This window comes from Hyperolius riggenbachi, chromosome 3, assembly GCF_040937935.1.
Source record: "Hyperolius riggenbachi isolate aHypRig1 chromosome 3, aHypRig1.pri, whole genome shotgun sequence".
Taxonomy (NCBI): Eukaryota; Metazoa; Chordata; class Amphibia; order Anura; family Hyperoliidae; genus Hyperolius; species Hyperolius riggenbachi.
In genome coordinates this window covers 274,226,683-274,515,040 of record NC_090648.1, presented here as the reverse complement: position 1 = coordinate 274,515,040, position 288,358 = coordinate 274,226,683, and the positions used below count along the sequence as shown (strand labels likewise).

The 288,358-nt window shown below is 45.0% G+C and overlaps 3 protein-coding genes and 1 long non-coding RNA gene across 5 annotated transcripts; 2 read left to right on the top strand and 2 right to left on the bottom strand.

The window, feature by feature from the left end:
• The first annotated feature begins 96,197 nt into the window (after window positions 1-96,197).
• On the top strand, window positions 96,198-201,438 carry LOC137563639 (uncharacterized). Its single transcript, XR_011030395.1, has 4 exons — window positions 96,198-96,510; window positions 172,994-173,063; window positions 200,819-200,910; window positions 200,995-201,438. It is a non-coding gene; the product is annotated as an uncharacterized lncRNA (long non-coding RNA).
• On the bottom strand, window positions 193,832-221,377 carry CRELD2 (cysteine rich with EGF like domains 2). The gene is made up of 10 exons (XM_068276340.1): window positions 220,990-221,377; window positions 217,126-217,208; window positions 213,687-213,797; window positions 209,609-209,700; window positions 206,978-207,154; window positions 203,107-203,202; window positions 201,218-201,301; window positions 201,031-201,126; window positions 196,307-196,447; window positions 193,832-194,108 (listed from the first exon to the last, which is right to left on the bottom strand). Exons 1-10 carry the CDS (start codon window positions 221,134-221,136, stop codon window positions 194,035-194,037), a joined length of 1,101 nt encoding a protein of 366 aa, XP_068132441.1. The 5' UTR covers window positions 221,137-221,377; the 3' UTR covers window positions 193,832-194,034.
• Window positions 221,378-221,508: 131 nt separating this feature from the next.
• On the top strand, window positions 221,509-247,729 carry ALG12 (ALG12 alpha-1,6-mannosyltransferase). Its single transcript, XM_068276339.1, has 9 exons — window positions 221,509-222,134; window positions 222,212-222,344; window positions 224,295-224,468; window positions 226,522-226,716; window positions 232,568-232,671; window positions 239,452-239,675; window positions 245,238-245,407; window positions 245,504-245,579; window positions 245,941-247,729. The coding sequence occupies exons 1-9, from the start codon at window positions 221,925-221,927 to the stop codon at window positions 246,167-246,169; spliced, it is 1,515 nt and encodes a 504-aa protein (XP_068132440.1). The 5' UTR covers window positions 221,509-221,924; the 3' UTR covers window positions 246,170-247,729.
• A 20,548-nt stretch (window positions 247,730-268,277) lies between these two features.
• Window positions 268,278-287,707, bottom strand: ZBED4 (zinc finger BED-type containing 4). 2 transcript variants are annotated; one of them, XM_068276337.1, is made up of 3 exons: window positions 287,212-287,707; window positions 276,656-276,725; window positions 268,278-273,099 (listed from the first exon to the last, which is right to left on the bottom strand). In XM_068276337.1, the coding sequence occupies exon 3, from the start codon at window positions 272,871-272,873 to the stop codon at window positions 269,484-269,486; it is 3,390 nt and encodes a 1,129-aa protein (XP_068132438.1). In that variant the 5' UTR covers window positions 272,874-273,099; window positions 276,656-276,725; window positions 287,212-287,707; the 3' UTR covers window positions 268,278-269,483. The 2 variants fall into 2 exon arrangements, with proteins under 2 accessions (XP_068132438.1, XP_068132439.1); XM_068276338.1 differs by lacking the exon at window positions 276,656-276,725.
• Between the last annotated feature and the right edge of the window lie 651 nt (window positions 287,708-288,358).

Genomic DNA, 288,358 nt, shown 5'->3' with positions numbered 1-288,358 from the left:
TTTATTTCTCTCATCTATACCAGTATTTCTGCTGTCCTTTACTAATAGTATTGTAGTTATACTGTACTAGGAGTAGGACACTCACTGACTGTCACTGTTTATAGGCTACTAGCTAGCTCCTGCGTGTGTGCACTCACTCACTGTCTGTGTGTACACACACTCTATTTCCTTCTGATTACTGATAGATTATTGTTAGTTAGTTGTACTTACTGTTACTACTTTTACTGTACTAGGAGTCTAGGACACTCAGTCAGACAGTCACTGTGTTCATAGGCTACTAGCTCCTGCGTGCGGTCACTCACTGTCTGAGTGTACACACACCACCCACACTCCATTTCCTTCTGATCGCTGATTGATTATTGTAATTAGTTAGTTCTACTTACTGTTACTACTTACTCTTACTGTACTAGGAGTCTAGGACACTCAGTCACTGTGTTCATAGGCTACTAGCTCCTGCGTGCGGTCACTCACTGTCTGAGTGTACACACACCACCCACACTCCATTTCCTTCTGATCGCTGATTGATTATTGTAATTAGTTAGTTCTACTTACTGTTACTACTTACTCTTACTGTACTAGGAGTCTAGGACACTCAGTCACTGTGTTCATAGGCTACTAGCTCCTGCGTGCGGTCACTCACTGTCTGAGTGTACACACACTAAATTTACTTGTGATTACTACTGATTATTGTAACTGCTAGTTGTACTTCCTGACTGTTACTACTTACTTACTGTACTAGGGGACACTCACTCAGTCACCTCACCAACCAACCCACTCCATTAAAGTACCCCACTTTTCACCCGCCCTTTTACAAAACTTTTGTCTATACGCCCAAAACATTGAAGATGTCTGGAAGTGGCAGCCAGCGCGGTTTGGGCAAGGGGAAGGGCATCAAGGGAATCAGGAGGAGAGGGAGCAGCATTGTGGCAAGCCGCGGCCGCTGGCGCGCCACAATGCACAGTTCCGCAGCAGCAGCGTCAGTGGCTAACATTCCTCCCATAGCCACTGGCCGTGGACGCCTTGGGCGCCGCCCAGCAGGAGCATCTGCAACTCACGCTGCAGAGACACAGCAGCAGCAGCGTGTAGCACCTGCTCCCATTTTCCTCCAGCCGGGTCGGAAACGTCCCATTGAGGAAAAGGATGCAGACACTGTGGTGCAACTCATGACGGAGGATGAGCAGCCCGCCATCAGCTCTGCATCCGAGGCCTCCACCCTCACCACCACCACCACCCCTGTTCGCAGCAGCCGCCCAGCAGGGTCTGGGGAGGAGGCCAGTTCACCGTCACTCGCCGACCTGTCATTCAGCAGTCTTTTGACCCCAGGCATCATGAGTAAATTGTCTGCTGTTGTTGGCGATCTTGAGGAGGAGATGCTGATGGGCACTTTGGGGGATGAGGGATTGGACAGCAAGACTGTGGCGACAGTCAAGCAGCCCATCCATGCATCAGGACAGGAGTTTGGGGGGTCCTCATCCCAGCAGGACATGTTTCAGGAGGGGGAGGATGATGATGACCCGGTGACAGACAGAGACTGGGTGCCACCACCTCCAGGGGATGTCGTCCTCAGCAGCTCTGAGGAGGAGGAGGAGGATGCGCTTGTGGGCCTTGCAAGGAGGCGCATCATTGCAAGCATTGGCAGCGTCCCACACCCTGCTGGTGTCTCAGGCTCAGCAGCAGCAGCAGCAGCATCAGCCAGTACCACCACCAGCCGCACCCAAGCCCCCCCCCAACCACCACAGGGAGACAGGCAGCAGCGCTTCCATGCCGTAGGGGGATGTTTCTGTCACCAATCTGGCGCTTTTTCACCATGCCCACTGTGTACAGCAAGTACGCCACTTGCAACCACTGTCAGCGGAAGTTGAGCAGAGGTGCAGACCCCTTAAAGTTCAGCACCAGCTCGCTCATCAACCACCTTGCGGCTAAACATTTCCACCAGCATGAGGAGTTCCAGAGGCTGAAGGCATCTGGTGCTGGCAGTGGCACCACACCCATCACTGCACAGCCTTCAGCAGCAGCAGCAGCAACAGCAGCCACCCGCCCTCCTGCTCCTCCAGCAGCACCAGCAGGAGTGCGGAAACGCACTGCTCCTCCCCCCTCTGCAACTCCTGCCGCCGACACTGAGGCCTGTTCTGGCAGCCAGTCCTCAGTGGCCTCCTCTGCTGTGTCTGCTGATTCCCGTGTCAGCAAAAGGCCACGCCAGAGCCTTTTGAGCGAGTCCTTCCAGGGGGTGGTTAGGGCTCTGCCTCCCAGCAGCCGTCGCGTGCGGCAGCTGAACGGCTTGCTGGCACGGGCCATGTGCTCCCAACTCCTGCCGTACACGCTCGTGCAGGAGGGGAGCGACATTCGTGCGCTGCTTGCTTGCGCAGCCCCAGACTGGCAGCTCCCCAGCAGACACTTTTTCTCCCGCAAGGCCATTCCTGCACTGCACCGCTTTGTGATGGCCAATGTGGAGCGAGGGCTGGAGCACGCGGTTGGTGAAAGGGTCCACGTCACCATGGACTCCTGGAGCAGCCGCTTCGGGACAGGCCGCTACCTGTCCTTCACTGTCCACTGGGTCAGCTTGGTGGAAGGGGGCGAGGATGGGAGAGCAGCAGCGGGCACAGCAGCAGCAGCAACACAGTGGGTGGTGCCACCCCGCAGGGTCAGGGGAACTGCAGCAGGTTCCTCCGATCCTCTGCCATCCTCCGGCACACCTGGCCAAACCCCCCGCCTCAGCAGCAGCGTGAAGGCCCGCCACTGCCAAGCGCTGCTGCACTTGGTCAGCCTTGGGAAGACCAAGCTGACGGCAACCCATGTGTTGGCCAAACTCCAGGAGCAGGAGAGGATTTGGCTGACCCCCAGAGGCCTCAGAGTCGGAGAGGTGGTGGCCGACAATGGGGCCAATCTGGTTGCCGCAATACACAGGGGAAACCTGACCCACATCCCCTGTCTTGCCCACGTGCTGAACCTGGTGGTGCAGAAGTTCCTGCGCACCTACCAGGGGATGGGCGAACTGCTGGAAATGGCAAGGAATGTTGTGCGTCACTTCCGGCGCTCGGCTGCAGCCTGTGCGAGCCTGGAGGACGTGCAAAAGGAGCTGGATCTGCCACGCCATCGGCTGATCCTTGACGTTCCGACTCGCTGGAACTCCACCCTGGCGATGTTGGAGCGTCTGGTTGAACAGAGGCGCGCTGTCAACCAGTACCTTGCCCTGGCCAATGTTTCCGCAGCTCAGAGAAGGGACAAGACCAGCAACATCCCGTCCATCGTCCCCGATGATGACTGGAGGCACATGCAGCAGGTGTGCTTAGTGCTGGCTCCCTTCCTGCAGGCCACAAACATGGTGAGCAGGGACCATGCTATGGTCTGCGAGTGGGTGCCCCTGGTTTCTCTGCTGAACAGGGCCCTCGATGCTTTGCTGGAACAGGGAGCGGCAGCCTTGGACCAGCAGGAGCGGCAACCAGCTGCGCAGTCCACCTCTGAGGGGGAGGAGGAGGAGGACTTGGTGGAGGTCCCTGACCTGGCAGCTGATGAGGGGGATCAGCACAGCGCAGCTGAGTTGGTGCGGGGGTGGAGAGAGGATGAGGCGGCAGAGGAGGAGGATGAGGACAGCACTGACGTCGATGTGCCAGCAGACGTGGCCCGCCTCTTCCCAATGGCAGCGCACATGCTGACGTGCCTGCGCAGGGACCCCAGGGTGATCCAGATGAAGCAGAGGGAGGACATCTGGATCAGCATGATGTTGGACCCACGCCTCAAGGGGAAGTTGAGCCAGTTCCTGCCGCCTGCAGGAGGAGACCCAGCGCAACAAATAAGGAGCTTGCAGCAGGCCCTTGTTGAGCGCTTGGAGGAAGCCTTCCCCCAGCCTTCCACCCCCACTGTCCAGCAGCCAGCACAGAGGCAGCAGCAGGTGCCTGCATCCAGCAGCAGCAAGCGCCCCACAGACCTGCTGTCTCTCAGCCACGAGCTCTACAGGACTGTAGAGGCTCCGGCAGCAGTGACTAGAGAGGAGATGCATGCAGCAGCATCCTCCTCCGGTCACAGCCAGCGCCTGACCCGCATGGTGGCTGACTACATGGGGTCGTACAGCGGGCTTGACAGCGATGCCCCTGTTGATCCCATGGAGTATTGGGTCAAGCGCATGGAGATCTGGAGCGAGCTGGCGCAGTACGCCCTGGAAGTGCTGTCCTGCCCCCCTTCCAGCGTGCTGTCCGAGCGCTGCTTCAGTGCAGCTGGTGGCGTGGTCACCGAGAAACGCTCACGTCTGTCTCACAAGTCTGTGGACAGACTGACGTTTCTCAAGATGAACCAGGCGTGGGTGGAAGGCGAGTTCCTGGCCCCTGTTGTCGGCGAGAGGGGGACATGAACTGGCTGCCGGAACCATCGTTAATGTGCCTTACCACCCTTTACCACCTCCTGGCTCCTGCTCACTAAGCCAGCCTGGTTCACTTTGACTATTACGTCACCTGCAGCCACACATTTTACACCTACAGTGGGCTGCTGTGTACTGCCCTTCTGCTGTCTGTCTGTGTTTCCCACTGCCAGGGTACACAGATGATTTACCTTCTGCTGCCACTCTGCCACCAGCTATTACGTCAAACAATAGCTATATTGGTTGCAAAACCAAAACCAAACAAACCATTAAAAAAAAAAAAAAGGTTTAATTTTTCTGAGGTGCCCGGGTTGAAAACTGTGTTGTCCCAGTTGTGTATTGGACACAATGTGGGCTGCACGACCGCTGTCTGGGACCTCCTGTTGTGTTTATTTACAGCCCTGGTATCACCGCTAGGTACCAGGGCTATTATGTCACGCTGCCTACCTGCTGCCACACTCACACTGCTCCTCCATACCTCCTCCTGCTGCTGCTGCTGCTGCTGCTGTCTGTCTGTGTTTCCCACTGCCAGGGTACACAGATGATTTACCTTCTGCTGCCACTCTGCCACCAGCTATTACGTCAAACAATAGCTGCTCGCCTACTCCTCCATTCCTCCTCCTGCTGCTGCTGTCTGTCTGTGTTTCCCACTGCCAGGGTACACAGATGATTTACCTTCTGCTGCCACTCTGCCACCAGCTATTACGTCAAACAATAGCTATATTGGTTGCAAAACCAAAACCAAACAAACCATTAAAAAAAAAAAAAGGTTTAATTTTTCTGAGGTGCCCGGGTTGAAAACTGTGTTGTCCCAGTTGTGTATTGGACACAATGTGGGCTGCACGACCGCTGTCTGGGACCTCCTGTTGTGTTTATTTACAGCCCTGGTATCACCGCTAGGTACCAGGGCTATTATGTCACGCTGCCTACCTGCTGCCACACTCACACTGCTCCTCCATACCTCCTCCTGCTGCTGCTGCTGCTGTCTGTCTGTGTTTCCCACTGCCAGGGTACACAGATGATTTACCTTCTGCTGCCACTCTGCCACCAGCTATTACGTCAAACAATAGCTATATTGGTTGCAAAACCAAAACCAAACAAACCATTAAAAAAAAAAAAAGGTTTAATTTTTCTGAGGTGCCCGGGTTGAAAACTGTGTTGTCCCAGTTGTGTATTGGACACAATGTGGGCTGCACGACCGCTGTCTGGGACCTCCTGTTGTGTTTATTTACAGCGCTGGTATCACCGCTAGGTACCAGGGCTATTATGTCACGCTGCCTACCTGCTGCCACACTCACACTGCTCCTCCATACCTCCTCCTGCTGCTGCTGCTGCTGCTGTCTGTCTGTGTTTCCCACTGCCAGGGTACACAGATGATTTACCTTCTGCTGCCACTCTGCCACCAGCTATTACGTCAAACAATAGCTGCTCGCCTACTCCTCCATTCCTCCTCCTGCTGCTGCTGTCTGTCTGTGTTTCCCACTGCCAGGGTACACAGATGATTTACCTTCTGCTGCCACTCTGCCACCAGCTATTACGTCAAACAATAGCTATATTGGTTGCAAAACCAAAACCAAACAAACCATTAAAAAAAAAAAAAGGTTTAATTTTTCTGAGGTGCCCGGGTTGAAAACTGTGTTGTCCCAGTTGTGTATTGGACACAATGTGGGCTGCACGACCGCTGTCTGGGACCTCCTGTTGTGTTTATTTACAGCCCTGGTATCACCGCTAGGTACCAGGGCTATTATGTCACACTGCCTACCTGCTGCCACACTCACACTGCTCCTCCATACCTCCTCCTGCTGCTGCTGCTGCTGTCTGTCTGTGTTTCCCACTGCCAGGGTACACAGATGATTTACCTTCTGCTGCCACTCTGCCACCAGCTATTACGTCAAACAATAGCTGCTCGCCTACTCCTCCATTCCTCCTCCTGCTGCTGCTGTCTGTCTGTGTTTCCCACTGCCAGGGTACATAGATGATTTACCTTCTGCTGCCACTCTGCCACCAGCTATTACGTCAAACAATAGCTATATTGGTTGCAAAACCAAAACCAAACAAACCATTAAAAAAAAAAAAAAGGTTTAATTTTTCTGAGGTGCCCGGGTTGAAAACTGTGTTGTCCCAGTTGTGTATTGGACACAATGTGGGCTGCACGACCGCTGTCTGGGACCTCCTGTTGTGTTTATTTACAGCCCTGGTATCACCGCTAGGTACCAGGGCTATTATGTCACGGCGAGCTGCCTGCCTCATTGACTGCCTGCTGCCACACACTCATCCTCCTCCTCCTGCTGCTGAATTTACCTCCTGCTGTCTTTGTGTTTCCACTGCCAGGGAGCACATACAATGGCGCTTCCAACATGCGTGCGCCCACCAGCTATTTGTTACGCTCAAAAATAGCTGCATTTCTTTAAAAAAAATTGAAAAGAGAAATACGTGAAGAAGAAGAAGACGATATTGAAAAGGAAGGAGAAGAAGTATATACAGTAACACTACTGAACAAAATTAAGGACACAACTTCTCTTTCCACATTTTTTTTTAAAGGAACATCCCCACATAATCACTTGCTGTTGTTACTTGGAAAAAAAGAGGTTTCTTGCATCATTCACCCTCAAAACAAGTGTTGGAAGCTATTTAAGGCCAATTCGAATAGTCAGCTCGAATAGTTAGCTCGAATACCGACTCGAATAGTGAGCTCGAAGTCCGAGGTCGAATCGAATAGTAAAAATTATTCGACTCGAATATTCGAATGACCTCGAATAATTTACTATTCGAATTCGACCAAACTCGAATTTTAAAAAGGGGTATTTGAGCACCACTACTGTACAGCACTGGGTCCCAAAACTATTGCCTTAGCAATAACTACTGATCACTACAGGCAGCAGTCAGTTAAGGTTTATTAACCACCCTGGCGTTCAATTTCCCCAGGATTTCTGTGCAAAAAGTGTTTCAATCAGTGGTGCTCAGCAGAGCTCGAATATTCGAGTAGCTCGAATATTCGAGCTCTTTTTCAGCTATCCGAGCTCGGTATTCGAGCTCCGAATAGCTGTAGCTATTCGAATGGGCTATCCGAGTACACTCGAATAGCCCATTCACTATTCGAGCTATTCGAGCAAACGGCGCTATTCGAGCTCGGTACCGAGCTCGAATAGCGTCATAGCCCAGATTGATGTCCTTAGAGCCAATCAGAGGGCTCCCAGGCCCTCTGACGGCAGCCAATCACAGAGGGGGACCCTGGCCAGCCCCTACCCTATAAATAGCGGCCGCCATGTTCCGTTTCTCCATGCTTGCCTGAGACTTGTACAGAGAGAGAGTTGCTCCTTTGTGCTTTGGCTTAGCAAGTGCTCTATTGTGATCATTTACCTAGCGTTTTTGCTCACCTACACCTGCCATATACACCTATATTGTTGTTAGTTAGATAGACATTGTATTTTAGTTAGTAGCTTGTGTGTTACATTAGAGACAGGCAGCTGCTGCAAGCTTACAGGTTTAGGCCTCAGGGGGGCCTTGCCTCTGTGGGCAGCTGTCCTCTGTTTATTTCTCTCATCTATACCAGTATTTCTGCTGTCCTTTACTAATAGTATTGTAGTTATACTGTACTAGGAGTAGGACACTCACTGACTGTCACTGTTTATAGGCTACTAGCTAGCTCCTGCGTGTGTGCACTCACTCACTGTCTGTGTGTACACACACTCTATTTCCTTCTGATTACTGATAGATTATTGTTAGTTAGTTGTACTTACTGTTACTACTTTTACTGTACTAGGAGTCTAGGACACTCAGTCAGACAGTCACTGTGTTCATAGGCTACTAGCTCCTGCGTGCGGTCACTCACTGTCTGAGTGTACACACACCACCCACACTCCATTTCCTTCTGATCGCTGATTGATTATTGTAATTAGTTAGTTCTACTTACTGTTACTACTTACTCTTACTGTACTAGGAGTCTAGGACACTCAGTCACTGTGTTCATAGGCTACTAGCTCCTGCGTGCGGTCACTCACTGTCTGAGTGTACACACACCACCCACACTCCATTTCCTTCTGATCGCTGATTGATTATTGTAATTAGTTAGTTCTACTTACTGTTACTACTTACTCTTACTGTACTAGGAGTCTAGGACACTCAGTCACTGTGTTCATAGGCTACTAGCTCCTGCGTGCGGTCACTCACTGTCTGAGTGTACACACACTAAATTTACTTGTGATTACTACTGATTATTGTAACTGCTAGTTGTACTTCCTGACTGTTACTACTTACTTACTGTACTAGGGGACACTCACTCAGTCACCTCACCAACCAACCCACTCCATTAAAGTACCCCACTTTTCACCCGCCCTTTTACAAAACTTTTGTCTATACGCCCAAAACATTGAAGATGTCTGGAAGTGGCAGCCAGCGCGGTTTGGGCAAGGGGAAGGGCAGCAAGGGAATCAGGAGGAGAGGGAGCAGCATTGTGGCAAGCCGCGGCCGCTGGCGCGCCACAATGCACAGTTCCGCAGCAGCAGCAGCAGCGTCAGTGGCTAACATTCCTCCCATAGCCACTGGCCGTGGACGCCTTGGGCGCCGCCCAGCAGGAGCATCTGCAACTCACGCTGCAGAGACACAGCAGCAGCAGCGTGTAGCACCTGCTCCCATTTTCCTCCAGCCGGGTCGGAAACGTCCCATTGAGGAAAAGGATGCAGACACTGTGGTGCAACTCATGACGGAGGATGAGCAGCCCGCCATCAGCTCTGCATCCGAGGCCTCCACCCTCACCACCACCACCACCCCTGTTCGCAGCAGCCGCCCAGCAGGGTCTGGGGAGGAGGCCAGTTCACCGTCACTCGCCGACCTGTCATTCAGCAGTCTTTTGACCCCAGGCATCATGAGTAAATTGTCTGCTGTTGTTGGCGATCTTGAGGAGGAGATGCTGATGGGCACTTTGGGGGATGAGGGATTGGACAGCAAGACTGTGGCGACAGTCAAGCAGCCCATCCATGCATCAGGACAGGAGTTTGGGGGGTCCTCATCCCAGCAGGACATGTTTCAGGAGGGGGAGGATGATGATGACCCGGTGACAGACAGAGACTGGGTGCCACCACCTCCAGGGGATGTCGTCCTCAGCAGCTCTGAGGAGGAGGAGGAGGATGCGCTTGTGGGCCTTGCAAGGAGGCGCATCATTGCAAGCATTGGCAGCGTCCCACACCCTGCTGGTGTCTCAGGCTCAGCAGCAGCAGCAGCAGCATCAGCCAGTACCACCACCAGCCGCACCCAAGCCCCCCCCCAACCACCACAGGGAGACAGGCAGCAGCGCTTCCATGCCGTAGGGGGATGTTTCTGTCACCAATCTGGCGCTTTTTCACCATGCCCACTGTGTACAGCAAGTACGCCACTTGCAACCACTGTCAGCGGAAGTTGAGCAGAGGTGCAGACCCCTTAAAGTTCAGCACCAGCTCGCTCATCAACCACCTTGCGGCTAAACATTTCCACCAGCATGAGGAGTTCCAGAGGCTGAAGGCATCTGGTGCTGGCAGTGGCACCACACCCATCACTGCACAGCCTTCAGCAGCAGCAGCAGCAACAGCAGCCACCCGCCCTCCTGCTCCTCCAGCAGCACCAGCAGGAGTGCGGAAACGCACTGCTCCTCCCCCCTCTGCAACTCCTGCCGCCGACACTGAGGCCTGTTCTGGCAGCCAGTCCTCAGTGGCCTCCTCTGCTGTGTCTGCTGATTCCCGTGTCAGCAAAAGGCCACGCCAGAGCCTTTTGAGCGAGTCCTTCCAGGGGGTGGTTAGGGCTCTGCCTCCCAGCAGCCGTCGCGTGCGGCAGCTGAACGGCTTGCTGGCACGGGCCATGTGCTCCCAACTCCTGCCGTACACGCTCGTGCAGGAGGGGAGCGACATTCGTGCGCTGCTTGCTTGCGCAGCCCCAGACTGGCAGCTCCCCAGCAGACACTTTTTCTCCCGCAAGGCCATTCCTGCACTGCACCGCTTTGTGATGGCCAATGTGGAGCGAGGGCTGGAGCACGCGGTTGGTGAAAGGGTCCACGTCACCATGGACTCCTGGAGCAGCCGCTTCGGGACAGGCCGCTACCTGTCCTTCACTGTCCACTGGGTCAGCTTGGTGGAAGGGGGCGAGGATGGGAGAGCAGCAGCGGGCACAGCAGCAGCAGCAACACAGTGGGTGGTGCCACCCCGCAGGGTCAGGGGAACTGCAGCAGGTTCCTCCGATCCTCTGCCATCCTCCGGCACACCTGGCCAAACCCCCCGCCTCAGCAGCAGCGTGAAGGCCCGCCACTGCCAAGCGCTGCTGCACTTGGTCAGCCTTGGGAAGACCAAGCTGACGGCAACCCATGTGTTGGCCAAACTCCAGGAGCAGGAGAGGATTTGGCTGACCCCCAGAGGCCTCAGAGTCGGAGAGGTGGTGGCCGACAATGGGGCCAATCTGGTTGCCGCAATACACAGGGGAAACCTGACCCACATCCCCTGTCTTGCCCACGTGCTGAACCTGGTGGTGCAGAAGTTCCTGCGCACCTACCAGGGGATGGGCGAACTGCTGGAAACGGCAAGGAATGTTGTGCGTCACTTCCGGCGCTCGGCTGCAGCCTGTGCGAGCCTGGAAGACGTGCAAAAGGAGCTGGATCTGCCACGCCATCGGCTGATCCTTGACGTTCCGACTCGCTGGAACTCCACCCTGGCGATGTTGGAGCGTCTGGTTGAACAGAGGCGCGCTGTCAACCAGTACCTTGCCCTGGCCAATGTTTCCGCAGCTCAGAGAAGGGACAAGACCAGCAACATCCCGTCCATCGTCCCCGATGATGACTGGAGGCACATGCAGCAGGTGTGCTTAGTGCTGGCTCCCTTCCTGCAGGCCACAAACATGGTGAGCAGGGACCATGCTATGGTCTGCGAGTGGGTGCCCCTGGTTTCTCTGCTGAACAGGGCCCTCGATGCTTTGCTGGAACAGGGAGCGGCAGCCTTGGACCAGCAGGAGCGGCAACCAGCTGCGCAGTCCACCTCTGAGGGGGAGGAGGAGGAGGACTTGGTGGAGGTCCCTGACCTGGCAGCTGATGAGGGGGATCAGCACAGCGCAGCTGAGTTGGTGCGGGGGTGGAGAGAGGATGAGGCGGCAGAGGAGGAGGATGAGGACAGCACTGACGTCGATGTGCCAGCAGACGTGGCCCGCCTCTTCCCAATGGCAGCGCACATGCTGACGTGCCTGCGCAGGGACCCCAGGGTGATCCAGATGAAGCAGAGGGAGGACATCTGGATCAGCATGATGTTGGACCCACGCCTCAAGGGGAAGTTGAGCCAGTTCCTGCCGCCTGCAGGAGGAGACCCAGCGCAACAAATAAGGAGCTTGCAGCAGGCCCTTGTTGAGCGCTTGGAGGAAGCCTTCCCCCAGCCTTCCACCCCCACTGTCCAGCAGCCAGCACAGAGGCAGCAGCAGGTGCCTGCATCCAGCAGCAGCAAGCGCCCCACAGACCTGCTGTCTCTCAGCCACAAGCTCTACAGGACTGTAGAGGCTCCGGCAGCAGTGACTAGAGAGGAGATGCATGCAGCAGCATCCTCCTCCGGTCACAGCCAGCGCCTGACCCGCATGGTGGCTGACTACATGGGGTCGTACAGCGGGCTTGACAGCGATGCCCCTGTTGATCCCATGGAGTATTGGGTCAAGCGCATGGAGATCTGGAGCGAGCTGGCGCAGTACGCCCTGGAAGTGCTGTCCTGCCCCCCTTCCAGCGTGCTGTCCGAGCGCTGCTTCAGTGCAGCTGGTGGCGTGGTCACCGAGAAACGCTCACGTCTGTCTCACAAGTCTGTGGACAGACTGACGTTTCTCAAGATGAACCAGGCGTGGGTGGAAGGCGAGTTCCTGGCCCCTGTTGTCGGCGAGAGGGGGACATGAACTGGCTGCCGGAACCATCGTTAATGTGCCTTACCACCCTTTACCACCTCCTGGCTCCTGCTCACTAAGCCAGCCTGGTTCACTTTGACTATTACGTCACCTGCAGCCACACATTTTACACCTACAGTGGGCTGCTGTGTACTGCCCTTCTGCTGTCTGTCTGTGTTTCCCACTGCCAGGGTACACAGATGATTTACCTTCTGCTGCCACTCTGCCACCAGCTATTACGTCAAACAATAGCTATGTTGGTTGCAAAACCAAAACCAAACAAACCATTAAAAAAAAAAAAAAGGTTTAATTTTTCTGAGGTGCCCGGGTTGAAAACTGTGTTGTCCCAGTTGTGTATTGGACACAATGTGGGCTGCACGACCGCTGTCTGGGACCTCCTGTTGTGTTTATTTACAGCCCTGGTATCACCGCTAGGTACCAGGGCTATTATGTCACGCTGCCTACCTGCTGCCACACTCACACTGCTCCTCCATACCTCCTCCTGCTGCTGCTGCTGCTGCTGTCTGTCTGTGTTTCCCACTGCCAGGGTACACAGATGATTTACCTTCTGCTGCCACTCTGCCACCAGCTATTACGTCAAACAATAGCTATATTGGTTGCAAAACCAAAACCAAACAAACCATTAAAAAAAAAAAAAAAAGGTTTAATTTTTCTGAGGTGCCCGGGTTGAAAACTGTGTTGTCCCAGTTGTGTATTGGACACAATGTGGGCTGCACGACCGCTGTCTGGGACCTCCTGTTGTGTTTATTTACAGCCCTGGTATCACCGCTAGGTACCAGGGCTATTATGTCACGCTGCCTACCTGCTGCCACACTCACACTGCTCCTCCATACCACCTCCTGCTGCTGCTGCTGCTGCTGTCTGTCTGTGTTTCCCACTGCCAGGGTACACAGATGATTTACCTTCTGCTGCCACTCTGCCACCAGCTATTACGTCAAACAATAGCTGCTCGCCTACTCCTCCATTCCTCCTCCTGCTGCTGCTGTCTGTCTGTGTTTCCCACTGCCAGGGTACACAGATGATTTACCTTCTGCTGCCACTCTGCCACCAGCTATTACGTCAAACAATAGCTATATTGGTTGCAAAACCAAAACCAAACAAACCATTAAAAAAAAAAAAAAGGTTTAATTTTTCTGAGGTGCCCGGGTTGAAAACTGTGTTGTCCCAGTTGTGTATTGGACACAATGTGGGCTGCACGACCGCTGTCTGGGACCTCCTGTTGTGTTTATTTACAGCCCTGGTATCACCGCTAGGTACCAGGGCTATTATGTCACGGCGAGCTGCCTGCCTCATTGACTGCCTGCTGCCACACACTCATCCTCCTCCTCCTGCTGCTGAATTTACCTCCTGCTGTCTTTGTGTTTCCACTGCCAGGGAGCACATACAATGGCGCTTCCAACATGCGTGCGCCCACCAGCTATTTGTTACGCTCAAAAATAGCTGCATTTCTTTAAAAAAAAATTGAAAAGAGAAATACGTGAAGAAGAAGAAGACGATATTGAAAAGGAAGGAGAAGATGAAGAAGAAGAAGAAGAAGAAGAAGAAGAAGAAGAAGAAGAAGAAGAAGAAGAAGAAGAAGAAGAAGAAGAAGAAGAAGAAGAAGAAGAAGAAGAAGAAGAAGAAGAAGAAGAAGAAGAAGAAGTATATACAGTAACACTACTGAACAAAATTAAGGACACAACTTCTCTTTCCACATTTTTTTTAAAGGAACATCCCCACATAATCACTTGCTGTTGTTACTTGGAAAAAAAGAGGTTTCTTGCATCATTCACCCTCAAAACAAGTGTTGGAAGCTATTTAAGGCCAATTCGAATAGTCAGCTCGAATAGTTAGTTCGAATACCGACTCGAATAGTGAGCTCGAAGTCCGAGGTCGAATCGAATAGTAAAAATTATTCGACTCGAATATTCGAATGACCTCGAATAATTTACTATTCGAATTCGACCAAACTCGAATTTTAAAAAGGGGTATTTGAGCACTGCACTCCGTCAGACCGCAATGGCCCACTATGGACTTTTATCCAAAAGGTGGGAAACACCAGAGGAGATATTGCCTGGATTAAGGGAAGTGACCGTATCACCTAGTTTGAGTAATTAGCAGACTTTTCTCTTGTTGAGTGCAGCAAGTGACATGCTCATTACTGTCGCCTGCTCAAATAGGTCAATATCCACTGGTTTAGCTAAAATTGTCTATGGCTAACTTCATTTTTTGAAGACTTTATTTGGAGCAAAACGGGTTACTTTTTATTTTTTTCCTCAAAACAAACATATTTTATCACACGGATATGCATTCTTTTGATTTATGTGCAGCACGGTTGGATTTATTTGGAAATATGCAGTAACCCACAGCAGTATGCAGTAACCCACAGCAACCAATCCTTTTTTTTAAGATTGTGTGATTGACTGATGGGAGTGCACATAAAACATTGAAAGAATTATAGTCACTCTCTTAATTAAAAATACTGTAGAGCATATTCTGTGGGAAATTATAGAAATATACTTATGGATATAAATACATACTTTAAATAGACTATATATGGTAACAGTTGACATTTTTAGACTTCTGTTAATAACTTTACTCTGATATATTAGTTCCTTAAATAGTATATTACTTTACACTGTCATCCAGTATGTAGCAAAGTTCCAAGAACTTCCTCTTTTAAAAAGAAAACATCACTGTTTTCCCCATGGCTGGGTATTCAGTAGCAAGTGGTGCGAACCATGTGACTCAACGTTATATATCAATAAATCTCATTACATTCTCATGATTATTGAAACAGAATTTTCTAAGTAATTCTCAGCCAACCCTATCCTCCCAGCAATAGAAACAACTCTTGCCAGCTAACAGGTGGGGATGCTGCTGCTTCCAAACATAAAATCTTCAGGTAGGCATAAATGTTTCCCCTAAAATATATATATATATATATATACAGTATACTGCATATACTCGCATATAAGCCGACCGAGTTACCAACTTTCCCCCCAGAAACAAGTGATTGACTCATATATAAGTCCGACACACACAAGCAATAGAACACAGCAATACATGCATGCAGCTACATTTAAGTCGTCAGCAGGTGCTCGTCAGCCAATCAGGATGCACTGTCATACACCCTTTACCTGCCATACCACATCTAGCAGCCATTAGCATTCAGGTGGGAGGCTTCAGTTGGACGCAAATCGCAAGATTGCGTCGCTAGCAGGACCGCCCCGTGCAGGCATTCCTCCCACAGGGGTCCCTCCCTAACCGCTCACCTGTCTGCCATGTCCTAGAGCTGAAAAAAAAAACGTTTAAAAACACACGATTGGTTCGCACGATGGCCAGGGGCCCCGGACCTCTCTCACTGGCCGGGGCCCCAAGGCCAATGCGCGATACCTGGAGGGGAGTGCAGGTGGGCCTGGACCTCTCACACCCAGGCTCTGGACCTCTCACATCCAGAAAACCCACCAATACTGCCTCCATACTGAATGCTAAATTCGACACACACAAGCAATAGAACACAGCAATACATGCATGCAGCTACATTTAAGTCGTCAGCAGGTGCTCGTCAGCCAATCAGGATGCACTGTCATACACCCTTTACCTGCCATACCACATCTAGCAGCCATTAGCATTCAGGTGGGAGGCTTCAGTTGGACGCAAATCGCAAGATTGCGTCGCTAGCAGGACCGCCCCGTGCAGGCATTCCTCCCACAGGGGTCCCTCCCTAACCGCTCACCTGTCTGCCATGTCCTAGAGCTGAAAAAAAAAACGTTTAAAAACACACGATTGGTTCGCACGATGGCCAGGGGCCCCGGACCTCTCTCACTGGCCGGGGCCCCACGGCCAATGCGCGATACCTGGAGGGGAGTGCAGGTGGGCCTGGACCTCTCACACCCAGGCTCTGGACCTCTCACATCCAGAAAACCCACCAACACTGCCTCCATACTGAATGCTAAATTCGACACACACAAGCAATAGAACACAGCAATACATGCATGCAGCTACATTTAAGTCGTCAGCAGGTGCTCGTCAGCCAATCAGGATGCACTGTCATACACCCTTTACCTGCCATACCACATCTAGCAGCCATTAGCATTCAGGTGGGAGGCTTCAGTTGGACGCAAATCGCAAGATTGCGTCGCTAGCAGGACCGCCCCGTGCAGGCATTCCTCCCACAGGGGTCCCTCCCTAACCGCTCACCTGTCTGGCATGTCCTAGAGCTGAAAAAAAAAACGTTTAAAAACACACGATTGGTTCGCACGATGGCCAGGGGCCCCGGACCTCTCTCACTGGCCGGGGCCCCAAGGCCAATGCGCGATACCTGGAGGGGAGTGCAGGTGGGCCTGGACCTCTCACACCCAGGCTCTGGACCTCTCACATCCAGAAAACCCACCAACACTGCCTCCATACTGAATGCTAAATTCGACACACACAAGCAATAGAACACAGCAATACATGCATGCAGCTACATTTAAGTCGTCAGCAGGTGCTCGTCAGCCAATCAGGATGCACTGTCATACACCCTTTACCTGCCATACCACATCTAGCAGCCATTAGCATTCAGGTGGGAGGCTTCAGTTGGACGCAAATCGCAAGATTGCGTCGCTAGCAGGACCGCCCCGTGCAGGCATTCCTCCCACAGGGGTCCCTCCCTAACCGCTCACCTGTCTGCCATGTCCTAGAGCTGAAAAGAAAAACGTTTAAAAACACACGATTGGTTCGCACGATGGCCAGGGGCCCCGGACCTCTCTCACTGGCCGGGGCCCCAAGGCCAATGCGCGATACCTGGAGGGGAGTGCAGGTGGGCCTGGACCTCTCACACCCAGGCTCTGGACCTCTCACATCCAGAAAACCCACCAACACTGCCTCCATACTAAATGCTAAATTCGAAACACACAAGCAATAGAACACAGCAATACATGCATGCAGCTACATTTAAGTCGTCAGCAGGTGCTCGTCAGCCAATCAGGATGCACTGTCATACACCCTTTACCTGCCATACCACATCTAGCAGCCATTAGCATTCAGGTGGGAGGCTTCAGTTGGACGCAAATCGCAAGATTGCGTCGCTAGCAGGACCGCCCCGTGGGAGGAATGCCTGCACGGGGCGGTCCTGCTAGCGACGCAATCTTGCGATTTGCGTCCAACTGAAGCCTCCCACCTGAATGCTAATGGCTGCTAGATGTGGTATGGCAGGTAAAGGGTGTATGACAGTGCATCCTGATTGGCTGACGAGCACCTGCTGACGACTTAAATGTAGCTGCATGCATGTATTGCTGTGTTCTATTGCTTGTGTGTGTCGAATTTAGCATTCAGTATGGAGGCAGTGTTGGTGGGTTTTCTGGATGTGAGAGGTCCAGAGCCTGGGTGTGAGAGGTCCAGGCCCACCTGCACTCCCCTCCAGGTATCGCGCATTGGCCTTGGGGCCCCGGCCAGTGAGAGAGGTCCGGGGCCCCTGGCCATCGTTGCGAACCAATCGTGTGTTTTTAAACGTTTTTTTTTTCAGCTCTAGGACATGGCAGACAGGTGAGCGGTTAGGGAGGGACCCCTGTGGGAGGAATGCCTGCACGGGGCGGTCCTGCTAGCGACGCAATCTTGCGATTTGCGTCCAACTGAAGCCTCCCACCTGAATGCTAATGGCTGCTAGATGTGGTATGGCAGGTAAAGGGTGTATGACAGTGCATCCTGATTGGCTGACGAGCACCTGCTGACGACTTAAATGTAGCTGCATGCATGTATTGCTGTGTTCTATTGCTTGTGTGTGTCGAATTTAGCATTCAGTATGGAGGCAGTGTTGGTGGGTTTTCTGGATGTGAGAGGTCCAGAGCCTGGGTGTGAGAGGTCCAGGCCCACCTGCACTCCCCTCCAGGTATCGCGCATTGGCCTTGGGGCCCCGGCCAGTGAGAGAGGTCCGGGGCCCCTGGCCATCGTGCGAACCAATCGTGTGTTTTTAAACGTTTTTTTTTTCAGCTCTAGGACATGGCAGACAGGTGAGCGGTTAGGGAGGGACCCCTGTGGGAGGAATGCCTGCACGGGGCGGTCCTGCTAGCGACGCAATCTTGCGATTTGCGTCCAACTGAAGCCTCCCACCTGAATGCTAATGGCTGCTAGATGTGGTATGGCAGGTAAAGGGTGTATGACAGTGCATCCTGATTGGCTGACGAGCACCTGCTGACGACTTAAATGTAGCTGCATGCATGTATTGCTGTGTTCTATTGCTTGTGTGTGTCGAATTTAGCATTCAGTATGGAGGCAGTGTTGGTGGGTTTTCTGGATGTGAGAGGTCCAGAGCCTGGGTGTGAGAGGTCCAGGCCCACCTGCACTCCCCTCCAGGTATCGCGCATTGGCCTTGGGGCCCCGGCCAGTGAGAGAGGTCCGGGGCCCCTGGCCATCGTGCGAACCAATCGTGTGTTTTTAAACGTTTTTTTTTTCAGCTCTAGGACATGGCAGACAGGTGAGCGGTTAGGGAGGGACCCCTGTGGGAGGAATGCCTGCACGGGGCGGTCCTGCTAGCGACGCAATCTTGCGATTTGCGTCCAACTGAAGCCTCCCACCTGAATGCTAATGGCTGCTAGATGTGGTATGGCAGGTAAAGGGTGTATGACAGTGCATCCTGATTGGCTGACGAGCACCTGCTGACGACTTAAATGTAGCTGCATGCATGTATTGCTGTGTTCTATTGCTTGTGTGTGTCGAATTTAGCATTCAGTATGGAGGCAGTGTTGGTGGGTTTTCTGGATGTGAGAGGTCCAGAGCCTGGGTGTGAGAGGTCCAGGCCCACCTGCACTCCCCTCCAGGTATCGCGCATTGGCCTTGGGGCCCCGGCCAGTGAGAGAGGTCCGGGGCCCCTGGCCATCGTGCGAACCAATCGTGTGTTTTTAAACGTTTTTTTTTTCAGCTCTAGGACATGGCAGACAGGTGAGCGGTTAGGGAGGGACCCCTGTGGGAGGAATGCCTGCACGGGGCGGTCCTGCTAGCGACGCAATCTTGCGATTTGCGTCCAACTGAAGCCTCCCACCTGAATGCTAATGGCTGCTAGATGTGGTATGGCAGGTAAAGGGTGTATGACAGTGCATCCTGATTGGCTGACGAGCACCTGCTGACGACTTAAATGTAGCTGCATGCATGTATTGCTGTGTTCTATTGCTTGTGTGTGTCGAATTTAGCATTCAGTATGGAGGCAGTGTTGGTGGGTTTTCTGGATGTGAGAGGTCCAGAGCCTGGGTGTGAGAGGTCCAGGCCCACCTGCACTCCCCTCCAGGTATCGCGCATTGGCCTTGGGGCCCCGGCCAGTGAGAGAGGTCCGGGGCCCATGGCCATCGTGCGAACCAATCGTGTGTTTTTAAACGTTTTTTTTTTCAGCTCTAGGACATGGCAGACAGGTGAGCGGTTAGGGAGGGACCCCTGTGGGAGGAATGCCTGCACGGGGCGGTCCTGCTAGCGACGCAATCTTGCGATTTGCGTCCAACTGAAGCCTCCCACCTGAATGCTAATGGCTGCTAGATGTGGTATGGCAGGTAAAGGGTGTATGACAGTGCATCCTGATTGGCTGACGAGCACCTGCTGACGACTTAAATGTAGCTGCATGCATGTATTGCTGTGTTCTATTGCTTGTGTGTGTCGAATTTAGCATTCAGTATGGAGGCAGTGTTGGTGGGTTTTCTGGATGTGAGAGGTCCAGAGCCTGGGTGTGAGAGGTCCAGGCCCACCTGCACTCCCCTCCAGGTATCGCGCATTGGCCTTGGGGCCCCGGCCAGTGAGAGAGGTCCGGGGCCCCTGGCCATCGTGCGAACCAATCGTGTGTTTTTAAACGTTTTTTTTTTCAGCTCTAGGACATGGCAGACAGGTGAGCGGTTAGGGAGGGACCCCTGTGGGAGGAATGCCTGCACGGGGCGGTCCTGCTAGCGACGCAATCTTGCGATTTGCGTCCAACTGAAGCCTCCCACCTGAATGCTAATGGCTGCTAGATGTGGTATGGCAGGTAAAGGGTGTATGACAGTGCATCCTGATTGGCTGACGAGCACCTGCTGACGACTTAAATGTAGCTGCATGCATGTATTGCTGTGTTCTATTGCTTGTGTGTGTCGAATTTAGCATTCAGTATGGAGGCAGTGTTGGTGGGTTTTCTGGATGTGAGAGGTCCAGAGCCTGGGTGTGAGAGGTCCAGGCCCACCTGCACTCCCCTCCAGGTATCGCGCATTGGCCTTGGGGCCCCGGCCAGTGAGAGAGGTCCGGGGCCCCTGGCCATCGTGCGAACCAATCGTGTGTTTTTAATCATATATAAGTCCCCTACCCAGTATAGCCCCCTCCACAGTAGCCTGATGTGCCCCCAGTGCAAGCCAGCTCCTCTCCCCATAGCCAGATGTGCCTCAAGGATGATACAGCTGTGTCTTAAGCTTTTCTGCCAGTAACAAAACCTGCTCCACCACCCATTCTGCTCCACTGACTCGCATATAAGCCGATGGGGTAACTTTTCGTCACATTTTTGGTGCTGAAGAATTAGGCCTACACGTGAGTAAATACAGTATCTATATCTCCTCTACAGTGTAACGATCGGTGTCAACACACAGAGAGAATCTGATTATTGGTGATCTGCAGTATCACCAAGAATACAGATGTATACCTGATTATTGATGATCTGCAGAATCACCAATAATACAAGTATGACTAACCTCTGGACACCTAGTAATGAGTAAGTGTTTTGGTGCAACAGTAGGCTATCTCCCGTGGGGCGTGAGACGCAGAAGTTATGAGCATGGACCACCCAAGGAGCAGGTGGCCTTTGGCTGTGTGGGAACTATCTCCTAGGAGAGGGGATAGAGATAACCTGGGAGCCAATGATTCCCTGCAATACTGGGAATCAGACTATACTGCAGCCAACACCTGGTGGAATGGTGTTACTGCTAGTACAGTTAGACTGGGCACTCAGGGAGAGTGACAGCTTGGATGGTCGGGCAGGCCAGGTCGGCAACACACGAGCAGATCAGGTACAGAGAGAGAGAGAGAGAGACTGATTCGGTAACCGGGTACAGGCAGGGTCTGGCAACAGGTAGGCAGATATGCAGAGGTACCGAATCAGAGAGCAAGAGAAAGGTCGACAGAGCAAATGGTCATAACATATAAGTATAACAAAGTCCTAGACTGGGGTGTGAGTTCCTTGGTCTCGACACCCAGGAACTAGTCTAGAGTATAACACAGCAATGACACAGTATCCCTAAGCTTGGGTGTGAGGTCCTTGGTCACAACACCCTGGAACTGGTGTAAATGATAACACAGCAATGACACAGTATCCCTAAGCTTGGGTGTGAGGTCCGTGGTCACAACACCCTGGAACTGGTCTAAAGTATAACACATCAAATGACACAGTATCCCTAAGCTTGGGTGTGAGGTCCGTGGTCACAACACCCTAGAACTGGTCTAACATATAACACAAACGTAATCTGGCTAAGTGTGAATTCCCAGGTCCTCCTGGTTCTAACACACTCTAACAGAAGTATATATAGTGCAGCGCTCCTCAGCGCTGCCCAGTCCCACTCCGCCAATCACCCACTGTGCTGGGATCAGCTGATCACTCTCCTATTGGCATAAAGGTCCTGCCTCCTAGCGCGTGCGCGTAGCTTTCCATCTGTGTGCACTACTAGGCTCAGACAAACCAGACCCATGCTGCTGTGCAGAAACCGCCGGTCTGAACGCGGAGACAGTCAGGCCGCGTGGCGGTGTCTCCGCAATCCATTACATACAGCCAATTAAACCCCAAAACTCATTATCTTAGAAAATCAGAATATTACATACGACTAATAATACTAATACTAATAATAATACCAATAAAAATATTTTTAATTCAGAAATGTTGGGTTATTGATTTGGTTGGGGCTCCTTTTGCAAGAATTACTGCGTCAATGCGATGTGGCATGGAGGCGATCAGCCTATGGCACTGCTGATGTGTTTTGGAAGCCAAGTATGCGTTGATTGCAGCCTTCAGCTCATCTGAATTTTTGGATCTGTTGTCTCTCTTCCTGCTCTTGACAATACCCCATAGTTTGCTGGCCAAGCAAGCTCAGTGATCCCATAGTCACTAAACCAGGTACTGTTGCTTTTGGCAGTGTGGGAAGGTGCCAAGTCCTCCTGGAAAATGAAATCAGCAGCCTCATAATGCTTGTCAGCAGAAGAATGCGTAACACTAAAATTTCCTGGTAAATGGCTGTGCTGTCTTTGGACTTGATAAAACATCGGGCCCAACACCAGCAAATGACATGGCTCACCAAATCATCACTGACTGTGGTAACTTCACACTGGACCTTAAGCAAGTTGTATTTTGCACCTCTCCACCCCTACTCCAGACTGGGACCTTGATCTCCAAATGAATAGTAATGGGGGTTCTGATGTAGAAAGGGGGGCCTCCTAAATGTTTTGGAGGTGGCGGGTGCATTGAGATGGAGTTATGCTCCTCCTGTACATTATCTAAATTTACATTTTGTAGCCAGTTTTTTTAATGTGCCACACTTGATGTACCCATACATCAAGTCATATATTAATGGGAATATCAATATTAAACTCTTGCGCTCACAAACTGTGTGCTATCAGGCAACCAAAGAAAAAGACAAAAATAAAAATCTCTAAAGGTGGTGGAATAGGGGATGTTTGTTAACAATGGTGGATATTTATTAAAGCGGATCTGAACTCAGAACTCCTCTCTGCTCTAAAAGATACACAACAGCATAATAACCTTTAAACAAAAAAACATGTATTTGTTACAGCTGATATGCAGACATCCAACCAATAAACGTTGATTCCGGTGATACCTTTAATGACCAACTGTACTTGGTGTATTGCATGCTTTCAAAACGTTAAGTTTCTTTTTCAGGCATTATACAGAACTGGATCAGAACCGTACAATAGATATTGTATGGTTCTGATCCAGTTCTGTATAATGCCTGAAGAAGAAACTTAACGTTTCGAAAGCTTGCAATTAACCATGTACTGTTAGTCATTAAAGGTATCACCGGAATAAACGTTTGTTGGTTGCATGTCTGCATTTCTGCTCCTCGACTAACACCGGACCACACTTACAGCTGATACAAATCCTGTTGTTTCAGTTACTCTATCCTCCATGCCAGCCTCGATCCCAGTTTGTCCTGATATCCTGCCCAACAATCAGTCCAGTTAACCAATCCTGTTTGCTCCATTTATCTGGTCCTGTTAGTCCAGTCCACACCAACTATTCTTGTCCCTGCCCTGGCAGCCTACCACTCTAGTCCACAATCTTTCAACCCTCCCCTGTCATGCCAGTCTCTCCAGCCCACAGTTTGTTATTTTTAATATGGTCCTACTAGTTCAGTCTCAACCCTAGTCAGTAACTGTTGCTCCTGTCCTGCCTGCTTTCTGGCCTACCTCAGCCTGCACTCTGACCTAGTCCTGTCACTTATCCTTCCCTTTTCCAGAGCCTGTTTTGCCTTCTCCCTCTGCAAGGTTTGCCATCATAGTTCTTCCTGTCACTGGTGGAGATAACCTCGGCGGGTCTTAATCTGGTTCCCACTTGTAGCAAAGCTGTGCACTGCCCACTAGGGGTATGGGCACTGCTCTGGTGAATAGCAGTGGTTACTTTAATTGCATGCCCTGGGGAGGTCCCACATTTTACAGCAGTGCAGAGATCAACAAATGTGCAATACAAACAAACTAAAAAATAGTTGGAATAGAAAGTAGCATAAAAAACGTTATTTGATTCATTGATAGGTTATTGCAATTAAACATTCTTCACAAAATACTATACCCCACATAGCTTATATAGGATTGGTAAAATGTTGTGTGACAAATGCGATTAAACAAGTCAAAGAGGTGAAAACTTAATTTAGTGTGAAATTATAGAAATTCAACTTAATTCGAACTCCAGCTGTAGATTCCTAAAGATGCCAATTAACGGTACAATTTTTTCATCACAATTTTTTTCGACACGATTTTTATAATTTGAATTGTACAGAAGGTTGTGCAGTGTTTGGCAAAAATTGATGTAAAACTATTCTATGGTTGATAGGATTAGAAACTGTACCCAATCCAAATGTTGGATTTTACAATTGAATTGGAAGAGAGAAAATACTCTAATCGCATCTGATGACTAAACTTGTACCGTTAATGGCCACCTTAGGAATGATACTGGGGTAATTTGTGATTGACCCCAAGATACTGTATGTCTATTAGACATTCTAAAAAGAACCTAAATATACTACAGTCTTGTGTAACATAGATTTTATTCTACAGCAGGGATAGTCATGCACTGAAAACACAAGGATGTTCATACACTGTCTACCTGGGTAGAAATGATAAATAGCAATTTGCCATTATATAAAATTACATATGAGCATCATGGATGTTCAAAGAAATCTGAAAAAAATGAGGTTGATGAGTAAACCACAAAGCTACAGCTGACAGTAATGAAAGAATGGGTTGAGTGCCTATTTGTATGTGGGACAAATGTAATTGAACTCCATGTTACTTTACTAATAGCTTTGAGTGGTTATTTTTGTGTTTTGCCTTTAGTGGTTTGTAGGGCTAAGTGGAATTGTTCTGTTGTTTGGAAAATGATAATAAAAATATTTTTAAAGGGAAAAAAATGCCTGTCAAGTCTAATCTGACAGGAATCTATCTGATGTGTGCCACACACTAGGAACAGATTTCCAATAGATTTCAGAATGAAATCTATTGGAAATCTATTGAAAATCTATCTAAATGCATTATTGGACCATTAGATCCAATGCAACTCTATGGGCCATCGATCTGCTGCCAGCAGCAGATCGACCTAGATCTTCCATCCTGTCAGATAGGCTGCAAATCAATATTTTGGCCAATCGATCGGCAATCGATTTCCAATCGATCGATCGAAAGCTGAAATTGACCAGTGTATGGTCCCCTTAATAGTTATAAACTTAAGGGCAAACAAGAAGTCGTTTTGTGGCGCACTGTGGCTGAACCATCAAAACCACTGTGAGGGCAATAATTGCATGCACTTATACATGAGCTGAATGATCATAGTTATGAATAAAAAAATCACCCAGTCGGCTTCTCTGTGATTTTCTGATCAGTAAGACGGCAAGAAAAATTATTCTATGACATTGTAGAAAACAAATGCAATATTAAGACATGGTGGCTGCATTTTCCTAATGTTATGCTAATTATTGTATTAATGTCTTTCATCACATTCCCACAAGGGATTATAAAGCAAAATCATAGCTGCATTTCTGATCTGGTGTGTGGGTCATGTTTCCACTACAATACACATGGTGGCAGATATGGTATATATGTTAGGGCAAGGATAATAGTTTACTTTGTATGTGATGCCTGACAGCTGGTATTGAGATTTGTGTCTTAATTAGAGATGGGCCGAACCTCCGATTTTAGGTTCGCGAACCGGGTTCGCGAACTTCCGCGGAAGGTTCGGTTCGCTGTAAAGTTCGCGAACTGCAATAGACTTCAATGGGGATGCGAACTTTGAAAAAAAAAAATAATTATGCTGGCCACAAAAGTGATGGAAAAGATGTTTCAAGGGGTCTAACACCTGGAGGGGGGCATGGCGGAGTGGGATACACGCCAAAAGTCCCCAGGAAAAATCTGGATTTGACGCAAAGCAGCGTTTTAAGGGCAGAAATCACATTGAATGCTAAATGACAGGCCTAAAGTGCTTTAAAACATCTTGCATGTGTATACATCAATCAGGTAGTGTAATTAAGGTACTGCTTCACACTGACACACCAAACTGTTCACTGAACAGAACAGGTATGCAGTGGCGGGTTCACTGAACACAACAGGTATGCAGTGGCGGGTTCACTGAACACAACAGGTATGCAGTGGCGGGTTCACTGAACAGAACAGGTATACAGTGGCGGGTTCACTGAACAGTACAGGTATACAGTGGCAGGTTCACTGAACACAACAGGTATGCAGTGGCGGGTTCACTGAACAGTACAGGTATACAGTGGCAGGTTCACTGAACACAACAGGTATGCAGTGGCGGGTTCACTGAACAGTACAGGTATACAGTGGCAGGTTCACTGAACAGAACAGGTATGCAGTGGCGGGTTCACTGAACAGGTATGCAGTGGCGGGTTCACTGAACAGTACAGGTATACAGTGGCAGGTTCACTGAACACAACAGGTATGCAGTGGCGGGTTCACTGAACAGTACAGGTATGCAGTGGCGGGTTCACTGAACACAACAGGTATGCAGTGGCAGGTTCACTGAACAGTACAGGTATGCAGTGGCGGGTTCACTGAACACAACAGGTATGCAGTGGCGGGTTCACTGAACACAACAGGTATGCAGTGGCGGGTTCACTGAACAGAACAGGTATACAGTGGCGGGTTCACTGAACAGTACAGGTATACAGTGGCAGGTTCACTGAACACAACATGTATGCAGTGGCGGGTTCACTGAACAGTACAGGTATACAGTGGCAGGTTCACTGAACACAACAGGTATGCAGTGGCGGGTTCACTGAACAGTACAGGTATACAGTGGCAGGTTCACGGAACAGGTATACAGTGGCGGGTTCACTGAACAGAACAGGTATACAGTGGCGGGTTCACACAACAGGTATGCAGTGGCGGGTTCACTGAACAGGTATACAGTGGCGGGTTCACTGAACAGAACAGGTATACAGTGGCGGGTTCACAGAACAGGTATGCAGAGGCAGGTTCACTGAACACAACAGGTATGCAGTGGCGGGTTCACTGAACAGTACAGGTATACAGTGGCAGGTTCACTGAACAGGTATACAGTGGTGGGTTCACTGAACAGAACAGGTATACAGTGGCGGGTTCACACAACAGGTATGCAGTGGCGGGTTCACTGAACAGGTATACAGTGGCGGGTTCACTGAACAGAACAGGTATACAGTGGCGGGTTCACAGAACAGGTATGCAGTGGCAGGTTCACTGAACACAACAGGTATGCAGTGGCGGGTTCACTAAACAGGTATACAGTGGCGGGTCCACTGAACAGAACAGGTATGCAGTGGCGGGTTCACTGAACACAACAGGTATGCAGTGGCAGGTTCACTGAACAGGTATACAGTGGCGGGTTCACTGAACAGAACAGGTATGCAGTGGCGGGTTCACTGAACACAACAGGTATGCAGTGGCGGGTTCACTGAACAGGTATACAGTGGTGGGTTCACTGAACAGAACAGGTATACAGTGGCGGGTTCACAGAACAGGTATGCAGTGGCAGGTTCACTGAACACAACAGGTATGCAGTGGCGGGTTCACTAAACAGGTATACAGTGGCGGGTCCACTGAACAGAACAGGTATGCAGTGGCGGGTTCACTGCACACAACAGGTATGCAGTGGTGGGTTCACTGAACAGGTATGCAGTGGTGGGTTCACAGAACAGGTATGCAGTGGTGGGTTCACAGAACAGGTATGCAGTGGTGGGTTCACAGAACAGGTATGCAGTGGTGGGTTCACAGAACAGGTATGCAGTGGCGGGTTCACAGAACAGGTATGCAGTGGTGGGTTCACTGAACAGGTATGCAGTGGTGGGTTCACTGAACAGGTATGCAGTGGTGGGTTCACAGTACAGGTATGCAGTGGTGGGTTCACAGAACAGGTATGCAGTGGTGGGTTCACTGAACAGGTATGCAGTGGTGGGTTCACAGTACAGGTATGCAGTGGTGGGTTCACAGAACAGGTATGCAGCCAGGGAGACAAGCTAAGCCTAACTAATCTTTCCCTATGAGAGGAGTCTGCAGCAGCTCGCCCTACTCTCACTAACGCAGGCACACGAGTGACCGTAATGGCCGCCGCTGCCTGCCTTATATAAGGGGGGGTGGGGCTCCAGGGGCTAGTGTAGCCTAATTGGCTACACTGGGCCTGCTGACTGTGATGTAGAGGGTCAAAGTTGACCCTCATAGTGCATTGTGGGGCGAACCGAACTTCCGGAAATGTTCGCCTGCGGGAGGCGAACGCGAACCACCGAAGTTCGCCGGGAACCGTTCGCCGGCGAACCGTTCGGCCCATCTCTAGTCTTAATTGCTATTTTTTTCTGTATATTAAATTGATCACCTCTATTTTTGATGTGTTTTTCATGAAAAACAAGAATGCATGTTATAATTAGATGCAGTTGTGCCCATCACTATCTAGTTCTTGAACCTTAGTTTGAATAAGTTCTAGTCATTAGTTTGCTTTATAGCCTTTGCATTCTTTCGCTATGTTTGAAGCTTAACATACGGTATGTAAAGAAATTTCATATATTTTATATCAGTGCAGCTCATATGGTCAATGTTAATGTACACTTAACTGACATAAATGAATTGCATTATTTCATAGGGTTTGTTTACTGATTATATCTAAAATTTTCACATTTGAATTGAAAGAGAACAGCAGATGTTTGAACCACAAAGCATTTACTTTCAAAGTGTGTACACCTCGGTGAAATCATTTAATTAACACAATCACCATTTATTGTTTATGGATAATTAGGCAGCACATTAGCCATAAAATGCATTTTAATTTAATTACTGCAATAAAGAAATCAAAGAATAATAAAGTTGAATAAGCCATATGCAGAAATAAATTTCTCCATTCTGTGGGTGCATTGGGAACTAAATGGTATACATCTGAGTCCTGCAGACATGAGTAATTATTTCAAAATAATAACTTGATGGTGGAAATGAGTTGGATCTTCTGTTTGATGCTAATTTTTTGGAAAACCGTAGCCGTTTTGTGAAAATGGGAGCCTAAACTCTAACTGCCATTTCAGCGGAATTGCAAGAAAATGAAAATCAATTGACTAGCACCAAAATAATAACAAAACTGGCCTAAAGCAATTAAATGTGCATAAGTAAGCCAGCATGGCTTTGCTTTATAATTCTTTATTGCAAACCCGCATACTTAATTTAACTGTGCAAAATACGCTTGGATTTAGATTCAGGACATAAAGATTTAAAAAGTATTTTTTGTTTAAAGTTTGCTCAACAGAAAATCGTATCACATAAGTTTAACCACTTCCCGACCGCCCACTACACAGGGGCGGCGGGGAAGTGGAGCCCTGCAGGACGGCCTCACCCACAGAGGCGGCGGTCCATTTAAGGGCATGGGCGGAGCGATCGCGTCATCCGTGACGCGATCCTCCGCCGGCGCCTGTCACCGTTCGCTCGCCGCAACATCCCGCCGGCTATACGGAAGCGCCGGCGGGATGTTAACCCCGCGATCGCCGCATACAAAGTGTATAATACACTTTGTAATGTTTACAAAGTGTATTATACATGCTGCCTCCTGCCCTGGTGGTCCCAGTGTCCGAGGGACCACCAGGGCAGGCTGCAGCCACCCTAGTCTGCACCCAAGCACACTGATTTCTCCCCCCCCTGCCCCAGATCGCCCACAGCACCCATCAGACCCCCCCCCTGCCCACCCCCCAGACCCCTGTTTGCACCCAATCACCCCCCTAATCACCCATCAATCACTCCCTGTCACTATCTGTCAACGCTATTTTTTTTTTATCCCCCCCCCCTGCTCCCTGCCCCCTCCTGATCACCCCCCACCCCTCAGATTCTCCCCAGACCCCCCCCCCCCCAGACCACCCCCCCCTGTTTACTGTATGCATCTATCCCCCTGATCACCTGTCAATCACCTGTCAATCACCTGTCAATCACCCGTCAATCACCCATCAATCACCCGTCAATCACCCCCTGTCACTGCCACCCATCAATCAGCCCCTAACCTGCCCCTTGCGGGCAATCTGATCACCCCCCCACACCAATAGATCGCCCACAGATCCGACATCAGATCACCTCCCAAATCCATTGTTTACATCTATTCTCTCCTCTAAACACCCACTAATTACCCATCAATCACCCATCAATCACCCCCTATCACCACTTGTCACTTTTACCTATCAGATCAGACCCTAATCTGCCCCTTGCGGGCACCCAATCACCCGCCCACACGCTCAGATTGCCCTCTGACCCCCCCTTATCAATTCACCAGTGCATTAATTACATCTGTTCTTCCCTGTAATAACCCACTGATCACCTGTCAATCACCTGCCAATCACCTATCACCCATCAATCACCCCCTGTCACCCCCTGTCACTGCCACCCATCAATCAGCCCCTAACCTGCCCCTTGCGGGCAATCTGATCACCCACCCACACCATTAGATCGCCCGCAAACCCGCCGTCAGATTACCTCCCAAATGTATCGTTTACATCTGTTATCTTCTCTAAACACCCACTAATTACCCATCAATCACCCCCTATCACCACCTGTCACTGTTACCTATCAGATCAGACCCTAATCTGCCCCTTGCGGGCACCCAATCACCCGCCCACACGCTCAGATTGCCCTCAGACCCCCCCCCCCCCTTATCAATTCGCCAGTGCATTAATTACATCTGTCCTTCCCTGTAATAACCCACTGATCACCTGTCAATCACCTGCCAATCACCTATCACCCATCAATCACCCCCTGTCACTGCCACCCAACAATCAGCCCCTAACCTGCCCCTTGCGGGCAATCTGATCACCCACCCACACCAATAGATCGCCCGCAGATCCGACATCAGATCACCACCCAAGCGCAGTGTTTCCATCTATTCTCTCCTCTAAACACCCACTAATTACCCATCAATCACTCCCTATCACCACCTGTCACTGTTACCTATCAGATCAGACCCTAATCTGCCCCTTGCGGGCACCCAATCGCCCGCCTACACGCTCAGATTGCCCTCAGACCCCCCCTTATCAATTCGCCAGTGCAATATTTACATCTGTTCTCCCCTGTAATAACCCACTGATTACCTGTCAATCACCTATCAATCACCCATCAATCACCCCCTGTCACTGCCACCCATCAATCACCCCCTGTCACTGCCACCCATCAATCACCCCCTGTCACTGCCACCCATCAATCAGCCCCTAACCTGCCCCTTGCGGGCAAACTGATCACCCACCCACACCAATAGATCGCCCGCAGATCCGACATCAGATCACCACCCAAGCGCAGTGTTTCCATCTATTCTCTACCCTAAACACCCACTAATTACCCATCAATCACCCCCTGTCACTGCTACCTATCAGATTAGACCCCTATCTGCCCCTAGGGCACTCAATCACCCGCCCACACCCTCAGAATGCCCTCAGACCCCAGCCCTGATCACCTCGCCAGTGCATTGCTTGCATCCATTCCCCCCTCTAATCACACCTTGAGACACCCATCAATCACCTCCTGTCACCCCCTAGCACACCTACCCATCAGATCAGGCCCCAATTTGCCCCGTGTGGGCTCCTGATCACTCGGCCAAACCCTCAGACCCCCTTCCGATCACCTCCCCAGTGCATGGATTGCATCTATTTTCCCCTCTAACCACCCCCTGAGACACCCATCAATCACCTCCTGTCACCCCCCTAGCACTCCTATCCATCAGATCAGGCCTAATACAACCTGTCATCTAAAAGGCCACCCTGCTTATGACCGGTTCCACAAAATTCGCCCCCTCATAGACCACCTGTCATCAAAATTTGCAGATGCTTATACCCCTGAACAGTCATTTTGAGACATTTGGTTTCCAGACTACTCACGGTTTTGGGCCTGTAAAATGCCAGGGCGGTATAGGAACCCCACAAGTGACCCCATTTTAGAAAAAAAAGACACCCCAAGGTATTATGTTAGGTGTATGACGAGTTCATAGAAGATTTAATTTTTTGTCAAAAGTTAGCGGAAATTAATTTTTATTGGTTTTTTTTCACAAAGTGTCATTTTTCACTAACTTGTGACAAAAAATAAAATCTTCTATGAACTCGCCATACACCTAACGGAATACCTTGGGGTGTCTTCTTTCTAAAATGGGGTCACTTGTGGGGTTCCTATACTGCCCTGGCATTTTAGGGGCCCTAAACCGCGAGGAGTAGTCTAGAAAACAAATGCTTCAAAATGACCTGTGAATAGGACGTTGGGCCCCTTAGCGCACCTAGGCTGCAAAAAAGTGTCACACATGTGGTACCGCCGTACTCAGGAAAAGTAGTATAATGTGTTTTGGGGTGTATTTTTACACATACCCATGCTGGGTGGGAGAAATTTCTATGTAAATGGACAATTGTGTGTAAAAAAATCAAACAATTGTCATTTACAGAGATATTTCTCCCACTTAGCATGGGTATGTGTAAAAATACACCCCAAAACGCATTATACTACTTCTCCTGAGTACAGCGGTACCACATGTGTGGCACTTTTTTACACCCTAAGTACGCTAAGGGGCCCAAAGTCCAATGAGTACCTTTAGGATTTCACAGGTCATTTTGCGACATTTGGTTTCAAGACTACTCCTCACGGTTTAGGGCCCCTAAAATGCCAGGGCAGTATAGGAACCCCACAAATGACCCCATTCTAGAAAGAAGACACCCAAAGGTATTCCGTACGGAGTATGGTGAGTTCATAGAAGATTTTATTTTTTGTCACAAGTTAGCGGAAAATGACACTTTGTGAAAAAAAACTATTAAAATCAATTTCCGCTAACTTGTGACAAAAAAATAAAAACTTCTATGAACTCACCATACTCCTAACGGAATACCTTGGGGTGTCTTCTTTCTAAAATGGGGTCATTAGTGGGGTTCCTATACTGCCCTGGCATTTTAGGGGCCCTAAACCGTGAGGAGTAGTCTTGAAACAAAAATGACCTGTGAAATCCTAAAGGTACTCATTGGACTTTGGGCCCCTTAGTGCAGTTAGGGTGCAAAAAAGTGCCACACATGTGGTATCGCCGTACTCGGGAGAAGTAGTACAATGTGTTTTGGGGTGTATTTTTACACATACCCATGCTGGGTGGGAGAAATACCTCTGTAAATGACAATCTTTTGATTTTTTTTACACACAATTGTCCATTTACAGAGGTATTTCTCCCACCCAGCATGGGTATGTGTAAAAATACACCCCAAAACACATTGTACTACTTCTCCCGAGTATGGCGATACCACATGTGTGGCACTTTTTTGCACCCTAACTGCGCTAAAGGGCCCAAAGTCCAATGAGTACCTTTAGGATTTCACAGGTCATTTTGCGACATTTGGTTTCAAGACTACTCCTCACGGTTTAGGGCCCCTAAAATGCCAGGGCAGTATAGGAACCCCACAAATGACCCCATTTTAGAAAGAAGACACCCCAAGGTATTCCGTTAGGAGTATGGTGAGTTCATAGAAGATTTTATTTTTTGTCAAAAGTTAGCGGAAATTGATTTTAATTGTGTTTTTTCACAAAGTGTCATTTTCCGCTAACTTGTGACAAAAAATAAAATCTTCTATGAACTCGCCATACTACTAACGGAATACCTTGGGGTGTCTTCTTTCTAAAATGGGGTCATTTGTGGGGTTCCTATACTGCCCTGGCATTTTAGGGGCCCTAAACCGTGAGGAGTAGTCTTGAAACGAAATTTCTCAAAATGACCTGTGAAATCCTAAAGGTACTCATTGGACTTTGGGCCCTTTAGCGCAGTTAGGGTGCAAAAAAGTGCCACACATGTGGTATCGCCGTACTCAGGAGAAGTAGTATAATGTGTTTTGTGGTGTATTTTTACACATACCCATGCTGAGTGGGAGAAATATCTCTGTAAATGGACAATTGTGTGTAAAAAAAATTAACAAATTGTCATTTACAGAGATATTTCTCCCACCCAGCATGGGTATGTGTAAAAATACACCCCAAAACACATTATACTACTTCTCCTGAGTACGGCAATACCACATGTGTGGCACTTTTTTGCAGCCTAACTGCGCTAAGGGGTCCAAAGTCCAATGAGCACCTTTAGGCTTTACAGGGGTGCTTACAATTTAGCACCCCCCAAAATGTCAGGACAGTAAACACACCCCACAAATGATCCCATTTTGGAAAGTAGACCCTTCAAGGTATTCAGAGAGGGGCATGGTGAGTCCGTGGCAGATTTCATTTTTTTTTGTCGCAAGTTAGAAGAAATGGAAACTTTTTTTTTTTTTTTTTTTCCTCACAAAGTGTCATTTTCCGCTTACTTGTGACAAAAAATAATATCTTCTATGAACTCACTATGCCTCTCAGTGAATACTTTGGGATGTCTTCTTTCCAAAATGGGGTCATTTGGGGGGTATTTATACTATCCTGGAATTCTAGCCCCTCATGAAACATGACAGGGGGTCAGAAAAGTCAGAGATGCTTGAAAATGGGAAAATTCACTTTTGGCACCATAGTTTGTAAACGCTATAACTTTTACCCAAACCAATAAATATACACTGAATGGTTTTTTTTTTATCAAAAACATGTTTGTCCACATTTTTCGCGCTGCATGTATACAGAAATTTTACTTTATTTGAAAACTGTCAGCACAGAAAGTTAAAAAAATAATTTTTTTGCCAAAATTCATGTCTTTTTTGATGAATATAATAAAAAGTAAAAATCGCAGGAGCAATCAAATAGCATCAAAAGAAAGCTTTATTAGTGACAAGAAAAGGAGCCAAAATTCATTTAGGTGGTAGGTTGTATGAGCGAGCAATAAACCGTGAAAGCTGCAGTGGTCTGAATGGAAAAAAAGTGGCCGGTCCTTAAGGGGGGTAAAGCCCTAGGTCCTCAAGTGGTTAACCTGTTCATTTGATTATTTTCATATTATTAACCTTTATTTGCCTAACAATATGCAGTAAATTTAGATGACAATTTACGTCTACAAACATTCATTACCGTCCTTTAGAACCATCTTTGAACTTCCTTGGTTTGCATTTAAGGCGTAGCAAGCATAGCGGATTAGGGAGATAAAGACCAGGCAGTGCCATAGGCGAGGCAATTTCTTCAGGTTTCCCAAGCCTTACAGATGGGATGCTGGGGGCACAGAACTAAAGGAAGGCAGTGTAAAGCGAAGATGGGTGATTGCCAAGAGCACAACAAAAGAAAGAGACTCAGAGTTGGAGACAGTAAAAAGTGAGAGAGGGGTGTTAAGAAAGTGAAAAAAATGACCAGGGAATAAGAGAGTGCAGAATGACTTTGGGGAACAAGACGGAAAAAGAAAGAGAAAAAGGGAAAGAGATAGAGAAAGTAACAAGACAGAAAGGACAAATTTGTCAGCAGTATCAATCAGTTCACAAGCTTAGATGATTGAAAAGCAGCAGCATTTGCAATTCATTAAGCTGTGCTATCATACCGGGAAACTTTTATTTTTATTTGCAATGCCAGAAAATAGTATATTTCTGTTATTGTTGTAGTTCCTCTTTCCATTGCCTAAAGTGATATATCCGGGTAAGGGTAATTCCAGACTTGGAAATCCCTTATTAACAGCCGATTTGCATGAGAATCTCTTCCTTCCTCTTTTGTCTGTAATGTGTAAATAGCTTCCTATTATTATCCACACGTAATTTTATTTGGAAAAGAAGAACTATGAAAATGAGGAAATAAAGGTACAAATGAAGAAATGCACTACAGTAAAGGCTAAATGAACTGTTATGTGTTCAGTAAAAAGCATACATGAAGAGATTAATAGGGACGGAGATGTAGTGCTTGGCCGCACTGTATGGCAGAGAGAAATCTCCTGCTACCCACTGATCACTTCCTGATGTGTGCTTCTCCATAATAGTTATAGCTAAGGTTTGATTCACTAAGGCATTACCAGACATCACAAAGCATCGCCAGTGGCGATATCATAGCTAATCCAGGAAACTGCAGTTGGATTTTTTTTTAATGTCTACTATTATGTAGTAAAAATATTTTAATGCTCACCTGAGTCATATTAACCACTTACCGACCGTGCACTCATAACGCGCGTCGGCAAAGTGGCAGCTGCAGGACCAGCGACAGTGCAGTTTCTAGGCTAAAATGCACCCAGGGCGAGGGTGTAAAAATTGCGCCCCCCCCCCCGAAGCAAGGTATGGGTGCCCACAGTGTAGGTTAGCCAGGTCTAGTTGCACTCAGTATAGATTCCCCCAGAATAGGTACCCCAGTATAGGTAGCCAGCTATAGGTACCCCAGTATAGGTAGCCAGGCATAGGTGAGCCAGTATAGTTGCCTCCGGTATAGGTTAGCCAGGTAGGTGCCTCCAGTATAGGTAGCCAGTATAGTTGCCCACAGTATAGGTTAGATAGGCAGGCGTCCCCGGTATAAGTTAGATAGTTAGGTGCCCCCACTACAGGTTAGCTAGGTGGGTGCCTCTAATATAGGTAGCCAGAATAGTTGCCCCCCGCAAAGCTTAGATAGGTAGGTGCCTCCAATATAGGTAGCCAGTATAGTTGTCACCTGTATAGACTAGCTAGGTAGGTAGGTGCCCCCAATACAGGTTAGATAAGTTAATGCTCCCACTATAGGTTAGATAGGAAGGTGACCCCCAGTATAGGTTAGGAAGGTGCCCCCCAGTATAGGTTAGATAGGTAGCTGCCCCCCAGTATAGGATAGGTAGGTGCCCCCCAGTATAGGTTAGATAGGTAGGTGCCCCCCAGTATAGGTTAGATAGGTAGCTGCCCCCCAGTATAGGTTAGATTAGGTAGCTGCCCCCTCAGTATAGGTTAGATTAGGTAGCTGCCCCCCAGGTTAGATAGGTAGCTGCCCCCCAGTATAGGTTAGGTAGGTGCCCAAGTATAGGTTAGATAGGTAGCTGCCCCCAGTATAGGTTAGATAGGTAGCTGCCCCCCAGTATAGGTTAGATAGGTAGGTGCCCCCCAGTATAGGTTAGATAGGTAGGTGCCCCCCAGTATAGGTTAGATTAGGTAGCTGCCCCCTCAGTATAGGTTAGATTAGGTAGCTGCCACCCAGTATAGGTTAGATTAGGTAGGTGCCCCCCAGTATAGGTTAGATTAGGTAGGTGCCCCCCAGTATAGGTTAGATAGGTAGCTTCCCCCAGTATAGGTTAGATAGGTAGCTGCTCCCCAGTATAGGTTAGATAGGTAGCTGCTCCCCAGTATAGGTTAGATAGGTAGGTGCCCCCCAGTATAGGTTAGATAGGTAGGTGCCACCCAGTATAGGTTAGATTAGGTAGGTGTCCCCCAGTATAGGTTAGATTAGGTAGGTGCCCCCCAGTATAGGTTAGATTAGGTAGGTGCCCCCCCCAGTATAGGTTAGATTAGGTAGGTGCCCCCCAGTATAGGTTAGATTAGGTAGCTGCCCCCCAGTATAGGTTAGATAGGTAGGTGCCCCCCAGTATAGGTTAGATTAGGTAGGTGCCCCCCAGGATAGGTTAGATAGGTAGGTGCCCCCCAGGATAGGTTAGATAGGTAGGTGCCCCCCAGTATAGGTTAGATAGGTAGGTGCCACCCAGTATAGGTTAGATTAGGTAGGTGTCCCCCAGTATAGGTTAGATTAGGTAGGTGCCCCCCAGTATAGGTTAGATTAGGTAGGTGCCCCCCCCAGTATAGGTTAGATTAGGTAGGTGCCCCCCAGTATAGGTTAGATTAGGTAGCTGCCCCCCAGTATAGGTTAGATAGGTAGGTGCCCCCCAGTATAGGTTAGATTAGGTAGGTGCCCCCCAGGATAGGTTAGATAGGTAGGTGCCCCCCAGGATAGGTTAGATAGGTAGCTGCCCCAGTATAGGTTAGGTAGGTGCCCCCCATGATGGAGGGGGGAGCCGCAGCCGCGGGGAGGGCAGCCCGACCTCTCCCTCCCTCTCCCTGGGCCGCCCTCCATGCGATCCCCCCTCGGACGAAGTGCAGAGTAATGCGCAGGGAAGCGCTATAGAAAACTACTCACCTCGCTGGCTCCAAGCGCTGCTCTCTCGCCGCCAGACTCATCTCTGCCTACACGCTGATACACACACGCTGCTAAACAGGAAGCAGCGTGTGTGTGTATCAGCGTGTAGGCAGAGAGAGGAGACTGGCGGCGAGAGAGCAGCGCTTGGAGCCATCGAGGTGAGTAGTTTTCTATAGCGCTTCCCTGCGCATTACTCTGCACTTCGTCCGAGGGGGGATCGCATGGAGGGCGGCCCAGGGAGAGGGAGGGAGAGGTCGGGCTGCCCTCCCCGCGGCTGCGGCTCCCCCCTCCATCACAGCGCCCCCCTCCCAGCAGCGCCCCGGGCGGCGGCACGCCCCGCACGGGGGTAGAAACGGCCATGACCAGCGACGCAGATCTGCGTCGCCAGGCTGCAGGCTAATCAATCAGGAAGCAGCCGCTCGCGCAAGCGGCTGCTTCCTGTCAATTCACGGCGGGGGCTCCGTGAATAGCCTGCGGGCCGCCGATCGCGGCTCGCAGGCTAAATGTAAACACAAGCGGAAATAATCCGCTTTGTTTACATTTGTACAACGCTGCTAACAGTAGCAGCGTTGTACCAGATCAGCGATCCCCGGCCAATCAGTGGCCGGGGATCGTTGTCACATGACAGGCAGGAGCCTGTTAGAGGCTGCACAGGACAGATCCGTTCCTGTGCAGCCTCCGATCCCCGGGGAAGGGAGGGAGGAGAGGGAGAGGGGGAATCCTGCGGTGGAGGGGGCTTTGAGGTGTCCCCCCCCTCCCCGCCAGCCACACGCAGGCAGGAGCGATCAGACCCCCCCCCCAGCACATCATCCCCTAGTGGGGAAAAAAGGGGGGCGATCTGGTCGCTCTGCCTGGTGTTTGATCTGTGCTGGGGGCTGTAGAGCCCACCCAGCACAGTTCAGCAAAATCAGCTCTGGTCCTTAAGGGGGGGTAAAGGCTGGGTCATCAAGTGGTTAAAACCACAGTGGGAGTTGTTAAAAGGTTTGTAAATTAGCCATTATATGAATGCAGTCTCATGCAGGCATGTGCTGTGGATCTTTTTAATAATCTTAGGCTTTTCTGGGTTTTATTCAAATGTAAAAAGTAAAATCTTGTGGATGTTGCATTCAGCTACCCAACCACTAGATCACATGTACCTCTCAGTATCCCTTACTATAATCTGGTAAGACCCAAGTGAGGTTGGTAAATCCTAAACACTTGACAGCACACAATTTTTAATTGATCCAGTCCAGGCTTGGCGGATAAAACATAAGCCCTGTACACATGCTCAGTCAATGTTGCCTAACAGAGATTAGGGCCCAATCTCTTGGGTGAAATTTCAGGGCCGAGGCTGTGCAGATGGGCTGCTCACTTCCGCGGTGCGGGAGTGACATCATGCTGAAATTGATCGAGAATTGGCTTATGATGTATAGGCAGATTTGGTCAGAGAGAGATCTGTCTCTTGGTGGATCTTCCCATACATCTTCTGATGTATGGGTACCCTAAGCACATACGGGGCAGTTTCAGAAAAGCATCTCCAGCGAAAGCATCACCAGCAATCCCCAAATAATCCAGCAGTTGTGGTCAAATTAATCAGCATTCAGGCTACACCTTGACAATTAAAGGTTTATGCACAGAAAGAAAATTAGAGGTCATTAGACAAACAAGATAGTATAAAAGCTGGAGCTGATGAAAAATAGACATAATTTACAGTGAAGGACTTTAAAAAAAAAGAAAATTAAACCAGCATTATAACACTCTGATTATTCAAAGCAGATCAACTTTAACCACTTCCCGACCGCCCACTACACAGGGGCGGCGGGGAAGTGGAGCCCTGCAGGACGGCCTCACCCACAGAGGCGGCGGTCCATTTAAGGGCATGGGCGGAGCGATCGCGTCATCCGTGACGCGATCCTCCGCCGGCGCCTGTCACCGCTCGCTCGCCGCAACATCCCGCCGGCTATACGGAAGCGCCGGCGGGATGTTAACCCCGCGATCGCCGCATACAAAGTGTATAATACACTTTGTAATGTTTACAAAGTGTATTATACAGGCTGCCTCCTGCCCTGGTGGTCCCAGTGTCCGAGGGACCACCAGGGCAGGCTGCAGCCACCCTAGTCTGCACCCAAGCACACTGATTTCTCCCTCCCCTGCCCCAGATCGCCCACAGCACCCATCAGACCCCCCCTGCCCACCCCCCAGACCCCTGTTTGCACCCAATCACCCCCCTAATCACCCATCAATCACTCCCTGTCACTATCTGTCAACGCTATTTTTTTTTTATCCCCCCCCTGCTCCCTGCCCCCTCCTGATCACCCCCCACCCCTCAGATTCTCCCCAGACCCCCCCCCCAGACCACCCCCCCTGTTTACTGTATGCATCTATCCCCCTGATCACCTGTCAATCACCTGTCAATCACCCGTCAATCACCCGTCAATCACCCGTCAATCACCCCCTGTCACTGCCACCCATCAATCAGCCCCTAACCTGCCCCTTGCGGGCAATCTGATCACCCCCCCACACCAATAGATCGCCCACAGATCCGACATCAGATCACCTCCCAAATCCATTGTTTACATCTATTCTCTCCTCTAAACACCCACTAATTACCCATCAATCACCCATCAATCACCCCCTATCACCACCTGTCACTGTTACCTATCAGATCAGACCCTAATCTGCCCCTTGCGGGCACCCAATCACCTGCCTACACGCTCAGATTGCCCTCAGACCCCCCCTTATCAATTCGCCAGTGCATTAATTACATCTGTTCTTCCCTGTAATAACCCACTGATCACCTGTCAATCACCTGCCAATCACCTATCACCCATCAATCACCCCCTGTCACTGCCACCCATCAATCAGCCCCTAACCTGCCCCTTGCGGGCAATCTGATCACCCACCCACACCATTAGATCGCCCGCAAACCCGCCGTCAGATTACCTCCCAAATGTATCGTTTACATCTGTTATCTTCTCTAAACACCCACTAATTACCCATCAATCACCCCCTATCACCACCTGTCACTTTTACCTATCAGATCAGACCCTAATCTGCCCCTTGCGGGCACCCAATCACCCGCCCACACGCTCAGATTGCCCTCTGACCCCCCCCCCCCCTTATCAATTCGCCAGTGCATTAATTACATCTGTCCTTCCCTGTAATAACCCACTGATCACCTGTCAATCACCTGCCAATCACCTATCACCCATCAATCACCCCCTGTCACTGCCACCCAACAATCAGCCCCTAACCTGCCCCTTGCGGGCAAACTGATCACCCACCCACACCAATAGATCGCCCGCAGATCCGACATCAGATCACCACCCAAGCGCAGTGTTTCCATCAATTCTCTCCTCTAAACACCCACTAATTACCCATCAATCACCCATCAATCACCCCCTATCACCACCTGTCACTGTTACCCATCAGATCAGACCCTAATCTGCCCCTTGCGGGCACCCAATCGCCCGCCTACAATCTCAGATTGCCCTCAGACCCCCCCTTATCAATTCGCCAGTGCAATATTTACATCTGTTCTCCCCTGTAATAACCCACTGATTACCTGTCAATCACCTATCAATCACCCATCAATCACCCCCTGTCACTGACACCCATCAATCACCCGCTGTCACTGACACCCATCAATCAGCCCCTAACCTGCCCCTTGTGGGCAAACTGATCACCCACCCACACCAATAGATCGCCCGCAGATCCGACAACAGATCACCACCCAAGCGCAGTGTTTCCATCTATTCTCTACCTTAAACACCCACTAATTACCCATCAATCACCCCCTGTCACTGCTACCTATCAGATTAGACCCCTATCTGCCCCTAGGGCACTCAATCACCCGCCCACACCCTCAGAATGCCCTCAGACCCCAGCCCTGATCACCTCGCCAGTGCATTGCTTGCATCTATTCTCCCCTCTAATCACACCTTGAGACACCCATCAATCACCTCCTGTCACCCCCTAGCACACCTACCCATCAGATCAGGCCCCAATTTGCCCCGTGTGGGCTCCTGATCACTCGGCCAAACCCTCAGACCCCCTTCCGATCACCTCCCCAGTGCATTGATTGCATCTATTTTCCCCTCTAACCACCCCCTGAGACACCCATCAATCACCTCCTGTCACCCCCCTAGCACTCCTATCCATCAGATCAGGCCCAATACAACCTGTCATCTAAAAGGCCACCCTGCTTATGACCGGTTCCACAAAATTCACCCCCTCATAGACCACCTGTCATCAAAATTTGCAGATGCTTATACCCCTGAACAGTCATTTTGAGACATTTGGTTTCCAGACTACTCACGGTTTTGGGCCTGTAAAATGCCAGGGCGGTATAGGAACCCCACAAGTGACCCCATTCTAGAAAAAAAAGACACCCCAAGGTATTATGTTAGGTGTATGACGAGTTCATAGAAGATTTTATTTTTTGTCAAAAGTTAGCGGAAAATAATTTTTATTGGTTTTTTTTCACAAAGTGTCATTTTTCACTAACTTGTGACAAAAAATAAAATCTTCTATGAACTTGCCATACACCTAACGGAATACCTTGGGGTGTCTTCTTTCTAAAATGGGGTCACTTGTGGGGTTCCTATACTGCCCTGGCATTTTAGGGGCCCTAAACCGCGAGGAGTAGTCTAGAAAACAAATGCTTCAAAATGACCTGTGAATAGGACGTTGGGCCCCTTAGCGCACCTAGGCTGCAAAAAAGTGTCACACATGTGGTACCGCCGTACTCAGGAAAAGTAGTATAATGTGTTTTGGGGTGTATTTTTACACATACCCATGCTGGGTGGGAGAAATTTCTATGTAAATGGACAATTGTGTGTAAAAAAATCAAACAATTGTCATTTACAGAGATATTTCTCCCACTTAGCATGGGTATGTGTAAAAATACTCCCCAAAACGCATTATACTACTTCTCCTGAGTACAGCGGTACCACATGTGTGGCACTTTTTTACACCCTAAGTACGCTAAGGGGCCCAAAGTCCAATGAGTACCTTTAGGATTTCACAGGTCATTTTGCGACATTTGGTTTCAAGACTACTCCTCACGGTTTAGGGCCCCTAAAATGCCAGGGCAGTATAGGAACCCCACAAATGACCCCATTCTAGAAAGAAGACACCCAAAGGTATTCCGTACGGAGTATGGTGAGTTCATAGAAGATTTTATTTTTTGTCACAAGTTAGCGGAAAATGACACTTTGTGAAAAAAAACTATTAAAATCAATTTCCGCTAACTTGTGACAAAAAAATAAAAACTTCTATGAACTCACCATACTCCTAACGGAATACCTTGGGGTGTCTTCTTTCTAAAATGGGGTCATTAGTGGGGTTCCTATACTGCCCTGGCATTTTAGGGGCCCTAAACCGTGAGGAGTAGTCTTGAAACAAAAATGACCTGTGAAATCCTAAAGGTACTCATTGGACTTTATGCCCCTTAGTGCAGTTAGGGTGCAAAAAAGTGCCACACATGTGGTATCGCCGTACTCGGGAGAAGTAGTACAATGTGTTTTGAGGTGTATTTTTACACATACCCATGCTGGGTGGGAGAAATACCTCTGTAAATGACAATCGTTTGATTTTTTTACACACAATTGTCCATTTACAGAGGTATTTCTCCCACCCAGCATGGGTATGTGTAAAAATACACCTCAAAACACATTGTACTGCTTCTCCCGAGTATGGCGATACCACATGTGTGGCACTTTTTTGCACCCTAACTGCGCTAAAGGGCCCAAAGTCCAATGAGTACCTTTAGGATTTCACAGGTCATTTTGAGAAATTTCGTTTCAAGACTACTCCTCACGGTTTAGGGCCCCTAAAATGCCAGGGCAGTATAGGAACCCCACAAATGACCCCATTTTAGAAAGAAGACACCCCAAGGTATTCCGTTAGGAGTATGGTGAGTTCATAGAAGTTTTTATTTTTTGTCAAAAGTTAGCGGAAATTGATTTTAATTGTGTTTTTTCACAAAGTGTCATTTTCCGCTAACTTGTGACAAAAAATAAAATCTTCTATGAACTCGCCATACTACTAACGGAATACCTTGGGGTGTCTTCTTTCTAAAATGGGGTCATTTGTGGGGTTCCTATACTGCCCTGGCATTTTAGGGGCCCTAAACCGTGAGGAGTAGTCTTGAAACGAAATTTCTCAAAATGACCTGTGAAATCTTAAAGGTACTCATTGGACTTTGGGCCCTTTAGCACAGTTAGGGTGCAAAAAAGTGCCACACATGTGGTATCGCCGTACTCAGGAGAAGTAGTATAATGTGTTTTGTGGTGTATTTTTACACATACCCATGCTGAGTGGGAGAAATATCTCTGTAAATGGACAATTGTGTGTAAAAAAAATTAACAAATTGTCATTTACAGAGATATTTCTCCCACCCAGCATGGGTATGTGTAAAAATACACCCCAAAACACATTATACTACTTCTCCTGAGTATGGCAATACCACATGTGTGGCACTTTTTTGCAGCCTAACTGCGCTAAGGGGTCCAAAGTCCAATGAGCACCTTTAGGCTTTACAGGGGTGCTTACAATTTAGCACCCCCAAAAATGTCAGGACAGTAAACACACCCCACAAATGATCCCATTTTGGAAAGTAGACCCTTCAAGGTATTCAGAGAGGGGCATGGTGAGTCCGTGGCAGATTTCATTTTTTTTTGTCGCAAGTTAGAAGAAATGGAAACTTTTTTTTTTTTTTTCTCACAAAGTGTCATTTTCCGCTTACTTGTGACAAAAAATAATATCTTCTATGAACTCACTATGCCTCTCAGTGTATACTTTGGGATGTCTTCTTTCCAAAATGGGGTCATTTGGGGGGTATTTATACTATCCTGGAATTCTAGCCCCTCATGAAACATGACAGGGGGTCAGAAAAGTCAGAGATGCTTGAAAATGGGAAAATTCACTTTTTGCACCATAGTTTGTAAACGCTATAACTTTTACCCAAACCAATAAATATACACTGAATGGTTTTTTTTTTATCAAAAACATGTTTGTCCACATTTTTCGCGCTGCATGTATACAGAAATTTTACTTTATTTGAAAAATGTCAGCACAGAAAGTTAAAAAAATCATTTTTTTGCCAAAATTCATGTCTTTTTTGATGAATATAATAAAAAGTAAAAATCGCAGGAGCAATCAAATAGCCCCAAAAGAAAGCTGTATTAGTGACAAGAAAAGGAGCCAAAATTCATTTAGGTGGTAGGTTGTATGAGCGAGCAATAAACCGTGAAAGCTGCAGTGGTCTGAATGGAAAAAAAGTGGCCGGTCCTTAAGGGGTAGAAAGCCCTAGGTCCTCAAGTGGTTAAGTTGCTTGGGTGTCGCAGAACTCATGTACAAGCATATGGCTGAACAGTACTGGACATGATCTAGTATTATCCACAAGACATCACTGCCTGTTAACCCCTGCCCCTGCTGAGTGTGCGGATTTCTCTCTTCATCTCCCTTTACAGCAAATTAATGGAAGTCAGACAATGTGAAATAGCTCTGTTTCTGTAAATTGGTAGGAAATAGTTTCTCACTGTTTAGCAAAAATTCACCTGGATCACTTATGAGATATTTAAGCTCAAACTTCCTCACCTTCACAAATTATGTCCCATTAGTTACAAAATTCCATGTATTACATTTAATCTAATTTATTACTAGATTTACTTATACTGAGTGTACATATGATAACATTGCTCTAGGAAAATAGTTTTGTGTTGTAGAACTATCAACTGAAGAATGATTTCCAGTTATAACAGGCAATACTTCTCTGCTATTCCTTTCATTAGATTATTAAACTGGGTTTTTCCCTTTTACCATCTGGTTGCTACTACCGTTCCTCTTCCATTAATCATGTACTGTAATACAGATAAGAACACAAGTTGTCATTACTTTTCTGTCATCATAAAGGAAATCTCATACCATGTCTGTGCTTGAGGCCCTTATAATCTGGCAAAGTGATATGTGTTATGAGTGGGCCAACTGGCAAACCAACAAAATAATGAAGAGTAATGGTTTGATTGTTAATACAGTGAAGCCTGGCCTGAAGTCTTGCAGCTCCAACTGAAAATAAAAGGGAACTCCGTGCTAGTGTGCAGGTGTGAGCTATCTACTTCAGGAGGTCCCAGTGTTGAAATGGCAAGGAGGTGGAGCATGGGGACAAGCCTTTGGATTAGTACCCATTTGGGGCACTTTTTTCACTACAGGTACATTTGAAGAGAAACCGTAACCAAGACTTGAACCTCATCCCAATTAGTAGCTGATACCTCCTTTCCCATGAGAAATCTATTCCTTTTCTCAAACGGCTCACCAGGAGGCTCTGTTTGGCTGATATTGTGGTGAAACCCCTCCCACATTGTGATGTCAGCGCCTTACAGCACTGAGGTACTGACATCACACTGTGGGAGCCTTGTTGCACTGTGGGAAATAACAGCTGTTTCTAACTGCCAAAAATGCAAGCAGCATCTTCTTCCAGTAAAATCACCTGCCAGCAGTAAAAATCTCACCACGTGATAAGTCCCAGAATGTAAATCAGGGAAAGGGAAGATTTTACAATGGGCAAACACTGACTAAATCATTTATACGCAATTATTGTCAAAAAGAAGCACTTTTTTTATGAAATAATTTTCACTGGAGTTCCTCTTTAAATGGGTTGCATTTTTCTAAAGAAAAAGTGACATTGCCATTGAAGTTAAAACTATATTAAAGCTTGCCTGTGATCACTACTTACTCCTTACTGGATATAATACTGGTGTACATAGATTATTGCTGTCGCGTCAATTTGGCACAGGGTGAGCCAAATGACGGCTCACCCTGCTGCCGCTCAAATTCCAGGTGATGTAATTATTACTCCCCCTCCGAGTTGCTAATGATTGCCGGCACCCGAATTACACTGCTGCGTGGCCAAAGGCATAAGAACATTATGTCTATGGTGGTGCCCAGGTCAGGCGCAGCGTGGGGAAGAGCTCGTGCCGAAATGACCTGCCTTGATGATATTGTTCCCTTATGTACCTATATTGCTGTCTATCTATCTATTCTATGTTTAAACTATATATTTGTTTTTATGGTTTCCACTATTGTCTGTACTGTATTCTGTATAGCACCATGGAAGATGATGATTCCTTATAAATAAAGTAACAATAATAGTATAAAGTATAGTGATTACGAGCCAGTAATTTCACTTTCCTTAATATTGATATGTGCTTGTTGGAAAATTGTGCAGCATTGAGTTTGGCAAAACAAATAAATGCGATTTAGTGGTGATACAGAGTGAATTTTCCATGCAATTCTATGAAAAAGGAAATAAAAGTTACTTCTTTGTTTGCTGTACAATTTGATATGTCGCGCATCAGAGACAGAGATGCAATGTGAAGATAGTCGTGCCCTGTGTGTCTGCAAATGTGTTGTAATAAATAGAGTAAGATTAATTCAACAGAAAGCTGGGATCTGCAGCATTAAATCAAACAAATTGTCTGCACATGGAAATGGGGTAGTTGCTATAGTTTCAGACTTATCCATCTGGTGCAGTAAACACAAATGTCAATTGTGTTATTGTGATTGTTTATTTGATTAAATGCCTGAATGGTATTAAAGTATTTCTGCACAATTTCATTTAAAGGAAACCTATAGTGAGACTAATATGAAAGTTACCATCTTTATTTCCTTTTAAAAATGCCAATTACCTGCCTGTCCATGTTGATCTTTAGGGCTCTTTCACACTAAGACGTTGCGTTTGATGCGACGTTAAGGTCGCATAACGTGCCCCTAACGCAACGCATGTTAGCTTTGAAGTTGGACGTTACATTCAACTGCGTAATGCGTCTCTTGATGCGTACGTGATGCGTACTTTTTGACGCATACGGATCGAATGAAAACGGCACATGCGGCACATTTAAAAAAAGAAAACAACATTGCTGAGCATGTGCAAACAGTCTAACGCAGCCAAATACGAGGATAACGCACAGCAGGCTGCACTTTCATTTAACGTGCAGAGTTACACTCCCACGCAACGTGGGCACTGTGAACAGCCCATTGATTTATCATTGCTGTGAGTTGGGCTGCGTTACAGGGTGCTGTAACGTGGGACTTTAACGTCCCACTGTGAAAGCAGCCTTAAAGTGTACCCGAAGTGACATGTGACATGATGAGATTTATTTATTATATTTATAAAGTGCCAACATATTACGCAGCACTGAAATAAACATATGTATGTACAGCGCAAAACATATTAATAACAAGGCTGTTTTACTTGTTTTTTTATGCTGCTGTAGGGCTCGTATCCATATAGCACGCTTTCAGGCGCGCTAATTGAAAACAGGATTGCAGGGACAGCAGACAGTGCATAGACTGCATTGCTGAATTGGCGCGCATCATTTGCTGCATTTCAGGCGATTCAGTCCGGATCCCAATTATTATAATAAATCGGATTGTAAGCTCCACCCCCCGCTGGGAGTGATGTGCAGCGCAGAGCCACGAGGCTCTGCGCTGCATGGAAACGAGTCCTTAGGCCCCATTCACACTTACCACCAGCGTTTTGCAGGAGTGATTTTTCCGCGATTTCACGTGGAAAAATCACTGGACACTGCAGCGATTTTCCCACGATCTCGTGTAACGCAAATCGCCCAAGTAAGAACGGGCCCATAGGGTTTTATTACACTAGCACTTTCAAAAGTGCTAGCGTTTGAACGTTTTGAAGAAATCGCTGGCGAAACGATCTAGTGTAAATGGGCCCTTAAAGAGTTAATTTTCAGACATGCAAGTGACAGCTTCTTGTCAGTACCTTGTCAGAATATAGTAACTCTCACTGATAAGCAAATTACAGCCATAAAAGTTTTCCTGGCAGAATACAACTTTTGAGGGCGAGAGAGAGATAGAAAAAAAGTCAATAGCTCATGTATTTTTACTCTGGGACACTTAATAGACGGCCATTGATCAGCGACAATAGAACATTCAATCTACTTACTAAATGTCTAAATATAAAATAAAACCATGGGATACCTAAAAAAGATAATTTTTGAGAGTAGGAGGATAAATACAATTGTTTATCCCTTCAGTTTATTTTTAACTCGGGCTCACTTTAAGCCAGGTACACACTTTCAATTATGATTGTCCAATCACTGACCAATTTTACCACCTCTATGAAGTATGAGCATCAACTGTGAGCATATTGTGTAGGTAAACACTCAGGGCCCGTTTCCACTTGTGCGGTGGGAATCGCCACGGAAAAAAATGTGCATGCGGATGCGAATTTCGCATGCGGTTGTATGCGAATTTTCATGCAAATTCACATACGATTTCGCATGCATGGCTATGTATGCGAATGTAACCATGGCAGTGCCCGTCTGCTTTTCCATTGTTTCTATGCGAAATCATATGCAAATTCGCATGAAAATTTGCATACCAAAACCGCATAGAATTTCCTATTAAATACATTGTATGCGAAACTCATAGCGGTATGCGGTATGCGGTATGCGATATGCGAATTCTGATGGCTCTGCCGTGCAGATTTTTTCTGCTCCGAAAAACGCTCAGAAATCCTGACAAGTGGAAACAGTCCCATCCACTTGTATTGTCTATGCGAATCTGCATGCAGGAAATGCATGCAGATTCGCTGTAGTGGAAACGGGCCCTCATACTACAAGGCGATGGTAACATTGGTCAGTGATTGGGCAATCATAATTTAAAGAAACTCAGCTTTTTTTAAGACACTAACGACTTTTTGATAATGTAATATTATAAAAATTGATCAAATGAATTAGAAAGAAAACAAAATACTATTTTGACAGATTCAGACAGAGATCATTATATTCAGATGAGAATTTGGCTATTTATTTTAAGTAGTGTGTAATATTCAAATAGCAGATACAAGACTGCTAAAGTTTAAATCTTCTCTGAGGCCTGGTGCACACCAAAAACCGCTAGCAGATCCGCAAAATGCTAGCAGATTTTGAAACGCTTTTTTTTATTTTTCTATGGCGTTTTGCTAGCGTTTTGCGGATTGCTGCTGCGGTTTTCAATATAGTAGATTTCATATATTGTTACAGTAAAGATGTTACTGAACAGCTTCTGTAACAAAAACGCCGGCAAAACCGCTCTGAAGGGCCGTTTTTCAGAGCGGTTTGCGTTTTTCCTATACTTAACATTGAGGCAGAAACGCATCCGAAATCCAAAAAATGCCTCACCCCGGCATTTTTCGTTTCTGCAAAATGCCTCCCGCTCTGGTGTGCACCACCCCATTGAGATACATTGACCAAGCAGATCCGCAGCCGCAAGCGGATCTGAAAACGCCCCAAAAGCCGCTCGGTGTGCACCAGCCCTGAATGCTTTTCTCATATGGAGCTGGATGTAACATCTGCACTCTGCAGCAGGTGTGTGTAATGATGCAATCTGCACAATGCACAGCAAAAGAACTCCATGGGAAACTAGGTTTGGCTGAAATCACATTAAATATTACATTCCTTAAGGTATTAATCACTGCATTGCTAACGTTAAAAACGCCACAACCCACTAACTACTATTGCTACATTATGGAAACATGAAAAGTTCATGAACAAGTTAAATATATGTGTCTTTTTTTCCTTTTCTGCATAGATATATAAAAACAAAATAATATAAATAACAAAACAAAACTTAGACATAAGCAATAGTTCAAGGGAAAAGCCACATTTCTTATAACATTAGCATATCCTGTATATAAATCAGTGGTGCATGAGTCTTTTTGTAATTCAATGTTATTAAAATAATCTTTTTATTTTAGCATGCAGCCAGCTCTAGGAATTTTCAAGACATACGGTAAGCTCAAATTGCTCTTCTTTGCAACCATGGCAACAGATTAACCAAATCATTATAAGTTACTGTATAAGGACAAACATCACTGCCGCAGATCATCGCCGCTGCGAGACTGATGACAGAGCAAAGCTCCGTCAATCAAGTGGAGATGTGCGCACATCGATGCACGTGATCTTCTGCAAAACCCCACCCCAGGACTTGACGCCAACTGGCGTTATGTGGTCCTGGGTCTGCCACCCTCCTGACGCCGATCGGGAGGGAGTTAAGCACTGTGGCACACTGATCCACAAAGAGTTCTCCATGGGGAAGTTAAATTGTATGCACAGCCCATTGGTTAAATCAGGTGTGGCAATAGACCACAGTGTAAATTTACAGCTGTGGTGCGCTGGGTAAATAACCATGACTGGCTATTATATAGTCCCCTTCCAGCACTCAGCTGTTTAAGAATTGCTAGTAAGTAGCGAGTGCAGGAGAGGTGAACTTAGGGATATAGAGAATAGGGATATGTATAATGGAAAGTTCCCGGCACTGGAAGCTGTATATAAAAGCTCTGTCACTCTTACCAGTCCATATGTAAAGTAATACAATAGTCCTGTCTGCTGGCTATAAGAATCCCTCCTGTCGGTTGCAATGGAGCTGCGCCCGAGAAGTTTTGATTTCTCTGACTGCATTTGGTTGCTTAGTTTTGATTGCGCTCGCAATGAGTCTCATTGCCATATGCAGTCACTCTGTAGTTCAGAGTAGCTCAGGATGTTGTGATGAATTCACATATGGCTTGCTGCAGTTGAACTGCAGCCAGACAGCTATGGATTTCTTACATGCATGTTGTTGCATAATCTGGCATGCATTTGTAATGAGAGTTCTTTCCATTCACAGGCAGCTTGCAGCCTTCAATCAGTCTAATGCTGGGGATACACGGTACGTTTCTGTACCGTGTATCGAGCAGCTGATGCGGCCAGCTGATAATATTCAGCAGGTCCGATGATGCTGCTCGATCCCCGCCCGCTCGATCCCCGCCGGCGGACAATGGCAGGGAATCGAGTGGCTGATAAGGAAGCGCCGGCGGGGACGAGCGGGAATCGATACGCGCGGACGAGCGGGGACGTGCCGGGAGTTGATCAGGCAGCTAATCAACTGCCGGATCGACCCGTTTATGCCCAGCATAACACAGGATTGCATGATTACCATTCAGCTGTGTGGAAATTTGCAAATTTGTTCTCATTTGCTGATGTCCATAGAAAAGCCTGCTTCCCCTTGTCCTCGTCCAACACAGCGTTCAGCTTAGCCATAGTTGATTGCTGGGTTCCTGGTGTGAAAATTGTATTATATTGTATTACCTTGCCTTGCCTGCCTGGATGTTTACTGCACCTGCGGGGGTACAGTGAAGTCTTTCCCATCCTGATAGTTTGGAGACTGCCTTCACCACGTTGGTGACTGGTAGTGTTCCTGCTAGTTCTGTTCCTGTGGACGTAACTGTAGCAGCAGTTGCTATTAGTTACGCTCTTACTTGTTTGTCTTGTCTGTGTCAGGCCTGAAACACACCAGAGGAGTTTTTCTGAGCGTTTTGAGTTTTTAAATCTGCTGCTAATGTTATCCTATGTGTCTGTGCACACTGGAGCAACGAGGTTTTGTAAAAAACCCCATAGCATTACATTAGGAAGAGGTTTTGAAACCTCTAAAAGCTCTTCCCAATGTAATGCTATGGGGTTTTTTACAAAACCTCATTGCTCCAGTGTGCACAGACACATAGGATAACATTAGCAGCAGATTTAAAAACTCAAAACGCTCAGAAAAACTCCTCTGGTGTGTTTCAGGCCTTAGTGTGGATTTTTGCAGTTTTTATTTGTTATACAGTTTTTATTTGTTTTGTTACCCATTTTCTGTACATATTATAAGTAGTGTTTAAATAGTTTCTACAGCTCAAATAAAGACTGTTGTTGGTAAATCACAAAGAGTTCCTTTGCACAGTGCCTATCCCAGAAGGCAAGTCATGTTCAGTACCTATCTCCCCATGTTATGCTACATAACCATGCATAGATCTGTAATTCTACCATTACCAACGTAAGGGCACCTTCACCTTTTGCTCCAACGGATACATCATACCAATAATCACAAAGGAACAGGGACAAACATATAACATATATAGATATTATACATACATAATTATATATGAAAGAGCTTTTGCCATTAGTTGCTATAAATGTTTTTGAAATCCACAGACACTATTCTTAGCTTTTCAACAGTGAATATTTACGTTGGCAATACATCACGGAAAACAGCCATGCAGCTTTCAATGCGCTAACCTTCTTGCAGGAGTGAGAATAGTTGAATAATGAATAGTGTACATACAAATCAACTGATACGTGTAGTGACCTCTGCGTGAACCACTTGTTCCTTCATGCAATTTTAAAACTTCCTGGTTAGCATTAATCTGCCATTTGCCAATCCACTCTCTCACTTCTAGTGAAAATGACCATAACAAATCTCCATACATGAGTTGTGTGGAATTCCCTCTAGCTTACTGGCACTGAGTTGTGAAACTCTTGTCTCAAGTAATGTTAAATAATCATTTCTCATAAAATAACTTTCCCATCTGGGGATAGATAGCGTTTTAAGGAAAAGGCTATTGTGAAGCAGTGGGAATGTCCATTCAGAGTTAGATACGTGTAAGTTCGGGAAAATCCATTGATTGCTTAATGTTTAATCTAAACAATGGAACAAAAATGGCAATGAAACAACTCACAACAATGTCAGTTTATTAGTGTACCACCAATGTATATTGTTTCACAGTTATTATATATGGAGTGTGCATGGGTAGGGAAAATGACTAATATTATACTTTTTAAAAAGAAAACAATGATATATGATATCACCACAACAGTAATCATTGGGACTTATTTACTAAAGCCTTAATGAGCAGCAATCCATGGTGATCCACCTACAATACCGAACAAATTATTTATTTAAAAGATTTGTGATTGCATGTTGTATACTTACTACTGGTTCACCAGCCAGCACTCTATTCTGATATGACCCAGGTAAATAATCGTAACATTTATCTAATAAATAGCATTGCACAACAGGTGTCAGAGTCTACCTCTTCCTCGGGTGTACACCTGAGGAACATGTTGTGTACTGCCATTTATTAGATAAATGTTACCGCATACGTTTATTTGCCAATGGAGTGCTTCCTCAGGCACTGGAATCCAGTCTTGGTTAGGGTAGTGGGGGCGACCACAAGTGGATTTGTATTTTTGATCACCACCAGACAGTAGCCGGCAATTATGCTTTATAGCTAACATATTTGGTATGGAAAATGTTTCTTTACACAATGCCTTAAGCCTATACTATTTTTCATAATCAATTGCGAAGACATTTTATATCCTAAGGCAGCCCTACGATATTAGACATGGTAAAAGTTCAATATCTACCTGGTATTGATCTTTAACCACCTTGTCACCACTTGATATAAGATCGGATCTCAGGAGAGGCCAGATCTATTTTTGTTCTCTTCTCACCACTACTGCCACAAGTTTAGTACAGCTCAATGCTACAGACCAACAGACACTGCTTGTTGAAGACTGCATAAGCCAGGCATACACTGCATGTCTATCTAAAAAATATATGCAATCTATTTAAAAATATAGACGTTAATTAATGTTTGGTCATTTTTTTGGACATTTGACTGGATACTATATTGCATTGGAGTGCAAGGAAATAGGAGGATGGGTGAGCTGGTGTCATCATGGATAAAAGGTGGCTATACAGAATTAAAGAAAATCAATAGTTTTTTTTTTCTATTTTATTATTTTTTGTAAATATCTAATCAGATGCATTTGAACAAATGAGACAGAACAATATAAAGAGTTAATGTTTGTTTACATTTTTTCTTTTATATTTTTGGAAAAAAATCAATTATACATGTATGGTATATTGGTTAGATTTTTCTATTACAGCATAGTCCCCAGTATCCGGCACTGATGGGGATCGACTGATGCTGGACACATGTGCTTGCCAGTTGCTTGAGCAATCGACTAGAAAAGCTCAAACCTCCCCTTGCAAATACTCACCAAGCCTCCAGCCATGACTGGCAGCCTCCCCATATCTCTTTGAAGGCTCCTAGCAGCTTTCTGGCATCCTCCATGCACGCAAGTCACGTGACCCACATCGGGTTAGGTGACAAGCCAGCTTCTGTGCACCGTGCCGGAAAGCCACTAGGAGAGGTACAGGGAGACTGCCAGACATCACTGGAGGTGCGGTAAGTATTTACAATGCCTCCAAAACCCCCCTAAATGCCCCAAAATTGTAGTCTCCCAAAATTGTAGTCAACCTATCTGGTTGCCTGAATTCTAGATAACGAGGACTATGCTGTAATTGACCAAGTGTAAAATCAATTGGGTTTTTTTTTTAGGCTCTCCGCTAAGGGCGCCATTGTCAGATCTAGTCCGGCTATGTGGATCAAAATGTAAGACAAAATTTGACACTTTGAGCCCCATCAGAACCATGATGCATCATGTAATAAGCTTAATATTGCTGGCGCGCATGCAATGGGGTGGTTGTGGAGTTGCTGCACTCAAGCTTGTGCCGGCCCTGCCACCCCCCACTGATGCTGGGTCGACTACTCGTACTGTGCAAGGAGGTAAAGACCCTACCAGATCCCCTTCGCTCAGCACCCAGCAGTGATCAATGTCCCCCCACCTCCTGAACAGCAGAGAAAAGTAAGTGCTGGGGGGAATGTGGGTGACCTTTGATGTCACCAAGACTTCAACTGGTGAGATTTTATATATCTGTAAGGGGGAGGTCATACTACGTTGTACTACAACGCGTAGAGTCCACACACATTACCAGCATGCAATATCTACAAAAGTAACAATAGAGTGCATCTAGATTACTTCTACTTTACGTAAGAAAAATATATTACTCATGATCTATATTTTCTCCTATTTTTTTCAGATATCATCTCAGAACACCTTCAAAATTATTATGGTGATTATACTTTGTACACGTTTACTACCAGAATCGCACATCATATTGGTGCTGTCATTTTTCAGGAAAAAGTACCATCACCAGGAGACATATGGGTTTCTCAAAATGATAAAAAAGATTAAAGACAGACATCTGGTGCTTAGAACCAAGGCATTTAATTATTCCATTAACTTCACAACAGGGCAGTCTAAGCAGCACGAGTTTAATTGTAAACATTTTTATTGTATATGATACCCATCTGTACTGGAGAATGTTTTATTGTGTGACCATTATAGCCATCAAGTACCAGTAAAATGATAAAAATCATAAGCCTGTTTATAATCACAGCATGAAGCTTGTGAGACAATTACAAAGTGATTATTGAATACACCCTTATATCCGGCACTGTTACACTGAACACACAATCTCTGAAATATCTCCTTGCTAAGGATACAACTAAAAAAGGAGACATGAACCATTTCCCTTTGCAATTAAAATATATAAATCCTGCAAAATTGCAAATATTGATTTTCATATTATGCACTGTTTTATAATTTGTCTTGTGGAAGATCCCTATTAGCAATTGTGGCCTCAGATACAGCAGGGTCTGGTAACTGCGGGAATGAAGGATGGATTTTTTCTTTTTAATTACTTGCTGACTGCTCCACGCCAATTGGCGTGGGCAGTGCGGCAGCCCCAGGAGCGCTCCACACCAATTGGCGTAAATGGTCTTCTATGGGACTAGCAGGAGATCGCACGCAGGCTGCGCACACCTCTCCTGCTTGGGGGCCGGAGCTCCGTCCCGCCTTCAGTCTCCTGAAGACTGTTAGACGGCGGTTTTGCCGTCTAATTACTGGGACAGCCGTGTGACACAACTGTCCCCCTGGCCCACAGGAAAGTGATCGGCTCTCATAACCTGAAGCCTATGACAGCCGATCGCGTGATTGGCCGGCTGGAGGGAGGGAGGGTAACGTAAAAAAAAAAAAATAGTAAAACTCATTTAAAAATAAAAGACATCAATAATTATCAAAAAAATAGTAGACTAAACTACCCTGTGAACAGTTCTCATGCTCTACATCCCAGTTTCCCCAGGGTGTACTTCTGATGGGCTCAGGGGGTACTTGAGATAAAGTTACCCACAGTATGTACACAACAGTAGTACTTTGCCAACACAGTCATTAATAAAAGGAAACTTAAATAATGTTGACAAACTCAACTGCAGCAGAGCTAGTAGTATGGCATAGTAGCCCAAGGGTTTATAATTGTATTCTTCTCCAGCATCAGACACCATACATGTTCTTCTCAGAGAAGAATGAAGCACCAGACTTTAATTTCTTCTTTTTTTAAACATCTTTTTATTGAATTAAATTCAAAATTTACAATTAACAATAAGGAGCAAGAGATGTACATTTCTAGTCATATTTAAAGGTTTTGATAGTACTAATAACAGTTTTATACATTAGGTCAAAAGTTATATTGTCCAATAGCAATAATTATATGGTGTGTCACACTTAATACTTCAAATGCTTTTATCATGACAATCCAATAATCCTATTGTATACCCCTACAATAAAATAACTTTTTGGTTATTGTTTAATTTCTCTGAATCTTACTCCTTGATGTTGGTTTCATTTATTATTGTTCAGTCAAAGAAGCATATAACGTGTCTATATTAATTAGATATAACCGAATAGAAACATAAACAAATGCTGACTACCCCTCTACTTCACCCTCTTCTCCCCTCCCCCACCCCACCTCCATCTCTTTAGAAATCTCCCTACAAACTAATGTAGTAATATATTATTGCTGTGAATTAGGCAGTCGAATTTCTAATAACCCCAAATAGCCCCCAATTTTGCCCTTTAAGTACCACTCAGTGTGCTCAAAAAACGTCATTAGTTGTACAATCTGAGGTCTTGTGAAAGATTTTTCAATAAAATTTTTTGCAATGTACTAAAGTATTTTGAGACGGTCTTTGCTTTCATTCTATCTAGAGATAACCGATCAAGCTGCAATATATAATCCAGTATTATCTTTGTCTCACATAGTGTAGGGGAGGTTCCATTCAATCATTTCTTCATGACCATTTTTTTTGCAGTCAATAATAACAAGTGTTCCCATCTTTTAATTGGAGGGCGTTCTTCTTCTCCTGATTGGCTGGCATGGTGGATAGGCACAGCAAGGGGTCAACCTTTCTTTGTTTATGAGTAATGCTATTTCCAAATTCAATAACCGTATACCAAAAATATTGTATGTCTTTACAGTGCCAAAGCATGTGATCCAGATTAGGGTCATTGCTTCCACACTTGGGGCATAATAACTCATCATTTGAGCCTTGACGACGATAAGGTCTTTTTACAGGAAAAAGCTCTGTAAAAAGTTTTAAAAAACATTTCCCTCCAATTACCAGACTTTTATTTCTAACACATCCCCTGCATCGGCAGAGCTGGCAGACTGTGCTCCTCCTCAGCTCAGGGAAGGGCTTTCCCCACTGGAACAACATGGTAATGACAAGTCATGATCCCAACTTTTATTTAAAAAAGAGGTGCCGTGATGTTGGTTTTGGGATTTACACCCTGATCCCGACCATCACCAAAGATTATATACCTCATGTGATGACAATGATCACTAACAAATAGCAGGCCAGCTGCGTTTTTACCTTGGAAACTCAAATATTTTAATAAATATCTAACAAAGTAAAGCATTTTTATAAAAAACAAAAAACAAAAAAAACCTGCATAGTTCTCCAATGAATAGAGACTTTAACCCTTTGTCCAGAAGGGAGGAGGCCCAAGCATGAAGGGACAATATCAACCCCCATAATACTTCAATATTTGGGACTGGAGTACTTTGTAAAGGAGGTGGGAAATGTCCGGGAACAAGATTTTCCTCCACACATTCATGTCTCCAAAAAAGAGAATGAGGTAACTGGGTGAGGGGCTTATGGTGCTGCCACTGCCTTAACGTGCACCTGAGCTGAGAATAATTCTGTGAAATACATGGGCGATGAATGAGTGAGTATGTCATGCAATGCTGCTCATTTGTTGTTTGTCCAGCCCAACAGAAATATTCCACCTTGAGTTCTGCAAACACCTTCTCCATGTCCACTGGAATACCTCAAACAATGCCTGCCGAGCTGAGCTGGGGAGATTCCCATTACTGCTTGATATACAGAAGAGAGTGTTGTCCTTCTGGGCCCACCTACAGAGCAGCAGCCCTGACTCACCCAACTACAAAGCCATGCTGCACAATGAAGACCAAGAAAAGCCATGTGCGCTGAAAGTCGTGGTCAGCTCTATACTCCCTCCAACCCCCAACCCACAGGTCATAACAAAAGTCCAGATAAAACACACCACAGCTATGAGCAAAGAAGACTATGTGGAAAAATGGAGGAGTGAAATAAAACAGTCACAAAAGCTAACCATATACCAGTCTCTACAAAGAGAATATAAAATGGCCCCATACCTGGAAAAGCTGCAAAACGCTCAAGAGAGGAAGATCCTGAGTGTCTACAGATTGAGTGCTCACAACCTCGAAATAGAGTCTGGGAGACACAGACAGACGTACAAACCCAGGGAGGAGAGACTATGCCAACACTGTGAGCAGAAGACCATTGAGGATGAAAGCCACTTCCTATTGCACTGCCCCAAATATACTGCAACCAGGGACACTTACTTTAAGAAATTGTTGGCACTATTCCCAGACTTTCTCACACTATAAGATGAGAGAAAAACATATATCCTACTGGGAGAAGATGAATCCACAGTGACAATCGCTGCACACTATGTCACAGCATGCCACAGACTGAGAGGAGCATAACGGAACTGTAAACCTAAAAATGTCCACAGACTGCTTAGCCATTGTCCCCCTACCCCACCCCCTCCCATGTCCCCTATTTTCCCCTTGCTTTGGCAAAACCTGTAATGAATCTTGGTCATGCCAATAAAGCTATCTTTGATTTGATTTGATTTGATTTGTACTAGGACACGGTGGGTCACTAAACAATTGAAGCAGCTTTGCAAACACTAGATTCACAACCAAGATAGCTTAAAAGGTCATCTCAGCTTATGATCATACAAGTGTGAGTTGCAGTTGATTTGTATAATTATTCTGCACCAAATACTAGTAAAGACAGATGATCAGCACAAGAACCAGACAAATATTACTGCAAAGGTCTCTCGTTAGTTAGGAAATAGTATAGTAAATAGTATAGTATATCAACAGTTAAAAAATAAGTTAGCAGCAGGGGGGCACCTTTTGTTGTCCTAAAAGTTGTACTTCTTTAGTCCTAATAAGACATTACAAAACATTGCAGACAGTATCACCGGTGGGAGCAGGTAATATACTGTATATTGCTCCACTCTGCTGTCGCTCTGCATTCATTAAGGACCAATCCCTCAGCTCCCCGGCCTCCCTGTGATGTCAGTGGTTGAAGGGGCTATTGTTGCACCCTGTATACATGCAAGATGTTTAGAGCTGCCACTGCCACAAATTTAGTTTGTGTACAGAGGCCCTGATGTGTTAGCAAGAGATCTGGAGTCTGGATTGCCAGATCATTTCATCCAAAAACAGCCCAAGGCCATTGTTCCCCTCCTTACCCCTCCCACTTGTGCACTGCATTGACATCCCTCCACCTCTCTCCTCCTCCATAATAACAGATGGCTGGCGATGCATCTGTACAGCACTCGGGCCCCGAACTATCGCCAAGGTATCGAATCCCTATCCCTGCGGGCGACAGTCCTCATACGTTTGCATGAAGCTTATGTTTTGCAGCACCATTTATGATAGTTTGTAGTGTGAGTGTCCAGTATACTCTATATAAATATGTAATAAATAATATATAAAATAGTGAAATTGTTCTTAGTAGTTTTCAGATGAAAAAAATAGATGACTGTAGTGTCTTCAGCTGTCTCATCATTCCACCAAGCTGATGTTTCTCTGTCCAGCAGAAAATGTTTATTCTGGCTCGGTTTGCTTCTCCAGAATAAACAGACTGCTTCCAATGGTTGCTTCTATTTATGGGAATTTTGGCTGTTGTACTATGCTTGCTCAGACCAGTTAATAATTATTTCAGGGAGTCCAACACAAACATTTCATTACATAAAAATTACATATTCAATAGAATTATCCACTGAGAAGTATTCAATGACAAAAGTGGCATTGAATGAGAAAACAATTTGTATTTTATATAGTAAAACACAATTCTGTAAAAAAGAAACAAGATTTAAATGGATCAGATGAGCTGTTTAAAGGAATCTGTAATCTTCCCCCTCCCTCCCCCAAGTCCAAAGGATCCAGCGCTAGCAGGGCCGGATTTGTACTTTCCAGCGCCCTAGGCCGGCTGTCACCAACCGCCCCCCCCCCCCCCCACTCTGTCCAACTCTGACTAGTTTGAACGGGCCCCCCTCTGTTTTGCTGCTTTGCCCCGTTCAACAAAGAAGCAGTGCATGCTCTGTCCACTCCATGTAATTTTGCGCTCCTGTCTGCATGCACAGCAGGCGATAGTGTTCTGGGCTTGCATACTTCAGAAATGATGCTCATGTATGAGCACTCAGCAGCACTTGTCAAGTACACATACCCATAACACTCCCTCGGCTCCTGTGCACCTGCATACAGGAGTGCAAAATCACAAGGAGCCCCAGTGGACAGCGCTGCTTCTTTGTCCTCTGTGCTACTTGCTGCCGTCAGAGCCACAAATAGGGGATAGTGTAGCACAATGCAGAGAAGCCCATCCAAAACAGAGAACAGGTAAGTAGAAGGATCCAACACTACACACACTGGCATATATGTAGTGTAATGCTAGGTACACATGATGCAATTTTCTGACAGATTTACTGTCAGGTCGATTATTTCCATCATGTCTGATCTAATTTCAATTTTTCTATCAATTTGCTTTTCACTTCTATGAAAAATCATTCAGAAAATTGATTGGAAAGCAGATCGGACATGTTGGAAATAGTTGATCTGACAGTAAATCTGTGAGAAAATTGCATTGTGTGTACCCAGCATAAGCTCAGGTGTACTTTACACAGTGACAATTTAGCACTTAAGACAGATTTTAAAAATCAGTCAGCAGGAAGTTTTGTAACAGAATAACACTTTTTATTGGCTAACCAAAAGAAAAACAGTGAGCCTTTGATTAATGAGCCGTCTTCAGACTGTGTTACTGTATACAAGATGTTAGGCACACAGATATATACAGTCAGCAGGAGATGCATTGATTGTTTTGTAAATATAAATAAATGTAACACAGTTGTCATTCTGTTTCAAAACATCCTGCTTTCACTGATGGTCAACACAGTACTTTGCTGGCAAAAAAATCCAGGAAAGAGTTAAACTGTAGAAAGAATGTTGTTGGCATTCTCTAGGGGGAAAAAAAAAGCCATAAATTTCACAGATCTGAGGTCTTTAACAGCACTGACCTACTAGTAATAAACTATCAGTCAGGGAGGGGGAGAGCTGCTAATTCCTGCCCGTGAATGCGTGCTGCATGAAAAAAACTAATTGAAACTCAAAGAGTTCTGCTACTTGAGCCCATATATTTTTCTTCTCACAGCAGATTGTTTGTCCCCTCTCATCATACAGGTGACAGCAGATGCTGACTGCCATAACACACACTTTGCACAAGTAAGAGAGATGCAGGGATCTCTGGAATTCAGGCAGACCAGAGCAAAGCAGGAGAGGTGATTTACTTTGACATGTGACCTCTTATCTCTCCAAGTCCTGCGCCCTGCTAATTTTTATCGCCCTAGGCCATGGCCTCTGTGACCTTGCCAGAAATCCGGGCCTGAGCGCTAGCAGACCCTGAAATAGAGCTGACAAGTGCGTCGGCTCAGTCGGTCCAGCACAGGCGAAGTATCGTCTTTCCGATCAGGTTCAGGCGGAAATGGCCGAGCCTGATTGGGCTTGCTCTACTGCGCAGACACGACCCTTCTGCGCAGTAGAGCGGACCTGATCCGCCTCTGGTATCTCAACCTGAGCCTAATTGGAAAGGCAATACTGCGCCTTTCCTGGATTGCAGTAGGTAAATATTTACCTCGTTGGTGTTAGGGTGCTGCTAGTGATGGATCCTGGAGGGTGAAGAGGACTGGGGTAGCCTCATTAGAATCCAGGGACTTCCTTGTCCCGAGCTAAGTATCTCCCAGGGTTTGGGGGTTTTTTTTTGTTAATTTCCTTTAAAATCACGAGGAAATAATCATTTTTTGTGACAAAAATCGTGTAGTTTTTTTAATTAATTAATTAATTACACTTAAAAAAGACTAAAGAAATTGGCCCATATGCAATCCCCCCCCCCCCCCCTGAGTTTTCTCCTAGGTGACATTTCAACATCTTGTTTATAAAATGCCTTTACTAGCAAGCAAGAAAATAATCAATAACTTTGATAGCACTTTCTCACCTACTCAGCATTGGAAAGTGCTGAAAAGTTATTTTAAAGAGAAGATGAAAAATTATGTAAAAACTAATCGTATATGGGCCATAATGTGCTGTGGGCCCTATTTATAACAAAGATGGCCATGAGGAAATCCAATAATCTATAGCAAGGGTCAGGAACCTTTTTGGCCGAGAGAGCCATAAACGCCACATATTTTAAAATGTAATTCCGTGAGAGACATACAATATGTTTCAAACTGGGACAGTAGGGCTCACATCTTTTTGCCATGGTGATGTGTATATAGTTGATCCACCGGGCAGCGGAAGTGTCAGATATGTCTTCAGCTTTTCTTGGGTTTAAGCAACATTATTAATTTCTCTGAGAGCCAGACAGGAGAAATACAGACTAACAGCTTGTACAATTAGCTAGTTGACTTGAGGGTTGATTCACTTTGTAGGACAAGATCGCTGCACTTTGATTGGCCCAATAGGCTGCCTGTCACTTGACAGGCAGCCTATTGGGCCACAGTGTGGGAATTTCGTCCTACAACGTCACTGGACCTGACAGGGTCCAGATGAGTAAGTTAGTAGTGCATGCTATAGCAGTAGCGTGCCTTTTTTGAAACTTTTATTTGCACTGCCACACTAAGCTGCGCTTCTTGAGCAGTGTAGCTTAGTAAATCAACCCCTACTGGTTTGTATGTGAGCCAGATGTAGCCATCAAAACTCAAAAGAGCCACATCTGGCTCCCGAGCCATAGGTTCCCTACCACTTATCTATAGTAAAGAAAAAAATCAGCTAGCACTGCTCTGATCTGGTTTCTTGTGATTAAAGATGAGCTTTAATTGGTCATTGTAACACATTGTTGTTGTTTTTATAGTATAGTAAAGCAAACCTGAAGTGAAAATAAACCGTGTATGTGAAAATAGAACTTAGAACTGAGTCTCTATTTCTATGTTCACATTAAGGTACAGTTGGCAAATCTTCCCTTTCAATACTGACTTACCCTAGTTATGCAGGTTCCGAGGCTACTTAAACATAATCAGTACCTAAACTACATTTAACTAGCCTCAAGACCTGCATAATTGAGATGTGTCAGTAAATAAAGGGATGAGTTGGCCGCACTAGTTTGGGGGCTTGATTTTAAGACTAAATTCTAAACAGCCGCCATGGCCATTTTTCCTTGCTAAGCTGAAAAACAGGAGTATTGATCCCTTGAACTTTCCAGCACTAAAATAAACACCTTATCACAAGCCTTTTTTCAGTCAGATACAACTTTTTTGGCCTCTATGGACTGAATTCCACAAGATGTTGAACAAGCTCATTTGCACACATAACATCTCCAGTCTTTTGACACTCGCTGTACTGGAAAACTAGTAGGGCTAGTGCTTTATGTACCTGTATATAGCTCATCATCTCACTTCAGGTAGTACACTTTAGAACCACTAAGATGTAAAGATATAGATTTCATTCTAACTTAGAGCAAAGCAAAACAATTCATATTTGTAAGTTAGATACCATCCTAGGTAGAGGAAAGCATTTGGATAGTCCAGATGCTTCTTGTTTCCTCTTCACTTCCACCACCGCCACTGTTATCACTAGTTTGTTGGATATGTTCTTGTCGCTGCGCTTCCTGCTGTGTATAAGTGCAACCATACTGCGCCTGCATATCTTTTCACTTCAGGTTCCCTTTAAAGGGAATGTGAAGTGAAAATAAACTTATAAAATAATGAATTGTATGTGTACTACAGCTAAGAACATTAATAGCAAAGAACAAGTCATGTATTGTTTCCAGTACAGGAAGCGTTAAAGAGAATCTGTACTCTAAAATTCTTACAATAAAAAGCATACCATTCTATATGTTCTACCATTCATTATGTTCTCCTGGGCCCCTCTGTGCTGTTTCTGCCACTCCCTGCTGCGATCCTGGCTTGTAATTGCCATTTTTAGGCAGTGTTTACAAACAAAAGACATGGCTTCTAATGAGTGTGATAGGCTTGAGAATAGCTCAGTCTCTGACTCATACAGAGCTTGGAGAGAGTGTGTATAGCGTCTGCCAATGACAAGCAGTGCAGCACATTCCACACATTCCAGCCTCAGCCGACAGAGCCGACAGAAGAGAGAAGATTAGATCATATAACAGAGATAACACAGCCACTGTGCAACCAGAAAAGGCTGCAGTAAGCCAGACCACATTAGAACAGGTATAGGAACTTATAGGATAGAAGAAATAAGGCTGAAAATGTTGTTACAGAGTCTCTTTAAAGAGACTCTGTAACAAAAATGTCAGCCTTATTTCTTGTATCCTATAAGTTCCTATACCTGTTCTAATGTGCTCTGGATTACTTCAGCCTTTTCTAGTTGCACTGTCTCTGTAATATACTGTATCTAATCTACTTTTCTTTGTCAAGATTTGTTGACCCAGAGAGGAATGGGCTGCCTCTGTTGTAATGAATACAAGCTATGCACGCCCCCTGCAGGCTTTGTGTGCTACAGCGTCTCTGCTCTCAGTTTCAGCCTGTCTGTGATGCAGTTTATGAGGCTGAGGGGGGAGAGAGCTGCCTGTCACATGCTGAGAAACTGTGAGACTGGAGTGCAGATAATTCACTATGTAATAAAACTTGCAGTATACTGTAACTAGATAGATAGATAGATATTAGTGTATGTGTGTATATATATATATATATATATATATATATATATATATATATATATATATATACACAAACATCACTTCCTGGTTAGCGGACATGTTTTTTGTTTGTAAACACTGCCTAAAACTGGCAATTAAAAGCTAGGATCACGGCTGAAATGGCAAAGAGGGATCCAGGGACATCACAGTGACTCTATTGGTATTAGATTCAGTGAGAAGAGAAGTTGAGAAGTTCAAAGGTTCATTAGCTCTGCAAACCACACTCTGTATTTTAAACTATAAGACAGAGCAAACTGCAAATATGACAGATATGATGCAATGCTATAAAGACGCTATATAACTGAAAATAAAAATATGAGAGTAATTTCTTTGCTACTACTCTTTTTAATCCTTATCCATACTACACATACAATATATAATACGTTTTTTTCGCTTCAGTGTCACTTTAAGGCTGGGGTCGCCATCCAAATTTTACTGTGGCGCTCTACGCTTTGCAGATATGCCTCTGGCTAACATAATGAGAAAAAAGCAACATCTCTCATAACAAAACAACACAATTCCTCCCTGTTTACTGAACTCTCATAAATAAGAACAGTATACCAGTGTCTCTTTTATTTTCACAAACGCTAAATGGCCTGTTTGAAGTCCTGTTGAAAGCAGCCCTGGTTAATTAATACAAGATGTAATGAGACTTATTAAAACAGGATATGGAATATGTTTCTGCTTACAGTTTTAATTTACCAGTATGCTGTGAAAGTAATCTACTTAAAATTAATTTTACTATTCCAACTGTAATAAATAGGAGCGTACTATTGTTTCTAATTGCACTACGAGATGGCAATTACTTTTTTGTGTGAGGAGAACACGACACTGACACTCTAGCAGCTTTTCCCACAGTGCCATTATCCCAGTGTATGCTAGGCCTAATGCCAACGTAATGAATGCTTTACTGCATTCTTTCCCCTTCCACAAAGAGAAGCTTTTTTAGGATGCCCTATATTATAAACCATACTGACATAATTGCAGGTCCTGTGAATCCATTACCTACCAGTAATATAAGGTCAGGACTTCATATTAGGAACTCTGGCCTGTCGAAGGCTAGTTATTTGGGATCAAAAAAGCTACAGGTCTCCAAATGTTCTTTCAAAAGTCTACAATTGTCCAAAATAGCCCTAATAATGAATGCCTGTATGAAAAGCACACACTGTCTGCAATGTATGTTTTAGGGTACTCTAGAAAGGAGGTATTTTCCACAAATAAATGGATGCAAATGACATTGATTCTGTACAAAATTAGATCATTGATGGTAATCATTTATTTTAGTATTTACATTTATAGGACAGGTGTACATAAACAGAACGTGTTCAATGTTTGCAGCTGTCTGTGACTGATTCAGTTGATTGTAGGCTTCCCTGAACCGCATAAGCAGCACATCAGTGGTGTACATCAGAACTGGATACTCAACTTTGCACTGTGCTCTGAAACAGCACTGCGTAAAGCAAACCTGTGAGGGAAATAAAGTTATATACTCACATAAGTCATGAGGAGCCTCTTGATGCTTGTGCAGTAGACCTGGACTGACGTCACTAAGCAAGTTACTGGGGCTGATCGCGGCTGAAAGGCAGAATGCGGGATGGCGGCGTGGGACTCAGGCGTGTTTATGGGGTGGGCGAAAACCCTGGGTAATTATCGATTTTTGCTATACCTTGATCTCTGGTTTCCTTTAAGCTATGCACACACTTTAGATTCCCCATAACTGAAATAAGCATTCCTGATCATTTTGGCTATACATTTTAACAGTGTAAAGATGTATATCCACATCACTGGCCTCCCCTCCAGGGATCTGGCAGGTCAAATCTCTCTTGACCAACCACTTTTGTCCTTGTAGAAATTTACTTTGAAGTTCCCACGCCAAAGTACCACTTACTTCTCCTCCCTACTTAGTAGAGAAAAAAGCAGGCTCAGCTAAACGCTGAGCAGCACATCTGTATGGTTCTTGCTCATAAACATCTGCTTGAAATGATCAGAAAAGGGGGGCAGGACAGCACTTCAGGTTTACACTGAGCAAAGCCCAGACAGAAGACCAGTCTGGTAACATATTGGGTATATAACAGAAACAAGGCAAAAATGTCAAAAGGTATTGCAATAGAGGTTCTTGTGAATAGTGTATTTCTATTAGACTGTCCAGCCAGTGGTGGAGACTACTACTGTAGGTGGGGTGTTAAGTGTTTTCACTGGTCTCAGTCTGGAAAAACTGCCTCATTGTACCAAACAAATCACCTGCATGACTTGTGGTCTTGGTTGTGTTACTGCTGCTTCCACCAGCTACATTTTGGGTGTAATAAGTGGGAAGAAATGGAGTTTTAGACTGAAAGAACACAGCTCGGCCATGAGGCCAACATGCAAGTGCTTCAACAACTGGTCCTGCTGTCCAGCCGTCATGAACGATCCTCCAAGCACAGTGAGTCCAACAGGGTGGCCACTCTATTATACCCCTTCTTGTTGACCTGAACTATTTGGGGTCCCTCCTGAAACAGTGCAGCATGAGAGTAGCCATGGGTAAAAGGTGTCTCCTAACCATTTCTTTCTGACTGCTCAGAGGAACACCATAATCCTCCTGTTACTTTACAGGTTCCCCATCTGTCCAAGACATCTGCTGCTCCTCCAGGGCACAATCAACAAGGTCATCTAATATGTTGTTCAGCAACAACACTATGGGGAGCAATTCTAAAATGCGGGAGTTTTCACCACTGATTGTCTTGGTGGCCTACTCGAAAGGAGCCAATACACTGCAGACCTGATTCTCTCCCTAGTCACCCACTGGTCACCCACAAAGCTTAAAACCTCATTTTATACCAGAGGAATGGGTAAATCAGTGCTTGGCTGCAAGTTGATATGATGAGCCAGACCATAAGGTGTCCACAATCATACAATTGACAATGTCAGAATTCATAGATCAAAGCTGAATCCTTCAGGTCAGAATTCTGCTTTTTTACCTGTATGTGTTATGGGGCTTGAGAAAGCCCCAGGTAAGTATAAATACATCCAATTATACCATCTCATGTTCCATTTAAGATTAATAACCCTCACAAAGGCTATTTTTTAACCCCAAATATCTGTAAATGCTTCACAAAGCCTCCATCTGGGAGCATCGTCTTTAATAGTCCATAATTTCCTCTTTCCTCCTTTTGACTGCCATATTTTTCACCTGGCAATATTTAATAGGTAATTATGGAAGCACACCTACAAGAGATTTCATATTTAGAGGGAATAAACACAAACGGGGTAACGCTAGTGAGGAATCATTGGCAGAGACCAGACCACAAATATGTGGGAAGCAGTTTATAGACATGTGCCAGGATGTACCAGTTTATAATAAGAATAGTCTACTGAATCACAGTCTGGCCAAGCTGTGTTCAGCGACTAGTGTTATGCTACGTTTCCACTGTAGCGTGACATTTTCGCCTGCAAAAAATTGAGTAAGATTTTTCTGCTTGGTGAAAATTTGCATGTAATTTTTACGCGTTTGCATTAATTAAATATAACATAATCGGCCTAGTAACAGCTTTGTCATGACTGCTGACAACTTCCTGTAACCATGGATCTAATGCAAATTTTCACGCAAATAACGCGAAAATCCGCATTGCTATTTGTTGCCTATGCAAAGCATTGTACGCAAATCATATGCGACATCCAAAAAAATGATGCAGGACCTCAGATTTTCTCATGCGTATGAACGCGTACGAAAATTCGCATTGAATGGAAACAGCCCCATTCACTACCATTAGTTGCCAAATCAATGCAAATTTTCAGAGAGAAAAATCTGAAAACGCAGCCTTAAGAGGCCCATACACCTAACGATTTTCCCGCCGATATACAGCAGATTTGATCACTGTGATCTAATCTGCAGTAAAATCGTTGCACAAACGCTGACCGAACAATTGATTTTCATCCAAAATTGATTGCTCCCATCGATCCGTCCGTGTGAAAGATTTCGCTCAATTGCCGGTGGGTCGGGAGTGCGTCGATAGCGGCATTCGAATGTCCGAAGACCGATGCTAGCGGCATTACCTGCTCCACCGACGCATGTCCCCGCTGTCACCGCTGCTCCTTCTCCACTGGTTTCCGGCAGGTTTCACTTCTTCCTGTCCCGACAGGAAGTTTAAACAGTAGAGCGCCCTCTACTGTTTAAAGTGAAGCTGAAACCCTGGAGCCGAGCGCAGAGTGAATCTGAAGCCCTGGAGCCAAGCGCGGAGTGAAGCTGAAGCCCTGGAGCCGAGCGCGGAGTGAAGCTGAAGCCCTGGAGCCGAGCGCGGAGTGAAGCTGAAGCCCTGGAGCCGAGCGCGGAGAAGAGACAGCGGAGACCGAGGGGCTCGCGCCGGCCGGATCAGGTAATGTATGCGGGGGGGGGGGGGGGGCGGCGGCAGAGGCAGCTTCACAGATGGTGAATCGATTTCATGCTGAAATCGGCTTCATGCTGGAATCGATTCACAATCTGTTTGCAGTAAAGGCAGTCATACGTTCCCTCTCTGATCAGGTTCGATCAGAGAGGGATCTATCTGTTGCTCGATCTGATGGCAAATCGACCAGTGTATGGCCAGTTTAAAAAGCTAGTAACAGCCCTTGGCCATTAGTTCTTATCAACAATATCTCCACTTATCTGTCAGGACCTTTCTCAATGAGTTTTACAGATGGCTTGTTTCCAGGTATCTACATATAAAAAACTATAATAGTCTTGACCCTGCAGCGTTTTTACCTTCCTACACCATACACTAACACTAACCAACAAACAACCCCAAACCACTTTAACTGAACCTCTCCACAGCTGACGGCTAACTCAGTCATTCCAACCATACCTTTTCTTATCTAACCTTCCATCTACATAAAACAATGACAAAATGAATTCATTTGGCCTGATACTCTATTATAACCTAAAGCTGTTAACATACACATTTTCCACAATATACAATTCTGCATAAATGATAATATTAAAATAACACTTAAACATAACCATAAACACAATAATACTAACAATAACGTGTATAACAGAAATACAAATCCTCATCCCTTTGCTGGTGGTGACTGAGGGGGCTATTAACCATAACCTAGGAATTACCATGAAACCCCTAACTCTTAGTGCCCTCAGTGGCTTAGGAGCCCCTTGGTTTACATGCAGCAGTTAGCATGAAACTCCTGATTCCTGAAGAATGAATTGATTCCATCAATCAGTTTGAATTGGTCAGCATTTCCCGTTGATCGTCTGGCAGACTGTATCGTTAATATCCACCATTTTTCCTAAGGTGTTTATTTGGGGGGGCATAGGTAAATAAACAGGATGCATATATATACATTTGTCTATCTGGTTTGAACCCTCAGGTAACAGTTTGGAGGCCGAGCGCTGTACAGATGCCTCGTTCAGGTATAGCAGAGCACCACATCTGTTGCTATGAAGACGGGGGGCGGAGTGATGGTGACGCACGGCACAGATGGTGCAGCATCTGGCAGAAGGGGGAAGGAGGAGAACAATGAGCTCGGGGGGCACCTGTACACACACTAAATTCTGAACTGGAAATCCATCTAGCCTGTGTATGCACCTAGAAACAGGCAGATTACACACTTTACAAAATGAATGTTTACTTCTCAAGGTTTGTGTGGGTGTGGCCAGTGGCCTAAATACCATTCATGGGGCCCCCAGCAAAACTTTGATGGGGCCCGTCACATGTTCACACCCCTTCCCTTGCCTCACCTTGGTGCCCTTTATGGCCTTGAGGCCCATCTCACAAGGGTCATAAAACAAGTGTGTCCATCATGATCTTCACACCCGTAACGAAGGTAGCCACAAAGACACCTGATCTAACATATAGTCCCCTGTATAGGGGGCAGGGAAGTAGTTGCCCCCCCCCCCCCCACAGCTCTGGGCCCCCCTAGTTACACCCCTGGGTGTGGGTGAAAGAGGATTAGGTGGGGGATGCCTGCATCTGAGCTGTTTATTTTAAAATTACTTTTCTGCAATAAATCTATCAATCTAAGGTATTATTATTATTTAGATAGTGCCAACATCTTCCGCAGCGCTGTACAGAGCATATGTAGTCTTGTCCTTAACTGTTCCTCAGAGGGGCTCACAATCTAATCCCAACCATAGTCAGGGCTGGATTTGTACTCTTTACCGCCCAAGGCCACTGTCACCAGCCACCCCCCTTCAGTATAGGTAGCGAGATTACTCCCCCCCCCCCCCTTCCCTCTAGTATAGGTAGGCTGACTGATGACCTCCCCCCCAGCATAGGTAGCCAGATGACCCCGACCCCTTCCCTCTAGTATAATTAGCCTGATGACTCCCTTAATCCCTCCTCCCCACCCCCTTTCAGTATAGGTAGCCAGCTCACCTTCACACCGCAGCAGCCATAAGTGTGACTCATTTTTTCGGCTCATCTCCAGTGCAGAAGCTTCCTCTTCCTTTCCGTCTCAAATGCTGCCCAAGTCCAGAGCCGCCGGCCACAATGCAGCGTGCACATAGAGCAAGGTGGCTGCTGCACAGACAGCTGGCAGCAGAGTACCGCGGTCAGGTGCTCGCCTCATCTCCCTGCATTGCAGCATTTGCAAGCTTGCAAATGCTGCAAAAGTTTATCCTGCTGCTTTGGTGCCCTTGCTCCTGTGGTGCCCTAGGCCATGGCCTAGGTGGCCTTGGCCTAAATCCAGCCCTGACCATAGTCATACGTCTATATATGTATTGTGTAGTGTATGTATCATAGACTAGGGACAATTTAGGGGGAAGCCAATGAACTTACCTGTATGTTTTTGGGGTGTGGGAGGAAACTGGATTGCCCAGAGGAAACCCACACAGACACGGGGAGAACATACAAACTCCTTGCAGAAGTTGCCCTGGCTGGGATTCGAACCAGGGACCCAGCATTGCAAGGCGAGAGCGCTATTCACTACGTCACCTTGCTGTGTATATATATATATATATATATATATATATATATACTGTATATATACTGTATATTAATATCTTACCACCAGCGTTCTTACCTGTGAGCCAGTGATGGATCTGAATCTGCTCTACCCTCAATTAATTATCAGCCCATTATCTACATTAATGAATGTTTTGACAGTAACACATGCACTACACATAGCCTCCTATTAACATGTCACATCCTACTCATATGTCTGAGATGTAAAGATCATTTCATCGGGCTGCATTAGTGTCCTCTGACAGTTGAGATAAATGTTTCATTTTAAATCCTGTAATCCACAAAGGCCAATAGGGATAAATAAAAATCCAACAACACACAGAAGGAATCCCCGTTGTGCACTGCATTCAAATGGTTCATGTTCCGTTTAACAGAAAGCCCCAAGCTTTCCTGCCTGCCTGGGAATCCCTGCTTCTGAGAGGCAGGCAACAGCTTGTACATGTGTGTAAATCAATGTGTTTAAAGCAGAACTCCATACACAGGTCTAAGTGCACATCAGATATCCTAGCAAGAAGCGTGCCTATGAGGATTCTGCAGCTGAAAATCCCATTTAAAGCGGACCTGAACTCACAACTTCCTCTCTGCTCTAAAAGATACACAACAGCATAATAAACTTTAAAGAAAAAAATTCTTTGTTACAGCTGATACAAATCCTGCAAAAAATCTGCACTGTTTCTACTTCCTGCTTTCATGGAAGCAGACATATCGTTAACATCCTGTGCACTCAAATGAGCTTATATACCTTATCTGCCATGGCAGTCAGGTGACTCAGGGGAGAGATCAAATTACAACTTGTGATTAAACACAAATGAGGTGGAATGAGGCAGGCAAAACTCTCTAAATACATACAGGGTGCATTTCTCTGTTTTCCATCTGTCCTGTGTAAGAGTTCAGGTCCACTTTAATAATTTGGGCAAAAGGACTAATGCAATCCAGATGAAAAAGCTAACAGCAATCTGTATGGGGGAGCTTGACACAGAGAGCCCATACATCTAGTCATATATGGGAAAGTGACCAAGAGACAGATCTCTCTCTGGTAGAATCTGTTTGCTGCCCATAAAACACAGACTGATTCCCAATCAATTTCAGCTTGAAATATCTCATGAATCGGCCTCATGGTGCCACCACCGCCGCCGTGCCACCAAATGTTAATGTAATCCCCAGTGCCCATGCATTCAAATCTCACCTCCTCCAGCTGCCGCCATTGTCCAGATGCTCCCAATGAGTGGAGAAGTAGCAAATGAGGCCGGGAGCAGCTGGAAAGTTGCGGCAGCCAATCATTTTGTACCATCTCAGCTAAAAATGTATGGTGTGTACAGCTGCTCCTGATGTTGTTTACAGAATCACCATAGTGGATGGCTCAATGATGAACTGATGCATTGTGTGGCTTTGTCCCTCGCACCACAGGAAACTGCTTGCTTATCTCCCCTCTCTTCAATAGAACACCCTGCTTAGATATAGCTGAATAGCATGTCAGTACAGTGTTTATTCTCAGAACTGACAGCTATTAAGCATGAGTACAAGGCTTGAGAAGACAGAACCCTGAAGTGAGAGGGATATAGAAAAAACCTAAATTGAGAGGGATATGCCATATTTATATCATTTTAAACAATACCAGTTTCCTGGAAGTCCTGCTCATCTCTTTGGCTGCAATAGTGTCTAAATCACACTCCTAAAACAAGCATGCAGCTAATCCAGTCATACTTCCGTCAGACCACCTGATCTGCATGCTTGTTCAGGGTCTATGGCTAAAGGTATTAGAGGCAGTGGAGCAGCAGGACAGCCAGGCAATGTGCATTGTTCAAAAGATAATAAATACTCCAGCCTCCCTAAATTTGCTTTGCGATATATGGTTCCCTAGCTACAGCACTGGCTATTTAGATTTTAGGAACTATTGATTTATAGCCAGTCAAATGGTTAACTACCCATAGCTGATGGCTAATTAATCAGCGCTCCCCAATATGCTTTCTGTAGAACAAAACATGCAATTTAGTAAAATAAAGTTACTCTTTATATAACTTTGCTGTTATGAATTTCAACCTTTCTTGGACGATAAAACGTAAGATGCTGTATTTCTCTACTCCAGATCAGTGTAATAAAAGTCTTTGTGAGTCTGGCTTTAAGCTTATTATGGAGGCACGTGAAATAAAAAAAAATGCAGCATATTACAGGTCACATGCTTTGTAGCTATAAACACTAACATTCTTAATGATTGTACTTTGCTTTATAGAAAGAAAAATGTGAATTGCCAGTTAAACTTTGCTCCAGGTTACTTAAGGCAAGGAGATCATTTCCAGTCTAATCCACACAGCACTAGACAAGTAGCACAAATATCTTGCAGGCACATATCCTGTGACTTTCCCGTGTACTGTAAGTGTGTACTGTCACATGATGTGTCAGGTGCAGATAAGTGAGGAGGAACCTAGTGACCAAACACACCAGAAGATTAATATTTATGTTTACAATACAGGAAAGGATATCATTTCTCAGGAGTTGTTAAAACAGTAATATAAATCACGAGGTACTGAACTGTCACCGAGCTGCTTCTGCACTGAATTCTCACAGATGTACAGTCTGTACTTCAGGCCTCTAAGTATTATTTATGTTACTGCAATCAGACTTTGAAGTTGTACCCAAACTTTATTAGGAAGTATGAACATGTTTCTTAGAAGCCAGTTCATTCTGTGTGTGGTGTCTGGTGTGCGACATGAAGAACTTTCCTGTAGCAATTTAGCAAAACATATGAAATTATTTAAAGCAAACCTATAACTTTAATGCTGGGAATACACGTTACGTTTTTTTGCAAAGAATCGTTCCGATAGATGCCTTCTATGATAAAGTTCCGACATGTCCGATGTTCCGCTCGATTCTTTTCTGCTCGATTTCTCATAGAAGTAAATGGAAAAAAGATAAGAAAAACGAGTGGAAGATAAGAGAATCAAGCAGAGAATTGAATGGCTAATAGATTGTGCGCCGAATCGAACGCAAAAAAGGTAACATGTAATCTCACCATAAAAGGAGAGCAAGTCACATACTTACCTCGGTAGTAGATAGAAGCCTCTGGATGCCCCAGAGGCTTCTCACTTCCTCCTTTTAACGGACACGGCTGCACTGCCCAGGATGGCCTGTACCCTCGCAGGGGCACAGAGCTGCTCGGACTCGGCAGAAATAGCCAAGCCCAAGTGGCTCCATGTTAATGCACGGGCATGAGGTATCCTGTGTAGCAGGGCCGGATTACCGACCAGGCAACAAAAGCAGTCGCTTGGGGCCCCATTCAGAGTCAAAGGGGCCCCATTAGCACATAAACCAGCCCTTGCCATCCTGTCAGCGGTGGCTGGATGGTATAATGGTTAAAGAGACTCTGAGCAGTGCAGTAACTATGGAAAGATGCATATCATTTTAAAGCTCTCTTGCTCCTCTTTCCAATGATATCTAAACGGCTGCTCTATGCCTTTTAGTTTTCGATATTTTCGTGATTCAAATCGCGGCCACAGGACGACTTTTCTCCAAAGTCAGCGGTGGCTGGATGGTATAATGGTTAAAGGGACTCTGAGCAGTGCAGTAGCTATGGAAAGATTCATATCATTTTAAAGCTCTCTTTCTCCTCTTTCCAGTGATATATAAACAGCTGCTCTATGCCTTTTAGTTTTCGATATTTTCGCGATCGAAATCGCGGCCACAGGACGACTTTTCTCCAAAGTCAGAGGTGGCTGGATGGTATGATGGTTAAAGGGACTCTGAGCAGTGCAGTAACTATGGAAAGATTCATATCATTTTAAAGCTCTCTTTCTCCTCTTTCCAATGATATATAAACAGATGCTCTATGCCTTTTAGTTTTCAATATTTTCGCGATCGAAATCGCGGCCACAGGACGACTTTTCTCCAAAGTCAGCGTTGGCTGGATGGTATAATGGTTAAAGGGACTCTGAGCAGTGCAGTAACTATGGAAAGATGCATATCATTTTAAAGCTCTCTTTCTCCTCTTTCCAATGATATATAAACAGCTGCTCTATGCCTTTTAGTTTTTGATATTTTCACGATCGAAATCACGGCCACAGGACGACTTTTCTCCAAAGTTGGCAGCTCGATTCAGCACAATGCAATGAAATATAAGGAACCCAGGGGGATATAATTACAAACATCATGCTGGTAGGTGTGAGGATGTAATGAATTAGTTGTGGGTATGCTTAAAGGCATATCTACAGGCACTGCTTGGAGTCCCTTTAAGGGCTCTGCCGCTGACACAGGAGACCAGGGTTCGAATCTCAGCTCTGCCTGTTCAGTAAGCCAGCACCTATTGAGTAGGAGACCGTAGGCAAGTCTCTCTAACACTACTACTGCCTATAGGGCGCGTCCTAGTGGCTGCAGCTCTGGCGCTTTGAGTCCACCAGGAGAAAAGCGCGATATAAATGTTATTTGTCTTGTCTTGTCAAATGATGCCGTGCGCTGCTGATTGTCTTCAGAGCCAGGCTCTCCTCCTAGGTCCCCCTCCTGCTACTGTGCACTCTGCCGCTGCCCACTCCACCCTCCCTTCCCACAGAGAACCACAGCTGCAGCAAGAATGATAGCAGCAGATGGCAAACGCTCACTCACCTATCCATGATCCAAGCAATAGAGATCCCGTCATCTGAAACCCATCTGTCTCTTCTACAGTGCAGCCACTCGCTCTGAACTTCCTGATTCTCAGATTAGACATGAAGTAGGAAGTAGTAATAGTAGTAGTAACAGAGCGGCAGCACTCTAGAGGAGACAGATGGGCTCCGGATGACGGGACTTCTATTGCTTGGATCGCAATAGGTGAATGTGATTCATCTGGTGCTGTCATTCTCCCCCACTGCGGCTGCCTTCTCTGCTGGACTATCGTATTCACTGGGATGGGGGCTGCATGGTGGCTGTCTAGTTTGGGAGGAAATTGGTTGTTCAGTGGTGGGAGTGGTTATGTAATTCTGTCTGTGGAATGGCTTCCGGTTTGGCGGTGTCCAGAGCTTTCTGCTATTGCCAGGCTGGAGATGCAGGGGGAAAGTGCTGCTGCTGTGATATCTGGCGCCCTCTTCACAGGGGTGCCCCAGCCCCTGAGTGCAAATGTCCCAGCCATTCATCTCTCACTCTGCATTTTGCCGCTGCTATTCCCTGCATTGTGCACCCACAGAGGAAAGCGTGCTGTTGCCCATAGCAACCAGTAGCTCGGCTGCCCGGTGTGTGCGACATATTGCTGTGCAGCTGCATCTTCTGATTCTATTACGAAATGATGGGGGGGCCCAAATCAGTTACTTTGCTTAGGGCCCCATTTAGCCTTAATCCGGCTCTGCTGTGTAGGAGCAGTTAATAAAAGCGCGACCCAAAATGGGCACAAATGTGATTTATCGTATTATAAATAGCCGTTACACTATTTAGCGGGTGGCTGTGATTAAATTGCTATCTATCATATTATTGTTAGCCATTACTCTATTTAGTGGGGGGCTCAGTTAAATTTTTATTTATTTTATTATTGTTAGCAGGTATCGGGGTGTATTAAGGTTAGGCACCACCAGGGGGGTCTTAGGGTTAGGCACCACCAGGTGGGGTCTTAGGGTTAGGCACCAGCAGGGGGGTCTTAGGGTTAGGCACCACCAGGTGGGGTCTTAGGGTTAGGCACCAGCAGGGGGGTCTTAGGGTTAGGCACCACCATGGGGGTCTTAGGGTTAGGCACCACCAGGGGGGTCTTAGGGTTAGGCACCACCAGGTGGGGTCTTAGGGTTAGGCACCAGCAGGGGGGTCTTAGGGTTAGGCACCACCAGGTGGGGTCTTAGGGTTAGGCACCAGCAGGGGGGTCTTAGGGTTAGTGGTGTGTGCAGATGCTCAATAAACAAGCAAACGCAAGAGTGAAGCTTGTGGAGTGCCTTCTTCTACATATTGCAAGATTTGGTTTAGCAGGAGTGGTGTACCTGCAGGAGAAGAGCACCTGCAATTGCTATCTAGCCTGGGTAAGCACAAGTTTGAGGCTCAAGGTGTGATATTGAAGGGTCTTAGGATTAGTCACCACCAGGGGGGGGGGGGGAGTCTTAGGGTTAGGCACCACCAGGGGGTCTTAGGGTTAGGCACCACCAGGGGGTCTTAGGGTTAGGCACCACCAGGGGGTCTTAGGGTTAGGCACCTGCAGGGGCGATTTAGGGCTAGCACAACCAGGGGGCTCTTAGGGTTTGGCGCCACCAGGTAAGGGTTCTGTGTGAGAATAGGGAGAGGTTAGGTTATAAACCTCTCCCTACTCTTATTGCCAATATTTCACAATATGAATTAGGTTGTAAAATATTATTCTAGATTCAATGCTGAAAAAACAGGAAACAAAAAACACCCGGACACCGGGGGCCCGATCTGGTGTGATATCATCTTGGTAGGTGAAAGTAAAGTAAATCTTGTGTGGCAATACTCACAAAGGTGGGTTGCTCCAAAGAGGCAACCACTCGTGTACGCAGGTGGGGAAGTACCGTCCCCCCTCGGCCTTTTCTTTAATAGTCTCGGTCGCAGTTCCAAATGAAAAAATATTTGTCTCGCTAAGTATGCGAGGGCAGATGCCCTACTAAGTAGGGTATGAGAGGTGAATTTGGATGGTAGGAGGCGCCCAATTCGACTAAATGATTATTAGTGATGTCACAAGCAGTGAAACTCAGAATAAATAGGAAATGTTTTGTAACGGGTAAAATAGAATTTAATTTATTAGTTGCGAACAGCACAGTGACAACACGTTTCTCGGTGTAAGCCGCTTCCTCAGGTCAAGTGTGTGCCGGCTATGCCGTGCGGGGTATCCAGAGGTGCCTCTGGATACCCCGCACGGCCTAGCCGGCACACACTTGACCTGAGGAAGCGGCTTACGCCGACAAATGCGTTGTCACTCTGGATACCCCACACGGCATAGCCGGCACACACTTGACCTGAGGAAGCGGCTTACACCGATAAACGCATTGTCACTGTGCTGTTCGCAACTAATAAATGAAAATATATTTTACCCGTTACAAGTAAATATATTTTACCCGTTACGAGTTTCACTGCTTGTGACATCACTAATAATCATTTAGTCGAATTGGGCGCCTCCTACCATCCAAATTCACCTATTATTATTCTACTACCCTAATGAAATTGTTATTTATTGTTTGACGCATTTAAATTGTTATTTATCATTTGCGCCTAAATCAGCTAACAACTTTTTTAAATGTATGCTCCTGCGCTTGTGCAGTGCAAGCCTTTGTCAAAGAGGCTCGGGGGAATTATATGGTAGAAAAAGAAAGCCCTTAAAGAATAGCACCTTCCACAGCAAATTTTGGAAAAGTATAACAAGAATCTTTATTCAACATTAGGTATAATAATAATCACAATATTGATGATTCAATAAAACCTTGTCCTCTGAGGGGATTCTTTGTTCCCTGCTGTGCTGCTGAGATTGACCTTAGCATTTCTGGGCTAAGTATCTCCTTTTTTTTGCACTACTCCACTTTATGCTCTCCTTTTCCTATGGGCTGCTCCTTTGACTCAATTTTCTACCAAGCATCCTATCACTATTAAAGAGAGTCTGAAGCGAGAATAAATCTCGCTTCAGGCCTCATAGATAGCAGGGGCACGTGTGCCCCCTGCTAAACCGCCGCTATCCCGCGGCTTAACAGGGGTCCCTGATCCCCCAAATCCCCTCGTTTCAGCGGGGGAGCGCTTCCTGGTTGGGTCAGGGCTAACGGCCGCAGCCCTGCCCCACGCGCGTCTGTCAGCTCTTATCTCCGCCTCTCCCCCGCCCCTCTCAGTCTTCCTTCACTGAGAGGGGCGGGGGAGAGGCGGCGATGCGCGGCTGATAGACGCGAATGGAGGCAGGGCTGCAGCCGTTAGCCCTGCCTCCAGGAGCGACCAAGTCTGCGACCAAGTGTCGCAGTGGGGGGTTTGGGGGTGAAGGGACCCCCGTTTAGCGGCGCTATAGCGGCGTAACTATGAGCTCTGAAGCGAGATTTATTCTCGCTTCAGAGTCTCTTTAATACTGTATATCTGGATAGCAATTATGCACTTTATTTTTATATATGTGATATTTATTCATGTGTTTATATTTTAGTTCTCATTGCACAGGTGCTGTTTATCGGTCCTGCATCACATTAGGTTGTATACTGAATCCGGGTTCTCCCCCTGTTGGGCTCAATATTGAGCCTACTGTGGGGTTTTATATCTGACAGCAGCATTATGTCATTGTACAATATATTGCATTTAGAGTGATTGTTTCATATGCAGCAGGGATCATGTTGGAATATTTGCTTGTTTTTTTAAATGGTTGTATTCTTTATTGAATCATCAATATTGTGATTATTATTATACCTAATGATGAATAAAGATTATTGTTATACTTTTCAAAATTTGCTGTGGGAGGTGCTATTCTTTAAGGGCTTTCTTTTTCTACCATATAATTGCTCTTGTTTTGAGCCCTAGCACACACAGTTATTTGGTTGAGGTGTTGCAGACACTTTCCAAAGAGGCTCGGGGGGTCCAAGCGCCGGATTAGTGAAGGTGAGGGGGGCAGTGGAAGCCTCTGCACTTCTGTCTACTCAGGTATCTAAATAGCACACTTTTTTCCCCCTGCAGGTACACTTTAAAGAGAACCCGAGGTGTGTTTAAAGAATGTTATCTGCATACAGAGGCTGGATCTGCCTATACAGCCCAGCCTCTGTTGCTATCCCAAACCCCACTAAGGTCCCCCTGCACTCTGCAATCCCTTATAAATCACAGCCGTGCTGTGAGGCTGTGTTTACATCTGTAGTGTCAGTCTCAGCTGCTCCCCCACCTCCTGCATAACTCCGGTCCCTGCCCCCATCCCTTCCCTTCAATCAGCAGGGAGGGAAGGGATGCAGGCGGGGACCAGAGTTCTACAGGAGGCGGGGAGAGCAGCAGACTGACACTATAGAGATAAACACAGCCAGCTCTGACAAGCTGTTTGTCAGCAGCGCGGCTGTGATTTATGAGGGATTGCAGAGTGCAGGGGGACCTTAGGGGGGTTTGGGATAGCAACAGAGGCTGGGCTGTACAGGCTGATCCAGCCTCTGTATGCAGATAATATTCTTCAAACCCACCTCGGGTTCTTTTCAAAGTCCATCTTTTTATGACCCCTCTCCTTTTCCTATGATATGCAGGTAAGCTATAGGACAGGCATGTGTGCCAAATAATAGACCTGCATATTCTGCAGGAAGCAGAGCCTGGTCTGAAGCTAAAGGGAATGTCCCAGGTTGTAACGCGTTTGCCTGAAGAGGTAAGCTTTAAGGGCCCATTTCCACAGCAGCCGATTCGCAGTGGTATCCCGCATGTGATTTTGGATGCAATGTAGCCTTTGGAAATCTTGATCTGAATGGAAAGCGGGGAAAAAAATGCTGCCTGCTGCAGTTTACTCTTCATAATGTGTGCATAATGCAGCACACGCTCTGCAAGTTAAACCGTGTACGTTACTTTCTTAGCTATGGGACGTCCACATTTTCATACATGTTATCCTGAAATGCATTGCAGAAAGTGCATTGGGATAACATGGTCTGCCACAACAAAGAGATGTGAATAAATGGGCAGTGCATTCACATGCAGCAACACAATGTGACACAACGTGTACTGTGTGAACTCACCCTAAGGGTGTGCTTGCATGTTTTAATGGCTAAAAAGTGATTATGGTATGAAAGTAAATTGCAGAGGATGGGAGAGTTCTTGTATGTGCAAATGTATGGAAATGATTCTAGTAGAGAATAGGAAAAGGCAGAGTGGCAGCTGCAGTTAGGATGATATCTGGAAATCAGAGGGGATTTATGGAGCAGGCAGCCTGTAGAGAGCATTGTAGGTCAGCATTAGAAGAATTTAATGGATTCTCTGAGTATTTGGCAGCCTGGGGAGGTCTTGTGAAATACTCACCTTAATCCTCTTTCCCTTTTCACAAATGTTCGTCAGGTCTTATCATTGGACTGAGCTGTAATTTCCTATTAGCGTCAGTCAGCCAGTGTATTCTTTTTACACCTAGACACACAGGGTAGCACCAGCACATAGGCTGTGCAGCAGGACAAACCGCTATAGGGTGAAGCAGATAAAAAGGGCACTTACAGGAAAAAACGGTTAACTAGGCGCCACACAGTGACAGAGCACAACGTAGCACAGCTTTTTGCCACATATACGGTATAAAAGGGGTGCACAATAGTTTTTAACGGCTATAGGAAGTCTCAATATGAAATCATATAGTGGAAGTCTCAATATGAAAATCATAGGGAAACTTGTATAACAGCAATAGGATGTCTCAATACAAAAATCACATAATAGAAGCCTCCCAAATTTCCCTGTAATGCTGCTAATCGTGGCTTTGTGGCATGGGTGTGTGTGTGGGAGAGAGAGTTAAGAGTTAGTCACCACGGGGGGGGGGGGGAGGGGTGGTTATGGGTTAGGAATCTGTAGAGGGAGGGTTCTGTGTGAGAGTATGTTAGGTTAGGTCATAGTAAGATAATGGTAAGATGTTTGGTAAAGATATTTTACTATCAGGATTAAATAGTAGAATAATTGTAATTTTACCAATATTCTACCAGCAGCAATATCCAGCGCCCTTGTAGGTGCCTTCATTACATGTATGCCTATAGGGGGCTGTGTAACTTTTCTATAGCAATTTAATATCTCGCTTCTAATTACTACAATATGCAAAGTGGCGTAACATTTTCAATAATTATTATTGTATTACCTAACCCAGAGCCAACATCAAAATTCAAAAAAATTGTGCAGGTCACATAAACATACACTTCAGGTGAGAGGTTGTAATGCAAGGAGAGCTGATCCTATGGACAGGTGTGCTTTATACACATAATCAGTTGAGATCAAGAATTTCTGTATTTGATTGATTGTAATCTGTGTGCCACATGTGTGTGTGTGTTGTAATCTTTGTGCCACATGTGTGTGTGTGTTGTAATCTGTGTGCCACATGTGTGTGTGTTGTAATCTGTGTGCCACATGTGTGTGTGTGTTGTAATCTGTGTGCCACATGTGTGTGTGTTGTAATCTGTGTGCCACATGTGTGTGTGTGTTGTAATCTGTGTGCCACATGTGTGTGTGTGTTGTAATCTGTGTGCCACATGTGTGTGTGTGTTGTAATCTGTGTGCCACATGTGTGTGTGTTGTAATCTGTGTGCCACATGTGTATGTGTTGTAATCTGTGTGCCACATGTGTGTGTGTTGTAATCTGTGTGCCACATGTGTGTGTGTGTTGTAATCTGTGGGCCACATGTGTGTATGTTGTAATCTGTGTGCCACATGTGTGTGTGTGTGTTGTAATCTGTGTGCCACATGTGTGTGTGTGTTGTAATCTGTGTGCCACATGTGTATGTGTTGTAATCTGTGTGCCACATGTGTGTGTGTGTTGTAATCTGTGTGCCACATGTGTATGTGTTGTAATCTGTGTGCCACATGTGTGTGTGTGTGTTGTAATCTGTGTGCCACATGTGTGTGTGTGTTGTAATCTGTGTGCCACATGTGTATGTGTTGTAATCTGTGTGCCACATGTGTATGTGTTGTAATCTGTGTGCCACATGTGTGTGTGTGTTGTAATCTGTGTGCCACATGTGTGTGTGTGTTGTAATCTGTGTGCCACATGTGTGTGTGTGTTGTAATCTGTGTGCCACATGTGTGTGTGTTGTAATCTGTGTGCCACATGTGTGTGTGTTGTAATCTGTGTGCCACATGTGTGTGTGTGTTGTAATCTGTGGGCCACATGTGTGTATGTTGTAATCTGTGTGCCACATGTGTGTGTGTGTTGTAATCTGTGTGCCACATGTGTGTGTGTGTTGTAATCTGTGTGCCACATGTGTATGTGTTGTAATCTGTGTGCCACATGTGTGTGTGTGTTGTAATCTGTGTGCCACATGTGTATGTGTTGTAATCTGTGTGCCACATGTGTGTGTGTTGTAATCTGTGTGCCACATGTGTGTGTGTGTTGTAATCTGTGTGCCACATGTGTATGTGTTGTAATCTGTGTGCCACATGTGTGTGTGTGTTGTAATCTGTGGGCCACATGTGTGTGTGTTGTAATCTGTGTGCCACATGTGTGTGTGTGTGTTGTAATCTGTGTGCCACATGTGTGTGTGTGTTGTAATCTGTGTGCCACATGTGTGTGTGTTGTAATCTGTGTGCCACATGTGTGTGTGTGTGTTGTAATCTGTGTGCCACATGTGTGTGTGTTGTAATCTGTGTGCCACATGTGTGTGTGTGTTGTAATCTGTGGGCCACATGTGTGTATGTTGTAATCTGTGTGCCACATGTGTGTGTGTGTGTTGTAATCTGTGTGCCACATGTGTGTGTGTGTTGTAATCTGTGTGCCACATGTGTATGTGTTGTAATCTGTGTGCCACATGTGTGTGTGTTGTAATCTGTGTGCCACATGTGTGTGTGTGTTGTAATCTGTGGGCCACATGTGTGTATGTTGTAATCTGTGTGCCACATGTGTGTGTGTGTTGTAATCTGTGTGCCACATGTGTGTGTGTGTTGTAATCTGTGTGCCACATGTGTGTGTGTGTTGTAATCTGTGTGCCACATGTGTATGTGTTGTAATCTGTGTGCCACATGTGTGTGTGTGTTGTAATCTGTGTGCCACATGTGTGTGTGTGTGTTGTAATCTGTGTGCCACATGTGTGTGTGTGTTGTAATCTGTGTGCCACATGTGTATGTGTTGTAATCTGTGTGCCACATGTGTGTGTGTTGTAATCTGTGTGCCACATGTGTGTGTGTGTTGTAATCTGTGGGCCACATGTGTGTGTGTGTGTTGTAATCTGTGTGCCACATGTGTGTGTGTGTTGTAATCTGTGTGCCACATGTGTGTGTGTGTTGTAATCTGTGTGCCACATGTGTGTGTGTTGTAATCTGTGTGCCACATGTGTGTGTGTGTTGTAATCTGTGTGCCACATGTGTGTGTGTGTTGTAATCTGTGTGCCACATGTGTATGTGTTGTAATCTGTGTGCCACATGTGTGTGTGTTGTAATCTGTGTGCCACATGTGTGTGTGTGTTGTAATCTGTGTGCCACATGTGTGTGTGTTGTAATCTGTGTGCCACATGTGTGTGTGTTGTAATCTGTGTGCCACATGTGTGTATGTTGTAATCTGTGTGCCACATGTGTGTGTGTGTTGTAATCTGTGTGCCACATGTGTGTGTGTGTTGTAATCTGTGTGCCACATGTGTGTGTGTTGTAATCTGTGTGCCACATGTGTGTGTGTGTTGTAATCTGTGTGCCACATGTGTGTGTGTGTTGTAATCTGTGTGCCACATGTGTATGTGTTGTAATCTGTGTGCCACATGTGTGTGTGTTGTAATCTGTGTGCCACATGTGTGTGTGTGTTGTAATCTGTGTGCCACATGTGTGTGTGTTGTAATCTGTGTGCCACATGTGTGTGTGTTGTAATCTGTGTGCCACATGTGTGTATGTTGTAATCTGTGTGCCACATGTGTGTATGTTGTAATTTGTGTGCCACAACCAATCTGTGGGAGCCAGAATTCTGTCTGGGTTGTGGGGATCAAATACTTATTTCAATCAAGGGCACGCAAAATAATTTCTACCTTTTACTAAATGTGTTTTTTTTTTCTGGATTTTTGGTTGATTTTCTGTCTTTTACATTAATTAAACTATCAAAAAAATTACAAACTATTAATTTCTTTGTAAGTGGGCGACCTTACAAATTTAGCAGGGGATTAAATCAGTATTTCCCCCACTGCATATATATGACTTGTTCCACGGTATTTTAACATAACTAGCAATCACATGCTTGACTAAATGATCTGCACTGCTATGTCTTGTCTACACTAACTGGAATGCAGCTAAGAATGTCATTTGTCAGTAAATTTACAATCAGCAAGTCAGTCACCCTCAAAGATCACTTCCCTGGTTTAAGCTGGCTTCTAGTGTACAGTGTAAACACTAGGTTGTATAAGTTGTATATAGGTTACATGAATGACTTTGCATCACATGATATAGAAGTCACTCTTCATGTGACCTCCTAATTTACATCTCACAAACAACATTTGCCCTTGAGCATGTTACACAATACTCAAAATGTGCAGTGAGATAAAAACATTATTTCAGTCACTCATCAATAGCCCACCTACAGTATCCTTCTACATTACTCCAAATAAGTCTTTCTTAGTTAAAGGACTTATGAGGCCAAAAGCACTAAAAAAGTAAAGTACCTGCATGATGTTTAAATGTACGGAGGACGCCATCCGCACCCTCCGTGCAGTTCCGTCGGGTCCCCTTAGTGAAATCGCCCCCCCCCCCCCTGCCGCTCGCGACCCCACAGGCCGGGTCGGGCTTTCCTGCCACTCCTAATATGGCCGCCGGAGCTGGCTGCGGCTGCGCAGTCCACATTGCCGCGAGTGCGGCTGCGCAGCTCTAGGGCCAACCCCCCTGAACCACGCACTGTAGCGTGGATCGGGGGAGGCCCTAGAGCTGCGCAGCCGCACTCACGGCAATGCGGATTGCGCAGCCGCGGCCAGCTCCGGCCCGTGGGGCACCAAGCCCATGTTTGTAAGTTTGCATACCTTTTAAAAATAAATTGGTTTTACAGTATTACACTATTGGAGCTCTGATTATGTTTTTGAGGTGTAAATGATCCTGCAGCAAGTTGAATACAGTGGACGAGATTCCTTGCGTGGCAGGGGGCAGCCTGATGACCCCATAAGCACTGAGGATCCATCTAGCAAATTGTCAATTAAGAGCGGTGAGTGCCCACTGCGTGGGGTGTGGTGGTGGTGAAATCTCGCCGAAGGTGGTCATTGCTGAGTAACCTGGAACTTAGGAAAAGTGTCAGACTGTCTGTTTATAAAACTGTATTCTATGCAGATGAAAGAGACTTGTTTGCAGCATCTATTGTGCGCAGCTATTGGTTTTACAATGTGACTTGGTTTTAAAGGAGCAGCGCACCACTGTTAAATTGTCACCCTTATTAATATATCTGTATTTTTGTGTATTGTTTAGCCAATGGGAACAGCTTAGTGTGAGAAGAAGGGGCCTGTGTTTCAGTCCACAAACAGTTGTACGCGTGTTCATACAAAGTTTGACACGCTGGGATGTAGTGTGTGCAAGGGAGCCCCTCCGACATCACCTAATGATAGATACTAGATCTTAAGTGATGTCCGACACCAGAGCAACCACTTAGTGAAGGGTTGTTCTACTTACCCCACCTGTTGGAGGTCACTCCATCATGCGCCAAACATTGTTTCTATTTCCAGATCCATAGTAACAGATGACACATCCTGATCCCTGCAGGCAATAGTAATTGGAGGTGTGTACCTAAGACATCATCATCATTGAGTTAGAGAAAGAGGACGCCAAAGCAACCCAATGAGAGGAGTGAGCTGCTCTGACACTGGACTCCTACTCTCCGCTGTCAAACTAGTACACATTGATTAAGACAACCCATCATGCCCTGGATCTACTGCTTGCAATGGATGACACTATGAATATCTTTCCCAGATATTTAAATGAGCCTAAAAGAACTACTTATGTTACAAAAGGTTTCACGGACCACAATGTTGGGACTCCAAGAGAAAAGATATCTTGCTTCCTGGAGCTGCAAGATTCTGAGGACTGTGCACTATAACCAAAGCACTCATTGCTGCCCGAGTTGACCCAGTTTTCCTTGGCAACAATAGATCAGTGAACTTATTTTTATGTATGCCCCATTATTCTCTCATGCTATCCTGAAAGAACCGGAGCAGACGGTGGAGCAACCACAATATTATTGCCTGAAGGTCCAATGCCTTGGTTTGGCACTACAAGACTTTCACATTCCACTTTTGCTCCACTTTTCAGGTGACTCCATAAGTGACACTTCCGGATGGACTTTGCCCAGTACATTTGCCTATTCTGCTAGCTGTAGTGTTTTTGACTTGACAAAACAATAAATAATATGTTATTTTGATCAATATAAATTAACTAACAAGTAGACAATTATTTTGAAAGTTTAGAACCTATTACTCCATCCTAGTGCATCTATTTATTTAAAAAAAATGATCAGATGCATTTGTTTCTTAATGCCTTGCAAACATAGGATGCATTGTATTATATCTGTATTTCCAGTCCCGCACATGGTTGATCAGACATGTGAGCAATAAATCAGGACTTGAAGATATCTTGACGTTTGTATGTCTATGGTGTATGCTGTGAGGAGGATGATAGCGTGTTCACACAGTGCCACCAACAGACAAATGCTAGAAACACTCTGAAGTTACATTTCTGAAAAGCTAACAGGAACACTGAGAAAAATGATACATGTGGCCGACCTATACCAGGAAAATTACAGTTATCAGCTAATGTCTGGCAAACATTTCTGCAAAAGTTTTCTCAGTGCTGCCTTCATCCACTTAAAGTTGGGTAAAACACGGCTTTAAGAATCATGTATAAAAACGGGGGTAACTACAGATCATGCCCCTCCCCCAGCAAAACTTTGATGGGGCCCCCAATGTTCACACACTGTCAATTGCCTACTCCTGGTGACCCTCGCTGCCTGTGGCCCATCTTGCAAGGGTCAGAAAACAAGTTTAGGTCTAAAGAAAACATTTAGGACTATGTACCTGTTTGAAACTGCAGTCCCTCAGGGCCCTTTCACACTGGCGCAGTGCGCTGCGGCAAATTGCCGCACTGCTACTGCAGCCTAATTAAACCCTATGGGGAAGTTTATACTTTTTACGTTGCAGTACACTGCGCCGGAAGTACCAAATCTAATGCTAGCGCAGAACTACGTTACCGTGCGGGATCCACAGTGATCTGCATCGGCCTGGGAATTCATGCTAGTCTATGGCGGCGCAGGGTTTTTAAAAAAGTTGACGTCGCGACGTTGCAGCACACGTATGCGCAGAAGCATATTTTTACAATGCGCTTCCGTGCACTTCCGCATACCCCAAAGCAGAAAGTGACCGCAAGCATGTGTCACTTCCGGCTTGGCTGGTGGACAGACAGGGAACAGAGCGTACTAATGCGGTGTTCCCTAAAGGCCTGTTTTTGCGGCTGGCATGACACACACCACACCGCTGACGCCGGTTTGCAGTGTGAAACCGGCCTCGGTGACCAATGCCAATTAGGAGGAAGTAGATTTTTTGCTTGCTTGCGATTTTTATGCAAGTTTTCTGCTATCTTCACTGGAATGTACAGAACACATTCCAGTACTTCTCTAAAAAAGAAGAAAAAAAAAGGGCAAAATTGATGTTACACTCACTCACCTTGCTGAAGATGGATGCTCACCCAAGATAAATATAAAGAAAATAAAAATGTTGTGGTGCCAGGCTTCAGACACAGGTAAAGAGGTTACAGGCACAGTGCATTTATTGTGTGGATGCCAAATATATGCCAAATATATACTGTATTTTTTGGACTATAAGACCCCAAAAATGGTGGAAAAAAAGTCACAGCATCTTATAGTCCACCAAATGCAGGAAGTTCCTTACTTGTGAAGATCTGCTAATATGAACCTCCAACCCGCTGCAATGTCGGGACTCCCTGTACTGTGCCCATGCAGAGGAGGACACAGGGGGGCACAAAGGGGCATAGAGGAGGACACAAGAATGTGGACACATGGGGGACACAGGAGAACACAAGGGGTACAGAGGAGGGCACAGGGAGACACAAGAGGTACAAGGGGGCATGAGGTACAAAGGAGGCATAATCCACAAGATGCCCCTTCACCTTGGCTGCACCAGGTTTACTATATATTTTGTCCCCCTGGTTTTTGTCCTCTAAACCTAGGTGCGTCTTATAGTCAAGAGCATCTTATAGTTCGAAAAATATGTTATATTAATATTTTTTAATATATTATATAAAGAGTTTCATCCTGCTTTAAAAGTCCTGGTTCAGGACCCCTTTTTAGTTAGTGATTTTCACTAATAACTGTAATTTGTAATTCTGGCACTCACTTGCTTCACACTTCTAACAGTCTGTTAGCCTTACATCGTGATTGACATGCATGAGCCTTGTAGAGACTACCGCCCACTGCTGATATGCTAACACACTCTGAGTAGACCATCCTGATTACATTTGCTCTGTCTGTGTATATAACCAAGGCCCTAGGCAGTTCGCTGACTGGCAGTTCGCGTTTAAAGGTTAGTGTTCTAAGGGTGAAGTAAACAAATTTGCCAGAATTCAACAGCAATTCTCCACAATTTTACATCACACCAAGGAAAATTCCACTTATCCCGCTCCTATCGTGTCACCACCCCCTCCCTTTAGAGCAGAGGTCCCCAAACTTTGTCGGTCAAGGGCTGGGACAACATACTTCAGACTGCCGGGGGGCCGGAACATACATAAAATGATGTTGAAAAACATTACATTGAATCTAGGTATTGATTCCCCCCAATCATGCCCAGAGAACTCCCAGCAGCAGCCATTCAGTTATGCAGCACCCCAAAGAACATCTTTGTGCACCAGACAGTGTCGTCCAGTTGGACAGCAGTGTCACCTGATGCAGAATTGGATTGGAAGCCAGGGAATGACTGCTTGCTGGCTTCTACAGTATGTAGATGGGTGGTGTCAGCACTGCTATTCTGTATGCGGGGCGCCAACCAACAATATTTAAGGGTGCAGTGGTCCACATCTATAAGTTATACATTTTGGTTTGGGGGGGCCTGTGAAAAAGCCTTGGGGGGCCGCATTCGGCCCGCGGGCCCTAGTTTGAGGACCATTGCTTTAGAGTGTAAGCCTTTGGCAGGGCCCTCTTTATCCTGCTCACAAAATAATGTGAACTTGATTTACTGCAACTATTACTCCAGTGTGTAAGCTGGCATTGTGTACCTTATTGTCTATTGTCTGTATTGCCTCAACTGTCACCCCTATTAATGTCTGTAACCTTATCTATTGTACAGTACTGCATAATATGTCGGCGCTATATAAATCCAATAAATAATAATAATCTTCCTGTGACCATACTCTTTCTCAGTGATTGATCATTCAATGTTTAAACATACATGGGCAAGGGCCACATATGATCAATGACTTCATAGCTTTGTACTGCTTCAAGAAGTACAAACTTAGCACCTGCAGCATGGTGATCAATACTAAATAAGACTTTGGCTGAAATCATGTCTAATATCTACTGGTGCAAGGTGTTAGACTAAGTGAATGAGCAACATCAGTAAAATATCTGTTGTTTGCCTGATCTGCCACTAATTGCACAATATATGCCTAGCTTAATATGTTACATTCCAAGAGTGGTCCACCTGCCGTTTTATTTACCGTTGAATGTTAAACTTCCTCTCAGAATTACACTTTTACATTGTGGAAAATGCAATAGTAATTTTGAGCCATAACTGGGGGAACTTTTTACGAGAAATTGCACCCACCCTGGAGGCCAGACCTCAAGAGGTAGAAAAGAATTTTGCAGAGGCAGTGATGCTGTTTGACCATAAGTCAGTCATTGTAACAGAAGTAGAAATAATTAAATCCATAAAGAAACTGTTCAAACACCAGAACAATCTGCTTCTACTACTCTCTTTACCTACATTTGAAGACCTCTTTGAGATGGGATGCTGAACTGTGTGCTTGTACAGCAGTTCAGCCTTCCGACTTCTGCCCGCAAACGCCATTCAGGTGCAATTAAAATACAGCCGATTGGCTTCCAGTACAGGAAAAGTTAAGAAACTTCAGTTGTTATCTATGCAAAAGAGCTTCTGTGAGCTTTGCGACTTTATAAAGTCGTGGACAGCACTGTCTTTTGAAGCAATTATCTCAACTGTCTCTCATTGCTTCTTCTTTGTTTATGATTTTTCTGCAAAGTTCAAATGGTCACTAGCCTGCTCTGTGAAATCGTTTAAAATGCTGAGTGTATTGTGGAAACTGCAATTATTAGAGAATGATGCAATGCTATAAAAAAAAAAGCTATATACCTGAAAATAAAAATATGACACTATTTTCTTTACTACTAATATTCTATTAATTATCCGTTTTACACAACCAATTCATTATTAGAGATGGCTCAAACCTCTGATTTTAGTTTTGCGAACCTCGAACGCGAACTTCCGCAAAAGCTCAGGTTCGCGCAAACTTCGCGAACCGCAATAGACTTCAATGGGGAGGCGAACTTTGAAAACTACAAACATTTATGCTGGCCACAAAAGTGATGGGGAAGATGTTTCAAGGGGTCTAACACCTGGAGGGGGGCATAGCGGAGTGGGACACACGCCAAAAGTCCCGGGGAAAAATTTGACGCACAGCAGCGTTTTAAGGGCAGAAATCACATTGCATGCTAAATTGGAGGCCTAAAGTGCTTTAAAACATATTGCATGTTTATACATCAATCAGGTAGTGTAATTAGTGTACTGCTTCACACTGACACATCAAACTCACTGTGTAACGCACCGCAAACAGCTGTTTGTGTAGTGACGGCTGTGCTGGACTAGTGCGCTTCATGGCGAGAGTGCAGGCCATGGCGGTTTTCAAGCCCATATGGTCGCCGGGCTGTGGTAGCTCAATGATAGAACAACAGTGACTGTCCAGCTGATCGAATTTGGTCTGTCCACAATGAAGCATCGACCTTATTATCTTCGGTGTGCCCCCCCCGACACACTCATATACCCTGCGGTCATTGCTTCATTGTGATACGCAAGCCCCTTCACCGTGGCAAGGTAATGATCACGAAGGGGAATTGACACATGTACATGCCTTTTGTTTTGTTGTTGCAGCTGCAGTGCAGCCAGAAAAATTAGGCAGGCATGTACATGCACCAGAAAAATTATTATAGCAGCCTCTGCAAGCAGCGACCTTAAACATTCAGGAATCCACCTGGAGTCCTGGACCCTGTTGGTGGTGGTGGAGAAGGCAGTCAAGCGGCCTGCAGGCAGAGATGCTGTGTGGGGACTGGGGACTGACTTAGTCTTGGGGCAGGCAGTCAAACAGTGTGCAGGCAGAGATGCTGTGTGTGGGAACTGACTTAGTCTTCGGGCAGGCCTGACTGTGCTTTTCAGACCATGTGGTCAGATGAACCCTTGACCCAACGCCGTGTGCCAGAGATGACACCACTTGCCTTTCAGCATCAAGGTACAGTTTGGGTATCACCTTTTTTGAGAAATAATTGCGGCCTGGTATCTTCCACTGCAGTGTGTGGCTTTGCTTTTGTGTGCTGCCTTTCCTCAGGTGGTCATCCCATTGCAGTTTGTGCTTTGTCATCATGTGCCTTCGTAAGGAAGTTGTCCCTACGCGGGTCTTGGTCTTTGCAAGGCTCAATTTTTGGTGGCAGAGAGTACAGATGGCATTGCTCTCATCTGAGGCAGACACACAAAAAAATTTCCACACCGCTGAGCCCTGGGGTGATGGCACTTTGGTGGTGGCGGCGACTGAGTTTTAAGTGGAGTGCCAGAATCAGAGCAGGAGGAGGAAGATATGTCACGGTTCCGTACGGAAGCTGAGGAAGATGAGGTGTTCTGTGTTAAATAGTCAACTACGTCCTGACAATCTTGAGGGTTGATGGCACGCCCCTTCTGAACACTGAAATAACGACAGCACGATCTCGAACAGACCTGCCGGGTTGCTTGCCTCTGCCTGTTTTGCCCATATTGGGGGGATGAAGTGAAAGGTATGCACTGACTTGACTAATACAATGTGCAGTCACAAAGGTGAAGAGAAAAGGTATGCAGTGACTGGTATCAATACAATGTGCAGCTGTCACACACGCAGGTACTGTGAACAGGTATGCAGTTACTAGTATTACAAATGTGCAGCTGTCACACACAAAGGTACCGTGAACAGGTGCAGTGACTGGTATATAACTGTGATGATCCGCTCAGCTGGCTGCACAGGCAGACAGCTGTTTGTCCATTCCTCTAGTCTGTGGGCTGCAGGACTCTGAAACAGAGACCTGTCTTTCCATTGCAAGTTTCTGGTCTGTTCTCTTGCTGGGGAATTTGCATACATTCGTTATGCAAATCCCCTACCTGCCTTCTTTGATGACTGGCACTATAAGAGCTTTATGTTTCCCAGAAGGCTTTGCTGGTCATTTCCCTTCCATGGTCTGTTCCTGATGGACACTGCTGGAGTGTCAGCCATTGCTATCTAGTATAGTTAATTCCTGGAGGTTGCTTTAGGCTCCCCTTCTAGCCCAGTCAGGTTGTATTATCTGTATTGCCTGTTCTGTCTTGTCTTGCCTGTTGCCATTGTCCTGTCCCACGGTGGTCGACAGGAAATGGTTCTGATCTCTGTTCTTGGAGTATAGCTGGTGCAGCGGTTGCTACCAGCTATCTCTTCTGTTCTGTCTCCTGGGATCGCGCTAGCTACTTTTCGCTAGCGCAGGGGATCCTTCTGTTCTGTCTTCTGGGATCGCGCTAGCCACTTTTCGCTAGTGCTGTGGATCCTATCTCTTGCATGTCCCTGTTTTCGTGTGTCTGTCTTGTCTGCTACACTTGCTGGAGGCTCGGTGAGGTAACCGTTAAGCAAGCGCTCGCGTCCTCTGTTTCATGTTTGTCTGTCGATGGTTAGTTAGGCGTGCTTGTCTCTATTGTGCTTATCACGTGGAGACCGCGCATAACCGCGTGCACTGTTGCAAATGAGTGCGGTGTTCGCGGTTAGCTAGCGTTTGTTATTTTCCGCATCTTCTCATTGTATTATTTGCTGTGCCTTTGCTACCCTCGTATTCTATTCTGATCTGCCTTGTGTCACGTCTGGCGATCGCACCTCTCGCGATCGCGTTCCTATTTCATATCTGCTGTGGTGTGTGCGCGGTCGCGGGGTGGCGACTGGATTGGCGCACACACATACAACCTGTCCCTTTGCTTGCTCTCATTCGCAATTGCCTCTCTTGCGATTGCGTTCTGCGCTTCGTACAATTCCTGTCTGGCACTTGTGGAGGTACAGAGGATTGGTTCCTCTGCACTCCCCAGCGCCATCTGCCGACAGGAATTTCCCTCTACAGGTGCATAGCACCTTTTGCTGGGTGCCTGCACATATATACGCTTGTGGAGGATTTCCGCCGTGTCAGCGCACGCGTTGTGCGCTGATCACGGAGAAAGTTCCACAATCGTTACAATAACACTGCGTGCTTCTGTCACGCAGCTGCAGTAAACATGAACAGGTATGCAGTGATTGGTATTACAAATGTGCAGCTGTCACACACGTGCAATGAAAAGGTAGGCACTGAATGTGCTGGGCCTGGCAGTGGCACAGTAGAAATTAGCAAGGGGCCAAGGGCCAGATGCGACTGACTGACAGGGCTGTATATGCAAGTGTCAGTGGGACACACACACACACAAAAAAAAAATAGATCACAAGAACAACATTAGCTCTCAAAAGAGCTGTTGAGGGATGCTTTTTAGCAATAAGTATCAGCAAGAAGCATGCCAACAAGCCTAACAAGAGCCTAACTAAGCTTTCCCTAATGTCTCTGCCGCAACCTCTCCCTTCTGTAATTACTGCAGCCACACGAGTGAGGGAAATGGCCGACGCTGCCTGCCTTTTATAAGGGGGGGGGGGGGGGGACGACTCCAGGAGGGAGTGTAGCCTGATTGGCTACCATGCAGGCTCGTACTGACCCACCGGTACTGGTAATTTTCCCGGGGGCCCCGCCTCCACATCTCTGGTGGGCCCCACACAGTGCTGCTCGACGTGCCCGCACAAGTGTTTGACAATATTGAGCTGCTGCTAATCAGCAGTAGAAGAGCCAGGGCACCACCTACCCCTCCTCCTGCTTCCTCCCCCCTTGATGCTTCTTCAGCTGCGTGTCAGCGTTCCGCAGCTACTGTGGCGCAAAATTTGGACTAGAGGAGTGAGGAGCAGTGGAGCGAGCCAAGCACTGGGAGCTGTACATGGAGAAGAGGAAGATCAGAGACACAGCCAGACCCAGCCGGCAGCTGTAAATGGAGAGGAGATCGGAGACAGAAGATAACAGCTAGATAGCCTGCAAGCTGTATATGGAGGTGGGAGCAGGGACACAGCCAAACTGAGGGACACTCAGCCAGAGAGGGAGGGGGTGATATACTCTGGCTTCTTATTTTTGCCTTTTTATCTCTAGTCTTTACTATCCTGTGTCCATCTCTGTGCCCACCCCTCTCTCCCTCTGCATCTATCTCTCTCTTGGTGACTGCTCTCCTTGCATCCTACTGTGCCCACCTTCCTTGCATCCTGTGCTGTGCTCACCTTCCTACCTTCCTTACGTCCCCCCTGTGCCCACCTTCCATGCAACCCCCTGTGCCCACCTTCCATGCTTCCCCCTGTGCCCACCTTCCTTGCATCCTGTGCTGTGCTCACCTCTCTACCTTCCTTACATCCCCCCTGTGCCCACCTTCCATGCTTCCCCCTGTGCCCACCTTCCTTGCATCCTGTGCTGTGCTCACCTTCCTACCTTCCTTACGCCCCCCCTGTGCGCACCTTCCATGCAACCCCCTGTGCCCACCTTCCATGCATCCCCCCTGTGCCCACCTTCCATGCTTCCCCTGTGCCCACCTTCCATGCTTCCTCCCCTGTGCCCACCTTCCATGCGTCCCCCCTGTGCCCACCTTCCATGCATCCCCCCTGTGCCCACCTTCCTTGCATCCCCCCTGTGCCCACCTTCCTTGCATCCCCCTGTGCCCACCTTCCATGCTTTCCCCTGTGCCCACCTTCCATGTGCCCCCCCCGTGCCCACCTTCCTTATGCCCCCCTTTGTGCCCACCTTCCTTGCATCCCCCTGTGCCCACCTTCCATGCTTTCCCCTGTGCCCACCTTCCATGTGCCCCCCCCCTGTGCCCACCTTCCTTATGCCCCCCCAGTGCCCACCTTCCTTGCAACCCCCTGTGCCCACCTTCCTTGTGTTTCCCATGTGCCCACCTTCCTTGCGTTCCCTCTGTGCCCACCTTTCTTGCGTCCCCCCCTGTGCCCACCTTCCTTGCGTCCCCCCTGTGCCCACCTTCCATGCTTCCCCCTGTGCCCACCTTCCATGCTTCCTCCCCTGTGCCCTCCTTCCATGAGTCCCCCTGTGCCCACCTTCCATGCTTCCTCCCTGGGCCCACCTTCCATGCGTCCCCCCTGTGCCCATCTTCCATGCATCCCCCTTGTGCCCACCTTCCTTGCGTCCCCCCCTGGGCCCACCTTCCATGTGCCCCCCCCTGTGCCCACCTTCCTTGCATCCCCCTGTGCCCACCTTCCATGCTTTCCCCTGTGCCCACCTTCCATGTGCCCCCCCTGTGCCCACCTTCCTTATGCCCCCTCTGTACCCACCTTCCTTGCAACCCCCTGTGCCCACCTTCCTTGCGTTCCCCACTGTGCGCACCTTCCTTGCGTTCCCTCTGTGCCCACCTTCCTTGCGCCCCCCCTGTGCCCACCTTCCATGCTTCCCCCTGTGCCCACCTTCCATGCTTCCTCCCCTGTGCCCTCCTTCCATGCGTCCCCCTGTGCCCACCTTCCATGCTTCCTCCCTGTGCCCACCTTCCTTGCGTCCCCCCTGTGCCCACCTTCCTTGCGTCCCCCCTGTGCCCACCTTCCATGCTTCCCCCTGTGCCCACCTTCCTTGTGTCCCCCTGTGCCCACCTTCCATGCTTTCTCCTGTGCCCACCTTCCATGTGCCCCCCCTGTGCCCACCTTCCTTATGCCCCCCTGTGCCCACCTTCCTTGCATCCCCCCTGCGCCCACCTTCCTTGCATTCCCCCTGTGCCCACCTTCCTTGCGTCCCCCCTGTGTCCACCTTCCTTGCGTCCCCCTGTGCTCACCTTCCATGCTTTCCCCTGTGACCACCTTCCATGTGCCCCCCCCTGTGCCCACCTTCCTTATGCCACGCCTGTGCCCACCTTCCTTGCATCCCCCCTGTGCCTACCTTCCTTGCGCTCCTCCTGTGCCCACCTTCCTTGCGTTCCCTCTGTGCCCACCTTCCTTGCGTCCCCCCTGTGCCCACCTTCCATGCTTCCCCCTGTGCCCACCTTCCATGCTTCCTCCCCTGTGCCCTCCTTCTATGCATCCCCCTGTGCCCACATTCCATGCTTCCTCCCCTGTGCCCACCTTCCATGCATCCCCCTTTGCCCACCTTCCTTGCGTCCCCCCTGTGCCCACCTTCCTTGCGTCCCCCAGTGCCCACCTTCCATGCTTTCTCCTATGCCCACCTTCGATGTGCCTCCCCTGTGCCCACCATTCCTTATGCCCCCCCTGTGCCCACCTTCCTTGCATCCCCCCTGTGCCCACCTTCCTTGCGTTCCCCCTGTGCCTAACTTCCTTGCGTTCCCTCTGTGCCCACCTTCCTTGCGTCCCTCTGTGCCCACCTTCCTTGCGTCCCCCTGTGCCCACCTTCCATGTGTCCCCCCTGTGCCCACCTTCCTTGCATCCTGTGGCACCTTCTTTGCCTCACCCTACGTGCATCCCCTCTGTGTATCCCTCTAATGTCTTACCATATTATTATTATTATTATTATTATTATTATTATTATTATGTATTTATATAACACTGACATGATCTTCTGCAGCGCTGTACAGAGTACATAGTCTTGTCACTAACTCCCTCAGAGGAGCTCACAATCTAAACCCTACCATAGTCCTACTATGTCTATGTTTGTAACAGTGTAGTGTATGTATTGCTGTCTAGGGCCAATTTAGGGAGAAGCTAATTAACGTATCTGTATGTTTTTGGGATGTGGGAGGAAACCCGTGTGCCCAGAGGAAACCCACGCAGACACGGGAGGGGCATACAAACTCCATGCAGATGTTGACCTGGCTGGGATTCAAATCAGGGACCCAGCGCTGCAAGGTGAGAGTGCGAACCACTAGGCCACCGTGCTGCTCTACCATAGTCATAGCCCAATGTGCTACCATTTATTATTTATTTATATAGCACTGACATCTTCTGCAGCACTTCACAGAGTACATAGTCCTGTCACTGTCCTCAGAGGAGCCTCACAATCTAATCCTGTCATAGTCTTATGTCCTACCATATTATTATTATTATGTATTTATATAGCACAGACTTCTCCTGCAGCACTTTACATAGTACATAGTCATGTCACAGACTGTCCTCAGAGAAGCTCACAATCCAATCGTACCATAGTCATAGTCGAATGTCCTACCATATTATTATTATGTATTTATATAGCACTGACATCTTCTGCAGCACATTACATAGTACATAGTCATGTCACAGACTGTCCTCAGAGAAGCTCACAATCCAATCGTACCATAGTCATAGTCGAATGTCCTACCATATTATTATTATGTATTTATATAGCACTGACATCTTCTGCAGCACATTACATAGTACATAGTCATGTCACTGACTGTCCTCAGAGGAGCTCACAATCCAATCCTACCATAGTCATAGTCTAATGTCCTACTATATTATTATTATGTATTTATATAGCACTGACATCTTCTGCACCACTTTATAGAGTACATAGTCATGTCACTGACTGTCCTCAGAGAAGCTCACAAGCTAATCCTACCATAGTCATAGTCTAATGTCCTACCATATTATTATGTATTTATATAGCACTGACATCTTCTGCAGCACTTTACAGAGTACATAGTCATGTCATTGACTGTCCTTAGAGGAGCTCACAATCTAATCCTACCATAGTCATATTCTAATGTCCTACCATATTATTATTATGTATTTATATAGCACTGACATCTTCTGCAGCACTTTACAGAGTACATAGTCATGTCACTGACTGTCCCCAGAGGAGCTCACAGTCTAATCAATGTCATAAGTATGGTAACTAGGACATTACTTCATATTGAAGGATGGGGACGCTATGCAAAGTTTTGCTGGGCAGCAGTGTCTCTGAATTCCAATGCAGCTATGTACATTTTGCCCTGTCCATTATACATCATGACCACGCCCACCTTCCGATGCATGGTCCACGCTCTTTTTTTTCACCACAATTATGGGATGTGTGGGCCCCAGGTTGAAATTTCTATGGTGGGCCCCCAGGGTCCCAGTCCGAACCTGCTACCATGTGTCTGCTGACTGGGATGTAGAGGGTCAAAGTTGAGCCTAATCATGTAGTATAGGGGGCGGGTCGAACTTGCATATAGTTCGCGGTTCACCGCAAACACGAACCACTGAAGTTCGCGTTCGATTTCGAACTGTTCGGGACATCTCTATTCATTATATCATGAGGTTTTTTTATTGCTTCAGTGTCACTATAAAGGCATCTTAATGACATGTATTTATGCTTGAAAAAAAAAATCTATGTATCCCCTTTTGATGTTGCATGTATATAGCTGTCTGTTACAAAAGCTTGTAAGCAAAAAGGATTGAGTCTGACAAAAGCTGCACAGCCGAAAGCTTACTCTTATTCTTTTAAGTTAGCCATTAGCCAATAAACAGTATCATCCTGATTCAAAATTTCATGATAAACGATGAAAGCTGAACTTACTTTTCTTTTTTTAAGCAGTAGTCAGCTTTATTGGTGGTTATGTCAACATTGGATATAGTTTCCCTCAATTCCCATCCTGGTCTTCACTGAAAGGTGAAAATGAGGGTACATTTCTCAAACAGGAATCTTAATAAATAAAGATTTTTTTTTGTGTGTGTGGGGAATGTTACAATTTGTTCCATGGTTTATTGCTAAGTAGCTCCAGATTAAGGAGATTTTGACTCAATTCCTTTCTTGGATACAGTTGTCACCGGAAATGTGAAAGATGTCCCCACCAGAAACAATGCTGTCCCTCAAAAAAAAAAAAAAAAAAAAAGTTTCTGTTTTTTTCTTTGTGTATCCAGTGCGGCAGAGTTCTCCTTTAAGGTCTTCAGTACAATCAGCAGACATTAAAATTGACATGTCTGTATGTGTTTACTTCTTCCATTTTAATAATGACTTTTTGCTATTTGAATTTTTATGATGAAAATCCTGACAAAAATGTACTACATCAAAGTTCATGGTGTAATTAATCTTCAAAGGGCTCCCAAATAGAACAGATTAACCTGCTTATAGTCTCATTTCTGTATAAAACATTCCAACTTGTGTGATGATTTGTAATAAATATTATGTGTGCAGGATTCTATATTTGTACCGTGGTTTAACATTCTTTCCAGGATAATTAACTATTAAGACTTTTCATCCCAGCAGGCATCCTCCAATAACATGTTCTATCTTGCTTGGAAGGAGAAATATATTCCTTATATAACCCTAAGGGTCTAATTTACTATTTCACGGCATGTAGTGTTAACCCACTATTAGAAAAAAAAACTAATCGAAGACTCACTTATAGAGATGGGCAACAGGATGTAAATAATTCCTAATTGTGTCCAAATTTAATGTAAATTGTATACATCTTGCATTAAATTTGTATGCAGGTCAGAATTTTTTGCATCGTATTGACCATTTCTGTTTGGTAAATAAGACAGTCTACATGGAACTTGCCATGGCACGCTGGGAATTTACACTATTATTTTCCTGCGATGGCTGCAGGAATAAAGATGAAGCTGCTTTTAAACATATTTTTGCAGATAAATATTAAAAAAGCAGTCCTTCAAGCTCAGATAAATACAATATTAATAATTAAATATTTTTTTTCTTTTTATCAATTACAAAGCAGTGTATCCCCCTCCCCCCCCCCTCCCAAGCCTTATTATTGTCTTTATCCACCAGCCAACAGGAGGCTCTATCCCCTGGCCAATACCAGCTCAAATGGCTCTTAGCTATTAGCACGGGGGGGGGGGGGGGGGGGGGGGGGAGGGCTTTCTTTGTGGAGGGAAAGGTGCAGAAAGTCCTACCCAGCCCTTAAAAAGCAGCTTTATCTCATTGTTAAGGACATGTGCTCCCCCAACTGGATGACACAAAAAAGACAAGGAAGTTATGCAGTAAGGGGACTATTAGCACCATCTACTGTATTTACCCCCTTAATAAATAAGTGACCATAATTTAACTTTGTATTACTCTTAACCTCTTGAGGGCCACAGGTTTATACCACTCAGTGACCAGTGACGATTTTTTACAATTCAGCACTGCGCAGCTTTAACGATTTTTTGCTGGGCCCTACAACTTAATGAATTTTACCTCCTTTTCTTGCCACTAATCGAGGAATTTTTTGGTGGTCTCTGATTGCTGCTGCGATTTTTTTTAATTATTTATTTTCAAAGCTATTTTTTTTATTAAAAAATTATTTTTTCCCCTCTCCTTCCCTCCCCCCTAAATTGGCCCTAGACTGAGCTCCACACACTGAATTCCCCTCTCATAGGCATCAGCCTATGAGAGGGATTAGATTGTGAGCCAATCAGAGGGACAGCTACAGTAAGTGACAGAGATGTCCCATGTACAGTGCTGCATTAGATCGCAACGCTGTACGACTGTTTATATGTCTTTTTTTGTTACATTGCAGCCTGCCCGCTCCGATCGCGATTGGCAGGCTGCTAACGGATCCTCTATCTGTTTACTTGCAGGGAATGGGTGCGCATGCGTGCGCTCATTCCCTACTAATCCCCGCCCACCGCTCTTGACACCAATCTGCGTTAGGCTGTTCTGGGTGAGCCACTCTGTGACCGCCCATCGGCGTTAGGCGGTCGCAGAGGAGTTAATGTTGATAAAAGTCTTTGGAGGTTTCCCCCAGAACCTTATCTTTTTTACCACTAGAGATGTTCATTGAATTGCAAATATGTCCAAATGTTTGCAATTGTTGTTGACAGTTATGCAGACTGAAAATGGACCAGTCAAATGTAGCTGCGGCTGATTTGATTTGGTCTAAATTTAACCTGCATACATATTTTGGCAAAAAACAAAAAAAGTATTGCATTAATCCTCTCTGTCTGCCACTTGCATTTTGCTAGGAGTCTTCTTCTATGTTACTTGAAGACTCATGTCATCTTGCTTTTAGCCAGTAATCTTAGGTGTCATGTCGCCTGCTTAAACTCTTCCTGTGTGTTAACTGAAGAGACTATTCAATGAATTTGTGGTAAATATATTTAATCCAAAAACATGCAAGGAATGTTTTGGGGTCACACGGGACCCCTTCATCAAGACATTCTGTTTGTTCTGGATTGGCCATCCAGCCTCTAGGCACCATAAACTTGTTTAGCAGTGTAGTGTACACTGTTCAGCCCTAAGCCAAGTGTAAAAAGCATGCACTAAACTGCTGAAGCAAGTGCTTGGTGCCTCACAGTTGGATGACAAATCCTGAACTTACAGTATGTGTCTTAAACACATCCTCATTGCATGTTTTTCGATTAAATAAACTTGGCACGAATTCACTGAAGCATGGTATGCAGATTTACATTAATTTTATTGAAGCACTTACTGTTTGGGGGAGGAGTGATCCACTTTTACGACCAAGCACCCCATTAGGCATTCATAATTTACCTCAGGAGTATGAATCATACCTATGCTACAGGTTAATTTGAAATTGCTGCTGCTGCTGCTGACATAACCCAGGCCACATCTGTAAAATATAAACAAGGGCCCATCAGGATTGCATCAGCTGAGCATCGAAGATCATAAGATGGACACATGCTGCTGGCAGCTTCTCTTCAAACACCAGACCTTAAGCAAGTGATCAGAAAGTAGAGGACCCCAACTGCAATCAAGATGACAGGATTCTTTAAGCTCATACTTTTAGCAACATGTAGGTAGAGAATTAGGATGGAGGTCCAGGCCTGCAAAAGAGACCTGTAATCTTGTATCATTATTAAGAAGAAAATAATATACCCCAAATGGTTTACTGACTACAGTTTTACACATATAATAAATGGCGAAGTACTTTGTGGAAAGAATCCTTTTAGCAAATTACATGAGTGAGGGGGTGCCCAGATAGTACCATCAAACCCCTCATTTTATTGCCTCCAACTTTTTGGGGCCCATGCAAACAGAGAAGGAAGGCTTCTGCTTAAAGAGAACCTGAGGTGGGATTTAATAATGTTAGTAGGGCACAAAGGCTGGTTGTGCATACTATCACCAGCCTCTGTTGCCGTATAGTGTGCCCCCAGGCCCCCCCTGCGCTCTGCTGTCTCCCCGTAATAAAAAACGCTGTGCTAGCGACATGCACCTTGTCGCTAGCATGCTATTTACCTTTGTGGTGCCATTAAGCACCGCTCCCCCGCCTCCTCTATATCGCCGCTCTCCACCTGCGTCCCTTCCCTCCCGCTGATTGGAGGGAAGGGACGCAGGCGGGGAGCAGCGATATAGAGGAGGCGGAGGAGCAGTGCTGAATGGCACCACAAAGGTAAACAGTGTGCTAAAGACAAGGTGCATGTCGCTAGCACTGCGTTTTTTATTACGGGGGACAGCAGAGCGCAGGGGGGGCCTGGGGGCACACTATACGGCAACAGAGGCTGGTGATAGTATGCACAACCAGCCTTTGTGCCCTACTAACATTATGAAATCCCACCTCGGGATCTCTCTAAGATTGGGACTAGGGTGCTTTGCAGATGGGAGAGGATACCGACCCCCCTCCACCCTGCGACGTTACCAGCCATGTAGGTTTCTACTTGACAAATGGTGGAGCCTCACACTTCATGAACACACAACCTTCATAATGGATGTAGGGGCTATCAACCTATGCTGTTAATTCTTTATATTCTTATTTTCTTAATTTTTTTTCCCCAAATTTACTACCATGTTTGTATGCAAATGAGTGCACAGTTTTTAAAGCACAACTAGACCAGAACATTTTTTTTTACTTATTATACTTACTTTCGGCTCCTTTTAGCCCCTCGTAGTCTTTCAGGACCGTCAGTTCTGCAGTTCTGAGGTCTGCTGTCACTGCAGGAACTTTGAAGGAGGTAGATCCGATCACTCTGATCTCCAGACATGTAATACGCAAGCAGAGGCAACCCGGTTGGACACACTACCCCGTGTTCCACGGCCGGGGCACAGAGTGGTCTATGTCTGGAGGATTTGCCGGAGGTTTTTAGTAAAGATAACTTTTAACTTTGGAGCCGCCCAATGTCATCGATTACATTATGATACACATTATGATCTGGTGAGTGGACTCACATAGGGGGTGGTCTGTTTTGCATAATCCCCAAGGTGGTGGCACATCCCCCAGGAGTGCAGCATGAGGTGCTGACCGTCATTTGTCATCAACAGTACTAGGCACTATGTGTGCGTTATATTTGTTGTTCTAGGGTAATCTTCCTGCACCTGAGCAAGGACGAAATAGAAGCGCAGCTTTACTTGTGGATAAGATTGGGACTAGAGTGCTTTGCAGATGGGAGAGGATACCGACCCCCCTCCACCCTGCGACGTTATCAGCCATGTAGGTTTCTACTTGCCAAATGGTGGAGCCTCACACTTCATGAACACACAATGGATGTAGGGGCTATCAACCTATGCTGTTATTTCTTTATATTATTTTTTTTTTATTTTTTCCCAAATTCAATCTTAAAATGACTACCATGTTTGTATGCAAATGAGTGCACAGTTTTTAAAGCACAACTGGACCAGAACATTTTTTTTACTTATTACACTTACCTTGGGCTTCTTTTAGCCCCTCGTAGTCTTTCAGGACCGTCAGTTTCCTCCAGGGGCTTCTCTGTCTCCCACTGTCACCCCTAATTACAGTTTCTGAACTGTCTGCGTCACATGCTGCAGTCAGCGAATGCGTTGTCCCGCGCGCAAGCCTCCTCGATCGCGTTCCCATAGCTGGGACTGTTTTTTACATAAGCAGCTCGTAAAGACTTGTAACCATCATAGTGCGTGACACAGTGATAGTGGCACAACAGAGGACAGCCAGAGGACACTGAGAGGCCTCGAAGACTGTGGGTGCTGACAGAAGCCCCAAAATTAACTTTTTTCCCCGTTAAGCTTAATAAACATCTTGCCAGACATTGCACTGCAGCTCCTTAGAACAGTTATTTTATAAATGCTGCATGCGCCTAGTCAACCAGGCATGAGAAGGTGCAGCTGGATAGTGTACTGGTTAAAGACACCACCTTTGACATAGACTACCTAGGTTTGAATCCTGGCTGGAGCTAGTACCTACTCAATAAGGGAGCTAGTACCTACTCAATAAGGAGTTGTTGGGCAAGTATCCCTGACACTCCAGGGTGGCCTACTGAGTACATCCCAAGTGGCTGCAGCTTTCAGACCCTTTGAGTCTGACAGGAGAAAACCGCTATACAGTACACATGTTAGGATTATTATTATTATGTATGTGTTAGTGATTTCTCTTTTTACCAGTCTCCCATATACTAGTGAAGCACTTGTCAATGCCCCTATATTTTGCCAGATGACAACCACTGCTTTTGCATAAAAACAGGAACCTTTATAGCTTCTGTTTTAGGTTTTGAACACACATTAGATGGTTTTCAGCAGAGGCGGCTGGTTGGTAACCTACACTGTCTATGGGAGTCCTGATGAGTCGCTGAGAGATACAGAGTGGCAGATGTCTCCGTCAAACGTAGTTCACCAAACCATCACCTCACTGTTACTTCATTGAAATGAGGCCCTTAGGATCAATCAACTTTATTTTTACCACTAAGTGGACATGAATCACACATTTCCAAAGACAAATCTTTTTTGCACACATGGAGGTTACAGGAGTGTAACACCCTATGCTGGCAATTTTCCTTCAGTGCTTTAGCAGTAATTTCAGGTCAGTAGACACTTGAAAAAGTTCATGCTGACACTTTACAGGTCTAGCTGTCTGACTTGAAGCATTACAAAAATACAAAAACATCATAATAGACATTTGAGTTAATTTATTGCGTTTATTTTATTTTAGCATTTTAAAAATGTATACAGGTTAGTATCTCAACATGTCTCTTTCTGTAAATGTTATTCTGGGTCTAGAATGTGAACTGACAGATATAGGACAAGCTTGGTAATAATAACTTGCACTGGATTTTAAGACAAACGTTAGAAAACGGTAACTTAGAACTTGCTGCTACACTAAGCCATAAAACCAATAAAAGGAATCCACAGTATCAATGGGTATAAAAAATGGAATTCCCACCCCTCCAATAGTTAAAAAAAACAAAAAACAATAGAAAACCTGGAGTGGAATAGTGGGAGAGGTAATAAGAAGAGCATCAAAGAGCCAGATGGAAGAAACAAACTCATCAGTAAAATAAATAAACGTAAATCAAAGTAATAAACTGAAATCCCATTAGCATTCAAGTCATCCAGATGATGTGTTCCTAGTTGGAAAATTCAGAAAGATTCCCTGTTTACATGGAGCCAATATGTATCCCCGCCCCAATAGTTTTTTCCAGGAATCCTGGTATTTTCCCTGCTAATCCTGTTCTTGGCTTGAGATCTGCTTTCATCAAGTTGGAGAATCAAATGTACAAAAAAAACTGTCTCTGGTGGAATATTACTGGTAAAAGACAATGTGTATCTGAGGGCATTGTCCCTGGGGGTCTGATGATAAAAATAAAATCTTCCCACAACTATATACAGTATTAAAGAGAACCTGTACTGAGTAAAAATATTTAAAATAAACACATGAGGTAACTTCAAATGAACATTACATAGTTACCTCGCCATCAGTTCCTCTCAGAAGCTCACCATTTTCTTCTGACAATAATCCCTTCCAGTTCTGACAATATTTTGTAAAATATCAGTTGCTGTCAGTTATAGCTGAGAGGAAAACTGATGTACCAGGTAATGTCCATGTTTCCCTATGGCTCAAGTTAGTGATGTTACAGTTTAACTGTGTGCTGACCAGGAAGCTGTTATGGGTAATGGCTATTTTCAAAATGGAGGACTTAAAATTCCCTTGATCACAGTGAACAAACAGGACGCGGGACAAGAGAAAGACACTGAGGAGTAGACTACATGGAAGGTAAGTATGACTTGTGTATGCTTATTTTGACTTTTAATTTTCAGTTTAGGTTTTCTTTAAGATCAGTTTGTAATAGAATGGAATCCAATCCTGACTGCTCATTGCAGCTGGTGAATCTAATTTTGGTCATAAAGAACACATACTTGTTGACTTAAACATACAGGTGTCTGAGTTTCAGAAATTCCGTGCATAGTTTTAAAAACTTGCAGCAATTTGATAAATTGAATTCTAAGCTCAGAGATAACATCAGCAAACTTAAATCCCCCATTATGGATACTGATGGTGTTCATACACTAGTTGAATTTCCCCATTTCATAACTTAAAGCTTAGTGGAAAGTGAAAAAAAAAAAAAAAGCAGAAAACAAAAAATGTGTGGTGTTAGTGCTACTTTGATCAACACTGCACTTGCAGTTATTGCTGTACTTTTTCGTTGTTTTTCATAGGTAGTTGTGTGTGCGGCCTCCTCCTCTTTGGCTTGGACTACAAATGGTCCTCTATAATTCCTGGCTTGCAAGCAAAGCTGGGACAAGGTCCCTCCAGCACCCAAGGCTGAGGACACCAAAGTGCGCCACTCCATCCCTCCCACCCCCAGCCATCACACACTGATTGCTATTAGACTAAGGGGCGCCTCAGGGCCCCCAATCCCCCTCCCCCCAACACCTTAATCTCTAGTTATCTGGGCTTGCAGTCCACTGCCATGTATCCCCTTTTCTTATTTTCTCTCTGCTTCAAACACAATAGGAAATGATAGCTGAGTGAGTTGTGCGCCCCCTCCTACCACTGCACCCTGAGGCTGGGAGCCTCTCTTGCCTCTTCCTTGGACTAGCCCTGCTTGCAAGCATATGTAATGCAAAATTGCATGCACAATAGAAATGGGCCATTTAAAATAAGTACAAAGTGCATTTGATTTTGCACAGTTCTAAGCTGGATACAATGTGCATTAGAATTACATGTAAGCTTTTTGTTACCATCTCCTTGACATCTCTAGCTAGGACCATGTATGACGATTTTTGCTACTTATACTACTACTCATTTATATAGTGAGTTGTATGTGGTCCACTGTTACAACAAACGTTGTTTGGGTGATGACAGTAGTTGAGGAGAAAGCTTCCGGGCACCAGTTGCAAAAAAAGAAACACCTTTATTTCATCCTTAGTACAAAGATTAAAAAGCAGATGTTTTTGTAACGATCGGTGAAGCACAGAGAGGATCTGATTGCCGGTGATCTGCAGTATCACGGGGAATACAGATGTATACTAGATTATAAGTGATCTGCAGTATCACCGATAATTCGATATACCAGCTAACCTCTGTTCACCTGAGTAGAGTGTAGTGTTTGGTGTAACAGTAACACTTAGAGGACTAGGCCTCAGTGCAGTAAGGAGTACTGAACGGATACCTTCCCGAAGACCTGAACTCTCCAAGGCGGGAGGCGTCAGGCTGACAGTAGGAAGGATTGTCTGAAAGTGACACACTGGAGAAAGTGTCACTAACAGGACGGTGAACCGCCTCCAACGGTGAGGTCGGCTCTCGAGGTCGGACAAGCCAAGTCGTTAACACACGGACAGATAAGGTACAGTTACAGTAGGCGGAGGCAGAGTCTAAAGTACAGGCAGGGTTCGGCAACAGGGTATCAGAAATATCGAGGTACAAGATCAGGAGGCAGAAACAGAGTCTAAGGACGAGCCGGGGTTCGGCAACAGAATATCAGAAATATCGAGGTACAAGGTCAGAGTTCAGGAGGATAGTCAGGCAGGCAAAACGTCATAACAAATAATCACAATCAAATTAGTACTTTAGCTATCAACAGAATCTAGCTAAGTGTAGGATTACAGCTCCAGCTGGTCCCGGCACACTTTAGGATCTGACTACGGATCCGGGTGCTCCCACGTATGTGATCGCAACGCCAGACATCGGAGGAATGACCAGCCAGCAGTATATATACACAGACCTCTCTCCAGCTCCACCCCAAGCGCTGGACCAATGGGAAGATGAGCCAGAGTCAGCTGACCAGCCAGGTCAGCTGACTCACTTTTGTCTGTCATATATTTCCTTCCTGAGTGTGCGCGCGCGTCACTCTAAGCCTCGAGGGACTACGAGTCCCAGCCACAGCAGCCCCGCTCTGCGGTGTCTCCGCAGCGGGGACATGCGCGCTAACCGCCGCGTCCAACGCGGCGGTTTCTCCGCGCTCCGCAATATCCTGCACGGAGACAGCCGCCTCATACTGAGAGGAGGCGGCTGCCTCTCCGTGTGCAGGTACTTTATGCGCAGAAAGAGCCGCCTGCTGCTGACTCATGGCGGCGGCTCTTCCGCGCTTCCTGACAGTACCCCCCCCCTCGAGGAGTGAACTCCGGACAGCTCCTTCCAGGCTTCTCTGAATGTAAAGCATGAAACTCCTTCTTTAATTCATCCGCATGCATGCGGCTCCCAGGTACCCATTGCCTCTCCTCAATACCATACCCCTTCCAATGTACCAGATACTGTACTGAATTTTGTACTACACGAGAGTCTAAAACCTTCTCGACTTCATATTCAGGTCGATCATCTATTATTACAGGAGGAGGAGGAGTGAGTCCTACATGAACTGCAGGTTTAAGTAGGGACACATGGAAGGACCTTACACCACGCATGCTAGCAGGCAGATCAACGGTATACGTGACATTGTTGATCTTTCTTGCTACCCGAAATGGACCCACGAACCTGGGCCCCAACTTGGCTGAAGGCTGTCTCAAGGTCAAGTGGCGGGTGGATACCCAGACCCAGTCTCCTGGTTTAAATCTCCACTCTAAAGAGCGTCTCTTGTCAGCTTTACTTTTCTGACTCTGAAATGCTTTTACCAGGTTATCTTGTATGGTCCACCACATGTCCTTGAATGACCTTTGCCAGGCCTCTAAGGCAGGAAATGGAGTGGACGCAATCGGCAAGGGAGAGAACTTGGGTAGTTTCCCGGTTACTATCTGAAATGGACAGAAACCCGAGGAAGAACTCTTTAAGTTATTATGCGCAAATTCTGCGTAAGGTAAGAATTTAACCCAATCATTCTGAGCTTTGGCAACGTAACATCTTAAAAATTGCTCTAGCGATTGGTTGACCCTCTCAGTCTGACCATTCGTCTGTGGATGGTAGCCAGACGAAAATGACAGACTCATGCCCATTTGGTGACAGAATGCCTTCCAAAACTTTGAGACAAACTGGACTCCCCGATCGGATACTATGTCTTCCGGAATGCCATGCAGACGGAAGATATGGGTGATGAATAAATCAGCAAGTTCTTGGGCCGAGGGGAGTCCTTTCAGAGGCACGAAATGGGCCATTTTACTGAAGCGGTCGACCACCACCCAGATGACCAACATACCCTCAGACCTAGGAAGCTCACCCACAAAATCCATGGACAAGTGGGTCCATGGCTCACTCGGAGTGGGCAAAGGCTGCAGTGTACCTACAGGTGCCAGCCGGGAGGGCTTGCTTTTTGCGCACACCGCACATTCCCTGACAAACTCTTTGCAGTCAGCTGCTAGAGAGGGCCACCACGCACACCTGGCCACGAGATCTTGCGTTCTAGCCGCCCCAGGATGTCCCGCATTCTTGTGTGAGTGGACCATCTCCAGGATCTGGAGACAGAATGGTAACGGAATAAACAAAACCCCATCTGGTTTCCCTTCCGGGATATCCTGCTGGAAAGGACTCAAGGTCTCCTTCCAGTCCTCCCAGGTCTCGGTAGCGGCTAACACCAATCTTCGTGGAACAATGGTCTCGGGGACAGAGGGCTGTGCTGTCTCTGGCTCGAAACACCTAGAGAGTGCATCCACCTTAGTATTCTTACTACCTGGAGTGTACGTAATCAAGAATGTGAACCTCGAGAAAAATAGAGACCATCGAGCCTGCCGGGAGCTTAACCTTTTGGCCCCCTCGATGTATTCCAGATTCTTGTGGTCGGTATAAACCATGATCGTGTGCTCTGCTCCTTCTAGCCAATGACGCCACTCTTCGAAGGCCAATTTGATGGCTAGGAGCTCCCTGTTGCCTATATCGTAGTTTCTCTCTGCCGGAGAGAACCTCCGGGAAAAATAGGCACACGGGTGTAATCTACCCTGAAGACCTGAACGTTGAGACAGCACAGCCCCCACTCCAACCTCTGAGGCGTCTACCTCAACTATAAACGGGAAAGAAGTGTCCACGTGTCTCAGTATGGGCGCCGAGCAGAACAAGCCCTTTAGAGTAGAGAATGCCTGTAAGGCCTCGGGAGGCCAATGAGTGGTGTCTGCTCCTTTCTTAGTAAGACTGGTGAGGGGTGCGACTACTGTAGAGTACCCCTTAATAAACCTTCTATAATAGTTTTCAAAACCCAAGAACCGTTGTAAAGACTTTAACCCCACCGGCTGCGGCCACTCCAGGACCGCGGAGACCTTGGCAGGGTCCATAGACAGGCCCGAGGTGGAAATTATATATCCCAGAAAGGCAACCGACGTAACCTCAAAAATGCACTTCTCAAGTTTAGCGTACAACAAATTCTGTCTCAATTTGTCCAATACAATTCTGACATGGGTTCTGTGTAGTGTTGGGCGAACAGTGTTCGCCACTGTTCGGGTTCTGCAGAACATCACCCTGTTCGGGTGATGTTCGAGTTCGGCCGAACACCTGATGGTGTTCGGCCAAACTGTTCGGCCATATGGCCGAACTAAGAGCGCATGGCCGAACGTTACCCGAACGTTCGGCTAGCGCTGTGATTGGCCGAACGGGTCACGTGTAGTGTTGAGCGAACATCTAGATGTTCGGGTTCGGGCCGAACATGGCCGCGATGTTCGGGTGTTCGAGCCGAACTCCGAACATAATGGAAGTCAATGGGGACCCAAACTTTCGTGCTTTGTAAAGCCTCCTTACATGCTACATACCCCAAATTTACAGGGTATGTGCACATTGGGAGTGGGTACAAGAGGAAAAAAAAATTAGCAAAAAGAGCTTATAGTTTTTGAGAAAATCGATTTTAAAGTTTCAAAGGGAAAACTGTCTTTTAAATGCGGGAAATGTCTGTTTTCTTTGCACAGGTAACATGCTTTTTGTCGGCATGCAGTCATAAATGTAATACATATAAGAGGTTCCAGGAAAAGGGACTGGTAACGCTAACCCAGCAGCAGCACACGTGATGGAACAGGAGGAGGGTGGCGCAGGAGGAGAAGGCCACGCTTTGAGACACAACAACCCAGGCCTTGCATGAGGACAAGAAGCGTGCGGATAGCAATTTGCATTTTGTCGCCATGCAGTCATAAATGTAATACAGATGAGAGGTTCAATAAACAGGGACCGGCAACGCTAACCCAACGCAGATGTTCATTGTTCATGTTACTTGGTTGGGGTCCGGGAGTGTTGCGTAGTCGTTTCCAATCCAGGATTGATTCATTTTAATTTGAGTCAGACGGTCTGCATTTTCTGTAGAGAGGCGGATACGCCGATCTGTGACGATGCCTCCGGCAGCACTGAAACAGCGTTCCGACATAACGCTGGCTGCCGGGCAAGCCAGCACCTCTATTGCGTACATTGCCAGTTTGTGCCAGGTGTCTAGCTTCGATACCCAATAGTTGAAGGGTGCAGATGGATTGTTCAACACAGCTATGCCATCTGACATGTAATCCTTGACCATCTTCTCCAGGCGATCGGTGTTGGAGGTGGATCTGCACGCTTGCTGTTCTGTGTGCTGCTGCATGGGTGTCAGAAAATGTTCCCACTCCAAGGACACTGCCGATACCATTCCCTTTTGGGCACTAGCTGCGGCTTGTGTTGTTTGCTGCCCTCCTGGTCGTCCTGGGTTTGCGGAAGTCAGTCTGTCGGCGTACAACTGGCTAGAGGAGGGGGAGGATGTCAATCTCCTCTCTAAAGTCTCCAAAAGGGCCTGCTGGTATTCTTCTATTTTGACCTGTCTGACTTTTTCATCAAGCAGTTTTGGAACATTGTGTTTGTACCGTGGATTCAGAAGGGTATAAACCCAGTAATTGGTGTTGTCCAGAATGCGCACAATGCGTGGGTCGCGTTCAATGCAGTCCTAGGCCGAAGAGGTCATAGCCTAGGGTCACAAAAACCTGTTTATTTGGGCAATTTCAATGGTAGTGATGCTGACGTACATAAATCTCAGCCATGGCCGTTAGCAACGTCTGAATTTCACGAAATGTCTCATGCAGGTAGAAGACATATAGTTAGACTTGGATTCCAAAGATGGGGTCCCTACATCTCTGCAAACCAGAGTTACAGGGGTCCAAAATTGGTAAAATCCCCCATAGGCTTTCATTGCCTCCCTATTTCACTTTCCAAAATCTCACATCTTTTCAAAGGGCAATTGCTCAGCAGTGGCAAATTTTCTAGCATTGTAGGGACCCTTAGGGGGAACATGACTGGTGAGTTTCGGGACCCTAGGCCGAAGAGGTCATAGCCTAGGGTCACAAAAACCTGTTTATTTGGGCTATTTCAATGGTAGTGATGCTGACGTACATAAATCTCAGCCATGGCCGTTAGCAACGTCTGAATTTCACGAAATGTCTCATGCAGGTAGAAGACATATTGTTAGACTTGGATTCCAAAGATGGGGTCCCTACATCTCTGCAAACCAGAGTTACAGGGGTCCAAAATTGGTAAAATCCCCCATAGGCTTTCATTGCCTCCCTATTTCACTTTCCAAAATCTCACATCTTTTCAAAGGGCAATTGCTCAGCAGTGGCAAATTTTCTAGCATTGTAGGGACCCTTAGGGGGAACATGACTGGTGAGTTTCGGGCCCCTAGGCCGAAGAGGTCATAGCCTAGGGTCACAAAAACCTGTTTATTTGGGCTATTTCAATGGTAGTGATGCTGACGTACATAAATCTCAGCCATGGCCGTTAGCAACGTCTGAATTTCACGAAATGTCTCATGCAGGTAGAAGACATATTGTTAGACTTGGATTCCAAAGATGGGGTCCCTACATCTCTGCAAACCAGAGTTACAGGGGTCCAAAATTGGTAAAATCCCCCATAGGCTTTCATTGCCTCCCTATTTCACTTTCCAAAATCTCACATCTTTTCAAAGGGCAATTGCTCAGCAGTGGCAAATTTTCTAGCATTGTAGGGACCCTTAGGGGGAACATGACTGGTGAGTTTCGGGCCCCTAGGCCATAGAGGTCATAGCCTAGGGTCACAAAAACCTGTTTATTTGGGCTATTTCAATGGTAGTGATGCTGACGTACATAAATCTCAGCCATGGCCATTAGCAACGTCTGAATTTCACGAAATGTCTCATGCAGGTATAAGACATATTGTTAGACTTGGATTCCAAAGATGGGGTCCCTACATCTCTGCAAACCAGAGTTACAGGGGTGCAAAATTGGTAAAATCCCCCATAGGCTTTCATTGCCTCCCTATTTCACTTTCCAAAATCTCACATCTTTTCAAAGGGCAATGGCTCAGCAGTACCACATTTTCTAGCATTGTAGGGACTCTTAGGGGGATCATGACTGGTGAGTTTTGCCACTGCTGAGCCATTGCCCTTTGAAATGGTGTGAGATTTTGAAAGCCTATGGGGGATTTTACCAATTTTGGAGCCCTGTAACTCTGGTTTGCAGAGATGTAGAGACCCCATCTTTGGAATCCAAGTCTAACAATATGTCTTCTACCTGCATGAGACATTTCGTGAGATTCAGACGTTGCTAACGGCCATTGCTGCGATTTATGTACGTCAGACTCGCCACCATTGAAATTGCCCAAATAAACAGGTTTTTGTGACCCTAGGCTATGACCTCTTCGGCCTAGGGGCCCAAAACTCACCAGTCATGTTCCCCCTAAGGGTCCCTACAATGCTAGAAAATTTGCCACTGCTGAGCAATTGCCCTTTGAAAAGATGTGAGATTTTGGAAAGTGAAATAGGGAGGCAATGAAAGCCTATGGGGGATTTTACCAATTTTGCACCCCTGTAACTCTGGTTTGCAGAGATGTAGGGACCCCATCTTTGGAATCCAAGTCTAACAATATGTCTTCTACCTGCATGAGACAGTTCGTGAAATTCAGACGTTGCTAACGGCCATCGCTGAGATTTATGTACGTCAGCATCACTACCATTGAAATAGCCCAAATAAACAGGTTTTTGTGACCCTAGGCTATGACCTCTTCGGCCTAGGGGCCCGAAACTCACCAGTCATGTTCCCCCTAAGGGTCCCTACAATGCTAGAAAATTTGCCACTGCTGAGCAATTGCCCTTTGAAAAGATGTGAGATTTTGGAAAGTGAAATAGGGAGGCAATGAAAGCCTATGGGGGATTTTACCAATTTTGGACCCCTGTAACTCTGGTTTGCAGAGATGTAGGGACCCTATCTTTGGAATCCAAGTCTAACTATATGTCTTCTACCTGCATGAGACATTTCGTGAAATTCAGACGTTGCTAACGGCCATGGCTGAGATTTATGTACGTCAGCATCACTACCATTGAAATTGCCCAAATAAACAGGTTTTTGTGACCCTAGGCTATGACCTCTTCGGCCTAGGACTGCATTGAACGCGACCCACGCATTGTGCGCATTCTGGACAACACCAATTACTGGGTTTATACCCTTCTGGATCCACGGTACAAACACAATGTTCCAAAACTGCTTGAAGAAAGAGTCAGACAGGTCAAAATGGAAGAATACCAGCAGGCCCTTGTGGAGACTTTAGAGAGGAGATTGACATCCTCCCCCTCCTCTAGCCAGTTGTACGCCGACAGACTGACTTCCGGAAACCCAGGACGACCAGGAGGGCAGCAAACAACACAAGCCGCAGCTAGTGCCCAAAAGGGAATGGTATCGGCAGTGTCCTTAGAGTGGGAAAATTTTCTGACACCCATGCAGCAGCACACAGAACAGCAAGCGGGCAGATCCACCTCCAACACCGATCGCCTGGAGAAGATGGTCAAGGACTACATGTCAGATGGCATAGCTGTGTTGAACAATCCATCTGCACCCTTCAACTATTGGGTATCGAAGCTAGACACCTGGCACAAACTGGCAATGTACGCAATAGAGGTGCTGGCTTGCCCGGCAGCCAGCGTTATGTCGGAACGCTGTTTCAGTGCTGCCGGAGGCATCGTCACAGATCGGCGTATCCGCCTCTCCACAGAAAATGCAGACCGTCTGACTCAAATTAAAATGAATCAATCCTGGATTGGAAACGACTACGCAACACTCCCGGACCCCAACCAAGTAACATGAACAATGGACATCTGTGATGGGTTAGTGTTTCCGGTCCCTGTTTATTGAACCTCTCATCTGTATTACATTTATGACTGCATGGCGACAAAATGCAAATTGCTATCCGCACGCTTCTTGTCCTCATGCAAGGCCTGGGTTGTTGTGTCTCAAAGCGTGGCCTTCTCCTCCTGCGCCACCCTCCTCCTGTTCCATCACGTGTGCTGCTGCTGGGTTAGCGTTACTGGTCCCTTTTCCTGGAACCTCTTATATGTATTACATTTATGACTGCATGCCGACAAAAAGCATGTTACCTGTGCAAAGAAAACAGACATTTCCCGCATTTAAAAGACAGTTTTCCCTTTGAAACTTTAAAATCGATTTTCTCAAAAACTATAAGCTCTTTTTGCTAATTTTTTTTCCTCTTGTACCCACTCCCAATGTGCACATACCCTGTAAATTTGGGGTATGTAGCACGTAAGGAGGCTTTACAAAGCACGAAAGTTCGGGTCCCCATTGACTTCCATTATGTTCGGAGTTCGGCTCGAACACCCGAACATCGCGGCCATGTTCGGCCTGTTCGGCCCGAACCCGAACATCGAGATGTTCGCCCAACACTAGTTCTGTGTTCAGAGAGGTTGTTAGAAAAAATAAGAATGTCGTCTAAGTAGACTAAAACGAACTTCCCTAACACCTCCCTAAAGACCTCATTAATGAGTTCCTGGAAAACGGCCGGGGCATTACATAACCCGAAGGGCATCACCAGGTATTCGTAATGCTCGTCAGGTGTATTGAAGGCCGTTTTCCATTCATCGCCCTTCCTTATACGCACCAGGTTGAATGCCCCCCGTAAATCTAGTTTCGAGAATATCCTAGCATCCGTGACCTGTGTGAATAAATTGTCTATTAATGGCAACGGGTAGCGATTCTTCACTGTGATTTTATTAAGGCCCCGGTAATCGATACATGGCCGTAAGCACCCGTCTTTTTTCTTAACAAAAAAGAAACCTGCCCCAGCCGGTGACCGCCCTTGGCCAAATTCTCACGGATATACTCCTGCATGGCTAGTTTTTCAGGGCCAGATAAATTATACAAATGGCCTCGAGGAGGCATACAGCCAGAACGGAGGTCAATGGGGCAGTCGAAAGGGCAATGCGGGGGCAATTTATCCGCAGCCTTAGGACAGAACACATCGGCGTAATCCGAGTACTGTTCAGGTACACCTTCCACCTGTACCCTGGTTTGACCTAACATCAGCCTCCCCAAACACTACTGGAAACAATGAGGTGACCATGCCGTTAACTGCCCTGTGGCCCAGTCTATCTGCGGTGAATGGATTTGTAACCATGGCATGCCTAGGATGATAGTGGAGGTGGACATGTGCAAAACAAAAAACTGCAATAGTTCCCCATGCAGTACCCCAATAGTGACCTTCATCTCAGGAGTCTGTGACAGAGAACGATTCCGTTGCAAGGGAGAATCGTCCACTGCCGTGACTTGGATAGGAGGTTTCACCGGGGTGAGAGGAATGCCCATTCTTCTAGCGAATTCAAAACTCATAAAATTAGCCGCTGAACCGGAATCCACAAAAGCTTCAGTGGCTATAGAATTGTTCTCCCATGTAATAGCACAAGGGAGAAGCAACTTTTTCTCTTTAAGGGGTGAGAATAGAGTGCCTAGGGTGTCACCCCCCACTACTCCTAGGCATGCCCGTTTCCCGGCTTCTTGGGGCCATATCCTGGCTTGTTGGGGCAATTTACTCTATGACCCTGTTTCGCACAATATAAACACAACTGTTCTGTCATTCTGCGTCTCCGCTCTACCTGAGATAGTTTTGACCGACCTATCTGCATAGGTTCAGGTGGAGGTAAAACAGGTGTAGGTGGCGTCTCAGGAGGAGCTGCGTAAGAGACAAGTTTAACCTGGTCTTTACCCCGGTTTTGTCGTTGATAACGCAATCTGCGATCAATCCTGATGGCCGCTGAAATGGTGCCGTCAAGTGTCGTGGGCTCTGGCTGACTCAACATGAGGCTGGAGACCTCGTCCGACAACCCAGATAGGAAACGGTCTAACAGGGCGAAGTTGTCCCACCTGGTTGTCACTGACCACCTCCTAAATTCAGAGGCGTAATCCGTCGACTGGACCCTTGCCTTGGCGTAATAACTTGAGCTGCTGCTCTGAGGTTGAGGCAATATCTGGGTCGTCGTAGATTACCGCCATTGCTTTGAAGAATTCATCAACAGATGTTAAAGCTAAGTCACCCTCAGGTAAGCTGTACGCCCAGGTCTGAGAGTTGCCTGTCAGTAATGTCTTCTGTAACGATCGGTAAAGCACAGAGAGGATCTGATTACCGGTGATCTGCAGTATCACGGGGAATACAGATGTATACCAGATTATAAGTGATCTGCAGTATCACCGATAATCCGATATACCAGCTAACCTCTGTTCACCTGAGTAGAGTGTAGTGTTTGGTGTAACAGTAACACTTAGAGGACTAGGCCTCAGTGCAGTAAGGAGTACTGCACAGATACCTTCCGAAGACCTGAACTCTCCAAGGCGGGAGGCGTCAGGCTGACAGTAGGAAGGATTGTCTGAAAGTGACACACTGGAGAAAGTGTCACTAACAGGACGGGGAACCGCCTCCAACGGTGAGGTCGGCTCTCGAGGTCGGACAAGCCAAGTCGTTAACACACGGACAGATAAGGTACAGTTACAGTAGGCGGAGGCGGAGTCTAAAGTACAGGCAGGGTTCGGCAACAGGGTATCAGAAATATCGAGGTACAAGATCAGGAGGCAGAAACAGAGTCTAAGGACGAGTTGGGGTTCGGCAACAGAGTATCAGAAATATCGAGGTACAAGGTCAGAGTTCAGGAGGATAGTCAGGCAGGCAAAACGTCATAACAAATAATCACAATCAAATTAGTACTTTAGCTATCAACAGAATCTAGCTAAGTGTAGGATTACAGCTCCAGGTGGTCCCGGCACACTTAAGGATCTGACTACGGATCTGGGTGCTCCCACGTATGTGATCGCAACGCCAGACACCGGAGGAATGACCAGCCAGCAGTATATATAGACAGACCTCTCTCCAGCTCCACCCCAAGCGCTGGACCAATGGGAAGTGGAGCCAGAGTCAGCTGACCAGCCAGGTCAGCTGACTCACTTTTGTCTGTCATATATTTCCTTCCTGAGTGCGTGCGCGCGCGTCACTCTAAGCCTTGAGGGACTACGAGTCCCAGCCACAGCAGCCCCGCTCTGCGGTGTCTCCGCAGCGGGGACATGCGCGCTGACCGCCGCATCCAACGCGGCGGTTTCTCCGCGCTCCGCAATATCCTGCACGGAGACAGCCGCCTCATACTGAGAGGAGGCGACTGCCTCTCTGTGTGCAGGTACTTTATGCGCGGAAAGAGCCGCCTGCCACTGACTCATGGCGGCGGCTCTTCCGCGCTTCCTGACAGTTTTTAATTGTAGCTTCCGCACTCCACGGTGGGTTGCCTGAGTAACCAGACGCCCGCCTGGCCACTCCTCCCTGATACCGTGGCCATCCATTGCGTACTTTGCGTAGCTTCCTGTTTGGCAAGCTGAATCCCCGATGACGTGCCCAGAAGGGGCGGGGATTCTTTCAACGGCGGCAGCTCGGAACGGCGTCTGACATCTGGAGTGGTAAGACTATATTTAAGTGTTGTAAAGATGTTTAAGATGTTAATCTTTTTGCCTCTGAGGAAGCAGAGCTAGACTCTGCGAAACAGACTGTAAGGCTCAACATCTGCTACACCCCCACTCACACTGCAGGTCACACTCTCGACCTTATATTCACTAAATCCACCACCATTGCAGACCTTGACATCGCACCCTTTCCACCCTCAGACCATCACCTTCTCACCTTCAACCTCCTCACGGAAGGCACCTCCAAATTACCCACCCACCCACCTGGTTGATGGCAGCGAGACCTACACAAGCTCAACTCTAGTGTCCTTGCTGACCCCCTCCATGCCCTCTCCTCCACTCTCCCCACCCTAACCTGTCCTAATCTTGCTGCAGTTCAGTATCGCCAAACTCTCTCATCAGCCCTAGAGAAAGCTGCTCCACCAATATTTCGCCGCAACCGACCCCCTAACCCCCAGCCCTGGCGCACTACCCATACTCGCAACCTCCAGAGGAAAACACGCGCTACTGAACGGAAATGGAGAAAAACTAGACTTAACCAAAATTTCCTACAGTACAAGACCAACCTGCTGCAGTTCCACACTGCCCTTGCTCAGGCGAAGCAGGAATACTTTACCAAGCACATCGGAGCACAAGCTTCCAACCCCCGGCGTCTTTTTGCCACTTTCAACTCCCTGCTTAAACCCACCCCCCCACCCTCCGTTTCCTCCCTCTCTGCCACAGATTTAGCCACACACTTCACCAACAAAATTGTCTCCATCCTCCAGGAAATATCCAATCTCCAATCTTCACCTCCCACCCCCTCCCAACCAGCTCCTCTTCCACCCTATCCTCCCCTCACATCCTTCACTCCTACTACCACTGAGGAAGTCAACCACCTACTGCAGACTTCCCATACCACTACTTCCTCCCTTGACCCCATCCCTTCTGATTTACTCCAGCCTCACTTCACGGAATTGGCCCCAGTCCTCACTACCCTGTTCAACCTCTCCCTATCCACAGGCACCTTCCCCTCAGACTTCAAGCAGGCCACTGTACTCCCCCTGCTCAAGAAACCCTCCCTCGATCCCTCGCTACCCTCCAACTACCGTCCTATCTCCCTCCTCCCCTTTGCCTCATAACTCCTTGAGCATCTGGTTCACAAACGCCTGACCCAGTACCTCAATGCCAACTCACTGCTAGACCCACTGCAATCTGGATTTCGGCCTGCCCACTCAACCGAAACTGCTCTCACCAAAGTGGTCAACGACCTTGCCTTAGCTAAAGCTGAAGGTAAATACTCCATTCTCCTCCTCCTTGAACTTTCAGCAGCTTTTGACACAGTAGATCATCCCCTACTCCTCCAGTCCCTCCAGTCCTTGGGCATTCACGATCTTGCCCTGTCCTGGCTTTCATCCTACCTCTCCAACCGCTCCTTCACGACCGCCTTCAATGAGTCCTTGTCCACCCCCAACCACCTCTCGGTGGGAGTCCCCCAAGGTTCGGTCCTTGGCCCCCTACTGTTCACCCTATACACATCCTCCATTGGCAAAGTTATCTCCTCCTTGGGTTTTAACTATCATCTATATGCAGATGACACCCAGATCTACCTCCACACCCCTGACATATCCACCACTACCATGGACAAGGTCTCCTCCTGCCTATCAGCCATCTCCTCCTGGATGTCCGCTAGGTTCCTGAAACTAAATCTAGACAAAACGGAATTTATGATCTTCCCACCCCGGCCATCCACGAACCTCCCAGATGTGCATGTCACTGTTAACCACACTACCATTCGCCCTACCTCTCAAGCCCGCTGTCTGGGTGTCACCCTGGACTCCGCACTCTCCTTCACTTCCCACATCCAAAACCTCACAAAGTCCTGCAACTTCCACCTTCGTAACATCTGTAAGATTCACCCTTTCCTGACCTCTGCCACCACCAAACTCCTCATCCATGCCCTCATAATTTCCCGCCTTGACTACTGCAATGCCCTGCTGTCTGGTTTCCCTATGACCCGAACAGCCCCACTGCTGTCCATCATGAATGCGGCAGCCAGAATTATCCACTGCTCTCATCGATCCACCACGGCAGATACCCTCCTAGAAGCCCTCCACTGGCTTCCTATCCAGTCCAGAATCAGATTCAAGATACTGTTTCTGACCTACAAATCTGTCCACAAAACCTGTCCAACCTACATTTCCGATCTTACTCAGAGGTACACATCTAGCCGCTCACTCCGCTCTTCCAATGAACTTCGCCTAACCGCCCTCCGCATCACCCAGTCCCATGCACGCCTCCAGGACTTCTCAAGAGCTGCTCCAACACTATGGAACTCCCTACCTCCACCCATTAGGGCAGCCCCCTCCTTCAACAACTTCAAGAAAGCCCTCAAAACTCACCTTTTCACTCTGGCCTACTACCCCTCACAAGTGCTCTAAACCCACAGCTGAACTCTGGTCCCCTACCGTTCGTGTCCTTACCTCTCCCTCTAGATTGTAAGCCTTTGGGCAGGGTCCTCCTCCTTTTGTGTCCTACCTGATCATGCACCTCCATTACTGTGAACCCATGCTATGCATTTGAGTGAACCTAACTTGCCTAATCTCCATGCTCCATCCAGTGACTGACTAAGCATTACCTGGTCCTCATACTGTGCTGTGTGATCTGGTTTTCTTGTATTCCTGTATTGTCATATTGCTGTATGTCACCCCTAAATATTGTCTGTAACCTAAATTAATGTTCAGCGCTGGGTAATATGTTGGCGCTTTATAAATACAATAAATAAATAAATAATAAATAAATAAATAAATAAAGGTGTTTCTTTTTTGCAACTGGTGCCCGGAAGCTTTCTCCTCAATTACTGTCATATTGGATCCAATTTTTCCGAAGGCACAGTGGTTACATCGTCCCCTCAGTGGTTCCAACCAGAGCTCTAGTGCTAGTCCACAACACTTTCTACCTATACCATATGTAGTTGTTTGGGTGATACATTTAATCACAAACTAAAGAACTTAAATAATCATAATCATAAACTCCCTCTTTACATAGTAACCTGTGCTCCTTTAACTAGCGGGTACTGTGAAGTATCGCGACCACGATACTTCAGTACTTCGGCTGCTACTATGTTAATTAATATAGTAACTATGTTAATGAATTTAGTAACTGTAACGATTGGGGAATTACTTCCGTGGTCAGCGCACAAGATGCGCGCTGACACTGCGGAAATCCTCCACAAGCGTATAAAATAACAGAACCCAGCTATGGTGCTATGCACTTGTAGAGGGAAATTCCCACTGGCAGATGGAGCTGTGGGTTGCAGAGGAATAAACCCTCTGCACTGCCACAGATGCCATTGGGAATTGTAAGAGGTGAAGCAATATAGGGCAAGATAGCCCTTGGAGAGAGAGAGAGAGCACAGAGACAGAATGTATGTGTGCCCACCAATCTAGTCGCCACCCGGCGATGGTAAACACACAACAACGAAAACCAAGTGGGAACGCAATCGCAAGAATGGCGATTGCTAATAGCGACACCATACTGAGTAATACAGAGCAAAGGAACAGAATAAAGACAGAACTGATAACAAACAGTAATCCAACACACAGGAGCAGACAGGACTAACTACACGCGGTCACCACACGTTAGGCGCAATAGCGATAAAGCACGTGCGCGGCACGGTCACCACACGAGAAGCGCAATAGCGACAAAGCGTACCAACCCTGACTAACCAAAGAAGCACGAAAACAAAAGAGAACGCGAACGCTTGCTAAACGGTTACCTCACCGAGACGACAGCAAGAGTTCGTTCCAGACAGACAGACAGATGGAGCAGCCAGTAGCAACCGCTGCTCTCACTACACTCCTAAGGCAGAATACAGAAGGAACCACCGCCTCTACCGCTAGGGCGAATGCGATCCCAACAGACAGAACGATTCCTTGTCGACCGCCGCTGGCGACAAGACAATCGCAACAGATAGACAGTGTAAAGCAATACAGGTAACAAACAACCTGACTATGCTAACAGGAATGCTAGGGCACTCCCAAGGAACTACTCTAAGATAACAATATTAGCAAACAGTAAGCAAAGGGCTGAGACTCCAGGTAAGTTAGCAGGAACAAACCATCATGACCAGCAAGGAATTCTGGGAGGAAATGGTATTTATACTGCAAACCATCAGAGGAAGCAGCTAAGCAATTTGCATGACAAGTGGATGCAAATTCCTCACCAGAACAGCAACTCTGCAGCTTGCAGAGTGGAGACAGGCTCTTTTCCAGGGACCTGCAGCACTCAGACCTAACAAATGGTCAAAAAGCTGTTTGCCTGTGCAGACAGCAGAGCAGATCATTACAGTAACTATTTTAATTAGCATAGTAGCGGCCGCGCTAGTGAAGTATTGTGTTCACGATACTTCACAGCACCCGGTAGTTAAAGGAGCATGCATGCATGTAAACGGTGCATAACTAAGGAAGGCATGCTATGCTGTGTGACTGGGTGTAGCATGCAGCCCTGTATTTAGCTCATGCTGGTGTCATGTAGCTCATGAATCAGGCCCATGGAGAAAAAACATGCGTATATGGGCAGGCCATACAAACTCCATGTAAACAGTGTCCAAGGTGGGGATTGAACCAAGAACTCTTGCTTTAAAGTGACAGTGCTAGCCATTAATCCACCGTGCTCTGAAGCAGCTATGAAGTGAGAGTGCTAGCCATTATGCCACAATGCTGTGGAGAAGCAGGGTCTAGAGGGTGCCTTCCTGATCCTGAGGTGGTGTGTATCATGTTTTTCCCATACTGACTAGTTTTGGAGTTTGTCAAGAATTCCACATGAAGCTGTGCAGTGTGTAGTGGGATTCACCTGCCTATCATGTTAAGAGGAATGCTGTCATTTCAGGGGGCAAGGATCATCCCCAATAGGATTAGGGTTAAATTCATTGAGCGCGAAGCCCAATCCCATATTGTGGCATCATATTGCAATGCATATTACTGATTTTTTTATCTTCTATTGTAGTACAAAGAAGAGAACTAGAATATGGATATTTTGTATTTATTGCTGTATCTATCCTTCTGTTCCAGTGGTCCAAAAAAAGGAAGTAATCAGATTTCTCACCAAATGGAGATGCAGACATCAGTATAAACTTTACAGGAGAGAAAGGAAATTCCTTTAAGTTCAAATCAATGATTCATGTTTTTAAACCACAATGTGGTAATATAACATTCTTAGGAATGGGAAAATCAAAACTTACAGAAAAGAATCGGAATTCTTATGCAATAAACAAACATTGAAACATTCTGCAACAACCGATGAAAAATTAGATATAGAAGTTTAGGTCATGCTAAATAAACATTGATCTACGGCAGCAATCTTTTTCACAGGGAAATGACCCTGAAAGTTAGTGGACACTGATGAGTTACTTTACTGTCCAATTACAGTACAAACGTGTGTGTGTGTGTGCGCGTGTGTGTGTGTGTGTGTGTGTGAGAGTGTGTGTGTGAGAGTGTGTGTGTGAGAGTGCGTGTGTGTGAGAGTGTGTGTGTGTGTGTGTGTGTGTATGAGAGTGTGTGTGTGTGTGTGTGTGTGTGTGTGTGTGTGTGTGTGTGTGTGTGTGTGCGTGCGCGCGTCTGTGTGTGTGTGTGTGCGCGCGTGTGTGTGTACGCGTGTGTGTGTGTGTGTGCGTGCGTGCGTGCGTGCGTGCATGTGTGCGTGAAACTCCCTTACATCTATTCACTTGAGAGTGGGCAGATATCAGGGGATCCCATTATTATTAAAGGAGCTTCCCCAAGTCTTCCTAGGGCTTGCCCTCACCTCATCCTGGATACTGGGGTTAGGATGAATATCTTGCCCATAACAGCGGACAAGCATGCTCTGCAAGGAGAAGAGGGAGGAGGATGGTTTCCCTGCCTCCCTTTTGCCAGATATACCCATGTGGGCTGCCTGTTATTGCTGATGACAGGGAGTCCCACACTGGTGAGCTCAAAACTACTGCAGCAATACCAGACTGCATGTGAGCAGGGGCATAACAATAGCCCCCCTCCTCCCCATCCCTCCTAACAAGCACATACTATATCTGCTCTAGTGGTGCGCCATCCATGCTTCTCCCATCTCTATTGCAGCCTGATGCTGTGAAGCCTACCAACCTCCATATGGTTCCCGACAGCCATATGGAGGTATAAAGCTTCACGGAGAGATGGGAGGAGTGTGAACTGGATGGTATAGTATGTGCTTCTCTGCTGGGTCAGGGGACTGGGGCTACCTAATACTACTGTCAGGGTGGGAGAGAGAGGGATGACAGAGTCTACACTGCTGGGGGGTCTTCACTGACATTTTGTTTTCCCCTACTGGGGTACAGGGTAGTCACAGAGACTACGATAACCTAAGGGAGAGCATTGGGATAATTTCATTTAAATGAGTTTTTTGAAGTTAGTTTTGAAGAAAAAATGGGCAGCTTGCTGAAGATTTCCTCAACATGCATCCATTTCCCATGTAATGATTGTTAACCATTTGAGGACTGCAGTGCTAAATCCCCCTAAAGTCCATGCCATTTTTTACTAATTGGGCCACTGCAGCTTTAAGGCCTCACTGCGGGGGCGCGCAACTCAGCACAAAAGTGATTCCCCCTTTTCTCCCCACCAACAGAGCTCTCTGTTGGTAGGGTCTGATCGCCCCCCAGACATGGGCGTCCGCAGAAAATTTTCCAGGGGGGGGCAAAAAGTGGGGAGTTAAAAATTTGGGCTGGTGAAATGGAGCTACGTCATGCGGCGCGCGTAGCGCGCCGCGCCGAAAAATGGGTGTGGTCATGAACCAGAATGTGGGTGTGGTCGTGGGTGGAGACAAGTTTACATGAACTAAGCAATGGTGGGACATTAGATTAGGACAATGGTGGCGAACCTTTTGGAGGTCGAGTGTCCAAACTGCAAAGTCACTTTACTATCACAAAGTGCCAACAGCAATTTAAACTAAATACAAACGTTTTAACTCATACATGAACATTATGGAAAATTAAGTTGAAAATAAACTGTGAAGATAAACAATTTCATCCATCGTACTCCTGAAAAAAATTATTCATTTTTTTTAGAACCTCCCAGTTTCATTTTCTGTTTTAAAAAGCAGAAAAAGTAGGTTTAATGCTATTGTCTCATATGATGATGATTCAGCTTTTTCCATAGTCTCGCAGTTAGCAATCATGTGACCCCCAACAAGACAAATTCAGCAATCATGAGGCCCCCCCCCATCAAGACAAATTCAGCAATCATGAGGCCCCCAACATGACCAACTCAGCAATCATGAGGCCCCCAACAAGACAAATTCAGCAATCATGAGGCCCCCAACAAGACAAATTCAGCAATCATGAGGCCCCCAACAAGACAAATTCAGCAATCTTGAGGCCCCCAACAAATCATGAGGCCCCCAACAAGACAAAGTCAGTAACCATGAGGCCCGCAACAAGACAAATTCAGCAGTCATGAGGCACATAAATAGACAGCTTTTCACATAAATAGGCAGAATGCCCCCTTAATATGTAGACACCTCTCACCTGGCAGCAGTTCCCCAAAATACACTCAATCTGACAGCAGTGGTTCCCCAAAAATAGGTAGCCCCAGGTCTATAGGTGTCCCCAGAATAGGTGGCCAGCGGTATAGATGTCCCCAGAACTGGTAGCCAGGGGTAGAGATGTCCCCAGAACAGGTAGCCAGGGGTATATGTGCCCAGTATATGTAGGCACGGGTATATGTCCCAGTATATGTAGGCAGGGGGTATATGTCCCAGTATATGTAGGCAGGGGTATATGTCCCAGACAGTATATGTAGGCAGGGGTATATGTAGGCAGGGGTATATGTCCCAGACAGTATATGTAGGCAGGGGTATATGTCCCAGACAGTATATGTAGGCAGGGGTATATGTCCCAGACAGTATATGTAGGCAGGGGTATATGTCCCAGACAGTATATGTAGGCAGGGGTATATGTCCCAGACAGTATATGTAGGCAGGGGTATATGTCCCAGTATATGTAGGCAGGGGTATATGTCCCAGACAGTATATGTAGGCAGGGGTATATGTCCCAGACAGTATATGTAGGCAGGGGTATATGTAGGCAGGGGTATATGTCCCAGTATATGTAGGCAGGGGTATATGTCCCAGACAGTATATGTAGGCAGGGGTATATGTCCCAGACAGTATATGTAGGCAGGGGTATATGTCCCAGACAGTATATGTAGGCAGGGGTATATGTCCCAGTATATGTAGGCAGGGGTATATGTCCCGGTATATGTAGCCAGGGGGATATGTCCCCAGAAAAAGTGGCCATGTGTGCAGGAGGAGGGGAGCAGCGGAGAGAAGAGGGAGAGCTATGGGCACTCACCTTAGGGGGCTCTCCCTCCCTCTCTCGCTCTCCCCTCCGGAGTCCGGAATGAAGTGTGCAGCGGCTGGCAGCGGTGGGCGGAACTTACCTCCTCTCGTCGCACGCGCCGGATGGATTAGCCGCTACTCTGGCCTGATCCAGACCAGAGTGCGGCACCAGAACTTCCGGCGCAGGAGCGAGAGGAGGTAAGTTCCGCCCACCGCTGCCAGCCGCTGCACACTTCATTCCGGAGGGGACAGCGAGGGAGAGAGAGACCCCTAAGGTGAGGGAAGGGGGGGGAGACGTCCGCCCTTCCCCACTGTGCCCATAGCGCTCTCTCTCTTCTCTGCGTGTTCCCCTCCTGCTGGCTGCACGGGCACGCGGCCAGGGGGGGGCAGCGGGCGGCCAGGCTCGGGCAGATGCCCGGTTTTGCCATATGTGCGGACGCCCATGCCCCCAGATGTTTGTGTATCTTTTATAAATATTTATTTGGGGTTTTTTAATTACATTTTGACATTTTTCTTTATACTTTAATACCCCTCCCTCCTTCCCCCCATCACAGAGATCGGCCCCAGTACAGTGCTGCTGTAGATTGCAGCCCTGTACAAGCTAATTAGACGGCAATGGGCGTGACCGCGGCGGCAGCCCCAGGACTGCCTAACGCCAGTCGCCGTCTAACAATCTCCGAGCGGCAATTGCTGCGGGGAGACTGAAGGCAAGGTGAAGCTCCGCCTACCAAGCGGAGATGCGCGCGCGATCTCCTGCAAAAGCCAGCCCCAGGACTTGATGCCAATTGGCGCTATGCAGTCCTGGCGCTGCCGCCGCGGTCACACCTGTTGGCGTGACGCAGTCTTTAGGTAGTTAATTACAATAGAGGCATGTCAACTAGAGATGGTGCGAATCTCCGATTTTCGGTTCGCGAACCTCAAATGTGAACCTCCGCAAAAAGTTCGGTTTGCGCGAACTTCCGCGAAACACAATAGACTTCAATGGGGAGGTGAACTTCGAAAATTAGAAACATTTATGCTGGCCACAAAAGTGATGGAAAAGATGTTTCAAGGGGTCTAACATCTGAGTGGGATACACTCGAAAAGTCCCGAGGAAAAATCTTCATTTGACGCACAGCAGCGTTTTAAGGGCAGAAATCACTTTGCATGCTAAATTGGAGGCCGAAAGTGTTTTAAAACATCTTGCATGTGTATACATCATAGGCAGCAGTAGTGAAGAAAAAGCGGGTTGGCACTACAGTTAAAGCAAGCGTGCTCGGGCGGCCTTCTGAATGTCCCACTTTCAGCTTAGCGTGCTCTGGTGTATAGTATATTCAAAGTGGGAGAGGAGGCAAAAAAGCAGGAAAACCGGCACTGCTAAAAAATGCTGTGTAATTGAGGCTTCATCAAGCGTGATGCATACACTATTCATGCGTTATAAAAGCAAACTTGCACTGTGGACAGATAAAAAATAACGAGTGGGATACCTTTAAGTGCGGTGGGTGCTGGGTTGTGTATACATCACTCAGGTAGCGTAATTAGTGTAATGCTTCACACTGACAGACCAAACTCACTGTGTAGCGCACCGCACACAGCTGTTTGTGTAGTGACGGCCGTGCTGGACTGGTGCGCACCATGACGAGAGTGCAGATGATGGCGGCTTTCCAGCTCATATGGTTGCCGGGCTGAGGTAGCTCAATGACAGAACAGTGACTGTCCAGCTGATCGAATTTGGTCTGTCCACAATGAAACCATTACCTTATTATCTTGCGTGTGCCCCCCCCCCCCCCAAACACTCATATAGCTGTCGATCATTGCTTCATTGTGATACGCAAGCCCCTTCACCACAGCAAGGCAATGATCACGAAGGGGAATTAGTACATGTACGGTACATGCTTTTTGTTTTGTTGTTAGGCAGGCATGTACATGCACCAGAAAAATTATTATAGCGGTTGCTGCTAGCAGCGGCCTTAAAAATTGAGGAATCCTGCCTGGAGTCCTGGACCCTGTTCGTGCTGGCGGAGAAGGCAGTCAAGCAGCCTGCAGGCAGAGATGCTGTGTGGGGAACGACTTAGTCATGGGGCAGGCAGTCACATGGCGTGCAGGCAGAGATGCTGTGTGTGGGGACTGACTTAGTTTTGGGGCGGGCAGTAGCCCTCCGGGATCCATGCCTCATTCATTTTGATAAAGGTGAGGTACTGAACACTTTTGTGACTTAGGCGACTTCTCTTCTCAGTGACAATGCCTCCAGCTGCGTTGAAGGTCCTTTCTAACAGGACGCTTGAGGCAGGGCAAGACAGAAGTTGGATGGAAAATTGGGACAGCTCTGGCCACAGGTCAAGCCTACGCACCCAGTAGTCCAGGGGCTCATCGCTGCTCACAGTGTCTACATCCACACTTAAGGCCAGGTATTCGGCTACCTGCCGATCCAGGCGTTGGTGGAGGGTGGATCTGGAAGGGCTAAGGTGAGACGTTGGACTAAAGAATGTCCGCATGTCCGACATCACCATGAGATCACTAGAGCGTCCTGTCCTTGCCTGCGTGGATATGGGAGGAGGAGGATTACAGGTGGGTATGCAGTGATTGGTATTACAAATGTGCAGCTGTCACACACACAGGTACCGTCAACAGGTGCAGTGACACTGCGTGCGCTCACGTAGGTAGGTAGGTGCACTGAACACAGGTGGGTATGCAGTGATTGGTATTACAAATGTGCAGCAGTCACACACACAGGTAGTCACTGAATCTACACGCACCCACCGATCATGCTGCCCTCCCGCCGCTACAACTCACTCGCCCTTCTGTCGGTATGACAGCGGAGCTCTGTGAGCCAGTCAGGAGCCGATTTCATTGGCTTCTGACCCCGTGATCACTGTGAGCCAATCTCATTTACCTGCCTGACCAGCTCACAGAGCTCTGTTGTTAGAGTGAGTTTAGCTTCAGCTGCAGGAGAGTGGCACGATTGGCGGTAGCAGCTAATCTGTGCCACGTGACGTTGGTAGGCTCCATTTTTCAGCGGTCTCTAGTTTATAAAGGGCCAGAGACCACTTGTACCAAAGTGTTTCAAGATGAATGGAATAAAAGAGCATTGTACATATTGCACTCACTGCATTATAAATAAAAAATACAACAATGCTACCCAGCAAAAGGGAGAGGCTTCAGCTTGAAATCAGTCAAATCTATGTTTGTAATAAATAAATAAAAAAAACAGTCAGGGTTCATTTTACAATTTAATGACACTAATTGTGCAAAGTGTGGTTAGTTTTTAGTTCAGGTCGGCTGTAACTGCGGCTGCACATATATTGTTTTTAACCCACTGTTTCCTACAGTAGTCGTTCACTATTATTCACCTAATTCATTGGTACATTTCCATCATGAGTGCTCAAACATTTGCATACAACTATATATGAATAAATGTGCAACAAAACATGAGTGGGTTCTTCATGGATAATGTGCATGGATGTTGTAATGCTGATAGAATGCAAGTCTGCCACATCGGCGCTTTGTGCTGAGTCTGCTGTCCCTTTACAATTGTGAGCTGGTAACTGTTGATTCATCACATTACTTTCAGCCTTAGGTTCAAGTCTAATCCTCCTATGACATCACCCTTATTATTAGCTAGGTATAAATTGGGCATTGTGCACTATGGATCTGGTTTTAGAAGTGACAGTCTCATCACATGTAAATATCGCTAGTCACATTCATTCTGCTAGAAATGTTTTACTTAGATTGTTAATGCCTGGTTATGGATATTTATGCAAGTGTCATAAGATATTATCTCTAACATATTTTTATGCTGATACAAAATATAGTTGTATTAGATTTAGACAATTTGATAGGATTGTGTGACTATATACATATGCTGTAATGAGTATGTGCTTACCATATGTCCTAGACTGAGCATTGTATTCCAGACAATCTTATATGTATGTATGTATGTATAAATTATAATCTGCAGAAACTAAAATGTTGCGATGAATTTCCTTCAGCATACAAAAATATTCTCAGTATCTCTGTCAGTGGTTTATACGTATGTATAAGTATGCATAATAAAAGTAATAATAAACAATTCTCCCAATAGTAGCATTTGGAGTACATGTAGCACATATTAAAAATAAACTGGATGCTAGAGCACAGGTTTGCATGCAATAGTATGTGTAGCCCTGGACTACGTTATTATGTACCTTTATTAAAGCAAATTCTTTATAAGTGTTTAGAAGGAAATTATAACATAGATGTAAATACTTATTATACTTAGTTATTTAAAGGGAAAATAATTGCTGGAAAGAAAGGGATTACTTGTAGCATATCAACACACGTGAGAATTACAATTAAAAAAAGTGTGGATCAATTAACCCCATTTATGAGATGTATACTTGGTAAGCAATGTGGCACGTTTCCAAACTCCAACAGTAAAAAAAAAAAAATGCATTGCTGTAGAGCAGTGCATGTACCCCTTTATGAAAGATTTTTTTTCTGAGTACCCCCATTGTAAATAACATAATCTCAGGTACCCCTTGATAAATATATATTTGTTAGGAGTACTCCATATTTGTGTATTTTTTCAAACAGTCTTTATGTTTTAAATTAATAAAAAAAATACCTACTTAGACCTATTTATACACAATGCAGCATTTTTTAATGTTCTACTATGACAAGTTCAAGAACCCCTTGGACCCATTGCAAGTATCCCTAGGGGTATGTGTACCAGTGGTTAAGAACATAGGGTAAAGGGCATGCAGCTTATGATAAAAAACATTTATGTCTATCTAATATTAGGTAAAATGCCTTTATAATGTTAGGGAGACATTGCAATGATGATCTGGGCAAGAAAATAGTTATTTGTAACCTGGTATAATTATTACTACTTTAAATGTTTCCATAAGTCATCTTTAGGGAGCTTACAGTTTCTTGCTTGGTAGTATTATTTGAGTATTATTTCATTACATCAGTTTCTATAAAATACAAACATGTCTGGGTTTGGTCATTGAGACATTATGTACATGTGATATAAAGTGCACTGTACACAAAACAGTTGTTAGTGTATTATTGTAGGAAAGCTATACAAAATTCAATAATGTTATGTAAAAATACCATAGTGCATTATAGTAACCAAAATAATTTCAGGTGATTTTGAATCAAATCACTGAAATATTATGTATGTGTGTGTGTGTGTTTGTGTGTGCGTGCGTGTGTGTGTGTTACAGTAATTCTACTGTATATGTAATATGCCAGTCACATGGCTATATCGGGGGAGATTTACAAAGCAGTGAGCTAGACTCCTTCAAATTATTTGCTGTTGAATTTCCAGTTGAAATAGAATTTTTGAGTTCACTACACTAATTCTAGAGTTTTTGCAGTTTTTTTTTTAAATGGTAGGCACATGTCCATTTTTAAATATTTTTGCTACTAGGAATACATATTTAGTTATATTACCAATATTTACAAAGTTGGGAATAAAATGGTGCTTTTGTTTTTAGACAAAGTATACCAGTAAATGAAGATGGTGATATGTATGGAAGAATGTATGGATCATACACCAGCCTGCAGCTGTTCATTGTTTTTGTTATGAATAGCCAATGTACACAGAGATTTTCTAGCAAGATTTACAAACACCACTGAACATTCAATGGCAGTGTTTGCTGGTTCCTTACCTTGCACATTTGTAGCATCCCTATAACTATAATACATAAAAAATCTTCCTGATTTTTTTAAATTTAAATATTTTATATACCGTAGTGAAAAACAGAAAGAAAATCAAAAAATAACAAATACGTAAAATAATGGGTCAATATGACCTACACGTCCAGTTACAAATAGTTTACTTTTCCTAAAAATACACACATGACAAGACACAGATAACAGGCTAAAATACATTGTAGAATCCAGTAAAGGTCAGTAGGCTAGTTAATTATTCTTTACACAAAAACAAATATTCACCAGATTCACTCCCTGGCCCTTATTCAATTCACTAAGTTTTCTTCTAAGTGAAATTTCCACACTTAATCAATAAAATGCCTTTTAAGCCACCAGCAAGCAAAAAATACTCAGAATAATTAATCTGACAGCACTTTTTTGCCTACTTTTTATTTATTTATTGCAGAGTGCCAAAAAGTTATTTTAAAGAGAAGATGAAAAATTATCTTCTGGGAGAAAAAGTGAATTGAATAAGGGCCCCTGGCCTGTATGCAATTCTCCTTTTCTCCTAACTTTTATCCTAGGAGATAATTTTTAATCATCTGTTTAAAATAACTTTTCAGTACTTTGTAATTGAAAAAAAATACCAAAAGTAAGTGAAAAAGTACTGTCAAGCTTATTCGGTGTATTTTGTTACTTCCTGGTGCCTTAAAGCTAATGGGAACGTGGAAAAAAGACAGATACTTACCTAAGGAGAGGGAAAACTCTGGGCCCTGTAGAGAGCCTTCCCACTGCTCTCCTGCTCCCCTCGTTTAAACGCTGGCTTACCATTTGAACCCCCCAACGTGGGAGGATTCAGAAGTCTTCAGTAGCCGAGTGCTCCGGAAGACGGGCAGCTATACTGCAAATACACAAGCTCGAGAGAAAGCGCGCTAGTGTAGGTGCAGTACGGAGCAGCCCAACTTTGGCGTCAATTCACCAGAGGTTACCAACCTTATTATCTCTTAAGAGGTAATTTACCTCCTGTGATATCTCCAAATAGCAATTCTCCAGAAGTATAGGGGAAAATATCGACAGAGAGAAATGCAAGAGATAAATGTGAGATAAGTATGAGATAAATATGTGATAGTTAGTAGTTAGTTTTTCTCCAAATCACAATTCACCAGGGAAAAAAGGGGGTGTGGCCATTCGTTATTTTTTCATCTCTTTATGGCCTGAATGAACCTGGAGATATTGTAGTTTTTACACAGCAGCTGCTGCTGTGGAAAATGGAGCCTTTTGAGCTTACTCTGTTAGGCCTGGTGCACACCAAAAACCGCTAGCAGATCCGCAAAATGCTAGCAGATTTTGAAACTTTTTCTTATTTTTCTGCAGCGTTTCAGCTAGCGTTTTGCGGTTTTGTGTAGCAGGTTGGTGTAGTAGATTTCATGTATTGTTACAGTAAAGCTGTTATTGATCAGCTACTGTAACAAAAACCGCCTGGCAAACCGCTCTGAAGTGCCGTTTTTCAGAGCGGTTTGCGTTTTTCCTATACTTAACATTGAGGCAGAAACGCCTCCGCAATCCAAAATCTGCAGCAGCCCGGGAGTATGCGTTTCTGCAAAACGCCTCCCGCTCTGGTGTGCACCAGCCCATTGAAATACATTACCCAAGCGTATCCGCAGCCGCAAGCGGATCGCAAAACGCAGCCGAACCACTCTGGTGTGCACTAGGCCTTAGAGCTTGGTTCTATTATGAGGAGACGAAGGCGCAGGAGGAGGGTCTGTTTAAATCGCCCCTCGTATTTTTCGTGAGAGAACAGTTCTTGATAATTTTACTGACACAGAGGTGGTGAAGAAGTTCAGACTCACTCGTGATATGATTTATGATGTGATCCAGCAGTAAAAGGCGAGAATACTCTGGTCAGGTAGTGGTAAAACTCCGCCTCCTACCCACAATGCTTCACTTTCAAGCTTACAGAGAGGAAAAGTATCCCATGTAAATCATTAATACCGATTACCTAACTCTCTGCTTTCTCACACTTTCCTCATGCATATCTCTCCATTATCCCCTCCTATCAAACACTTTTCTCTCTGTCCTCTCACACTGGTGAATTGACTCCAGAGTGTTAAAATACCTCATGAGATAAACTACCTACCTTTTTTCTCTTAGTAAATCCTCTCTGGTGAATTGACGCCTTTGTGAGTACCCGGACTCCCAAAGACTTCCACAGCCTCCTTCGGCGACTGAGAGCAGTATTTGACCAATTGGTCGAATACTGCTACCGGGAGAACCAGCACTGGAATACGGGGACCATGAGAGGAGCGGGAAGGCTCTATGAGACCTAGAGCCTTCCCTCTCCTTAGGTAAGTATCTGGTTGATTTTTTTTTTCAAATTCCTATTTACTTTAAAAGGCATTTTATTGACTAGGTGTAAAAATATCAACTTGGAGAAAACAAAGGAGAAAAAGTTAGTTGTATATGGTACAAGGGCTTTTCTACATGGCATGTGTGAATTGTAGAACATATATCTGTTGAAACAATGGCTGTGACCGCCTCTGACTCTGGGGACCTAATGTGTGCCAAACTAGATTGACTCCTATACCCACAAGGAGTTTGCAATTGTAGAATTGAAAAGTTTCTGTGGCACCATGTACAAGGATGTAGCTTTCTATAGAAAAATAGACAAGAACGACGTCACAAGAGAAAGCCTAAAAACAGTGACAGCCTGCTCTTTCAGTTAGAACACTTTTGCAATATGTGAAAGCAATTTCTAAGCTCTGCAAACTCCCTGCAGCCTTATATGCCTGCCCACTCACTAAGGGGCAATCAGCTATAGAGGAGGAGTGTTAGGAATCCGGTCCTATGTGTTCTATGTGGTTGCACCTGCTGGTGGCACAAGGTTCCTGGACTGTGCTAACATGTATCTTCACCAGCAGGTGGCATTGTGCAGAATGTCATGGACATTATCATGCCTGCAGTTTCCCAGTTTACCTGCTGGTGGCTGTGTGTATCTGGTCATCAGTACTTTCACCATTCACCAGCAGGTGGCTCTCATGCATCTTATCCGGGACAATTGTTCATCATTATATCACCTGTTTAGATTTGCATTTAAGGGCTCCACCTAACTTAGAACCTTGCCAGAACCTCAGTTCATCTTGGCTGTCCTGCCGCTGTGTTCTGTGCTCCCGACACTGAGAAGCTCCATTCTGATCTGATCTCCTGGTTAATGTTCTTTGCTTGCTCTGACTCTGATCTGCCTTGTCCTTGTCTGCTGTTCCGCCTTGTCTGTATATATTTATCTGTATATTTTGTATAGTTAGCCAGTTAGTTTAGGATTTATGTGTCTTATGTGGGTTGCACTGGGGGGATGTGCCATTGCTCATTTCTATATAGTTGCACTGATTGACAATAAATATTTTCTTATTTCACATTCACGGTTTTCATCTCAGTCTTTTCTGCAATTTGTGATCTCTCGTTCTACTGCCTAGCGCAGCCATAACAAGGAGACCAATGGTAAGCCATAAAAAATGGTGGTCCAAATAAGGAATTATTATTAAGCCAGTGAGAACAGAACCACCCACTTAGGTACAACACCGTCCTACCATCCACCTTCAATAAAAAAAATTGGCTGAGGACCATAGAATTACCTGTCACAAGAAATACTAGTGTCCACTGCAATCTGCCTCCGGGTCTCATCTGCCCCCCCCCCCCCCCCACCACCACCCCCTCCAGGGATGCCACTCATCTCCCATTCAAAGCTGATGAAATTTATACACTGATCGCACAAATCCACAAAAAGATATAAAGCAAAACCACAAACACGTAGTACAAGCGCCACCCCACCATTCCAACCTATGGTGTGAGGGGGAGCACAGATCGTTACTGCATCACAGCCTAGCTATATGTTGTAGGGTTCCCTTTAAGTGGGGCCACAATGCTATGACAGATGATAGAAAAAACCTCTGCTACAATATTAAAACACATTGCAGTACATTGAAAATGGAGGTTCCATGTGGGTATAGGAGCACCAGAATACCAGAGCCAGAGGGCAGAATGCACACATAAGTAAAAGATTGAGTACCCCAATGAATATAAATGACTAGGGCTCATATGCAATTAACTTTTTGTTCTTTGTTTTCTCCTGGGTGATATTTTTAAACTTGTGAATGAAATGCCTTTTATGTCACCAGCAAGCAAAAAATACTCAAAATAATTTTGATAGTACTTTTTTTCCTACTTTGTTGTACTTCCTACATTGCAAAGTGCTGAAAAGTTATTCCAAGTGGAAGATAAAAAAAAATTCTCCTAGGAGACAAAGTTAATTGCATTATAGCATTAGGTCTTTTTCTAGCTATATTCCACATCACATACAGGGGCATAAACAGTGTAAGTAGACAATCAAAATGGTTTAACACTCTGGGCACACACCAAAGTCAGATGGACCACCCAAAGCAGAATAATACACAAAAATGATTACATACAGGATGACAGGTCATAGTTTATTCAGACCTTCCCTACCCAATGTTCCCAATGCTTTAATCCAGCCTGCCTCCTGTCTCCAGTACTTTATTTCTATCTCTACTCCTGATGCTGGTGTTTTGGCACATCATCGATTACCTGTAATCTCAAATGTTACAAGCTGTGTCGGACTCGGCACTCAGGAAAGTGTTGTGGCACAGATTGTTTAGATTTGCCTGATTTTATCGCTGATTTATGAGAAGATCAATCTCTGCTCTGTTTTGCGTACATAGTCTGACCCACATAAGCATATTATAAAGTATACAACATAGGAAGAATTACAAGTATAAAAATTAGATATATGAAAAAATTGCCCTTAGATGGGTGCATAAAGATGGCTACATTACTGCACATATGGCATCCAAGGCAGGGAAATGTACCTTTCTTAGGGGGTGACAATTTCAGATTCAAGTTCTTCATATGCACTGCCTTATCTCTTATTGTAGGGGCGTGCTCATTCAAAAGACAACAGGGGGAGGTACCTGAACACAAAAACTTGTGGGAAGGACTGTTGGAGAAGACTTGCCAAATTCGATCATTTATCCCTACTTCACAGGCTGTTGACAGAATTTGACAAATGGTGGCTGAGAGGGCTGGGCAGCTGTAGGTAAAAGACCCATTTGAAGATGGCTGTTAACCACTTGCAGCTGTCCACCAGGCCTGGTTCTAGTGGCAGGTGAGGCGGGGGCCCCACCAGAGGGTGGAGCATCACTGGTGCAGAGGATGGGGGAAAGGAGGGAAATCTGTCTCCAGGTGCAACATCTGGGGGCACTGAGTAATGCACAGCAGCTGCAGTTCTTCTCGCACATCCTCCGGGAGCTTCAATATTGTGCATCCTCCTATCACCACTCACCTTTCGCTCTAGTGCTTGTCATCTCTTCCAATGTCGCATGCAACATAAGGAGAGCGAGATGCCGGGCACCAGAGCGAGATGTGAGCGAACAGGAAGGATGCACGTCGCTGAAGGTGCTCAGAGGACGTGAGAGAAGCACTGCTACCTTTGCACATTACTCTGTATACTAATCCAGGGGAACATGGGATGGGGGCCGTAGGGCTGGCACTAAACACCATCAGGGAAGCTATATGGGGGAGGTGGAGCAACATCTGGCTGTATTGCAGCAGTAATCTGGCTACCTACACTAGGGGCTAGGGGGCTACATCTGTCTACATTTTGTAGGGGTACATCTGGCTACCTATAAAGAGGGTAGGAGGGCTGCATCTGGCTACCTATACTGCAGGATCCATCTGGCTACCTATTGTGGGGGACATCTGACAATACTGGGGTGCTACATCTGGCTACCTATACTGAGGGGGCATCTTGCTACGTATATTGGGGGGGCCTACATCTAGCTACCTATACTGCAGAGCTCATCTGGCAGCCTATTGTGGGGGGACATCTGGCTACCTATACTATTTTCTAAAATTAATTCAATCACCTGATCAAATGTTATCATGTTGTGATCACTATTCCCGAAATGTTCTTGAACCTGCATAATACCGGGTGCTCCTCTGGCTACCTATAGAGTTACATTTGGCTCTCTACGCCGGCCTTCGAAAAAAGGACTTGTAGTGCCTACAGCTCTGGCAGAATACTGCTGCCAGACTGTTAACCAACCAAAACCCATCACTGCCACATAATACCAGTCCTGCACTCCCTTCACTGGCTACCTATAAAATGTAGAGTCCTATTCAAGATCGGCCTACTGATATTTAAATCACTACATAATCTGGGCCTAGATACATGAAAGAAATGTTGCAGCAATCCCTGCAATCTCAGATCCACATGTTCCAATAATTTAGTCATACCTACAGTCCACCTGGAAACTTTTGGTCCCAGAGTCTTCTGTCATGCTGCTCCTATGTTATGGAACTCCTTACCTTAGCAGATCAGGACAGCTCCATCTCTGGACGTGTTTAAATCCAGCCTGAAACGCACATGTTTAGTTTGGCATTTGCAGAAATAGAATTTTTGTTGTGTGAATGCTTCATCCTACTACCAATTACTGACACTGAGAGAGCCTAAGCGCTTTGAGTCCTCTGGGAGAAAGGCGCTATAGAAATGTTATTGTTGTTGTTATTCATACAGGGGCTGCTTCTCTGGCTAACTAATACTGGGGGCTAACTAATATTCGAGTCTATGGGGGGAGGAGATTTCTACACCTTTGCTGTGGGAGCTATGTAGCCTAGAAACGGCCCTGCTGTCCACACTTGCAATTATATGGCGTTCCTTCTATGTTTGCTCCTCAGTCCCGTTGGAACTTATTAAAGAAGCAGAACAGTCAATTGACTGCATGATGCTTCGTGCAGTATCTAAGGATGCAGAATAGCCCACAATAACTGACAAATGCCTTACTGCCTATACACCACTATGGACACTAGAATTCATTTAATCTTAGACTGTGAACTGTTCAGTAACAATGGTTAATCTTAGACTGTGAACTGTTCAGTAACAATGGTCTTTTAAATGCAATGGAAAATACAATGGAATAGTTCTGTTGTTTCAAAACTCTGCCCTTAAATGAAGGAGCACTCAGCTAGATCACAATAGAATCCAACATACCAGGCATGTGCTGCATGGCTGTTAGTGGAAAAATATATCCAAAAGATGATGACACAAAATTGAAAACTTAAAACACCTGTTTATTTTAATAATGTGCAGTGAAAAGATAGGTGACAGCTGGTCACTGTGACAGTGACATCCTGCACACAGGTCACATATTCTGGCAGCAAACAGATTTCAGATGCTCCAGTATATAAACTTATGTGCAGAGATAAACCACTACAAACAGAAGAAACACTGTGACCTGCTAAACTGTTTTTTTGGCAGCTTGCCTTTCCTTTCTGTCTGTAACTATAATTGACTGTCTGATGCTGACATAATACAGAATGTTGACCATGAGTGACACCTAGTGGTGTTGTTGAAATGAAACTAACACATTACTGTCACATTTTTTATTATTCTTTTTAAATATAAGTAATTACAGGAATAATAATAATAATAATAATAATAATAATAATAAAGTTCAGTATTATTATAGAATTTTGATAAGGCCAAAAACGCCTTAAAAGTATGGAATGTTTTCCTTTATAATATATAAGACCCTATATAATGTATTTGCTTACATAACAATGTGTTCACATTCTAATGATACTGTGAAACAAGGATGGTTTTGAATAGTGGAAATAAACTAAAGCACTTGGAGAAAAACCATTGCAAATATTTATCCACAATGACAAAATGTGATGCCAAGAGCCTTCTATAGTTCAATATGTTAGATTATTGTCCAATACTTTAGTGCGCAAATAGATACTCACAAAGGTGACCACTGGTTATGCAGGTGGGGAGATTAAACCTGACCCCACTCAGGCTAAGAAGTCACTCTCTGTAGACAGAACATAGCGGATGACACCCCTCCACCAAGGGTGGACCAGAGTATAACAAGGATTGCTTCATATCTCTTGTTGTAGATTTATGCTACCATACTTGCACAGTGCAATAGTTTGGCATGTTTGACTCCTCTGGGTCTAGTTTATCAAAAAAAACACAGCTAGCTACATGTAAAACGATATGCTTTGGCGTGTTTCATAGATCTGGCTACATATTGTCAGCTAATGTAGTGAGCTGCTTGATAAACATAATTCTGAGGAACTGTTTCGAATCTATTAAACCCCATTCATATATACACACATAAATGTCTGCCACCACATATTTTGCAGTGAAATGCGATCTGCACACCAGATCAGTAATGTCGATGTGAATCCAGTTCTTTTTAGCATGGTTTGTGACATGCACGGTTTTGCTTCTGACAGAATGGAGTTGCAAACATAAATGATTTAACAGTAGCGTTACAGAAACAAAGTTTTTTGTTTTTTTTTAACAGTTAAATTTTATTAAAATTTTGTACATACAGTTGAACAGTACAGTACAAGGAGTGCAGCATATTCCATTAATACAATCCTAGCAACACAGTTATAGGGCAACAGGTTTATATTTCTCCAGGCTGTGTTATCAATATAAAATAAAGTATAAGTCATTTCAGAGATTAGGATTGACTAGTATTTGTACAGGGTGATAGGACTAACTGTGCTTCCTGTAGAAGGTAGTAAAGAGAAAAATAAAATACAGTAAGAAAGGTTAGAGATAGTAGAAGAAAAGACAAGAAAAGGAGAAAAAAGTAGCCTGTCTCCCGCTCTCCCCCCCCCCCCCCCCCCCCAAAAGCCACGGTCAGCTCTAGTATCAGATGTTTGAATTCAGTGTTTTAGTCCATAATAGGGATGAAATTTGGATCCGTGGAATCTAAGATTTTACTCTCCCAAACACCCCAAATCTTGCCATATTTCTTGGGGCACTTCCTATTCAAGAAACTGGTTTTATATATGTCACGATCTGTTCCTGCTGGTGACGTTTGTGAACTGTATGGACTTCCTCTGTTCACCAGCAGATGTCCCCTCATTTCAAGAACATTTTACATTCCTCCTGAAGTTCCCTCTGCCCACCAGCAGAGGTCTCTGTATTCAAGAACTGTGTCTCTGCAGCCTTGGAAGAGGTCACATGACCATCCTGCAGAGTATATAAGTCCAGCTACAACAGAACACTGTTGCTAGTTCATTGATGTGGATAGCCCTAGAGCCTGTGTTCTGGTCACTGCTCCTGTTACCTGCTTCCTGATACCTGTTTCCTGTAACCTGTCTGCCTGTTACCTGATTGTTTGACTCCCTGGTGTATGATATTGGCTTTGTCTGACTATTCTTCTGCTCACTGATTGTATTGCTTGATGTCCTGGTATCTGATCTCGGCTTGTTGACTAACCTATTGCCTGCTGCATATGTCCTGCGCTTGATTGTATATTATCCTGTGTATATATATTAGTTAGTTAGCTTAGTTAGACAGGGTCCGGGGTTCACTGTGTGCACACTGTATATATTATATTTGGTTTGTGTATGTCTGATCGTAAGACATTTGCCTGCAACCGTATTGCCAGTTTGCAATCATTTTGCTACTTGTACAGTTCACTTGTATTTATGTTCATTCACCAATTGCAGCATCACTTGTGTGTACATATCCTGCCCTTGTAAATAAATCATTACTTTATTTCACCTTATCCCTGGTTTGGTCTTCAGTATTTCTACATTAAGTGACATTCTGCATTCAGTGCAAAGCTGCATGCACTGCTCGTTACAGAATGAACTAGCCCAAAACAGTCACTTGGAAATACTGAAGGTTCATTTTGCTCCAGCCATGGGGTTAAACTGGACTCCGCAGGATATAGATTACTTTGCCATATTTGCAGAGGAGGATAGAAAACACTGTTATAAAGAGTTTTTAGATTACTCCTATGATGAATTGCAGCAATTAATTTCACAAATTAATCATTTTGTGCAGCAAAATATTTTTTCAGTGTCTGATGTACAAGCCCTGCTGCAGATTCTGCAAACTCTTTTGGTAGCTAAAGATCCAGCTACAACAACCTATTATCAGCCTAATCAACAGATTGAGCCAATTAAATCCAATCATGGTCCTGCTACCTCCATTAACACTGGAAACACATTTGTTTCAGCTATGGAAGTTGACTGGACTATTCAGCATAATAAATATTATTCCTTGTTAGCAGATAAAGACAAACATGATTGTTATAATAAATTGTCAGTGTATTCCCGTGAGGAATTAATGCAAATTATTAGGCATGTTAAATCCCTTGTGCAACAGGGCAAGTTTGCGGAATATGAGGTGCAATCTTTATTGCAAATTCTGCAAACTCTTGTCACTGTAAGAGATCCTTCCGCATCCTGGACTCAAGCCAGAACCTTGCCAGTTTCCATTTATTGTAATAATTCCTCCACAGCAATAAATCAGTCTGAACCAATTGAATCAAATTATGTTCCAGTTACCTCCACACTGACAGTTCAATCCTCAAGTTGTGCTCAGGGTAATCTATCAGTTCCCATTAAAAGTGACTGGGACCCTCCATTTGGAAAATGGGAGATTGAGTGTCTGTTTAATGAATTGGTGGATGATTGGAGGTCGTTTACTCAGTATTATGCTCAGAAAGATGAATCATTTGTATTTGCATGTATAAGATCTGCACAAATGTTGGTAAACTTGGATGCTTGCATGCAAAGGTATGTTTCCCCATTAATTGATGCATGGGAGAAAGTTCTGTCTACCTACTTTCCTTCTGCTAATCTTTCTAATGACCAGCTCACACAGTGCTCAGTGGCTAAGGTTAAACCTGCTTCTAATCACAAATCAGTTCCCCTTCAGACTGCAAAAAGATCTACACTTTGGTTAAAGCAGTATCCAGTTACATACCAAGAGCCTGTTGTTCTCTCTTTGAAAACCGTCAAGAAAGCAAAGTATAAACGGAAATACTTTCCAACCTTATCTATTCACCATTTACTACCTGTTGCACCAGATCCAGGTGGAATCACCTTACAAACTTTGACACAAAAGCCTGCAGACTCTTGCCTCCAGCCTGCTGCAGAACCTCTCATCCAGCCTGCTGCAGAACCTCTCATCCAGCCTGCTGCAGAACCTCTCATCCAGCCTGCTGCAGAACCTCTCATCCAGCCTGCTGCAGAACCTCTCATCCAGCCTGCTGCAGAACCTCTCATCCAGCCTGCTGCAGAACCTCTCATCCAGCCTGCTGCAGAACCTCTCATCCAGCCTGCTGCAGAACCTCTCATCCAGCCTGCTGCAGAACCTCTCATCCAGCCTGCTGCAGAACCTCTCATCCAGCCTGCTGCAGAACCTCTCATCCAGCCTGCTGCAGAACCTCTCATCCAGCCTGCTGCAGAACCTCTCATCCAGCCTGCTGCAGAACCTCTCATCCAGCCTGCTGCAGAACCTCTCACCCAGCCGCCTGCAGACTCTTGCACCCAGCCGCCTGCAGACTCTTGCACCCAGCCGCCTGCAGACTCTTGCACCCAGCCGCCTGCAGACTCTTGCACCCAGCCGCCTGCAGACTCTTGCACCCAGCCGCCTGCAGACTCTTGCACCCAGCCGCCTGCAGACTCTTGCACCCAGCCGCCTGCAGACTCTTGCACCCAGCCGCCTGCAGAACCTTTCATCCAGCCTCCTGCAGAACCTTTCATCCAGCCTCCTGCAGAACCTTTCATCCAGCCTCCTGCAGAACCTCTCATCCAGCCTCCTGCAGACTGTTGCACCCAGCCTCCTGATGAACTTTGCATACAGCCATCTGCAGAACCTTGCTTCCAGCCGCCTGCAGACTCTTGCTTCCAGCCGCCTGCAGAACCTCTCATCCAGCCTCCTGCAGACTGTTGCACCCAGCCTCCTGATGAACTTTGCATACAGCCATCTGCAGAACCTTGTCTCCAGCTGCCTGCAGACTCTTGCATCCTGCCAGCAGAACTTTGCATCCAGCTTGCAGAAACCTGTATTCAGCTCACAGTCTTCTTACTTTCGGTACAGCAGTGGTTAACTTCATCTCTTCCTGCCAGATCTTTGCAAACTACAATTTCTGACATGTCTACACAGCCTACAGCTCCTGCCAAGTCTGCAAGGGACAGCACTTCGCTCCAGCCACTGCCAACCAGTTTACCAGCCTGTCCAGGTGCATCTTTGCCAACCAGTCCAGCTGCATCTCTGTCACCAGGTCCAGCAGAAAGTTTGCTATCCTGCCCAGCTACATCTTTACCATCTTGTGCAGCTGCATCTTTGCCAACCAGTCCAGCAGTAAGTTTGCCAGCCCGTCCAGCTGCATCTCTGCCCTCCTGTCCAGCTGCATCTCTGCCCTCCTGTCCAGCTGCATCTCTGCCCTCCTGTCCAGCTGCATCTCTGCCATCCTGTCCAGCTGCATCTCTGCCAACAGGTACAGCGGAAGTTTTGCTTCAGCCCGCACAGGTTTTGCGTCAGCCCACACAGACTTTGCTTCAGCCCGCACAGACTTTGCTTCAGCCCGCACAGACTTTGCTTCAGCCCGCACAGACTTTGCTTCAGCCCGCACAGACTTTGCTTCAGCCCGCACAGACTTTGCTTCAGCCCGCACAGACTTTGCTTCAGCCCGCACAGACTTTGCTCCAGCCCGCACAGGTTTTGCTCCAGCCCGCACAGGATATGTTTCAGCTTGCACAGACTGTATTGGGGTGTCTACCAACGGTCCAGCCAGGTGCTCAGCCAACGGCCCAGCAAGGTGCTCAGCCAATGGCCCAGCCAAGCGCTCAGCTAATGGTCCAGACCCCTGAAGCCAGCCAGCCTGTTGCCACCCTGCCTGAAGCCAGCCAGCCTGTTGCCACCCTGCCTGAAGCCAGCCAGCCTGTTGCCACCCTGCCTGAAGCCAGCCAGCCTGTTGCCACCCTGCCTGAAGCCAGCCAGCCTGTTGCCACCCTGCCTGAAGCTTTCCAGCGTGTTGCCACCCTGCCTGAAGCTTTCCAGCCTGTTGCCACCCTGCCTGAAGCTTTCCAGCCTGTTGCCACCCTGCCTGAAGCTTTCCAGCCTGTTGCCACCCTGCCTGAAGCTTTCCAGCCTGTTGCCACCCTGCCTGAAGCTAGCCAGCCTGTTGCCACCCTGCCTGAAGCTAGCCAGCCTGTTGCCACCCTGCCTGAAGCTAGCCAGCCTGTTGCCACCCTGCCTGAAGCTAGCCAGCCTGTTGCCACCCTGCCTGAAGCTAGCCAGCCTGTTGCCACCCTGCCTGAAGCTAGCCAGCCTGTTGCCACCCTGCCTGAAGCTAGCCAGCCTGTTGCCACCCTGCCTGAAGCTAGCCAGCCTGTTGCCACCCTGCCTGAAGCTAGCCAGCCTGTTGCCACCCTGCCTGAAGCTAGCCAGCCTGTTGCCACCCTGCCTGAAGCTAGCCAGCCTGTTTCCACCCTGCCTGAAGCTAGCCAGCCTGTTGCCACCTTGTCTGATGCCCACCCTCTAAAGACTTTTGTTGATGCCCACCCTCAGACTTTTGTTGTTCCTCAGCTCCTACAGACTTCTGACAACAAAGCCCAGTTTTGCAGACCTCTGCTAAAGCCAAATCGATTGTCCTGGTGGAGGTATACTATTGAACTGTTTGGCTGGAGACTTGTTTACATGCTGTCCTTCCTGCTGGTGTCTAGTCCACTGCCCTGCTTGATGACATCTGCTTCCTGGTTCTGCCTGCTGCCTTTCCTTATATGTGGTTCCTGGCCCTGCCTGCTTCCGTTTCTGATGACATCTGGTTCCTGGTTCTGCTTGCTGCCTTTCCTGATGACATCTGGTTCCTGGTCCTGCCTGCTGTCTTTCCTGATGACATCTGCTTCCTGGTTCTGCCTGCTGCCTTTCCTGATATCTGGTTCCTGGTTCTGCCTGCTGCCGTTCCTGATGACATCTGATTCCTGGTCCTTCCTGATGTTCTTCAGACTGCTGTGCATCTTGCCTTGTTGCCTGACGGTCTCCAGTCTGCTGTCTGCCTTTTCGCCCAATGTTTCTTGGGACCCAGGTGGATGTGAATTGGTAGTCTGGTGGAGCGTCCTGAGGCCGCTCCTCAAGGGGGGGGGTACTGTCACGATCTGTTCCTGCTGGTGACGTTTGTGAACTGTATGGACTTCCTCTGTTCACCAGCAGATGTCCCCTCATTTCAAGAACATTTTACATTCCTCCTGAAGTTCCCTCTGCCCACCAGCAGAGGTCTCTGTATTCAAGAACTGTGTCTCTGCAGCCTTGGAAGAGGTCACATGACCATCCTGCAGAGTATATAAGTCCAGCTACAACAGAACACTGTTGCTAGTTCATTGATGTGGATAGCCCTAGAGCCTGTGTTCTGGTCACTGCTCCTGTTACCTGCTTCCTGATACCTGTTTCCTGTAACCTGTCTGCCTGTTACCTGATTGTTTGACTCCCTGGTGTATGATATTGGCTTTGTCTGACTATTCTTCTGCTCACTGATTGTATTGCTTGATGTCCTGGTATCTGATCTCGGCTTGTTGACTAACCTATTGCCTGCTGCATATGTCCTGCGCTTGATTGTATATTATCCTGTGTATATATATTAGTTAGTTAGCTTAGTTAGACAGGGTCCGGGGTTCACTGTGTGCACACTGTATATATTATATTTGGTTTGTGTATGTCTGATCGTAAGACATTTGCCTGCAACCGTATTGCCAGTTTGCAATCATTTTGCTACTTGTACAGTTCACTTGTATTTATGTTCATTCACCAATTGCAGCATCACTTGTGTGTACATATCCTGCCCTTGTAAATAAATCATTACTTTATTTCACCTTATCCCTGGTTTGGTCTTCAGTATTTCTACATTAAGTGACATTCTGCATTCAGTGCAAAGCTGCATGCACTGCGCGTTACAATATAAGGGTAATGAATTGTTTATTGCCTTGGCCCATTTGCCCAGTGTGGGAGCTGAGGTGTGTCTCCAATTTAAGAGGATTTGTTTCCTGGCTTGAAAGCAGAGTATACGTACAAGCTGTTGTTGATGTTTGTTTAGGGATGTCTCTCCCAAATGTCCTAACAACATTAATGCTGGGAATACACGTTTCGTTTTTGCCTTCGTTTTAGCCTTCGTTTCGATTGTGCCTTTTGTCCTTTTCGATCCCGAAATAATCGATCGTACGGTTAATATCACCACCCACGGTTTCGTTTTTTTTTCCGATTCTGATGGTTTCGTTTTTCCAATGATCGAAGGTTGCAAAGAAACGAAACGTAGTACAGGGACGGACGGCATAAACAAATATATAATCGATCTGAACAGCCATCAAGCCTACCAATGGTTCGATTAGATGGATAAAGAGAGATAATATCAAACATGTTCGATCACTAGTCGTTCGTTTTTGGGGTCTATTAATCGAAACTATAATGAGATTATGACTATTTTCACATACGTTTTCAACACTCGATTCGTTTACCAAACGAATCGAAGGCTAAAACGAAGGCAAAAACGAAACGTGTATTCCCAGCATAAGACAGGTTCCAATAAAACAAAGTTTAATTACTTTTCTATACTTCCTAGCAAAGAAACCGTACCTGCAGTAACTATTCACAGAACAAAAAACAAAACAAAATAACCCACTGGGTGAAATTAAAGATTTTAAACATGAAATAAGAGTACTGAAAGTGTAACTTTACTGAATATAGCTTAATAAATAAAACTACTTATATTAAACAATCTGTTTGACCACCAGAAAATCTTTCCCCTCCTCGATTTACAAAATGTTTGTTTACTGTGTGTTCCGAAGTCAGTAGAAACAATTCCTGGTCGCAATGTTCTGGGAGGAGAATTCTGCAGATCTGAACAGCCTAGGTTAAACATCATTGGGAGGGCAGGGTTATATACCAATATACAGCAATATATACAGTGGTGTGAAAAACTATTTGCCCCCTTCCTGATTTCTTATTCTTTTGCATGTTTGTCACACTTAAATGTTTCTACTCATCAAAAACCGTTAACTATTAGTCAAAGATAACATAATTGAACACAAAATGCAGTTTTAAATGATGGTTTTTATTATTTAGTGAGAAAAAAAAAATCAAAATCTACATGTCCCTGTGTGAAAAAGTGATTGCCCCCCTTGTTAAAAAATAACTTAACTGTGGTTTATCACACCTGAGTTCATTTTCGGTAGTCACCCCCAGGCCTGATTACTGCCACACCTGTTTCAATCAAGAAATCACTTAAATAGGAGCTATCTGACACAGAGAAGTAGACCAAAAGCACCTCAAAAGCTAGACATCATGCCAAGATCCAAAGAAATTCAGGAACAAATGAGAACAAAAGTACTGTAATTGAGATCTATCAGTCTGGTAAAGGTTATAAAGCCATTTCTAAAGCTTTGGGACTCCAGCGAACCACAGTGAGAGCCATTATCCACAAATGGCAAAAGCATGGAACAGTGATGAACCTTCCCAGGAGTGGCTGGCTGTCCAAAATTACCCCAAGAGCGCAGAGAAAACTCATCCGAGAGGCCACAAAAGACCCCAGGACAACATCTAAAGAACTGCAGGCCTCACTTGCCTCAATTAAGGTCAGTGTTCACGACTCCATCATAAGAAAGAGACTGGGCAGAAATGGCCTGCATGGCATATATCCAAGGCGCAAACCACTTTTAAGCAAAAAGAACATTAAGGCTCGTCTCAATTTTGCTAAAAAAACATCTCAATGATTGCCAAGACTTTTGGGAAAATACCTTGTGGACCGACGAGACAAAAGTTGAACTTTTTGGAAGGTGCGTGTCCCGTTACATCTGGCGTAGAAGTAACATAGCATTTCAGCAAAAGAACATCATACCAACAGTAAAATATAGTGGTGGTAGTTTGATGGTCTGGGGTTGTTTCGCTACTTCAGGACCTTGAAGTCTTGCTGTGATAGATGGAATCATGAATTCTACAGTCTACCAAAAAATCCTGAAGGAGAATGTCCGGCCATCTGTTCGTCAACTCAAGCTGAAGCGATCTTGGGTGCTGCAGCAGGACAATGACCCAAAACACACCAGCAAATCCACCTCTGAATGGCTGAAGAAAAACAAAATGAAGACTTTGGAGTGGCCTAGTCAAAGTCCTGACCTGAATCCTATTGAGATGTTGTGGCATGACCTTAAAAAGGCGGTTCATGCTAGAAACCCCTCAAATAAAGCTGAATTACAACAGTTCTGCAAAGATGAGTGGGCCAAAATTCCACCAGAGCGCTGTAAACAACTCATTGCAAGTTATTACAAACGCTTGATTGCAGTTATTGGTGCTAAGGGTGGCCCAACCAGTTATTAGGTTCAGGGGGCAATCACTTTTTCACACAGGGCCATGTAGGTTTTGAGGTTTTTTTCTCACTAAATAATAAAAAACATCATTTAAAACTGCATTTTGTGTTCAATTAGGTTATCTTTGACTAATAGTTAACGGTTTTTGATGAGCAGAAACATTTAAGTGTGACAAACATGCAGAAGAATAAGAAATCAGGAAGGGGGCAAATAGTTTTTCACACCACTGTAATACAGGAAGTGTTTTTGATGCTGAAATTAAGCATAATTAATGTAAGATATTGTGAATAATTCACTACATTCTGCTACAGTATAGATCACTATGGTACCTCTTTAAAGTGTACCTGAGATGAAAAGCAAAACAAAAACCCAGATACTTACCTAAGAAGAGGGAAGCCATGTCTTCTTGGCCCCCAGTGTCACCACGCAGGGACTCTAGGATCATATCCAACAAGAGCTTGTCGAATTTATTACCTGGCATCTCTCCTTTTCATGCTCAAGCGCGACTGTACTGTGATTGTATGAGTACGGGCACACAAGCGCAGTAAGCCGGAGTCACTCATTAACGAGTGGCTACTGCGCAGACACGGCTGTGCATATAGAGGAGCGCAGACGCGGTCGGTCTCCAGGAGGATGTGGGAAGCCTCTGGAGCATAGTTATATGCTGAGTATCCCTAGTTTAACACATGCAGTTTGTCGATATTTTATTAGCAATCATTGCAATATATTTTGCACTGGTAATGTGATAAGAGTAAGAAATGATTATCTAAAAGCAATGAACCTTGGCACTCAGCTAAGGGTTTAAACCAGGGGCGTTGCTAGGATCCTGAGAGATCCGGGGCACTTTTGGGCACTCCAGCCATAAAATGGGTGTAGCCACGCACCAGAGTGTGGGTGTGGTCATGGGTGGAGCCAAATTTATATGAACTTAACAGCAGTCTAAATAGGCCTGCCCAGCAAAATGTTAGATGAAGCCCCCTCTTCAAAAAACCCCCAAAAATGTAGCATATCACATGAATAGGCAGTATCACTTAAACACAACCTGACAGTTACCTGGCATGGCTGGCCTGCTGCCAGGTTATCTGGCACTTCCCCCATAGCATTCCCTGACCTTCTATTGGACCCCTCCCATGCCCCCATAGAAGAACCACAGCTCCCTGCATGCCACCATAAAGGCATCACAGCAGGGTCGGGTCGAGGCAGAGGCGAGGGAGGCTCCAGGCTCAGGGCGCAGTGTAGGAGGGGGCGCAAAACTCATTCAGCTATCATTCCCCTACTGTGTTTGAAGCAGAGGGAAGTAAGAAAAGGGGATACATGGCAGTGACTGCAAAGCCAGATAACTAGAGATTAAGGTGTTGGGTGGGTTGGGGGCCCTGAGGCGCCTCTTATTCTAATAGCAATCAGTGTGTGACGGCTGGGGTGGGAGGGATGGAGGGGCGCACTTTGGTGTCTCAGCCTTGGGTGCTGGAGGAGCTTGTCCCGGTTCTGCATTACAGTACCCAGCATGCCCACATAGAGGCACCCAGCATGACCCCGATTGATGCACCACAGCTCCCAGCATTCCCGCCATTGAGGCACCACAGTTGATTCTGCCTGGGGGACATCCAGTGCACCCAAGAATAGGGGCATGTGCCACTAATATTTGGGGCTAGCAAGGCCCCTGGTTTAAACCACAGAAAAAAGATCCGGGTAACTGTCCAGTAACACTTGGCTTTATTGGCACAATTCAACTACAAATATGTTGCAAAGTACACACAAATTAGGTGAGGAAATGAGGAAAGTGGTGGTTGCAAGGGGAATAGAGACCAGCACTATGGGCATTTGCCTGGCAAGCACATGAACAAGCGTATCACAGATGTAAAGCGGCCGTAGTGCTGGCCTGTCTTTTTCCCCTCTTTCCTGGTTGCCTCACCTAATTTGTGTGTACTTTGCAACATGTTTGTGCCCAAATTTTGCTAATAAGGTCAAGCCAAACCAGATGCAGCATCTTTTTGGACACAATCTATGAAATATTTACTCAGCACAAAATTAAGAATGCAGCAACATCTTACACCACCAGTTTATAGCAAACCAATCATGTTTATGATTAGTTTATAGCAAACCAATCTTTTGGTGTTCACAGCCTCGCTAATTAGGATCAAGAAGAGTGCACTCTTGCTGTTCTGCTCTGCCTACAGCAATGTCTATTATAGCTTTTGGGCTAGGGAAATAAACATTGGTTAGGGAATGCTTTAAATGGCCTGTTCTCTGGAGGAGGTAGGAATAAACATTTGGTTAGCTACTTTTAAAAGACATCTAATGATGTTCCTTGGAACTGATCTGGTTTCTCTCTGTGTGGCAGAGTGTCAGAAACAGCCTGAACTAAGGGAGAACTCTAATTCATATGTGTTCAGTTAAACCAAATCATGCCCTGTGACTCTGCCCAACCCACCTCCTCAAGACAGCTATCAGCCAATGTGGAGGCACCTTCAATGCTGAGTGCTCAGTTGTTTCCAGAGATTGTCTGAATAAAGCCTCTGTTTAGAAATGAGCATTGGGGTTTGGTTGGGTTCAGGTAGCCCACAATTATATGTAAATTAGTTGCAGGTGACATGCTGGTAGAAAGCACTGTGGGTAGGGTGTGTTATGATCATGTCTGCAGCGTTTATTGCTGGCTGCAGTGGTATTGTAACCCAAGCAGTTCTGATGTCATTACATGCATTTTCTTGCATAGTTTGGTTTGCACTTGAACTAGTCGCTGATTCCATCTGCAGTCACTCTGAAATTAATGACAGTTTGACATGCTCTTGTGTAAACAAACATTGTCTGCTGCAGTGGAGGGGCAGTCCCTTTCCTGCAGGCTGCATATCATTGTCTGCCTTTTCCTGCTATCAGCCTGTGATTAATTACCATTCACTTGTGTGGGAATCTGCAGGTCTGCTCCCATTGGATGACCTCAGTATAAAGAACTGCTTCCTGCAATGTCTCATGGGCTACCATAGTCTCAGACTCTATCTGTTACTCTGCTCGTGCCCCACCTCGTTCCTGGTCCGTGTGGACTGCGCTGACTCCTGCGAAGGGGTCAGCGAGTCCTCCTAGTTCTGCTCTTGTTCTAGAAGTTGTTACTTGCTTGTCTTGTGTCATATATTGGTTCATCGCCAATATATACGCATACTTGCGCGTTTTGTTATTTTCCTTGTATCCGTGTTACGTTGATATATCAGTGTTGCTGATATATACGTACACGAACTGTTTATTTCCTGTGTTCAGTTAGTCAGTTTTCCAGCACGTTTTGGTAGTTTGCGCGTATCGTGAACACCCGTGCTGAGCTAGTTATCCTGTTCCTGGTCCTGTTTGTGGATTGCGTTCATCTCTGCGAAGAGATAACGAATCCTTCTGAATCCTGTTCTGTTACTGTTTGTGGATTGCGTTCATCTCTGCGAAGAGATAGCGAATCCTTCTGAGTCCTGTTCCCTGTATTACTCCAGTCCTAGTCAGCGTTCCTGCTTATGTCATATATCGGTTCATTGCCGATATATACATATGTTAGTCAGACCTTACAAATAGTTTCATTGATAGCTGTAATTGTAATACGCTAGGAAAACATACTTATTGTATATTTATCTGTGTTACGTTCATCTATCTCGATCCTGCTATTTCCTGTCTCTCCTGTCCTGTCTTTGTGAGGCACGCCATCGCCGCAACGCATTGGCTGCCTCATTCCAGTCTGTCTGGTTTTGGACGCTTGCTGTCGCTAAGTAATCGCTAGCTAGCAAGCGTTCATTCTGTCTACCTGTCCTGATCTCCTCAGTCCTGGTTTATGCGCTCAGCGCTACTTTGCGCTGAGACGTTATTACGAAAGTGTTTGTGGCTGTTCAGATCTGCACCGGCTCTGTGCACCACAATCTCCTATTGGAGTCAGTCCTCTCCTCCACTAAACTGGGGATATCCTGATCCCTTGTGCTGGTGTGTGTACCTCCTTCACGTCAGCTTATGTGTTGTATGCTGACTGTGGAGATTACACCCCCAAGCTTAACATTATGGTAGCCCCATTACCAATCCCCATTGTGGGGGGGGTTCCCAGCAAAAATGACACTGTTTGTTATGGTTCCTGCTCCTTTAAGAAATTTGAGAAGCTCAATTCTGAAACAGAAAATGAGTTTTTTTCTGAATGTGCCAGGTTCCTGGCCAATCCTGAGCTCCAGGCTACTCCTGTTTCAACGTGGGCCCCCCAGCTAGTTTATGTTTTATTTAAGGGAAGATTGTTTCAGTGGGCCTACGATGTCTTGGATCATACCAATTTAAAAGAAAGACCACTGGAATTTCTAGCGTTTGTGATCCATAACTGGCTGCGCAAAACCGATTTGCCTAGCCCTTTTGATAAGCTCCTGGCAGCTTGTCAATCAGCTGCTCCTTCTACTGCCTACAAAAATAATCAGCAAGCAGATAATTGTTCTGATAACTTTTCTTCTGCTAAGGCAGCAGGGTCTAAAGCCAAACGTAAACGCTCCAAAAGAAAAGCGTTACAATCAGCGGAGTCGTTGCCCTTGGCGACTGCGCATCAGATCTGTAATGAGACTCCGCCAGTAGCAGATAATGAAATTCAGTCACCATTCAGGGGAGTCAAATGGACCTATGAAACTACTAATGAACTTTCATTGCTAGCCAGGGAAAATAAAAGTTCTTGTTTAAATGAATTATCTGAATATGATTATGAAGATATATTACAGAGTATTGAACAGATCAATTTATTCGTGCAGCAAGGGAGATTTGCATACACTACAGTTCAACACTTGCTACAGGTATTGGAGATCCTTAGGAATAAGAAATCGGCCAATCACCTGCTAAATAACCCAATGTATGTTTCTGCCACTAACACATTTGCAAACTATGATCAGCCGGAATGCTCAGCTGTTAAATATGCATGGGATCCTCCATTTGAGAAGGGAGAGATGGAAGCCCTGGTCTATGAATGGAAGAAAGATGCAAGTTCATTTTGTCAGTTTTACAGTGCAAAAAGTGAATTAGTATTGAATGCATGCATTAAGTCTGCCTATAACCTAATAAAAACTGGTGTGTGTGGGTATGACTTTGTGGCTCCATTGATCGATGTGTGGAGAATGATTCTGGACGAATTTTATGCGATTCAATCAGTTGATACCAGGGAAGACACACTGTCAAGTGGAGATTGTTCCACTTCCTCAGTTCCTGAGGACTCGCCTGCTTCAGCACCTTTGGCTGATTCAGCGAGTGATTCAGAGCTCCTTTTGTGTGAAATTGAAGTTCCTGTAATTCCACCCTGTATCATGGATAACTCAGTGTTACTTCCCAGTAAGACAGAAATTACTAATACTTCCTTAATCTTGCCCTGCACAAATTTCTCAGCAGAGGACCCAGAGGTCCTGCTGACTTCTGAGTCCAGCCTAGCCAGTACTCATGAGTCTTTGTTCAGTGAAACAGACACCAGAAAAATCTTGCCTGTCTCTGCAAACACTTCTGCAGAAATTACCTGTGTTAATAAAGTTCAACTCCTGTCTGATCCAGCAGATGCCAATAGATGCACTACATCAGTTTCTGAGTCCCAGCAATCCTGTCCAGAAATCTCAGAACCCCAGCATCTGAATTTTCCAATTTCACAATTGAATGGTGATTTAGATGCGCAAACATTGTGTTTTGATCTTCCTGTTTCTACACCTCACTCTAGTTTCATGAATAACTCAGAGCGTCTGCTATGTGAGTCCGAAATCGCAGAATTATTACCGTGTTCAGAAAATGTTCCAGTGAACTTGCCCTGTACCATGAATTGTGCAGTAGATCTCTCCAATGAAACTCAGGTCACAGAATCATTATGCTGTCCAGCAGGTGCTTCCATGGTTTTGCCCTGCAGTGTGGACTGTTCGGTGATCCTGTCCAGTGAAGCTGTGGTCACAGAGTCTTATGCTTCACCTAGTACTTTGGATACTTCAAACCCTCTAGCAGAACAGTCTGAGGCACTGCTTACCTCAGTTGGTGTTGCAGTAATATTCACTTGTCTAGCAGCTGTTTTGGAATTACAGTCTGCTCTAATAAAACTTGATGAATTTCTGCCCAGCGAAGCAGAAGCCATTGAAATATTGTCCTCGTCAGCAAGTGTGTTAGATACCTTGCCCTGTACACAGTCTGATTTAACCAATGTTGTTGAGTCCCTCTCCAGTGTTGTAACAGCCGAGGAACTCCAGCCCTGTCCTCTGAATGTTTCAAAAGTCTTGCCCTGTAACATGGATAATTCTGACTCGCTGGAAAAAATAATAGAAATCTCAGAATTTCAGTCCGGGTTAATGAGTGTTTCTGAAACCCAGCCCTGTATCCTGGAAAATTCTGGTTCTCTGGCCGGTGTGGCAGAAGTTCCTGAGTCCCCTTCCTGTCCAGTGAGTTACTCAGTTTTGCCTAGTTCAGTGGGGATTGCTGCACTACTGACTTGTTTTGCAGCCCTTCATGAGCTCCAATCCAGTGTATTTGATGAGTCTCTGTCTAGTCCAGAAGAAGTTATGGGAACCCTGTCTAGTTCGGTGCATACATCAGAAGATTTGTCCTGTCTTGTAAATGCCCCTGAACATGATTTGTTAATAACTTTGCTGGAATCAGAGACATCTAAGTCTAATCCTGCATTTTTTAGTGACAATCCAGTAACTGTGAAGTCTAGTCATGATGATTTTTTTTTGACCAGTCCTGGTTTCGGTCCTACCTTGACTGCCTTTGAGGTTTGCAGTTCCTTGACATGCCCAGAAGTCTCTCTTGTGCCAGTGTGCCCAGATGTGCTTCGTATGCCAGAGTGCCCAAGTGTGTCTGTGTTGGCGTGCTCACACGCTTCCCTAGTGGAGACATGTTCTGATGTTGCCGGTTGGCCTGCATGCCCGGAGATGGTTCTGGTCCCTAAAAACCCTGATCTTGATGTTTGTCCTTGTGACCCTGACTCTAGAGTTGCCCTGGGTTCCATAGGGGTTCTTGATGGTTCTCCATGTGAACCTAAGGGGCGTTCTGACCTGTGGGGATCTCTTTGGAGCTTCCAAGTGTTCTGGGAGATCTCTGAGGAAACTTGTCCTGGTACCTTGGACTGGTTCAACGGTGGGTTTTGTGTTGGTGGGGACAGTTCCGGTGGGCATTGCAAAGGCTTTGGCGTTTTTGGACAGTCCCGAGAAGGCGGTGGGTATCGCTCGGAGAGTTTCTGGGGGCTTTTCTCTGGAAGTCGTGGTTCTGATGGGCATCACACTGAGGCTTGTGGTGCTGACGGGCATGGTTCTGTAGGTTCTGGTTCTGATGGGTCCAGTCTTGTGGGGACTGATTCTGGAATTTGGTCTTGCCGGGCTGTCCCGGTCATCATGAATTATCAGTCAGATTGTTTTGTTGGGAATTTCAGTTTCAAAAAGCGTCTGGTATCCGCTTTTAAGGGGGGAGGTAATGTTATGATCATGTCTGCAGCGTTTATTGCTGGCTGCAGTGGTATTGTAACCCAAGCAGTTCTGATGTCATTACATGCATTTTCTTGCATAGTTTGGTTTGCACTTGAACTAGTCGCTGATTCCATCTGCAGTCACTCTGAAATTAATGACAGTTTGACATGCTCTTGTGTAAACAAACATTGTCTGCTGCAGTGGAGGGGCAGTCCCTTTCCTGCAGGCTGCATATCATTGTCTGCCTTTTCCTGCTATCAGCCTGTGATTAATTACCATTCACTTGTGTGGGAATCTGCAGGTCTGCTCCCATTGGATGACCTCAGTATAAAGAACTGCTTCCTGCAATGTCTCATGGGCTACCACAGTCTCAGACTCTATCTGTTACTCTGCTCGTGCCCCACCTCGTTCCTGGTCCGTGTGGACTGCGCTGACTCCTGCGAAGGGGTCAGCGAGTCCTCCTAGTTCTGCTCTTGTTCTAGAAGTTGTTACTTGCTTGTCTTGTGTCATATATTGGTTCATCGCCAATATATACGCATACTTGCGCATTTTGTTATTTTCCTTGTATCCGTGTTACGTTGATATATCAGTGTTGCTGATATATACGTACACGAACTGTTTATTTCCTGTGTTCAGTTAGTCAGTTTTCCAGCACGTTTTGGTAGTTTGCGCGTATCGTGAACACCCGTGCTGAGCTAGTTATCCTGTTCCTGGTCCTGTTTGTGGATTGCGTTCATCTCTGCGAAGAGATAACGAATCCTTCTGAATCCTGTTCTGTTACTGTTTGTGGATTGCGTTCATCTCTGCGAAGAGATAGCGAATCCTTCTGAGTCCTGTTCCCTGTATTACTCCAGTCCTAGTCAGCGTTCCTGCTTATGTCATATATCGGTTCATTGCCGATATATACATATGTTAGTCAGACCTTACAAATAGTTTCATTGATAGCTGTAATTGTAATACGCTAGGAAAACATACTTATTGTATATTTATCTGTGTTACGTTCATCTATCTCGATCCTGCTATTTCCTGTCTCTCCTGTCCTGTCTTTGTGAGGCACGCCATCGCCGCAACGCATTGGCTGCCTCATTCCAGTCTGTCTGGTTTTGGACGCTTGCTGTCGCTAAGTAATCGCTAGCTAGCAAGCGTTAATTCTGTCTACCTGTCCTGATCTCCTCAGTCCTGGTTTATGCGCTCAGCGCTACTTTGCGCTGAGACGTTATTACGAAAGTGTTTGTGGCTGTTCAGATCTGCACTGGCTCTGTGCACCACAATCTCCTATTGGAGTCAGTCCTCTCCTCCACTAAACTGGGGATATCCTGATCCCTTGTGCTGGTGTGTGTACCTCCTTCACGTCAGCTTATGTGTTGTATGCTGACTGTGGAGATTACACCCCCAAGCTTAACAGGGTGGTAGGGTTCAAGTAGCGATAGCTAGAGTGGTTTTGTGTGACTGACTAATCTGAATATTTCTTTGCTGATTATAATGCTGCCCTTGGTGGCTGGCTTTTTTCCTACATTAAGAATGAGCTCCAATTTGACTGACATTTTTTTTTCAAAACACTTTTTTTATGGATGCTGCTGATTTTGTATACAAACCAAGACATTCTAAAAAATGTTGACAGAAATGATCCTCAGTGGTTCTGTGACAGTATGTGCAGAATTAAGGGACCTCACAAAGCTGTAATGTGAAGAAATTGTCATTTTCTTGTTACCCATGAAACTGAATAGCATGCCTCCTCCTCAACATTGTATGCATTTATCCCCTTTTTTAAATGCCTTAAGAGATTTGTGGAGATTCCTATGCCTTGCATTTGGATGTGGTAGATGCCCTCCAGACACTAATACAAGTTACCAAACTTTTTTCCCCATTGATTTCAATGGGGGTCAGATTCAGTACTATTGGGCAGTATAACTCCATTTTACCTTGCACTTCTCACTATACAGACCCACTTTATTTCACTTCACCCATTAACCATTTCAGGTGAACGGCTGTGTGTGACCATCAGTTATCATCACATACCTGTCTAACAGAAATATATTGAGCTATTATTATTTTATAATGTTGCTGTATTTGCACATCCAAATATTTTAAAGTTCTTTCTTTCTAAGTTGTAGCAGCCTCTTTTTCTAATTGATTTGCCTCCTTTTAGCAAGCTTTTACAAAAAAAAATGTTCCTAGTCAGAAATAGGGATTAATGTAGAAATGCTCTTAGCTACGTTAAATAGATTTAAACTGTATTGTTTTACATTCTAATAGTTCCTAAGCTTTCTAGTTCCACACATGCCAACAGTCTTAATATGATAACATCGCTATTATGCCCATATATAGTATGCCTGACGAAAGGATTGATTCTCCCTCCTTATGTCCCAAGAAAATGGAAACTTCGTTCCCACTGTGTTGTAAAAAATCTTCTACAGTACAGCACGTTCTTATAAAAAAGATATAAACACAAGATCTTAGTTGTAGTAATGTTTACCAGATACGTCACTGTCTTCAAGATAAAGGTCATGTTATAAATACCAAGTAAATGAAGAGATATCCTCCTAAATAGACCAAGATGTAAGCAAGTGGTCTTTACTACTTGTTTCTGAAACTTGAGTTATTATTATTTATAGCTGTGTGGTGATCCTGTTCTCAGAGAATCTTTTCATGAGGCTGAAAATCTTGGACTTTTACTTTTGTACTGAAGTTTGCAATTTGCAGTTACTCATTCTACACTGTATGCGTGCATGAAAAAAGGGCGCTGTGAAAAAAGGGCTTGGCTTGATAACGAAATGGCACGGGTGGATAACGAAATCTGATAACGATAAACATCGTTTTCAAACTTGGTTAACAATAAATACCATTGTAATTACAGATGGGAAATAATAATGAAAAGATATTAACGTTAAAAAACGTTACGTAATTCAACAACACAGCTTAACCAAATCCTACTCTCACACAGAACCCTCCCCTGGTGATGCCCAAAACTAACCACTCCCCTGGTGCCTAACCCTAATTACCCCCCTAGTGGTGTCTAACCTTAACCACCCCCTGGTGGTGCCTAACCATTACCACCCCGCTGGTGGTGCCAAACCCTAACCACCTCCCCTCGTGTTGCCTAACCCTAACCACTCCTTCTGCAGAAACACTCTTTTACACATAGAAATGATAATATCTTTAATAACGTAAAATCTGTACACATAAATGAAATAATATGACAAAAACTATAATGTTGCAAGCTTCTAAAACGATAACTACTTCAAAAACTATAATGTTCTAATGTTGTTAACGATATTTTTTGCGACGCCCTTTTTGCAGTTTTTTTTTGCCATATTAGCGATAATTGCATTAAAGTCTATGGCAGCGCCCTTTTCGGCCTCCCTCATCCTGCGCCCTTTATTCCTGTAAAGCAGGAAAGGTTTTAGTTACAAAATTCACCCTGTGGCCACCCCAACAGCTACAACAGAGCGGCATAAGGTGCCCCTTTATTGCTGTGAAATTCCCCCACCATTTCTTAGGGCCCCCAAGCTGGCTGCCCCCCCCCCTTCAGGTCTATCCCTACTTCATAGTGGTCCAGTGGCCCCTGCAAAGTTTTCAGCAGCACAACGACTCACCTGTCTCGGCCGCTTATGCCCCTCCATTATTCTGTGCATTCCCAACCTCATCCTCACAGGAGGCACCTCTCCTCCATGATCTGGCACATGCTATTAGGTAATAGCATGCCATCAGGTCACTGAGAAGATGAGGTCTTCAGGGATGAAGACAGGAATCAAGGAGAGCACCATCCAGGAAAGGTCAGTTCTCATGCTGCCAAAAACTTTGCAGGGGCCCCGGGGAACAGCATAAAGTTGGCGGAGGAGATGGGGGGGGGGGGGGAGTGTGGTAGTGCTTAGAAGCCCTGGGGCATTTGCCCAGGTTGCAGCATTAAAGTAGATGATAAATACAATGGAGCGTGTCTTTTTAAACAATCTCTCCCCTCCCCCCCCTCTTTCAGGGCCTGCTACAAGATATCTTTACAAGCTTGCTATAGAGCTGAATAAATGACCTGTGATTGCTGCACCTCACTGAGGCTTGCATTCAGACTTAAAGAGGAACTCCAGTGAAAATAATGTAATAAAAAAAGTGCTTCATTTTTACAATAATTATGTATAAATGATTTAGTCAGTGTTTGCTCATTGTAAAATCTTTCCTCTCCCAGATTCACATTCTGATATGTATTACATGGTGACATTGTTACTGTGGGCAAGTTATGTAGCTGTTTCTAGCTGCTCTGTCTGTTACAGACAGCTAATAACAGCTATTTCCTGTCTGTGAACATTGTTACATTGTGGCAGTTTGCCAGCAGTACCGCGGTATTCAGAGGTTCTTGTGGGAGGGGTTTCAGCACAAAATCAGTCACACAGCGCCCCCTGGTGGTCTGTTTGTGAAAATCATTGTATTTCTCATGTAAAATGGGGTATCAGCTACTGATTGGAATAAAGTTCAATTCTTGGTTGGAGTTTCTCTTTAATTTGTCTGTGAGTTGCTGGTTATGACACGTGCCGCCATTATGTGCTGCGATCAGCTGAGCCTTCCTGCTCAGCTATCACAGCACAGGAAGCTTTCCAAAAATACATTATGTGCTGCGACTGGCTGAGCCTTCCTGCTCAGCTACCACAGCACAGGAAGCTTTACATGAATACATTATGTGCTGCGACCGTCTGAACCTTCCTGCTCAGCTAGCACAGCACAGGAAGCTTTCCATGAATACATTATGTGCTGCGACTGGCTGAGCCTTCCTGCTCAGCTACCACAGCACAGGAAGCTTTATATGAATACATTATGTGCTGCAACCGGCTGAGCCTTCCTGCTCAGCTATCACAGCACAGGAAGCTTTCCATGAATACATTATGTGCTGCTACTGGCTGAGTCTTCCTGCTCAGCTATCACAGCACAGGAAGCTTTCCATGAATACATTATGTGCTGCTACTGGCTGAGTCTTCCTGCTCAGCTATCACAGCACAGGAAGCTTTCCATTAATACATTATGTGTTGCGAGCGGCTGAGCCTTCCTGCTCAGCTACCACAGCACAGGAAGCTTTCCATCAATACATTAAGTGCTGCGACTGGCTGGGCCTTCCTGCTCAGCTACCACAGCACAGGAAGCTTTCCATGAATACATTATGTGCTGCGACCGACTTACCCTTTCTGCTCAGCTAGCACAGCACAGGAAGCTTTCCATGAATACATTATGTGCTGCGACTGGCTGAGCCTCCCTACTCAGCTACCACAGCACAGGAAGCTTTCCATGAATACATTATGTGCTGCGACTGGCTGAGCCTTCCTGCTCAGCTACCACAGCACAGGAAGCTTTCCATGAATACATTATGTGCTGCGACTGGCTGAGCCTTCCTGCTCAGCTACCACAGCACAGGAAGCTTTCCATGAATACATTATGTGCTGCAACTGGCTGAGCCTTCGTGCTCAGCTACCACAGCACAGAAAGCTTTCCATAAATACATTATGTGCTGCGACTGGCTGAGCCTTCCTGCTCAGCTACCACAGCACAGGACGCTTTCCATGAATACATTATGTGCTGCGAATGGCTGAGCCTTCCTGCTCAGCTACCACAGCACAGGAAGCTTTCCATAAATACATTATGTGCTGTGACTGGCTGAGCCTCCCTACTCAGCTACCACAGCACAGGAAGCTTTCCATGAATACATTGGGCCTGATTCACAAAGCGGTGCTAACAGTTAGCACCCTGGTGAAAAGCCCTTTATCACGCCTAAACTCAGTTTAGGCATGATAAGTTTAGGTGTGATAAGTTTAAGCACCAACTGCGTTAGCACCGCAATGCACAGCTGATCAAAAGTTTTGCGCTAGCAAAGTCTGGTGCACTTCGCATAGAGTTTAATGGCGCTGCTTTGCGTGCGGGACTTTGCATGCTATCTACACTTATCTAAACTTAGCATCAGGGCCGGCCTTTGACCTGAGCGACCGGTGCGATCGCTCAGGGCGCCGGCCTCCAGGGGGCGCTCCTGCCGCCTGTGTTTTAATGCGGAAGCTGCGGCCCCGGCTGGGTCCGTCTCGCTCCGCCCCCTGGTGCCGCAAACAAACATGCCCGTAATAGAGGGGAAGCCGCGGGGAGGGCAGCCCGACCTTTCCCTCCCTTCCTCTCCGGGCTACCCTCCGTGCTCCCCCCTCCGATGCTGCTGCAGACTGCAGAGAGAACAACTCGCCTCCCTGGTTCTGATCGCCGGCGCCTCTCACATCCCTTGCCGCTGGTCTCCTCTTCTACATTGTCACTGATGCACACTAAACTTCCTGTTAAGCAGGAAGTTTAGTGTGCATCAGTGACATTGTAGAAGAGGAGACCAGCGGCAAGGGACGTGAGAGGCGCCGGCGATCGGAACCAGGGAGGTGAGTTGTTCTCTCTGCAGTCTGCAGCAGCATCGGAGGGGGGAGCACGGAGGGTAGCCCGGAGAGGAAGGGAGGGAGAGGTCGGGCTGCCCTCCCCACGGCTCCCCCTCCAATATGAGGGGGGGGGGGCACCTACCTACCTACCTACCTACCTAATCTATACTGGGGGCAGCTACTTATCTTGCCAATACTGGGGGGACCTACCTATCTAACCTATACTGGGGGGCACCTATCTAATATAACCTATACTCGGGGCAGCTACCTATCTAACCTATACTGGGGGGCAGCTACCTATCTAACCTATACTGGGGGCACCTACCTATCTAACCTATACTGGGGGGGGGGGGCAGCTACCTATCTAATCTATACTGGGGGCAGAAACCTATCTAATCTATACTGGGGGAAGCTACCTATCTAACCTATACTGGGGGCAGCTACCTATCTAATCTATACTGGGGGCAGCAACCTATCTAATCTATACTGGGGGCAGCTACCTATCTAACCTATACTGGGGGGACCTACCTATCTAACCTATACTGGGGGGGCAGCTACCTATCTAATCTATACTGGGGGCAGCTCCCTATCTAATCTATACTGGGGGCAGCAACCTATCTAATCTATACTGGGGGCAGCTACCTATCTAACCTATACTGGGGGCAGCTACCTATCTAATCTATACTGGGGGCAGCAACCTATCTAATCTATACTGGGGGCAGCTACCTATCTAACCTATACTGGGGGCAGCAACCTATCTTATCTATACTGGGGGAAGCTACCTATCTAATCTATACTGGGGGCAGCAACCCATCTAATCTATACTGGGGCAGCTACCTATCTAACCTATACTGGGGGCAGCTACCTATCTAACCTATACTGGGGGCAGCTACCTATCTAATCTATACTGGGGGCAGCTACCTATCTAACCTATACTGGGGGCAGCTACCTATCTAACCTATACTGGGGGGCAGCTACCTATCTAATCTATACTGGGGGCAGCAACCTATCTAATCTATACTGGGGGCAGCAACCTATCTAATCTATACTGGGGGCAGCAACCTATCTAATCTATACTGGGGGCAGCTACCTATCTAAACTATACTGGGGGCAGCTACCTATCTAATCTATACTGGGGGAAGCTACCTATCTAATCTATACTGGGGGCAGCAACCTATCTAACCTATACTGGGGGCAGCTACCTATCTAATCTATACTGGGGGCAGCAACCCATCTAATCTATACTGGGGGAAGCTGCCTATCTAATCTATACTGGGGGCAGCTACCTATCTAACCTATACTGGGGGCAGCTACCTATCTAATCTATACTGGGGGCAGCTACCTATCTAATCTATACTGGGGGCAGCTACCTATCTAACCTATACTGGGGGCACCTACCTATGGTAGATCCCCCCCCCCCCCTAGTGTATATAGGCTACTAGTCTTGTAGATGTAGGCAGATTCCCCCTTTAGTGTATATAGGCTACTGGTCTTGCAGTCGCAGATCCCCTTTTAGTGTATTTAGGCAGCAGATTCCACCCCCCCCCCCCCCCCCAATTAGTGTACGTGTGTGGTGCGCTCACACGCAAAGAGGATGAATTGGGGGGGGGGGGGGGGGCGCCAAAATCTGGTTATGCTCAGGGCGCTGTGAAACCTAAGGCCGGCCCTGCTTAGCATGCCTAAACTTATCACGCCTAAACTGGCTTCTCACCAGTGTGGTGCAATGGTTATCACGCCTAAAGTCTCTAACTGGGTTAGCACCGCTTTGTGAATCGAGCCCATTATGTGCTGCGACTGGCTGAGCCTTCCTGCTCAGCTACCACAGCACACTAAAGTAGATAATGAACAGCAGTATAAAATCTCAATGCCAAAAGATTAACAAGGCTACTTCCACACTGGTGTGTTGCTTCGGACAATATAATGGCATTGCTAATGTGATGCATTTAAACTGTAAGGGCCTGTTTCCCTGCATGCAAATTCAGATGGGGAAAGGCAGCCTATCAAAATCAATAGGCTGGCGTCTGATTTGTATACAGGAAAATCATGCATGGCACAGCTACAAGGATTGCATAACAGCTGTACTAGCATCGTATCTCGCAAAACACATGCATGCACACAGTGGAAATGGGCCCTTATGTTACCGTTCAGTTTCCAGTACGAGGGATCCATTGGCAATGACACGATGCATGCAGTGCATGTTAGCAGTTGTAGTGAAACATACTTTCTACATATTGTATGCTTCACTGCATTGGCATACTTATTGCCCCCACCGCCCCTGCAGGGACCACAGGGGCAGGCTCCAAAGACAGTTCTGGGGGTGGTCCTTACTTACTAAGCTGGTGAAATTAGAATAATGGTGACTGGTGTTGGGCTTAGAGAAGTTCCGCTTTTGTTAAAAATAATAAAATCCAGTTAGTTCAGCTCTACTACTAGGGTTAAGAGCAAACAATATATAAATGTGCTTATGTGCATATAAAATACCCCCATGCCACAGTGCTTGCCCATTAATGTATCACTGAAGGTGTGGAAAATAAATAACAGTGGATCTTGTTTTGTAGAGTTAATTACTTACCCAGCGAGGTGGGTGTACTAAGTAAACTGTACTCCAGAGAGTACTGTTGCAATAGTTGCCATGAAGAGCAGTCTGAGCTTACTAACATTCTTACATAAATTAGGCTGGCGGCAAATTAAAATAGAAAAGTTATTTTTAACAATGTTAAATTGCAAAATGACTTGGGCAGCTTAGATTCCAACAATTTATAACAAAAGTGCAGAATCCCTTTAAATGTTTGAGAAGTTTATTGAGGGCAGGGGCGTAGCAATAGGGGTTGCAGAGGTAGTGACCGCATCAGGGCCCTTGGGCCAGAGGAGCCCCGAAGGGCCCTCCCTCAATTACAGTATTAGCTCTCTATAGGTCCTGTGCTCATAATAATCACTTCTATAGATACTTGAGAATAGTGGTAATCATAAACAAGCTGTTCCCCATCCCCTTCTTGCACCTCTGACACTGTAGTTGCCATTGGCAGGTTTCGGTGCGCCATATCAATTGTTATGTATAGAGTGCTTGGGGGGCCCCATTGTAAAACTTGCATTGGGGCCCACAACTCCTTAGCTACGCCACTGATTGAGGGCAACAATTTACAATATTTTAAACATACATTTAGCATAGTATGGAAGTAATGCCAAGTATACAAATACAGTGTAATGTCCTTTTAATGCTTCTCATTGTATTCTAACATGCCTTTCATCATGTGTCTGTCCTTAGTCTATGCTGCTGCTGACCACAGTCAGTGGGAATCAGTAAATGAGCTCTAGCAGCACACACAAATACATTTTTCATGTGCATGATCCCATTAGGACAAATACTTGAATGTCCCCAGGGAAAACTGTTCCTTTCTCACAGTAGGACAATTTCCTGGAATCAGTTAATGTGGTTCTATTCCCATGAAATGTCTATTTAACAGGAGTGCAAGGTACAGGGAAGTCGCTTTCCCTGGGATCTCAATGCAGAACATCAGTTCCCGCCACCTGCTGTGCATTTTACAGTGTCATTTCTTGTCAACAATAACTATTTATTGAAATTTGACAATACAAGCAGTTAAAGAAATGCTTCTCAATTAAAATGAATACCATAAAGCTACAAAGTGGACTGAGAAATCACTGTAGATAGGTATCCATAGTTGTTATAGACTCAACAGTTTAACATTTACACTTTTCCTGTATTAACCTTCTTATGCTGGGGATACACGGTACGTTTCTGTACCGTGTATCGGCCAGCTGATAATATTCAGCTGGTCTGACCACACTGTTCGACCCGCGCCCACTCGATTCCCGCTGGCAGACAATGGCAGGGAATCGAGCGGTGATAAGGAAGCGCCGGCGGGGACGAGCGGCAATCGATACGCGCGCATGCGTGGACGAGCGGGGATGTGCCGGCATCGAGCCACTGGCTCGATCCAGCGCAAGAAATGCGCATGTATGCATGGCATTAGCGGTAATCCCGAGTCAGGCTCGAGACGGAAATCCGCAGCTCAGAGCGGTAATCCTGTGCCTGAGTGAGTTATATGCAGGAGCTGCTCCAGATTTCTCTGTGGTATGTTTTTTTTTTTCTTGTTTTTAGCTTGTGAAAACATTGCACAGCTTTTAGACCCTAAAACTGGAAAAAATCATAATACCAGGAAGGTTAAAGAGCTAGTACGCCCTGCTAGGTAAGAATAGTATATACTAACACACAATTAAACCAACTGAACCAGATTTCAGGTCTTTGGCAGGGGTGTGGATTATAACAAGTGTGCCTTTAACCAGGGGAAAAGGTGAAAGCACCATTCCAATTAATCTAGCTACAATGTGTGGGTGGGTGGGTGGAGGGGAGTGGCGGAAATTGGCTGTTCTTAAAGGAAATATGAAGTATTAAGCTTATGATATAATGATTTGTATGTGTAGTACAGTTGAGAAATAAAACATTATCAGCACAGATATAAGTCTCATATTGTTTCCAGTACAGGAAGAGTTAAGAAACTTCAATTGTTATCTATGCAAAAGAGCTTCTCTGAGCTCTGCGACTTTATAAAGTCGTGGACAGCACTGTCTTTTGAAGCACTTATCTCAACTGTCTCTCATTGTTTTTTTCTTTGCTTATGGTTTTTCTGCAGAGAAAAGTTCAAAGGGTCAGTAGCCTACTCTGTGAAATCATTTAAAATGCTAAGTGTATGCAATGTTATAAAAAAAAGCTATATACCTGAAAATACAAATATGACACTATTTTCTTTGATACTAATGATCTATTAATTATCTGTATTACACAACCAATTAATTATATCATGAGTTTTTTTTCGCTTCATTGTCCCTTTAAAGTAGGGCAGAAAGAGCTGCAACAGTTTTCACCATCCAGCCCACTGGGTTGGGGAATTCTGAGTTACTGGGGGATAGTCTTCTTCCTAGCTGGGATTCCATTTCCAAGTTACATCTGGATAGCTGGATCACTTGAGATACCTCAGGGGTTGTGCCTGGAGCCCTGTTTGCCAGGATTAGGTGTCTAGCAGCACGTATTAAGTGGGCTACTATATTCCATCTTGGTGGGGGGATCTTATCTATCCCTATGAGGAAGAGTGCTAATAAGGAAGATAAGGGCCTCAATACACTTTACAACTTCAAAAAGAAATCCATGACTGACAGAAACTGAAACAGCACACGGGTAATCAATAAAATAGTAATACAATTTATTAAGCACGTATCCCAGAAAGTTTAAAAAACAGTCACACTGCCAGAGAACGCTGGGTAAATAATCATAAAAAATATTGAATAGTACCAAGTATCTAACAGTGGGTAATAGTGGGAGTAACTACAATAATAAATACAGAGAAAATCCGCCTATATAGTCACAAGACCAATCTCCAATATTAAATATCCCAGGTCAGACTCAAAATAATATGAGATGCAGCGGTATCATAAAGAATGCACCGTGCCACCAAGGAACTGCTTGCCACTATACTCACACTGTGATCCCTAAGCTCGTCTGGCAGGAGACAGTACTCACATGTATCGCACCTCCACGGTGCTTCTTCGGAGAGAAAAAACGGGAGCCTTAAGTAAAGCCGATGACCGCCGTGTAGCGTGGGATGGGAGGCCTGGCCACACCCTCCTCAACGTCGCCCCCGTCATGCGTACACAATGACAGCGCCACCCGGAAATTGTATCATATAGTAGCAAGCAGTCTTCTTGGCCAAGCATGTAACAAATATACCGTGTGCAAAACACATAATTATAAGCAAAAATACAATTAATCAAGTATAAGAAGTCTCTTGCAGATCAAAAATGTTACAATACAACACATACAAATGGTATTTAGCCATGATATCCCAAAATAAGAAATGCTGACATCTAGTGGCAAGAGTGCTTAGAGCACATAAGTAATAATTTTCTAACAGTGCCAGCAAAATAAAGATTACTTCAGTAAGTTACAAGTGTGTAGTGTACTGGCTTACAAGCAAAAAAAGAGATATACACAATTAAAGAACATTTGATGGTGGGCATTAACATGCCACTAATGAGAATAATACAATGATATCTAAATATACAACATTGATCCATAATGATGTGAGAATAATAAATATAATCAAACAGTGATATATATATAAAAAAAACCGTGATCAGTAGTAAGATTGATCGTAGGTCCAATCGGAAGGATTCAAAAGTGTCAGTGCTTCGTATCCAGAAGGCCTCCTTTTTACGAAGATCCCTCTGGATGGGGGATAGGGAGAGGGCTCTTCGTAAAAAAGGAGGCCTTCTGGATATGAAAATTAGGGACGATGGGTAACGGTGGACTCAATCGTGAATATGATCTGAGCTTCTGCATTTAACCTCCTGAGCGTTACGATGCTCCGTGCCCCCCACGCTTATTTATTAATTTAAATATGTAATTTTGATACTAGCTACACTAGGTTAGCTATTATTGTGTGCCGGCACCTCCCAAAGCCCCACGATCCTCCCGATTGCCTGCTGGATACATTACCATGCCGGGATCCAGCGATTGGCGCAGCCTCCCCGCTCAGCTCCAGTCTTCCCTATGGGGAGGATCGCACATGACGTCATGATGTCTTGACGTCACTGACGTCATGCGCAGCCCCGATCCTCCCCATAGTGAGGACCGGAGCTGAGTTGGAGGCTGCTCGATCGCTGGATCCTGGCGTGGTAATGTATCCAGTGGGCGATCGGGGGTGGATTGCGGGCAATCGGGGGGTGCCGGCACACAATACTAGCTAGCCTAGTGGTAGCTAGTATCTAAATTACATATTTAAATAAATAAATTAGTTCTGGCGGGTCCCGATCGGCAGGAAAACCTCTGCAGCAGCATGCCCGACACAGTGTCGGGCTTACCGCTAAGGAGGTTAATATAGTGAAGTGTATTTGTGCTGTTCTTGACATTTTGTGTTTGTGATTACTAATTGTCTCTTTTCTTATGCTACTTTGTTTTTAGATGATCGTGGGGTACCAGTTGTGGGTCCGTGGTGGAGGTATATTTTTACTTATCTATTCTGGCTGTGCAGGTACGTTTCTCTTACACCTTATGATTATGGGCAGCCTCCTATGAACGTGTGTTTGTATACATTTATCAGCGTGTGTGCTGATTTTGGGGCATGGCCGTCATTGAAGGTGGTCAGGTTTATTTACCTTTTTGTACCGGAGTCAAGCGCTGCCATGGCAACGCTTGACTCACGCTGATTGGTCCGCCTGGCCTCCTATACTGAACGCCTTCTCAATGACGTCATTGCGTCACGCGGGAAGCCGTCCAACGTGACGGATGGGCGCATCACTCCATAGTGAGTGTGCGCACAGGAGAGGTTGGCGTCTGTCTTTTTGGCCCAGTGAGTTTTTTTAACAATCAGCGCTAATTATGCACAAGCTGGGTATACAGATAAGGTTCCCCATCAGGTCTGCACTATGACCCCGCCCACGTGAGCGCTGATTGGTACTGCACGTGGGGTTTGACTATTTAAAGATCCATTGTATGCATTTTATCTGACATGGCTATACTTGCAATTTGAAAAAGGGCAGGATTGCCCGAAACAGCAGTCTGTAATTGCTGCCATATCAATAAAAGAGCTTTAATTCATCTACGGTGGTGCTGACCCATCTTTGTGGATCTCTGGAGTATACTCCTTGAGGTGCTGGGGTAGGGGTTTAGCACGCCATCTGATCCATTGGGTGTTCCTTGCTGCTTCTTTATATGACTGCAATTGCCATTGGCAGGCTTTGGTGCATCATATAAATTGTTATGTATACAGTGCTTGGGGGGCCCCAATGTAAAACTTGCATTGGGGCCCACAGTTGCTTAGCTACGCCACTGTACTCAAGATATAACTCCTAAATGTCTAGTGCTCACTGCTCCCACTATCAGTCACTGGCAGGGTCCCTAATTAATCTCCCCCCACTAGTTGCACATACATAGACAATATATATAACACCCTTACATCCAACATGTTTTGTCAGGGATATACATATAACAGGAAAGTGCAAGGTGCAAATGTGCAACACAGTGTAGTTGCAAGCAGCTTTCAGATGAGCCAAATATGCTCTCTTCCCTACTAGAGGTAATAGAAAGAAGTAGTGGAGCACAGCTTGCAGTATAATTTTAATAATGTGCCTCACTCCAAATCTTCAGCATACATGAAAAGCACAGACTGGCACCATCAGGTTATATTATGCTCTTTTATTTACATATGAACATCATACAGCATGAAAGTGAAGCTTCAAAGTATAGCAGGAAGCACAAGTCAGAAGGGAGACCTGGAGGGATCCGGCAGTGCCTAAGGCCCCTGGGCAATTGCCCTGTTTGCCCCTACGTTAGCACCAGCCGTGACTACCCGTCCCCTTGTATAGAGGGGCTATTGCCAGATACGTGGGTGTTTACTTTTTTTTGGCACAACTGAAAAGAGGGAGAGCTTAGCAAGACAATTGTTAATGGTATATTCTTGCTCATAAATAGACACCCATGCTGAGCAGAATTTATAATCTGGGTCTTTAGTTACGCCGGTAAGCTTACATTTTGACAAGTGACTTGGTGGAGGTACCTACTAGTGCTAAAGTTATATGCAAGTACATCAACAAGTCTCATCTTGAGCGCAGATAACTACCAAAATATTTGCATCAGAGATGGCCCGAACGGTTAGGCCGGTGGGTACTTCGCACGGATATCAGTTACCAGCGCCTGCAGTGGGTAGCGGACACATAGTGCATTCGACCCGCCTCTTATACCTCATCATTTGGCTAAACTTTGATCCTCTACATCACAGTCAGCAGACACATGACAGCCAATCAGGCTGCACACCCTCCTGGAACCCCACCCCCCTATAAAAACACCGCAGCGTCGGACATGTTCTTACTTTGCTGATGCTGCTGTAGTGAGAACAGGGAGAAACATTTGAAACTAGGGAAAGCGTTAGTTAGGCTGTAGTAAACTTGCTCCTCGCTGTATTTTGTTGCTGAAAGCACCCCAAAACAGCTCTTTTGAGAGCTAATATTCTTCTGATGTATTTATTTATTTTTTAATGTCTGTCCTTTATTGCTGAAACCACCCCAAAACAAAAACCCTTTTTGAGGGCTCATATTCTATTCTGTGCGTGCGTGCGTGTGTGTGTGTGTGTGTGTGTATGTGTGTGTGTGTGTGTGTGTGTGACAGACACTGCATACAGGGCAGGCCACAGTCATTGCTGGGCCTTGCAGTTCTACTATCGTCTTCTATCTATTACAAGCCAGCACACTGTCTATCATCATAAGCTGTGCTTAGCTTCCAAGTGTATCTGTTATTGATATCTGTGTGGGTTACACACTGCATTCAGGCCACGTTCAGTTGCTGGCCTTAGTAGTTCTACTATATTCTTCTAACTATTGCAAGCAAGCCAGCACACTGTCTATCATAAGCAGTGCTTAGCTTGCAACTGTATTTGTGATTGAAAGTACTATATAGGATATCTCTGTGTGTGTGTTAAAGTACACAGCCCAGTGATACACACACACACACACACACACACACACACACACACACACACACACACCTGCTGTTTATTTGACACTGATTGTGTGCCTCTTTGTGATTACACACACTGTCTACCACTATTGAATATTGTTAGTAGTACTGAATTACCCCCTATATGGGAAAAATAACAGGCAGAGGCAAGCCACCCCGCCGGTATTTTCGAGGTCGTGCTGGCATGATTGAGTGTGGCCCTCGATCAAAGTACAGTGGTCAGAAGGCACGTACCCTCAAACCCCCACGTTGTTGACTGGCTTAAACAGCTCACCACATCTTTTACAGCTTCCGCACAAAACCTCCTTGACGCATTGTCCTCCTCCTGCTCTGCTTCTGGTTTCCCACAAAAACTTAACATTAAGACTAGCAACACAGCTGCTCCACTTGATGTGTCAGAGGAGTTATTCACACATAATGCTTTTAGTGATACACTTGGGGTAATCCAGCCAACACATTCCAAAGCTCACCAGTGTGGCATTTGTTTTGTTTGTGTGCCTCTGATACCAGCAATGTCATCTGCAACCTCTGCCAAAATAAACTGAGTCGTGGGAAGCTCAACACCCAACTAGGGACAACTGCTTTGCGAAGGCACCTGATCGCAAAACACAAACACCAATGGTATGCACACATTAATAAAAGCAGCACACAAATATAATAATGTTAAAAATTATTTTTGATAAATTTGACAAACATGCTTTAAGAAAAACAAAAGAAAATAATAGGGAGTACAGTAAGCCAGTCTGCTTGCTACCATCATAAAGTTCTATAAATAACTTCCCATCTCATCTAGGCCTCTGGTGATCATGACGCCACGCTGGTCCGTTTACTTGAGCGTAACGCACTAACTTAATTTATTATTTTTTGTAAATGACATTGTCCCCACACAGCATCTCTGCCTGCAGGCCGCTTGACTGCCTTCTCCGCCACCACCAATAGGGTCCAGAACTCCAGTTGGATGACTATATGAGTGTGTTGGGGGCACACCCAAGATAATTAGGTCATTGCTTCATTGTGTACAGACCAAATTGGATCAACTGGACAGTCACTGTTCTGTCATTGAGCTACCTCAGCCGACCATATGGGCTGGAAAACCGCCATTGCCTGCACTCTCGCCAACGTGCGCACCATCACTACACAAACAGCTGTGTGCAGCGGTGCGTTAAACAGTGAGTTTGGTGTGTCAGTGTGAAGCAGTAAACTACTTACACTACCTGATCCATGTATACACACGCAAGATGTTTTAAAGCACTTTATGCCTCCAGTTTAGGAATTAAATGCCATTTGTGCCCTGTGACAAATGCTCCGGTACTGATCCTTTTCTGCAGTACAATGACAATTATGCGAGGGGAATCATTTTCAAAAGTACTAAAGCAGGTCTGTAACTGCGGGATCTCATAATTCTGAACTGTGCTGAGCTGTCCATCTAACACTCCATGATCTCTGTACACCACAATCTTCTCTGGCAGCGCTACTAAGTAGCAGCGGGTACCTAGTGGAACTAGTGGAGAGAGATGCCATAAGGTACAGCTTCCATCCATCCATCCATACTATCCTGATGTGGAAGCTAAAATGCTACTAAGTAGCAGCGGGTACTTAGTGGAACTAGTGGAGAGAGATGCCACAAGGCACAGCTTCCATCCATCCATAATATCCTGGTGTGGAAGCTGAAATGCTACTAAGCAGCAGCGGATCAGAATGAATTTATGCTGGCGAGAAACCCTGACACTGAATGGGAACAGCCCATGATTGACCTTGTGCAACTAGTGGAGAGAGATGCCACACGGTACAGCTTCCATCCATCCATCCATACTATCCTGATGTAAAAGCTAAAATGCTACTAAGTAAGTAGCAGCGGGTTCCTAGTGGAACTAGTGGAGAGAGATGCCACAAGGTACAGCTTCCATCCATCCATCCATACTATCCTGATGTGGAAGCTGAAATGCTACTAAGAAGCAGCGGGTCAGAATGAATTTGTTGGCCCCACACAACAAAGCCTGTCACTGAACGGGAACAGCGCATGATTTACCTTGTAGTACTTCTGGACGGCCATCATTACACAAACATTGCTGCAGAGAGGACTGAGGTTCGCGCCATCTCTAATTTGCATCACAGTCAGGATGATATAAACCTCTGTCAAGTCAAGTGAAATACGTATAAGAGATCATCATGAAAAGGTCAACACCCTCTTTATACAGAAAGTGGTATATATATATATATATATATATATATATATATATATATATATATAGTGGGTTGCAAAAGTATTCGGCCCCCTTGAAGTTTTCCACAGTTTTCCACATTACTGCCACAAACATGCATCAATTTTATTGGAATTCCACTTGAAAGACCAATACAAAGTGGTGTACATGTGAGAAGTGGATCGAAAATCACACATCATTCCAAACATTTTTTACAAATAAATAACTGCAAAGTGGGGTGTGCGTAATTATTTGGCCCCCTGAGTCAATACTTTGTAGTACCACCTTTTGCTGCTTTTCTTTGCAAAACAGCTCCAGCTCAGTCAGATTAGATGGACAGCGTTTGTGAACAGCAGTTTTCAGATCTTGCCACAGATTCTCGATTGGATTTAGATCTGGACTTTGACTGGGCCATTCTAACACATAGATATGTTTTGTTTTAAACCATTCCATTGTTGCCCTGGCTTTATGTTTAGGGTCGCTGTCCTGCTGGAAGGTGAACCTCCGCCCCAGTCTCAAGTCTTTTGCAGTCTCCAAGAGGTTTTCTTCCAAGTTTGCCCTGTATTTGGCTCCATCCATCTTCCCATCAACTCTGACCAGCTTCCCTATCCCTGCTGAAGAGATGCACCTCCGGAGCATGATGCTGCCACCACCATATTTGACAGTGGGGATGGTGTGTTCAGAGTGATGTGCAGTGTTAGTTTTCTGCCACATATAACGTTTTGTATTTTGGCCAAAAAGTTCCATTTTGGTCTCATCTGACCAGAGCACCTTCTTCCACATGGTTGCTGTGTCCCCCACATGGCTTGTGGCAAACTGCAAACGGGACTTCTTATGCTTTCTGTTAACAATGCCTTTCTTCTTGACACTCTTCCATAAAGGCCAACTTTGTACAGTGCATGTGTGAGAAAACGCAGAAAAGCCGCCGCCAATACTCAAGGTGAGGCGGCTGATTCCGCGTTCAACATGGCAGCTGGCGCGCAGGTGGAGCGCGGAGAAACCGCCGCATGCTCTGACATTAGGGCGGCGGATTCCGCGTCCAATGCGGCAAGTTGCTCGCATAGGCCTGCTCCTCTCAGCAATGCGGAATGCGGAGAAAACGCCGCACGCACTGACAGCGGTGTGGCGGTTTCCGCATCCAACTCAGCAGAAACATTACAACACATGACTGGTGTGCCTGGGACTGATAGTCCACACTGGTTTAGGAGGACGCGCGCGCGCTGAGAGGCAGGGCCTTTATGGCAGTCAGAAGAGGGTCAGCTGACCAAGCTGGTCAGCTGACAAGTTCAGTAACTTCCATTGGTCCAGCACTTAGGGAAGGCGCTGGTGAGCGCTAGTGTATATATACTGGGTGCTGGTCATTCATCTGGTGTCTGCCGTTGCGATCACTACGAGGTAGCACTCAGACCTTGTCAGTATCTGTGTTATTTAGACCAGTTTCCAAGGTGTTGATGGCCAAGGAACTCACACCTTAGTCTAGGAATTCAGTATCATCTGTATTATTTGTCATATTCTAGACTAGTTCCTGGAGTGTGAGAATCTTGGAGTTCACACTCAAGCTTAGGCATTGTTGATTATTTGTTATGACTTTCGGCTCTCCTGACCATTCTCCTGATCTCTGATTTTGTACTTTGTCATTCTGTCATTCTGTTACCGAACTTGGCTAGTCTCTGGAATCTGCATCTGCCTCCTGTCTCTGTACTGTATCTGTCCGTGTGGTTACGACCCGGCCTGTCCGACCTCGAGAACTATCTCTCCTGTTAAGAGATAGTTCACAGATCTGTTAGTGACACTGCCCATTGGTGTCACTCACATTCTGTCCTTCCCTCTGTCTTAGCCTGGCTCCGCCCCTTGGGGAGCATCAGACCTGTGGAAGGAATCTGATCCATATCAGTAGCTCTTACTGTCTAGCACCCATCTTACGGGTGCTTTCCTCAAAGTATTACTGTTGCACCAAACACTCTCATATCTCAGGTGTCCAGAGGTTAGAAGATATATCTGATTATCGGTGATACTGCAGATCATCAATAATTGGGTATATTCAGCATTCTCGCTGATACTGCAGATCACCGGTAATCAGACCCTCTCTGTGTTACACCGATCGTTACAGCATGACTAATAGTTGTCCTATGGACAGAGTCTCCCACCTGAGCTGTAGATCTCTGCAGCTTGTCCAGAGTCACCATGGGCCTCTTGATTGCATTTCTGATCAGCGCTCTCCTTGTTCGGCCTGTGCGTTTAGGTGGATGGCCTTGTCTTGGTAGGTTTACAGTTGTGCCATACTCCTTCCGTTTCTGAATGATCGCTTGAACAGTGCTCCTTGGGATGTTCAAGGCTTTGGAAATCTTTTTGTAGCCTAAGCCTGCTTTAAATTTCTCAATAACTTGATCCCTGACCTGTCTTGGACCTGTCTTGTGTGTTCTTTGGACTTCACGGTGTTGTTGCTCCCAATATTCTCTTAGACAACCTCTGAGGCCCTCACAGAGCAGCTGTATTTGTACTGACATTAGATTACACACAGGTGCACTCTATTTAGTCATTAGCACTCATCAGGCAATGTCTATAGGCAACTGACTGCACTCAGATCAAAGGGGGCCGAATAATTATGCACACACCACTTTGCAGTTATTTATTTATAAAAAATGTTTGGAATCATGTATGATTTTCATTCCACTTCTCACATGTACACCACTTTGTGTTGGTCTTTCATGTGGAATTCCAATAAAATTGATTCATGTTTGTGGCAGTAATGTGACAAAATGTGGAAAACTTCAAGCGGGGCCGAATACTTTTGCAACCCACTGTATATATATATATATATATATATATATATATATATATATATATATATGTATATATATATATATATATATACCTCTAGGAGAGGAGAGAGCTTATTTGACACATTTGAGAGCTGCTTGCAACAGCTGTGTTGCACATTTCTACCTTACACCTTTCTGTTATTTGTATATGTATATCCCTGACAAAAGGAGCACATTGTGTTTTGTTATCTGTTTTTCTGTAAATATTGTATATAGCCTGTATATAGTGTACCAAGCACCCAATAAACACTGATGTCGGTGAATCACTAAGACTGACTCCAGACTTGCTTTGCATTGTGCCTGTTCCAGGATGCAACAATCACCTGATACCTATCCCTCTGTGTTGCACAGTATATACGGAACTTCAAAAATAAGCAGGGCCAGTTCTAGACTTTTTGCTGCCTGAGGCAAACTTGTGAGGATGCGCTGTCCCCCCCCCCCCCCCCCCCCCCCGAATTGGAATGATCGCATAGCACGTTATAGCTGCAGTGAGCCCCCCAAAAAACACCCTCAGTATAGGTAGGTAGCCAGGTATAGGTGCCCCCAGTATTAGTAGCTAGGTACAGTTTCCCCCAGTATAGGTTGGCCCGGCACTCTCTTCACTTCCTGTTTGTGCCTGGTGCTGCCCCCAGACTTCTGCCGCCTGAGGAAGTCGCCTCACTTGGCATCATTGGCAGACTGGGCCTAAATATATAATTTTTGGCTTCTTATTATATAGTAATAATACTATGCAGTTCAAAGAGTAAAATATGTAGAAAACAAGCCCCACTTTGAGCCTTTCCATGGACAGTGTACAACACTGTAACAGGCCAAACGTCTGGTAGATACTTCTCACCACCTACTAATAATCCTTCTTAAGCAAAGGACGTCATTATAGCCGTAAGCATGCAGCAAAACACACTTTTTAAATAATTCACATGTATTGATGCATTTAGGGAAGAAATGTGGGTGTTCTTTTTACCGCTCATGTACACTGAACTAAAAGGAAGTCTGTTCTAGGTATAAACACATGCTAGTACAAAAGGGATTACAGGCATCCACTTCAATAAATGTCATCTGACAGTGGAAAACCTGCTTAAAAAAGGGCAGTGCATTCAATGAATATCTGTGTGATAAAAGATTGGGCTTGCTGATAATCAGGCTAAGTTGGACAAAAACAGCATGAAAATGGTTTGTTGAATTCTAGATTCAAACATAATGTGAATGTGAAATAATGTCTGTGAATAATAAAAACTCAATCAGAGCTAAAGTCAAGCAGCAGTGTCACTCACTGTGCTGTTCATGGCTTTGTATGATGAATGCTAGTGCCAGCTGGGCAGCACTGATAAGCCTTTTCTGTGATGTTCTGCTGCTTTAGCTTATAGTCATACTTCTCTACCTCTTCTTAATCTTTTCTGTAAATAAATGATAAGGCAAATAAAGACATTAGCTATAGATGTGACAGGAGATGCCTGGCAGTTAACACAAACAGCATTCACAGTACTTGAAGTCTTTGGTTTAAAACATGGTAATTCTGAAAGGAAAGGACATTCGATACTGGAACTCCTTTAAAGGGGAACTGAAGAGAGAGGTATATGGAGGCTGCCATGTTTATTTCCTTTTAAGCAATACCAGTTGCCTGGCAGCCCTGCTGATCCTCTGCCTCTAATACTATTAGCCATAGCCCCTGAACAAGCATGCAGCAGATCAGGTGTTTCAGACTTTAAAGTCAGATCTGACAAGACTAGCTGCATGCTTGTTTCTGGTGTTATTACTACTGCAGAGAAATAGACCAGCAGGGCTGCCAGGCAACTGGTATTGATTAAAATGAAATAAATATGGCAGCCTCCGTATACCTCTTACTTCAGTTCCCCTTTAAGTGGATTGTATCCAAGGTAACATGACAAAACACATTTTCTTAAATTAGGGGAAAATAAAATCCCAGTGTAGGTACAGGGCCGGTTCTCTCATGAAGCAAGGTGAAACATTTGCATCAGGCGCAGAGATTACAGGGGCAGCAGTGAGTGAGGGGGTGGCAGGAGAGCAGCAGTGTTTCATTTGACTTGCACAGCAGTAGGGAGGAGGTGGCACTGCTATTCTGACTTAGGAGGAATGGAGGACGGACGACTGGCTTAGGGTGAGCAGCAGTTTATTTGTCACAGACTCAGAGCAGGGACAAGGTCTTCCAGCACCCAAGGCTGAGACACCAAAGTGCGCCCCTCCATCCCTCCCACCCCAGCCGTCACACACTGATTGCTGTTAGACTAAGAGGGCCACAGGGCCCACAACCTCCCCAACACCGTAATATCTAGTTATCTGGCTTGCAGTCACTGCTATGTATCCCCTTTTCTTATTTCTTTCTGCTTCATACACAATTAGGAATGACAGCTGAATGAATTGTGCGCCCCCTCCTACACTGCTGCCTTAGGCTGGAGCCTCTCCAGCCTATGCCTCGGCCCGGCCCTGCCAGACTCACAGCCAGCCATTGTGCTATTGTGTTGAGCTGAGCATGTCATGTGAGAACATTAAATGAAGCAGAGTAAATTATTGGGTGCTGTGCGATCATTCCAAATCAAGGTGTGGGGGGCATCATCACAAGTTTGCCTCAGGCAGCAAAAGGTCTAGAACCGATACAATAAGGGCAGCCATGTTCTGTTTATCACACTACACTGAGACAAGCTGATAGCATCTCCAGCTCTCAGCCTGTGAAAAATGTCACTCCCCCCTCCTCCTCCCTCCTCCCCTCTGCCTCTGAAATCTCTGGCTAGTAACCTCCTCCTCCTCCTGCCCAGACTGAGCTCCCATAAGCCCTTGCTACTGAGTGCCAAGGCTCTCTGAAAAGCTGTGGGCGAGGCTTGTTTAGTTTATAGGGAATTAGAGTATTAAAACAAAACAAAAAAAGTATTTGACTTGAGGAATGCCCTATAAACTATATGAAAGGAACACAATTATGCAATGAGTAAAAGTTTATCTTGGATCCACTTTAATACCGTTTGTACCCTTAACCACAACAGTTACCCCTAATTTAACCACTTCACCACTGAGGGGGTTTACCCCCTGACCACCAGAGCAATTTTCACCTTTCAGCGCTCCTTCCATTCATTCGTCTATAACTTTATCATTACTTATCACAATTAAACGATCTATATCTTGTTTTTTCCACCACCAATTAGGCTTTCTTTAGGTGGGACATTATGCCAAGAATTATTTTATTCTAAATGTGTTTTAATGGGAAAATAGGAAAAATGTGGGAAAAAAATTAATTATTTTTCAGTTTTCGGCCATTATAGTTTTTAAATAATGCATGCTACTGTAATTAAAACCCATGAAATGTATTTGCCCTTTTGTCCCGGTTATAAAACCATTTAAATTATGTCCCTATCACAATGTTTGGCGCCAATATTTTATTTGGAAATAAAGGTGCATTTTTTTCAGTTTTGCGTCCATCCCTAATTACAAGCCCATAGTTTATAAAGTAACAGTGTTGTACCCTCCTGACATAAATATTTAAAAAGTTCAGTCCCTAAGCTAACTATTTATGTATTTTTTTTTTGTACATTTTTTAATTTTTTTTTTATTACAAAAAAAAAAAAATTGGGAGTGTGGGAGGTAATGAGTTAATTTTTTGTGTAAAAGTTATTTATTTGTATGTGAAAAATGTGTAGGGTGTAGTTTTACTATTTGGCCACAAGATGGCCACAGTACCTTTTTGCTTTAATGCGACCTCCAAGCGTCCTTCCGGAAGCTTGGAGGAAGTACTTGGAGGCTGGGTAAGTTTGTATCGTTACACAATTATCGCGCTGCCCATCGTAGAGCAGCGGATCATTGCGGGGCTAAGATCAACGAACGGGAATGGATTTTCCCGTTCATTGATCTCCGGGCGAGCGGGCGGCGGCGTGTTTACTAGCGGCGGGCGGCGTATTTACGAGCGGGAGCGCGGGCAGCGGCGGGAGTGCGCAAAGTACGGATTTCTCCGTCCCTGGGGGTTAAAGGATGGAAAAAGGGACGGAGAAATCCGTATGGGTGGGGAAAAGTGGTTAGATTTCAATTCTGTACCCAGGCCTCTTTTACACAATACACTGAAAATCTGATGTGTTTTAACTGATCAGTTGTTCCATAGCAGTGCATTGTCTAAAAACTTTCAGTTCTTCAGCATAGAGTTTGAAAGAGGACATGGGGAACATGAACATTACCTTGCACAGCAGTTGTTTTGTTCAGTTATCACTGAGAGCAACTGATATAGTGTGAAAGGAGCGGCCTCTCTCACACTGTACGTTGGCAAACTGATGCATTTTAACTCACCAGATGTTCCATAGCAGTGTATTGTAAAAAAAACTTTTAGTTAAAATGCATATAATGTGAACTGAGCCATAAAGAAACATGGACATTACCATCACCTGGGCTGCACATCAGTTGTCCATTCAGTTATAATGGACAGCAACTGCTGTCAGCTATAATGCAATGGACAACTGATACAAATGAATTTTCCATGTTTCCTATGGGCCAGTTCACATCTATGTGTTTTACCACAGATGTAAACTGACCCATAGGGAAACATAGAAAATTCCTTCTAATCAGTTGCGTTTTAACTGACAGCAACTAATTCAGTGTAAACCCAGCCTTTAGTAAGTAAAATGGGGACTTTCACACTAAATCAGTTTCTGTCAGTTATAACTGAAAAAACAACTGATGCGGAGCCCAGTTGAAGGTGATGTTAATGTTTCCCTATGGCTCAGTTCAAAATACAGTATATGAATTTTCATTGAAAGCGTTTTCACAATGCACTGCAACTGATCAGTTAAAACACATCAGTTTTTCAGCGTACAGTGGAAGGGCTGGGACTCATTAGCAGCGCCTTTCTAAGTGCTTGTGATTTGTAAAGCTCTTGCTAATGCTATGGGGGATTTTTTAAAAATCACATCACTCATGTGGGATCACACCCATAGCATTACATTAGCAAGAGCTTTTCAAATCACAAGCACTTACAAAAGTGCTGCTAGTTGGCCCAGGTCCTCAAAGAAACCAAAGGACACCATCTAACTTCCCAGCCAACCCCCTATACCAGTGGTCTTCAAACTAAGGCCCGCAGGCCAAATGCGGCCCCCCGAGGCTTTTTCACTGGCCCCCAAACCCAAATGTATAACTTATAGATGTGGCCCGCATATAGAATAGCAGTGCTGGCACCACCCATCCACATACTGTAGAAGCCAGCGAGCAGTCATTCGCTGGCTTCCAATCAGGTTCATCAGGTGGCACTGCTGTCCAGCTGGACGACAGGTTGTCACCTGGGTATGCTTCATTGTCTGGTGCACAAAGACGTTCTTTGGGTGCCGCATGACTGAATGGCTGCTGCTGGGAGGTCTCCTCCGGGCATGATTGGGGGGAAATCAATAGGTAGATTCAATGTAATGTTTTTCAACATCATTTTTTGTATGTTCCGGCCCCCCAGCAGTCTGAAGTATGTTGACCTTGGCCCTTGACCGGAAAAGTTTGGGGACCCCTGCCCTATACCCTTCCTAATGTCTATCCCTAAACTACCTGCCTAACATAATCTCCTATACTGACAGACACCCTAACCTGACCATAGCAACTAAAAACTAAGCTCCCCTACCCTATCTCCTAACACTAATCTTCCTAACAGAATATGGGGTTGAATTGATTCATCAACAGGAACACATTGCAGCAGCATGAGTTAAATGGCCCCATGCGCTAATTATACTAGTGCGACTTAATGCTCTCACGGGCACGCTACGCGTGTACTGGCAGCGTAGCGTGGGTTCCTTAGCAACGCCTGATACTTTGAAAGGCCATGCGATAGTGACTTCACTATCGCGCGGCCTTTTAAAGTATCGGGCATTGCAAAGCGACACACACTACGCTGCCAGTAGTGTGCTTAGCGTGCCTGTGTGAGAATTAAATCACGCTAGTATAATTTGTGAGCGTAAGGCTATTTAACTCGCGCTGCTGCAATTCGTTCCTGTTGATGAATCAACCCCATTGTAATTTAGCTTTAACCAAGTCAACAGACCTGTTAACAGCCACCTTATGCACTGGCAAATGGAGGTACCTGAGACACAAAATCTTGATTGTACAATCTTATCACTTCTATGTAGTATAAGGGACTACCTAAAGTATCCATTCATTGTATATTTACCTAGTTTACCATTCTACTATACATGGATTTGTTAAGATTGTACAATCAAGATTGTATCAGTGATAGGCAGCTTAAGACCTGCTGGCAACCTTTGGGTGCCCATTAACGACACAATCTCCCAAACGACCGACCATCCAATCAGATCGGACAGCACTGATGGTACCAATTGATCACAAAAGATGTATCGATTGTCCCATCGATCCGTTTTTAGGATCGATTCCCCTGATTACATTGGATTGAATGATTGTTTTTCTCCCCATTTATGGGCCCAAATGATCGTTTACAACAGTGTACCATTAATGTGCCTATTAACAAAACAATCTCCCGGAAGCGCGACCATCCCATTGATCAGATAGCATTGACGGTAGCGATTGATCACAAATGATTGATGTATCGATCATTCTATCAATCCATATTTTGGATCGATTCCCGATTACAGTGTATTTAATGACATTTTTTCTCAGTTTATGGGCCCAAATGATTGTATCTGACTGATCACCAATCGGATAAGCCAGTTAGGTGTTTGGGGAGATTGTACCATTATTGAGCACCTTTAGATCTACAGTATGGGCAACTTTAGCTTTCCAAACACAATGAAATCATGTTGTCACTCATCCTGTACAAACAAGTTAGTATGATTTAAAAGTAGGCTTTCCATTATTTTTACCATAAGTTGTTACATGTATTTTTTCATCACTGCTAAACTGTTAAGGAAATTGGTTTAATTTAGAAATACAGAATGGTACTTTCAACATGTTTAAATGTACCGTTTCAGTGCTTTATTTAATGTTGTATAGAAATACGATATGTAAGTAAATGCAGGTGTGGAAGGGAAAAACAGATTCAAAAGCATCCAAATGAATGATTCATTCATTAGCTGGTTATCCAAAAGGCCATCTAGATTATGTTTGACATCACTACCTATGTCATGAAGTGGAGCTTTTAATAGAGGACCATGAGGCTTCTATTCGCAGAATCAAGCAAATGCACTAATGAAAAGCTGAAGTGCGTCACAGTGATAACATCCTTCTTCCAGTCAGGCAGAGGGAACCTTTGCATTCTGCCTTCAGGCAGTCATTGTCATTAAAGATAAATGTACGTTGTAATATAACCATCTTTCCATTAGAAAACCTGAGCTGAACATGTGATCATAAATGCCATTGTTTCTTCTGCCGCTTTCTGGTAGGTCATGTGGTTCAAGTATAAGACTGAAATGAATGTGACAGCATTATAAGTACGGTATATTAGCTCACAATATATGACCACTATGACTACAAATTTTTAGACAGTTACGAATCAATGATTATTATTCTTTTGTACAGCAGTTTCAGTGAACATTGGATGCTGGATCGCTATGGGATTGGACTCTCCTTCATAGTATGAAGTGTATTCTTGGTGTGGGGGTATACAGCTTATTTGGGGGGCATAGTTGCCTTCCTGTCACTATCGGCCTAGCTCTATTTTTTGTTACCATCTGTCATCATTACCTGCTATCGCTATCTGCCTGTTGCTGGACTCTAGTACAAAATATTTGTCACTATAATACCTATCATAACCTGCCTGTGAGAAAAAGCTGTTATTAGTCTGGTGACCAATATTATCTGCCCGGCATAGGTATTACAGTAGAGTGCCAGTTATCTGGAACTAAACTAACCATCAGTCTCAACCAACCAGCACAAATCTCCAACAGTACTCACAGTGGTGAGGGCCACTTTCTAAGGCTGTTTGTGGGCTCTGCAGTGCTTAAAGACTGAGGGGGCACAAAGGGAGACAGAAGGAGGCACAGGGGGACTGAAGGAGGAACATAAAGACAGAAGGACACAAAAGGGGGGGGGGGCAGAAGGAGAAGGAGGCACAGGGGGACAGAAGGATAAATGGGGGCAGAGGCGGCATGGGGACTAAAGAAAGTACAAGGAGTCAGGAGGCACAAATGGGGACAGGAGGCACCAAGAGCAATGCACGGGGGGGGGGGGGGGAGGGGTAAGAGATGACACAGAGAGACACAGTGGCAGTTGCCTGCAACTTACGCTATCCAGGCGCAGCAGAAGCCGGGTGATAGAACGCACATGGGGGCAGGGCTTCATTCTGGGACAGGGCTTAATCCAGGGGCATGGCACTCCAAGGCCCGGTGGCACTCCAGGCAATGGCCTGTAATGCCTATGCCTAAATACGCCCCTAGGTTAATATACTGTACTTTCAATTACTGTATTTTAACATTTAATACAAACTTCATGGTGTGTATAGAGAGTGAGGTTTAGTATCAGTACCGTAAGTTTAGTACTGTACCATATTAGCTAGGCCTATTTTTTAACATTGAGACTCAAACAACCAGAAAGCACAAATCAGCCGATGCCCGTCGGTGCCAGATAACCGAGATTCTACTGTATCTTCACGTCATTGCTATCTGCCTGTTGTTGGTAGTATCTGCTTCTTGTCAGTAATAAAAGCCTATTTTTGGTTAAATCTGTGTAATGTTGGTAACATCTGGCTACCATTGGTAGTCCTTGCTTGTCTCTGGTAAGATCTACATGTTGTTAATAATAGGAAACATCTGCACAATCATTGGAGTAGTAAAATGAGTGTGGCATAGTAATACAGTGCCTACAGTATGTAACCTAAGATAATGTACGGTCATGTTATTTGCAGTCCAAAGGTGCTGTGTCTCCTAAATCTCCAGGAATGCCCCTGGTAAGATGGAGGGGAATGTTTTCTTCCTGCCTTAATAACTATTTGGACTATAAACTGCATGGGCATTGCATAGATACATAGTTAACTAGCTTGAAAAAACTTACGTTGTGGAGAACCCCATTCTAAACAGGTAGTTAAAGTGAACTTGAGGTGAAAGAGATATGGAGGCTCTCATATTTGTTTCCTTTTAACCACTTCACATCTAGACCTTGTTTCCCCCTTATGGACTAGAGCAATTTTGACAGTTTAGCTGTGTCCCCATTTCATCAGCAACAACTTTATTCCTATGTATGACACATGAATGAAATATATATATTTTTTCAAGACAAACTAGGCTTTCCTTTTATGGCATTTTTTCCTTAAACAGTTTTGTTTTCTATGCATTTTAATGGGGAAAAAATGAAAAAAAAAAAATGAAAAAACACATTATTTCTCAGTTTTACCAATTCCAGTTTAAAAAATAAAAAGCACAACTGTAGATAAAAAAACCCACAAATGTTGTTTGGTTATTCTTACCGTTTCACAGAAAACTAAGATTATGTTCCTGTTACAATTTATGGTGAAGATATTTGATTCTGAAATAATGGTACAGTGGGTTTTTTCACTATGAACTGAAATAATAAAAGTATTTTTAATGTTAAAAATCAATCTCATTAGCTCAGGGAACATCTATTCCCTTTCATCAACTATTGCTGCATCACATAGTGTAGGAAGTGTGCACAGGAGCAAGCCCAATCCTGCACAATACTGCTTCTGCTACAAGGCATGCATCTACATCCTCCTGAATTAGATGAAGTCACAGAGGACGTAGATATACTGTAGCAGTGGATAAACAATATCAGTTGCCTTGCAGCCCTGCTGATCTATTTGGCTGCAGTAGTGTCTGAATAACACCAGAAACAAGCTTGCAGTTAATCTTGTCAGTTCTGACAATATTGTCAGAAACACCTGATCTGCATATGCTTATTCAGGGTAATGGCTAAAAGTATTAGAGGCAGAGGATCAGCTGGGCAGCCAGGCAACTGGTATTGCTTAAAATGAAATAAATATGGCAATCTCCATATAACTCTCACCTCACTTTAAGTATGATGTTCCCAGCTGTATGTTATCTAGTGTATATGGTGCTTTGCTGCTGGCTCATCCATGATGCATTACCTTGCATTTATTAAAATTACATTTCACATATCCCTGCCAAAATAGCCATGCTGTCAAGACCCTGTTGTGGTATTTCACTATCCTGATCAGCGTTTAGAATTCTACATGATTTTGTATCATCAGCAAAGATAGCAAAATAAACTTACTGTAAACTCTGTGTACTTAGATCACTAAGAGAACCGGACCAGTATTGACCCTTGCATGACCACACTGCTTGCAGTAATTGCTCTCTCATTAAACCTTACCTTCAAGCTGAGAAATAGCCTATTACCACTGTTTGGTTTTAATAGAGAAGTAGTGACCAAGTAGTGAGAAAAATCTAAACTAAACCTATTCACATGTAGGACTGTATTTACAGACAGAATTGTCAGTGTTCTCATCTGTGTTATTATAGTGCAGTATTGCTCTGTGCAAAGCCAACCATCAACATGGTCACCAGAGCTAAACTAGGATGTATCAGTCTCACATGACCCTCTCTGACCACGTTGGGATGTCACTCCCTATCCACCATCCCCTCATCAGCCTTTTCATTCACATTGTTGAAGGGAAGGTTGGCAGAAAGTGGCATCACAGTGGAGTAGGATGGAGGCAACCACCATATCCAGGGTAAGTTCCAGCAACTTTACACAGAGCAAGTGAAAGTGCAAGTATGCTTTTTACTGTCACAGAGAGATGGTAAATAAATAGTATGCTTATTGTTCCTGCTTGCATGCAGATCTAATGCATATTTTATGCAACATGGAACTGGGCTAATCATATTCAACAGGAAGTGAATCTGACTGGCCTGATTCGGGCTGAATACAATTTAAATCAAATTTGCATGCAACTTGGATTATTAGCATATTATTAACCCTCTCTACTCTAAGCTTCTACACCAAAGCAAAGCCAGGAATGCAGTCAAGTAATGGAGACGCAGGACCAGTAAGTATCGGGGCATTAGTACAATTCCAGATGATTCATGACACCAATAGAGATAGCGTCACAGCAAAAAATAAAAATAAATAAATAATGGATGTGGTTAAATAATGTGTGTGAAGAGAGTTACTAGAAATCAGTGGTGCTTCTTGTGTAGTCCCTAAACAACGTAAAAAGGCAGTGTAATTGGGCAGCATGTACACTCCCATTTACAAATAAAGTGCTGTACCTCCAAATATAATTAGGCAGTGTGCACCCCCACATATACATAATTAAGCTGCTGAAGGGAAGCTCCATTTTTTTTTCTTAGGAAAAGTAAAAAATATGTATTTTTTCTAGATCAGTGCTATACATATCACAGATTTTATTTACATTTTTCATATTTTATTTAAGTTCTATAATAGCTGTCACAAAGAAAACATTTTAAATAGTAGGATCAGTCTGTTGTAAATATTTGTAGTGTCCATTTATACAAACAGAGAACATAGCCTTGCTGCTTGGAGTGTCTAATTACTCGTCTTAAAATAGGGGAATGCAATTGTTTTGAGTAAACAAATGTACTGTCATCATTGTTACAAAAAAGCAAGTTTTTGTTATTTCTTGGCAGCTTTAAGAAAATTATAGCTGGATGTAAATTGAAATGTAAAAGTCATTGTTTTTTTTTACCATTAATTTCAAGTCTCGTAATTGCCTTTCTGATTTTACGATTATAGGTATTTGGCGCCACTGTGTGGCTTCTTTTGGTTCTACAGCCCAGGCTAGGCAAAACATTTATAATTAGGCCCGGTTCACATTGGTAATTTAAGCCAAAAGGATTTGGTAAAGCGGATCCAGTCTCCGCTTCAATGGATCCATAAGGCTTGGTTCACACTGGCAAGCGGATCCGTGAAAATGGATCTGATCACCGGTCGATCAGATTCATTTTCACTCCGTGCCAATCCGATTGCTGCAGCAGCCAGGTGAGGTAGTGTTAACTTACCCAGGCTTCAGCAGAACGTACGGAACTGATCCGTTTGAATGGATGGATGTGAACGGTTCCATAGGTTAACATTGGATCCGTTCGTGATGTTCTGCGAACGGACCGTTTTTTTAACACAAGTGTGAAACGGGCCTTAGAATGCATCCATCAACTCAGACATTTGAAAGGAAAATTAGCCACTGGGTTCTTTGTCACAAGTGACTGTAAATGTGCAGAAAATTTCGAATTCGTGAATATGAGAGGGAGGAAGTTTAAACACTACTGCTATACTCTTGATTTAACTTTTCCGCTATAGCTAAATTATCGTCACGCCCCATGTAATGTGGGTGCAGCGAATTGTAGATATCGAGAAACCCAAAAGTTCAGTAAAACCAGGCAAATTAGGACTACAGATTGCAGAGACAGAGTCTACAGATAGCGAAATAATGTGTACAGGATGTGAAAGTAGCATCTAAAGATAGCAAATAAGCATTAAAGTAAGGCAGAACTTTACTGAATAACGTATTGAAATTTTTTTTACAATATTAATTTATAAATTATTTATTCAGTGTTTACCCATTGCAAAAATCTTTCCTTACACCAATTTAGATTCTGAAGTTTATCGCAGGTGGCGACAGCTTTACTGCTAGCAGGTGCGTCTCTGCAGAATGTTTGTTTACTGTATATTCCAAAGACAGGAGAAATAACACCTGGCTTCCTAGAATGCTCTGGATGTGGAATTCTGCATAATAAACAGCCTAGGCTAAGCATCACCGGGAGGGCTGGGTTACCAATATACAGCAATATATAGATATAGGAAGTGTTTCTGATGCTGAAACCAGCATAATTTACATAAAAGTACATTCTACTCTAGGTCAATAGAGTTCCTCTTTAAAGGGAACCTAAACTGAGAGGGATATGGATGTTTTCTTTTAAACAATACCAGTTGCCTGGCTGTCCTGTTGATCAATTTGCTGCAGTAGTATCTGGATCTCACACCTGAAACAAACATGCAGCTAATCCAGTCTGACTTCAGTCAGAGCACCTGATCTGCATGCTTGTTGAGGAGCTGTGGCTGAAAGTATTAGAGACACAGGATCAGCAGGAGAGTCAGGCAACTGGTATTATTTTAAAAGGAATAATCCATATCCTTCTCAGTTTAGGTTCCCTTTAAGTAAGCCCCTACTAATCGATTTCAGAAGTACAAGAGACAGGGGTAATGAATGCAATAGACATGTTCACCAAAATGTACACAGACTTTATAATGGTGTCATTTGAAAATGTGAACTTAAAACAATGTAAGTACTATGCTACATGCTGGGCTGCTTAATTTGACTAGAGTTGTACTTTACAAGATGTGATGACTGAAACCAGTAACTAACCAGGGCTTTCACCTTTAACAATTAAAAAAATAGCTTTCATTGAATAAACCTTTATTATAAAGTATTATCAAAATATAACATACAGTCCATTTTCACGTAAAGGAACGTGTGCAGCACTTGGGGCAGATGTCATCTGGATACCAAACAAAATGGTAATAATAGTTGGCAAACTTGTTATTCACATAACAGGTTGAAGTCCAATAACTTAAGACATTTAAATGAAAACACAGATGTAGGTCAGAGGTCCTCATGTACATCTAATGAATCTTGTGCAGCACCAGTTATGTTCTCTTCTGTTACATCTTCTTCATCTAAAAAATATTAATCAATGATTATTGTTTGAGAGATAAGATGTAGAACACCTTTGTAAAGCACACAGAGAGACAAAAAAAAAATCCCAAATAGTGTAATACTGTAGGCCAATGAATACGACTTGATTGTGAATAACAATACTCAACACAATAAGGTTTGCTAATATGTGCAACCAAAAATTTCAACTTAAAGGAAATATTTCTGTCTTCACTCGGATGTCCTGGATAACCACAGGATCATGGTCGCTCTCTGAGGAAAAGTAGGGAGTAGCAGCCTTGTAGCATTAACTGAGGCCCTAAGCCTCCAACTGGGAGGGTATACCAAGCAAATGAGGGTAAAGAGGCCCCCAGGAGTTAATAAAAATCTTAAAGGGAACCAGAGAGGTTGGGGGGAAGCTTTAATACATACCTGGGGCTTCCTCCAGCCCCATAGGCACGGATCGCTCCCACGCCGCCGTCCTCTGCTGCCTGGATCCGCCGGTACCGGGTCCCGTCATTGCCGCTAGTCGGCCAGTCGGCCGGCGGACGCGGCCGATTCGCCGCATCACACGGAGCTCCTTCTATACAAGTACGCATGAGGCTGCCTGCTGTGCAGCCGCATGCGTACATGTATGGAGGGAGCCCCTGTGATGCGGACAATTGGCCGCGTCCGCCGGAAGTGACGGGCCCGGTAACGGCGGTTCCAGGAAGCGGAGGATGGCGGCGTGGGAGCGATCCAGGCTTATAGGGCTGGAAGAAGCCCCAGGTATGTATAAAGGCTTGTTCTTTTTTTTTCAGCCCGTTCCTCTCTGGTTCCCTTTAAAAAACAAAAAAGTAAAAATAAGAGGAGGCTTACCTCAAAGAAGACACAATGGAGTATTGAGGCGCTCAATACTCAGCTTTTTTCTATGAGAGGCAATGTTACTGGCCTGAGGAAGTAAGCATTCAGTCTCACGAAACATGTCGCCAGCCTTTTACTAATATAAAGTTTTACAGATCATTAGATCTTGTCTTTTTTGAGGTAAGGCACCGCTTCTTATTTTTTGGGTTTTTAAGATAATTTATTAACTCCTGGACGATACCCTTTTGCAGTCAATATTTAATTCATTCAATTATGGAATAAAAGGAGTTTAGTGAATATTATGTATGCAATTGCAGCTTGGGAGGGGAGGAGGTGCACTAACGACACTCTGCTCGGGCTCCTGCGGAAATAGCCGAGCCCAATTGGGTCCGCTGTACTGCGCAGGTGCAGCTTGCATCTGCTCACTAGAGCAGACCCAATCGGGCGCAGCTAGTTTTGCCAAAGCCCAAGCAGAGAGCTGCTAGTGCACTTGCTGACAAGGAGATTTTCGTGGAAGCCAGTGCTGGATGCTCTCTGCTGTGGAAGAGGATGGGGGAAGCCTCTTTAGGATCCAGATGCTTCCCCATCCCAAAGCCAGTACCCCCAGGGGCACTTTTTCTCACTACAGGTCACTTTAAACTTAAATTCTTCTCATTTATGTTGGCGTGAAAAGCCAGGATGGCCAACATGGTAGTCAATTTCCTGGCGTGGAGCCTGGTTTTGTTCTCAAAAGCAGATACCCTCTTAACATACCTTTAAAACTTAAAAAGCTTTGGCAGTGATGCAATGCCTTTTATGTTACAGTAGTGACTTAGCCCGTTTAAAAATGGGCTAAGTCTGTCACTAATGCGCCTGCCGTGTGCCCATCGCACTCACCCGCCACACACCCGCCCCTTCTGGCCTCGTTCTCCTCCGGCTCTCCGCAGTGTCTCTGCGTCTGTCCCTGCACATGCGCAGTGCAAAAAAGCACTGACACAGGGACGGTTGTAGGGACATTAGGGTTTTATCAGGTAGGATTCTTTCAATCAACTTGGAAAATACAGTGTGAAACTGAAAAGCTGGAGGTACCGTAAACTGAGGAGTCAGATTTTTGTACCGATTTCCCAGCCCTGTTGACTATTAGTAGTTACTAAGGGCAGGCTGCAGGAGCACTGCTACATCCAGGAGGGTGATCCAACATTATTCATTACAAAAAAGAAATTTGGAAAATGTTGATATGTGTTACAATTACAAAGATTGCTTTGGGTAAAAGACAAAACAATAATACCAGTAATTATTATGAAAGCCTTCCACGCAGGTCCGGTATACCCATGCTCTCTTCATATCCAACATAAATAGTGTGTGTGTGGTACTAGCAGATACATTTGAGGAATATTACCTGTTTTTATAATCTCTACACACTGTCCATCCTTTTCTTCAAAGCCTTCAGCACATACACATGTATAGCTGCCAGCAGTGTTTACACAGTCCTCGTTCTCACGTACACAGACTTGCTCAGAACCTTCACACTCGTTTACATCTGGAAAAGGTTAACAAGTTCAACATAACTGTATATATTTTTTTCCTTAAAGCAGATCTAAACTCTGAATATTTTCTGCTTCTTTAAAAAAACAAAATGTATCCCTCTAACAACTGTGAGCAGAGGCGGCCTTTGGGGGGGCAAGTGGTGCAATCGCCCCAGGCCCCGCACCCTCTGCAGGGGCCTCAGATTACTCCGTGGCTTGAGTGCATCGATCGGGGAGCAGCTGCATCACCACAGCTGACATATAAGTTACAATTATGCCCGTCCTCCACCCCAGTTCCCGCATGTCAGTGGATGCGGAATTTCCAATGGAGAGATGTCGCTGACGTCATACGTCAGTTTGGAGAGATCTCGCTGCGCTGCCAGGGGTAATGGGAAGTTAGAAACCCCAGGGCAAATGTGGCAAGCACAGAGCGAAATTTCTCCAACTACCGACATGCACCAGAAGGGACTGAAGAGAAGAGAAGGAGGGTGAGCCATGCAGACCAGCCTGAGAGACCTGGTAAGCAGCAGCACCCAGTGTTGTGCTAGCTACCACCCCAGTCAGCACATTCATCTTTTCCCATACAGCATGACCCTCTCTCCACACCCAGCATTTCCCTCGTCCAACAGCACACCACACAGCATGTAGCATGTCTCTCCTTCCCCACACACCAGGTCCCTCCTTCCCCACCCAGCAGCATCCAGCGTGTCCCTCCTTCCCCACCCAGCAGCATCCAGCGCGTCCCCCCTTCCCCACCCAGCAGCATCCAGTGCGTCCCCCCTTCCCCACCCAGCAGCATCCAGCGCGTCCCCCCTTCCCCACCCAGCAGCATCCAGCGCGTCCCCCCTTCCCCACCCAGCAGCATCCAGCTCGTCCCCCTTTCCCCACCCAGCAGCATCCAGCGCGTCCCTCCTTCCCCACCCAGCAGCATCCAGCGCGTACCTCCTTCCCCACCCAGCAGCATCCAGCGCGTCCCCCCTTCCCCACCCAGCAGCTTCCAGCGCGTCCCCCCTTCCCCACCCAGCAGCATCCAGCGCGTCCCTCATTCCCCACCCAGCAGCATCCAGCGCGTCCCTCCTTCACACCCAGCAGCATCCAACGCGTCCCTCCTTCCACACCCAGCAGCATCCAGCGCGTCCCTCCTTCCACACCCAGCAGCATCCAGCGCGTCCCTCCTTCCACACCCAGCAGCATCCAGCGCGTCCCTCCTTCCCCACCCAGCAGCATCCAGCGCGTTCCTACCTCCCCACCCAGCAGCATCCAGCGCGTTCCTACCTCCCCACCCAGCAGCATCCAGCGCGTCCCCCCTTCCCCACCCAGCAGCATCCAGCGCGTCCCTCCTTCCCCACCCAGCAGCATCCAGCGCGTCCCCCCTTCCCCACCCAGCAGCATCCAGCGCGTCCCCTCCCCTTCCCCACCCAGCAGCATCCAGCGCGTCCCTCCTTCCCCACCCAGCAGCATCCAGCGGGTCCCTCCTTCCCCACCCAGCAGCATCCAGCGCGTCTCTCCTTCCCCACCCAGCAGCATCCAGCGCGTCCCTCCTTCCCCACCCAGCAGCATCCAGCGCGTCCCTCCTTCCCCACCCAGCAGCATCCAGCGCGTCCCCCCTTTCCCCACCCAGCAGCTTCCAGCGCGTCCCCCCCTTCCCCACCCAGCAGCTTCCAGCGCGTCCCCCCCTTCCCCACCCAGCAGCTTCCAGCGCGTCCCCCCTTCCCCACCCAGCAGCATCCAGCATGTCCCCCCTTCCCCACCCAGCAGCATCCAGAGCGTCCCCCCTTCCCCACCCAGCAGCATCCAGCGCGTCCCCCCTTCCCCACCCAGCAGCATCCAGCGCGATCCTCCTTCCCCACCCAGCAGCATCCAGCGCGTCCCTCCTTCCCCACCCAGCAGCATCCAGCGCGTTCCTCCTTCCACACCCAGCAGCATCCAGCGCGTCCCTCCTTCCCCACCCAGCAGCATCCAGCGCGTTCCTACCTCCCCACCCAGCAGCATCCAGCGCGTTCCTACCTCCCCACCCAGCAGCATCCAGCGCGTCCCCCCTTCCCCACCCAGCAGCATCCAGCGCGTCCCTCCTTCCCCACCCAGCAGCATCCAGCGCGTCCCCCCTTCCCCACCCAGCAGCATCCAGCGCGTCCCCTCCCCTTCCCCACCCAGCAGCATCCAGCGCGTCCCTCCTTCCCCACCCAGCAGCATCCAGCGGGTCCCTCCTTCCCCACCCAGCAGCATCCAGCGCGTCTCTCCTTCCCCACCCAGCAGCATCCAGCGCGTCCCTCCTTCCCCACCCAGCAGCATCCAGCGCGTCCCTCCTTCCCCACCCAGCAGCATCCAGCGCGTCCCCCCTTTCCCCACCCAGCAGCTTCCAGCGCGTCCCCCCCTTCCCCACCCAGCAGCTTCCAGCGCGTCCCCCCCTTCCCCACCCAGCAGCTTCCAGCGCGTCCCCCCTTCCCCACCCAGCAGCATCCAGCATGTCCCCCCTTCCCCACCCAGCAGCATCCAGAGCGTCCCCCCTTCCCCACCCAGCAGCATCCAGCGCGTCCCCCCTTCCCCACCCAGCAGCATCCAGCGCGATCCTCCTTCCCCACCCAGCAGCATCCAGCGCGTCCCTCCTTCCCCACCCAGCAGCATCCAGCGCGTTCCTACCTCCCCACCCAGCAGCGACCAGCGCGTCCCCTCCCCTTCCCCACCCAGCTGCATCCAGCACGTCCCCCCTTCCCCACCCAGCTGCATCCAGCGCGTCCCCCCCTTCCCCACCCAGCAGCATCCAGCACGTCCCCCCCTTCCCCACCCAGCTGCATCCAGCGCGTCCCCCCCTTCCCCACCCAGCAGCATCCAGCGCGTCCCCCCTTTCCCCACCCAGCAGCATCCAGCGCGTCCCTCCCTTCCCCACCCAGCAGCATCCAGCGCATCCCTCCTTCCCCACCCAGCAGCATCCAGCGCATTCCCTCCTTCCCCACCCAGCAGCATCCAGCGCATCCCTCCTTCCCCACCCAACAGCATCCAGCGCGCCCCCCCCTTCCCCACCCAACAGCATCCAGCGCATCCCTCCTTCCCCACCCAGCAGCATTCAGCGCATCCCTCCTTCCCTACCCAGCAGCATCCAGCGCATCCTTCCTTCCCCACCCAGCAGCATCCAGCGTGTTCCTCCTTCCCCACCTAGCAGCATCCAGCGTGTCCCTCCTTTACCACCCAGAAGCATCCAGAGCATCCCCCCCTTCCCCACCCAGCAGCATCCAGCGTGTCCCTCCTTTCCGTCTCTAGGCCCCACATGACACTCGCCCCAGGCCCCGCGAACTCTAAGGCCGCCTCTGACTGTGAGTGCCTAATATAGTCAGAAGTGACCCGTCTCTGTGCCCCTGTCCTGTTCCTTTTGAATGCAGAGCAGGCAGCGCAGTGGAGCGTTATACATCCCTGCTCTCGATGCGATACAGGTTTGCAAGTGCCGTGCAGCCAGCTAGCCAATCACCATGCGGGGACTAAAGTTGCATGGTTATTGGCCAGCTGCTAGGCACTTGTAAACTGAACAGGAAGTAAAGGAGACCTATCATGCCAGGAGCAGGTATGTATAATGCTCTGCATTCATTACAAACAGGACCAGCACCCCCTAGTGTCCCCCCCCCCATGACAACAAGGGTCACAGGGGCTATGGTTACGTACCTGGACACAGACATATTCAGAGTGTAGGTTCACTTTAATGGTCATGATCAACAAAATGATAAAACAATGCAGCTATGCCAGAGAGCACAGGATATCATCATGCATGTAAAATGCCATCATTTTCCTTCAGTTGCTTGATGTATTATTTAGTAATTTACACCATATGCACAAACACCGGTAAGCAGCAGGAAACAATGGATCTGGCGCTGCCCATTTGGGTCCAGTGCTACCCTTTCACGTGAATGAGCAGCGCTGAAACCGCAGCCAGTGGTAAATGTTGTGTAAGCGCCTGTGTGACCAAGCCGTTACACTCTTTTTTGACCATTCCATCTCTCTGGACACCTTCATATCTAATCTTATATATGTATAGTCCTATAGTTTACTGGGCAGTGTCCAGTTTTCACTGCAGCCAGGTGTGCAACCAGCCCATTTTCAGAACCAGATCTATAACCTGAGTGGATGATGGGCAAATTCCCCACTCAGCAATCACTGTATGACCATCAGATCAGCAACCCCATTGTGCAAAAATAATATTTGAGATCTTCCACTATATCATCATTACTGCACTTAGTGGCTCGGGTGATGCCTAGTTATTTTATCTCCCTCTTTCAGGTACTCTGCTAAAAATATACTATAAAAAGTGGATAAGAAAAACTAGTGATCATATATAGTAATAATTAAGTCCCTTACTATTTATTATGTTGACCACACTAAATTTCTTCCAATTACAGGTAGTACGAAGGCTGCTGTTTGCACCCTTGCCTTGCACAGGTGTCTTCCTGCAACCTAAGAACACTCTGCTCAGTAAGCTGCCATTAAAGAGGTACTGTCCCCACAGCGTACCTGTGTTCCCAAACGTCAGTATATACATGAACTAACTAACGGTATAACCATGTTTTTCATACAGATTCAAAATGTTTCATGCAGGTAACGTATACTTTACCTGTACATTTGATGTCTTCTAACACATAACCAGCTGAGCACTCTACACATTTCTCGGGCCCCTCTCCAGTGCATCCCGAGCAGCTGCCATCACATTCTAAAAGAACAACAAAGCAGAACTTCAATATCGTGAAAGAAAAAACCTTAAGGAATCAAAGCAATATATGTTGTAAATACAAAATACTCACTTCTACACAAATATGATCCTTCTGTGTTTACACAGTATTGACCTTCTTTACAAGGAGATTCTTCTGCAGAACATTCATCATGGTCTGTAATCAAAACAAAATGGCAGACAGAAAGGTTTCCATAAAAAAAAATAATAGTGTGTGTGTGTGTAGGTGTGTGTGTGTGTGTGTAGGTGTGTGTGTGTGTAGGTGTGTAGGTGTGTGTGTGTAGGTGTGTGTGTGTGTAGGTGTGTGTGTGTGTAGGTGTGTGTGTGTGTGTAGGTGTGTGTGTGTGTGTGTAGGAGTGTGTGTAGGTGTGTGTGTGTGTGTAGGTGTGTGTGTGTGTGTAGGTGTGTGTGTGTGTGTAGGTGTGTGTGTGTGTGTGTGTGTGTGTAGGTGTGTGTGTGTGTGTGTGTGTAGGAGTGTAGGTGTGTGGGTGTGTGTGTGTGTATGTAAAGGACAGCAAAGACCGTCAGTTTTCCCAGATTCAATGCCCATTACATGGGGATAAACCTTCACTATTTTACTTTTTTTCCAGAGAAAACCTGTATAGAGGATAGGGGTATTAAGGTTGGCATTGCTATTGCCTTTTAAACTGCTACTGTCTGCATCTCTCTCCTGCAAACATTCTGCACAAATGGTCTGCAAAATGTCCTATTCTCCTCATTCTCCTGCTGTCCTCCTTTCAAAATTGGCACCTTCAAGAGTCCTCGGAAGGCTTAGATGACTCCTTTGTAGGCTCATGTATGTGCAATAAGGCTCCACTTGTCTACAGAAGTTCTCGAAGACCGAGTACTTCCAAAGGCTGGCCGAGGACAGCAGAAGAGGTACTCAACCTCCAGGTCAAATCATTTCACTGGGGGAATAGTGCTGGAATTAGGTTGCTTCAGGGTCACTTTGAAAGTATTTTATGATGAATGAGAGGACATTAGATGACAGTAATCCAGTGTTGATGATCAACATTGACTTAAGAATGGATAATAATTTTGTGGGCAGTAGATCAGAAATAGTGCAGATCCACCATGGTCCAAGTGGATAAAGCAGGTTACCGATTATTCACAGAATTCACCTTTACTGCATAATGCATAGTATGTACAGTTTTCTATAACTTGAAGTGGATATGCAATAAAAGTAAATACTGTATAAATGTCAACAGGGCCAGATTTACCATAAGGCACTGTAGGCGCGTGCCTATAAGCCCCTTATGTGGCAGAGGCGGCTCCCCTCCCTTCCATTATGTATCCTCTCTCAGCAGAGACAGAGGGCAATGTCACTCACCACCCAGCACCAGTCCGGCAGCCACAGGCACATAGTTAGGGGTGGAGATCCGAGGCTTAATCTTGCCTCCTGTGAAAGTGAGAGTAGCGTGGTGGGCAGTGTGTGCATTGCATCCGCCTCCCTCTGTCCCTGCATTAAAGTAGAGGGGGCCATATCGAAGATTTTGGTGGGCAGACCCACTTTTTGAATTACAATGCTGCTAGGTTCATGTACATTTAGCTTGCTCTGTGATTAAAAAAAAAAAAAAGAGCCGGATTGGGGGTGTGGCCTGTGTTGATGTTTGGAGTTTAGAGCCCTATAATCTCTGTGCCTACAAGCTCCTGAAGTGTAAATCCGGCCCTGAATGTCAAGTTCAGTGGGTAACCTGGTGTTGTTACAGCGCTCCACAGTTTTCATCTGTTTTATAAAAACTGGGCAGATGATACACAATGGCTCACCTATTAGCTGTCCAAAATGGATTTTTACTGTTTACTTAGTAAAGTATGGCTATCATTCCAAACCAGCACAGTGCAAAAACAGGTTATGGCTGACCCAGAGAACTTTTGTTTTTGTAAAGTTTTGTGGTGTTGACATTGCCTGACTACCAACTTATGCTATACTTAAATAAATAAAACAAAATTGCCACTACTAACCTACACAACTTCCATCTTCCTGTATCCATCCATGTTTGCATTCTTTGCAGTCTTTATTTGTTGCTCCATGACACGTTTTGCAAGCCTCACTACAAGCTGGAGAAACAAGAGTTACAATACAAATTGAAATTACAGTTTTCAAATGCATTTGGGTAGACGGTATAGTAAATTCCGGCATCAAACTAAAGCTGGACAGCAGCTTTCCAATAAGAAATCCATAATATTATTTTTATTATTTATATAGCGCCAACATCTTCCATAGCGCTGTAATCAAATGTTGTATAGTATAATTTGAAAACATTTTAACATTGCATTAAAGTGAACCCGAGGTGAAAATAAACTGATGAGATAAACAATTATATTTATCCTCCTACTCCTAAAAATGACTTTTTAAGACATCCCAGGATTTTATTTTTAAACATTTAGAAAGTAGATTGAATGTTTTGTTGTCTCTGCTCAGTTGCAGTCTATTAAGTGTCCCTAAATGAAAATACATGAACTATATTAACCCTTTCTCTCTCCATCTGCTCTCAGAAATGTGTAGAAAATGTATTTTGCCACAAAAAAATTTTATGGTTGTAATTTGCTTATCAGTGATGTTTACCATATTCCTGACAAGGTTCTGACAAGACAGAAGCTGTTATTTCCAGCCTTAAAAATTAAATATTTCAGGCAGCAAAATAAAACAAGTAAAACACCCTGGTTATTAATATGTTTAGTACTGTACATACACATGTTTATCTCATCATGTCACATGTCACCTCGGGTACACTTTAACAAACGTGAAAGTTCTGGAGCTGCTCCACACTGAATTTCCTGGACCATGGACAGGAAGTGTTGCACAGGGGCAATAAATACAAATGTTAAGCATGCCATCCCACCACATAACTAAGCATCTGCAATGGGGTATCCTAAGTCATCCATCAAACTTGAACTGGATTTTGGAAAACTCAATTCCAAATTGTTAGCATCTGTTTCGTCAAATTGTTTAATGATTAAGATTAACTATAGTTCTGCAAAGTATGGAAACCTGGAATACATTATACGAGTGGTAGATCACATAAGTGATCAATATTTACCTGCTGTCAATGGTTTACCTTTCGACCACCTCACACCATACATTAGACAAGATTTTAGCAGAAGTCTTGTCAAATATAGATTGTGCCACTGCAAGCTTTGTACTGCTTGATAAAGTACAAAGCAATTAGAAAATTGGATGGCTAACATTGCAGTCTATGCCTCCCACCCCCCATCCAGCCAGTATCAGCATTCAGGTTGAGAAGTCTGTATTAGCTTGGAATAATGCGTTTGAATACCAGGAAGCACATTTGACATAAGCATTGCTGTCTTGCAGGAATTTTCAGCTTACAGGTCATGCTCTAACATAATAGGTGGAAAAACACTGGAGCCAAGTCAGAAAACTACATCAGGACAAAGCAGGGCGTTTCCAAGCTTCACTTTAAATTCCAATAATTTTAGCTACAGTGGAAAAGTAAAGTAAGGTGGTGCAAAATCTAGTCCAGGGGTGCCCTATAGGTCGATCGCGATCTATCGGTAGATTGCGACCGCCTGCTGGGTACGGCTTAGTCCCATTAAATCTTGTGGCTGGCAGCTGTAGAACGCTGCCGCATTCCATCAAATTGTGCTGCTGGCCGCTGGTCTTGATTGCGGGCAATCAGAAGGCAGGGGAGGAGAGCAGTGGTGCGGTTGAAGAGGAGAGGGGCCAGGGGAGGTTCTGCCATGACGTCATGGCTGGGGGCGGCGCCAGGCACAACACAAACACATGCACCCTGCCCACCGGAGCACTCCCTCAGCCGTTGGCTTGCTCATCTGCTCCTCCAGCCAGCTGCGGCTGAAGGAAGGTAGACTAGGACGAGCCCCAGACACCTCTGCTGGAGGGAGGTAAGTATCACCTAGGCATCTATACTTAGCTACCTATACTGAAGGCACCTACAGCTGGCAACCTATACTGAAGGCACCTATACCTAGCTACCTATACTGGAGGCACCCATACCTAGCAACCTATACTGGAGGCACCTATACCTAGCTACCTATATTGGAGGCTCCTATACTGGGGGCACCTATGCCTGGCTACCTACACAGGAGGCACCTGTACCTGGGGTCTGCTCATGACAATGTAGGGGAGGAGAGGATTCTGCAGCTATATGCTAAGCTTAGCATTTAAAATTTGCAGAGTCCAGGAGATCTATCAACATTTCAAAGTAGCTCGTGAGCCGTACATAAGTGCCTAAGACAATCTCTTTTCATGGCAATAAAACTAAATTTTAAACCGCATAGATTTGCAGTGGGTCACAGTAACTACCAAATCACGAAATTGCACTGTTTGTACAGACTGGAAAATAGCATATTCATCAAGTTCAGTCTTATTATACAGCTCAGTTGTTCTACATGCACTGTTATGATTGGCTATAGAGCAGGAGTACATATAAAAAGGCACACGAGAATTTGGGCGCTGGATATTACTAATAGTAGAATATCAGTCATTTTACCAATATTCTACTATAACCCTAAATAACCTACTTCTAGCACTAACCCTTCACCCTCCTACTCCTAAAACTAACCCCCCTAACTTCTAACACTAAAGTAACTTAGCCCCAAAGTGAGGTTTGGCAACATAATAGCTGAATCCAGGTGCCTGTTAACTTACCTTCCTCTGCTCCTCTGATTTTTGTTGGCTGTAGTCCCATAAGCACTAAAGAGGGCTGTTTAAAAGTGCATACAGCACCACAGCCAAGGCGGTGTTCAAAAGAAAATCTTCATAACCGGATTTAGTATATAACAACAGTATACTTAATTAAGACAAAGCACAATTTGCTGCATTTACCGTGAGAAACATCTTTAACTATATCAGTTTCTACCCTCCAAACAAGGTATGTCACCTACAGGGATCAGCAGCACCTCACTTAAAGAGAAACTCCGACCAAGAATTGAACTTTATCCCAATCAGTAGCTGATAGCCCTTTTTACATGAGAAATCTGTTCCTTTTCACAAACAGACCATCAGGGGGCGCTGTATGACTGATATTGTGGTGAAACCCCTCCCACAAGAAACTCTGAGGACCGCGGTACTCCTGGCAGTTCCCTGTCTGTGAACCTTGTTGCATTGTTGGAAATAGCTGTTTACAGCTGTTTTCAACTGCCAAAAAAGTATGCAGCAGCTACATCACCTGCCAACAGTAAAAATGTCACCATGTAATAAATGTCAGAATGTAAATCAGGGATTTAAAAGATTTTACAATGGGCAAACACTGACTAAATCATTTATACATAATTATTGTAAAAATGAAGCACTTTTTTATTACATTATTTTCACTGGCGTTCCTCTTTAAACAGACAAGGGAAGTTATGCTTTTGTGACTGCGCTGGGAGACTACAATAACAAGTAAAAGCTGATACTCATCTCTACTGAGGTGATCTGTACCCTCTACCAGAGGTGCCAGCATTACTTTATTAAAAAACATCTCAATTATCTAGCCAATAAAGGGTGTGGTTTTGCCAGCAGACAGACTCATTTACTAAAGTGTCCATCAAGAATGTCCATCAATCAGTCTAGAATTCCTGTAACATCTAGAATATCAGGAAAAGTGTTTGATGCACAAGCAAGCAGATAGCTATGATGCTGAGGAGGAGGAGGATCTAGATAGGCTTTTACAAAGGAGAGTATAGCGATTTATTTGTATTGCAGGCTCCCAAGGCAGTTTAGTATGATTAAGTGCACTTTTTGTAGAGAGTGTATCAGTTTGAGTTTCAAATAAAATAAATAAAAATATATATATATGCATGCTCAATTTCTTATGGCAAACTTCTAACTTGCTTTCATGAATAGTCAAATATTGCAAATATCAATTACCACTGCATACAGAATGCGTGTCATTTCTTTCAGTACTGTAGTAGCCGTCTGCGCACTCTAGGCAGAATGGTCCAGTATACTCTGCCTTGCAGTTGCAAGTTCCATCTCCTTCCCTGGTACCATCACCTTTACAGAACCCATTACCATGACATGGCCGTTCTGATCCACCTAGACAGGCTAAAATAAATAAAGGGAGTTTAATATGCTGGTGTTCCACATCATGTAACAGATTACAATCCTTAAACACTATGTTTTTAGCCACAATGATACATCTTGCAACATTACAGCCACATACCAAAAAGGAAATAAAATGATACATCAAGTCACTTACAGAACTCACATCTGGTGCATTCAGAAACGTGTAGAAGCGCGTGATAAAAAAATGCATGCGTTGGTCAGCATTTTAGTGTGCGTTTCAGTGCAATATTTTTTAAGCATGTTTTGTTTATTGTAGCAGTTGTCAATAAAGATTTGTTTTTCTATGAAAATGTGTTGTTTTGTTCATTTAGGGGTAAAAAAAAAGGTATGCACTTCTATGCGCTTGGAAACCAACATGTAGCCAAAAAAGGCAGTTTTTTTAGCTGTAATTGGTTATCAGTGATTGTATACCTCACTCAGTGCTGTGGCTGTATTTAACTAGCCTAAAAACCCTGGGCACTTCACGTGTGTCAGGTTTCAAAGGAATGATGTTACGTTAAGACTGGTGGATCTTCCTAGTTTCCTAAACTACGTACCCATGCCAGAGTAAACTCGGCCGAGGTGGCCGATAACAACTGCTTCTGACAAGAATCTAGCGTGAGCACAACACCACCTAATCCCTCTCAGTGCGTGAACAAGTAATTGACCTGGCAGATTCACTCGTCAGAGTGCTGACCGAAGGCATTGTTCTCCCCACTCACCCCACATGCTCAGTGACTCTCTTCAGGCACTGCTCCATCCACCCTCCTCTCCCCTGCAATGCAATAGAACTTCCAGGCTGGCAATGCATCTGTAAAGCCTCAGAGCCACACTGCTGCCCAAGGGATCGAGTCTCGTTCCCTGCCAGGCCACAGTCCTCGTATGTAAGTATGAGGCATAATGATCACATTCACCTTTGCACACCACAATTGCACTCATACATAGGTGTGAATCATTCATGGGGAAGTGCAGAGACCCACCCCCCTACACACACGCACACACGCACACACACACGCACACACACACTTATGGCCTTAAGAATAGCCAGTCAGCTGACCTCACAGTATGGCACCCTAGCCACCCATGTAGAGCGTGCATTGGAACATGCTGATGGAAGCATAGCTACTTCTCCTTGCTCCAGCTCCAGTCCCTGCATCGCCCCAGCAGCTTCTGAACTGGCCACTAGAGCTCCGAGCTCAAAGTCATGTGACTGCAGTAAGACTGGAGCTCTAATGGCCAGTTCAGTAGCTGCCAGATAGATGCATGCTTTAGAAAGGACAGGTAAATATGCATTCTGCAGCGTGCTCCAAAGTGTAGTCTGCATATGTGGTATATCACCCCAGATAAGCTGACCCCTCACTTTACAGCCAAAACGTGGGTGTCAAAATGTTGGCTTATCCACTGCAAAGTACAGTAACTACATTCTGCATTTACATTTTATGTCATCCCAACTTTTGTGAACAGTGTTGCAATGTCTCATTCCAATAAAATGAACCTGAGTTTGTGCACAATTCCACAATGGCTAGAGACTGCACTGCTACACTATAAATGTCATTGCTCTAGCGTGGATCTGTCAAAAAAAAATAAAAATCCCTATAATGCATTAAACATGAGCTGAGAAACTTGGTTAAACTTACACTTTAAGAGGCTTATCCTTGCTAGTAAGAAGTTTGATCACCTATATTGCTCATGGTTAGTTGAAATGCTTAACATTTGTGTCCATTTTATCTTTATTTGTAGAACTGGAGGCTTTGTAGATAATTATATTGAAATGCCCTTATTGGCACCCCTTGAGGTTTGCTGAAAGGTTAATGAAATAGCAGTTGTAAGACTGTAATCAGCGAGAACTATTTTTTCCACTAATCTAGGCTGTCACACAGTATCTCTCCGGCCGCTGGGGAGATAAGTAGAGAGCGCACTTCCTCTTGTGCAGACTGGCAGAACTAATGGGACCAGATACCGGAGCTGCGGGCAGCAGAGGACGGTGGCGTGGGTATCGAGCACTGTGCATGGGCCTGGAGGAAGCACCAGGTATGTATAAAACTTTTTTTAATTGGTCTCTGGTACACTTTAAGGGCATCATTTTAGGACTGAGTCCTAACAGTAGCCCTGACAAATCTGCCTTGTTGAGCTGCAAAACAAACAGAGGTAATGACCCTTTGAACTTTCCTGCACTAAAACCTTATCAGAAGTCTTTTCTGTCAGATAAAAAAAAACTTTTTTTCTAACTCTTGCTGTACTAGAAAACAGAAAGGGGCTTCAGACAATTTCTAAGTAGGACTAGTACTATATGTACCTACGGTATGTTTATCTTATGTTGCATGTCACTTCAAGTATGCTTTAATATCACACATAGCCATCAGTATGAAGATTTAGTTTGCAACAGTATGCATATATTTATTTCAACTATGTTCATCGTCTTCCACTTTAGTACATTTTACACACACTATTTACCTAAGCAGTCAGGTCCATAAGTTCCAGGAGGACAACAAACTTCAAGAGCTTCAATGCAAAACCATTTCAATAAATCTGGAGACTTCTTCCGCCTATAAAAATACAGAAATCTAAATAAAGAAGTATTTAAGATACATATGAACACGAATCAGATTCTGCGCTCGATTGGGAACAAGGATCATACATTCATTCAGGATTTTTCCAATGCCCCTCGGCAGCACCGTAGTTTGGGGAACGCAGGCAATCTAAATACAAAAGGAAGCAGACTATGGTGCATGAATCCAACCTTTTATTAGGAAGTAAAAAGTAATGCACTTACAAAATGCAGGTGGATATTCCGCTTATCAAATGGTCTTTATGGAGCAGGCTCCGTCTCCTCATACCAAGTGGTGCTTCTCCTCTCCTGCCACTGTGACTAGCAGCGCCAGCATCCAGATGGAAAGGGCTTCCGGGTTTCGGCAGGGTGGGCAGGTCCTACGCCTACGTGCCTTCAACGTCATTACGCTTTTCGGCATTGCTATGCCTTCATCAGATGACGAAGGCGTAGCAATGCCGAATCACCCTGACAAAACTTTGGATTCAAGCGCTATAGTGCGCTCCTTTTTTAAGATACATACAGTGGTGTGAAAAACTATTTGCCCCCTTCCTGATTTCTTATTCTTTTGCATGTTTGTCACACTTAAATGTTTCTGCTCATCAAAAACCATTAACTATTAGTCAAAGATAACATAATTGAACACAAAATGCAGTTTTAAATTATGTTTTTTTATTATTTAGTGAGGGAAAAAAACTCAAAACCTACATGGCCCTGTGTGAAAAAGAAATTGCCCCCTGAACCTAATAACTGGTTGGGCCACCCTTAGCAGCAATAACTGCAATCAAGCGTTTGCGATAACTTGCAACGAGTCTTTTACAGCGCTCTGGAGGAATTTTGGCCCACTCATCTTTGCAGAATTGTTGTAATTCAGCTTTATTTAAGGGTTTTCTAGCATGAACCGCCTTTTTAAGGTCATGCCACAACATCTCAATAGGATTCAGGTCAGGACTTTGACTAGGCCACTCCAAAATTTTCATTTTGTTTTTCTTCAGCCATTCAGAGGTGGATTTGCTGGTGTGTTTTGGGTCATTGTCCTGCTGCAGCACCCAAGATCGCTTCAGCTTGAGAGACGAACAGATGGCCGGACATTCTCCTTCAGGATTTTTTGGTAGACAGTAGAATTCAGGGTTCCATCTATCACAGCAAGCCTTCCAGGTCCTGAAGCAGCAAAACAACTCCAGACCATCACACTACCACCCCCATATTTTACTGTTGGTATGATGTTCTTTTGCTGAAATGCTGTGTTATTTCTACGCCAGATGTAACGGGACATGCACCTTCTAAAAAGTTCAACTTTTGTCTCGTCAGTTCACAAGGTATTTTCCCAAAAGTCTTGGCAATCATGGAGATGTTTTTTAGGAAAATTGAGACGAGCCTTAATGTTCTTTTTGCTTAAAAGTGGTTTGCGCCTTGGATATCTGCCATGCAGGCCATTTTTGCCCAGTCTCTTTCTTATGGTGGAGTTGTGAACACTGACCTTAATTGAGGCAAGTGAGGCCTGCAGTTCTTTAGATGTTGTCCTGGGGTCTTTTGTGGCCTCTCGGATGAGTTTTCCCTGTGCTCTTGGGGTAATTTTGGTGTTTTTGCCATTTGTGGATAATGGCTCTCACTGTGGTTCGCTGGAGTCCCAAAGCTTTAGAAATGGCTTTATAACCTTTACCAGACTGATAGATCTCAATTACAGTACTTCTCATTTGTTCCTGAATTTTTTTAGATCTTGGCATGATGTCTATCTTTTGAGGTGCTTTTGGTCTACTTCTGCGTCAGATAGCTCCTATTTAAGTGATTTCTTGGTTGAAACAGGTGTGGCAGTAATCAGGCCTGGGGGTAACTACAGAAATTGAACTCAGGTGTGATAAACCACAGTTAAGTTATTTTTTAACAAGGGGGGCAATCACATTTTCACACAGGACCATGTAGATTTGTTGTTTTTTTTCTCACTAAATAATAAAAATCATCATTTAAAACTGCATTTTGTGTTCAATTATGTTATCTTTGACTAATAGGTAACGGTTTTTGATGATCAGAAACATTTAAGTGTGTCAAACATGCAAAAGAATAAGAAATCAGGAAGGGGGCAAATAGTTTTTCACACCACTGTATATTCATTATGATTTGTTCAAAACTAGGCTGGTCCCACTTGCTACATTGGCATTGTGTAGAGACATAGCAGTTCCAATGTATGTAACAATCATATCCGCTGAGCCCATTTTGCTATCTGTTGTGTCCTTTCATATCACGTTACATTTAGGGAGAACCTGTGCAAAAAGGATGGAGTGAGGATTTTCAGGAGATTAAGGGAGGGCTAGTATTGAGGCAGAAAGGTTAAATGGTGAGCTGCCGTCTCTACTCTTCAGTGCATAATGGCTCTGCTTTGAGCCTCTCATGTACAAAGCAGAGCCCGAGAGACACACAGGAGCAATCCCTGCCAACAGCACTTTAGAATTAACCCAGCTTCATAAAAGCCTCTTCCGTCAAGTCAGCCCAACCCAACCCAACCCAACCCAACCCAGCCACTGTCAAATGCAAAAATGCAGGATTTATCATTTGAGCTTTTCCATTGAAAACACTAGTGAGAACAGATGTAGTCAGTCTCTGGAGGCTTTCATTGTGTCCGTCGGCATAATTAGGGTATTCAGTGTTTGTAATCGTTGTGCAATTGGGACTTTGCGTTTGGGTGCTGCAATGGAGACAATTGATATGTTGAAACTGGACATTTCTGAACGAACCCCTATAGATAACATAGGATTCATCAACAAGTCTGCTTATCTGTTAGTCTCCGTTGCTAATAACAGGGCAATTTTTTTGTTTAGTGTGAACCTAGCCTTACTCTCATTACATTCAAAATTTGAATTATAAAACTCTTCTTATAGTATAAATTTATACATACTAAAGAGAACCTGTACTGAGTAAAATTATTTAAAATAAACACATGAGGTAACTTCAAATGAACATTCCATAGTTACCTTGCCATCAGTTCCTCTCAGAAGCTCACCATTTTCTTCTGACAATAATCCCTTCCAGTTCTGACAACATGTTGTCAGAACTGAAATATATCAGTTGCTGTCAGTTACAGCTGAGAGGAGAACTGATGTGTCCATGTTTCCCTATGGCTCAAGTGGGCGATGTTACCGTTTAACTGTGTGCTGACCAGAAAGCTGTTATGGTGTAATGGCCATTTTCAAAATGGAGGACGGAGAATTCCATTGATCACAGTGGAAAAACAGGACACAGGAGAGGAGAAAGAGATTGAGGAGTAGACTACACAGCAGGTAAGTATGACTTGTGTATGGTTATTTTGACTATTCATTTTCAGTACAGGTTTTCTTAAGCTATTTATTCTTCTTCACTATTTCAACAGAAAAACAGTAAAACAATGTAATGCACCTGACTACAAGAACAAGAACTTTTAATAATATAAATAACTGTGGTGAAAGTAATTTCACTTACAAGATAGTGAAGATAAACAAGCAATGTTTTTACATTTTCCCTCATGGTACACAAATACACGTGTCCCAGCGTCATCTGCCAAAAGATGCAGTTGTGCAGAAACAGGAAAGTACGCTGCAGGCACGCTGACTGCAGGACCCGCCCACCACTGCTGCCAATACCCAGTCCTTTCCACCAGAACTTCCACGCTGCTGGGCATGGCTGGGCATAGAGGGAGAGAGGCATTGGCGGACTCGGAGGGTTCCTGTATATCCAATAATCAAGATATGCCCATTTAGCTTCACTATATTGTAAGTGACATTTATTTTACTGCAGATCAATTAAAAGTTTAAAGCACCATGGAACACTCCTTGTTCTTCTTGTAGATATTTCACTTTCTCCCAGGTTTAGAGCTGGCAACATGGATGCTTAAAGGACAATGTTCCCAAGACTGTATGAGCTAGCTAGCTAGCTATCAATGTTAGGACATTATAAAATCTACAGTAATGCAATACATTGTCTAATAACTGAAAAAATAGAGCTCAAGCTTACATTTTAAACCACCATTTTTCAAGCTGTTCTTCATGTTCCTCTAGCATGAGATTGCACTCAAAGTTAGAGCTGTCACACAGGTGTTCAATAATCTCCGTCAGGCGTATTTCACTGCAAGAAAGATAGATAAACAACCATATTATTTTCATTACTGCATTACTACAAAGATATTTTGTTTAAGGTCACGTTCACAGTGGGACGTTATTGTCCTGCTAACGCAATATTATGCTAAGCCTATGCAACATTCACAGTGCGACGGTAACGATTTTGTTGTAAATGTTGCGGTTTGGTAACTCACTGCTTGAAGAATGACCTCTAAACGCAGACGTTAACATATACAGAGAGACATACTTTACTTGTACTGTATGCCATGGTAATGCAGTGAGTAACTTTCATCGATTATCTACAGCATCTATGCTCAATAGACTATAGTTTTCTACATATATTATACATTATATCTTCAAATTCCTAAACAAAGGACTGTGTTTTCAAATCCATGCTGTCCATCCATACATCTCTGTGTAAGGACAATTCAGTCTATACAGGCATAGTTCTTCAGTGGTTCCAATCCTTCGAGTGGCAGAACCCACAAAGTGTCTATGGGGCCCTTCCTGTCCACCCCTGTATCACTTAAGTATGTGGTGCCCCAGGGCTTAATCCTCTCTCCCCTGCTTCTCACTATTTACATGTTACCGCTGGGAAAACTAATCCAAAAACATGGCCTGACATACCACTGCTATGCAGACGACACCCAACCATATCTTTCCTTCAAGCCTGGTGTGACAGACCCAACTCTAACTATAAACGCCTGCTTACGTGAACTACAGAAATGGATGAATGACAACTGGCTGAAACTAAATGCAGACAAAACTGAAGTCCTTCTGATTGGAGGGCAGAGCATGATAACAAAACAACTTAACTTGCAGTCTTCACCACTGGGAATAGGAGGCACGGATCTACGCAGCTCTGATCATGTGCGTAGCCTGGGAGTTCTAATTGATTGGGATTTAAACTTCAGAACTCAAATCTCTGCTGTGGTGAAATCATCCTATTTTCACCTGAAGAACATTGCAAAAATCAAGCACCTCATCCCCCCAGAAGATCTGCCAACCTTAGTCCACGCCTTCATCACATCCCGACTGGACTACTGCAATGCTCTCTACACTGGTCTTCCAAAAAAGGCCTTGTACCGTCTACAGCTGATACAGAATACTGCTGCCAGACTGCTAACCAACCAACCCTGTCACTGCCACATAACGCCAGTCCTGCACTCCCTTCACTGGCTACCTATAGAATGGAGGGTCCTATTCAAGATCGGCCTACTGACATTTAAATCCCTGAATAATCTAGGCCCTGGATACATGAAAGATATGTTGCAGCTACGTAGCAATCCCCGCATTCTCAGATCAACAGGTTCTAATAATCTAGTCATACCCAGAGTCCACTTGGAAACGTTTGGTCCCAGAGCCTTCTGTCATGCTGCCCCTACGTTTTGGAACTCCTTACCTCAACAGATCAGGACAGCTCCATCCCTGGACGTGTTTAAATCCAGACTGAAAACCCACCTGTTCAGTTTGGCATTTGCAGAAATATAACTTTTGTTGTGTGAATACTTCATCCTACTAATTACTGAACCTGGGAGAGCCTAAGCGCTTTGAGTCCTATGGGAGAAAAGCGCTATAGAAATGTTATTGTATTGTATTATTGTATTGTATTGTAATGTGCGTTACCACATTTTTTTGCGTTGCAATGCTGCGTTGCGACTTTAACATTGCATTACAATGCAACGTCCCACTGTGAATATGCCCTAAAGCATACATCCTAGCTAAAAAAAAATAAAAAATAAAAATCTACTTATCTGGGGCTTACTCCAGCCCCTGGCAGCCTATCTGTCCCTTGCCGGAGTGTCCTGGGATCCCCTTAGTTGCAGATGCCAACCTCGCCAGGTTGGTATCTACTTCGCCTGTGCACCGATCGTGATCGCGCTCTCATGGTCTGGAGCGTTCTGTGCCTGCGCAGAACGCTCCAGACCACGTGAGCAAGATGAGTGGCGCAGCATGGTGAGGTCGGCATCTGCAACAGAGGGGATCCCAGGACACCAGAGCTGCAGCGAGGGACATATCGGCTGCCAGGGGCTGGAGGAAGCCCCAGGTAAGCAGATCTCTTTTTTTTTTTTTTTTAGCTTGGCCGTATCCTTTAAAGCCTAACAACAGTATAAGCGTTATTGCTCATTGTTAGGAGGAGTAGGGAACATTTGCTGGGTTGTTCCTTCTTGGCTCCTGTTATTTAGCCCTTCCTCACTTCCTCTTTCACTGATCACCCGGGCTCCAATGTGAATCCTGATGGTCACTTGGACATTAAGTGAGGGGCAGCAGTAAAAACTTGTCCAAAGTAAATATGTTAGATACTTACCTTGGAAGAGGAAAACCTCTGAATCCATAAAAGGTTCCCTCCTCTCCCTTCACCTCAACATTCCAGAGCTGTGTCCTATCGAAGCTCATGCTCCCATACTCGAATGAACACGGGTGCATGGCGCAGTAGCATGGACCCACTTGGGCTTCAGCAGAAAAAGCAAAGTCCAATCGGGTCCGAGCTACTGCCCAATATCTCAACAAGGGCTTGTGGACTGTTTTTCAGAGAACACAGCGCTGGAACGGGTCGGTGGAGGATGGGGAAGCATCTGGATTATCTAGAGCAGGGGTCAGGAACTTTTTTGTCTGAGAGAGCCATAAACGCCACATATTTTAAAATTTAATTCCGTGAGAGCCATACAATTTGTTTCAAACTGGGACAGTAGGGCTCACATCCCTTTTGCCATGGTGATGTGTATACAGCTGATCCACTGGGCAGCGGAAGTGTCATACACGTTTTCAGCTTCTCTTGCAACATCAGCATTTTCCCAGAGAGCCAGTCAAGAGAAATACTGACTAAGAGCTTGTACAATTAGCTAGCTGACTTGGGGGTTGATTCACTTTGTAGGATGAGATACCCGCACTTTGGCCCACCCTTGTAGAAGGATGCATCCCCTGTTATTCCTAACAACAGTGAGTGACTTCTTAACCTAATTGGGTCAGGTTTGTTTTCTCCATCTGCCTTTACAGTGGTTGCCTTTGTGGTAACCCATGTTTGTGAGTATTACTCCCGTTCAAACAATATCTATCTGCTCTAACATACTACACTATATTGGGCTCTCAGTTGTTTTCCTTTCTAATTTCTCCTTTCTAAATTTTGAATAAGGGTTTGAACAATTTATTGGAAGAAGTTCCCTACCCCTCCTATGGACATCTCCTGCACATCAGTTGTCAGTAGCATTTTTAACAGACATCATCTGATTCAGTGTAAGGGCTGGTTTACACTGAATCAGTTGCTGTCAGTTACACCTGAACAGACAAGTGAAAGTTCCATGTTTTCCTAGTAAAGTCAGTTAATAAGCAAATACCTAGTTTCATATTTTGATAAAGTCTTTTCTTCCCAAGCAGTGTTTCCTCCTCCAAAGTTCTTTGTTGATGTGTCATCTAAACCCTGAAAAAAAAAATATAAAAACATATATAAAATAAAAAAATATCTGTAAAATTAAACAAATACATTAAATGCCTATTCTTTATCATTCGTGCAAAATAGGTCACCTGTTCTGTGGTTTAGACCTGAACAGAAGATACAGTTAGATGAAATAAGAGTTAAAGAGAACCCGAGGTGTGTTTAAAGAATGTTCTCTGCATACAGAGGCTGGATCTGCCTATACAGCCCAGCCTCTGTTGCTATCCCAAACCCCACTAAGGTCCCCCTGCACTCTGCAATCCCTCATAAATCACAGCCGTGTTGTGAGGCTGTGTTTACATCTGTAGTGTCAGTCTCAGCTGCTCCCCCGCCTCCTGCATAGCTCCGGTCCCTGCCCCCGTCCTTTCCCTCCAATCAGCAGGGAGGGAAGGGATGCAGGCGGGTCTGGAGTTCTGCAGGAGGCGGGGAGAGCAGCAGACTGACACTATAGAGATAAACACAGCCAGCTCTGACAAGCTGTTTGTCAGCAACGTGGCTGTGATTTATGAGGGATTGCAGAGTGCAGGGGGGGACCTTAGGGGGGTTTGGGATAGCAGCAGAGGCTGGGCTGTATAGGCAGATCCAGCCTCTGTATGCAGATAATATTCTTTAAACCCACCTCGGGTTCTCTTTAAATATAATAAAGAGTACTGGTAAAATGTAATGTGAGTACTGGGGTCCTCCAATACCAGTGCCCTCTCTTCCAGCAATCTGCCACAACCAGTCACCATTACAGTTCCTGTGCAAGCTGCAGCAAATAACTCCTCCTTGTTCTTTCTCCTCCACTGGGCAGAAGGAGCAGTGCAGAACATCTGTACACTGACTGATGATAAACTATCATCTGAAACAACCAGGAATGATAATTTTTTGGGAAATTAATCCCAGCTGTGTATGCCATGTTGGCCTAAGGGTGTGTATACACACATCCAATTTTGAAAGGTAAATTTTACCAATTCCATGTAGTATGGGGCACAACACATTTTAAATACTATGAAAAGATTGTGTAAGTAAGCCGTCATACTCCATGAAAGTGGTAAATTGGCCAATCAAAATGGAATGTGTGTGCCAGGCTTAAATTATCCAGACCAGTCCTGGATTTATTGTAAAAAAAAAAAGGTTCAGAAAGGTGCAGAAAACCACTACAATCACATAACCAGGCCCGGATTTACATCACAGGATCCTGTAGGCACAGATGTCCTGGCACCTTAGACTTTGCCCTCCATGAACCTACAAACCCCGACCAAACTACACCGCAAGTGTGCAGGCTGGCCCAGCTGTCACTTCTTCCTTACTTGCCCATCATAGGTAGCTGCAGGTGCCCCTTAGTATTGGGCAGCCAGAAGTATTCTCTATATTAAGAAGCTAGATGTGCCCCCAAGTATTATGTAACTAGAGCAACCTCGATATTAACCAGCCTGGCGGTATGGACGAGCTCAGCTCGTCCATCACCGCCGGAGGCTGCCGCTCAGGCCCTGCTGGGCCGATTTTCTTCAAATAAAGAGCAGCACACGCAGCCGGCACTTTGCCAGCCGCGTGTGCTGCCTGATCGCCGCCGCTCTGCGGCGATCCGCCGCGAGCAGCGGCGAAAGAGGGTCCCCCCAGCCGCCTGAGCCCAGCGTAGCCGGAACAAAAAGTTCCGGCCAGCGCTAAGGGCTGGATCGGAGGCGGCTGACGTCCATGACGTCACTCCGCTCGTCGCTATGGCGACGATCTAAGCAAAACAAGGAAGGCCGCTCATTGCGGCCTTCCTTGTTTATTCTGGGCGCCGGAGGCGATCGGAAGAACGCCTCCGGAGCGCCCTCTAGTGGGCTTTCATGCAGCCAACTTTCAGTTGGCTGCATGAAATAGTTTTTTTTTTATTAAAAAAAACCCCTCCCGCAGCCTCCCTGGCGATCTTATCAGAACGCCAGGGTGGTTAAGTAGGTAGAGGTTGCTCTGACTGAAGGGAGATCTCAGCAGATTGAGTAACCTCTCATTTACACGCTCATCAGGACTCTGCATAGAAAAAGGAGGGAGGCGCTTGGGAAGGGGAGTGAGCCACCTTTCCATCATCCGGAGCCTGTAGGCACGTGCCTATAGTGCCTTATGGTATATCCGGCCCTGCACATAACCACTATTTACACAAACCTTTCAGCAACCCTGACTACAATAGACAATTCTTCTTAATTCCAGCCTAGATTGGCTACATCACTTGAGTTCTCCATGTCCTTCTACACACGCTAGATGAATGTCACCTGAAATGACCTTTCAATATATCTTGAGCAACAATCCCTATACAGACGCATGGCTCAGCTGTTTGTCAGGTAACCAGTTGAGTTCTTGAGAGGACAACAGAAAGGCACTCTGTTGCTGGCACACAATAACAGCGAGGGATATGTTTTCCATGTGAAAATGGACTACAAATCAAAATACCACAAATTTTCTTACCCTTTCTCAAAGCCTTTTTGTTATTTGTGTCACCATTTGAGAGATTTCACCTCTCTTCACACACTTGGTGACCTTGTCACAGTGAGAGGAAATGAGGTTTAATCTCCCAGAGCAGAAGTCAGGTGGCAATAAAAAAGCTAACAAGTTTTCTAGCCCAATCTAACCAAAACTAAACTGTATTTCCACTTTAATCACATAACAGAACTTAGGCGAATTTTCTACTGCAAAGCATTCACAATATTTCTATTTATACACAGCTTTATTTTTTAAATCTGTTTGGCATTATTTTTGTGTTATCATTCATTTTGATTTTGTTTGTGGTTTTTCCAACCATTTGTTAAAAATAAACACAGAAATCGGTACTTATCCGTTAGCCGGGCGCATCCTCTAGGTGGCGACAAAACTCCACCAGAGTTACATCTTTCCCTACTATCCATGTCGGCCTGGAGGGGGAATAGTGATTAGCGCCACCTGCCGGATGCGCCCGGCTAACGGATAAGTACCCAGAAATCATATAGCACTGCACCTGGCATGCAATTTTCTCGTATTCCAATCAACTTCAAGGCAAATGCAGAAAAATCCAGTGGGCACTGTATTTGCATTTGGAGTAAAATCTGATTGCACTAATAGAAAGGTATTCCCGCTGCCTTATGTTGGCAGGGTCCCAGTGGAAAAGCACCTATAATGGAAAATGCGCCTTATGCCTGAAACCCACTAGAAGCCTTTTCTAAGCACTAGTGATTTGAAAAATCTCTTGCTAATGCAATGCTATGGGGGATTTTTATAAAATCAAATCGCTCAAGTGGGATCACACCCATAGAATTACATTAGCAAGAGATTTTCAAATCACAAAGCGCTCAGAAAAGTGCTCCTAGTGGGTTTCAGGACTCACATTTTATTAAAAAAAAAAAAAAAAAAAAAGGAACAAAATTATGCTTTTTCTCAAGTGAATAATCATGAAGCCAATCAGCAAAAGGCACATTAAAACACACTAATTCCAGTGACTTTGTGTATGCTCTCTAATAGTCATGTAATACACATCTTATATAGGACGACAAACATTGTAGCATACTCAAAATAAAATAATGCAGCTTCACCTGATTTTTGATTGTAAGTTTTGTGATGGATCCCAACCTACAAAATAACAACCTACCAGTTCCACTTAGTGATGAAATACTGTATATAGATATCAAAAAGAAAAATGTCCATTTGAAACTACTCTATTTCCTTTTGGATATCTCATAACCCGTGCTGGTGAAATGAGAAGCTTCACAAACAATGCCAAGCAGGAACTGTCAGCACACACAGATGCTAATTGTGGCAAAGGATATTTGTTTACCTTGTGGAACCTGTCCACTATGCCTCTACACGTGTCACAGGAGTCCTTCTTCGCAGAAATAGATGGAGATATGCAGCAGGAGACAATGAGCAGCCAATGGGCCAACTGCAGGGATACACCAGCCACAGTGTTACCTCCAAGCAGCATAGTGAATGGAGTAAATAGCAGCGCCCCACACAACCTACAGGACAATAGACATGAAGTGACAGATAGAGATGGACAATAGGCAGGATGGAGCTGCTGCACAAACGCAGCGGCCAAAGTCCCTGACTACTAATTCATTGCAAAGAGGCCACTTCTCACGCTCGCTTCCGCGTCCTCCACCGAGCTCTCTGATTGGCCGCCCAGAACAATCTTCTCCGATGTGGCCCAATCAGCGGTCGCCACGCTTGGGCCGGTCATCTCCCCACGCGTACTTGCTATAGAAGCGGCGACTGTCATTAGAGCATGATGCCTGCTCAATCAGCCAGTGTCGGCATGCATGTCACAGTCATTCTGAATGTGGGAGGTCATTTCTGGCTAAGTGGTCACACTGCACTTCTCAACACGTCTTACCGACCATTCATATAATTACAGTGCAGGAAATAATAGCCCTAAATAGAAGCAGATTTACCCTAGCTAGCCTCATCAGGAAAGATGCTGTTGCTGATGATGATGAAGGATTTACTATTGATTCCCTTTGCTAGTACAGAATATGCATTCATCAGGCTCAAGACAAGGACAGGCAATGGTGCTATCACCATACCTAGAATGCCATCTGATGGCTGCTGGCAGATACATGCAGAATCACACTTCCTGCAGAGGTACTGCTGATACGTCACATGATAGGGATAGATGCATGACGTCATTTTTTCACTGACGTAAAGTGAGGAAAACGCCACTGCTGCCACTTCTGAGGAACGCAAACAGTGAACACGTGGATTGGCGATTCAGTGATGCTCTGCTCTAGTGACGCCGCTTGCGGGCGTGGCTTCTACTCCAATATGGCGGAGAAGGGGAGCCGCGGCAGGCGTGTGTTCTTGCTGTTGCTGTACCTGGCTGTGGCTTTCCTGCACCTAGTTATTTGCCCATACACTAAGGTGGAGGAGAGCTTCAACTTACAGGCCACTCATGATCTGCTGTACCACCGGCTGGATCTGGACAAGGTAACGATCTGTGACAATGGGAGCTCGCTGTGCATGTGCTGTCAGTAATAACACGCCTGTCTCCTCTTCCCTGGCAGTATGATCACCATGAGTTCCCGGGAGTGGTACCCAGGACGTTTCTTGGCCCCATCTTCCTTGCTGTTCTCTCTGCCCCAGCTGTATCCGCCCTCACGCTGTTCCAGGCGTCAAAGTTTTATTCTCAGCTGATAGGTAAGAGTTTTCAATCAGCTGCAAGTGCAATAGAAAACTCCCACGGCTGTCTCCCAAAACTGAAGGTGCCCATTAATGGTACAATTTTTCACTGAATTTGATGTTTCGATGTGACTTGAATGATCGTAAGTATTCTGAAGGCAATTATTGAATGTTCACATTTACTGAAGGATTCTTTCTTCAAATGTGATCATATTTTCGGATCGATTTTATCCTATAAAACAGTCGACCAAAGAATCATTCACTATCGATTGCCTTCATAAACCATGAATTTTCTATACAATCTGATGGTAAAAATAGCATCAAAAATCACATGTGTTGAACTATATTGAATGGATACTATAGGCAGGGACGGATCTAGACCAAGTTGCCCAAGTTGCGCCTGGGGCAAGGTCAGGTTTTGGCGCCTAAACTGCCATTCCCCATCCACATTTTGCCGCCTTTTTAAGAATTCAACAAACTGCGCCTGGGGCAAGAGACCCGCTTGCCCCCCCCTAGATCCGTCCCTGACTATAGGCAGTCTCTTATATTACATAGAAATGGTAAGATTGGATGAAAAAGATGGGACCTTTCCTGGCCACACACTATACAATATTGTTTCTTTTCAATTTTAGAATTGCAATCAATTTTTATCATGTATTGTAACCTTTGATCTGCCCAATCTATCAGGCATGTGTTAATTCCCAATTATGAAAAAAAGTATTGAAAATTCTGGAAAAAAAAATGCGTAGGTCTATAAATCAAGTAATTGACAATCATCCAATCTCCTGAAAAATTGTCCTGAAATTTCCACCACTCCCAATGAAGTTTTATTGAAAAAAAGATGAAAATTCATAAAAACACTTTTGATTTTTCTGTACAATCAATCATTTAATTGAATTGCCATAAAATTTGATCTTTTTTCTATTGTATGTGGCCATCTTTACCAAGGCCATTTTGTAATGTCTTTCTGTTTTTGTTGTATGTGTGCTATACTGTGCAATCTGCATCGCATATCAGGGGAATGTGGCTAAATAATCATGTAGTTAAACCACTGAGCAAAGGGTATAATCAAACCCACAGGTTGATTTTACCACAGTTTATTTTGCTCTGCCTTGTGAGGCCAGAATAAAGAAAAAATCCTCTAAGTTCTATTTCTGCAGAGGAGGGGTTTTCCCCTAATGTAAAGCTTCAGTTCAGTTCTTGGTCAGGGTCCATTGTTATAACTTTCTACTGCAAAAACCACTTTAGTTAGCTGTATGCGAAGTCTAACAAATGTCCAGATTAGTAGTAGGCTGTCGATAGGATTCGCTAGCACACCGGCTTCTCCGAGAGCAAAGCGCATTTATATTCTTGATTTCATGTGTCATACACCATAGGTTGACAATTGTTTCGGGGCCACGCAGGGGCCACTTCCTGAGAACAGTGCATACATAGTGTTGTATGCCTGCACTCTTCTGAGGAAGGGGACCTTGCGTGTTCCCAATACAACTGTCAACCTATGGTGTTTGACACATGAATTCAATAATAAAAATACGCTTTGCTATCTGAGAAGCCAGTGTGCTGACTAATCCTTTCGACTGCCTGATTGACACATGATGTTGCTTTTCATCAATGGTTATGCAACCAAATTGATATGGTAAGGTGTGCAGCTCCTCAATTCTATATATTAGTAGTAGCAGGAGAGTATTGTACTGTTAGCCACCAGAAAAAGCAAGAAGTTTTGAATCACCTTTAGTAACAAGGCAGCCTTTTCTTCAGCCCCTGTCCGGATCATAGTGGGCAGGGGAGATCTGTAATCCCCACTGCTGCTACACCTCTCAGCATATCCACTGGCTGTCACCAGAAAACTGGCTGTGGTTAGTTCTCAGCAACCGTACATTTTTCTATGATTCCATATCCATTACATTAATCTTGAACAAATGTTTTAATGTGAGAGAAGGAACTTTAATACTGCATTTCTTTTTCTAGTTCGAGGATGTCTGGGTTTGACTGTCATTTATGCACTGTGGCAATTACAGAAAGAGGTCCGGAAGCAGTTTGGATCCACCGTGTCTACGTTTTTCTGCTTGATTACAACATCACAGTTTCACCTGATGTTTTACTGCACTCGAACTCTTCCAAATATATTTGCCCTTCCTGTTGGTAAGTATTACTTCATTTGGATTTAGGATGCCTGATATGTAAAATGCAAACTTTTAACGTTCATTCCACAGAAAAGTGTTTAGTTGCAATAGACATAGAGGGTTGACTTGCCCACTGTATATTCAAGGTAGGTATGTGAGGATCAACTTTTGATTCTGTTAAAGCTCACCTGAACTCAGAACTTCCTCTCTGCTCTAAAAGATAAGCAACAGCATAATAACCTTTAAAGGAAAATATTTTTGTTACAGCTGATACAAATCCTGCAATAAACCTGCAGTGTGTCTACTTCCTGCTTTCATGGAAGCAGACCTATTGTTAACATCCTGTGTCTACAGATCAGCTGCCCTGCTATTGCAGATGAGATTCCTGAGTGGACACAGAACAGATCAAATTACATTGGTGATTAGTGACAGATGAGGGAGAATTAGACAGGCTAAACTCTCTAAATACGTGCAGGGTGCATTTTCTCTCCGTTTTCCTTCTGTCCTATGCAAGAGTTCAGCCTCCGCGCTGTCCCCCCTAATGTAAAATGTTCCTGGTGCGGTATACTTCACCTGTCCGTCGCTGGCATCGGGCTCTGTCTACATACATGTGCCCCATATGGTTGCCGGCGTATACTTGGGCGCATGTGTGATGTCACAGGCGTGCCCACATTATGCTGGCAACCACATGGGATGCTTTTGTGAAGATGGAGCCGGACAGGTAAAGGATACTGCACATTTTACATTAGGAGGGATAGCGCCAAGGGTTCTGTCCCGTTCTTTGCTTGTCCTAATATCGCACACCGTTACCACCACGCACCCAAACGAGCATGTCGGCCCTACATCTTGCAGCATGTCCGCTCGGAACATGCAACCAATTTCCACCCGAAATTGGTTGCGTTGTCGATCGGGCGTGCTCTTTGCATCACTGATTTTTTTTTTTTTTTTTTTTTTTTTTTTTTTTTTTTTATCAGATTATAATTGAATTGAATGGTTGATCGACCACCAAGTCACCTGATGTATGGCAACTTAATACTTTTAACCTTAGGCCCCGTCCTCACCTGAGCATTTTGCCGGCGATTTCGGCAAACCGCTCAAGCGCTAGCACTTTTGAAAGCACTAGTGCAATAGAAACCTATGGGCCCGTTCTCACTTGGGCGATTTGCTGATCACCTGCGGTTAACGCAAATCGCTAAAAAAAAATTGTATCCTGCACCATTTTCAGGTGATTTTCTGGCGATTTAGTGCTACAGAAACGCTAATCGGGATCACAGAAAATCGCCCCAAGTGTGAATGGCAATTTTTGGCATAAATCGCCAGAGCAAGTGTGAATGGGGCCTTAACAAGCATGCAGATCCGATTTTTTTCTGACAAAAATCTGACAAGATTAGGTTCAGTATTTTCAGGAGTTTAAAAGGAAATGCATATGGCAGCTTCCATATAATTCTCTCTTCAGGTTCCCTTTAAAGGGAAGGTTCAGGGACTAACTAAAAAAAATAAAAATCCATTTCCACTTACCTGGGGCTTCCTCCAGCCCGTGGCAGGCAGGAGGTGCCCTCGGCGCCGCTCTGCAGGCTCCCGGTGGTCTCCGGTACCCGACCCGACCTGGCCAGGCCGGCAGCCAGGTCGGGCTTCTTCTGCGCTCCATGGTGCGTTTCACGCCGGCGCGCTGACGTCATCGGACGTCCTCCGGGCTGTACTGCGCAGGCTCAGTACAGCCCGGAGGACGTCCGATGACGTCAGCGCGCCGGCGTGAAACGCACCATGGAGCGCAGAAGAAGCCCGACCTGGCCGCCGGCCAGGTCGGGTCGGCCACCGGAGACCACCGGGAGCCTGCGGAGCGGCGCCGAGGGCACCTCCTGCCTGCCACTGGCTGGAGGAAGCCCCAGGTAAGTGGAAATGGATTTTTATTTTTTTTAGCTAGTCCCTGAACCTTCCCTTTAAGAAAATATTTATACCCATGTAACATGGTTATTCTCATTATTTTTATGTACCATGTCTGGCATTATTCTTGTTGAATTAGCTAGCAATAGCTATTTGTTCACAGATATTTTTGTTTCCTCAAATTTCAGTCTTGCTGGCTGTCACATACTGGATGAAACAGAAGCCTGGCCCGTTTATTTGGCTTTCAGCATTGGCCATCATTGTGTTCAGATCTGAGCTGTGCATATTAATGGGACTCATGCTGCTAATGTCTCTACTTAAGAAGAACATATCACTTGTTACAGTCCTTACACATTCAGTCCCAGCTGGAATCCTCTTTTTAAGTGAGTATACTGTTGGATTGCAGCTTTGTAGAGCAGTGTTAGGGTAAATAACTGATGCGTAAAGGTAATAATATGTCAGTGAATGGATATATGGATAGGAGCCATTTTTTGTTCTGAGGCCTGAAGACTATTATTATATATTAGGGATGGTCAATGAGCTGTCAAGAATTATGAGTTGATGTACGGTAATTTTTTTGGAGCATGGAAATGGACCAATAAAAATCATCAGCTACTTTTTTTTTTTGACCATCCCTAGTAGTGATACATTTATTGTGAAGTACAGTATAATTCTTATTACCCGGCATCAACAGGGATTGGCTGACGCCGGATAAGTGTAGTTTCTGGTTGCTCAAGAGTCATAGTTAAAAATAGACCTAGCTAAAAACCAGCACTGTACTCCACAGTGGGCTCTATTCATAAAACCTTACCGCAAGTTTTCCGCTCAAAACAGTGGATTTTCCCGTCCATTTAGCAAAGTGGGCATTCATAAAAGCTGTTCCCGCATGAAAATCTACAATCCCCCAGCAGAGCGAGAAATTTCCGCCTTCTCCAGTGTTTTTCTAGATTTATCTAGAAAAAGTAACAAAATGGCCATTCATAAAGTTTAGAGGAAGCGGTATGTGGACGGGAAATACCGCTTCCTCTGATTTTGCGGATTACATACAAGTGAATGGGACAGAGCTCCCAGAGAGAGCAGTGCACGGAGGGACTCTGCCGGCTGAAGTGTTTCCGCATGCCTTCTGACAGCTTACCGCCAGCTTTCAGCGGGAGATCTCCGCTCTTGCATCGCAGCTGGCAAGATATTTTTGAATGACCACCCAGAAGTCTAAAATACCGCTGCGGTATTTTCCCTCCAGAAGTTTTTTTCGCCACAACTTTTTTATGAATAGAGCCCAATGTATACTTAAACTCCATAAACTCTGTATTAATGTTGAAATGGTCATTAAAAAAAATTAGGACAAATGACAGACTTAACGTAATGTAACAGAGGTTTGTTACTGTATTAAGAAGTGTAAAAGTAGATTTATGTATTCTGCAAGGCCACATTTTTTTTTTTTTTTTGTCTAGATGCTTGAGACTTCTGGTTAACTGATTTCTAGATAACTGGGGTTTTACTGTATAAAATATTCAACCTAAAGAGCAATGGAGAAAGCTTCTGAGTGTTCTATAAGAATCTTGGAAAGTTTCTAGGATGCCAAGAGCCAATCATTCCCAGCATTTATAGAAAAACTGAAGCAAGTACTTATAGCACATTCACAGTGACCCGGAGATGACAAATTATAAAAGTTTTATACATACCTGGAGGAAGCACCGCTCTACACCTATTGCTCCCTCACGGCCGTCCTCCGCCTTCTGGATTCTTTGGTAGATGCCCTGTTAGATTCTCCACTCGCGGTGTACTGCGCACATGTGGCTCGGCCAAGAGCATGCCCCAGTTGCGGGGAGCATACTTCAGAACGCTTCCAGCCACGGGAGTGCGGGCAGACTTTGCTTGTGCCAACTGGCTAATCTAATGGGACAGCTAGTGGCTGAATACTGTGCGTGTTAAGGGCTCTGCCTTTGACATGGGGGACCAGGGTTCAAGTCCTGGCTAGGGTCAGTACCTAGTCAATAAGACGTTCTTGGGCAAGACTTCCTAACACTGCAGGGTGGCCTCTTGAGCGCACCCTTTGTAGCTCTTGAGCACTTTGTGTCCAACAGGAGAAAAGCACTATATAAATGTTAGAATTATTATCTACCAAAGAATCCATGAGGTGGAGGATGGCAGCGAAGGGAGTGATCTGCATGGAGAGGCCTGGAGGGAAGCATCAGGTATGTATAAAACTTTTTATATCCTTTCGTTTTTGTTTTTTTAATGTATTTTTAGTCTACTGCTTCATGTCCTTGTGATCCTGTGACATTGCAACCTGTCTTGTTGTAAACTGCTAAAGTAAAAAACAAAACAAAAGGAACACTTTTTAACACGGCTGTAGAGTTGGTAGAAAATCATCAGACTCCCGACTTCAGGTACCCAAAATTGCTCCGACTCCTTCAACTCCGACTCCTTAGTTTAATTTTTACAAAGGCTATGGATTTAGTTCAAAAATCATCCGACTCCGACTTTTAAATTTATTGAAACCACCGACTCCAGGTACCCAAAATTACTTAGTCTCCGACTCCACAGCCCTGGTTTTTAATTAGAGTATGGCATAACCTTAATCAAACTTCTGGGACAATAATCTTGTCAATTAAGTAGCAAAGAGGGTTGTTCATTAATTTAAAGGGACCCCGAGGAGTAAAAATGAAATCGCTACTTGGGGCTTTCTCTAGCCCACCGGAGGTCCCTCGGCGTCCTCCTGGCTCCTTTCCCGGTCCCGCTGCTGCATACAGCACTGACGACACCCGGGTCGGGTGTCGGGCTGCTGCTTCCTTATCTCTGATGCTTTGCATGACCCATGCCTGGCCTCATGGGGTGAGAGTATCCAGGCAGTTCCTGGAGGATGAAGGAATTGATACCAGATAATGTGGCAGATAATGTACCTTTAGCTGTTTACACACCTTTTTATGACTGCTGACCTTAGCAACTAGATGTGATCACTACAGTGACTGTTTGAGGCCCCAGTGCTGTATAGATACATCGCTCTGCCGTTGCCTAGTGATTCACCTGTATAGTGAATCATTGAGGCCCTGAACTGTCACCCTACCGATCGAATCCAGTCACTACAGATGTATTAGCTGGGGATAATGGTCCGCTGCACAAAGCAGGTTGATTCGTTGCATGTAAGAGGCTGCATAGCTGCAGTGCTATAGGCCGCTGCATGCAGAAATTTCAACGGCATCAGGATAAGTCGTCATTCTGACTCGCCCTGCGCCAAACTCTACTCACCCTGGCAACTCCATACATGTGCCTGCTGCATGCCCAGCTAGTAAGGCATATGTGGTATCATTTTTAACCCGGAAGAGACAAATACATTTTGACGTGCTTTATAACTGTCGCACTTGCCATGTAAAAATCAGGATAGGTGAAAAAAGAATAACGTGTATCTTACGTATTTATGCCTTTTTTCCCTGTAAAATGCCTCAGTAACTTTTTAAAGGGACTCCGAGCAGTGCAGAAACTTTAAAATGATATCCATCTTTCCATAGTTACATTGCATTACACAGGGCGACTTTTTCCTAAAGTCAGTAGCTCCATTCTGCTGAATGCAGCTGCTGACACTGGGGAAAGTGTCGCCCTGTGTAATACAATGTAACTATGGAAAGATGGATATCATTTTAAAGCTCTCTTTCTGGCGACACATAAATCGTCACCCTACACCTTTTAGTTTTCTCTATTTTAGCGATTGAAATCGTGGCCGCGGCAATTTCAATTGCGCAAATAGCGAAAACTAAAAGGCGTAGGGCGGCGGTTTACATATCATTGGAAAGAGGAGAAAGAGAGCTTTAAAATGATATGCATCTTTCCATAGTTTCTGCACTGCTCAGAGTCCCTTTAAAAAAAGAATGTACCCTACCTAAGGGGTAAAAACCCTAGAACACAAACAACTTAAATTCAGCCCTCTGTAGGATAATAATTTTCTTTTTCACGAAGCATTATAGTATCTTTTCAATCTTAAAACATTATCCAGTCAATGTTGCTATCAATATTCGGCACATTTTTTTCCCATCTGATGTGTTTTCATTTTTTTTTTTTTTTTTTTTTTTTTTTTTTTTTTGTGTGTTTAGAAGTATACAAAGCCCAGACTTTTCTGGATGTCAAGTGTACCTGAACTGACGTGCTGATGTAGAACTGAGTGCGTACAGTACCAGTCTTAGAGCTTGCCAGTGTTTTTTTTTTTTTTTGTTTTTTTTTAATTTATTTTGTCATAGCAAGGGTTAACCAGTTGCTTTCTATATGTAAATGAGGCAGTCAAATGCAGGGACAGATCTCCCAAGAAGGAAATAGAAGGCAAAACACTTTTTTAGCTGTATGTACTAACACTTCTGATAGCAGGACAGAGCTGAAAAGTTTAAAGGAATACTATCGAGTCACATATTTTTTTCAATTGACACAGGAATTGTTTGGGAAGTGCTGCTAAGTACTGGTGTATACATTTTAGTAGCAACTTCTTTGTTTACTGTTAGCAAAATACATTCAAACTTTACTGACAACTGACTGCTGACTGAGCCATGAGGAGAGGGGAAATTCCCCTCACACTTGATCAGTTAACTCTATGTGTAGCTCTGTGTGTGACAGAGAAGAGAGCTCCCAACAGCTGCAGCTCCTGTGTCCTGTGTTTCTGACTGACCTGTCTGAAGAGAGCAGAGGAAATGTAACTAATTGTCACAGCTTTTTCATACTGTTTTTTATTTGCTTTCAGAGTTTGATATTTGCCTTCTGTAGTCTGATATGCAACTCTGGCTGTGCATTGAAGCAGACACCCCTTCTGCAATTGATTTGTCCCAATATAGCTAAATCCTACCCTCAATAAATTACAGCTTTTGACTCTGGTATTTAACATGAAAAGTAGGAAAATATTTACACAGCTACTTAGACATTATTTGCACACTGTCATTTTAGAACACTTGGGTATCGATAGTATTCCTTTAAAGAGTAACTGTCAGGCTGCAGAAGCTAATTTAAACCTCTATTCTCCTGTGTTAAACAGTTTAGAAGGAAGCCAGAAAGCCATTAGTGAAGATAAAAATCTCAGTTACCTTTGATGTGTGCTTATCTTAAAGGCTGTTATAGACCCATAAGGACGCAAGCCGCATAGTAAACTGCAAAGCATTCTGGGGCCCTCCCCTCGGCTGCTAATGAGACGTTACAGCAGCTTTCTAATCAGTCCAGCGCAAAGCACTGATAAATCTCGGGGTAGAGTACACTGCAGGAGTCAGCTATTGTTCCTAGCCACATGGCTCATTAATATTCACTGCACACTGTGTTATTCTGTACGAGCTCCTCTGTGATCAGGAAGCAGGCAGGACATGACGACACATTTGGCAGAAAAACATGGAGCCTGCCATGAGCTGTCAGGAGCATGTATCTCTGCATATACTATATAAAAATTCTGTGAAATCCAAACGTGGACAGTGAAATGCATATGTAATGTAAGTACAGCCAATCTTTAGCTACTGATATATGTGTTTATTTTCTCTGAGACCTTATACCTAACAGCTCCTCTTTAAGTAATTTTCATTTTCTTACAGCTGAATAAATCAGGACCACAGTGATATGGCTGCTGTGTACACTTCCGATTTAACCCCTTAAATTAAACGTAATAATATGAGACTCAAGGATAGTTCTATTTATCATTACTACTACACCTACAAATAATTCTCATAAAGTGAACCATAGACGAAGCACCCTCATGTATTTTACCATATACAGTATATCAGTGGGAACATTAGAGAAAACACCTATCCTGCTCTCTTTTTCATTCTTCTCTGTTCAGCTTGCTTCTTAACAGCCCTGATAAAATTCCCAACTGAGCATTCAGTCTGGCTTTGCTATAATGACTCAGCTGTAATGATTCCTGAGCAGAGCCAGAAGGGGGCAGGCTTGGGCTTGAAAAGACATCAGAGAACACAGACTCAGCTATAATGATTCCTGAGCAAAGCCAGACTGAATGTTCATGGGCAGCACAAACTCATTTAGATGTTGATTATAAGCATTGATAGTGCTAACATTTGTATAGTGCATTTCTCCTGTCTGACGCTAAGCGCATGAGAACTGCAGCCTTTTTCTTTAACATTTGGCTGCATTTTTTAAAATTCCTCGTTGTCATTTCATACATGACAGTAGTGTCTACTGGCATAAAAGCAGCGTGTGGCTTGTGAGCACTGAGCCTTGTATTGAGACCCTCACACTTTATTTATTTTTGTCTTTAAGGTTTAACCACTGCTGTGGATTCTGTAATCTGGAAACGTGTTCTTTGGCCAGAAGGAGAGGTTTTGTGGTACAACACAATATTGAATAAGAGTGCAAACTGGGGAGTATCCTTTCTGAACGGTCTAATGACCAACAGCCATCAACTATCACTGTTTCTATGTGGGTAATAGTATGATTTATTAATGGCATTTACATTTTTAGGACTGTAACACAAACTCTGTGGTTCTTAGCACTCTCACACTAACACTGCTCCAGTCTCAGGTTTGAATGCTGGCCAAGGCACTATCTGCATGGACAGGGCAGGTTTATAGGCACATGCAATCCTGGAACACCTGGACTGCATCTGGAGTGCATGCCCCCTCTTTCACTCACCTACGCTAAAGCTAGTAGCACCTGAAGGCAGCTTAGTCTAGGTCAGTGTTTTTCAACTTGGTCCTCAAGTACCCCCAACAGTGCATGTTTTGCACAAAAAAAAAAAAAAAAAAACATTCACAGGTGAGGTTAGTGTCAGCAGAACTGATTTACTACCTCTGTAGTTTTAATTCTAAATAGTGGAAACTATTTATATATGGACAGAATAAGAATTTTTAAAGAGTAACTGTTAGGCATACAATAAAAAAAATCAATTCTCTATTGTTATATGGTAAATAAATAAGGATGCTAACCAGGCAATCCAAATTTAAAAATCTCCTTATTTTCTTCTCAATAGAGTACCATTTACCAGGTCCCCTGGTCTTATTTGGAACATCTGTTGCAAAAGAGAATTTGCAGTGCATGCTTGTGTTTTTTTTTTGTTTTGTTTTTTTTTCCCCACACAGAGCCGCCATTAGAAATTTTGAAGCCCCTCACACATCATCAGGCCTGGCCCCCCCTCCCTGGGTCCACCCACTGGTTGCTGTGCCCACCCACTCCCGTGTCCGTGCGCGAAGTGTGCTACGACGAAAAATGTGCATGGCTCTGACACTGAAGAAAGCGGCATGCACAGCGTGATGCAGCAAAAAGTTGGTGTGGCCATGGCGTGTTGTGGGTGCAGCCAAATACTAGCAAAATACAGGTAATCCCCGGTTAACAAATGAGATAGGGACTTGTAGGTCTGTTCTTATCCTTTATCCGTTCTCTTTTGTCCCCCTCTTTTCTTCCTATGCCTCTTTTGTCCCCCCTCTGTCTCACTTCAGTTTGTGCCTCTTTTGTGTCCCTGTGTGTGACCTCATGTTCCCGTCTCCTCTTCTCCCTTGTGCCTCTTTTGTCCGCCTCTGTGCCCCCTGTGCCTCTTTTACCCCCGTGTTACCTCTTGTCCCCTTCTCTTAGCTCGTCCCCCTGCCCTAGCCAGGCATCGGTGCCCCCAGTATAGGTATCCAGGCATCGGTGCCCCCAGTATAGGTATCCAGGCATCGGTGCCCCCAGTATAGGTATCCAGGCATCGGTGCCCCCAGTATAGGTATCCAGGCATCGGTGCCCCCAGTATAGGTATCCAGGCATCGGTGCCCCCAGTATAGGTATCCAGGCATCGGTGCCCCCAGTATAGGTATCCAGGCATCGGTGCCCCCAGTATAGGTATCCAGGCATCGGTGCCCCCAGTATAGGTATCCAGGCATCGGTGCCCCCAGTATAGGTAGCCAGGCATCGGTGCCCCCAGTATAGGTAGCCAGGCATCGGTGCCCCCAGTATAGGTAGCCAGGCATCGGTGCCCCCAGTATAGGTAGCCAGGCATCGGTGCCCCCAGTATAGGTAGCCAGGCATCGGTGCCCCCAGTATAGGTAGCCAGGCATCGGTGCCCCCAGTATAGGTAGCCAGGCATCGGTGCCCCCAGTATAGGTAGCCAGGCATCGGTGCCCCCAGTATAGGTAGCCAGGCATCGGTGCCCCCAGTATAGGTAGCCAGGCATCGGTGCCCCCAGTATAGGTAGCCAGGTATAGGTTCCCCAGTATAAGTAGCCAGCTATAGGTGGTGTCCCAGTATAGGTAGCCTGGTGTAGATGTCCCCAGTATAGGTAGCCTGGTGTAGATGTCCCCAGTATAGGTATCCTGGTGTAGATGTCCCCAGTATAGGTAGCCTGGTGTAGATGTCCCCAGTATAGGTAGCCTGGTGTAGATGTCCCCAGTATAGGTAGCCTGGTGTAGATGTCCCCAGTATAGGTAGCCTGGTGTAGATGTCCCCAGTATAGGTAGCCTGGTGTAGACGTCCCCAGTATAGGTAGCCTGGTGTAGACGTCCCCAGTATAGGTAGCCTGGTGTAGACGTCCCCAGTATAGGTAGCCTGGTGTAGACGTCCCCAGTATAGGTAGCCTGGTGTAGACGTCCCCAGTATAGGTAGCCTGGTGTAGACGTCCCCAGTATAGGTAGCCTGGTGTAGACGTCCCCAGTATAGGTAGCCTGGTGTAGACGTCCCCAGTATAGGTAGCCTGGTGTAGACGTCCCCAGTATAGGTAGCCTGGTGTAGACGTCCCCAGTATAGGTAGCCTGGTGTAGACGTCCCCAGTATAGGTAGCCTGGTGTAGACGTCCCCAGTATAGGTAGCCTGGTGTAGACGTCCCCAGTATAGGTAGCCTGGTGTAGACGTCCCCAGTATAGGTAGCCTGGTGTAGACGTCCCCAGTATAGGTAGCCTGGTGTAGACGTCCCCAGTATAGGTAGCCTGGTGTAGACGTCCCCAGTATAGGTAGCCTGGTGTAGACGTCCCCAGTATAGGTAGCCTGGTGTAGACGTCCCCAGTATAGGTAGCCTGGTGTAGACGTCCCCAGTATAGGTAGCCTGGTGTAGACGTCCCCAGTATAGGTAGCCTGGTGTAGACGTCCCCAGTATAGGTAGCCTGGTGTAGACGTCCCCAGTATAGGTAGCCTGGTGTAGACGTCCCCAGTATAGGTAGCCTGGTGTAGACGTCCCCAGTATAGGTAGCCTGGTGTAGACGTCCCCAGTATAGGTAGCCTGGTGTAGACGTCCCCAGTATAGGTAGCCTGGTGTAGACGTCCCCAGTATAGGTAGCCTGGTGTAGACGTCCCCAGTATAGGTAGCCTGGTGTAGACGTCCCCAGTATAGGTAGCCTGGTGTAGACGTCCCCAGTATAGGTAGCCTGGTGTAGACGTCCCCAGTATAGGTAGCCTGGTGTAGACGTCCCCAGTATAGGTAGCCTGGTGTAGACGTCCCCAGTATAGGTAGCCTGGTGTAGACGTCCCCAGTATAGGTAGCCTGGTGTAGACGTCCCCAGTATAGGTAGCCTGGTGTAGACGTCCCCAGTATAGGTAGCCTGGTGTAGACGTCCCCAGTATAGGTAGCCTGGTGTAGACGTCCCCAGTATAGGTAGCCTGGTGTAGACGTCCCCAGTATAGGTAGCCTGGTATAGCTAGTACTCCAGTATAGGCCAGCAAGATACAGGTTCCCCAGTATAGGTATTCAACTATAAGTGGTGCCCTGGTATAGGTAGCCTGGTATAGTTGCCCCCAGTATAGGTAGCCTGGTATGGGTGGTGCACCAATATAGGTTAGCCAGGTACAGATGTCCCCAGTATAGGTAGCAAGCTGTAGGCGCCCCAGTATAAGTAGCCAAGTATAGGTGGCGTCCCAGTATGGGTAGGCAGGTACAGGTGGTGCCCCAATATAGGTAGCTAGGTATAGGTGGTTCCAGCCCCAGTATAGGTAGCCAGGTATAGGTGGTGGCCCAGTATAGGTAGCCTGTAGCCAGATAAAGGTGGTGCCCCAGTATAGGAAGTCCACTGTAGCGGTCACACTCATCTGCTCCCCATGTTCAAGCGCTGATGTCACTCTTCTCTGTGCTGGAACGCCATGTGCTGGTTAGTGAGCCATAGGCCCGCAGCCAGCACATGTGGCCCTTCCAGTGCTTTGGGGGGGGGGGGGGGGGGGAGACCAGGGCCCGCAGAAGCCCTGGACCCCTCACTGCAGTGTCAGTTGTCCCCCCGCCCCCAATGGCTACCCTGCTTACACAATCAGGCAGAGGAGAGGAAACCGAGTAAGGCCCCCTGCACTCTGCAAATCTGTTTTGCTAGTCTGATTTTCCCTGGATGCTATTTAAAAAAAATCGTAAATCGCATGTTAAAGAGGATCCGTAACATCAAAACATCCCCTGGGGGGTACTCACCTCGGGTGGGGGAAGCCTCCGGATCCTAAGGAGGCTTCCCATGCCGTCCTCCGTCCCTCAGGGGTCTCGCTGCAGCTCTCCGTGAAGGATGACGTCAATATTTACCTTCCCGGCTCCTGCACAGGCGCTCTGACGGCTGTCGGCTCCGAAGTAGGTGGAAATACCCGATCGCCGTCGGGTCTGCTCTACTGCGCAGGCGCAAGTTTCCGGCGCCTGTGCAGTAGAGCGGACCCGACGGAGATCGGCTATTTCCGTGTAGTTCGGAGCCGAAATCAGCCACAGCGCCCCTGCTGGAGCCAGCAAAGGTAAATATTGAACTGACAGTCGGGTCTGTCGCCGGCTGTTCGGAGGGCTGCAGCGAGACCCCCGTGGGACAGAGGACGGCGTGGGAAGCCTCATTAGGATCCGGAGGCTTCCCCCACCCGAGGTGAGTACCCCCCAGGGGATGTTTTTGATGTTTGTCTCTTTTTTAAAATCTACGCAAATTGGAATCGCATGAAGTGTGCAAGAGGCCTAAGGGAGGAAGTGACATCAGGATTGGCTTCAGACACGGATTCTAAGATTGAAACGGACATAATCAGAATTCTCTTTATTTGCTATATAAAACTCACTGAAATCAAAATGTGGATAGTGCAATACATATGTTATATAAGTAGAGCAAGTATTTATCTACTAATATGTGGCTTTTTTTTTCTGAGATAGTATGGCTGACAGCTCCTCTTTAGGGCCTGTTTCCACTACACGTGGATTCTAGATGCAGAAAACTGACTCAAATGAATGCCTATGGGAAATCTGCATCAGAAAAATCAGCAGAGGATCAATAGGATAGATGGGCAACTGGTATTGCTTGAAGGGAAATAAATATGGCAGCCTCCATATCCCTCATTACAGTTGTCTTTTAATCAATTTAAAAGCATAATGAAATGCTTGGAAGGGGGTTATTCACAATTGGTGTGTACTGTCATTGAATGTTTACTACTATAGAGGTATTTGAGACGAAATGCAGTATGTGTGTAGAAAAAGTTTGTATACTAGGAATTTTGAACAAGCACCATGTAATAATATATAGGCCAGAGCGTGCTAAGGGCAATAGGAACATTTAAACAATAAAGAGCAATAAAAAGTACCCTTTAACCATTTCAGCACGCAGGTATTTTTCACTTTATGGACGAGAGGAATTTTCCCCTATCAGCGCTCCTTTCTTTCATTTCCCAATAACTTTATCACTACTTATCACAAATAAATGATAGGCTTTCTTTGGGTGGTACATTGTGCTAATAATTATTTGATTCTACTTGCATTTTGAAAGGAATAACACAAAAAAAATGGAAAAAAAAAAATCATTTCTCTGTTTTCGGCCATTATAGTTTTAAAATACATGCTACCATAATTAAAATCCAAACATTGTATTTGCCCATTTGTCCTGGTTATTGCAACGTTAAAATTATATCCCTAGTATAATGTATGGTGACAATATTTTATTTGGAAATAAAGGTGCATTTTTTTCAGTTTTACATCCATCACTAATTCTCAGCCTATTATTTAATAAGATGCCCTCTTTACATAGGTCTTCTTAATTTTTTTTCCCTATAGTCAGTAGGTGTATTTTACTATTTGGCCACAAGATGTCCCCGTACAATTACACTACATAGGATACAATGTATTGTTACATTGTGACTAAAGGTGCATACACACGCACTTCAGCCGCCAATGACCGGTCCGTCGGCACCTCCCGCTGGGCGGGTTTTCAGCAGACTGTAGTGCGTGTGTACGCACTGTCGGCGGACTGATAAGGCTGTTTCTGAACGAACAGCCTTATCAGTCCGCCGATAGTGCGTACACACGCACTACAGTCTGCTGAAAGTCCGCCCAGCGGGAGGGTCCGACAGACTCGCCGTTGGCTGTAGTGCGTGTGTACGCACCTTTTAGGCTTCCACCGGAAGCCTCCGATCACAGTGGCGGCGGGGAGGTTATGAATGGAAACATTATTTCCATTCATAAATTTAAGGATCGAGCGACGTAAACCAGCGAAACAAAAACAGTCTTTATTCTCGGCGGACTTGCTCGGATTGGCACAGGGGACTTTTGTCCCCTGCAGCCAATACACCCCCCCCCCCCCGCTAGCAGCAGCGCGATTGCGGGCATCCGTCTGCACGATCGACTGCAAACCCCCCAAACTGCAGGGACGTGACTAGCGCGTCCCTGCGGCTCTATCAGCTGACGCTGCAGACTTGAAGCTCACGTCTGTGCAGCTCAAATGGTTAAAGACCGCACCACAATGACCAAATTGTAATAATGAATGAACAATAAATCTTTATTTATACATCAAACACTGAGATAAAAACTTTTAAAAATCACCAGCAGGTGATGGGCGTGGTGCACAGATAATAATCAATAATACATAATGGAATGAATCAAAAGATCAATCTGATCAACATGAAAATACAAAAACCTGATCGCCATGTAACAAAGTGACAAAAACCCTCATAAATGTGAGGTGGCATTTGTTTAATTTGGAGGTGCCACGGATGCTGTTTGAACTACCTTCCTACCTAGGACATCTGGAGGTGATTGTTGGGGTGACCACTACCCCAGAGTCTATTGTCGGGCCCAGTAGGCCTCAGGATCTGGTGAGTCATTACACACTAGTCTGGTTCCCCCAGTGGTGTCAAGATCTGCAATTGTTTGCTTCCATATATGAGCTGCATCAGTTGATCCTGAGCACTTTAACCTATTATTTTATTTACCTTTATTAACCTTGCTTACAAATTCTTCCTTAATTCATGTCTTAAAGACTTCACCGTTTCTGTGGTATTTTTACTCTGTGATACCACGAGCACTGGCATTTAGCATCATCTTCCTGCCATTTGGCCTTTTTGACCGAAGAATGCGCCTTCTGATTGCACCAGTTGCAGGTTTTATATTTTTGTACTCTTTCCTTCCTCACAAAGAACTACGGTTTATCATTTACACATTTCCTGTTTTAAACATCGTGGCTTCTAAAGGATGTTCATATATGTAAGTATAAAGGAAGCTTGCTTAATGCAAAAGGAAGGGTTACAGTCACTCAGATGCTTAGTGTTTAACTAAAAGGCACACATAATAATACAAACCCACAGGGGTTTGGTGTATCCGTTATTTGTGTGTTCTGAACATACCGGTATGTCTACAACAGTCATGGGAAAATCATGGTTTTGTTGGCTTCCAACACTGATTTTTTTTTTTTTTTTTTTTTTTTTTTAAAGGATTTTCAAAATTTAATTTGTATTTTATTAACATATTTCAATGAGGGAGAGAGCACCTTTTATTCACTTACCAATTAACGGTGCTAAGCTAAAAGGTACATCTCTTCAGGGTAACTGACAGATCCTCTCATTACTTTAACCACTTGAGGACCCACCCTTTACCCCCCCCTTAAGGACCAGCGCTGTTTTAGCTGATCTGTGCTGGGTGGGCTGTGCAGCCCCCAGCACAGATCAGGGTGCAGGCAGAGCGACCAGATCGCCTCCCCTTTTTTCCCCACTAGGGGGATGATGTGCTGGGGGGGTCTGATCGCTCCTGCCTGGGTGTTGCGGGGGGGGGGGGCACCTCAAAGACCCCCCTCCGCGGCAAAATTTCCCCCCCCCCCCTCCCTCTCATCCCTGTCCCCCCTGGCAATCTGGGCTGCACAGGACGCTATCCGTCCTGTGCAGCCAGTGACAGGCTGTCCCCTGTCACATGGCGGCGATCCCCGGCCGCTGATTGGCCGGGGATCGCCGATCTGCCTAACGGCGCTGCTGCGCAGCAGCGCTGTACAATGTAAACAAAGCGGATTATTTCCGCTTGTGTTTACATTTAGCCTGCGAGCCGCGATCGGCGGCCCGCAGGCTATTTACGGAGCCCCCCGCCGTGAATTGACAGAAAGCAGCCGCTCGCGCGAGCGGCTGCTTCCCGATTTAATTAGCCTGCAGCTGGCGACGCAGAACTGCGTCGCTGGTCCTGCAGCTGCCACTTTGCCGACGCGCGGTATGAGTGCGCGGTCGGCAAGTGGTTAACGTGAACCTGTTTTCAAACCCAGTTAAAAGGAACCTGAGGTGTGAAACCTATGGAAGCAGGTCATATTTATTTTCTTTTAAACAATACCAGTTGCCTGGAAGTCCTGGTGATCTTTCTGGTCAGTAGGGTCTGAATCACTCATCTTAAACAAGTATGCAGCTTATCTTGTCAGACATATGATTTATATGCTTGTTCAGGGTTTATTGCAGAGATCAGCAAGACAGCCAGGCAATGTACATTGTTTAAAGGGAACCTAAACTGAGAAGGACCTGTATTTTATTTTTTTTTTGCTTTTAAAATAATACCAGTTGCCTGACTCCCCTGCTGATCCTGTGTCTCTAATGCTGGGCATACACGGTTAGATAGTTCTTATCAATCGAGCCGCTGGCTCAATACCGGCGCATAAATGCACCGTGTATTTACAGCATAATACTCTCAGCCACAGCCCCTGAATAAGCATGCAGATCAGGTGCTCTGATTGAAGTTAGACTAGATTAGCTGGATGCTTGTTTCAGGTGTGTGATTCAGCCACTGTTGAGGCAAAGAGATCAGCAGGACTGCCAGGCAACCTGGTGTTGTTTAAAAGGAAACATCCATATCCCTCTGTTTAGGTCCCCTTTAACGTTAAATATGTCACCCTCCATATCCCTCTCACTTCAAATTCCCTTTAAAGAAAGCAAACTTGTAAAAACATCGATTTTTGCCATTTTTGATTGCTCTATTTGTGCCTTCCACCATGGTTTTTGTTTGGAATTGTGTCCGCCCCTTCCTGCCTTGCCAAGTTGCTCCCATTGGCCAACTGTCACCATCCACTATTAATGTGATACTGGAGATGCGATTAGTGAGCATCAGTCTACAATTAACCATGAACCGCTTTTCATGTGAGAGAGAGAGAAGTTCAGCCTAGGGCCTCATGTGAGAGATATTTGTGCTTGTTAGCTGTAGCAACCAGACATAATTCTTTAATTTGAAAATCAGCAGTGTAAAGGACAGTTGGAAGCAGGACAAAAGGTTTCAGAGGACCTAACAATTTATCTTGCATACAGTACAGACTAAGTTTGGACACACCTTCTCATTCAGAGTTTTTTTTTATTTTCATGACTATGAACATAGTACATTCACACTGAAGGCATCCAAACTCTGAATTAACACATGTGGAAGTATAGTACATAACCAAAAAGTGTGAAACAACTGAAAATATTTCATATTCTAGGTTCTTCAAGTAGCCACCTTTTTGCTTTGATTACTGCTTTGCACACTCTTGGCATTTGCTTGATGAGCTTCAAGAGGTAGTCACCTGAAATGGTCTTGAAGGAGTTCCCAGAGATGCTTAGCACTTGTGGACCCTTTTACCTTCACCCTGTGGTCCAGCTCATCCCAAACCATCTTGATTGGGTTCAGGTTTGGTGACTGTGGAGGCCAGGCCATCTGGCGCAGCACCCCATCACTCTCCTTCCTGGTCAAATAGCCCTTACACAGCCTGGAGGTGTGTTTGGGGTCATTGTCCTGTTGAAAAATAAATGATGGTCCAACTAAACGCAAACCGGATGGAATAACATGCGGCTGCAAAATGCTGTGGTAGCCATGCTGGTTCAGTATGCCTTCAATTGTGAATAAATCCCCAACCGTGTCACCATCAAAGCACCCCCACACCTCCTTCATGCTTCACGGTGGGAACCAGGCATGTAGAGTCCAGTCGTTCATTATTTCTGCATCGCACAAAGACACGGTGGTTGGAACCAAAGACTCCTCAGACCAAAGCACAGATTTTCACTGGTCTAATGTCCATTCCTTGTGTTCTTCAGCCCAAATAAGTCTCTTCTGCTTGTTGCCTGTCCCCTCAGTAAGGCCTGATTCACATAGTCTCCTCTTAACAGTTGTTCTAGAGATCTGTCTGCTGCTAGAACTGTGTGTGGCATTGACCTAATCTGAGCTGCTGGTGACCCGGATGAACTTATCCTCTGCAGCAGAGGTGACTCTTGGTCTTCCTTTCCTGGGGCGGTCCGCATGTGAGCCAGTTTCTTTGTAGCGTATGATGGTTTTTGAGACTGCACTTGGGGACACTTTCAAAGTTGACTGACCTTCATTTCTTAACGTAATGATGGCCACTCGTTTTTCTTTACTTAGCTGCTTTTTTCTTGCCATAATACAAATTCTAACAGTCTATTCAGTAGGACTATTAGCTGTGTATCCACCTGACTTCTCCACAACGCAACTGATGGTCCCAACCCCATTTATAAGGCAAGAAATCCCACTTATTAAACCTGACGGGGCACACCTTTGAAGTGAAAAACATTTCAGGTGACTACCTCTTGAAGCTCATCAAGAGAATGCCAAGAGTGTGCAAAGCAGTAATCAAAGCAAAAGGTGGCTACTTTGAAGAACCTAGAATATGACATATTTTCAGTTGTTTCACACTTTTTGGATATGTACTATACTTCCACATGTGTTAATTCATAGTTTGGATGCCTTCAGTGTGAATCTACAATGTTCATAGCCATGAAAATAAAGAAAACTCTTTGAATGAGGTGTGTCCAAACTTTTGGTCTGTACCAGGGCTGTGGAGTTGGAGTCGAGGAGTTGGGGCAATTTTGGGCACCCGGAGTCGGAGTAGTTGATTTCATAAACTTCGGAGTCGGAATGATTTTTTTACAAAACCCACAGCCCTGTTTAAGTATTAGACTAAGGAGTCGGAGTCAAGGCGCCGGAGCTATTTTGGGTACTCAGTCGTGGTTTCATAAACTGAGGAGTCGGAAGATTTTTGTACCGACTCCACAGCCCTGGTCTGTATTGTACACTAAGGAAAGAAAATTAATGGCACAGAGCAACAAACTTCTTGTTCCCCCATTATAAGTAGAAAACATAAGTTACAACATATACAGACCACTAATAAGAAAACCAATACTTCATCTGTGTTATCAATCATATCTGTACGTTTTCATCTTAAAGCTATCTAAGGTAAGCACAGTGGTATGTTTATCCTGGATCCACTTACCTCTGTGCATAGTCTGATCCTTTGCTCCTTTTCCAGTGTTTTTGTATCTGCTAGTGATCGATTGACCCAACACAAGCTGATGTTAAACAATTTACAACAAAAATAGTGATTAGGTCCAGGAGTAAAGTAGGCCATATACACATCAGTTTTCACTGTGATCAAATCTGCTTGTAATCGATGCCACAAAAATGAAGTATTGGTCGGACTGGATGGAAGATTTTGGTCTATCAGGGTAGTAGTGGTGGTTGATAGGTGATCCATAGCGTTGTACTTCATCTGGGCCCTGGATACATGAAAGATATGTTGCAGTTGCGTAGCAATCCCCACATTCTCAGATCCACAGGTTCTAATAATCTAGTCATACCCAGAGTCCACTTGGAAACTTTTGGTCCCAGAGCCTTCTGTCATGCTTCCCCTACGTTTTGGAACTCCTTACCTCAACAGATCAGGACAGCTCCATCCCTGGACGTGTTTAAATCCAGACTGAAAACCCACCTGTTCTGTTTGGCATTTGCAGAAATATAACTTTAGTTGTGTGAATACTTCATCCTACTACCAATTACTGAATCTGACAGAGCCTAAGCACTTTGAGTCCTATGGGAGAAAAGCGCTATAGAAATGTTATTGTATTGTATCTAACAGTGCAATGCTCCGCTTGATCATTTTTCTATAGATTCCCTGCTGGAATTGAAAAAGTCATTCTTCAGTGTATGGACGGAATAGATTACTCACGGATTGATTCAGATTAAAGAGGAATTGATCCTTTGGGACCATTGGGCAAAAATCTGTGTGTATATGACTACCTTAATTCCTATCAATGAAGTAGGGGCAGCAGTAGTAGAAGACTGAGATCGGAGTACAGGCAATCTCCAAGTTAGGAACGCTCAACTTACAAATGACCTGCCGACATGAACAGCTCAATCTTGTTGCGATGATGTAATTTCCACGTGGGGGAAGTGTGGAGGAGCAGCTTCAAACCTCCCGTGTCCCAGCATGCGTCTTGCAGAGATCCCCGCAGCGAAAGCAGTGCATTGTACTAGTACCTCTTCCTGTATGTCATGCGACGTGCAGAAGAAGACTGGCACTAGAGGAAGCAGGGGGAGGCATGGATAGACGCACAGCGCTAGACTCTGGCTGGAAGGTGAGAACAGCAATGCAGGCACAGGGGACACAGAAGTGGCACAAAGGGGGACATTAGAGGCACAAGGGACAGAGATGACAGTATTCTGACATAAGAATGGATTCAGGTTAAGAACTGACCTACAGTCCCTATCTAGTTTAAGCGTAGACTAACTGTAATTTGTAGATTTGACTAGAAAGTAAATTGATAAAGGGTGGTCGAACAATTTTTATTTCTGCGGGTATCTGGTCAAGTGTTGAAATCACAGTGGATGACTTTTTTTTTTTAGATTGGAATATGACGTTAAACTAATGATGTGTAGTCCGATACAGTAGTTGTGAACCTGATTGAGTGCCTATTTTCTTCAAGTATGACTTAGGATTTATTCTACATCGTTATGCTTTTTTTTTTTTTTTTTTTTTTTTTCCAGATGCCAGAATTACAGTAAATCTTTGCTATTTAAATGTGGATGCTTATGTGTAATAGCTCATCTCCTGGGTAATGCAGTCTACTCTGCAGGATCTTTATATGTGTCGCATTTTAACTACCCTGGCGGGGCTGCAATGAAAATGTTACATAACTTGGTGGATCCTTCAACAGGTTTGTTTCCTATTTGTAAATGTATGCTTTTATTTTTATATCGGATTTGTATTTCGTTGTATACTCTAAACATTTCAAACAAACTTATTTCTTTAGATGTATCCGTACATATAGATGTGACAGCAGCTCAAACTGGAGTGACTCGGTTCTTACAGCATCATTCACATTGGAGGTATGTGGTATTAAAGGAAAATACTCTGCACTGCATTCTTCTCATTTTAATTAAAGATAATGCTAGGTACACACAATATAATTTTCTGGCAGATTTACCTGCCAGATCGATTTTTTTTTTTTTTTTTCTCCCAATGTGTCCAATCTGAATTCTGATTGATTTTCCGATCGATATCCACAGAAGTGAACGGAAAACTGATCAAAATCAGATCGGACATGTTGGAAAAAATTGATCTGGCAGGTAAATTTGCCAGAAAATTGTATAGTGTATACCTAGCATGGTAAGGTTGCAGCAATGCATCCCCACCATCTGCTAATACATGTGAAACTGACTCCTTGTTTCTTTGTCTTTTTGAATTGAGGTATGACAAGAGGGAAGATGTTACAGCAACAGATGCAGCTATGGATCTCTACTCCCACATCATAATGGAATATAATGACTCTCATTTGTCCCGGTACAAAGATACCCACAAAGTATTAACTTTCATACCTGGCTTGGATGGTTTAGGTTTTCGTTTGCATAACACTCCTCCAGTTTATGTGAAACTGCTAACAAAATTAGTCATTTTAGAGAGGTCTCACACTGTATAATACCTGTGTGAGATTTATATGGTTATTCCATTGTTGTACAAAAACGGGTATAAGGATTTGAGCAGTAAAGGCTCCTGCAATGAGGTGGGAGCTTCTGGACTGTACCTCGGAAATTATTCCAAAAGCTTTTGTAAATTAGAACAATCTGAGCTTACTGATGGTTTTGGAAATTCTTAGCACACTTTAAATTGATATGGAAGGAAAATATTTAATATCACGCTTCATCTCCATTTTGAATGCTTCTTCTCACCCTACATATGGTCAGAGACCCTTAAAAGACCAAGTGCTGATATTGTGGTAGGGCTTCCGGCTGAAACTGCTCCAGCTCCTGGAGGTGGGCTGTGTATCACAGCATACTGGATTCCCACAATTACATCGGCGGGTGGGTTTTTTTCCTCTTACCCTCCCTTTACTGCTGATTGTGGGAGGAGTATTGCCACAAACTACCATCACCCAGAATATTGAGTGGTGAGGAGAGGTGTGGTTATTGGGGAGGGAGGGGGACAGTGCCAGTTGGAGCCAATACAACTTTATGCATCATAGACGACCTGAAGGCGAAGATCCTCTGAAGCTAGTGTTGGCAGACGGCATAGTTTAAAGGGGTACAGAGATAACCTGATGAGATAAATATGTGTATTTATAATGCCAAGCACACATAACTATGTGGTGTTTTTCAGTATTCTAAAAGTTAAATATCAGGAATGCTAGTGACAGGTTTTTGTACTGGTTAGACTATAGCGTATCTCTCACTGATAAAGAATTGCAGCCATAAACGCTTTCCTGTCAGAAAATGGCTTCTAAAGGTGGCCGTACATGTGATTTTAGCAGCCAATCATCCAAAAGACAGATCTCCCACTTTGATAGAGATCTGTTGGCCGCCATAAACGGCAGGTGATAACTGACTGATTTCGGCTCTTCTGTGCATGTGCGGAGAGGCCGTGCATGTGCAGAAGAGCCAACTGGCGTGACTAAGCCAGATTACTGGGACCAATACCAGGTGAATGGAGGTTTTTGGGAGGATGGCATGGCAAGGGGCGCATCGGTACTCATGGGCTGGAGAAAGCCCCGGGTAAGTATAAAATTTTAATTTACCATCTCAGGTGCAATTCAAAAAGTAGATTTAAGTATAAAATCAAACTTGGATATCTAAAAAAAAAAAAAAAAAAAAGTCAATTTTAGGAGGAGGATCATTTTTTTGCACTTTCCTTTCAAAAGTGGAATTTGTTTTTTACAGTTGACGTTTGATTATGACAAGTGAGTGCTTTTTGTATTGAATTTCCCAAGTAAACAATATGGTACTATTATACTGCTTTTCAATGTGATCTGTGTGTGCTTCGCTTTGGAGTCAGAAGGCTCTGAAAACAATGTCAAATAGAGACCTGTGTGGTTCTTAGTTTTCAATCCTGCACCTCTCTCACCATCCAGTTTGCTGGTAGGATACACCAGCATCCAACCCACCTTTACCCCTTCTTCCTACAATTCACACTAGAAGGCCATTAAAATAAAATCTAAATATTAAAATAAGTTTATACAAACTATGCCAAATAAATGTATTCATTATTTTTTTACATCTCACCACACACTGACAAATTTGATCTGATATCTGACCAAACTACATGAACTAAATTGGCCAGACTACAGTGTCTATGACTACCTACCTACATACGGCAGATGGTTACTGAAAGGAAAGGTGCAGTAATATTTCACTGAGATTTTAAACATGCTGCCATGTGCATTCAAAAATTACTTTTTATATCCGGCACCTGATTAGCTGTTTGTAATCAACAGTGTGAAGCTACATTACGGTATCTACTCAAATATCCCAACAGTCTTTCCTTCAGACACCAGAAAAACTGTTTGCCTTGAGTATAAAAATAGGGTAGAAACCTAGGCTGTTATTTTAACATCCCCATATTACTCTCCCTCACAGCATTTCCTGGTGTCAAGTGGTCCCCCTTCCCCATACAACATTGCCTGAGGTCTAATGGTCCCTCCTCCATCTCCTATAGAGTACACCCTGGAGGTCTAGTGGCCTACCACCTACATTCCATAATAGCTGAGTACTGGCAGCTGATCCAGGGCTGGTCATATTGCAATGGGACTACCCATGTCCTCCATCACGTCGGATTCGCTCTCAAGTGTTACCAGGTAGTAGCGAGTTAAACACTAGAGGCTGAATCTAATGTAATGGAAGGCACAGATATATGGTGCAGTGTGTCTGCCCCAAAATCAGGTGAGGCTTTTTTTTACCACCTCAGCTACCAGTACTCTACGGTTAAGGAATGTGAAGACAGATGGTGGCCATTGACAACCAGGAAGCATTCTATGGGGGAGAGATGGTAATCATTAGTCACATGAGGCTTCTGAGTAAAACTAAGCTGAAATTTTTCTTGTGTTGGGATTTTTAGGAGCAAGAATTCTTGGTTCATTCTAGATTATATACAGTACCTGGCAAACGCCTGCATTTATTGGCAGATACATGCCAGATCATTGAATTTACAGAGTGTGGGCAGCATTAGACACGGAATGCAATATGAGTATAGAAAGTGAGAGATGGTAGTCTACCAATGATTTTGCATAGAGTCATAGTTTGGAATGTGTCACATGAATATTGCGGTTTGTGTCATTGCTGGTGAGATTTTTCTTCAGTGTCTCTGACACCCAATGGCTTTAAAGTGAAATTGAGGCAGTTTAAAAGAAAAAGAAACTTCTGCATAGTCCAGAGGTTACCAGAGTCCTCCTCACCCCCACTGTTGCCGCACATGGTTCTGAACATATCTGACGAGCTTGTTGGATATGTTCTCATGGCATTTCTATCCGCTGTGTATTTGTACAGTCACACCTTTGCACTAAGGTGAAGCCACTTGTCAACGAGCAGCAGGCTTTGGCTACTGTGCAGAAGCAACTGTACTCAGAGGAGCGCAGCTGCAAACTTTCAGTGCATCCCGGCTTTCAGAGAGCATCAATGGTCTCAAGGAGGACGTGGGAAGTCTCCCTCTTCTTTCAAAAGTTTTTGTTTTGTTTTTTGAAAGTCAGGATTGACAGATATGATACAAATGTTCCCAACATAGATAGTTATTGAGAGCTAATATTCATGTACATCATGTTGAGTATATCACAACATGCATTAGTAATCAGTCATTTCCCAGTAAACTACCACGCTTATGTAAGTATTGTGCATCACAATTCAGCCTTTCCTTCCCCTACTCCCTGTCCTGGATTAAATACCCAGTTAATTATTCTGCATCAAGCTGCTATTTACCCAACGTTCACAATAAAATAGGAGCATAATTCACCAACACCTGTTTCTAATACTACTATGTCAACTGAAAAATATTGAGGCTTTTTTTTTTTTTCGTTTGAACTTCCAAGGTATCAAAACTCTCTTGACTTCAAAAATATGTTAGTTCATTCCTTAGTTTGTAGGGACAGTTATATCCATCAAAACATATAATTTCTGGGGGGCGGAGTCAGCCATGGCCGCGTGAAGACGCTTGCTTCAGAGCTCCTCGCCCAAGATCGCAATATAACGCTGATTGAAGTGTTCCTGCCCTTCTACTAAGCCATAAGGGGATGGCCAGTGGACCCCGGAGAAGCAAGAGACACTCTAAACATACTGGCAAAGCACATCGGCGAACCTCCGCCGAAAATACAACTCCGCGGGCCCTCGAGCAGACTCTAACTAAGATGGCCGCCAGCTCTCCACCCAAAGATGCATCCGCCAGAGAGGAAGACTCTGCTGCCATGATCTCTAGATCCCTGAAGGAGATATGGGATTACTTACACAGCCTTCCCACCAAAGAAGATCTATCTGACCTGGCGGACAAAATCACTTCTGCCACGAGAGAGGAAATAAGAGGGATCCAGGACGATCTTACTGTCCATGATGAGCGGCTTACAGCCCTGGAGCGAGACATGGGCCTACTTCAGACCGAGGTAGGGAAGCTAAAAGAGGCGAATTCACAACAGCGCTCACTTAACATTGCGCTCCGGACGGGAATGGAGGACCTTCAGAATCGCAGCCGCCGGAATAACATAAGGCTCCGCGGCCTACCAGAGTCGGTCCCTCCACAGCAGCTTGAACCTACCTTGATAGCTATCTTCAATGGCATCCTCCGGAGGCAGGCGGACAACCCTCTGAAGATAGACCGGGTGCACCGTGCCCTGAAACCTAAACCAGCGATTGATGAGCCACCACGGGATGTCATTTGCCGCATCCACCATTTCGCTGTAAAGGATTCCATCATGAGAGCGGCACGCCAGCTAGATTCCATTGACCATGAGGGATCTGCACTCTTGCTCTTCCAAGACCTGGCGCCTAGCACCCTGATACAACGCCGGGCGCTCCAACCTCTGATCAAGATGCTGCGGGACAAAGAGGTCGCTTATCGCTGGGGCTTCCCTTTCCAGCTTACTGCGACAAAAGATGACAAATTAGCTACCATCAAATCTCCGGCGGATCTTCCAGAGTTCTTCCAGGCGCTGGGCCTACCGGCGGTTGAAGTGCCTGACTGGCAGCCAGACGCAATCTTCACTGGCCTACCCCAGCGACCTAAGCAGCGGAGACAATTCCGCAACCAACGGTGACTCCTCTCCTGTGCCCTGTGAACCGTACCGGGACTATATCCTTTAATCCAGATAAGTGACGATTAGATTTAAGTTGTTCTTTTGATGCGAACATGGATTCCCCTTTCAAAACTATACCTAAAAGTTTTGAACTATGGTGTGTGCTGGTGGCTCTCTCGGGCGGTTGCTTGCGGGTTTGTGTATGTCTACATGCTTAACAATACTTGCCTTACAGCTTTCTGCTACTTAGCTCTGGCCTGAGGACATTGTTGGTATTCATATATGCTCGTAGTATGTGTGTAGGGGATGGGTTGGGTGGTGATTTATAGGTGGGATGCTGTGAGATACTCAAACGAATGCATGTATATATAGATTGCTGCTACGTCTAGGTTGCCCCCCATCAGGACTTTACTGTGCACCAGATATATGGGAACTCCCGCTGATGAGATCTAGGTATAGGCTCGCAACATTTTTTATAAAAAATCTTTATGGCATACACAGGAGGGCCCCCAAATCAGCGCGCAACCCCCTTTCCCGCTCATCCCTGTGCTAGCTTTACGCGCCCGTGCCCCTTGAAAAAGATGGAGCCTGAGTCAGGCACTGATTTTGCTAACACTGTACCGTATGACTAACAATGGCATTCTCCGTGAGAATGGTATAAATAATTCTATGTTTCCCACTATGTGGGACTACCCCCCCCCCTCCACTGTCATAAATATAGCCTACGGCTGCTTACACACCCCTACCCGGGTGTAATGCGGGTGTCATGAGTGGAGTGTGTGCATTAACATATAACTTTGTTCGCGAGCTAATTCTAAATCATGGCCTGCTCCTGCCGGGCCTGTTGGTGTACGCGCTCTGCGATGATGTGCGCATGAGAGGCCTACGTAGCGGGGAAAGACTTAAAAAACCCCTGACACCCCTAGACTTTGTAGCCGTAGCCACACAAGCATATACGTGTACCCTAAAACACCCCACAACATGCCCGCACATTAGCGGAAAGGGATACAGAAAGCCTGACCCCATGACCTTAATGGTGAAGCCGTTGACTTGATTCTTTCGCCTATATACTACGTCCTCCCCCCCTTCCACCCCCAGTGAGGACATCAGATAAAGGGCTTTTACATCCTTAACTGTTTGAAGCAGAGTCTGTGAACATCACTGGTGAGACATGACAAGACCTCCACTCTTTTCCTCTGTGAGGAATAGGCTAAAAGCTACATTATTCCCACTATGTGGGAGTGTCTTTTCTACGCTATCATGGGTTTAGTACAGGGATAACCCTATGTACCTGTGTACCCTATAAGTACTGCTTCCCCTGTTGGGGTGCAGCGTACGCGGCCTATGTTGTGGGGCGCTGTTATATTCCACACCGCCCTGCCACGCAACCTATACTTCATTGATATTTAACGCAGTGGAAGGCGAATCTTCAGTGATCTGCACGCGGCTTGCTGCCGCAGCCGGAGAGAGCTCACACACTCTGCTTTAACTACACCACCGGAACTATTTTACACCATAAGGAATCCACCAAATCTGTGCAATCTGGTCTATACATATAGGACCATTCCCGGGGGTCGCTGGCATGAGACGGGAGACACCCTCTTTCCTGAAATAGGGCAGGACACTCCCCTTATTTAGGTATCTAATTGGGCGGGGGGAATCTGGGCTCTTTGGCGAAAATGGTTCCTTCGCACCCACATAGGAAAGTCCTTAGGGCTAAGTACCTCCCCAGGGTAATACCTAGTTATGGGTGTGAGAGTTTCACACCTATATGTTTGTTTATAATGCTTTTGTTGAGTTTTGGGGTCTGTTGTGGAGGTCCGACATATGTTCTATTTACTCCAAACCAATGGTGTCCTTGAAGGTGTTATCCGTTAACGCTAGAGGGCTTAATATCCCAGAGAAGAGGTCAATGTTATTACATGATATGCATAAACAACGAGCAAATGTTGTGCTAATCCAAGAAACTCACTTTAAAGGGGCCAACCCCCCCAAACTAAAAGATAAACACTATCAATCAATCTATATGAGTAATTCCCCTGACTCCAAAACTAAGGGCACAGCCATACTATTCCATAAGGACCTCCCGGTCAGTGAAGTGGAAACAAAAACAGACGACAAGGGTAGGTTTATACTACTAAAATGTAAGATTGCTGACTCGAGATACACTCTCTGCTCCGTATACGCCCCCAACATAGACCAGGTATCTTTTCTGCTACGCTTCTTCTCGGCTCTAGACACATTTGTTGATGGCAGTGTCATTATTGGAGGCGACCTTAACATCCCATTAAATCCAACCCAAGACACCTCTCATGGTAAATCTTCCATCTCTTATAGTAAACTCAATAAACTTAAAAAGGCAATGTATGAGCGACAGTTGGTAGATGTGTGGAGACTTCTTAACCCAACAACGAAGGACTACACTTTTTTCTCCTCAGTACACGCAATCTATACTAGGTTGGACTATATCCTCATCTCTCACAACTTGCTCTCTGACTCGCCAAGTGCAGACATAGGAATAATGACATACTCTGATCACGCACCCATCTCATTGTCATTAAACTGCAGATCACGTAAACAGAGGCCCTTTAACTGGAAATTCAATACCTCCATGCTAGAGGATGCTGGGGTGGCCTCCAAGATTGAAGGGGAAATCGAAAGATATTTTACTAACAACAACAGTGAAGATATATCCTCACCTATTCTTTGGGAAGAACATAAATGCGTGCTACGGGGATACCTTATACAACTAGGCTCAAGATTAAAAAGGGAGAAAGAACAGAGAATGGCCGACCTCTCCTCGGAAATACACACATTAGAACTTAAACATAAACGCTCTCTAAACCAATCAGATTTAGATAAACTCACTGAAGCCAGAGAGTCATTTAAAAAAATCCTGAGCGATAGAGCCCGACTTGCCGCACATAGATGCCAAAACCTATTTTATACACATGGTAATAAATCTGGCAGATTACTGGCCAGGGCCTTGCGTCAACAACAGCGTAGGAATTATATACCCCAAGTCATAGATACTCACCTGAAAAAGCACATACGTAGCGAATCCATTGCTAATACATTCAGGGGCTTCTATTCGTCACTCTACAATCTTAAAAGCAAACCTACAGAAGACCCACAAGCGCTGAGGGAAAAAATACGGGGCTACCTGGCAGAGTCTGGAATGCCCCGCTTCCCTCACGAGACAGCTGAAACAATAGATGAGCAGATCACTGAGGCAGAGGTGCTAACAGTAATAACACAAATTAAACCAGGCAAGGCACCGGGCCCGGATGGCCTGCCTATCGAATATTATAAAAAATATAAACAGACCCTCCTTCCACACCTATGCAGGATGTTCAATGATATCCTAGACCCTGATAAGGTAGCTTCCTTTACCCCTCAAACATTAGAATCGCACATCTCGGTAATACATAAGTCAGGAAAGGACCCCAATGCCTGCTCCAGTTATAGGCCTATATCTTTGCTCAACCTGGACCTGAAAATCTTCGCTAAGCTGATAGCTAATAGAATAGCACCTTTAATAGGGGAAGTGGTAAATTGGGACCAAGTGGGATTTATTCCTGATAGAGAGGGGCGTGACAACACTATCCGAACACTGGATCTAGTACAGTTTGCCCGGTCGAGGGATATTCCATGTATGCTTTTATCTACGGATGCGGAGAAGGCCTTCGACCGGGTAGACTGGACGTGGATTGACGAGGTTCTCAGTCATATTGGCCTGGGCCCTAAAATGCTACGGGGTGTATCCGCCCTCTACTCTCGGCCATCTGCACGGGTTAGGACAAATGGGGTCCTCTCCGACCCCTTTCAAATATCCAATGGCACCCGGCAGGGATGCCCCCTCTCCCCGCTCATTTTTGCAATATCGCTGGAACCACTCCTGTGCCATATTAGAGAAAATCCAGATATAAACGGGATAACAATCTCCTCTAAAGTACAAAAAGTGGCCGCATACGCGGACGACTTGCTCTTCTACATTACGAACCCTCTGATCACCTTACCTAATCTATTGTCGGAATTTAAAACTTTTGGAGACCTAAGCCTATTCAAAGTCAACTACGATAAATGTGAGGCTTTAAATATATCCCTCTCACAGAGTTTACAGTCGCACTTGGCGACCCAATTTCCTTTTCGATGGTCCTCTACCCATATTAATTACCTAGGTACTAAAATTACCCCGGACATAAAAGATATTTTTCATATGAATTTTCCACCCATACTCGAAGCCCTAAAGGCAGACCTGACTAGATGGAACTGCCCTCATTTCTCGTGGATGGGCAGAATCGCAATTTTAAAAATGAACATTATGCCTAGGCTTCTATACCTATTCCAGGCTCTGCCAGTACAAGTCCCTAACTCCTTTCTGAAATCCGCCCAAACGACATTTGGTAAATTCATATGGAAGGGGAAACCCCCCAGGCTTAAGAGACTTATCTTACATAGACCTAAACAAATGGGTGGACTAGCTGCACCTGACATTACAAATTATTACTATGCAGCAGTCCTCACCAGAATAGTAGACTGGCACAGACATCATACTACTAAACAATGGGTCAATATTGAACATCACATCTCGAAATACCCCCCTACTAATCTGCCCTGGTCCTCTCCCAGACCACAACGCGACTGGACGGACTCACACTTAATATATAATACTCTCAGAGTGCTCTCTACCACCAGGCAAAAAGAAGACATCTCACCATGGCCTCCCCCCAGAATACCACTATTTGACAACCCTGAATTTGAAATGGGCTGCCATTCTAACCACTTTAGTATTTGGAAAATGGCTGGTATTATTTTCGCTGATAGTCTTTGGAGTCAGGGGAAATGGCTAACAATTGAGGAACTGAGAAACAGAGCTGGAGTACACACCTTAGATTGGCTGGGTCTGGCGCAGCTTCGTTCTCTGTGTAGAGCGTTGGGAATCTCACCGAGTCTCTCTAGACCAAAATCTGCTTTCGAACTGCTATGCGGATCGGAAGGCCCATCCCGGAAGACCTTATCAACAGTTTATTCCCTATTGATTAGCCAATCACATGGCTCACTTACATACTTTAACAAATGGGAAGGGGACCTCCGGTGTACGTTTTCTGATGCTCAGAGAGCCAAGATGTGTATACTCACCCAGAAATCCTCGATAACTGTTAAGTTGCAGGAAATCAATTTTAAGATCCTGTCTCAGTGGTACCTTACTCCACAAAAATTACATACTATCTTTCCAAATAGAGACCCTAAATGCTGGAGGGGCTGCTCCTCTGTAGGATCCTTACTACACCTGTTTTGGGAATGTCCTCTGCTCATCCCCTTCTGGAGAAAAATAGAATGCTTAATCAGGAAGATGACAGATAGAGAGGTCCTCTTTACGCCACAATTCTTCCTTCTACACTGCAATAACTGGAGTATAAGGGCTTGCAAAAATTCTATAGTAAAGCATATCTTAAATGCAGCCAAGCTACTCATAGTACGCAAATGGGGAACTCCTACTATACCTACCCTAAAGGAACTAGATCAGGAGCTCTGCCATACTAGCGGGATGGAAAATACAATAATGACCCTTCAAAACCGAACTGAACAATATGCCAAGACCTGGAGATTTTGGAATTATTATAGAGAATCAGAGGAGTTCAAACTTCTCTTGATATAGCTCTTAGTATCCCAGGTGATGACCGCCCTTCTCCCTAGCCCTCTGGCGTTGATCAATTGACAACTGCATATACCTTAAGTCTGAAATGGTGTCGGATACTCCACAACCGGACCCCACGAGTTTAATTCTTCTGTTATCTTTCTTCTTCTCATTATTATCTTCTCTCTTTCTTCTTCTGGAGCTATTGTATGGCTCTGTCTATTTCTTTTCTTCCTTCTTTAAGTTCACCCTGATACACCGCCGTACTGAGGGATATTCGATGTGTTATTTAGAGATACACACTGAATGTATCTCAGATGAGGGATCTATCTTATATAATATGTGAAAATCAGTAATGATATATGTCAACGTGATATATGGAGCCACTCATTGTGCATCACCTCTAACGGACTCTATTTTTGGTACTCACTCCGGATACTGCAACATCCTGTTGGACTCGAGTGGCCCCATTAAGGAGATTTCATTCCACGAGGCTATATATACCCCTCTGAGTACATGTGTACAACCTTTTGTATAACCATATGATGACACTAATATCTGATTGTATATAAGCATTCGTATGACGGTGTGAAGTTCTCCTTTTCTTTATTGTGTATAAAATCCTTGTACAAATAAAAGTATTTGAAAAAAAAAAACCATATAATTTCTGTTTAAATGGGGTTAGTGTGGGTGGACTTGAAGAAATTCAATTTTGCAAGATAGTTTTCCTTGCAACTGAGGATACAACTCCTGCCCCATGTAACTCAAACTCTAATCCATTCTACCTTTATAATCCCAAAAAGTGCACAATCTGGAGTACAGTATAACAATTTGTACTTTTTGTCCTGTTTTGCTAGATAGAGCTTCTTTACAATGGCCCTGTTGTAAAGAATAACTGGAAGCAAGTTTCTCACAAAGTGAATACTTTCCATACAGCAACAATGTTCAGCTTGAAATTTTCCAGATATTTTTGAAATTTAAAAGGAGGCAGCCTATTCTGACAGTGATGCAGAGCTCTGGACTGTCCGCATGGGCTGAGGCTTCTTAAATAGACTCTGTAACAAAAATTTCATCCTGTTTTCTACCATTCTACAAGTTCCAAAACCTATCCTAATGTGCACTGGCTTACTGCAGCACTTTCTACTATCACCATCTCTGTAATAAATCAGCTTATCTTTCCCGTTGGACTTGTCACCCTGTGTCTGGAAGGCTGCCAAGTTCTTCAGTGTTGTGGTTCTGTGATGCATCTCCCCCCTCCAGGCCCCTCTATGCACACTGCGGCCTGGTGCACACCAACAACCGCTAGCAGATCCGCAAAATGCTAGCAGATTTTGAAACGCTTTTTCTTCTTTTTCTGTAGCGGTTTAGCTAGCATTTTGCAGTTTTGTGAAGCGTTTTTGGTGTAGTAGATTTCATGTATTGTTACAGTAAGCTGTTACTTAACAGCTACTTTAACAAAAACCGCCTGGCAAACCGCTCTGAAGTGCCATTTTTCAGAGCAGTTTGCGTTTTTCCTATACTTAACATTGAGGCAGAAACGCATCCGCAATCCAAAATCTGCAGCAGCCCAGGAGTATGCGTTTCTGCAAAACGCCTCCCGCTCTGGTGTGCATCAGCCCATTGAAATACATTATCCTAGCAGATCCGCACCCGCAAGCTGATCGCAAATCGCAGCAGAACCGCTCTGGTGTGCACTAGGCTTAAGTGTGTGTTATTTAAATTAGGGCAGCTTCTCTCTGCTCTATTTTTTACAAGCTGGATAAATCATCCTTTGAGCTGGCTGGGCTTTCACATACTGAGGAATTACAGACGGGTAGAGCTGTCTGCACTCTGCAGGAAGAAACAGCCTGTCACTATTCAGTGGGTGATAGCTGCAGGGGGAAAGAAACACACAAATGATCTCTTGAGATTCAAAAGGAAGGCTGTATACAGCCTGCTTTTGTATGGATGTATTTTCTATGTGTGGACATACTGTACATCAACCTACTTCCTGTTTTGGTGGCCATTTTGTTTATAAACAAACTTTTAAAAACTGTTTTTAACCACTTAATGCGGCGGGGAGCGGCAAAATTGTGACAAAGGGGGAATAGGAGATGTCCCCTAACACACTGGTATGTTTACTTTTGTACGATTTTTAACAATACAGATTCTCTTTAAAGGATACCAGATGTGAAACAAGCTAGAGTAACAGGCATATACTGTCATCTGTGCCGATGCCCACTTCTCCCCCCCCCCCCATTCTCCTTTCTGTCCCAACATTGTACCTAAATGCCCCTCTGGCAGCCTCTTCCAGGTCACCAGAGTCGGGCGCTATTTTACAGGCACTGGCCAGGCTGCGCGCGTACTACAGCATGCATCTGTGGCTGGGAGCGCACTACGCATGTGTATGACGTGACATCATATACATACGAAGAACAATCCCAGCCAGGTAGTTATCAGCACAGGTGACTATATATGCCTGTTCTCCCATTTCTCTAGCTTGTTTCACTTCTGGTATCCTTTAAGAATAACCAGAGGCTGACTAAATTAAAAGATGCTTACCTAAGAAAGAAGCCTCTGCATACGCTAGAGACTTTCCACATCCTCCTCCAGGCAACCACCGCTTCACTGGACCCTCTAGAAGTTCATTTCCACACTCCACTTCCTGCACAACTGTGACAGAACATGAAAAGGAGCGTGGCCATAAAATATCTGACAACTTCAGAAGTGTCTGCAGGACACAGAGACTTCCCTCTTAAAATGAATCTGAGATAAACTTTTACTCATTGCATAAATTATGTTCCTTTCATAGCTTATAGTGCATTCCTCAAGCCAAATACTTTTGTTTTAATACTTTAATTCCCTATAAACTAAACAAGCCTCACCCACAGCTTTTTAGAATGCCTTGGCACTGTAGAAGGGCTTATGGGAGCTCAGTCTGGGCAGGAGGAGGTTACTAGCCAGAGATTTTAGGAGGTGGAGGAGAGGGGACTGAATTTGTCACATTACACACAGGCAAGCTGATAGTATCTCCAGCCCTCAGCCTGTGACAAACAGAATATGGCTACCCTCGTCGTATCACAGGAATAAATCAAACTATTGAAGCTGTTTGCAGCTAGATTTGCTAAACTTTAGCTAAGTTATACAGACAAGTTACTTGTTATAGTTACTTTTTCATCTCAGATCCGCTTTAAGTATCTCATTTTACACATCCTTGGGTACATTTTAAATTGTTTGGCAGGAGATGCATGTGACCTGGCTGCTCCATCTCCTCCATGAACATGTAATACTAGTGCCCACATCCTTTTAAAACAAAGGGAGAGAAACCACTCTCCACCAGTAGAGAAATCACCATCAAGGAAGAGGGAAGCTATAGGCCAAACAGCAGTCGGTGGAGCTGCAAAAAGTAAGTATTACACAATGTACATGCTTTCAAACCATTTTGCATGCTGAGCACGTGGGAAAATGTGGAAGCATTCCAGACACCATGGATAGCCCTGAGAAGAGAGGAAGTAAGCATCAACCAGTGTCTGCAGGACTGAGCCAGCATGCAGGTAAGCTGCCTGCATCCCACTTGCACAACACCATGCTGCCACCCAGAAAGGCAGAATATAAAAAAAAAAGTAAAGCCTACAGCACCAGGCAGTAATAACCCCTGACCCTCCAAAAAGGAAGAGAGGAGTTTTGTCCTTGAAAATTGTGATGGTTCACTGGATGTGTATAATTTCTGACTTGTGGTGTTACCACAGCCTTGTCACCACCTCTGTGCACTGTCCTCAGCATGTTCCAGCTCTCACATACATCCTCAAAGTGTACCGGAAACTAACATACAAGATTTATACACACCTGGGGCTTCCTCCAGCTCCATCCACATGTCCCCGTCTCTCTTTGTGTCCCCTTTTCCTCTCTATGCCTTCTCTGGGTCTCTCTCTTACCCCCTTTGTGTCTGTTCCCGCTGTCTTTTTGTGCCCCCTGTGTCTCCTCTGTCCCCCAAGCTGCATCAGTTGTGGATATAGCTTCAAGCACAAGTCCAGCGATGCCAGTCTATCACCTTCACCTCCTGCAGGCTCTAATGCACGGAATACTTCCTATATGACATACAGGAACCTGGAGTTTTGCCAAGCAAAAGAGCTGACAGACAGCGTTGGACTCGTGCGGAAGGTATGTCCAACGCTGCAGGCTGCAAGTGCTGGGACAGTGGGGAAGATTGAAGCCACTTCTTCAAACTTCCCCATGTGGAAATGATGTGATTGCAATAATTGCTGCTTTAACAATTCCGAAATTGTGATCCTAGTAATCACGATTTCGGTTTAAATTCGATTTATCTTTCAAGCCTAACGTGTGTGTGTGTATATATATATATATATATATACACTGTATGGGGGGGGGGGGGGGGGGGGGAGTGGTTAAATAAGATTTACACTGCTCAATTCAATGGGCCGCACTGGTGGCAGATTCAAAGATGCTTTTGCTGGGACTTAACCTTGTAATGCAGAACAGTAATGCTGATGTTGCTGTGGTAGTTCAGCAGGAAAACCTCCAATCAAGACATAAGAAGCAAGAAAGCAAAATAAAAGTTCAGAAATGTAAATTAAAAAAGCCCCCCACCTCTCTAAACACAAAGTGGGAGTAAGTCCTTTGTCTTGGACATGGCAGGCAGCTTTACAGGAGAGGGGTAGAATTTCTATCCCTCTCCTGCAAAGTCCTCTCCATATTATGGAGCATGCAAGCTGGTATAGTTTATTATGGCGAAGCACTGTACAGTCTAGCTTAGGCATCCTGGCCACATGAGCCAGCAAAGGGGACAATAGTTCATGTGTGAATTTTACATGGCATGCTCCCTCCTCCTCCAGATAGAATTCTGACACTGATTTTGATGAAACTTGATGAATCCAGTGCTCTTACATAGTTATGAATGGGAATGGGGAACACATACTATTCTGCCTTAAGTTAAATACTATTTATTTACAATTTTATAAAAATGGTTGTCCAGAAAAACAACATTTTCTCAGGAACCAGGTGAGATGCAAACCTAGACAGACATTATGTTTCATTTTAAAGCTTTTTGTTGGGCTTTAATTTGGTATGTGACATGACTAAATTTAGCATTAATTAAAAGTTTCTGTAAAAAAAAAAATGTTCAATTTAAAAACAAAACCCTACAATTTTAAAACTATGAAAAAAAAGTTACTTTGCACTATACTCTTACCCCTGTCAATGTTTTATTTTGGGATCATAATGTGTTCAAGTCATACAGGGAGTAACAATTTCACATTTATGCAGAAAACAGATGCTGTAAGAAATCTTGTTGACTGTGCCCCTCCTATGCTTGGTTTGAGTACCACTGCACAAGTTTGAACAGGCTGCTTGTGCCTGTTGGAACACACCCCAGCATATTCTTCAGGCAGCCTAGCATTGGAATTCATCTTCTTAAAGTGAACCTCCAGACTAAAAATCAACTCGTCAGCACTGAAAAGGCATGGTGTTTCTTTAACAGTTTCACAGCATCAGAACTTTGTTTCTCTTATACAAGTCTCATTTTTAGATGCACAGAAGAAAACTGCCCAGGCATTTTTCCCGATGATGTGCAAAGCATGATGGGATTTCTGATGTTGCTCTCATTCTGCTGTTTTGGTGCAAACATTTTTTCTTACATTTTGAATTTGACATTTGAAGCGCATGCAGCTGGGAGGGGTAATCAGGACACAGGACAGTTGGAGCTGTGTCTCCTGCTCCTTATCACCTCCTTTCAACCAAAAAGATAGCAGCCCCCATGAATCACAAACATTTGCCTGTTCTTTTAAAAAAACAGGGTGAGTAGAAGATTATATTACCTATCCTAATTAATATAACTAATGTAACTTAATGACAGTATGTTTGTTTAAGCTGAAGTTCCCCTTTAAAGAGACTCTAACATTTAAAAAACACCCCTGGGGGGGGGGGGGGGGTACTCACTTCGGGTGGGGGAAGCCTCGGGATCTTAATGAGGCTTCCCACGCCGTCCTCTGTCCCACGGGGATCTCGCTGCAGCACTCCGAACAGCCGGCGACAGACCCGACTGTGACTTCAATATTTACCTTTGCAGGCTCCAGCGGGGGCGCTGTGGCTGCTGTCAGCTCCGAAGTAGACGGAAATACCCAATCTCAGTCGGGTTCGCTCTACTGCGCAGGCGCCGCGACTTGCGCCTGCGCAGTAGAGCGAACCCGACAGTGATCAGGTATTTCCGCCTACTTCGGAGCTGACAGCCGTCAGAGCGCCTGCGCTGGAGCCGGGAAGGTAAATAATGATGTCACCGCTGTACGGAGGGCTGCATCAAGACCCGAGGGACGGAGGATGGCGTGGGAAGCCTCATTAGGATCCTGAGGCTTCCCCCACCCGAGGTGAGTAACCCCCCCCCGGGGACATTTTCACGTTACAGTTCCTTTTTAAAGGTAGCCATACACAGATTTGCAGCAGATTCAACCATCAGATAGATTTCTGTCAGATGCCTGTCAAGTCGAATCTGACAGGAATCTGGCATGTGCCACACACTAGGAACAGATTTCTAATGGATTTCAGAATGAAATTTATTGGAAATCGATCTAAATGCATTATTGGACTATTAGACCAATGCAACTCCATAGGCCATCAATCTGCTGCCAGCAGCAGATTGACCTAGATTTTCCATCCAGTCAGATCAAAATCAATCAAAATAGACTAGTGTATGGACCTCTTTAGGGTCACTTTAGTTTTACTGTGCCAACAATAAAATCCAGAATTGCGAGGTCTTTTAATGTGCTTTGCAATTATTCATCATGCTGTACTAAGCCCTTTTCATTTGCCCCCCCCTCATCAACCTACTATCCAATCATCCATTATGAAGACAAGTTACAATTTGATTAATGTAATTGGCACGTCATTACAATGTACAACAAAACATAGTGGCTGAGCTATGTTTTGAGAAAAAATGAAAACGCAGTGCCGGTAAGTTACATTTCTCCACCCATCTGGAACGCCAGTTTTTTTCTCTTACCCCTCAACTTCTGGTTTCCGTTGGATTTCTTCTACTAATGCAATTTGCAAAGTCAGTCCCATCACACCAACTGGTTGGGCTTACCCTCTACCAGAGGCTGAAAATAAGAGGATTGCAGAGGTTAAATAATTCCTTGGTTAATTACAATGTAGTGGACTGAACTCAGAACTTCCTCTCTGCTCTAAAAGATAAGCAACAGCATAATAACTTAAAGAAATTTTTTTGTTACAGTTGATACAAATTCTGCAATACATCTGCAGTGCCTAGCTCCTGCTTTCATGGATGTTCAGAGTTCAGGTCCACTTTAACCAGTTCCGTACCAGCAGCCTCTGCCCCCTTAAAGTGTACCAAAGCAAGTTAAAAAAAAAAAAAAAAAAAAGATTTATATATACACCTGGGGCTTCCTCCCACATCGCTGTCCTCCACCTTCTCCAGCTCCAGTACCGGGTCCCCGCACATCAGTCAGAGCCAGTCGACTCTTGCGTAAGAGAAGTGCACCCTCTACACATCTCTCCAGCAGCTGTTGGAGGGATACATTAAGAGCGCACTTCTGCGTAGACTGGAGCCGACTGATGGAAGTGCAGGGACACGGTACCTGTGCTGCAGAAAACTGAGGACAACAGCATGGGAGCGATCTGAGCATATGAGGCTGGAGGAAGCCCCATGTATGTATAAATCTTTATTTACACAAGCTCTAAATCCCTTTAAGGACCAGACACTGCTGGTACCAAAGAGCGGTGCCTCCCGACGAAACGTAAACCGCGCATGCGCAGTACTGTCTCGCCGGCCGCCATGATGACGACGAGCATCATAGTTCAGGAAGGGTCAGCCCGACACTCGGCCCTGGTGTCGCAGGTCGTGATTTCTGCGGAGAAGCCAGAAGGACGCCAGGGGACCTCCCGACCTATGGTGGGCAGGAGAAAGCCCCTGGTAAGTTCCGATTTTGTTTTTATTTAAAATGTCACCTTACCTAGGTCTGCATCTTATCTGGTTCCTGAGCAAAATGACAATTTAATATTTGTGGACACAGCAATTTTCAATGATAAATAATTAGTACTTCTGAATAAAAATGGGAAACCATTTCTACCTTACCATCAAAAGTAAGGGCATGTAATACTTATGTACACACATGCGATAACCATCGTCTGAAACAGCTAACAACAACGGCTTCAGCCAATGACAGTTGTGTACAGCGGGTCACCGGTCGATGTTGCTCGGTCATTGTTAAAAGATCTGCCCTGTTGTATTTTTAACGATCCCAGAGCAAGACCATTAGCAATGTTTTTACTAGCCCCGACCACCAATTTAAACCACCCCATTGTCTGCCGATTGTTCTCCCTCCCGAATTGATGGTGCTAACATTGATAAAGGCATATTATCCACAGATACTGTGAGTGGTTACAGTCCAACTTCACCAGAAATATTTAACCTCAACTAGAATTGCCACCCCTTATTTTATTTAATATTAACCACTTAAGGACTGGGTTGTTTCTGCAGTATCTGTGCTGCGTGGGCTCTACAGCCTGCAGCACAGATCGTGATTACAGCAGGGTGATCAGACTCCCCCCATCCCCCCCCCCTTTTTCCCCACTGGGGGGGCGCTCCTCAAAGCCCCCCTCCACAGCGATTTCCACCCTCTCTGCCCTTCCCACCCCCTTCCTTCCCCTATGGGCTGCGCAGGATGGATATCCGTCCTGCGCCGGATAGGATAGGCTTCAGCCTATCAAATGATGGCAATCCCCGACCAATCAGAGGCCATGGATCGCAGATGATCTTCACGGCGCCGTATTGATGTAAACAGCGGGAATTTCTTCCCCACGTGTTTACATTACGCGTGCGAGCCGCGATCGGCGGCTTGCACACTGTTCACGGAGACACTCTCCGTGAAGCGGCATGGAAAGGCCGCTCGAACGAGCATCCGTTTCCATGCAAAACCATAAACGACCAGCCCACCGCCTAGCGGCGTTAGCTGGTTTTTAAGTGGTGAGCCATGTATCAAAACAAAATATAGAAAAAAAAATGGATGCCTTCAGATTATGAACACATCTAGTACATTACTGTAATTCTAATGGCGAGTCATAGACCCTGTACACCCAGAATCATTATGCTGCTCAAGTATACAGACTGTCTATGAAAGACAAACACTTGAAACCAAAATATCAGCCAGCATGACAGATGTCTTCATTTTTTCTTTTTAGATTATCTGTCAATACAATGATTTAAAGAGACCCTAAACGGAGAGGCATATGGATGTTTCCTTTTAAACAATACCAGTTGCCTGGCAGTCCGGCTGGTCTCTTTAGCCGCAGTAGAGGCTGAATTACAGACCTGAAACAAGCATGCAGCTAATCCAGTCTGACTACCTGATCTGCATGCTTGTTCAGGGGCTGTGGCTAAAAGTATTAGAGACACAGGATCAGCAGGAGAGTCAGGCAACCGGTATTACCGTATTTTTCGGCATATAAGACGCACCTAAGTGGAGAGCAAAAATTAGGAAAAAAAAAAAATTAAACCTAGGTGCGTCTGCAATGCAGGGGCATCTTATGGACCTTTCACCTCCTAAAACTATCTCTAACCTACTCTATCTACACTATCCCCTGCTGCCCTACCAACTAAGCTACATAGCAATTCACTACACAACACTGCACTAACACACCACTTCAATACACTATCCTGCACACTACTTCACTATATTATCCTGCACTAACAACACACCACTACACTATCCTGCACTAACACAACACCACTTCAATTCACTTCACTACACTACCCTAACACTACAACACCATCAATACTACACCTGATCCTGCTGTGGCGCTCCTTTCCCCCTCTCCAGCTGCGATCCTCTTCTCCCTCTGGAAGTTAAGTTCGGTGAAGCTGCTGCCGCCGCTGGGTCCTCTGTTCCTCCTGTGATGAAAATAAAGATAGGAACATCAGCGGCACGTTACCGATAGTTTATGCGCATCGCACTCCCCTTGCATGCACGTGTGCCGCGTCATGTGTGACGTCATGCATGACGCGGCGCACGTGCAGTGAAGACGGGGAGGGAGGCAGCCAGCGAGAAGGACCCAGCGTGTAGCGGCAGGGGGCGGCTTTTCGTGAGGTGCATGGAAGGGGGATTGCGATGCGCATAAACTATCGGTAACGTGCCACTGATGTACCTATCTTTATTTTCATCACAGGAGGAACAGAGGACCCAGTGGCGGCAGCAGCTTCTCCGAACTTGACTTCCAGAGGGAGAAGAGGATCGCAGCTGGAGGGAAGGGGGAAAGGAGCACAGCGGCAGGACGGGTAAGAGCTTCCCTGCACCCATTTTTTTTTGTATCTTTGGCATATAAGACGCACACACTCCCCCCCCCCCCCCGTTTGGGGGAAGGAAAAGTGAGTCTTATATGCCGAAAAATACGGTATTTTAAAAGGAAAAATCCATATCCTCAGTTTATAGAATCCATGTAATCCGCACACTCAATATGAACCAAGTTCAAAGTTTAAGAAGTTCAGAAAATCGTGACACACGCCATTCCATAGACCAACAATTCGTTTCGGGGCCACGCAGGGTCCCCTTTGTCAAGGCAACAAAACACAGAATGGTGTCTCAGTTTAGGTTCCCTTTAATGGCTGCGTCTATGAACATTAAAGATGTCCATACACTAATAGATTTCCACCCAATGTTCCAAAACAATCAAATCCTTTTTGAAAAAAAATTAATTCAGAAGGTACTGATTCCTACCATACACTGCTCATCAATTTCAAATAGATTCCAGCAGGGGGTCTATTGAAAATTGATTGAACTGCAGTGTTGCACTGTTTGATACAGTGCAAAGCTGTAGGCCATCGATCTGCCAATGCTCTTGCCTAGCCCCCAAAAGTTTTTAATTCTCCATCCTGTTTGATCGATACTTTCAATTGATTTTTAGTCAAACCTGATAAAAAAAAAAAATCTGACATTTTTGGGAATCGACTTCCAGCAGATGAATTGAATCTGCAAGAAAAATAGATGTGTATGGCCACGTTAACACCATTGAAGGGAAGAAAAAGAGGGGGGGGAAAAAAAAAACAAAAAAAAAAAAAAAAAGGGAAAAGGAAACTAAGTTTAATGACAGGAAAACTTCATAAAACCAGATTAGGTATAATAAATGAGATGCAAAGTTATACAAAGTTAAGTTTTTATACAAATATATGTAGTTTGAAATTGGACCAATTTAAACATGGGTGGGACTTGATTGGTACATTTTAAAACTGCATATATTTGCATAAAATGTACATACATTTGCATAAACTCAGAAATATTTGAATCTCATTGATTATCCCAAAACCAGATAAGCAGTTATGTGTAAAATGTGCAATTCATGGCCTGGGGTTTCAGGCAATATTAGGGAACCTGTACATGGGCAGAAAGGAAGATCACTGTGCAATTAGGCCCCCCCTTCACATTTCATTTGAAGAAATAGAAGTCAACCTCTTAATGTTAACTAAACTATATGGAAAATACCCACACACTATGGGCCTGATGCACTAACTAGCAGTAATAATACCGGTAAGATCACAGCAGTATACTGCGAGTTACGCCATTAGCGTGACCCACTGTACTCTAGTACTATGCTACAGTAATGTGCCTTACCACAACAACGCTTAAATCATGCAAGTACGACAGGTCGCGGTAATAGCGCAAATCTTGGTACGCTGCTGTGGAAGGATCAGTAATATTGCTATGCTCTGTCTCTGCATGGCAATGTTACTGCAAGTTGCTGCAGCAGACGCTATAAGAGGAGCAGTGTCCATATCCAATCAAATTCTCTAACATGCCAAAAATGGATACTTTCTTAGAATAGGTATGGCTATGAACATTTAACTCAGAACTAGAAAAGAAGAAAAATACCAGAGAAATATTCATGCAATTCACACAAAAATACTTTATATAAGGATTTAATTCTGAAAACATTGGTAGACCGTTTATAAATACACTAATACATAGAGGTAAAAAAATTCAGTTTTCAGTACAGTATTTTAAACAAAAAGTTAAAAAGTGATGAAAATATACAGCAACTGAAAACAAAACAAACAAATGGGCCATTTATGATGGTTTCCTGATGTCTTGAAAGCAGCACAGTATGGATTTGCACATATTTCTGGGTTTATACTACAAAATAGATAAGACTGTAAATGCATAAATTTACTACTAATATGTACAAAATGTTTCAAGTTAATATTTGCACAATGCAGCGATCAGAAGTATACCAAAACTCCTAACATATTAGGAGCTTCTTTTGTTTTTTTTTATTTGCAGGACTAAATTTTGCATTAATTCAGTGGCACAGCTTTAAAATTAGTTTACAATAACCAATTAAAACATTTAATATTAAATAAGACATTACCAACATAAGGTCTACAGTAGAACAGTACTGAAAGTTGTTTGTATGCAGGCATCTCATTTGTATAAATTTTTGTTCCACATTTTGACTGCATTTTCAGACAGATTGCTGACAAAACGCCGTAAACATTTTTTCCCCATGTCAAACACAAAACCTACAAGGCTGATGTAACGTAGTCCAAAGTAAAATAAGTTTGATTTCATTGAAAAGGGAAATTTGAAGCAACCATACAAAATGACAAATGGACTACATTAAATGAGCACCTATGATGGATACATAACCTGATACTTCAAAACACAACTTTATTCAAAACACAGATTATTCAAAAACACAGAAGTACAAAAACCACTATCAAAAGCAATTTGACTAAAATACAGTACCTTTCCATTTTTGTACATAAAATTTACGGTAAGTAAAACTACAGAATAAAACTGTTTACATCTTTTCCCCATCCTATAACAAAAGGATTAATCTTTTTACATACATAATTTACAAATTGGACAATTAAAATAATTTTATAACTGAAACAAGTCAATTTCTAAATTCTTAAAAAAAAATGTACAAGATCTGGCTGCTTGAAAAATTGAGTAAGGCACATGTAGACCACATTTAATGCGAAACAGTGTAACGCAATAAAAAATAGTCACTTAATTGATGTCATACATGGCCCCTTTAGGAGCGATTCAACAAATATACAAATTACAGATGAGTCCAGAGAGGGAACACACAAAAACACCTATCATTTCAATACTGAAAGTAAATTAAAGGGAGATTAACTTTTAAAAATATTAGCTGCTCAAAATGCTCCATGATTAGCCTTGTTTGGTTAAAATTTGTATTGTCGCTTGAAGTGTTAAAAAGCTTCTCTGAGGGAACGATGCTGGGTGGACAACCAAGAAACTTGACTGCCAGTTTTGACAAAACTGGCCATGAAGATTTTTTCAAGTTCCAGTAAGTTAGTGGATCACAGTTATGTTCGAGGACTTCTTCTTCTAGGTATGCCAACACAATATCCTCAGGTAATTTCTCTTTCATGGTCTTAGACTTTTTAATGTTTGCCACAAGGGACCAAATATTGTCGTCCTGGTTTGAAGAATGTTTGTTACAACCATTAAGAACAGGAGCATCATCTGAGGTAGAATTAAGAATTTCCAGTTCCCTGATTAATCCTAGTTTGTACTCCTCGGCTTCCTCTTCAGCAAATAAGGATGCTTTATACCGAGGGTCTAAAAGAGTTGCAAACACATATCTTGGATCATGAAGTGTTGAGGACAAACGACAAACCATAGCTTCCTTAAGCGATTTTAGCATGGTGTCTATTCCCATCGTTTCCTCAAACAGCATTTCAATCTTTCGGTTAAGTATGTGAATCATCGGAATTACCTGACTTAAAGTTGCTGTATGCATGCTCATTTCTTTACTGGCAGCTTCAAATGGTTTCAGTGCATGACAGACAGACTGTATGACCTCCCACTGGTCACAGCTTATCAACTCCCGAAAGTTGCATTCAATTGACATTTCATCAATTGCTCTTTTTTGTTCAATTAACCTTTCCAACATGTGAAAAGAGGTGTTCCATTTCGATGGGACATCTTGAATTAACGGATGTTGAGGCAAACCATATTCCTTTTGGAGCTCCGCTAGCTTCTCTTTTGCTCTTGCAGATCTATGCACACGTTCACATATTTTTCTTGCAATGCTCAGCAGATTTTGAACCATTCTTTGACTTTTAATGGCTTCATTTACAACAAGGTCAACAGTGTGTCCAAAGCACTCAACGCTTGAACGGTCATTTTCATTTAAGGTTTTTCCTATGCTGTGATTATCAGTAACAGTGATGCCTATTTGAAGCCCAAATGCAGTTATCCAGGATTCCCACAAGTACTCAAGATGTTTTTGAACACTGACACCATTATAGTCACAGTCAATTTGGGAAACGTGCAAAAGTGCTGAGCAGTGGTAATCTTCATTGTGTGGCTTAAAAGAGGAATCAAAAGTAACCCAATGAGCAGTAAGCGTTAGGTATTCCCGTGTCTGACTGCTCATCCAGATCCCTGCTGTAAAATGTATAACACCACCCTCAGCTTCTTTCAAATGGGAGACAATTATGTGTTTCACATTTTCATACATTTCTGGAATAGCTGTCCTAGAAAAGTAAGATGGGGATGGCAATGAATATTGAGGTTGAAGGTATTCAAGAAGTCTATTGAAACCAACGTTATCCACAAATGTGTATGGTTGAAGATCAAGTGCAATCATTTCAGCTACAAGACTTGTGATTTTTTTGGCAACAGGGTGAGAGTCACTTAGTTTATCATTGGTTTCATCAAAAGAGGCTGTTAAACCAGAATTTACTGGCAGACGTACATCTACAGATGCTGATGTCTCTGAAACATTGCTTTGCAGGACATTGCTATGAAATCGCTGCAAGTGTCTCAAAAGACAACTAGTGCCTAAATTTGTTGGTTTTTTACCCCTGCTTATTGTGCGTCCACAGTGCATACATATTACTTTTGTTGAATCTGCAGAGCAAATTGAAAAATGATTCCACAGTTTTGAGGTCTTCTTACCATTTGAAGGAACCACAATTTGATTCTCGTGAACAGCAACAGCTGACAAATCTGCAATTTTTGATGAGGAGCACTCTGCAGATGCCAAAGTAGCATACGGCGAATTAGCTAGACTGACATCAAAACTTTTTTGGTTGAAAACTACTTCTGGGTGCCGTCTATACAGATGCCTCATCAAACAACTAGTTCCTAAATCACCATTTTTGCCTCTACTTATCATACAGTTACAATACCTACAGACAGCTTTCAAACTATCATTTGGAGATAATGTAAAATGGAGCCATACCTCTGATTTTAACCTTTTTATAGCTTTTTTATTTTGATGAAACAGGACGGGTGCATCAAATGCTGATGAACGACAATCATTTGGTTTTTCAGGAGAACATAATGATTCATCTACATTTTCTGAGGAATGCAAGACTTGTGTTCCATCATCAATAATTAATTCACCATTAGGAACAGAGTACTGCAAATCTTCTGATGCTCTATCAGGAGACGTGGGTGCAGATTCTTTTCCCATTTTCCCTGGAGAGGTTGCAGCAGAAACAACCTCACCATCTGCTGGCAGGAGAGATGGCAGTAGCGTAGGTGGAATAGAATAAGGAGGTGGCAAACTTGAACCTCCACTATTCTCTTGCAGAACTATTGAACGATGAGCTCGCCACATATGCCTTATCAAGCAGCTTGTTCCCAGGTCTTTTCCATTCTTGCCTCTGCTAAATTCATTCATGCAATGGATGCAAACTGCCTTAGAGTTATCCAGTGGTGACAAATAAAAGTGTTTCCAGACGGCAGACCTTCTCCTAGAACCGGATGAATTTTTATTTGAAACATGCCTCTCTGTGCTATTCTCCACATTATCATCAGACTGACTGTTAAGTATAGCAGAAGGTGAAGCTGTAACATCATCTCTACCATTTTTATCAGATATTGACAAGTCTGAGGAAATTTCATCTGACGAAAGCACAGATGAAGCCTCCTCCATTACCTTTTCTGGTGGAGAAATTTTGGATGCAAGTTTCCTTACTTTTGCAGGTGTGATGCTTGTGTCCACGATATCTGGAGGCTGCAGAGGTAGTACTAAAGTAGGAGAGTATGAGGAGATGCCTGAAGTATTTCCATTTTCAGAGGATAGTACTCTAGGATGTGCCCGTCTTACATGTCTCATGAGGCAACTTGTGCTAAGGTCCTTTTCATTTTTGCCCCGACTAAATTCTTTCATACAGTACATGCATATAGCTTTGGTACTGTCTCGTGGAGAAATAAAGAAATGGTTCCAAGCTGGAGATTTTTTTCGGTTGCTGATATTTTTATTTGTAAGAATGCTTTGTGTAACAGCTTCCATTGCAGCATCATAGAGTGTGGTAGTATACTGAGAAAACAAAACTCCGTAATCTTCCTCATTTTCAGTAGATGCATTTTGTGAGGTATGTTGCTCCTTGTCTTCTTGTTCGTCACTGCTTTCAGTTTGTTTTATGTCATTAACTTCCATTTTTAGCTGTGCATTGATAACATCACTTTGTACTTCATTATCTTGTTCAACTTTTACATGATCCGTCTCCATTTTAGGATGGCAACTCTTAGCAGAATTAAAAATTAAAGCTCATTCATGGAAAATTCTCAGAGTGTCTTCCTAAAGGACAGATTGAAGAAGATTTGTTTTTCCTAGGTCATGAGACTGCAGTCAGTTTGGTCCGCATGAACATCCTATAAGCCAATGGGTGATGTATCATAGGGAATTCTCCTATGTGAGTAGTATTAGTGTCATCTGGAGTTTTTCCATTCTTCACCTACAAAGAAAACAAACATTTGTTTACTTAAGAATAAAACCAGATCTACAGTAAGTAATTTTCACATATAAATAATTTAATAGTACTTAATTGCATTTTCATACCACTACGGTAGGTATATTATAAACAGGTTTTCAATTACTATATATGTCTAAAGAAGAACATGCAAGCCAGAAGCCAAGAGTGTGTCAGATATACAGTACTATCTCGTTATAGTAAGCCACTGGATATAGTTAACTCAGTCCACAGGTCCCAGCAAATGCATCTGTATAATTATTCTATGTATGACCAATTCTGATATAGTAAACAACTTTTCCTGGTCCTTTGGAGTTTACTATAAAGGCATTAACGGACACTGCACAGTCCACACAACCCACAGCAGAATGTGGTTCTGTGTTGAAAATATGACATCTGCATAAATGCAAAGGTGGGCAATGAGTGCAAGAGGGTGTTGGCAGGTACTAAGAATGATTGGGGGGGGGGGGGGGGGGGGGGGACAGATAGGAGTTCTTCAGGGATACACAGCCACTTCCGCAGCAGAGGAAAAGGGATTTAGGATTGTGGAAAACTGGGAAGTCTAAGGCCAAGTACAGACTTTAATGCTGTTACGAATGACTATAGTATAATGATCTTTCATCCGACAATCACGGAAGAATTTTTAGCGAACTTTCATGAAATATAATGGATGAACGATATCAGTAAGAGGTAATTTTAGGTTGAAACTGAAGAAATTGAGGGTCGTAAATGTGACATTTCTGGCAAGTGACAGACGCTTAAAGGGATAAAACCGCCGCTTACATTCATATGAATGGAAGTGGTTTTTAATGATGGTACAGTCATTTGCGTAAACCCAGAGGTGGATCCTGTCTCGCGGCAGCCATGTCCCCCTGCGGCGGTCAAACCCAAAGCGATGCAATGACTGAATAAAAAGTGCTGCTGAAGATTGCTAAATGCTCTTCTGCTCAGCAGCAGAAAAGCAATTGGCACCAGCTAAAGAACCGGAATGTGTGTGAATTCATATTCTGGGAGTGTCTGGTTTCAGGAGTGCTGGCACATGGTTCTACAATCTATTAGATTTCAGACATTAGAACATGCCTGAAATCTAGTGAATGATTATTTAAGAAATACCCTACCAAAAGCAAAACCACAAGTTCAGTGCTCAAGTAAAAAGCTAGGAAATCCCCAATAGCAAAAAAAGCTGTAAAAACTCAGACATGACAGTCCCACGGAGCAGAATGTATATATTAAATGGAGCAACTGACAGACAGATAAAATGGACATCCTTTAAAGGATACATGAGATGAAAAGTACTGCAGCTTTACTTACCTGGGGCTCCCTTCATCCTACACAGAATGCTCCTAGGCACTGGCCACGTGCACCAGAAGCCGCCGACCCCAGAGGGGACACCAGAAGACTGCTTGACATCGGAATTGCAGCACAGGACATAGAGACATCTAGGGGCTGGAGGAAGCCCCAGGTAAGTAAAGCTGCAGGACTTTTTCCTATCTCATGTAGCCTTTAAAGGGAACCTTAACTGAGAGTGATATGGATGTTTCTTGTTAAACAATACCAGTTGCCTGGCAGTCCAGCTGATCTCTGTGGCTGCAATAGTGGCTGAATCACACCCTGAAACAAGCATGCAGCTAATCCAGTCTGACTTCAGTCAGAGCACCTGATCTGCATGCTTGTTCAGGGGCTGTGGCTAAAAGTATTAGAGACACAGGATCAGCAGGCGATTCAGGCAACTGGTATTATTTTAAAAGGAAACATCCATATCCTCAGTTTAGGTTCCCTTTAAGGCAGACATTGACCAAAATAATTTTTCCCTTCCAATCTTTATTACCCTCTCCCTCTCTGGGGTCTTATATACAATAATAAATAATAAACACTATATATTGAAATAGAGTAATGCATACTGTATCGCTGGTAAATTGCCTCTCAAAGATGTACAGCCATCTGACTTAAATCAGAGAGTTTAGCCTTTCAGTATGACGTTCCACAGGGACGAAGTTATATGTACACTGACTTAACTCTAGGGAGTTCTGTACTCATGAAAGCATTGTCCTCACCCTCCTAAAGTGGAGTTATGGTTGCCAAAGTGTGTGTGAGTGTGCCTGTCTGTCTTGTCTGGACTCGGATGCAAAAATACCTCCTGCAAGCCTCTATGGTACAAAATTGTTTTAGGCTAGGTTTACACTTGTGCCCTGCAGAACGGATCAGTTTAAAATGGATTCGTTTTTGTAAACAAATTTTTTTTTCTCTCCGTTTTGAGAGAAAATGGCTATTTTGCAGGGACGTTTCTAGTCCGAGGAAACGTCCCCAGCCGTTGCCGTGGGGGGGTGGGGGATCCGTTTTTTACTTGGGTGAGGGCAGCTGCTATTTTTAACATTAGTATCCGGGGCTCTGTTTTTCATCAGCGCTGGAAATCGGAGCCACGAATAAGTTTTCGGACCTAGTGTGAACTATGCCTTACAGCGGATCTGAACTCACAACTGTCTCTTTGTAGTAAACAAAAAAAAAAAAAAAAAAAAAGTGCTTCAGCATAATAACCTTTACAAGAAAACAGCTGAGAGATCAAATTACACTGGTGATTAGTTACAGATGAGGGAGAATTAGACAGGCTAAACTCTCTAAATACAAACAGGGTGCATTTCTCTTTTCCTTCTGTCCTCTGCAAGAGTTAAGGTCCACTTTAATGCAATTATCTTTTAAACAGCCATGACATCATAGTACAACGTCTTTGCGATAACTGTTTACCAAGCCTGTTCAATGCCCACCAACACTGCGCGTTTTGAATACAAATGCACATATTCAGATACAGGGAAACCCCTTTCTTACCAGTGCTTACTAACGGAGTTGGTAGATAATTCCAAGTTGATACAGATGTTATGCAGCTTGAAACAACCAAATGCTGCAGTGGCTGGATTTAATTGGTGCATTTTCAAATTGTAGAGATTAGCATTAACTCAGAATATTTGCATCTGCTTGGCCACCCCCACAGACTTAAGGTTCGTATACACGTCCGATAAAGATCGTTCGTTACGAACGATTCGTGACGTTTACACGATATTCAAATTAGACTGAAAAGATCGTTCGTAATGAACGATTGTGTACACACGTGAACGATATAAGTATAAAGTACTGAACGACGAACGATAAAAAAATGCGTGCGCAAACGGAAGTGACGTTATGACAGGCAATAAGAACATGCGTTATCGGACGATCTTTGTACACACTGCAACGATTGAACGATTATCTTTCGAAAAAATCCGCCGGGTTGGATCGGTCCGATTGAACGATAACGATCGTTATCGTTCACAAAAACGATCGTTCACACTTTTTGAACGCACGATTATCGTTCCGATTGTCGTTATCGTTCGTTTTTGAACGATCGTTATCGTACGTGTGTACTCAGCTTTACTCCATCTATAGAGGTTCGCAAAAAAAATGCACAGTTGGTGGGCCATGAAAATAGATTTGGGAAATAATGACCTATAACTAAGTGTTAGTCTAAGAAGCTATTGCACAGAAAAATGCTACATGCAGTGTACGGTACCTGATGAAATCTTTTCTACAAGCATATCTTCTACAACCTTAACACTTAGGAGGATGTCCACATGCATCACCTAATGAACAAAAAACACCAGATTATTACCACAGCTATAGTATAGCAGCATAACCGTTGCTTCGGTCATTTAAAATTAAATTCTCAGTACACAACAGTATACCTGAAGGATGTAGTGTCTGGCCAAGCATATCCTCCCGCTGTATCTAATTGTTAAAGCTTTCAGTTCTAAAAACAATGCAGGGTTCCAAGCTGGAAGTGAAGTTATTTACAACCCAATGACTGAAAATAGTGTCATAAGGAAGTAAAGGAGCAAATGTGCTCTCCCAACCCTAAGGGCCCATTTACACCAGAAGCGCTTTTCTGCGAGTTTTGCAATTAAGTTTTAAAATCGCTCTCATTCACGTTCATTAAAATCACAGCGATTTTCACATACGCGTTTGCGAAAATGCTAATCACAGAACGCTCAGAAAAGCGCTTCTAGTGTGAATGAGCCCTCAAGCTCTATCTATATCTGTAGCTGTCTATCTATATTATATACACACACACAAAGATCTTTGGCTTCAATAAGTAATTTACTTGGACCAAGCACACTGCCAGAACACCCGATATGTATACTTATGGGTCAGCTACGTTAAAGCAGACTGACTAACAACCTTGGTTTTTTTTTTTAAGCCATAAACTTTTACAATTTTGATATGCCATCTAAAATGGTTCAGCGATGGTAAACGACAGACTCCGTGCTCGTCGTTTAAATGCTGGCCTTTCAAAATCATGCAACTGAGTCTTGACTACTTGAGTGGGTTAGCAAGCTTGAGAAAGAGGAGACTCCCCTCGAAATGTTGCATTGTGGCTGACCTTTGCTGTATCCTGCAAGATGCCTTAATAAAAGAGCTGGGATTTACTGAAGACTGACGGGTCAAGATTGCTACTTGTTAGGACGTCTGGGCGGAAGTTTCATGACCAGAGCATGTCGCACTTTATTTGGTTGGGTGCTGCCTACACGTTCGCCTTCTACTTTCAAAAGAATGGACAGCCATCAGTATGATCACTTAGCGGCAATAACTGGCATTTGTGCAAACACTGCGTTTTAATCCTCATTTTCCCCATCTTCTGCCTGGTGCCTAGCAGATCCTGGAAGCAACATATTGCTTCCAGGATTGTTTACTGCCACACTTTCGTGCCCCCCTGCGAGGATGCAAGCCGCCACATGTCGCGACAAATGCTTTTCTACAGGTTTGCAGAAAAGAATTGAAGAAAGATGCTGGGCTGTCACAGGTAGCTGTTTCAGACATCCAGACAAACAGCCCTTATAGCTGGTACACAGCATGCAATTTTCCGTTAGATAGATGGGTTGAAAGAATTTCCGACAGGTTCGATCTGATTTCCGATATGGTTTCTGATCGATTTGTATAGAAGTGATGAGAAAAACAATCGAAATCAGATCGGTCGGAAATTATCGACCCATCTATCTGATGGGAAATTGCATAGTGTGTACCAGGCTTTACAGCTTGCAATCACTTTTAACTTGAAATCTCACTATCACTTGAATCTTATCTCAAATTTGACGGCAGAGCTCTGTGAGCCAGTCTGGAGCCGTTATCTTTGGCTCCTGACCCCGTGATCACTGTGAGCCAATGCCATTGGCTCACACTGATGACAGGATCAGGAGCCAATGTAATCTGTTCTTGATTGGCTCACAGAGCTCAGCCATCATAGCGACAGGCCTGCAGTGATGTGTTAGCGGTGTGACTGGCAGGAGTGGCGGGTCTGTGCAGCAATTTGTTGGCAAGCCGCATTTTTTTTGGTACCAGCAGTCTTAGATCCTTAAAGAAACTCTGAGGTCTCTTTTTACATGCTTTTCTCATATAATCCTTTTCAGCATGAATGCCCCAGTAGATTCGCCGCATCCGATTTATTGCTTTGTAATAACCCTGCAAAGCTCCGTAGCTCGCACTGCTTAACTTCTTCAAAGAGGCAGAGCTATAAGCTGTAGCTCTGTCTCCTCCGCTGTCAATCTCTGCGGATCGCCGTCTTTCACTGAGAGGGGCAGGGAGGAAGTGGAGATTGATTGCGGAAAGGCTGAGCTACAGCTCAATGCTCAGCCTGTCCAGGGCAGCACAATCTGTGACCAGCAAAGTCGTAGAACTTTGCTGGTCTATTACACAGCAATAAATCACCCATCTGCCGTGGGGATGCGGCGATTCAAGTGGGGCATTCATGCTGAAAAGGATTATTTGAGAAAAGCAGTTAAAAAAAAACAAGTAAAAAAAAAAAAACACGAGACTTTAGAGTCTCTTTAAGGGGCCAGAGACTGCTGGTATGCAAGTGGTTAACCACGATGCCGTTGCAATTGTTAAAAGTTAAACGCATAAAGTGTGGAAGGGCCCTAATGCAATTTTTCTATGGAGAGGTCACTTACAGTAGGTATTATCTGACAGATTGAGAACAACCCATGAGATATACAAGTTCAAAACCTATCCATATTAATTTCACACTATGAAGGTTGGGGAAAAAAAAAAAAAAAAAAAAAAAAAAAAAAAAAAAAAAAAAAAAAAAAAAAAAAACCGCACACTTAACAGGGCTGTGGAGTCGGAGTAATTTTGGGTGCCTGGAGTCGGGAAAAAATGCACCGACTCCTAATGAATTTAAACTGCAATTAAAATAGAAAATATGATAAAATGTTTTATTTCTCAGATAGTCATCATAAATCATTATATATACAGTAATAGCTGTGCTTAGTCCACAAAAATGAAATAAACCAATCAAAATTAGTTACTTGTGCTGCTTCAATAAAGCAGGCCCCGTATTTTTAAAGTCAGATATACATATCTGTGACTGTACAGTATATATGATGTGTACACAGGAATCTCATACATACTAAAAAAGCCTGATGTGTAGCTGTGTCTCTAATAGAGATGGTCAATGAGATGGAAATAATTCTGTGTTGATGCTGATTTATGCAAATGTATGCACTCTGCTCATGAAATCAAATAATTTGATATGTTAAAATTTGGTTTGGAGACTACGAATTAAAGGGTACCTGAGACAGATGAAAATAAAAAAAAGTGTTATACATACCTTGGGCTTCTTCCAGCCCCCTTCAGGCTAATCAGTCCCTCGCTGTCCTCCTCCGCCACCTGGATCTTCTGCTATGAGTCCTGGTAATTCAGCCAGTCAGCGCTGTCCGGCCACTTGCCGCTCCTACAGCCAGGAGCATTCTGCACCTGCGCAATAATGCTGCGCAGGTGTAGTACGCTCCCGGTGGAGTGTGTGCATGCAAACTAAGCAAGACTGGCTTAAGTACCTGGACTCATAGCAGAAGATCCAGGTGGTGGAGGACAGCGAGGGACTGATTAGCCTGAAGGGGGCTAGAGGAAGCCCCAGGTATGTATAAAACTTTAATTTCATCTGTCACAGGTTTACTTTTGTTACACAGTAGTACTATACTATACATATGCACTCCCCACAGAGATGCAGGGAATCCACTGAGAATGTTGTGCACATTGAACACAGAGGTGTCTTTCGCATTGAGGAGTTGGTCAATTTTAGGGAGTCAGAGTCATTAATTTCATAAACTGAGGAGTCGGATGATTTTTGTACAAAATCCACAACCCTGTTAAGTATTAGACTAAGGAGTCCGAGTTGAGGAGTCGGGGCCATTTTGGGTACCAGGAGTCGTGGTTTCATAAACTGAGGAGTCGGAAGATTTTTGTACCGACTCCACAGCCCTGATTTAATCTGCTGGAAATCTATGCCACAAAGGATGCCCTATCGATTTCCATATCGTATTGGCAGCAAATCTCTCACTTGTCTTGCCAACGCGCGTCCTCCGGTGTCCAGTGTGTTTCTCCATTCTGTGGGGCGCCTCCTCCCAGTGCCTTCTGCCTGTGTGTCATGTGACCAAAAAAAAAAAAAAGTTCAATCACTAGAAGTTTGGCATCATACATGCCAGACCTCTGGGGGTGGAACTTCAGCTTTTGACACTTGACTCAGGGAGAGAAGGGACAGATAGGAGGCACCCTGCACCATGAAGAAACACAATGAACAACGGAGGCATGAAGAAAAGCTGCCAGACAACAGAGTATGCTTATCGACAGGACAGGTAAGAGCTCTGCTGCAAACACCCGGAAAGAGCACAGATGTAACGCATCGTGAAGCTTTGTAACATCCAGCTGTGGCATTTTCCCGTCCAGTGAATTAGAACTGCACCACAACTTCCCATGTTGATGCCGCAGGTCATAACGTACGCACAAAAATCGGTTTGTGCACATGTTCTGTGATGTGAAAGAGCCCTAAAGGAAGTTCACGTGATGACATACAGTGGTGGTGTCACTGCCCGTCAGCTGCCACTATATGGGACCAATGTTTGCAGGCAACGCAAAGACACCTTACGCAGTGTTCCCCAACCCTGTCCTCAAGGCCCACCAACAGTGCATGTTTGTGGAAATCCACAGAGGTAGTAATCAGCTCTGCTGAGACCCTAATTACAGGGGAGATGCCAGCTTCAAAAGCTTTGTTGGACTTGATAGAGTAAAGAAACCCTTAAGTTGCCCATACACTCGTCAGATTGGCAGCAGATAGATAAATGCATCTGATGATCTATCTGATGCGTTTTTAGAACATTTTTTTACCAGGATAGAATTCCAATAGATTTCAGTTTGAAATCTATTGGAATTCTATCTGATGGCATTTTTTGCCATCAGATTTCCATTAAAGAGACTCTAACATTAAAAAGATCCCCTGGGGGGTACTCACCTCGGGTGGGGGAAGCCTCCGGATCCTAATGAGGCTTCCCACGCGGTCCTCTGTCCCACGGGGGTCTCGCTGCAGCCCTCCGAACAGCCGGCGACTGTGCCGACTGTCAGTTCAATATTTACCTTTGCTGGCTCCAGCGGGGGCGCTGTGGCGGCTTTCCGTTCCGAACTACACGGAAATACCCGATCTCATTCGGGTCCACTCTACTGCGCAGGCGCAGGAAACTTGCGCCTGCGCAGTAGAGCAGATCCGACGGCGGTCGGGTATTTCCGTGTAGTTCGGAGCCGACAGAGCACATGCGCAGGAGCCAGGAAGGTAAATATTGACGTCACCGCTGCACGGACTCCACGGAGGGCTGCAGCGAGACCCCTGACGGATGGAGGACGGCGTGGGAAGCCTCATTAGGATCCGGAGGCTTCCCCCACCCGAGGTGAGTACCCCCCAGGGGATCTTTTCATGTTACAGATCCTCTTTAAGGCCAGTGCAAACTGATAAGCAATCTCATCAGATCGACCTAAATTTTCCATCCTGCCAGCTCGATGGAAATCGATCGAAATCGGCCATCGATCGGTCGGTCAACCGATTTGCAAACGATCAGAAAATCGGCTGAGTGTATGGGCCCCTTTAGAGGAGGGGATTTTGGCAAACAGCTCTTTCAACTTGAATCCCGTGGGATCTTTAACCTAGAAGAGAATGGGCTGGAAGAGAGGAGTGTAAGGATACTCAACATGGCATTTGCGGCATCCATTGCTTCTGCAACTTGCTACTTAGTGCCCCATCCTTGAAAATGCTGTGAGAGCAGCGAAACATGTTGGATATATTGGACACCTAGTGTGCCAGTGCCACCCTCACTACAGCATCTGACCTGGGCATCAGATTGCATAACCTCTGCCGTATGGGATCAATTCCAACCCTGGATGGGCAAAAACTAGCTCTGCTTTTATAACTTGATGAACTTTTGGAGTATCTATTTACACTTTATGGGCCTCTACAGTCTGGACTTCATATCATGGATCAATATCATGCAACTATTGGTGTGGCCCTTTCGGTCACATGTACTTTACATCTGGTCTCCACTGCATTTGCATTATTGGCACCCTGCAACTGTGTGGGTCAATGAGTTTATGGGCATTTGTAGTTGGACTGTACCAGGAATTTTGCCATTATTGGAGGTACATTTCCTTTAAGAAAGTTACTTTGCAGGGCTTGGACTTCCATGACAGGCATGGGGACTGCAGCCCCAAAGTTTACCTGTTTGGATGGTGGCACTATACTTTTATTCTTGTTTTTTTATATACTATATGTGAGTTTACATGTTTGTGACTAATAGTCATTAGTAAAATATTTTTTGATACTCATGCACCCAAGAGCCAATCCCGTTCTTTTTCTTCATTTTATTACCTCACCTGTGCAGGGGGGCTGTGGCTTTCTGCAAAACATGCAGGGCTGTGGAATCGGAGTCAAGGAGTCGGACGTGGGGCAATTTTGGGCACTCAGAGTTGGAGAAGTTGATTTCATAAACTGAGGAGTCGAATGATTTTTGTACAAATTCCACAGCCCTGTTAAGTACTAGACTAAGGAGTCGGAGAATTGGGCTATTTTGGGTACCCGGAGTCGTGGTTTCATAAACTGAGGAGTCGGAGTTGGAAGATTTTTGTACCGACTCCACAGCCCTGAAAACATGTACTGTTGGTGGGCCTTGAGGACAGGATTGGGGAAGTCTGCCTTACAGCATCCAGCCACTAGATGTTACATGTGGCAGCTGATCAAACACATGCGTATATATGGTCACACATCCATCCATCCATCTATCTATCTACATACACACATACACACATCAGGTACAGCAACTGAATAGCAATCGATTAATGGTTGTCAGATAGGGATGATCAAGGAGTTGCAAATAATTCTATGTTAGAAGATTATACAAAATTTGTATTCAAATCTATAGCAAGAGTTTCTGTACCATGCTAGCCAAACAAATTATGTCAGTATAGAAAAAACAAAGCCAAAGCTTACTGACCACCTAACTGCTAAATAGTAACCAGCACAACAGTCCTCTCCGTATTTACCATTTACCTGCAGTGTTTTACTTCAGCTAACATCTGGAAATATGTCTGAAGAAGACCCCTGAAAGCTTTACTTAATGTAACTTTATCAGTTGAAAATGTTGATAATTTGAATAATGTAGGAAGAAAAAAAACAAACTAATTCTGCCAAGGTGGAATTAGATCCATTTTCAAACTGCATATATTTGCATAATCCTCAACTCAAAATGATTTGCATCTCATTGACCATCCCTATTGTCAAACAGATGAAACACCTCACATTTACATATACTGTACAAGATTTCTCACTTGCTTCACCTCTCCTCTGGAATCCCATTCCACAACACATCCGTCACTTCCAACCTCTTTGAAAAACTTTAAATTGCTGCCTCAAAACTAATTTAATCCAACAAGCATAAACAAACTCAGGTCCCCCTTCCACCCCTGGCAAAGTTGTACTCCTTACTAGATAACCTGAAAACACACTGCCTCTAAGTATGCGTATTGTATACTGGCCCCACCTCGTCCCCCCCCCCCCCCCTGCATTCTTTTAGATTGCAAGGACCTTATTAGAATTTGTTATTCATTATGTTACATTTGTCACTGTAAATACCAATTCTGTATTTTGTACCAGTATCTATTTGGTGTGTGTGTGTGTGTGTGTGTGTGTGTGTGTGTGTGTGTGTGTGTGTGTGTGTGTGTGTGTGTGTGTGTGTGTGTGTGTGTGTGTGTGTGTGTGTGTGTGTGTGTGTGTGTGTGTGTGTGTGTGTGTGTGTGTGTGTGTGTGTGTGTGTGTGTGTGTGTGTGTGTGTGTGTGTGTGTGTGTGTGTGTGTGTGTGTGTGTGTACGTACACTAGCAGATCAGGGAGATCCCTGTGTTTACCACTAGCAAATCAGGGGTGTATATATACACAAGCACTGTTTACTTACTGCCGCCAATCGTGATTCCCGTGCCGTTTCTGGTCACCATATTCCTGTTCTGTGATCAGGGCGTGAGAATCAATTGATTCTCAGCCCCGATCACTGTGCCATTATGAATGGGAGAGCTGCATCTCTCATTCATAAGCCCAAGGAAACTGATAAACATTTTTGTTCCTATCTGCTGTAAAAACAGCAGGCAGCGAACTAAGTTTAGTGCCATCTTGTGGCCAAAAAGTAAAATACAGCCAAATACACCCAAATATACCATAAGACACTTTTATATTCAAACTTTTATTAAATATTTTTAACCCCTTCCACCCCTAACCCATAATTACCAAAATAAAACTTGTAAACTAAAAATAAATAAATAATAAAAAAAAAAATTGGTACTATTCCGTTAGACGGGTGCAACCACTAGGTGGCGTTAATTACTATTCTACCTCCAGGCCGCCATGTATAGTAGGAAAAGATGTAACTCTGCTGCCAGTGATCACTGGTGTTTTATCGCCCTAGTGGTTGCGCCTGGCTAACGGAAAAGAAACAAAGATTACAACATAAAACAAAAAAAAACAACTACATATAGTTAGCGACTTTTTAAATATGTATGTTATAAGGGTATATTACAGTTGCTTATTATTTCTATAGCATAAAAAAAAACAGTAAACTGAAAAAAATACACCTTTATTTCCAAATAAAATATCGCCATACATTGTACAAGAGAATTTAAAAGTTGTAATAACTGGGCCAAATAAAATGTGTCCGCTTTATCTGCAATAGCAGATTTTAATTCTTAAACTACAATGACTGAGAAATGATCAATTTTTGCTATTTTTTCTTCTTACCTGTAAAATGCATATATAATAAAATAATTCTTAGCAAAAATTACTGCCCAAAGAAAGCCTAGTTTGTCCTACAAAACAAAAAAAAAAAAAAAACACACACACATATACATACATACATACATACATACATACATACATACATACATACATACATACATACATACATACATACATACATACATACATACATACATACATACATACATACATACATACATACATACATACATACATACATACATACATACATATATAGTTTCAGTGTGATAAGCAGTTATAAAGTTATTGGCAAATGAATGGGAGAAGCGTTATGTGAAAATTGCTCTGGTCTTTAAGTGAAAAAAAACCTGTGGTAGGGAAGTGGTTAAGAATGGTAACTGTCCATCTGAAATGGCCTTCAAAATGTAGCTTCAATGTAAATTTCCAAAACATGCAGGCCACGATTCGATCAGGTTTTGATCCCACAAAAGTTGTAGATTTTCAGATCAGTCATGGCATACTGTACTTCCTCAGAATCAGAAAAGAAACTACAAGAATGCCAGTTATGTACTTACATGAGTAATGTGCATGGTCCAGCAGGTACTGCAGAATGTGCTCCACCGGATCATCTGGGTCTGAGATCTAGTCAGGGTTGGTTCACACTGGGGTGCTTTTCAGCACTTTGCTGATCGCCGGCAATCAGCAAAGCACTGTTACTAATGTATCCCTATGGGATAATTCTCACTGAATCGTTTTTTTGCGATTAGCATAAATTGCAAACATGCAACAATATGGGGGCCGATTGAGATGTGATTCTCATTATAATGAACAGGAATCACAAACGCAAATTGCAGCAAACTTAATTTTGTGGCGCAACCGCAATTTGCGTTCCAAGTGTTAACCAGCCCTCACAGTATGAATTCTGCAATGGCCACCGAACCATGCACAGTGCTATGGCATGGGAGATAGATGGGACCTCCAACTACCCTGTTTGTAATACACCACCATACATTTTTGCATGTTGTTTGAGAGAGAGTGTGTAGCTAGTATGGTTGGAATTTCCAGAGAATGCTGACATTGGAGAACAGCCACCAATTGCATTACTAGAACTTCTCAGTGAGGTTTCCTGATGGGTCACCTCAACCATACTAGCACTACATACACTACTCAACCATACTAGCACTACATACACTACTCAACCATACTAGCACTACATACATGGAATTTCAGCACTAGTATGTTTGAGGTGACCAACCGGGAAAACTCCTTGGGAAGGGCCAATAATGTAATTGGTTGCTGTTTCAACTGCTCTCCAATGACAGCACCCTCTGGAAAGGTTAGGATTCAGGCAGGTTGTAGTAATAACTATGCCCACACTATTCACTGTGATCGGAAAACTGTTCCCCACAAGGATTTCCCAGTGGGTCACCTCAATCATACTTTCGCTGACATTTCATAAACACCAACACTCAGCAATTTTAAAACTGAAATTTCTAGTTCAGCCTCTATTTATACAGCGCCAACATCCTGCATAGCGCTAACAGTTCAATCAAAACATCCAGCAACGCAAGTACAAACACATACACAGTGTAATTCAAAACATCAGCAATACTGGTGACATGTTAAAATTGATAAAGTACAGCAGACACACTAAGGGGAGGATTCTTCCCTTGTAAGCTTACAAATATTTATTCCCCCTAAAGTAGAAAATAAAACACGTCACCTTCAATACACAAATATATAAAAAAAGACAAAAATAGTAAATTGCTCCCAACCACTGACATTCATATTAACACACACACACCATTCGCAGAACCATATCCTGAAAGCACACTTTAACGCAGGGACATTGTAAACTCCCATGGTGGATTTGCACAACAAACTGAGTACAACCTCCCCCGACGCCACTATTGTGAATCATTTATGGAGCACACAACAGCTGCGCTACGCCAGGCTGATAAGGTGACACTTCTTACCCTTCTCTCCTGCTACAACTTACCACTCTGTGACATTGTATCCACAACACAGGGCACTTGCTGAGCGTCTGGATGAAGAGCTGGAGTAAATATCGTCCCCATGTGGAAGCGGAGCTGCGTGTAGGCAGCTGCAGAGTGCACAATAGAGATGGGTGGATTGTAGGTCAGAGTGTGTGTGGTCAGGCCTTCCTCGCTTTACCCCTCCTCAAACCGGAACTCCAGCCATAAACTGACTCCGGTCCCCAAGCTGCCTACCTCTGTCCCACACACAGCACAGTCCACCAGCACTCAATGGCCAGCTATGTACCCCCGCTACACACTCACTGCCCGCAGCTTGCCAACTCTACTTCCTGCTACCCATTCATTACTTTAATGCTTTGTCTCCCTCCCGTTCCCGCGACGCTCCGTCCGACGGCGAGATTGGATTAAAGGCGGAGCGCAATCTGCGTACGGCTACGTCAATGAGTCAAAGGTTCTCAAAATGGCCGCTTCCTCGAGGGCGCGAGCGTGCACGTTATAATTACTAATGGTTCCTGGAGTTCGCGGGTGCGCGCTTAGTCTCCGCCCCCCGACCCCTCTCACACTGTAGAGATGGGAAGTTCGGATCTTTTCAATGATCCGGATGATTCGAATCGGATCATTGAAGAGATCCGGATCTTTGATCCGAATCTCGGATCATTTTACTACCGGAAGCATTCGGGGGTGAAATGAACAGCAGGACAGGTCTGTGGACAGGAGAAGGGGAGGGGGGTGGACACACAGAGAAGGGGAGAAGATGGACAGAGGGCAGGGAGTGGACAGAGAAGGGAGGAGGGACGAGCAGAGAGCAGAAATGTTTGCACGTAATACCCACATGCTGAAGTCATATGCTTTACATATATTTCACCTATATGTTCATCTGTACACTTTGAAAGAAAAGGTCGCACAGTGAAAGAAAGCATTCCCAGAAGATAAGTGCAGCTGTTTAGTGCTGAGTGCAGGAGGATTATATTGCCTTTCAATCACACTGTCTGCAAAGTTACTGAGCTGTGCTGAGCTGAGCCAAAAGCTTCCCATGTGTTCACTGTGCAGCACAACTACGGAACAGCCAGCCTATAATGGGCAGCACGTTACAGCCAGTATGTGTGCTCTACACATATCTGGCAGTGGCACCCATGTCCCCTCTCTCTC

Excerpts from the sequence above, each read along its gene's own strand:
- ZBED4 (XM_068276337.1), bottom strand. The coding sequence starts at position 272,873 with ATGGAGACGGATCATGTAAAAGTTGAACAAGATAATGAAGTACAAAGT.
- ALG12 (XM_068276339.1), top strand. The coding sequence starts at position 221,925 with ATGCTCTGCTCTAGTGACGCCGCTTGCGGGCGTGGCTTCTACTCCAAT. Across the intron at positions 224,469-226,521 it reads TATATTTGCCCTTCCTGTTG|TCTTGCTGGCTGTCACATAC; the intron begins GTAAGTATTACT and ends CTCAAATTTCAG. Across the intron at positions 232,672-239,451 it reads ATAAGAGTGCAAACTGGGGA|ACTTCACCGTTTCTGTGGTA; the intron begins GTATCCTTTCTG and ends CATGTCTTAAAG.
- CRELD2 (XM_068276340.1), bottom strand. The coding sequence starts at position 221,136 with ATGCTGCTTGGAGGTAACACTGTGGCTGGTGTATCCCTGCAGTTGGCC. Across the intron at positions 207,155-209,608 it reads TTATGGACCTGACTGCTTAG|CCTGTCTAGGTGGATCAGAA; the intron begins GTAAATAGTGTG and ends TATTTATTTTAG. Across the intron at positions 203,203-206,977 it reads CACGCATTCTGTATGCAGTG|CTTGTAGTGAGGCTTGCAAA; the intron begins GTAATTGATATT and ends TTGTTTCTCCAG.